General features: G+C 49.2%; 4 protein-coding genes across 7 annotated transcripts; 1 reads left to right on the top strand and 3 right to left on the bottom strand.

The window, feature by feature from the left end:
* Positions 1-17,462: 17,462 nt before the first annotated feature.
* On the bottom strand, positions 17,463-55,394 carry MCFD2 (multiple coagulation factor deficiency 2, ER cargo receptor complex subunit). Of its 2 annotated transcripts, XM_027620816.2 has the most exons (5): positions 55,379-55,394; positions 50,262-50,366; positions 20,106-20,266; positions 19,149-19,308; positions 17,463-17,682 (listed from the first exon to the last, which is right to left on the bottom strand). In XM_027620816.2, the coding sequence occupies exons 3-5, from the start codon at positions 20,252-20,254 to the stop codon at positions 17,551-17,553; spliced, it is 441 nt and encodes a 146-aa protein (XP_027476617.1). In that variant the 5' UTR covers positions 20,255-20,266; positions 50,262-50,366; positions 55,379-55,394; the 3' UTR covers positions 17,463-17,550. The 2 variants fall into 2 exon arrangements, with proteins under 2 accessions (XP_027476617.1, XP_027476616.1); XM_027620815.1 differs by lacking the exons at positions 50,262-50,366; positions 55,379-55,394 and adding an exon at positions 25,893-26,028.
* On the top strand, positions 55,212-171,827 carry TTC7A (tetratricopeptide repeat domain 7A). The gene is made up of 20 exons (XM_027620814.2): positions 55,212-55,532; positions 63,573-63,736; positions 68,741-68,909; positions 84,460-84,590; positions 87,027-87,142; positions 98,387-98,465; positions 99,254-99,411; positions 99,999-100,062; positions 109,632-109,769; positions 111,374-111,457; positions 115,682-115,786; positions 125,470-125,587; positions 126,637-126,694; positions 127,816-127,888; positions 129,699-129,859; positions 144,495-144,611; positions 148,291-148,388; positions 149,901-150,035; positions 157,545-157,747; positions 169,570-171,827. Exons 1-20 carry the CDS (start codon positions 55,349-55,351, stop codon positions 169,789-169,791), a joined length of 2,577 nt encoding a protein of 858 aa, XP_027476615.1. The 5' UTR covers positions 55,212-55,348; the 3' UTR covers positions 169,792-171,827.
* A 10,865-nt stretch (positions 171,828-182,692) lies between these two features.
* Positions 182,693-222,375, bottom strand: STPG4 (sperm-tail PG-rich repeat containing 4). Of its 3 annotated transcripts, XM_027623266.1 has the most exons (7): positions 222,234-222,375; positions 220,266-220,325; positions 218,726-218,983; positions 206,971-207,035; positions 206,699-206,753; positions 185,648-185,752; positions 182,699-183,144 (listed from the first exon to the last, which is right to left on the bottom strand). In XM_027623266.1, the coding sequence occupies exons 1-7, from the start codon at positions 222,312-222,314 to the stop codon at positions 183,028-183,030; spliced, it is 741 nt and encodes a 246-aa protein (XP_027479067.1). In that variant the 5' UTR covers positions 222,315-222,375; the 3' UTR covers positions 182,699-183,027. The 3 variants fall into 3 exon arrangements, with proteins under 3 accessions (XP_027479069.1, XP_027479068.1, XP_027479067.1); XM_027623267.1 differs by lacking the exon at positions 218,726-218,983 and having other exon boundaries at positions 182,697-183,144; XM_027623268.1 differs by lacking the exons at positions 206,699-206,753; positions 206,971-207,035; positions 218,726-218,983 and having other exon boundaries at positions 182,693-183,144.
* Positions 222,376-225,897: 3,522 nt separating this feature from the next.
* On the bottom strand, positions 225,898-241,893 carry CALM2 (calmodulin 2). Its single transcript, XM_027621942.1, has 6 exons — positions 241,768-241,893; positions 235,080-235,110; positions 228,160-228,303; positions 227,958-228,064; positions 227,354-227,489; positions 225,898-226,541 (listed from the first exon to the last, which is right to left on the bottom strand). Exons 1-6 carry the CDS (start codon positions 241,768-241,770, stop codon positions 226,513-226,515), a joined length of 450 nt encoding a protein of 149 aa, XP_027477743.1. The 5' UTR covers positions 241,771-241,893; the 3' UTR covers positions 225,898-226,512.
* Positions 241,894-248,352: the final 6,459 nt, after the last annotated feature.

The raw sequence follows: 248,352 nt of genomic DNA, 5'->3' as shown, positions 1-248,352 counted from the left end.
GCCCGGGCGCCCGCAGAGGTTCTGATGTAATTGGTCTGGGTGGAGCCTGGGCGCTGGGAGCTGTAAAAGCCCTCTAGGTGATTCTGATGTACAGCCAAGGTTGAGAGCCAAATTGACTTTGCCCTGCCCTGCCAATCAATGAATCCAATGGCAAGCTTTCAGCAAGAGCAAGCTGGTGGGGGAACCAGAAATAGAACACAGTTTCTTTCCAGGCTCATTTACGTGAAGCCATATTGTCGACCTTCCACCCCATGGGTAACAGATCCCTGGGAGGAGGTGTGCAGCATAGAATACCTTGGGGCTGGCCCCGTTTGGGGGCTCCCACCAATGCACACAACCAGTGCCCTTCTCTGCTGTTGTCACACACACACACATCCCCTTGGTCTTGCTTTCTTGCTCCTCTGCCCTTCCCTGCGTGTCGCTAGTGCCGCAGACCCAGCCGCCCAAAGATCCCCTGTCGTTCTCCTTACAAACATTTGCTGGCCACCTCAGGCACAGAACGAGCACCAGGGCAGTGGGCTACGAGGAAGTGGGGACATAGGAGTCAACAAGGCTCCCTCAAGGACACAGCAGTACTTATCACTTAACAAGTGGAATCCATTCGTTTGACGAGCTACGTCAGGAGGGTGTGAGCAGAGGCTCAGAAGAGCCTCTAGCAACTCCCGTTCTTCCAACAAAAGGCAGATCCACAGCTTTCTATCTACTTTTGAGAATTAATAAATAATCCCATATTCTGTAATAAGAAGGTCTAGTTCAATTGAATATCAAAACGGCAAACTCTCACCCAATTTAGATGTCTGTCCTCCCCTCTGCCTGGGTCAGCTCAGCCCTGAGGTGGCTCAGCGTTCTCGGGTGTGTCTGGTATTCCACACTGACTCTCAGGGAAGATTCCATGCTCGGAGAGACTCCCCATGGCTGGGAGTCCCTGGAACTGACAATGTCTCCTTCTAAAGATTTTATTTATTTGACAGAGAAAGAGAGAGCACAAGTAGGCAGAGCAGCAGGCCGAGGGAGAGGGAGAAGCAGGCTCCCCACTGAGCAGGGAGACACGGGGCTCGATCCCAGGACCCTGAGATCATGACCTGAGCTGAAAGCAGACACTTAACCTACTGAGCCACCCAGGCGTCCCACAATGTCTCCTAAAATGACACAACAGCATAAGCCCTGTTCAACATTTGGCTACTGACTCAACCAATATTCAAATTTCTATGGGTTGTTGGTGTTGTTTGTTTTAAGGATATGCATTTTCATCAGAGTACAACTTATTTTTTTTACATTAACATTTGTTGCTTTCCCTACCCTTCAGTAATGATAAAAGTCAGAGTAGTGACAATGAGCCCTGTTTAAGATTCTCTCTCTCCCTCTCCTTCTGCCCCTCCTCCCGCTCCTGCTCTCTCTCTAAATAAATAAAATCTTTTAAAAAAAAAGTAATATACGCTTATTGGACAACAACTCATACAGCCCAGAAACGCATTCAGTAATTCATTCAACGAATATTTATCCAAGGCTTTCTGCATACCTGACATGGTTCTTGGCACTATAGATACATCAAGAAACACATTAGACACAGACTGCACTCAGAGCTTATAGCTCACCAGGGTGTCAGATAGAAACTAATAATTATGATGTCACTTGCTGAAGAAAGAAAAAACACAAATCACCCACCATCTCAAAGCCCAGAGATTTCCATGGTTCCCATTTTAGTACCTGACTTTCTGGTATCAGCATATTATTAATATACTTAGCATTACATTGTGAATATTTTCACATATCAATGAATATTTTTCAGCCAAATGATTTTAGTATTTCAAAATGTGAATGAATCACAAATATCTTAGTCACAGAATCTTTAAAGCTGCAAGAGTCCTTAACAGGCTCCTATTCTGTGGGTGTGTGAAATGGGTATAAAAATCAGGAAATGGTAGGAATGATGAATCGTAGAGGCACAGCCCTCTTGATGGCTTGCACATTGTGGGAAGGGAAGAGAAGGGGAGGGGAGTGGAAGGGGAAGGAGAAGAGAGAGGCAGAGGAGTCAAAACCCTGTGCTGGCTAGACCCATTTGTGCAAGAGTCAGCCCCAGCTCTCCATGTGAAAAGCCGCCCCTCACACACCGCCCCCCGACCCCATGCACTGAGAGATGTCGGAGACCCAGAGGGCTTGTGTGCCCAGGTAGCCGGTGGATGATGTGATCAGGACAGCTGATCATGACCATGATGCTGCACCATCTCCAGAAACCAGTAGACAGGTCTCCCCTGCTCCCTCTAGCTTCCTGAATTATTTGAATAATTGCTTCTATCTTTTCAGCAAAACCCAAGATTGAGGGAATCAACTTTGGAAGCTAACTTTCCCCTTTTTTTAAGGGAAGATATTGTACTCCTTGGAGCTGCAAGGCTGGATCTTTTGACACCTTCTTAATTCGAAGGCTGAATTTGGCTCAAACCCCCTTCTCTCAACTGCAGCCAACCTGCTGCTGAATTTCAACTTTATTTAAACTTTGGAAAAGTCTGGTGCGTGTCTTTAGTTGGGAGAGGTTTTTTTCCTTCCTTTTAATCAGCTCATAAGTCAATAAGCAGCGTGGGCAATAAAGTTCATACTTGCAAGAGACCAAAGACTAAATCACCATCCGCATTCACACCCAGGGTGGACGGTCTCAGCTTTCAAGAATTTAGTGTTTGTCTTGGGAGAAAACCGCGAGCCTCACTGCAGCCAAGGGAAAGAGAAAGAAATGCCACCTCAGCCCTGAGCTCTGCTTCCCCTGCACACACAGGAAGGATGGTAGAAGAATCATAACGCAGTTAAGAAACACAGTCAGGGGGAACATCTGGGCGGTTTTGCTAGTTTGAGGGCTTGGAGCCAAGCATTGCCTTCCATGTGTTTGTGTAAGTGAATTCACGACACCATCTGCTGATGGCACCTTCTGTGACTTTTCTTGCTCATCACTCCCCAGTGATTCCCTTGAGGGTGTTTAAGTTTTCCAACTAAACTTTAAGATTTAAGCAGGAAACTTGTGGGGCTTGGGGGTTGGGGTTGTTTAAATCTCACCCACCCACCCAGAGCTCTTCACACAGGCTCCGCTGTGATGAGAAGGGGGGGGGGGAAGGATTGTGGTTCCTGCCTCACTTATAAGTCACATGACACTTAGCTTCTCTGAGTCTTGGTTTCCCCACCTGAAAAATGGGGACAGCCGTGTCTGCCTTGGGAGGTTATGCCACATTAAATACAGTTTGTTAAACTGTAGAGGGTTCTATGAAGTTATTTATTATTATCCTTACTGTTCAGTGCTAATTATCCACATGGAGACTTGAATTGTATCACGAAGAACATTCATTTCATTCTCTTCCTGGCAAGTTCCCCGGAAGAAAACATTATAGGACACTTCTGAAGCAAGAGAATAAACTGCAAATTGATAGAGCATTGCACTGGGCTAGACGCTTTCTCGCGGAGACTCATTATTCCACCGCAGTGCTGTGAGGTAAGAAATATTATTGTCCCCTTTCAGATGGGAAGACAGAGGCTCAGGATGATTTTCAGTGATATCCTTCCTCAAGGTCACCCTGAGGTCACCCAGCTAAGGAGAAGCCCCCCTGGTGTGCTGGTAAACTGACTGTGTGAAGGAAAAAAAAGCAGCCTTGACTGGTAGGGCTTGCCGATGACTGTGGTGTAGGTACTGCCACCATGACTAATTTCACACGAACCAGGATTAGCCCGCCTCAGCACACCACTTGACCGGTCGCATCCGGAAGCCAACTCCACCTTCCCAGTTTCAGGTAAGGATCATTTCCTGCACCCACGATGGACATGCTGCCCGTAAGCAGAGAATTCTCCGGCACTAGGGAGGAACCAGGGCTGGCTAAGTCAGCTGGGGCTCCACTCCCACACCCACCCAACCAGACCCTCTGGGGCAGGGCCTGGAAACCTGCATTCTAAACACGGACCTGTATGTGCCCTGGAGTTTGGAGACCGCCCAGCCCTCAGCTGCCAAGAAGGTAATCAGTCCAGTCACCCCAAAGGCCCCCTCCCACGCCTGTTCTCCCAAAGGCAGTGGGAGCCCACATATCTGAGGAGAGAGACAACAGCGTCCCCTGTGACCCAGACTAGGATTCTGGCCTGGGTGTCCGTGTAGGGGCTGGATCATGGTGGAGAGCTCATGGCTCTGTCTTTATGATTATCTGTTTTCACCAAATCTAAGGTTCCACTGATTGCAAGCCACACCAATATTTCATTTGCCACCAAGAAAGAAAAAGCAATGCCACATTATTTTAAAATATGAAAAAGTACATTTTCAAAAGATTTTATTTGAGAGAGAGAGCAAGAGTGCACAAGCAGTGGGAAGAGGCAGAGGGAGAGGGAGAAGCAGGCTCCCCGCTGAGCAGGGAGCCCGATGCGGGGCTCAATCCCGGGACCCCGGGATCATGACCTGAGCCGAAGGCAGACGCTTAACGACTGAGCCACCCAGGCGCCCCGAAAAAGTACATTTTAGAATCAATGAAATATGATCTACGCGGTGTACGTACATTCACACGCACGTTCCACTTCACAACAGTTCATTCAATAGTCTGTTCTTTGACGATGAGGTCAGGTCGCACTCCTTATTTTTGTCCTCTGCAATCCATCAGGCTTGGTTGAATGAATACATGCCTCGCAGCATATCATTATCCCCAATTTATTGATCAGTTATCAGTAAATGCCCCAAGCTCTGCACCAAGCATGTTACATTTAATCTTCACAACAGTCCTATGAAATAGGCACCAGGTTTTTCCCACTTTACAGAGGAGGTCACTGAGTATCTGAGAAGGTCACATAACTCCTAAGAATCCCGCCCGCAACAGAAACCCCAGGTCTGAGACTTAGACCTGACTGCATTCACAATACCGGCTCCTCGAGGATGCTAAAAAATGTTCACCAAGGGGCAACTGGGTGACTCGGTTAGTTAAGTGTCCGACTCTTGATTTCGGCTCAGGTCATGATCTCAGGGTCATGAGATCGAGCACTGTGTTGGGCACTCTCTCAAAAAAAAAAAAAAAAAAGTTCACTGAACCGAACTGTAGAGCACCCCTACCTTAGTCTTTTCTTCAAGGCTTGACAATAAATAAAACAATTTGATTTCTCTTTGGTGCTTATGCTGCAAAAGGATGGGTAACATTTTTAAAAGCAAAGTTTTCTCACTTCTGTTGGCGTTTCAGCTTTCTTAGACTTTTTGAAGAGAAACAGGCAGGTGGATTTTCGGAGTTTTGGTAACATCTGGAGGGTTTGCTGGAATCAAACCTTTAGGATTAATGTGAGGATGTAAACTCCAGGGTGCAAGGCACTGACAGAGCTCCCCCCTACCCCTCCCTTGGGGTTTGGTTCTTTCCATCCACCCTGTTTTCCAAACCCAGTTGTGCCTCCATCAGCCCCCATGCCTCTCCACCCCCACCCCCCTGCTGCTACCACCTTGGGCAGCCTTGCCTCCCTGGAGAGCCGTCCTAATGAGAGTGTGGGGAAATCCCTGTGCTCCTTGGCTCAGCTGCAACCAGGTGGGGATCCTTGGGAAGGCATTTGTATTAGGAGAAGAAAGCAGGACAGAGGTTGAAAAAGCCTCGGTTGCTTCACCAAGGTGTAGGCACACACTGCCTTGGCCGGTTCAGAGTTTACTGGGTCCGCCGCGCCACCACGGCCCCTCCTCCTCCTGGGCTTCTCTTCCACGGTTTGGGCCAGCTTAATCACGCCTTTCCCCAAAGTAGTTCAGTCTACGCCAGTTTTACTCTTTTCAAATTCTCACTTCTTTTGAACAGTTTTGCTGTTGTTTATAGTGTGTGCACACGTGTGTTTTTGTCATAGTTGTATGTGAGTGTTCTGTGGGGGTCTTCTGGTGGCCATTGGATACAGGGAGATTTGAAGAGGAGCCAGCCCATCTTTCTGCCCAGGTGAAGGATCTCGTGGAAGGGAGGGAAGGTGCCATCCGATTAAAGAGACCCTGTGATTCGGCTCTGCCGCTCCGCTGGCAGCCAGCCTGCCTCTTGAATTTGAAGATTAAAAGGCTGTTGTGTTCTACCTTGGAGCACAGCGGTCGACTCCACACAGAAGCCCTGTGTGTTCCCGCCAATTTCAGCGACCCAAACACCACCTACTCAAAGGTCTCACCAAACCTGATTCGTCTACTAAGAGCATGGGCAATACTTTCAGGGCTAGCTTAAGGTCTACTTCTTACTAGCATCATTAATTATATGTTTCTTAGTGTTTACATTTTGAAAATTATTTAAGAGCAATATGATAGAGCAGTTTGTGTAAAGAACGTTTCCTATAGACTGTCATTCTTTAATTGCACCCCAACTTCTGATTTCACGTTTGTGTGTTGCCTTTGGGTTTCATCCGTGTACAAATTTTAGCTTCACTGCGATCACAGTCTAACTTAAATGTTCCAGGTGGAGTGAACAGCTCAGTGAGAACATTACTGCTCACACCAGCAATGCTTCTCTGTTGCAGCCCTAAACCCTTCCACTCCCCCAAAGACCCAGCTGCTCTTTCCCTCCGTTCTCAGTATGTGGTCACGCACCTGTGACAGAGACAGTGTATCCATGTAAGTGAAGCGTAGCATTAGGTCTGACACATAGTAGGTGCTCTGTAGATGCTGGGAGGGATCAAATTTCCCATGCAGACCAGTCAGATCATTTTTTGTATGTGACCTTGAACAGTCTGCATAACTACCCATGCTCTTCCACAGCCTCCTTACTGGAGGAACAAAACAATACAGTGATAATCCTGTCTGGGAAATCCATGGGGGTGGGCGGAAGCAGGAAGGGGAGTGAGCTTGAATTTTTCCAGGACTGAAACCGCACTGAGTCTTTAAAAAATAAACAGCCCCTGGATGGGATACTAAGAGCAGGGAAAGGACGGTCTGTGGAACGCTGCTGCCATCTAGTGGTATATGTGCAAATGACAAGTTTTGTATTAAGAGACCTGAGGGCTTCAAAAGGGTAATAAAAATCTCAGAATCTTCAAAAATTGGCATTCAAAGAGTCATCACAGACAGAGTCAACAAATGCTTCTGGGCCCAGCCCCTGCCGTGCACTGGTGTGGGGCTGGTAGTCCAGGGGACAAGAGAAGATAGCGTCTGGTCCACCGCCAAAACAATATCCTACAGAAGAGGAGCAGACTCTGGTGGAGGGCAGGGGACTGGAATCTCACTTCATATACATCTGTTTGGCTTGTGTTTTTAAAGATACTTCTTACTGGGCGCCTGGGTGGCTCTGTGGGTTAAGCGACTGCCTTCGGCTCAGGTCAGGATCCTGGAGTCCAGGGATCGAGTCCCACGTCGGGCTCCCTGCTCGGCAGGGAGTCTGCTTCTCCCTCTGACCCTCTTCCCTCTCGTGGTCTCTATCTCTCATTCTCTCTCTCTCAAATAAATAAATAAAATCTTAATAAATAAATAAAATAAAAACACTTCTTACTTCAGTGGTTATAATGAATTTATTGCATATTACTGACCACGTTTCCCTAGGGCAAGGACTCTTAACCTCAGGTCCACTGACCCTTCCTAGATACACATCAGGGGACCCACGAACTTGGGCGGGAAAAAATTACAGCTTAAATTTCATGAAACTTGAACTGAAATTTAGCATTTTCTTTGATTATGAGTCAAGCAACAAACCGTGAGGGTTATTAGCAGAACCTGTGACTTCATTATTCATAGAAATTATAAAATATTTTCCTATCACAGTACAATTATTGCAGATATCTCTATTTATTCATCACTACTTTGAAATTATGGTGATTATTAGATCTGCTGCTGGATCTTAATTAAAAAGCATATATTACTAAATCACTCACCTTTTAAAATATTTTGGTATTTGTATTTCGACATAACTGGCTTCTTCAAAATGCTTTGCTTTTTCACTGATGAAAGAAATTGAAGATGACACAAAGAAATGGAAAGACATTCCATGTTCATGGATTGGAAGAACAAACACTGTTCAAATGTTTGTACTATGCAAAGCAACCTACATGTTATTACAATCCCCATCAAAATACCACCAGCATTTGTCACAGAACTAGAACAATCTTAAAAATTTGTATGGAATGACAAAAGACCCCAAATAGCCAAAGCAATCTTGAAAAAGAAAAGCAAAGCTGGAGGCATCACAATTCTGGGCTTCAAGTTATATTACAAAGCTGTAGTCACCAAGACAGTATGGTACTGGCACAAAAATAGACACATAGATCAATGGAACAGAATAGAAAACCCAAAAATAAACCCCCTATTACATGGTCAATTCATTTTTGAGAAAGCAGGAAAGAATATCCAATGAGAAAAAGACAGTCTCTTCAACATCTAGTGTTGGGAAAACTGGACAGCTGGCTACATGCAAAAGAATGAAACTGGACCACTTTCTTACACCATAAACAAACATAAATTCAAAATGGATGAAGACCTAAAAGTGAGACCTGAAACCATAAAAGTCCTAGAAAAGAACACAGGCAGTAATTTCTCTGACATTGACCATAGCAACTTTTTTCTAGATGTGTCAAACAAACAAACAAAAAACCCAAAACAAAAAACTATTGGGACTACATTAAAATAAAAAGCTTCTGCACAGCGAAAGAAACCATCAATAAAACTAAAAGGGAACCTAGAGAATGGGAGAAGATATTTGCAAATGATATATCTGATAAAGGGTTAGTATCCAAAATATATGAAGAACTTATAAAACTCAACACCCAAAAAAACAAATACAATTAAAAATGGGCAGAAGACATGAACAGACGTTTTTCCAAAGAAGACATCCAGATGGCCAGAGACACATGAAAAGACGTTTGTTCACCATTACTCATCACAGGGAAATGTCAAAACTACAATGTGGTATCACCTCACACCTGTCAGAATGGCTAAAATCAACAACACAAGAAACAACAAGTGTTGGCGAGGGTGTGGAGAAGAAGGGACCCTCTTGCACTGCTGATGGGAATGCAAACTGGTGCAGCCACTGTGGAAAACAGTATGGAGGTTCCTCAAAAAGCTAAAAAATACAACTACCCCGTGATCCAGCAATCCCACTACTGGGTATTTACCCAAAGAACACAAAAACACTAATTCCAAAGGGATACATGCACCCTGATGTTTATAGCAGCATTATCTACAATAGTCACATTATGGAAGCAGCCCAAGTGCCCATCGATAGAGGAAGGGATAAAAAAGAAGATGTGTTACATATTATGCAATGGAATATTACTCAGCCATAAAAAAGAATGAAATCTTTCCATTTGCAACAACATGGATGGAGCTAGAGTAAGAAATAAGTCAAAGAAAGACAAATACCATATGATTTCACTCATGTGGAATTTAAGAAACAAAACAAATGAGCAAAGGGAAAAGAGAAAGAGAGAGAGAAACCACGAAACAGACTCTTCACTATAGAGAATAAAGCAAGGGTTTCCAGAAGGGAGGTGGGGGAGGGAATGGGTGAAATAGGTGATGGAGATTAAGGCGGACACTTGTCGTGATGAGGGACAGATTATTAAAATATAAACTTTTTAGAAAATGTTTTGTTTTTTATCTTATGCATATGAAAACATCATTCTGTAAAGGAGCCCATGACACACAGAAGGTCAAGGACCACTGCAGTAGAGGCTTAGAGAAGGGACAGGTGACCCTGAGCTGGACTAGCCAGAAAGAGCTTCTCAGAGGAGAAGGGATGGATGTCTCCTTTGCATTTTACTAAAAGGGGCCCCACGGAGAAATTTCAATACTCACTCTATCTGGGGAAACAGAGACAGGCTTTGCCAAAGTGTAAACATGGGAGGGTTTCTATGACTTCTATGCTCAACCCAGCAAACGGTCCCTTTGAAAAGAATCTGAGAAAACCCTTGATACTAAAAGGAAAGTGACAGAAAGCATTTTCATTTCAGGAGGATTTTCATTTAACAAGACTCAAAGCATCTACAAACATAGAGGACTGACCCTATGTTGACAGGATTCAGTTGGTGAGGCAAACTGGCTGATGATTTGGGTGGGGATGGGCAAGGGGATGGGTGTCCCCCCGGGGTTGCCCCTATGCATTAGTAAGATTCTCTTGGTTATAAACGACACAGAAACCAAGTTGGCCAGGCTTAGAAAAAGGCAATTCAACGGGAGGCTACTGGAATCCCAAAAAAGTAAAGCTACCCTTCTCAGAGCAGCAGGAACTGGGCAGCTCAGGCCTCTTGGCAATAGGAGTCTGGAACCTTCTTTCCAGAGCAGTGCTCGTCCAATTTGAATGAGCATGCAGTTCACTGGGGTTCTATTAGAGAGCAGGTTCTGGGGCGCCTGGGTGGCTCAGTCGTTAAGCGTCTGCCTTAGGCTCAGGTCATGATCCCAGGGTCCTGGGATCGAGCCCCGCATCAGGCTCCCTCCTCGGCGGGAGGCCTGCTTCTCCCTCTCCCACGCCCCCCTGCTTGTGTTTCCTCTCTCGCTGTGTCTCTCTCTGTCAAATAAATAAAATCTTTTAAAAAATAAAAAGTAGTAATAAAGAGCAGGTTCTGACTCAGCTGATGTGGGGCGGGGCCTGCGGTCGGGCATTTATACCGCCTTCCCCAGGTGTTGCTTAGCACTCTTGTCCCTTCGGATATGGTCACCTTATTCCCATCTCCTGCCCCACAGAGCCCACGGAACTTGGCTACGGACACCAAAGCCTGTCTCATAGAGAAGCCCTCCCTATTTCCTGCATTCTGATTCTCTAACATCCATGAAGTTCAAGGCTACTCCCCTAGATCTCAATTTGGACACCTGCTGGATCACTTCTCTCAGGTTCGCAACTATGGCCACACCTCCCCACACTCTCCTGCCTTTGGCTGTAGCCACAGCCAGGGACAAGGGCGCTCAGCCTGCTTTAGTCCAGCCTCCACTACGGCCAGCTACCAGGACACGAGCACCTCTTCACACTTTCTCTCCCCTCTCTGGGCAGCAGGGCCTGTTAGCCTTGGCAGGCATGCCTGCTTGTCCTTCCCCAGCCACCCAGCGGGAAGGCAATTAGAAAGTCATGGACAGAGAATGCCCAGTGCACTGTTTCCTTTCAACTCTGGCAGAGCAGAGCAAATTCTCTGAAAGCTCCCGAAAGAAGACTATATAATCGTGAGCACTGCCAACATAGCCCCGGGGCTCAGACACTAAGCAAAACAGGCCTGTTCCGACACTGTCCCGGGGTCCCAAGTTCAAAATGGCCACTGTGGTGGTGGGAAGACCGCGTCTTTCAATACGATTTCTTGAAGCTTTATCTTGAGATAACTGTAGATAATTCACGCGCAGCTGTAAAAAATAAGAGAGATCCTGTGCACCCTTGACCCAGTTCCCACCCCCCAATGGTAGCATCTTCCCAAACCGTAACACAATATCCTAACCAGGATATCAGCACTGATTTAGTCAAGATACAGATCATTTCACCACAAGGACTCCTCATGTTGCCTTTTTATAGCCATGCCCACTTCTTGCCTGCTCCCACTCCCTCCTTAATCCGTTCCTGCGATTTTTGTCACTTCAGGAATCCTCACTCAGCATAATTCTCTGCAGAGTCTTCCAGGTGGTTGCCCATTATCAACAGTTTGTTCCTTTGGCTAGCTGGGCAGGACTATTCACCTGTCGAAGGATATCTGGGTTGTCTCTGATTTTCAGCTATTATAAATAAAGCTGCCCTGAACCTCGGTGTGCAGGGTTTTGTGCAAACATAAATGCCCAGGAATGCAACTGCTGAGTCACATGGTAGTTACATGCTTCTTTTTTTTTAAGAAGCTGCCAAACTGTTTTCCAGGGTGGCTGTTCCATTTTACAGTTTACTAGTTCAAGTGAAGAACAGAACAATGGATCGTGGACCACCACATCAAAAACTAATGATGTATTGTATGGTGACTAGCATAACATAATAAAATTAAATTAAAAAAGAAAATTTTGTTAGAGTAAAAAAAAACAGAAAACTTGCTTTTCTTTCTATTATTCTACTCTCCTCCTTTTGCAATATAATTGTCTTAAATATCTCCTCCACATACATTTCGAACCACATCAGACTGTGCTGTAATTTTTGCTTTGACTATTAAGCAGAATTTGCAAAATTTGAGAGAAGGAAAGTCTATTGTATGTATCCATATTTTTTGTTTTCCATGATCTTTCTTCCTCCCTGATGTTCTAAATTTCCTTCTTTTACTGTGTCCTTTCTTTTTAAAAAACTTCCTTAGCCATTCTATTAGGGCAGTTCTGCTGGTGACAAATGCTTTGTTTTCCTTTGAGAATTATCTTGATTTCCCCTTCATTCTCATAGGATATTTTCACAAGATCTAGAATACTGGATGGAGAGTTCTTTCCTTTGGTACCTGCAAATTACTGTGCCTCTTCTTTCTGGCTCCCATAGGTTCTGATGGGAAATATGCCATCATTCAAGCTGTTTTCCCTTTATAGGTAAGCTGTTGTTTCTCTCTCGTTGCTTTTGAGATTTTTTTTTTTTTTTTTTTTTTTTTTGTCTTTAGTTTTCAGAAGTTTGACTATGATGAGTCTCAGTAAGTTTCTTTGGGCTTGTTCTCTTTGGGGCTTGCTCAGCTCATACATCTCTAGATCCTTGTCTTTTGTCAAATCTACAAAGTTTTCAGCCATTATTTCTCTGAGTACATCTTCAGCTCCAACCTCTTTCCTCTTCTTCTGGGGCAGATGACAGAAAGAACATAAAAAGACAAAAGGTCTTTTGTTATGATCCCACAGGTCCCTGAAGTCCATGCAATTTTTTTTTTTTTTTGAGTCTGTTTTCTCTGGGTTGGTCAGATTGGGTAACATAGATCGTTTTTTTTTTAAAGATTTTATTTCTTTATTTGACAGAGAGACACAGTGAGAGAGGAAACACAAGAACGGGGAGTGGGAGAGGGAGAAGCAGGCTTCCCGTGGAGCAGGGAGCCCGATGCGGGGCTTGATCCCAGGACCCTGGGATCATGACCTGATCCAAAGGCAGACGCTTAACGACTGAGCCACCCAGGTGCCCCAGCATAGATTGTTCTATCTTCCGATCCAATGGTTCTTCTATGCCCTCCATTCTGCTGTTTGAGGTGTTTGTTGTGGTTACTATACTTTTTAGTTCCCAAATTTCCATTTGGCTACCCTTTGTATCTTCTATTTCTTTGCTGAGACTTGGCTTTTTCATTGGTTTCCTGTTCCTAATTGTTCATTTAAGTATTCTTCACATGGCTGCTTTAAAACCCTCGTCGGATAATTCTAACACCTGCTTCAGAGTGCTGGCATCTTTTCTCCTTCCATTTGAGATCTTCCTGGCTCTTGGTGTGATGAGTGATTTTCATTTGACACCTGGGCATTTTTGTATTATGTAATGAGACTGGATCTTATTTAAACCTGTTTTAACTGGTTTTCCATGACACCACTGTGGCAGGGGAAGGGCAGGGGCTGCCTCCTTCCTGACAGGTGAAGGGAGACGTCTACTCCCCACTCAGCCTCCATCAGTACACAAGGCCAACAGCTCCTCCTTCTGGGTGGGGTTGCGAGTTTGGATTCCCCACGAGGTCTCTACTGACAGGAGGTAGAGGTGGTGCTGTTATCACTGGGTGGTGAAAGTCCTGACCCTCCACCAGGCCTCCTCAGATACACCCGGCAGGAAGAGGGAGGGCAATCTCACTCCAGCTAGTTGGGGGTGGAGCTCCAGGGCCAGGATCGAGGCGTGTTCTCCACTGACCCCGTGGGCAGGAGGAGGACCTTGTTACTGCCCAGGGAGTGGGAGGAATGTAAGTCCCAGCTCCCTACCTGGCCTCCTCTGGCATCACCTCAGATACATAAAGGAAGGGGACACCTCATTACAGCCTGGCAAGGATGGAAGCCCAGGCTCCCTGCTCGGCCTTTGCTGGCAGGGTCACTGTCTTCCCTGTCGTGTTTGGCTGGAATAGAGCCGTTATTGTCTGAAAGTTTTCTGTCTTGTGAGATTGCCCTCTTCTTCATTCCCTGGCTAGAGAGAGCGGTTTTTGTTGGGGCTTTTTTATGCATGCTCCTTTTGGAATTTCTCAGTTGCCAGCTTCCTTAGCTCCAAGTCTGGGATATATTTGGCAAAAAAAACAAAAAACAAAAAACCAACAACAAAAAACAAACACAAGACGGAACTCACCACCGTGTATTTGCTTACATCCCAATGTCCCTAACCAGTCCGCCTTGTTCTCTCCACCTTTCAGAGTCTTATGTTTGCTTTATATATAATTTCCCAGGGTTTTGTTGTACTTCATTAGAGAAACAGAACTCTATCTAGTCCATCTTCCCAAAAGGAGAGATCCTGGGTTTTGTTTGTTTTTAACATCCAAAAGTTCAGACATAATGTTCATAGTTTCTGCTACTAATTTCCTACTTGAAATGTTAGATCTTTGGTTGGGTCCTTGATAAAATGGATTTTCTCTTGAGGTAGAAATGTGATTTAGTTCTTGTTTTTATCAGGGATGTTATGTAAGAATATTTGCGTCCTCTGATGATAACACCTTCTGGGCACTCTGGAATATGACAAAAAGGTTTTTTTCTTTTTCTCCTCTCTAGAAGGAACTGAAATCCAGAATCTAGATCAGAGAGGTTACAGGGCAAACATACGATAAACAATGAATGAATCAACAAATGAACAAATGCAGGACTAGCCAAAAATTAAAAGCACTAATGTCTCATCGCTCTGTGTTTAGGGAAACTTGTCAGGTTATGTTATGGGTCTAGCTAAAGGAAGTAGATTCTTCATATACAATAGAGATGAAGTATTAATTAGTCCAACTCTTCTGGACAGCAATCTAGCAGTACTTACTAAGGCTTAAGATTGTTCAAACTGCAGTAATTCAATTTCCTCAAGAAGTAAGAGTATATTAAAGACTTTATGGACAGACATCACATTAATTGTACCACACAGAAGATCCTAACTTGTTCTGTAGTTCGACAGATAAATGGATTGATATTCATGATCTATCCATCCAATGGAATAACCTACAGAGATCTTTCGAACCCTGCCCCTGAGGAGTCATCAATCCCTTTACAGCCCCACCAGCCCCCACTGCAATGAGGAAGGGGCCCAGGCTCTCCAGCCAGAGTGAGGAATGGGTGACTCAGTGTTTAGTACTATTGTCAGGCACTTACTAGATGCTTTCTACATTTTCTCTCATTTTGTTAATCCTCTTAACCTCTCAGTAAGTTTTATTGTAGTTTTTTGAATATATATGAGAAACTAAATGTTAAGTTCATGGCTGTGGAGTAGCAGGCCTGGGATTCTGACCCAGGTCTGCCTGAGATCAAAGCTTGTGCTCACATAAGGCTGCCTCTCTTGGGTAGATTTATCTCCATTTTAGAGATAAGGAAACTGAAGTACAGAGATGTTCCTTATACATCCTGAAAAATCCTTGAGGTGGGCTATGAGAAGGCCAAGGTATTGTGTAGGAGAGAAGAGGTCAAGAGGGGGTATGCAAGGAATGTCTCTGTGTCCCCAGTATCACAGGGTCCTCCCACCAGGGACATTTGCTAAACAGGACCACAAAGGCCAGCATGAAATAATTACAAAGAGAAACCAGCTATGGAGGAAGGAGGTGTCCGTCTTGTCTATTTAATGGGGTGACTCTGCCTTCTGATGATCTGCTTCTCTCCCTCTCCAGCTGCTCAGTCCCTTCCTAGCTGCCAACAGTATGAAGTTCTTCCAACCATGAGCCACTCGTTAGATCCATCCAGAGGGACAGCTCTGGATGAAGAAGGGTCAGTGCAAGATCCAAGGATCTTGGGGGGCAAGGGAGAGAGAAGGCAATGGTTAACTTCCTTCCTTCCTATCCTCCCTCCTTCCTCCCCTCCCTCTTTCTTTCCTTCTTTCCTTTTCAAATGGCAGAACAAAGCGTTATTCTCAAAACACCAGGGGAGACTGTGCTTTTTGCTTGGGCCTGGGAGGCTTTCAAAAGTGCTACCTAATTAAATTTTCTGGCAAAGAAAAAACAGTCGCCAGGCTCCAGGAGAAAACACAGTATTTTCCTAAGCTAGAAAATGCTATCATAATCTGAACGTGGCCAGGGAAGAAAAGTCCAAAAAGTGATTTCATTAGAGGAAGAAATGCATCAAAGATGACTGGGAATCTACCCCTGCCAAAAGGAACAGGGCACAGCCAGGGAGGGTCGTAGGGCCTGTGATGGGGTAGGCACGTGTAAACATCTGTATTAAATACACAAAACCTTCATGTGGGAGAAGACCCCTAGGTGGACAAAATCAACTGCTCTTTATTTTGTTTATCAGTTTTATTGGTCATATATCCAGGATTCATTATATAACTCTTTCAAAATAACTAGATATTACAAGAATAGTTTACAATTCAGCTCTGATTGCACAAATACTTGACACAGGAAACCATTTTTACAAATACATATGTTTTCTTATAAGAATACTCTAATAAAGAAAATAAGTCTATACGTCTTACAGCAAATCCTATGCAGTTTTTTGCCCCATTCAACCACCATTTTGGGTTTTCCATCCCGGCACGTCCATCACATCCAATAAACCAAATTAACAGTCTGCTGCTACTTCTCATTTTCAACCATTACTGAGATTCACACTGTTAAGAGTTTTTAGGCTTCTTTTTCTAATCTTTCCTGATCTGAAGGAATTCACATACTTAAGCTAGAAGGGGTAATTTAAACACCATTCCTTCTAAATATAGCTGGTAGCAATTGGTGCTTGGTGATCTCCTCACTTAGGCAAGACCAGCTAGTAGCTTTATCCTGCACTGCACCAAGCAGGAGGAATACAATCATTGTATTCCATATAGTTTCTAAACCTCAAAAACAAACCCTCAAAACAGTAAGAAAGCTAAAACATTTGCTAATGATAAGAAAGAACACTTTTAAATTCAAGGTCTCTCCTAAATTGAAGAAGATATAAAAGAAAGGATGTGGCAGTAGTTATGTAAAATATTGAAAAACTAAAAAATGTTAATCACATAGGTCAATGGCGTTATCATTTCCAAAGTGCCAGAAGATACAGAATCTTAGACGCTAAGGCTAGCTGAACTCAGTATCTGGCCTCCTTCTTACGCAATGGCTTTGAAATAGCCTAATACTCCCTCGCCCAGGGGCACGTCATGTCATCATTGGGGGGGTGGGTGGCGGGGCAGGGAACTTTGCAGAATACTGACCACGTTTACCTGAAGAGACAGGTTCTACCAGGGGAAACATTTGGCATTTATGCTATTCCTTCACTGTTAATGAAAAGTGTATCCACTTGGCAAAGCTTGTCTTACTTTTCAGGTACCATGAATGAAAACCGAGACTAGCAGTATTCTACAGTCAAGTTCCTGAGTACTACGCTCCAATTATCCAATACTCTTAAAAGGATTCTTTAATCAAGCCCTTGTCCAGTAAGAGATTAGGTACTTGGGGACTGCGGTATGTCCCATTTCTCTTATGTTTCTCTTGATCTCTCTTTCTCACCCCAGTGTAATAAACTGCTACAGGTTTTTACCAAAATACTGTAGCAGTAGTTGGAAATGAGTTGTTTTGCATTACCAAAAGTGTTCAATCACATTGTAACGGGTCACATTTGCATATAACTAGATGGCCAAACAATGTCTACTGCAGTGATTTTGCAAATTCAGCATAGTCAATGTATCCATCATTGTTCTTGTCATCGTCTCTCAGAACACCATCTATTAAGTTAATCAGTTCAGCTTCACTCAGTGGTGGGGCCTGTTCATTCCCTTCCTACAAAATACAAATTAGACAATGATGAGTTGCACATTTTACTGGAAGTGCTTAGCTAATGTCTAAAATGTCCGTGGCTCATGTGTCCAAAAGCTCCTCCAGTGTAGCATGTGGCTACTTCTAAGAATCCACAAACCATATATCAGATAGAGTCAATTCACAACAATGCAATTTAGATTTATGTATTTGCCAGTTAAAAAGAAAGATGCAATCAAAGCAGGCCCTTGCTTGTTTTAAAAATTACTTTTCTTTCTTTTCTAATTACAAAAGTAATACACGTTCGCTGTAGAAACCTAGGTCTGGCTTACACAGAATTATGAGGTTCCTAATTCCCCCAAACCCACAAACTCATCTTAGACAAAAGCTCACAACCCAGGCTCTCCTGAGGGTCATCTCTGGGCGCAACATGCCCTTGGAAAGTGCAAGCAGTCTGCATTGGACAGCATCTTGGGGTCAGAACAAGAAGAGGAAGGCACTGCCAACCAGGAGAACCTGTTACAATCTTTTGAGGTGAAGGTATTGGCCCTGCTCCAGCAGCAGATATAGCAGGGCTCACTGTGCTGAGTGCTAAGCTGACGCTGTTCACGTCCTTGATTCTTCCTTTGCTACCTCTCCTGTGTGCATCCTTTGCTCTCCTACCACCACCAACAAGCCTGGCCTGCCAGGACTGCTGAATCCCAGGTTCTCTCCCTGCTGCAAGTCTCTCCCCACGTCCATCAGTCTGCCTTCCACAGCCAAAGATCTTCCAGTGACACTGCCATTCTGCCGCACAAAGCCATTAGCGCTCCCCACTGCCTTCCAAGGAGACCCAAGTCCGCTCTCCCGGCAGCCAATGGGAGCACACTCACATCCCCAGCTCTGCCTCTCCTCCTCTCTACAGACTGCGGTGTGGCAGAGTGGGACAGTCACTAGACCTGGAGACATAACATCTTGATTTCAGTTCCCTCACCTCTAAACTGGGGGTAGTAACAGTGCCTGCCCTGCCTACTCACAGGCTGTTGCAAAGATCGAATGAGCTCTCTAACCCACTTGAAAGTGCTCTGTGAACGGCTTCATATGGAGAACTGTATAATATCACACAAACCCTCAATTACTGCTGAGTCCCTTGACCCCTTGGTCCCCTGGTTTGCCTCTCTTCTCAAAGAAAACAACTTCTCCCCTGCTCTGCATTTTAATGTGGTCTGTCCTTTAGGCGCTGGTTCTCAAACTCCAGGGTGCAGCAGAAATGCCTGTAGCATGCCTGTCAGAGATACAAGGCCCTGGGACTTCTGCCTCAGTAGGTTGCCCTTTGCGAGAAGGGTCTCTGAACAGGAAAAGGCAGAATGGAGTGGTGAGCAGGAAAAGGAGATGCAGCAATACTGTTGTACAAGGACAGCACAGGTCATCAAGAATGGGGACCAAACTGCCGGGGTGGGGATGGGGGGAGGCTTTCCAAGACGCTGTCCACTGCGCCTCGGCTGACCTACCTCCTTATGGACGTGAGTGATGGCTGTGGAGAGTTCTAGGCCATCGAGCAAATTATTGCCATCATAATCATGCATTTTGAAATAATGGAGCTGCAGTTCCTGTGGGGACATCTCTGCTTCTGGTTTGTTGATGACACCTTCTAGATGCTCCATGATATGCCTAAAAACCAATAGTTAGACTCAGACCACTCGGCAGCAACCCCAGGATCATGACAAAACTTTAAGGACTGGAAAAGTTCAAGATCTTAAAGTTCACCCATCCCAGAAAAACAAACAGAAAGAGTGGCAGAGCACACTCAAGGATGAGAGACACAGGCAAGGCCATGAAAGGGGCAGGGGAAAAGTCAAACAGTTCACCTGTTAAGCTGGCAAGACTATGGGTATTTTTCCCTCTTTATTGTTAGAATGCTGTTATAAAACCTTTGGGGGCTAGCAACTAAAAAAATGTTTCTGAACCAATTTAAGGATAACAAATAATGTGTGAGACTAACTGGCCCAGGACAAAAGTTGCAACAAATAATTCAATGTTTAAATGTGCCAATAAAAAAAGAAAACCGTCTGATCAGTCAAGAAACCTTAGTTCTATCCTGGGTTCTGCCACTACTACTTGTGTGTACGTGTGTGAGAATGTGCACGCATACATGAGTACGAATGTGTGTGTTGGGGGAGGTCTCTAGGTCTGTCTTTGGTGAAAGAGAGAGAGAGAATGAATTCAGGCAAGTCATTTATCCCATCTGGGCCTCCAGATCCTCCATTTATGAAACGATGATCGAAAAACGACTGCCTGATTTACAGGTAGCTATAAGGAGTTAAGTATCGTTCTTGAAAAATGTCAAGGAGTTGTACAAATAATAGAGGGAAGAGCGGATGGAGGGAGCCATCGCAGCCGGGCAGCCGGCCGTAGGCTGCAGCTGCAGAGGGGAGGCCCTGGGACCCCAGCCCTGGCTGAATACGTACTCTTGGTCGTGCACTGTGTTCTTATCCAGGCCCACGCTGCCAGGATGGGAGAAGCTGGCCCCAGGTTCCTCAGCCCCGGCACCTGGAGCACAAAAGGCCCAGAGCAGGCCACACAGGAAGGGGGTTCTGAGCAGCCGCAGAGATCTCATGGTCGCCAGTACCTGGGAGGTGGGGAACATAGAAGATTGCAGGTGAAAACACCAGAGCGAAGGTTCTTTCAAAACGTGACACAGTGTGCTCCCGGGGAAGGAACTCAGTGAAAGGAACAACACTGCAGAAGACTGGGCCTAAGGCCAGCTCTTCCGCTAGACTGCAGGGTGACCTTGGGCATGCCAAGTCCCCATCTTTCAGATTAGGGGTGGGAAGACTCCATGACATTTCCTAAAGTTCCTTCAGAATGCCAAGCAACTCATGAGAGCTTAAAGGGATTTAAAGATTTTTCCTGCCTACAAGAAGCTCACAGTCTGGTAAAATACTTCCTATGGAGAACAGTAAAAAAGGCACAAAGTGAGGTGTCCTAAAGAAAAACAAAACTGAAAGTTTAGAGGAAGAAATTTCCTCTGCGTGAGGGAAAATCAGGGAAGGCTGAAGGACCTGGGGCACTTCTGCGCCTGTATGGACAAGCACACACTGGACGTGCAGGGACTGAAGGACGAAGGCAATGGTGTAAGCGAGAAGCAGGTCAGACAAGTGGGAAAGAAACTCCAAGTGGTTCAGTTGGGGGGAGCCTAGAGGCTATGAAGCAGGCAGAACAGCGGACAAATGACACAGAGATTGACCAGGCCGTATGGGATATGGCTTTGCACACTAGGCCAAGGAGGCTGAAATTTCTGGAGGATGAATGGGGAGCCACTGAGGATTTATGAATGGGAGAGGAGATCAGAGCTAGGTTTCAGAATGGCTCATCCAGCAGCATGCGGGGGGAGGGGGGGCGCACTATTTAATGGAGCAAGACCAGAGACAGGAATGTGGTAGTTAAGGAAAGCGATCAGGCAGGTCACATGAAGGCCTGCGGTTGGGGACACTGAGAAAAGCACATTAACCCCTGCCTCGTCCATCTCCCAGGACAGTGGCAGAGGCAGGTAACCCAACCACTGTGAAAGATCACTGGAAAGAAGAATTACATAGACATTAGGAGGCCATCAAGTACTCCTGGAGTTTGGTTAGACTAGAACTGTGGTCAACAAGACAGCACCGCCGCAAGCTCCTGAGGGCAGGAGTGCTTTGTTCCCAGCATTCCCCACCAAGGCTCAGGCAGGCCTCTACTAACTGTGTGTTAAATTGAAATTCCCAGTCCTTCCGGGGGCTTACAGACTGACCTCAGAAAGGAAGGTGAAGGATGGCCAAGAGACCTCCACACCAACACAAAGACTACACTTTCACCTCCCAAAAGGCAGCGCAGATTCTGCTGGTAACAAGGCCAGTGATTTCTAATGGGCCAACTGTAACCACAACCCCAAACTGACACAGTAAAAAGAAAGCTTAAGGTACTAATCATTCCCGTGCACCCACCTCACACAGAGCTCACTCCAAAGCTGCTGCTACCTCTACTCCCTGCACCTGAGGCTGAGAAGTAGCCGTGTTGCAGCCCCCTCACCCATCCCAAAAGGTGGGACTCTGGGAGAATGTCATCCCTACAATGTTTGGGAATATTTCCCAAACCCATTTTGCCTATCAACAGTACCCCCTCCAACAATCCTCTCCCTAAGGGAACCACCACCACTGCGATAGAACTTCCAGAGGGCCAAAACGCAGCATCTAATCTTACTACCATACAGGGACATCATAATGCAATGTCATACTTAACAATAAGAAAAGATTTTTAGGGGCACCTGGGCAGCTCAATCGGTTAAGCATCTGCCTTCGCTCAGGTCATGATCCCAGGGTCCTGGGATTGAGCCCTGCATCGGGCTCCCTGCTCGGCGGGAGCCTGCTTCTCCCTCTATCTCTCCTCCCAACTTGTGCTCTCTTGTTCTATCTCTCTCTCAAGTAAATAAATAAAATCTTTAAAAAAAAAAAAAAAGATTTTAAATATCTTTTAATAAAAAAGAGCAGATTGCCAAAGTCTGTAAAGAGTAATTTTGTAAGAAAAAAAAAAGTGTATGCATATTTCATACACAGAACAATGACTAAAAACTTTTAAATATTATTTTCTGAATTATGAGGTGTGATTCTGATTTTTCTTCTTTTTACTTCTCTATGAATTCTAAAGTGTCTACTAAAAACATGTTCTTTCTTTATAAATATGTATTTAATGTAATTTACCCCATAATTTTGTTCCAATATATATGGATGGAATAAAAAAGGGGGCTTTCATTTAATTCTCATCTCTAGAAAATAATTCAGGAACAGAAACTACATTTCCAGTTTTATCAAATAAAACTGTCCTGACCCTGACAAGGCCACTGCCACCGTACCTGGTACCTGAAAACAAGGTCTCAAGTTACTCCCAGCTGTAACTTCCCAGGCCAGAGCAGAGCAGCTTGGTCTAACCAGGTATCTTAAAAGTTCTGGGACAGGAGAGACCAGAGAGGGAAGCCAGTTCCAACCAAACCTCGTAGACTCATGCACAGTAGACATCTCTTTCTCCAGCAAGCCCTCTTCAATTCCGAGTCTGGCTTAGGCATTCTTCCCATATGCTCCCCAGTGCATCCCTTCAGAAGGGTCCTGACAACTGCTGTGAATGCCACCCTGAGAACTGCCTGATTACTTGTAAGTGCTCCCTGCTGGACTGAGCTTTATGAGGGCAGGGACTGAATTCACATTCCCAGCATCAGGCACGGTGCCTCGCACAAAGGCTGGCAGTTCTCAGCCTGTGTGCCATGGTCCTTAAGGGTTGAGAGGATTCCTGCCTTCAGATATACTGCCAAGTTTTGATGTCAGTGTAACTGAGCATAAAACCTTTTTTTTTTTTGAGATATCTATCAGACAGTTGAGTGATCAATGAACCCATAGCACCATTTCCTATAACTATATGGTTGGAGGCTTAATATATCAGATCGTGTGTGTGTGTGTGTGTGTGTGTGTGTGTGTGTGTGTGTGTGTAGAAGGGACAGGTTCTATTTAAATAACACCATAACTATATGGTTGGAGGCTTAATATATCAGATCGTGTGTGTGTGTGTGTGTGTGTGTGTGTGTGTGTAGAAGGGACAGGTTCTATTTAAATAACACCAAAAAGCAACCAAGTGATAAGTAGTACAGTAACTATGGGTCCACATTATCCCTTTTTCAAGAGAAGCAAAATAAGGGCCAAGAACCACTGGTTTTGAACATGTCCTATCTTGGTTCGCTATAGCAGGTTTCTAACAGAACACAACAAAAGCCCAATCTACAAACACAGAGGAGAAACTCTCCCTCCAAGTGCTACAACAAAAACAGGGAATCTGACTGTCACCTAACCAAATAAACTGTCACATTCCAAAAGAAACATAAGCAACTCCCCTTTGCCTGAAGAACATGTTGCATCACCCATACTCCAATGACTTAGTTCAAGGCCATGAGCAAACAGGAGATAAGCTCCAACAGTTCCCAGGCTCACTGCCTTCTCTGAGAAATTATAAAGGCCAGACTGGAAAAAAATCCAGAGGAGAGACTTCTGAAGGCAACTTCAGAACCCAACCCATGCTTTGAGACATCCCTCACAAGGAGGAGCCTCAGTCCCGGGAGGAGAGTGCCAGACCATGCTCAGTGGTGGGTCTTTTGCAGTGCCTGGAGTGTAACAGGGCTCCCCTCACTGATCCAGCAGCCTCTTCCAGGCCCAGAACCTTTGCTCCCACTGTTCCATTAATCCAACCTCCCTCTCCCTTCCAGGCCCTTTCACACGTCATCAGGGGATTCTTACAGCCACACCAGTCAGTCTCTCCTCCCTCCTGAGTCTGCAGCCTCTCACAACATAGTCACATACTGTTCCCTTTCCCTCCCTCTGTGAGGGCCAGGAGCCTATCCCTTACTCCAACCAATCACAAAAGTGCTAAGCTGCCCGGAGAATAGCACACCTTCACATCTGATTCAGGGCAGTGGGCTCTGGCACCCAGATATGTTGTTCCCTACCACAGAAGATCTGGCCTAAGTTAGAAAAATAACTTCCCTTTGGAGCCCTCCCACTAGGGCTGGCCTGGCCAGCTTGGCCCACCCTCTCCTCCCATTGTCATTAGCCCCAACTGCATGTAAGAGTTTGGAGCCAGCCTTCCTCCCATAAAGATTGCAGTGGCTGTTAGCAGCTTTTGTCTCATGCCAGTGGCCCTCAGTTAATTCACACTCACCAATACCCAGACACCCTGTAACCAAAATCAGTGCCAAAGAAAAACTCTGAACAATACTTCCCATTTACCACTGCTATGGTCCTGGACTGAAGACAAGAATAGAACGAGGTTCCCAGGCCAAAGAAATTGCTACATGGGTGGGGTGGGGGGGTTGAGAATTGGTTCTGAAAAGCAGGGCATTTAATAACCTGATCTATATGTTTATTTGGGGAGTTCATGGAGTGGCCATGCTTCATTTATGTATTCAACCAACACACTCTTTACTAACAGCCTGGTGCCACACAAAGTACTGAGGACAGAACACTGACCCAGATGGGCTCCTGTCACACTAATTACAGCCTGGTGGAAAAGGGAGACCAGTAAACAGACACCCATGGAGTACCACAGAAACCCCAACCCACACCTGGAGTAACACATGAAGGATAAGGATTTTTTCAACTACAGTGTAGTACTTCAGGCAGAATGAAAATAATGTAACCAGCACCTAAGCCTATAAGAAACTTGGTCCAATCCAGGAACTAAAAAAAGGCTCAGCAAGGTTGAAGACACAGTAGAGGCAGATGGAAGGATATGATTAGCTTGTATGAATAATTCCGCAGGTTGGCAGGGAACTGAAATCTGGTACTCTAGGATAAGCAGAAACTGTACCTGGTCCATTTGATAAGGAGGGTTGTTTGGCCAGGGGACCTAATCCATTGGAGCAGAGTTGGGAAGAGAACTAGAGTAAGGCAAAAAAGAGTAAAAAGACAGTTCATGAAAGGCCTATATAAGCTCTGTTTTAGAGCCTGGAAGAACAATGAGAATCCACTGAAGGCGGGAAAGGGAATGGGGGAAGAAGGCGTCTGGTGACACGATCAGATCTGTTTTAAGATCTCACTCTGGCTTTCCAGTACATAACAAACTACAGAGGATCAAGAGGTGCAGTCAGAAGGCTACTGAAGTAGTCCAGGGGCAATGGTGGCCTGAACCAGCTGCAACAGAGGGACTGTGGATCAGGGACTAAGTGGAAATACCTAAGATGAGATGTTCGACGGATTCGATTGAGTGGGTAAAGGAGTGCCGTGCCGGAAGGGAGAATGACGTCCAGGTTTCTGGCTTGGGCGCCGGCCGCTTGGCGGTGCCATGCCCAGATAGAGAATACAAGAGGAGGTCGACTTCCCCTGCCTTCCACTCGCCCGGCCCAGGACCTGTTTGTTGTCTCGCCCGGACCGAGACCTGGGTACCGGCAGAACACGGAGATTAACGCCCCAGGCCTCCGTGCAGGTCGTCCAAGAAGGCAGGGACTTGGCCCCGGCCGGACCCATCTGGCTTCAACGGCCCCGGCGGCCTGTTCCAGGGGAGACGATCTGCTCCCAGCCGGCTAAGCTTCCGGAGGCAGCGACCCCCACCCAGGCCGTTCCCGCCCCCTCCCGCCCCCTCCCCGCCTCCCCGGGACCTGAGCCCGAGGCCCCGAGCCCAGAAGAGGGGCGCCGGGATCCCGCCGTGCTACGGACCCCTCCGTGCTGCCCCACCGGCCTCATTACCTAGGGTTGGGTCACGGGCCTCGTAGGCCGAAGCCCGGGCATCAGGTGTTCTCGGGTTCACTCACCCTCACTGCCCCGTTTCCAAGCAGTTCTCCCCAGACGCGAAGCCTTCCAGCATGACCCTCGCCAGCCCCCGTCCTCAGACTGCTTTTATTGGCCCCGCCCCCGACCCGACTCGCCGTGCGCACGCGCGCCCCCGTCTGCCCTCCCGTTGGCGCCAAAGAGCCCCGCCCCTGCCCGGAGACCCGCTGTGTGGACCGCTGGGGTGATTCCACGTGTAAAGGGCTTGAGCCCAGCAAGGGCCAGGGAGATGCAGTTCCTTTGCCGGCCTTCCCTAGAGCGACAGTCGGCTCGGGTCCGAGTTGGGGCTACTTGAGCCTTCAGGGTGTCGGTAGGTTGCTGGGAATGGAGGAATGTAGTCCGGCGTGGGGACGTAGGATGGTTAATGCGGATGAGTCGGACGCTAGAGCTGGCTTCCAGTCCGCCTCCACCTTTACAGGTTCCTCGGTTCCTCCGACTGCAGGTTGGGAAGAAAGATCATAGGAATCCTAATTCCTCTCCTCATGAAACGCCTAGAAGACTCTGGAGCCATCCACGGATCCTGCGATTCCAAGATTGGCCGACTGACAGCCTTTGCTTGTTGTATTCCACAAGCCTCATCATCTTCGATACCTTTCACTCGTATTATACGAGTCCCACCAAGATTTTATGGGCAGCTCAGTTCAAATACCACCTAACTTGGGCAGTTCGTGGAATCACCTGCTATCTTAGTAGAAGACAAAGCGCTTCAAGAAAAAAAGAGATGCACAAACAAAAGAAAAGCCCCGCATAATGCTGCTTTTACAACTTTCCCCTGTACAAGACTGTTGTTCCATGAGTATCCATTGACCAGATGGGTAAATGAATGTGGAACTGTCCTTTTTTAAATCCCCTGTCCCACTTGTGTTCATACAGATACATAATAATCTTTCATATTAATCTCGATCCAGAAAGGGAGAAACTGGGAGAGAAAAAAAGAGGTTAAGTAGATGATCCCAGAACCCTCCCTGCATTCTGCCTTAGCAGATCAGGGCCTTGAAATTTGGCCAAGGTAACTGCCATCGACAGTGCCTCATTCCTTCTCCCATCTTCATCTGAGATTGAAATCTGTCAATCCTCTTCCAGAGAAAAAGCCCAGGATCCCAAAGTCCCTGAAGAAACCCTGTTAATTCAAGGCCCCCTTCTTTCTTTACTCTGAAGTTGTCTGACCTAATTCATTCTTCAGCCCTGCATCTGCCGTCCATCCATTCTTCCATTTGCTCATTTATTCATTGATTCAGTAACATTTCTTGAGTACTACTTATGTACTAGACACTGTGCTAGAAGCTACTAGATACACAAATAAGACATGGTCTTGTGCTCTCATTCCGTTTGCCCAATGCTTCCACTTTCTCTGTGGATCTGAGCCTCTATCGTCTCTCTCTTGAATTACCAACTGCTCTCTCTCTAATAGAATTCCCATCATCATATAAGCTTGCTCTCTGGTTTCCTCCCCACCATGCTACTGAAACTACTACCTCCATACAAATCCAGTGGTCCCTTCTCTGTTCTAACTTGCCCTCTCAGTCCTATTCAACACAGTCAACCACTCCCACTTTGAAACACTTTCTTCTCTGGTTTTCTAAGATCATGCACTCTTAGTCCTCCTACCTCACTGGCTATTCTTTCTTGGGTTCTTTTTACTGGCTTATATTCTGCTCAACTGATAAATATCAAAGCACCCAGGGTTCTATCCTGAGTCCCTTTTTCGATCTACCTACTCTCCTTATATGATTTCATCTAGTCCTATGGATTTAGGTGCCATTTACAAGCAGGTGACTTCAAATTTTTCTCTAATGGTGACCTCTCCCTGTAATTCCTAATTCCTCAAAAAACTGCATACTTGACATCTTTACATGAATGTCTAACTGGCATCTCAAAACTTAACTTGGCCTCTCGCCAAATTAATTTTCACCCCCCAAATATGTACCTTTCTGTTTTGTCCATGTTAGTGAATATCACTGCCATCCATTTATTTGTTCAAGCCAAAATCCTAGGAGCTATTCTTGTTTTCCCCCAGCTCTACTGAAGTATGGCTGGTATCCATGAAACCATCATCTGCTATCTGGACTACTGGGAGAGCTTCCTAACTGATCTTCCCGCATGTCTTTCTTGTCCTCATTCTAGTCCATGAGTGAGGACACACATTAACTTAAGCCATTTATAGGTGAATATTCCATAACTTGTAGCTGAACCCATTCCTAACAGGCAAACAATTCGGTACCATAAGTAGGACCCTTAAAAACAGACACTAAAATGTGGAATTAGCTAATGAAGGTTATGATAGCCAGTGGTGAAGACTCTCTATCGCAAATTGGAAAGTTGGTGACCAACTTGTTAAGCCGTAGTGAAACTGTCAAACTGCTGTCACTTGCTGTGCCTTGGATACAGACTGCGTGCCAACCAACGTAGTATTGCAGGAGAAATCTCAGGAACAGTATAAAACTTTAGTGGTGGTGGCTTTTTTTTTTTTTTTCCTTTAGTAGCTTTCAGCAAAGTCCTTCAAGAGAGTGACAAATCTAGATTAGAGATATGTAATTTGAAGGCAGAGATTAAAAATAAGGCCTTGGTAAGAGAGGAACCCCTTACTGGCAGCTTACAACCTAAATTGGCCAAGTCCCACAACTTCGAGCCTCACTGGTCTGAAATAATTTTCTTTGTATGCCCAAGCTGAAGCCAGCACAAGTGGAAACAGGGAAGGGGCAGCTTTATCAGGAGATGAGATTGAGGCCCAAGGTAGCAAAAATGGACTCAAGGTGGCATCTCTCCCTGCAGCAGTTGTTTTGAATTGTCTCAACTATAAGTGAGCACACAAAAAAGAAGCCCCTCGAAGACTTAAATATTCTAATACTGGGTTTGCTGGTTTTGCAAAAATAAACACTTGAGGTATACACAAGAAACTAATAAAAGAGAACAGAGGTGAGAATAAGACCTTAATTTATTTCTTTTTGTATTACTTTTTCTTTTTTTAACCAAAAAAAAAATGTTACCTGTTTAGAAAATAAATTTTTTAATCTTTAATTAGAAAACCACTTAAAAACTACCTAAGTTATTTGGTTGTGATTACTCATGCATGGAATTGACCAGAAGCCTAACAAATGATTGAGGGAATCATTTGTGTCCCTAAAGTCTCAAGCCTGGTCAACATTCGTCTGTTACTGTTTAACTTTTAGGGCAATCCCTGGATTCCTGAGTTCCCTCCAACATAGAGTAGGATACGAACACTGTGCATTCCTCACAACCACGAGACAGAAGTGAGGAGCCACCAGATTCCCCAATGAAAAACTTAACGCACTGCCACGGAAGAGATCCCTTGCTCTTATCTGTCTAGCAGCAAGTGATGTGGGTTACTGAAGGGCGTATATTATGCTTTCCATTCTTTTTTTTTTCCCCAAAAGGAAGCTTTCATTGTTTCTTCACATTGTGCATTGAAAGTGTTTTTATAAATTTTATTGTTGTACAGTTGTAGAGGAGAGACACACTCCTGTTTCCCTTTACTCAGAAACACGATAACCTCTGACACCAGGTATGTGGATTTTTCTCCCCACAACAAGCAATTCTCTGCAACACCAGCTGAGTATATAATGCAATTCAATTCTGACACTAACTGGACTTAGTGCAGACCCCACAGTTTAAGGGCTCAATCCATAAGACTGTTACCCCACTTCAGATGACATTCACAATTAGTAGGTCCCCAGGTTACCTACAAGTTCTGTCTGACCTGGCTACAAATTGGAAGTTCCCACAACCCCCTCCTTGGACTTGATCATTTGCGAGAATAGTTGCCGGAACTCAGGGAAATGCTTATGTTTGCCAGTTTATTATATTATAAAAGATAGAGATGAATAGCCAGATTTGGTAATACAGAGAGTGAGGTCTGGAAGGATCCCAAGTGCAGGAGCGCCTGTCCCCGCTGAGTTGGGGTGTACCACCCTCCCCAACACATGGTCACAACCAAGAAGCTCTCCAAATCCTGTACTATTGGGATTTTTATGGAGGCTTCCTGACATAAGCATGATTGATTATTATTAATAGGTCAATCCCCAATCCCTCTCCCCTTCCCGGAGAATGGGGAGTGGGACTGAAAGTCCCAAGCGTCTAATCATGGTGTGGGCTTTCTGGTGTCCAGCCGCCATGCTGAAGCTATCCAGGAGCCCACCAAGAGTCACCTCATTAGAACAAAAGACACTCCTATCACCCAGGAAATTCCAAGGGCTTTAGAAACTGTGTCAGGAACCAGTCAGGAACCAGGGTCAAAGATCAAATATTAGAACAAAAGATGTTCCTAGTGTTCTTATCACTTGGGAAATCATAGAGGTTTTAGGAGCTCTGTGCCAGGAACCAAGGGCAGAGACCAGCATATATATTTTGTATTAATTCACAATAGTATACACAAAGAAAGTACACATATAGAAAAGCATACAACTCAACAAATTTTCAGACATGGAACACACCTATATAACCAGCACCCAGATTGAGAAACAGAACATTACCAACACTCTGGCATCCCCCCCTTGTGTTCCCTTCCAAGTACCACCCTCTCCCCAAAAGGAACTGCTATCCTGACTTGTAATGGCACAGAGCCGTTTTACCTGTTTTTGTATTTTCTATAAATGGAATCACACAGTACATACTCTTTTGTGTCTGGCTCCTTTGACTCAACATCATTTTGAGACTCATCTCTAGTGTGTGCAGATCATTCTCATTTCTGTACGCTATTCTCTTCTACTGTCTCTGCACATCTGGGTTTGAGGCGCTTACAAATAATGCTGCTTTGAATGTTATGGCACATTTCTTTTGTTGCACATCTGTTCACATCTCCATCAGGTATCTACCTCGGAATAGAAACTGCTCTCATAGGGAACACAGATGTTCGGCGTTATCAGATACTGCCCTAAGTTTTCCCAAGCGGCTGTGACAATTTATACACCAGCAAGAGCATGGGACAGTTCTGTTGTTCCCCATTCTCCCAACACCTGGTACTGTCTTTGTCATTTTAGCGGAGAACTTAACCTTTAGTTTGAGTCATCAGGCCATGAGAAACCACATTTGGACCTGAAAGAGGGGCCTGCACACAGAGGACCTGGACTCCATGCTATCTGTAGGAGCTGGGTGAAACTTCAGGATTATCTCCTTTATGGATGTTCCATGCAAAATGTGTATATGGGAAAGGGGTGTGAGTGGGTTGTAGGTAACCAAAGAGCTGCACCATGCCGACTCTGATGAGTTAGACTGGGTGGTACCCTGTTTCAGCTGTCCACCCTCTTCCTCCTGTCAGTCTCCACAATAAAGGCTAAAGAACATTAAATACTCACTTTTTCGTCTTTTTGGCAGCTAGATGGGCATGTGACAGAGTTCTGGCAGTGAGACACAGGGAAACCTGGGAAATCTTCTGCAGTTCTGATAAAAGAGCTAAGTGACTGGTGCAGACCTTTCCCCTTCTTCCAGCCCCGAGTGGATCCGGATGTGTACCCCCTCAGCAGTCATCGTCAACGGTGAAGGAAGTCAGGGAGAATTTCAGAAAGGCTACCCCAATGCTCTGGGGCTGCTGAGTCAGCACCGACAGCTGCCTGCCGCCAGATACCTTTTAAGTGAGGAGAACTCCTGTTTGCTTAAGCTACTCTAAGACCATCACTTGCATTCCAAAGCAGTCCTAAGTGATACAGAGGCCAAGGGAGATGTGGGCTCAACTGAACTGATCAACGTGAGGTCAGCGGGGGTGCTCAGGGACCAGCTAATGTGGAAGACTGGGGAGCAGCCAGATTGCAGTGCCCGAAAAACAGTGGGTAGGTAAGCCCCGGGTACAGCAAATACGGGCAAGTCTTCCAAGCACTGGCTGTGAAGGGAAAGGAAAGTAGCTAGAGGGGACACAGGATTCAGGAAGGGTCATCTTTGAGATGGAGTGCCACGTGTATGCCTACATCCTTTTGGAAAGGAGCCAGCAAAGATGAGCTTGAAGAGACAGCAGAGTGGACAAAATTGAAAGGATAAGGTTACTAAGGAGGCAGGAAAGAGAGGATCCACAGCCCAGATGGGCACTAGCCAGAGATTTGGGAGGCATGGCTATCTTCTGACAGCGCTGTGATTGGAGGAGGGGCAAGGAGACTGAGCAGGTTAAAGTTTGAAATTATCATGGTGTAACTGGGAAAGCAAACTGAAGGCTTTCTGGCCTGCATTGACGGTCTAGTTGTAATTGGAAATTAGGGTGCCAGGGTGGCTCAGTAGGTTGGGTGTCTGCCTTCAGTTTGGGTTGTAATCCCGGGATCCTGGGATGGAGCCCCATGTTGGGTCCCTGCTCAGTAGGGAGTCTGCTTCTCCCTTTTCCCTCTGTCCCTCCCCTGACTTGTGCACTCTAATAAATAAATAACATCTTAAAAAAAAAAAAAAGAGGGGCACCTGGGTGGCTCAGTCCGTTAAACGTCTGCCTTCAGCTCAGGTCATGATCCCAGAGTCCTGGGATCGAGCCCCATGTCAGGCTCCTTGCTCAGTGGGGAGCCTGCTTCTCCCTCTGCCTGCTCTGCCTGCCCTTCCCCTGTTTGTGTGCTCTCAGTCTCTCTCTCTCTGACAAATAAAGAAAATCTTAAAAAAAAAAAAAGAATATCTTATAGTTGAATGAATGAATGAATGAATGAATAAATAAATAAATAAATAAATCCTCTCTCTCTCTCTCTCTCTCTCTCTCTCTCTCTCTCTCTCTCTCTCTCTCAATCCCCAGCTCTTTCTCCTCTGGCTAGCTGCCATTAGTGACCACACCAGGGCCAAGTGGGGGAAGGACTGGAGAGTGGTGGGGGATAAGGAAGTGCCCACCTGACTGGTACAGTAAGTTGACTCCTCCCCTTTTCCATTTGATACTGTGGCTTCCCAGCTGGGACCCTCACTACAGTTCCCTCAACACTTCCCCTTCAGAAAGCTCCTGGTCCTCTCTCAGTGTCTGCTTTCCGTAGCACTCCAGCAGATACCCTTTTGGGCAGGATCCCTTTAGAGATGATCCCGAGCTGGTTCAAGGACTCATGCCTTGGGTGGGATTTGAGAAGAGCCCAGGGCAGTGTCCCTACCTTCCGCAGGTGTTTTCCAGGAGACAGCAAGCCCCGGGAGCCCAATATGGGATCTGAACAACGAGAAGCAATACTGAGGGTGATGTCTAGGGCCTAAGAGCATCCTTCAGGAGTCCCCAGTCCCCAGCATGGTTCAGCGAAAAGGAGGCAAGAATTCCCAAGTGCTCCCAGGGGCCAGGTGTAATAGCAAAGCAAACCAGGTGAGAGCTTGGGACAGGGATGAGGAGAATGCAAAGTACACCCTATGTGACAATAAGAGGCCATGGCAAGGCTTCTGACATTAGTGGTACATGCAGAAAGCACAGTGGGTTACTGTCCTGGGCACACTTGTCTTCAGAGCCATTCCTCCATCTTCTGTATTGTGTTTTGCATCACAAGGGGGCTAGCCCCAGCAAACAGCATTTCCTAGCCTCTCCGGTCAGCTGCCTTCTGCTGGCTCAGCTAACAGAGGACACCAGGAAGGGATCCGAGGATAGAAGGGAGAAAGAAGCTGCTTCCACTAGCAATAAGCCCCGGTGACCTCACCTTCATAATTTAGTTCACATTTGAGTCCAGTGACTTTTATGAATTCCAGGTACTCAGATTCATTGATTCCCCCATTCTAATTCCCAAGGTCCCATATGTTTTTAGTCAATGCCTTAACTTTCTCACGAAGGACATGACTGGTTTATAAATTCATCTTAGGTTGTGATATAGGTTCCCACGGTATCAGACACTGCATCTGGATTTTAGCTGCTTATGTTCAGCAGCTCTAAGAGAAAAGAGACTTTTTTTTTAAGACATTCCTAGAGGCTCTGTGGTTTGAGCTAAGAATTTAAAATTCTGGGTCTGTGATTTTTTTCAGTTTAACCTTTTTTTTTTTTTTTTTAAGTAGGCTCCATGCTTAACATGGGGCTTGAACTCACAACCCTGAGATCAAGAGTCACATGCTCTACCAACTAAGCCAGCCAGGCACCCCTAATTTTTTTAAAGCTCCCTTATGCTTAAAGCCATCAGAACCAGCCAGCCAGCCTATCTTACATTCTTTGTGTTCCTCATTCCGTCACAATGACCTGTCACTCTTCCCAAGAAGCGTGAGTACCTCCCAGAGTACATGCAGACGTTCCAAGGGGTGCCCAGGCATGGGTAGTTTTAAAGATTACTTTCCAGGCCCTCTGTTTTCATACATGCAGTCTTTGCTAAAATTGACCTGCCCGACAACGACCTGCCTTAGAACATGAAGCTACTTCTCTTTTCCAGCCTCCCTTTTAGCGATCACGCTCCCTTCCCTACTTTATACAATTAAATGCCCCCTGCATTTTACCAAGATGCACTGTCCCCGGATACACAAAGCTCAAGATAACCACAAAAGGGGCAATTCAAACGACTCATGCCACTAAAACCTACTTTACTCAAGGCAATGGGGTAGGGCTTCATATTTCTCCTCTTATTCTTATTTCTGATAAGAGTGAAACACAGTGGAGTTTGGGCTTCTATTGGATGTTCTGAATTCAGACATACTGTACATGGGGGTGGTGGAAATGATGGCCATCTGGGTTTAATGACTTTGCTTCTTCCATCCCTGACTATTATCAAAGAACTCATGGCTTCTGGTGAAAAATCCCATGACTGTTGACTTCTTAAACTTCGAAGCAGACATACCTTCCCCCTACTAAGTAAAACACGTTAGCATTTCTTAATATCCCTTTTATCTCCTCTCTTCCGCCATCATGTTGTTCTTATTTGGAATTTTTGACATTAGTTATTCTGGATAAACATTCTCTTTTCGGGGCACCTGGGGGCTCAGTCGTTAAGCGTCTGCCTTCAGCTCAGGTCATGATCCTGGGGTCCTGGGATTGAGCCACATTGGGCTCCCTGCTGAGCAGGGAGCCTGCTTCTCCCTCTCCCTCTGCCTGCCGCTCCCCCTGCTTGTACTCTCTCTCTCTCTCTGTCAAATGAAAAATTAAATACCTTTAAAAAAATTCTCTTTTCTTCAATCTTAGACTTTTGTTTTTAACAGCAGTATATTTATCAAAATATTAGATCACCCTGACATCCCATATCTCTTGAAGGTTGTCCTGGATTTGTTTCTCTTACTTGAACACTTCCATTAAAGGTATTTTCAACTGTGGCTTTTTATGTGGCAAACTTCTCATAACATGCCTGAGAACATTTTTATTACTCTCTCTCATTGAAATGAAAATTTGGCTGTGTATAAAATTTAAGGTTCACAGTTCTTTTCCTTTAGTACTTAAATAAATACATGATCATAAGAAAAACCATATGACCCTCTAAAAAGATGAGGGAAAAGGCAATCGATACCCATTCATGATAAAAAAAAAAAAAACCCACAAAATTTTCAGCAAACTAAGAATAGAAGGGTAGTCTTGAACTGATAAAGGGCATCTATTCAGGGTGCCTGGGTGGCTCAGTTGGTTAAGCGACTGCCTTCAGCTCAGGTCATGATCCTGGAGTCCTGGGATGGAGTCCCACATCGGGCTCCCTGCTCAGCAGGGAGTCTGCTTCTCCCTCTGACCCTCCCCCCCCCATGCTCTCTCTCTCTCTCAAATAAATAAATAAATAAATAAAATCTTTTTTAAAAAGGGCATCTATTCAAAACACTCAGTTAACCATACGATCCAGCAATTGCACTACTGGGTATTTACCACAAAGATACAAATGTAGGGATCCGAAGGGGTACGTGCACCCCAATGTTTATAGCAGCAATGTCCACAATAGCCAAACTGTGGAAAAAGCCAAGATGTCCATCGACAGATGAATGGATAAAGAAGATGTGGTATATATACACGATGGAATATTATGCAGCCATCAAAAAGAATGAGATCTTGCCATTTGCAACGACGTGGATGGAACTGGAGGGTGTTATGCTGAGTGAAATAAGTCAATCAGAGAAAGACATGTATCATATGACCTCACTGATATGAGGAATTCTTAATCTCAGGAAACAAACTGAGGGTTGCTGGAGTGGTGGGGGGTGGGAGGGATGGGGTGGCTGGGTGATAGACATTGGGGAGGGTATGTGCTATGGTGAGCGCTGTGAACTGTGCAAGACTGTTGAATCACAGATCTGTACCTCTGGAACAAATAATGCAATATATGTTAAGAAAAAAAAAAAGAAGAAGAAGATAGCAGGAGGGGAAGAATGAAGGGGGGTAAATCGGAGGGGGAGATGAACCATGAGAGATGATGGACTCTGAAAAACAAACTGAGGGTTCTAGAGGGGAGGGGGGTGGGGGGATGGGTTAGCCTGGTGATGGGTATTAAAGAGGGCACGTTCTGCGTGGAGCACTGGGTGTTAGGCACAAACAGTGAATCATGGAACACTACATCAAAAACTAATGATGTAATGTATGGTGATTAACATAACAATAAAAAATTAAAACAAAACAAAACAAAACCCTCAGTTAATGTTTTTATAGTAGAAGACTGAGTGCTCTTCCCCTAACATCAGGAACAAAGCAAGGATATCCACCTTCAACTCTCTATTCACCATTACCCTAGAGCTTCAAGAAACTGCAGGAAAAGATACACAAGGCATACAGATTGTTAAGGAAGAAGTAAAACAGGCCTTGTTCACAAACAACATGATCATGCACATTGGAAATCCTAAGGAATCTAGAAAAAAGCTCCTAGAATTAAATGAATTTAGCAAGGCCATGGGCTACAGGTCAATACACAATAATCAATGGTCTGTTCATATATTAGCAATGAATACATGGAAAACGAAATTTTAAAAATATCATTACAACAGCATCCCAAAATATAAAATACTTAGGGATAAGTCTTTCATTATTTTAAGTATACTCTTTTTTCATAGTCTGGGAACTTTATCATCTGAAGTTATTGTGGTCCAGTCCTGCTGCTATGTCTATTCATTTGACTCTGTCAAAGTATAACTCAGAGACATTTAGATACCTGCATGCAAATGGCATACTCACTTATTTTAAAGAGAAATTAGACTCTTAGACTCTAGACTCGGTTAGACTGTTAACAAGAAGGGATTTAAAAGAGAGAGAGAGGGAAAAAAACTCGACAGTCAAGGAACAGTAAGTGTTCAGATTTTTTGGTTTGCTCTTTGGGTTGGGGAGCGGCTAATGGCTCAGCTGATATCTGGCAGAGTCTAGTCTGTGATGTGTGCTCTTAAACAAGCTGTCTGGGGAAAACAAGAGAAAGTTTGAGCTACTGACAGATTCTTCTGATGAGTTGGAGATTTTAATTGTGGAATATTCATGCCAGGCTGATGCTGTGTAAGATCAGGTCTATACCATTTCCCTCCTGAGAATTTCTTAGCTCTCACTCATGGTGATTATATCCTCCTGCATTTTGTAATTTTAGATGATGAGCTCATCTTTAGTGGGGCTTTGTATATGGGAATCCTGCGTGGCCAGGCTGGAGGGTGTGTTTCTTCAGAGAGATTTTATGTTTGCTTCTGTCTGTTTGGTATCCATTTTTTAAGTTAATTTTTCAACCCGCAGGCCCCTAGTTTCTCTAGGCGGTGTAAGACTGTACTCTAGACCTGAATAAGAGCAGACTGATATTATAACTTCTCAGGGGAACATTTTTTCCCCAAACAAGAGGTGAGGCTAAGAGACACAGCTTCATAGTTTCTCTGTACGTCTCTGCACATTTCATTTTTGGTTCATACTTTCACCAAAGGTATAGCCCTTTGAGAGTCCTAGTTTTATGTGGAAGTCTCAAGTCTATCTCTTTACTTTTGTTAATCAAGGTCTCTTCTTTTGTTGCTACAGGTCCATTCAAAAATGCCTTGGTTCTTGAGACCGGTAAACCCCTGGGGTTGGGTGGGCTCCACATCAGCTCATCCAACATTCCCTCTGCCCCTCCCCTCAACTGAGCTCCCTCTTAATTTTTGACCACTGAGAATGTTCCCTACCTTCTGTGAGCTTAGCTCTCTCATCAACTGAAAGCTTAATTAAAAAAAAAAAAAGCTTATTTTACCAGGATTCCAAGATGTTTTCCAAGAAAGAGACCATGTATGGCATATATTCATATATAAATGTAGTATGAACGGTAGGAAAAGGCAATTCACAAACCTATTCCTGACTTCTCTCCCATATTACCCCCAAGCCCTCACCATTATGTTTTGCTCTTCTCTAAGCAACATTAATAGTTGTTTTCCCTTCTCTACCCAACATCTAACCTCAGTTTTAATAGTAAATGAAGGGATGGATGAGTGATGGATCAGTTAAACAATTCATTCACTTATCCATCAGTGACACCTACTGTGTCTCTATCTTGAATTCTGATTATTACAAATATACTGAAGATCACAACAAACAGAAAAGAAGGGAAGAAGCATGAGAGACATTTTAAAATGTATTGAGTACTGTATCTCTTTAAGAAAAAAAAAAGCCTTGCAGAAATTGAATATTGAAACTGAAAAGAGTAGAACTGTAAGACACAGACCAAGTTAAAACTGAGTTCATAGACGAATGAACATGAACCCGACTGGTAGGGGAAGGCTCCACCCCGTAGGTGGGAGCTGGGCTGAGCAACTGGTGTTGACTCATGAAACTGGGATCCATACAGGTCATTAACTAAACACATGCAATAAACTATAGACTGCAGTCTGGCTACTCACATTATAAAAATCTCTTCATATAGAGGACATTTTCTATGGTGATCAGTTCTGCCCTCCTAATAAGATTTAATTTATAAAACTTTAATTGGCATTTAACTTTTCAGATTCATAGTCACTGTACGATCAGAAGTAGTTAATCTTTCTGGAGTTTTTCCAGCCAGTGTTTACTCCAAGAATTAGCTCAAATCCTTTGTTTAGTCATCAAGTGGTTCATTATTCTTTGTAAGTGACTAGGAGAAGGGTTCTCAGGGCCCGTGGTACACTCAAGGACCACGCCTGACATGGAGAAAATTAAAATGAAAAGGGACTTCTTTTGGTAGAGCATTCTTTTTCAAAGAAGGGTTAAAATTTTAATGACAGAAATGGATCCTTCTGGAAGAATATTTTAGTAATTGCCATATATTCGCAGAACCTTCCAGAGTATTTAAATGAGCCTCTCCGTACTGATTGATGGCTCATCCTCTACTGTATGGAGGTAGAACAGAGGAAGTGGAGGATAAAGTAGGTCATTTTAGATATAATATATTATTATATACAATAATATTATTAATAATAATATATTACCAGGATTGCCAAGATCAGGCCTAAAGCAAACAACCCTCTTACATCCAAGTTCAATGAGAGAATTTAGTGTAAAACACTTTGTCTTCTTTTTCTCACAAGGTCCACATAAATTTGCTCCATATCTGCTCAAAACGTTTCTGAAAAAGCTCACATAGCCTTTATCCTTTATAAGCAAAACGTTGCCCCTGATGTTCTGAGTGGCTTGAAAAGCCCAGCGCAGAGTCTATCAGGAACATCTTCTATCTGCAGCTATGAACTGCGGTGGGCATACACAACATCTGTGTGATTGCTGGGGCCGTGTACAAGGTAATCGGGAGCGTGGGGCAGAGCTGAAGGTGCTGCAGGCTCCCAGGGGGCAGGCAGCAGAGGGCTGGAGGGCTGAGGCTCTCAGAGCCAGGCACGGGGGCTGCATCCCTAGCTGCAGGAGGCCAGCAGCGCCGCCAGCCAGGGAGAGGTCCCTGTGTCCAGGGGAACAGCTCCTTGACTCTGCACATCTTTCTCTCCCTGCTGACTCAGCCTGGCTTGGGCTTGCCCAGGGCTCAACTCACTCTCTTATCATCCCCACTGCTTACAAGCACATTCTTTCCAAGTTTCTTAGTTGAAATCCCCAGAAAGAAGGCTCTGGTTTAGCCCATCTTTTAGTGCCAAGCCATCTGAAACAGCTAATTAATTGGTCCATGGGTAGCCCGGCCTCCCTTGGGGCAAGAGCTTTGGTCTGTGGTCACTAGTGTCTACAGGGACAGGCATGCAATGAGGCTTTGGGGGTATGCGGGAGTCATCTAGATTCTGTGAACATGGGGAAGGTGACAGATCAGGCCTAAGGCAGCATGGATGGTGGCCTCCAGGAGTCCCTTGGGAAGTATCTCCTTCCGCCTTTACTCCCCTATGGCCAACTAGGGATAGGCCTCTTTCAGTCCACTCTGGAGCCCATTTGTTTTAGTCTGGATTCTTTAAAACCTGAGCCTGGGGAAAACTTACTAAGATTTTATTGGGATATCAAAATGGACACTTGGGCAAAGGGAGCCCTGGCAATAAGTAAGTGTCCTATCCTAATGCAAAATTTGCTCAACCTTATTAAAAAACAAGGAAAGGCTTAATTATTATATCTGGCCTATGAGACTTGGAAAACTGTAAATATCCAGTGTTCTGAAAATATATATAGGGAAAAATGTCCTCTGATGCACTGTGGAAATGCAGATCAAAAGCCTTGAAAAGGGCTACACCTTCCAACCTAACAATTTCATTTGTAATGTGGAATTTAATATGTACTCCTCATGTGAAATAAATATAGCCCTTTAATTTTCTATGATTCATCTTACTTTCTCCAAAGCACCCATCTTGATAGGAAGTGAGAGGAAACTAAATTTAGTCCACACGACTAAAACCCAGTTTAATTCAATATGTAAACTGACCATTTAGGTACTCAGTCTGTCAGGGTAACTGCCCAGGCTCTCATCAATTCTTCCACTTTAACATAGGTTTAGGTATATAGGGGATGGGAGGGCTTACATATCCTATGGCAGTAGGGAAAAGACTCTCTGGAGTTTATATATGGTACAATCCCATTTCCACTATTAAAATAAAAGTGCAAGGGGCACTTGAGTGGCTCAGTCGGTTAAGTGTCTGCCTTCAGCTCAGGTCATGATACCAGGGTCCTGGGATCAAGCCCTGCATCGGGCTCTCTGCCCGGTAGAGAGTCTGCTTCTCTCTGCCCCCTCTTCTTCTGCCCCTCTCCCCACTTGTGCTCTCTCGCTCAAATAAATAAACAAAATCTTTTTTAAAAAATAAATAAAAGTGTAAGTGTGTCAAAGTGTGTCAAAGAAAAAAGGTCTGGAAAGATATAAAGCAACGTCTTTGAGTTATCTCTGGGAGGTAAAATTGCACTGGGCTACTACTGTCTTTTACATTTATGTTTTGGTTTAATTTTATAAGAAGCATGCCTTAATTTCATATTCAGAAAAAAAACAATAATGATGTTTCCTTCTGATAAAAAACCAGCCCAACAGGATGTTAAGTGGGGTTTTGATTGAAACGCCAAGATATGATAGTTATTGAGCATCACAGCAAGGTGTGAGCAGACCACAAAGATTTCAAAGGCAATCTTCAAAATCTGGTTAGTTGTGTCTTGGTCCTTGACCCAGGGAATCCCTCACCCAGATAGAGGGAATAAGAGAGTCAGAAGAGGGGAGATTCAGGGAGGATTTTGTGAGGAGGACTTCCCTGGGGAAATGTGCAGGGTCACCTGCTCCCTCCCCTTCAGTCTAGTGAGAGAGGCTTCAAGAGGACAGACCACTCAGGCAGCTTGAGGTGTGATCACTGCGGTCACTGCCGCAGGGCATAGACAATGGCCCGGTGTGGGCTGGTTCCGGAAGACTAAGTAGACTTGGCTGAGAGAAAAGGGCCTGGGCGAAAACTGCTCAACCTTCTGGGTGCAGGTCAAATGAGACAGAAGTCCAGGGGACCAGGTGAGGAGGAGGCAGAGGTAAGTGTCCCTGGGTTGAGCCCAACCAAGAGTGGCCAGTGAGGACAAGGGGGTCCCAGCAGTGAAAGGCTGGGTGACAAGTGCTAGCTGAGGCTGTAGGGAGCAGGGGGCAGGGGGCCCTGCTGCTGGAGAAGAAACTGAGTCAGAGGAACCCAGCAGGAGAGTCTCCCAGGACCTCAGAGAAACCCCCCAAGATCAGCTTTAAATATCTGCCAGGGGACCTATGGCCTATGGGTCCCCAGGTATAGGGCCCACAAAGCCATTTTACCAGGACTAGCCCCCTTCGCTCTCCACCATTCCCCCCTTCAACCTTAAAGGCCAGAAACAGGGGTGCCTGGGTGGCTCAGCTGGTTAAGCATCTGCCTTTGGCTCAGGTCATGATCCCAGGGTCCTGGGATGGAGCCCCACATTGCATCTCACCGCATCAGGCTCCCTGCTCCGCGGGGAGCCTGCTTCTCCCTCTCCCTCCACCTCTCCCTCTGCTGGTGCTCTCTCTCTTGCTCGCTCACTCTATCTCAAATAAATGAAATCTTAAAAAAAAAAAAAAAGGCCAGAAACAGCAGCAAGAGGAGGAAGAAGTGAATAAGAAAGAGGAGGAGCTAAACACAATTCCCTCCCAGGCTGCCCACAGCCCACCTGCCACAGGCCCTAGCTTTGGGGGAGTAGGAGAGAAATCTTATCTTTGAGTGAAGATTTATATATTGATTAGTATATTGGGCTGGACCCTTTTAATTACTTACTTAAGCCTGCATTTATGACTTAAAGTGACCCCTGGACATTTACCTAAGGGTGCCGAGAAAAATTTATGAGCTTGGTAGGATTTTTATATACAGTCTTGGAAAAGACCAACCTAACCCCCACTGGAAGGGATTAAAAGCAGTGGAAGACAAAAATAAAGTGGCTCTGGTGGACACAACCCATAAATCCTGCATTTACAGCATACTGGTTGTACAACATTCCTTTTTTAAAAGCCACTCTGCCTTGAGTTTCTAGATACACTATAGCAGTACCACCCAGATGTTGACTAGGAGCCCCTCATTCCTTGGAGGTCTGGGTCTAACGGGATTAGACCGAGCCAATTCCACAGCCTGGAAAAGTTGAGTTTGCCCTATAACTTGTGCTCATTCTGAGACTTACTCACCTGAGGTCTCCCCAGCCTCTTATTTCTGAGCCTGTTTTGCTTTCCGCTTTTCCCCCTCATCAGCCTGGATGCAGAAATGAGCATCTCTTAGCATTCCCTCTTTAGGAGAATCTCCTCACACAAACAGTTGTGAGTTGTGGAGACTTTCCTGAAGGTTTTCCATCTTCTTAGAGGGGGGCAGGGTTAGGTGGTCAGGGAGGTTGTTGTAGTTAAAGTTCACCACACTGAGTGACTGCTATTATTCCAGTACAGTGTTAAATGCTGGAGATACAGAGTAAATGATATCCATCATCCTCAAGATACTCTCAGTCTAGTTGGGGAGAGAATGTAAGAGAATATAGTAAGTGCCTGTTAGAGCCCAGGTTGCCATGTGAGCACATGTGGTGGGGGCATGCGAACAGGCCTGTGGTGAGGATGTGGGAAGTCAAGGAAGATTTCTCTCTGTGATAAAATGGCAGATTATTTAAAGAATCAAATAGAATTTGAGAATGCAGAAATACAGTAAGAGATGTTAAAAACTCCAGAGATGGGTTCAACAATTTAGATGCATGAGAAGAGAGAGTCAATGAATTAGAAAATATGGCAGAGGATGGGGCGCCTGGGTGGCTCAGTCGGTTGAGCGTCCGACTCTTGATTTAGGCTCAGGTCATGATCTCAGGGTCCTGGGATAGAGCCAGCATTGGGCTCCGTGCTCAGTGGGGAGTCTGCTTGAGGGATCTCTTCCTCTCTTTCTGTCGCTCCCCTTGCTTGCATGCTCTCTCTCTAAAATAAATACATAAATCTTAAAAAGAAAAGAAAAGATAATACGGCAGAGGAAACGATCTAAAATAAAGAGAGACAACATAGAAAATCCAAAAGCCAGGGTAGGAGACACAGAGAATACAGTGAGAGGATCTTACTTTTATTTAGTTGGAGTCCCAGGAGAAGAGAGAATGAGCTGAGATAATATTTGAAGAGATAAAATAATTTTCCACAACTGATGAAAGACTTTAAGTTCAGAATCACAAAGAATAACAAATCCCAAGCAAAACTAATAATAAGAAATCTATTCTTGACACATTAAAATAAATCTGCAGAAAACAAAACAAAAAGAAAAAAATTAAAGACGGGCAGAGGGGGAAAAAGATTATTTTCAAAGGAGCAACAGCCAGACAGACAACTGACTTCTCAACAGCAACAGTGGAAACCAGAAAACAGTGTAGTATCTTGAAAGGCTAAAAGTAAACTGCTAGTCTAAAATTCTACATCCAGCTAAAAATCTCCTTCACATGTAAACACGAGAAGACACCCTGGGACAAAAAAAAAAAAAAAAAAAAAAAAGAGTGATTTATCCACTAGCAAGAAACACTGTATTAGTTTTCTATTCCTATGTAATAAATTACTACAAACTCAGCAGCTTAAAACAATACCCATTTATTTTCTCACAGTTGTGTAGACATGAAGTCCAGGTAAGGACAAACTAGGCTCACAGCTCAGAGACTCACAAAGCTGAAATCAAGGTTTTGGGTAGGGCTAGGGTCTCATATGAGGCTTGAGGTCCTCTTCACAAGATCATGTGGTTTAAAGTGAGGTCTAAAAGAAGTCTAAGACTTAAAATTATATAAAATATATTCTCTGATACAATGAAATTATAATGAGAAAAAAACAACTTAGAAAACTCCACATTTATTTGGAAATTAAGAAACATTTCATTTTTTTAAAGATGTTTTTTAAAAGATTTTATTTATTTATTTGACAGAGAGAGACAGTGAGAGAGGGAACACAAGCAGGGGGAGTGGGAGAGGGAGAAGCAGGCTTCCCACTGAGCGGGGAGCCCAATGTGGGACTCGATCCCAGGACCCTGGGATCATGACCTGAGAGGAAGGCAGACACTTAACGACTAAGCCACCCAGGCGCCAAAGAAACACTTCTAAATAACACATAGGTCAAATAATATTACATAGGAAGTTAGAAAATATTTTGAACCAAATGTTAACAAAGTTTTTAATGTATCAATTCCCATGAGATATAGGTGACAAAGGGAAGTGTATAGCCTTAAATGCATATATATTACAAAGTAAGAAAGATAAAAAATTCATGAGCTAAGATTCATTCTCAAAAAGTTAGAAAAAGAAGACATGGGATACTATATTATTATTCACAAAAATTCACTAACCCAACTCTGGGCATCCACATCAGGCTTAGCCCTATTTCTTGCTCTAGTCAATGGAATGCATACAGGAGTGTGATGTGTCACATCTAGACAAAAGGTTTAAGATTCAACATTGAGTTCACCACACTGTCTCAGTTTCCTTCGGCTATGATGACTGTCAGTGTTCTAGACAGTGGCTGTTCTGCTGCTCAAGCCCCAGGGTAAAGACGATGCGGAGAAGAAGCCAGCCAACCTGGACAGAACAGGTAGAATGATTGAGACATAAACTATGTTGTAGAAATCCTTGAGATGTTTTTTTCAGGATTGTTTGTTGTCTCAACTGAACCTATCCTATCCTAACCCTTATAGAAGTCCAAAAGAAGAGGCAACTACGTGGCGCAATCGGTTAAGCATCTGACTCTTGGTTTTGGCTCAGGTCGTGATCTCAGGGTCATGAGATCAAGCTCTACATCGGGCTCTGCACTCTGCGTGGAGTCTGCTTAGCATTCTCTCTCTCCCCTCTCCCTCTGCCCCTCCCCCGATAATTGCACCCTCTCTCTCTCTAATAAATAAATCTTAACAAAAAAAGAAGTACAAAAGAAACCCAAATGCAGTAAAATAAATGAAATAATAAGGGTAACTGCCTTAAAGAAACAGAAAAGAATGTGCCATAGAGAAGATCAACAAAACCAAAAGCTGGGTCTTTGAAAAGACCAATAAAACTGATAAATCCTTAGAAATTATCAAGACAATGAAAAAGAGAGAAAAAAATTAAAAAGAGAGAGAATGCATAAATAACTAATGCCAGCAATGAAAAAAGCAGGTATCACTATATATTCTATAAACACTAAAAAGATACTAAGAGAATTTTATGAATAATTTATGTTGAAAATGCAAGAAGTTAGATGAAATGAATATAGTCCTAGAAAAATACAACTTATTGAAAATTGATCTAGGAAGAAATAGAAATTTTAAGTCCTATAATTTTTAAATAAATTGAATCAAAGTTTAAAAACTTTGATTAGCTAAGGGAAAAATAATGCTTACTATATACAAACGCTTTGGAGAATAGAAAAAAAATGGTATACACTCCAATTCATTTATACGGCTAGCTTAACTATGATACCAAAAGCCAATGAGGATAGTTTCAGAAGAGAAAATTTAGCCAAATCTCACTCATGAACATAGATACAAAAATTCTAAATAAAATACTGTATCAAGAAACATATAAAAAGGAAAATACATTATAACCAATGTGGTAGACAGTATAATAGCTCCAAAAGATGTTTAGTTCCTAATCCTCAAAACCTGTGACAATGTCATCTTACAAGTCAAAAGGGACTTTGCAAAGCCCAATGTAATCACAAGAGTCCTCGTAAGAGGGAAGCAGGAGGGTCAGAGTCAGAGAGACGTACCCATGGAAGCAGAGATTGGAGTGATGGGCTTTGAAGATGGAGGAAGGGACCACCAGCCAAGGAACTCACTAGCCTCTAGAAACAGGAAAAGGCAAGGAAACATATTCTCCCCTAGAGCCTCCAGAAGAACTGCAGCTCTACCAACACCTTGATTTAGCCCACAAGACCCACTTTGGATTTCTGACCTCAAGAATTGTAAGATAATAAAGGTGTGGTATTTTAAGACACTGTGTATTTGGGAATTTGTTACAGAAGCAACAGGAAACAGATAGAACTAAGTTGATCTTATTCTAGAAACACAAGGATGCTTCAACATTGGAAAGTCAAAATACTTCACCGTATAAGTAAATTTGAAGGAGGAAAATAATATGACTGCTCAATAAACAGAAAAAAATTTCATAAAATTCAACTCCAATCATCATTACAAAAAAAAAACACAACTTTTGGCAAACTACGATTAAAAGGATTTTTCTAAATCGGATATCCGTTATCAGAGGTTGGAGAAAAATCAACGCGTTGTACACCAAAACTTGTATAACATTGTATGTCATTATACTTCAATAAGAAAGAAAGAGAGAGGGAAAGAAAGACAGAAAGAGAGGAAGGGAAGAGGGAAGCTGGGAGTAAGCAATGAAAAGTAATTAACTATAAAGGAACAAAATTACCAAAAAAAGCACTGAAGTAATTACCATAAAAAGCCAGTAGTTACATTTAGAAAGAACAGGGTTGTATTTGGGAAGGGATATAGTGGGGGCTTCTGGGATGCTGGTAAAACCCTACTTTTTTCTAGATGGTAGTTAATGAAAGCGCTTCATAATAATTATATTTTATGCATTTTCCTTTAATTGTGTTATTTTTCACAACAAAAATGTTTTTATAAAGGTAGAAAAGAAAGAAAGGGGACACCTGGCTGGCTCAGTCAGTGGAGCATGTGACTCCTGATCTCAGGGTTGTGAGTTTGAGCCCCAGGTTGGGCACAGAGATTACTAAAAAAAAAAAAAAAAAATCTGAAAAAGAAGGATTTGAAAAGTAGATAGAGCAAAGCTACATTTTAAGGCCTAAAACTGCTATAATCATTGAAGGGCAGACACTCAGGTTGGCCTTAGGTGTGGTGGAGCTTAAAATCAGACCAGCTAACATGAGCTGAAAGGCTCTGAGCGCTCCTGGGTTGGGCTGACTTCTCACCTCCAAGTTAGCAGAATCTGGGCAGAGAACCAGCACTGGCAAAGGCTAGGAGAAAGTGTGGGCCCAATGGGGTGGGTACCCATTGTGGCAGTCCTGCAAGATGACACAGAAGGCACCGAGGAGAAGCAGGAGGGAAGTGAGTGCATGGAGAAGGTGCTAGTATCTCAATCATGAAATGGAGGAGGGGTGGGGATGGAAGACATTCTGGAGCTCTCATCTCCCAGGCCCGAGAAAACTTTTTAATATTCTAGGATTCTAAAATGAACGTGATAAATAATTACTGAGTGCAAAAGCTTGAAGAAGTCGTGGTTTTGAAGCTTGCCTTTGTAAGGAAGGGCCTTATCCCTCACCTAATGGTTACCTGCAGTTTTTCTGGCGGTTGTCAAAGGGAAAGACCAACCATACAGCCAGCAGAGTTTTCATGGCAACATTCTAGGAGGGCTGGTTCGGCTGGTCAGTCTACAGTACTAATTGTTAAGACATGAGACAGCATGGGCCAGAAATGCTATGAGCCAACAACCACCGTCATAAGTGAAATCTGATGTCCAAATATAAGGACTGTGGGGCACGTGACTACAGAAGACGGGGCAGGCTCTGTATCACACTCACTGATGATCTGAGCGCATGAAAGGACTGTTAGCTATGAAGAAATATAGGGTTTTCAAGGTTCCTGTTGGGAACACAAGGCTCTGGGGGTGGGGGGTGAATGGCAAATACAAAAGTATGAGAGAAGAGGGGAGTAGAGGTAGGGAGGAGATGTCTCCACCTCTGGAGGGTCTAATTACTCCCAGCACTGTCACAATGAGTATAAACCAGAGTGATTTGATGGGGTAAGGGGATGTGGTAATAAACAAACATAGTACTTCTTTGCATCAGTACACAGGAAAATAAAAACCACCTGCACTCGGCTTACTGTTGACGTTGACATGAGTTTTCGAGGGTAGGAAACTCTTGCCTGGGGTGAGAAAAGTTGTAAACAACTATTGTTTTTTGCAGAAATTTCAAGAAGTAACCTTTTTTTTTTTTTCTTAATAATCTCTACACCCAATGTGGGGCTTGAACGCACATGACCCTGAGACCAAGAGTTGCACGTTTTACCAGCTGAGCCAGTCAGGCGCCTCCAAGAAGTAACCTTTTCTTTTCAAGATTTTATTTATTTATTTGAGAGAGAGAGAGCAGGAGATGGGGGAGGAGCGGAGGGAGAGGGAGAAACAGGCTCCATGCTGAGCAGGAGGATCCTGGGATCATGGCCTGAGTCAAAGGCAGATGCTCAACAGACGGAACCACCCAGGCGCCACAAGAAGTAACCTTTTCAACGAACTTTGCAACTTTTCAATAGACTGCATCTAACCACTTTTTATTCTCTAAGACTCTTTGAAACCCTTGCCTCAAAACCCTCACCTTGTGCCGTCCACCGATACCCACCTACTGTATTGTGATTTGTGCCCAGTCCCAATCAAGCCCCTCACTGGAAAAGCTGCCATAAAATAGACCCAACCCTTCATAAATATCCCGATGTGGCCCCCCAGTACAGACGTTACTATGACTAGGCAGAGTTGTGTTTTCCCTTCCTGCGATCAGAACAAACTCAGCTTTGCACTCTCACAAAATTGTTTTGACAGTGTTTTTGGGAAGCGGCATTCGATTATGAGGCCTGCCGAGACCTCCTCGCCACTGCGGTCAAGACCCTGACTCAGAAAGGATGCTCCTCTGAGGCCCTCGAGCCCCTCAGGAGTCTTTTAGACCACGGCAGTGAGAGATGTAAGTCTTGCCTTGGGCCTGAGCTCCCCAAATACAGGGTCTATTTGTCTCCAGGAATAAGGAACCCCTTTCAGGAATCCTTTGATTATCTGACCATACTGGAAAATCTTTTCTCCTCGGTCGGTATCTGCCTTATTACAAACGACACTACTCCTTGTCTATTTCCATCCTGCTCATTTTTGGTTGTGCATCTGTAAGAGTCAGGTTGACAGTGGCAAGGATAGATGTGGGTCCCAATAAGTATGTCCCTAACCTGGCCCAGGGACAAATTTTTTCTTGGGCCACTTATGAGAACTTTCCTCAGACTTGTTTTGAGGTTCAACAAAGATCTCTCCACATAAACCATCTGCTGGGAAGTATAAATTCATCAGAGTTGCAGATGGAGAAGGTCTAGCTGTGACGTTGGGAGCTCTGAGCCACAGGATGCACAAGTGACTCTTGACTGACCATTTCCAGGCTCTCGTGGCTCTGTCTCAGTATTAACCTCAGTCCATGCCTTCCTCGGGCCAGACTTTTGCTTCTTACATGTATTTAGGCTATACCCAAATTTGTGCACTTATCTTTCCAAATAGCATCATTTCACCAAGGATAATTTAGAATTACAGTGGCCACCATGAGGGAGTTTTGATATGAACAAAATTATTTACTCGAGAGGTGCCTTAGAATGTAAAGGCAACATAATTCCAAGCATCCAATGGTCTTCGTTATTTTTTATTAGCACGAGGAAGCATCCAAAAGAAACTGGATTGCAAAATTACTCCCTTAATGGATTGCTTGGCCAAAGCAAAAGAAAAATGTGAACAAGTTAAATCTTTCAGATTCCCCCCAAACCACAATTTAAGCCTACTATCCTCTTCCCGCATGCTATGCTCCTCCATGTCCTGCTACCCCTCTATCTCTTCCTCTGACCCACTTCCCCCTCCTTCCCGGCCAGCCAGGTACCCCAGAGCTCACTTACCTCTTTAAAGTAAACCTCCTGCGAAACAGAGAAAACCTCTTATGGTAGATGTTAAGCTCTTATTTCATTCTCAGCTGAAAGCCATCATCACAGACTCTGCAGGGCCTAGACAATGGAGAGAAAACATTAGAGGAATTTAGGCTCATTTGAGGAACTTAGAGCCCAGAGCAGCCACATATATTCCAATTCATTCCTATGTGAGTCGGAACGTCAGATGCAAGGAGTTCAATGAAAAAGTCAGAATGGGAAGACCCCCAGTGGTGACTAAAAAGGCCTTCAGTTGCACAGGGAACCGAACTGGTTTAGGAAAGCTATAGAGTTGGTCAGGGTCTTTTGGAGGCTATCCTCTGTCTTTCCTGTGAAAACAGATTGTGCTTTGGTTCCGTTTTTCAAGCCAGAAAAGAAGTGTGATGGAGACCTCAGGAGTAGGTTAATACCTATCAACAGCATGCAGGAATTGATCCTGAAGCAGATGTGACCCTGCTCGCTCTCTTACTTTTTGTGAATGGCCTTGAACCAGAAATAGAGGAGCAATAACGTGCCAGCAAAAGTAGAATGGGAAAGAGCCCCAAGGCCAGACCTCCCAACCCTGCTGAATATTTTGAAAAAAGTTCTAGAACTAAGAAATGAACAATGAAGATATCAGTGAAGGTGTTCAGTTTCTCATTCTACTCTTAAACCCACAAGGAAACATTTCTCTAAAAATTAAAGAACAACCTTACAAATGTTTTACTGGTATGGGCAGGATAGTAACAATCTTAAAGCTGACCACATTTGCACAATCTTTTCCTTGGAGCCTTCAAACTACCCCAGTCCCACATTTATCCTCATCATGCCTTCCCCAGGCCCCAGCCCATAACCATCAGCCTCCAAACTTTAACCAGGGAACACCACACTCATTAACTTAATAGCAAGGGATTTACTGTGTGAAGGGAACTGCCATGTGAAATGCTTTCCCTGACGGTCCCTTCCTTCCGGTTTGGTCCCAGGGGACTTCCTTATTCATAATAAGATCCTGGCTCATTCCGATAATGATTTATGAGTACTTCTGTGTGTAAACCAGGCAGATTGAAAGTCTTTTATCAGCAAAAATTCTACTGATCTCTACTGGAGCTAAACCCATCAAGGTTCAATCTCTACCCAAACCTGCCTAATAGCCTCTAAGACAGGGCAATAAAAGAAGGAATAAAACTAAGAATCAAACACCTTAAAGAGAAAGGAGCCTCATACCTTGTCCCAGTCTTTATGACACTCTTAATCCTCTTGTTGAAAACCCCAGTGGGCAGGAATACAGATTTGTTTAGGACCCCAGGGCTACAATTAGTCACTGCCTGCTCCGCATTAGGATTAAACTCAAGTACTATTCCATCTTCAAGGCCTACCGAGATCATGTGTTTTACAGTTGTGGATCCATGTTGTGTTCTCTTTGGTGTCTATTTTTTTAAGATTTTATTTTTAAGTAAACTCTACACTCAGTATGGGGCTTGAACTTACAACCCCAAAATCAAGAGTCGCACACTCCACCAACTGAGCCAGCCAGTGCCCCTCTTTGGTGTCTCTTTAAATCAAAAGTTAATACTTGTCGGGAGCCTGGGTGGCTCAGTTGGTTAAGCGACTGCCTTCGGCTCAGGTCATGATCCTGGAGTCCCAGGATCGAGTCCCACATCGGGCTCCCTGCTCAGCGGGGAGTCTGCTTCTCCCTCTGGCCCTCTTCCCTCTCGTGCTATCTCTCTCTCATTCTCTCTCTCAAATAAATAAATAAAATCTTTAAAAAAATAAAAAATAAAAAAATAAACGTTAATACTTGTCCTCTCCAGGGAAAATCAACAATAGTACCCGGATGACCACTATGCCCCAGTTTACTGAGCTAAGCTACCCTCCTACATTTCACAAGTCCTCAACCAGAACCTCAAGAGACTTACATTGCCTTGTAATTGTATTCTTATTCAATAGGTGGACAATCTTTTGTTGTGTTCAAAGATGAGGCGAGCTCCGATGCTGATTCACCTACTGCTTACTCTTTTAGCTCAGTGACAGCATTAAGGGTTCCATAGAAAAGCCAACAATTGGTCAAGGAAGTACCTTACCCAAGACAAGACATCCCAAGGAGGAAAATCCCTTACTCAGACAAAGAGCTGTGCAAAGGGTTTCTGGTCAATAACTAAGACATTATGAGGATCCTTGGGTCTCACTGGCCACTGCAGACAGAATATTCCCCACTTCTCTGCAATGTGCACGCCATAAATTTGATCTACCCAAGTCCTTGCTAACCAAACCTTTTCCCTGGGAACCCAAACATGAACAGACATTTTCTGAATTCAGATTAGCTCTTCAGTACCCTCCCATTCTGGGCCTAACCAAGTATCATAGACCTTCAACTTCTAAGTACATGAGAAACGTCTCCAAGCCCTTAACTGCGTGAGAATTGAGACCCATAGCTTACTACAGCTTCTCCTGTGATCCAGTGACAAGAGCCTCCCCACCTTGTCGAGGAGCAGCAGCCAAACTAGTGGAGTCTTCTGTCAGCTTGGCTAGTCCCTCATTCAGTACTATCCTTGTTGCTTCCTAAAATTACACCTTTCTTAGCAGGTCCTTTACCTCCTGTGAACTCCAATACTCTCTCTGAGGTGCTGAGACTGTCAGGCAGCGCCCTCCCTCACTCTGTTAAGCAATCAACCCAGCTTCTTCTGATCAGCAAGTTTTTCCAGCTGGCAAGGGATGACAATCTTTAACAGAATTTGTCCTAAACTCTCATCTGAGAGATTTCAGATCATTAAAAAATAAAAACAACCACCACACTTTCTACATGCCTTTTATTTTGGTAAATATTCCTAATACAATCATGGCTGCTCTTTGCTCTCATTCCTACATTCTCTTACTCCCCTGAAAAATGCTGGTCACTAGCAGGCTGGGGGCTTATCTCTGCTGGAATAGAACCACAAAAGGATCAGGAGTGTGGCTGCAGTGTTGGGGAGCAGCTCATTTTAAGCTCTAACCACGATATTGTGTTCCTCTCTCCCATGCCCTACACCCACACAAATCTTGGAGCAAGACTCAAAGGAACAAGCGGCAATTCAGTTAGTTTCCTGGAGTCCTGCAACCTGGGGGCAGGGTTGGCAAAGGATTAGGGAGAAAAAGGGGAGGAGGGGAGGTTTCCTTATTTCTATCAGGGGTGCCTTCCCCTCCTCAACTCTGCTGTCCCCTGCCCGCCCCAGGGCTGACTCTGGGGCACGTCAGACCTGGGGCAGGTCACAGTGTATTCTCAGGGCACCCTCATCCAAAGGACATGCACAACTCTCTCCAGCTGAAAGCTGGTTCTGGTGACCAGCAAGGGCAGCCCAAGGCTAACCAAATGCCAGTTAGAGGAGGTGACAGGAATAGGCCTGGTGTTTGTGTAAATGGAGTAAACTGGCCCTAAATTCCAACAGCCAGAGTTGTCCCTGTTTTCTTTTGTCTATTTCCTGGCCCCTGGGAGTTCAGAACAGACCCCGGGGTGCTCAGTGCAGCAGTCAAGGTCAGGAAATGCTGTCTCCCAGCAAGGAATGTAGCTGCATTTGGAACCTGGATTGGAGGGTATCCACTCACCGGGGCGTTGTGGGGGTGAAGAGCAGAAGATTGGCCTTCACCAGATAATCCCGGGCCTAGGCACCGGGAGCCTGAGCTCTGCTTGACAGAAACCTTACCACAGTTACCGTTGTCCAGAAGCACCAAGCAGTGGGGTCTCCTGACACTGAAAGTGGTGGAGCGTATTCCCACAGTCGAGATGGACACCTCTTAGGGGTCTATACTATAGTTAAAAGCTTGCCCTGACTTTCCTTTTGGAGTCTTCCGTCTGCACTATGCAACATGTCACTTACACACAGGGGAGTTTTTTTGGTCTCGCTGTGATTTCTAGCATGTTGGCCTCAACCCCCACACTGGACTGCAAGCCGCTCCGGAGGCGGGGCCCCCCTAACCAGTCCCTTCTCCTTCAGGCCACCCTGTAATCCCTTGAACTTCTTAGTCCCCCACAGCGCCAGGCTAAACCCTGCCCTGAGTTTTGATCACAGCCTTCAGACACCAGAATTAAGAAATACCACGCTGGAAAACAGCTTAACACCTTTAAGAATTCCAGGGTATGGGGAGTCCGCAGAGGGCAGGCCAGCCAGGTCGTGCGAGGGAGTCAGGCTGGAAAGAGGAACTCCGCTGTTAAAAAAGAAAATGAAAAGTGTCTCAGGGTGCCGGCGCCCAGAGAGTGCAGGGGCTCCGAACGGGCCTGTTGAGCACCGCCCCCGGCCCCCGCCCGCGGCCCGAGCACCCCGGAGGGTGGCGCGCTGGGCCGCGCGTCCCGGCAGGGCCGGCACCCCGTGGAGGTTCACTCTCGCAGACGGGGGTGACGGGCCGGCCGGCCTCTCCCCGGATTTGTGACGTGCCCGGGGCAGCGCTGGTGACCAGGCACCACACAAAGCCGGGGCGTCGGGGCGGGGGAGGTCCCCAGGCCAAGAGCCCCGATGGGATGGGGAGAGGGCAGGGAGCGAGGCGCCCTCGGGCGTCGGGGCCCCGCGAAGTATTAAAGTGAGCGCCGAGTCGGCGGCGGCGGGGGCCTGGCGCTGGCGGCGGGGCGGCCGCGAGCGCTCGTCGCGCGCCTGGCTGCTGTGGCCGCGCTGGCCGCCCGCGCGCCCGGCTCGCCGAGGCCGCGCCACGCCCCCGCGGAGGTGGAGCAGCGGCCAGGGGCGGGTCCGCAGCTGGCGGCGCCCGGGCCCGGGGCGGGGGCTGTGGCAGCAGCTGCAGCAGCTGCAGCAGCGGCGGCGGCAGCAGCGCCAGGAGCTGCTGCAGCAGAGGCGGAGGCTGCTCCTGGACGCGTCCGGGCCGCGCAGCCGGAGCCCCAGCCCGGAGGCGCCCGGCGGTGCGCTGGGTGCCGCTACTGCTGTTGCTGCAGCCGCCGCCGCCGCCCGCCCGCCGCCGCCAGGGCCCCCGCTGCCGCCCGGGCCTCGGCCGCCTCCCGCGCCCCCGCCGCCCCCGCCCGCGTGTGCGCCCCAGCCGGGACGCCGCCCCCGGCCGGGTCTCCACTTCTCGGCCGCACCTCCCATGACAGCGCCCGCGCGAAGATGGCTGCGAAGGGCGCGCACGGCTCCCACCTGAAGATGGAGAGCGAGCTGGAGCGCTGCCGCGCCGAGGGCCACTGGGACCGCATGCCCGAGCTGGTCCGGCAGCTGCAGACGCTGGTCATGCCCGGCGGCGGAGGCAACCGGCGAACCAGCCCGAACGCCGTGTTCACCTCTCTGGACACCGGTGAGTGAGGGAAGCGACTGGCTCCCGAGCACCCGGCGCGCTAAACGCGCCGCCTCCTCCAGGAAGCGGGCCCCGACTGCCCCCCGGGTCGGCGACGGCCGCCTTCGGTATTACCCTTCCTGTAGTGCTGGTGGTAGGAGCAGCCAGAGTAATTAGGAAGGTTCTTATGCCCCAGGAGAAAAACCACATGCAGGTTTGGGCGCTTTGGGGAAGAGAGAGAAACGGCTCTCGCTCCCTGCCCTTTGGGATCATGAGGGCAACTCCGTCTACTGTGAAATGGTGGTATCGGCACGGATCAGCTCAGGGCAAGGGCTGGACTCTTGCGCCATCCCTCCACCCCGCCCCCGGTCCCTCAACTCCACCAGGTGAAGGCTGTCTGTCTCTGCTTGCCCTTCCCTTCTCCCCCCCACAACACCCCGGAGTCCAGTTGACAACGGTGCTCTGTCCACAGCAGACAGGGTTGCGTTGGCGAGCGCGCGCGGGGCGGGGGGGGGGGGGGGTGGTGAGGTGGGAAAGAGGCCTGGTAAGCCTCAGTTTCCTCATCTGTGGTAGGACTCGGGACCCATCTAGCCCTGGCACTCGGTGGCTTTGGCAGTAGGGCTGGTTTGGCTGGGCTGGGCTCTTATGCTGGGGCGGGAAAGCACCCTGATGTGGCAGTCGGGGAACACCCCGCCCCAGTCTCCAGCCTCAAATCCTGTTCCTGGTGCCCACAGCTCAGCCTGGGGAGCCTTCCCTGAGCCCTCTTTGTGCACCACCCCTTTAGAGCCTTGCGGAAGGAGGCAAGGAGTCAGTGAATGCAGATATTTAGAGGTTTAAAGACTGCCCAGCCTGTGGGATCATAATGAGAATAATAGTAGTCATAGCTAACACTTACCCAGTGCCACGCACTGTCCTACTAAGCACTTCAGTCAGTTCATTAATTCCTCCTAGCAACCCCATGAGGCAGGCACTCTTGTTTGCCCCCCTTGCAGATAATGGAAACAGAGACCCTGAGCAGTTAAATAACTTGATCATCCAGTCAATAGGTGGTAGGCGCAGGATCTGAACCCAGGCTTCTGAGTGTATCCTTTTAACCACTGGTACTGTTATCTCTTAATGATGTGTAGCACAAAATCCCAGCCTGAGGAGTTGCCTAAAGGGATGGGGAGGGGGGGCCAGAGAGGTGACCAGAGGGCAATCGTGTGGTAGATGGAGGAGCTCAGAGGAAAAGGAGTTTTGGGGAAGCGGCAGACGGTGTGCTGGCCTCAGGCTGGTGTTGGGAAGGGCAGAGTGTGTTTGCCCAATGGGGAGGGAGGATAGAAGGACACTGAGGGGGCTAGGGTGACAGAGACTGGCGGACAGTTGGGTTGGGGCTTTGAGATCAGCCTGAGCATGGCAGTGAGGGGGAGAGGCCAGAGCTAAAGGGAGAAGCAGGTGAACCCTCCTCTCCCAGGGCAGAATAGAGAGATTACAGGTGCTCCTTCTGTCCCCTGTGAGGGGTGATGTAGTGGGGTGGGGCTTCTGAGGGTGGGAATGGGAAACGGACCCACACAAAGAGCCCTGGGGCCTGGGTGAGTTATGGGAATCTGAGTAAGGTTGGCCCCACAGAGGAACATGCTGGGCCAAGACAGGAACCTGACCTCCTCAAATTCATATGGGTCTGTATTTCCTAAACTGCTTTTTAGAGGTCTCAAGGAGATTACAAAGTTAACTGGTATCCCAAGAAGAAAGAACTTAGGGAGCCCAAAAAGTAAAGAAACTGGACCTAATAGATTCCGTGGTGTTAAACAGACTTTTTTTTTTTTTAACTGTAGGACTTTTCAGAGTCTTTGTGTTTCTTTCTTTATTTTTTTTAAGATTTTTAGTTATTTATTTGAGAGAGAGAGAATGAGAGAGCACGAGTGGAAGAAGGGGTGAGGGAGAAGCAGACTCCCCGCCAAGCAGGGAGCCCAATTTGGGGCTTGATCCCAGGTCCCTGGGATCACAACACAAACTGAAGGCAGACGCTTAACCGCCTGAGCCACCCAGGCGCCCCTTCAGAGCCTTTAATATGTTCACCTGCCTGTGATATACAAGTTGAGGTTGGAGTATAAATAGCACATTTCTCAAACTTGCCTTGACCATATTCTATAAAGCATTGTTGGGAAACACTGATATCGTACAGTTTATAAATGGTATGGTATGGATATAAAATGCTTTCCCTATTTTTTTAAATTCTTGTAAACAACCTTATGGGGAGAGCAGGAGTTATTGTCTCCATTTTAGACATCAGGACAGCAAGGCCCAAAGAGGTCACATAATGTGTATGTAGCAGAGCCTGTATGCAAGCCTCAGTTGCCGCAACCAAGTCTACTACTAGGGAAGGTGGGGGCGGGGCATGAGGCCCCTGGCTTGGCCTCACTGTGGGGACTGCCTGGCACAAGGAGGGAGACTGAGGGGTACAGTGGGGTCTCTTCTGCCAACTTTTGGGTTTGGTTCTGCAGATGATTTTTCTCCCACTGTTAAATCTGGATACACTATCCCAACACACACGCAGGCACACACAGATGCACACGAGGAAGGAAAATAAATTGACTTCCAAACCTATGTGCAGAGCAGTTTTTGGATTGTCTGCTATTTTGATTCTCTCCTCAGGGTTCCTTGATCACTTGAGGGATTGAGGGCCTGTTTTTTTGGAGCAGTATAGCACTGACCCCCTTCAACCCAGGAGGGAGATTCTTATTGTACTACTTGGCCTATTAGACTCTTACAATCAGTGTCCAGAAGCTTCAGCAGTTACCTATTTGGGGAGAGGAGAGGGAATGTATTGAGATGGGGAGACAAACCCCATTTGAACCCCATTTTACAAACTGAGGCCCTGAGCCCTGCTTGTATCTGCAGGGTTTCCTACAGAAACTAAAAAACACTCCCAGACCATCTATTTCAGTCCAGGGAGCAGGAGGGGAGGACCCACTGGGAGGTCCTCTTTGGGGTCTGGTGAGAGTGAAAGGTCAGGAGATGCTCAGGCAGAGGGGCCCTTCCCCCCTCTTCTCTGGGGAGGCTGCTTCTGCCCTGGGGGAAGATGGTTGCCACTGTTGGTACATTTTCTCTCAAACACATCCGGTTTAGATTTGGTCAGGATGGAGCAGGGGAACCCCAGAGTGTGGCTGGCTGTGATGGAGTTGGTTCATGTAAAAACAAAGAACCCATCCAAGTGGTTAAAGAAAAAGACATGAATACTATGAAAAATTTCCAAAACCTCAGAAAAGCAGAACAGTGAATAACATGTATCCATTAACCAGCGTCAGTGATTATGGACCCAAGACTGATCTTGTTTGAGCTACACCCCAAGCTATCCCCACCCCCCGCAGTGAATACCGAAGTAGGTACTTATTAATAAGAACTCTTTTTTTTCTTTCAGTTGTGAAGAGATTTATTTACAGTAGTGTGTAAGCACATACGTAAAGAAGTGGTGACCATTGGGAGCCAGTGCAGGATCCTAAAAAAAAAAGTCATTTTTCTTTTTTTTTTTTTTAAAGATTTTATTTTTATTATTTATTTGAGAGAGAGAGAATGAGAGAGAGAGAGCACGAGAGGGAAGAGGGTCAGAGGGAGAAGCAGACTCCCTGCTGAGCAGGGAGCCCGATGTGGGACTCGATTCCGGGACTCCAGGATCATGACCTGAGCCGAAGGCAGTCGCTTAACCAACTGAGCCACCCAGGCGCCCCAAAAAGTCATTTTTCTTAATTAAGATCAGAGATCTGTTACATTAAAGGAATTCTAAAGAGAAATTAGGATTTCAGTAAGTCAGAATGTCATGGACAAGATGATTTTATGTGAGATAGGATGATGGTTTAGATAGTGGGTTGAAATTTCTTTCTTTCTTTCTCTCTCTCTTTTTTTTTTTTTTTTTGCAGTTTTCTATTTTTATGTAATCCATTGTATAATCCTTTCTTTTTTGGCCAAATAAGAGCTCTTTTGAAAAAACAAAACCATAATGCCATTATCACACACACCGCCCCTCAATTCTAATGATTTAATTTTACAGTTCATTTGCTACAATTGGGATCCTACACATTGCATTTGCCTAGTAGTTTGGGTGTCTCTTTTCTCCCCCAGTATTTTTTTTATGAAAATTTCAAACATTCAGCAGAATTAAGCTATACTTACTTTATCACATGTCGGCTCCTCTATTTATCCATCCATCTAGAGTCTCTTAATCTGTAGTCACCCTCATCTTTTTTTTTTTTTAACGAAATGATTTTTTTTTTTTTCCTGAACTGGAGATCGTTCTGAGCATTTCTTCAGTTGGAGTTAGAGGGGGTGTATTCGAGGCAGGTGGCCTCTCAGTAGTTTTGGCCTCTTCCTCCTCTCTCTGTGGTTAGAAGCTCCCAGCCCTCTGCGGTCCTGTGTGATAAGCAGCTGCAGAAACCACTGTGCCCCCATCGGACTTCATGGGGAAGGGCATACCTGGCCGGCCCCAGGGTTCTTGACTGCGGATCAGCAGGCTGTGGAGAGGGGGCTCCGCCCTGCAAATGTGGTTTCTGGGGAAGGGGCAGGTATCTTTGAAGTGGGTCCCTGTGACCTGGCACCCTGAGAGCAGATGGGAAGCTAGCTGCCAGAGGCCTACAAAACCAGGTGGGTCAGGAGTCTGAGGGGCCATTCAGTGGTGGCCTCCTCTGGACCTCTGCCCAGGGCCAGGGGGCTGGGCTGGGCTGCACGAATCCGTGTTCAGGCTTCCAGAATCTGTTTCACTGTCAGGAAAGTCTTCCTAATGCCTCTCGGGAGGGAAGAAGCTGGAACACTTTACCCAAATCAGGATAGGGAGTAGGTTTCAGACAAGATGATAAAAAGCCACGTTTTACCTTCAGAGAAGGAAGAATGAGAAAGCCTCGAATCCACTTGGATTCTTCTTGAACAACTGGAAGTCTAGAACTTTTAATTCTAAAATAGTCTTCAGTCCCATAGATTGGCCAGTTGGGAATGGTGGGATGGCCAGAAGAAGGGGAAGGAAGGCAGAGTAGAGAGGGAAGCGATGTGGGCAAGGAAGAAAAGAAAAGCAGTTCAGTTCCCAACACCTACCGAACGTCTGCTAAACCAAACACAGACCCCGGGTCGGGGGGTGAAGGGGCAGGGCGCAAAAAGGCTTGAGAAGGACCGGAAGTGTTAATTTATAGAACAGTCTGAAACTCACGGGTATGTGACAGTAGGAACAATTCTTATCTCCGCCCTTGGAATTGCTATTGGAATTCCTATTTGAGAGTCCTGTTACTTGGAATTACTGTTACCCCTGAACGTGCGGTTTACAGCCCTTAGACTTCTTTATTTCTAAACTACCAGAAGCTCTGCTCCACACGGGATGCAGGGGAGACAGCCTGTCCGGTGGCTGTGTCGTGGAATGTGGTATGATGTTGTTGGGGGCTGGGACCATAGCAATATTGCATATCTTTATTATTGTCTATAAAATGGGAGTAATATCTACCTTTTAGGGCCGTGCGGATTAAAGGATACTGTATAATAAAATACTCGGCGCTCAGTAGGCCCTCAGCAAATATTGACCCCTCTTTTGCAGTAAAAGGGGTCAGGGCAGTGCTTCTCAAGCAATCTGTGGTGAAGGATGACTTCCATGTTTTGTTGTGTTTTTTTTTAATTCCCAATTTGTTGGGCTCTGATGCTTTCGTAAGATATACAAACCACGGCCTCTCTTTTTTTTATTATTATTATTCAAGTCAGCAGATTCAAAATTATTTTGTCACATTATCAATTGGGTGACAGACACAGACCCACCCCAGTCCACCGACCACACTTTGAGCAACTCTGTTCTGAGGACACGCCCATTCTTTTGAGGAGAGATGTGTGCCCTGGGGAATATTTCCAGATTCAGGGTTGCTTGGAAGGAAGCTGGTTTCTCTGGGCTTGAAAGGAACAACAGAGCCAGCGCGTCTGGGGGGAGCTCCGCAGTTGGCAGTTGGGTGGGCCCAGTGGGGAGCTGCAGGTGGGCGAGGAACCAGCCCAGGAGGGACTGTGGAGGGAGGGCCTCAGTTCCCTCAGAAGGAGCAGGTTCCTAACTCTACCTCTGGTTGAACAGGTGCAAACCCGGTCAGAGAGGGAGAGCCACTTGCCCTGTGGCCCACAGCTCGGGAATGCTGCTCAGTCCCCCAGCACTCAGCACCCCAGCCCTCCTCCTAGCTGACATTTGGAAATGGAGAAGATTGCTTTTCATTCTTGAGTTGACTTGGATTTTATTTTTGACTAGATGATATATTCCCATGGGTCAGCCTTCCAAAGGGACCCAAAAGTAAAGAGTGAAAAGCCTCCCTCTGTCTCTGCTACCTTCCCTGTAAGTCAGAAAGGACATCGGATATGTATGTATCCTGAGTCACATGTTTATACATAAACACACGTTTGTGTCCACTGTGTGCACTCTGCTTTCTTACTGATTTGTCTTGGAGTTCATTCTTTAACAGCACAGACAGGGCTTCTTATTCCTTTCTATGGCAGTGCTATCCCTTTTTATGGAAGTGCTATGCTTTATTTAATCAGCCTCCTGTTGATGGACATAAAAGTTGTCTCTAATTTTCTGCTATTATAAAAAACGCTGCAGGAGTGACCGTATATATCAGTCATTTTACACACATGCCAAGACCTCTGTAGCAGTGGGATTGCAGAGTTGATGGGGTGCACAAACATTATTTTTATATACGTCATCAAATTGCCCTTTCTAGAGGTCCCACCAACTTCTGCTCCACCAGTGATGGATGATAGCTTGGACAAAGTACTTTTTTGGCCATTTCCTCCAAATGTTAATTGTCAAAATCATGAGGGAGACCGCAAAGGATCACTGACAGGCTGTGGCGTCCTCAGAGGGAAAACCTCCAGGGACTGTTCTCTGGGATCTGAGCTTTCAGGCTGTTCACTGCGGGGAATCTCCTCTCTGGGGAGAGACTCTTCAGAGGCCCGCGATTTGGGGTCCATGGCTTTGAGTTGTGAGCAAACTGCAGTGGTCCTGAGAGTAAGGAGTGAGTGGCATTCCTGGGTGGGTCTCAGAATGCCATCCTGGCAAGTAGAAAGAGCTCTGTGAAGGCTGGGGACCAAGCAGACCTTCCCGGAGGCATTTTGGGTTGGCATGTGACTCCCTGAGCCTCTTGGCTTCCTCACCCAGGCGTGAAGAGGATCCAGTTCACTTGGCAGCTATTTGTTGGGCACTTCTGTTGAGTGCTGGGCCTGGTCCTCACCCTGGTTGCAGGGGAGGGGCAGTGAACCAGTCACACTGAGCACAGCCACCCAAGTGTGGTCGTGAAACCACACTCGACCTCAGAGCCCAGGGCCTCCCACCCATTCCCCTGTCACCTCTGCTGTAGGTAGCAGGATTGTGGTGGTCCCAAGCCTGGAGTTTTCGGTGCTGTGTGGGGAGGTGTGGGGAGGTGGCAAATAGAACCAAACAGTACAAACTCCCCTGCCAAGCGGTGAGGTCTGGCGATGGGCTGACATATGTGTGAGAACTCCAGAAAGTGCCAGGACTAGGCATGTCCAAGGCTTTGCCCTGCTACAGCAGTACATCTGCTTCCTGCCTTAACTCTTTGCTTACGTTGCTAGGTTAGCCTTGGTTATGCTAAAATACCGTAAAAATGGAGAAAACCAACTACGGTTACACGGAAATTAGGAGTTCACGAAAATGCATTAAACCATCTCCTATGTTTTTCCTCTTGGGTTGTTTTGGGGGCAGAATTCCTTCTTGGTCTAAAAACTTATTGCCCACAATGGGGCCTGGGTGTGACTTTGTCCTTCATTTTAATACCTGAAATTCTGGGAATTTGTCCCAAGTCTTGGGAACTTTGCCTCTCCAGCCACTAAACTGTAGAAAATAAACCCAAAGGGGCAATTTGTACTGTGAGCATGATAGAATGCCTGTGGTTTTTTTTTCTCTCAAGGCTGTTTAACTTTATGAAAACTGGGTCTTTATTTCTTTTCTCAGACTCAGGCTGCTCCTGTGCTGGGGCAGGGGTGGCTGGGTGGCTACAGGGACGTGGGCTAGTTTCAGGGGATCTACCATGTTCAGGGGATCCCTGCCCTGTTTTTCAGATGACTTTGGGAAGTTGCTCCTGGCCGAGGCCCTCCTGGAGCAGTGTTTGAAGGAGAACCACACCAAGATAAAAGACTCCATCCCTTTGCCTGAGAAGAATGAGCCGAAGATGAATGAAGCCAGAAACCATCTGAGTAGTATCCTTAACCATGGGAGGCTGTCTGTAAGTGGTCAGCCCCCTCTGCTCCTCTCTCCTGCCTCCCATCTGCTGTCAAGCAGGGTCCCTGAGTCATTTGGTCATCTGAGCAGCAAGTCTCCCTTAGAGGTTGGCTTTGCACTGTTTAGGACAGTGGCCACCAGCCGCATGTGGTTCTCGAGCCCTTGAAATGGGGCCAGTCCAACCTGAGATGTGCTGTGAGTGTAAAACATACATTGGAATCCGAAGACGTAGCGCGAAACGAAGAATGTTAAAGATGATTAATTCTTTATATTGATTATGTGTTCAGATGATAATATTTTGGATAGACTAGGTTAAATCATATATCTTATTAACATTAATTTCATCTATTTTTGCCTTTTTATTTTATTTTTTAAAAATATTTCTTTTATTTATTTTTTTAAAGATTTTATTTATTTGAGAGAGAGTGAGAGAGAGAGCACAAGCAGGGGGGAGGGGCAGAGGGAGAGGGAGAAGCAGACTCCCTGCTGAGCAGGGAGCCCAACGTGGGGCTTGATCCCAGGACTCCAGTATCATGACCTGAGCCAAAGGCAGTTGCTTAACTGACTGAGCCACCCAGGCGCTCTATTTTTGCCTTTTTTAATGTGAGTAGAAAACTTTAAATTATACACGTGGTTTAAGTTATAGTTCCATTAGACAGCATTTGGTTGACCTAGTACACGCCTGGGTCTTTGGGCTCTTTGGGGGTCCCAGGGAAATAAGACCTCAGTGAGCCCGTGATCCAGTTGGAAACAGGGAAACGTGAAGTTGGCTAGCAACAGAAGAGCTCAGAACAGGGCAAGCCAGTTTAAGTCTATGTGCATTTATTGAGCACCTACTCTATAAAAGGCACCAAGGGGAGGTATGGAGGGAAATATAGTCAGCTCTCTCCAGACCGTTGCTGCTTCAAGCATGGTCCCCCCACCTGCAGTATGGGTGTCATCAAGGGAATGCAAAATTTGGATCAGAATCTTCATGTTAACAAGCTCTCCCGGTGATTTCCTGTGTATATTCAAGTTTGGGTTGGGTCTGGATTACAGTGTATCCTGAGCTATAATAGAAGTATGGGTATGTCATTAGAGACCCAGAGAGGACGTGATTTTTCAAAAGATGTTCCAAAGTAATGCATTTACTGACTTAAACATTTATGGTGGGACGCCTGGGTGGCTCAGTCAGTTAAGCATCTTCCTTTGGCTCAGGTCCTGATCCCAGGGTGCTGGGATCGAGTCCTACCTCGGGCTCCTTGCTCAGCGGGAAGCCTGCTTCTCCCTCTGTCTGCCACTGCCCCTGCTTGTGCTCTCTCTCTCTCTCTCTCTGTCTCTCTGACAAGTAAATAAATAAAATCTTTAAAAAAAAAAAATTTATGGTGACCGAGTGCACAAGGCATTATACTCCAAGGATGCTAAAAATGAATCCAGCATGGACCCTGCCCTCAGGGAGGTTGCAGGTTTACTGGGAAAATAAGTCCTCCTGGCAAATTGTCCTAGGTGGACTATGACAAATACCAGAGGAGTATTGTACATGAAGAGGCAAGTTCAAGGGGGGTACTGCCCTGGGGTGAGGTGGGGAGTCAACCCAGGGTGATGATAGTACTAGAATTGGACTCTTTGCGGGGGGGGTGGGGTGGCTACACCTTGAAGGTAGGGGGAGGGTATTAACATGTAGAGATAGGATAGGGCATTCCAAGAAGGAAGCAATATATCATTTAATGATTCCTCTTACAAGATTTTCATTAAAGTATGTCAATCAGCAGGAACGAAAGGAATGGGGAGAAATTAGGTTATAGAGGTACTTTGGGGCCAGTGAGCGGGGACTGCAATACCAGGCCAAGAAGTGTGGGACTTTTTCTGTGGGGGAAGTGTACTGGGAGGTTAAGGATATTGCCTTCAGACTCCTCAGCAGGGATTATTGTAGCTCTGGGAGGTTTTGTATTGCATTAAATAAACTAGCTGTTTGACCTGGAGCATGTCCCCTGACCTCTTGGGCCCTCCAGTTACTCATCTGCCAATCAAAAGGGCTGGACTTGATTAATGGGTCCCAAGCTTCCCCTCCCCCCACAAAACCCCTTTTAATTTTGTCTCTTTTCCAGACTCCATTAACTATTTAACAATTGCTTTTACAGTAAGATGACTCAGGCTTATTGTTAACAAGTCATTAAATAAACGAGCAGTTTGACTAATAAAAGTTCTTGTTTGCCACCCCCATGCCCACCCCCTTCCCCATACCACCCCATCAACCAGAGTTGAGCGCTGGTCACCATTTGGTGTGTGTCCTTGGCGCCTTTCTCTGTGCATTAACGAACACACATACACACATATCGGGCTTTCTTTTCTTACTAGAGTCATAGGATCCATATTTGACAAGAACTTTCACTTGGAGCTTTCCCCATGCCAGTACTTCATTCTTTGGATGGGCTGAATAGCGTCCACATATGTTCTCAGGAAAATCATTTGTATGCCAAATCACATTTCTGGAGAACAAATTTTACTGTGCTTTATTAATCAAAGACATACACGGGCACCGGTATAGCACTCAGATTGTCACGGTTATCCAGGGCAGAGCCAAAAACCTGATGTTGATTAGGCACAATAAAATATTAAAAGTAGTTTGTGGGATTCTCTGTCCTAGCCTGAAGGCCAGGGTGTGGCTGGGGGATGGGCTTTCCTGGCAGCAGATGAAGCCCCGGCTGGAGTGCTGAGTGTCCTGAGTAGCCCTGATGAGATGGGGGAGAGGTGGGCAAGGTGGATTAAATAAACTGGCTGTTTGACCTGGAGCGTGTACCCTGATCTCTTGGGCCCTCCAGTTCCTCATCTGCCAGTCAAAAGGGCTGGACTTGATTAATGGGTCCCAAGCTTCCTAGAAGCCTCCCTCAGTACCAGGGGACTGCTGCTGCTGCTGAACTCCTATAATGCATCTGCCAAGTAGACCCATTCAGGGAAGCTCTTTAAGTAGTGTAAATTTAGCATATGAAGCACTCACATTGTCCTTAATTTTCCCCCAGCTTGGTGGAAGCTCTGTTGTGAGCTGCCATTGGTCCACCAGGAACCACCGTGAGCTACACCCTGTCATCACACCCTGAAGTGTGTCCTTCTGAGCTCAGCTGCCCTTCTCCACATTTACAGTGGGGCAGGATAATAATGACAATGACTCGTGCCCTGTATTTATCTAACTCCTTTCTAAAGAAAAGTTCAAAGCTCTTTTCTGGACTTGCATTACTCTGATGCTCTTGGCATTGCTGTGATGGGAGGTGAGGGGTGGGTGTCACTGTCTCACCCTCACCAATGGTGAAAATGAGCCTGAGCAGTGAGAAAATGGGCCTGTGGCTTGAAACCAATATGGGGAACAGCAGAATCTTTGCCCAGCTAGGGAAGACCATGGGCCACAAGGTTCTGGGAATGCATAATTTGTGGCCCTGGTGGAGGGAGTAGGTGGCCTATTTGGGGACACTAGCAAATGCACTTGAAAAATTCAGCCTTGGAGGGCGCCTGGGTGGCTCAGGTCATGATCCTGGAGTCCCGGGATCAAGTCCCGCATTGGACTCCCTGCTCAGCAGGGAGTCTGCTTCTCCCTCTGACCCTCTCCCCTCTCATGCTCTCTATCTCATTCTCTCTCTCAAATAAAATCTTAAAAAAAAAAAATTCAGCCTTGGAGAATTAACCAACAGTCGGGGCAGGTCAGGCCTACAGGGGCTGAGTGGGTCCACTTGGCAGATGCATTATAGGAGTTCAGCAGCAGAAGGAGTCCCCTGGTGCTCAGGGAGGCTTCTAGGAAATGGTGGGCCTGAGCAAGGTCCCAAAGGATGGAAGAGATCTGGATAGACCCAAGGGAGGGGGAGACTGTTCCAGACAGGGAGCTATGTGAGCAAAGGCAAGGGAAAAATGTGTATTTACAATGACTAAAACATCAGTGCAGAAGGAGAATTTGGCTTTGGTGTGTTCCATATCTCTTGGTTGGCTTCTGAGAGGGCAGTAGGTAGTTGGGAGTAGTGGAGGCTTTCCCCAGACTCCAGTCTCCCCAAAGGGAAAAAGGGGTGGCACTTTCCTGCTGGCAACAGAGGCTTGGGGTTGGGGGCCAGCCTGCATTTCCAAGAAGCATTGTGGACAGAACTGCTGGTGGGTGATGGGGGCCGTGCCCAGAGCCCGGCCCAAAGGGGCGATGGGCCGGCTGAGCACAGAGATGAAGGCAGAGGGCTAGAGAAGTGGTCACAGAGAGTGGGAGATCTTGGAGCAAGGCTGGACGCACGTCCAGGGGCAGGACTTTGGGGCAGGGCCGACCAGACTTCCTGGGGTGAAGATTGGGGCATAAGCAGCACTGGAGAAAGAGAGGGAAGAAAGCAGGTTTGAATTCGGGCACTTGATTCTGCACTTGAGATGAGGACAGTGGCCCAGCAGGCCTTGGCTCTCCTGCCATCCTGTCCCTCTGCTGATGGGGCCGTTCTCCCCACACAGGTCCTGCTGTTGCGCCTGGGGCTTCAGCTGCTGGCCCCTTACTGCATGGGCTCTTTCCACAGCCTTTCACCTCACTGTATATTTGTACAGATATGCACGTAAAGAAAAACCCCCAGTTATGTGAGCTTCAGGCCCCACAACATTTGGCTGGGTCCCTGACCCCCGACTCGTGTTGAGAACCAATGCCTGAGTTCCTGAGCACCAGACTGGGGCCGACGCCTCTGGGGCTTCAGGAGAGAGAACACCGAGCCCAGTCTGCAAGCTGCCTGGAGTCTGGTTGGGGGCATGAGACACACACAAACACACACACGCACACGCACAACAATTAGGCACTCACATAAGAAGTTCAATGAGAGCCGTAGTGTAGGCCACAGACTGCAGGTGTGGAGAGCAGGGAGATGTCACACGTGTTTGAGGGCCAGGGAGGGCTTCCCGGAGGAGGGGCTTCGGCAAGTCGGCATGGCTCCATGGGAGGAGGCAGGCGTTTTTCCCAGGTTATGGGGTGTGGGTGGGGCAGGGGCTTCCAGGCAGGAGCCTGCTAATGGGTTTGTTGTCCTTGCAGCCACAGTACCTGTGTGAGGCCATGCTGATCCAGGGCAAGCTGCACTACGTGGAGGGCTCGTACCGAGATGCCATCAGCATGTATGCACGGGCCGGGATTGATGACATGTCCATGGAGAACAAGCCACTGTATCAGATGCGGCTGCTGGCAGAAGCCTTTGTCATCAAAGGTAGGTGTGGGCCTGGCTGGGGCCCCGGAGAATGCCAGCCCTGGCTCCCCACCACCACGTTGAGCTCCTTGCACTCTGACCCCATGTACCAGGAGCAGGTAGCGGCCGTAGGGGAGTAGATGCCATGTTGGCAGTGGCCTGCAGGGCCAGTGTCCAGGATACATAACCCCTAGCAGCGCTCTGGCGCTGACCCAGCAGGTGGACACCAGCGGCGACCAGGCATGCCAGTGCGTGCTGGCTGATGGCAGCCACCAGGCCAGATGACAGAGGACTCAGGTTCTCACCTTGGCTCTGTCAAGAACCAGTCACCCCACTGCACATCCTTGGGCAAGTTACTGCTTTACCTTTCCTGGCCTCAGTTGACTTATGTGTGAAACAGAGTTGTGATACCTGCCCTCACAGGGTTACCACAACCAAGAGACTGGGTCACGAGGTTCAGAACGACTAAACAGTGGGCCATCCCATTGTCCAGGCCAGTGCCGGTGACTGACATTGGCTACCAATCGGGTGCTTGATGGTATAGAGCAGCCTGTCCCTCCTCAAGTATTTGTGGGCACCTGTGGGTGGCATCCAGGGATGGGCAGGTCAGAACCAGTTCCCAGAGTGAGGGGTGTTCTGGTGAGGCCTGAGGCACACAGGGTCAGTGATGCAGAAATTTCATGATACGGGGCTGTGGGTGGTGGCTCGCTTGGGACACTATGTAGTGTCATGGAACTGACCCTGAAGGGGTAACATGTTAGTAAAACCCTGACCCCAGACCTTGTGCTTCAGGCTCCTCCTTCCCCAGATCTGTGCCCTAAGGGCTGGCCCTTGGTGGCAGTGAGGTGTCCCAGGAGCCCCTCTGCCCAGATTGTTGTCAGGAGTCTTAGATGTTTGGTCATTTCCTTAGTTCAGCACCATCCAGTCCCCAGAGAAAAGTCTAGCCATGCTTATGGCCATAGGGGGATTGGGTGTCTGAGATGGTAGAGTGTTTGTCACCTTCTCTGTTATAGGTAGGGACATTCTCTCCATCTTACACATGGGGAAACTGAGGCCTAGAGAGGATACATACCTTGTCCAGAGTTGCCCAGAGATCTGTGGTGGAACCAGGATTGGAACCTCCCCTGTCTTCCTTAGGATCCCAGGGGGTTGACTGATGTCTGGGCAGGGCACGGCCTCCTTTGACCCTGGCTCTTGCTTGAGGGCTGTGTGTCCACCCCTGGGTCCCTTTCTCTTTGGAGAGACTGTTCATGTCATCCCAGATTGCCGAGATTGTCACCCTGGACAGACGCAGCAGCAGCGTGTGGGAGGGCAGGGGGCCATGTGGGATGACCCAGTATGTGGGTTCTTCTCCCTTTGCTCTCTCATCCCTTTTTCTGCGCCCTAGCATAGGCCAGTCATGGGGGTGCGCTTCATTTAGCATTTGGGTCTTTTGGGCCTCTTGAAAACCACTGTGCCACGGACTCCCCAAACCTAACACCCTTCTGTGGGGCCCTTTCCAGCACTTTTTCCTGTAGACTTGGCTCTACCTACTGCTCCCTGTTTCCTGCTCTCTCCTCTTTCCAGCACGCCTCCAGCTTCTTGGGGGAACACAGTCCTGGTGGTCAGAGGTCCTGCAGGGGAGGTAAGGAGCCAAGAGCCACCGGTGTGGGCTGCTCGGTCATGGCCTGTGCTAGCTCCCCGCCTCTCACTGACTGCTCGTGGCCCCCCACTTGCCTGCCTCCTCTCTGCTTGTCCTTCCTGTCCTGTTGCAGTGACTGCACCCTGCCGCTTGGCATGCTGAGTTTTACCTGACCCTGTGTGTGCTTGCGATCATGCACGTGGCCTCCAGGGTGTGCATGATGTTGATTTTTCCTGGGTTTGGGGGCACCTAGTGGGTTTTCCCATGCAGAGAGTAGGGGATGGGGATGGCAGGTCATGGGGTTGTCTTAATCTGCTGGGCTGCCATAACAAAATACCACAGACGGGGTGGCTGCAAGAGCGGAGATTTACTTCTCAGAGTTCTGGAGGCTGGGAAGTCCAAGATCAAGGTCCCATCAGGTTCAGGGAGGGCTCTCTGCGTGGACTGCACACGGCCACCTTCTCGCTATGCCCTCACGTGGCCCTTCCTCCATCTCTCTCTGTCCTCTTCTTATAAAGCCACTAATCCCTTCACGCTCATGACCTCATCTAACTCTGATTACCTCTGGAAGGCGCTATCTCCAGACACCGTCACATTGGGGGTTTGGGCTTCGTACGACATGTGAGCTGGTGGGGAGACGCAAACATTCAGTCCATTGAGAGGATGGTGGTGGCAGGAGGCCGCAGAATTCACAGAATAATAATAGTTACGAATAATCCCTCACTCCATGCCAGGTACGTCCTGTCCTCACTGAATCCAGCCAGTAACGCTGAGTAGGTGTTCTTTTCATTCCCTTGTTACAGACGAGGAGTTACGGTTGACAAGGTGAAGGGACTCATGGATTTCACTGGAAATGGCAGAGCTGGGATTTGAACCCGGGCAGCCAGAACTCGTAGATACCCCCTGGGAGGGCTGCTCAGAATCCTGGACTGAGGGCGCTCATAGAAGCAGTCTAGGCCAATCTCTCCTGGTACAGACGTGGAAGCCGAGGCTGATGGAAGTGGAGCGACTTACCGAGGACAGCAGTCGGCTTGTGTTTGAACTAGAATGCTCCACCTGAGGCAGCCTCGCAGCTTCAGGCTCTGTCCATCTCCAGGCGGCCGCCCCCAGGAGCCTGCTGGGCCAAGCCATTACACCACAGCTCCTTTACCACTTTGTCCTGGGTTCTGCTTTGTGGCTCCACCTTGGTACCGTCCAGTGGGGCAGAGGGTTTTCTGGGCACACCTGGCTGGAGGAGGGAGGATGGGGCCGTGTGTCATGGGGGAGCCTGAGCTGGCCAGGCCCAGAGGCTCAGTGGGGCATGTGTATGGGTGTCTCCAGCGTGGAGCTCCTGTTTGTTAGGGGAGTCAGGAGCAGGCTCAGGGCCCAAAAGACATAAAAATACATGCAACTCACCCACTTTCCCCTTCATGGCAGAAGGACCTGTGTCCTTCTGAGGCATCACTCACAAGGACTAGGCCTTCCTCTGAAGTCAGGAGGACATGGATTAGACCAGAAGATGCTTTCTGATTCCCAGGCAGGGCCCTAAACACCAACAGAGGCATCTGAGAGAAGGGGCACTTGCAGCAGTCTTGAGTTTCTCTCGTCTGGAATGCAGAAACGGTACCTGCATCTGTGTGTGTATTGCATGGGGCTTCCACGACCCTCCAGCTTCCGTAAGGCATTTCATCCTCATCTCTACTCTGTGAGGTGGGACGCAATTGTTATGCCCACTGTATGGATGAAGAAACTGAGGCTTATCCAAGATCGTGCAGCCTGTAAGTAGCAGAGCTTAGATTGATGGCCAGGTGGTTGTCTCTTTCAAGCTTGTGTCCTACCTGTGACCCGGGAGCCCACCTGGGGAGCAGATTACAGTTACCACTGAGACGGGTCCACGCAGACAAGGAGAGTACGGGTGGTGCAGGAGCCCTGACGGGAGAGGTTCCCGGCAGTTCCTGCAGAACCCAGGGGCCAGCCAGGAGGGACGATGCATCTGGGCACTGTCCTTCTCTGTCCCTGAGGGTGGCCCACAAGGGAGCCTACCTGGGCCTTGGTTAGATGGGGGGCTTCAGCATCTCCTGGTGTCCATTAGCCCTGGGTTGACTAGGAGCCACAGCCCCCGGTGAAGCCTTGTACCACTGTTCCCTGGGTCTGCTTAGCGTGGAAGCAGCCTGGGGCAGTGGTGTTGCTGCGTGAGCTGGTCAGAAAACTTCCTTTTCAGGGTCGACACCAGTCACCGGGGACTGGAGTGGCAAGTCTGCTCTCCCACCCTGTTCCCCAGGCCCTGCAGCGGCCCCCTCGTGACTTCTGCCAGCTTCTATTTTATTTTTAAGATTTATTTATTTGAGAGAGAGAGAGAGAGCAGAGTGAGCACGGGGTGAGGGGAGAGGCAGAGGGAGGGGGCAAGAGAAACTCAAGTAGACTCCGTGCTGAGCGCGCAGCCTGACTCGAGGCTCAGTCTCACGACCCCGACATCACGACCTGAGGCGAAACTGTGAGTGAGATGCTTAACCCACTGTGCCACCCAGGCGCCCCAGTAGATACCTACTTTTCATGGTGTTGCCCCACCACCATCTTGATTTGTTTGGGGGGAACACCTTCCATTTACTTTGTATTAAAAAACAATCAAGAATAATTTGGTTTCGAGGCCCTTCTCGGAGGGTCTGTCTGCCACCCTTGTGAAGCCCTTGACAGAGCCTGCTTGTTTGATTCTGCATGCTCATGGCTGCCGGTCCTATCTCCCTGCTGAACTGGAAGCCCCTGGGGGACAGGTGGTCCTTTTTTCTGTACCCCCAATCTTCTCTCCCTCTTCTCCCTTCCTGGAGCCATCCATGCTCCAGCTGAATGAGGTCTGCTCCTGGTGTCCAACGTGATCTACAGAGTTCTGCCCCTTTTCCTTTTCTTGAGCCGCTGCTCATGCCCACCAGGCCCCTTCTTTATTTACTGTGCACAGAGATAACCCTAACACTCCCTGTAGGCACAGTCCAGGTGCCTCCACCACCTGCAAGCTTCCCTCCACCAGCAGCCTATAGCATTCTCTTCCTCCGTCAAGCTCATTTGGACCTTGACCCAGTCTCCCCAGTTCGGTCAGTATGTTCCTCCTGCCAGGTGTCTGTACCCCGCATGGTCCCTGGCCCATGTCTTCCTGGAGAAATAAAAATTGCCCCAGTTGCTTCAGCCTGCACCTGCCAGGGATGCACAGATGAACAGTTAGGGTCCCTTCCCTTGAGGGAGTGGCAGTGAGGTGAGCAAAGTCTGCTGCTGGTGTGATGTGGCTCTGGGAGAAGCAGCTGCTCTGGAGGAGGAGCTAAGTACGAGGTAGCTATGGCCAGACTGATGAGTCACAAGCTCTAACTGTCCAGTCCCTGAACAGACCGGTCATAGTGTCAGTGGAGTCTACCATTTGGGAAAATCAGGAAATGGAAACACCCCAGAGGTGGCTAGTCTGTAGCCTATCTCTATGGCCTGCTGGGGGCAGGGCAGTGAACTTCCTGCTGGCCATGGTGCCCCAGCCATGGGGCTGCCCCCACTTCTATTCTGTGGCATTTGCAAAGTCCCCTCTGGGGCTGCAGCTTCTTAGCAGCCCACTTCCAAATGGGGGTAACATGTCTGGGATCACCTTAAGAGTTGAGCGGTCTGAGGCCTTGTTTTCCAGGTTTGGGGTCGGTCTGGCTCTAATGCTCTCCTTTGGACATTTGGCATCAGATCATCTCCATGGTTAAGAAACTAGTGCCAGAGGTTTTACTGACACCAAAACCGTTGGCTGTAGATCCGGGCCTAGAGGTTTCTGTCTCTGCAGCAGGCCTCAGAGCCCCTCTCAGCCCCCAGCCCTCAGTTTAGTGGGTAAGCAGTGGGCTGGGCTGGGGGGGTGCTCACACCTCTTGCCCGCAAGCTGCATTTGGCTCTGTAGTAGCACATGAGAGCCATAGCATGGGGTCCTTGTGAGATCATGGGGGATCAGGCCTTTCCCAAGCCCCAGCCTTAGCTCTCAATAGGGTCTAGTCTTCCCGTTTCCTATGGCACAACCTTCAGCAGGAGCAGAGAATTTCCAACCCTGGGGTGCCAGGGTAGCTCAGTCAGTTAAGTGTCCAACTCTTATAACAGTCAGGTCTTGATCTCAGCGTTGTGAGTTCAAGCCCTGTGTTGGATTCCATGCTGGGCATGGAGCCTACTTAAAAAAAAAAAAAAAAGGAATTTTCAACCCTGGTTATCTGACTTGACCCTCAGCCACCTCTGATTGTTGTCCACAAGCAAAACAGGCCCCTTAACAAAGCTGCATTGTCCTGAGGGATTGCCAGGAGTGAAGCTTGCCCTTTTTTTTTTTTTTGTAGGCTTTACTGTGTGGACCCTAAGAAGTATCCAGCATAGGCTAATATCCTGAAATGCTCTACCAGATGCCCTAAAGCTCCAGTCTTCACCTCAAGACAAAATAGGCTGCATTTCAATGGGCACTACTGCTGCTGTGTATCTAGAATTCCAGTTTCTTAGTTGGGAGATGGTAAATCCTCACTCATATCTGACCTTAACTCAGCCAGTCTTGCACTTCAGAAATTATCCCCTCTGACATCATACTTCTGGGGATCAGTTTCCATATAATCAGACTTAGGGTTATAATGACAAAAATACAACTCCAACTGGCTGGAAAAGCAACAATAAAAAGGAGGGAGGCACTGGAAATGTATGCACCCATGTAACCAGAAAGTCAAGGCAGGTAGTTGGGCATCAGGCATAGCTGGATCCAGGCGCTCCTTGTGTTGATTTCTTTCTCAACAGCTCCAGATTTACATGGTTCGGCACATAGCACTTAGAACCGCAGGAGGAGAGAGTGTCTCACTGACCTGGCTTGGTCTCATCTAGGTTTCTGGGTTGGTGCCAGAGGTGGGATTTCTCCACCTGAATCTTATGGACTGAGTTGGAAGAATGGTTCCTCAAAGGAAAATCAGGGTGCTTTTACCAAAGTAGGTGAAAGGTATGGAGGGCAGAATCCCAGAGCTCAGGCAGCACTGACTCACTTCAAGTTACACCAGTAGTGACCAGGTCAGGATTTGAACTCAGGCTCCCTGTGACTCCAGCATTTGGGGCCATCCCTGCTGCCCAAAAAGTACTTGTTGGATTGAACCACTCTGTCGCAGAGGGAAGTAAATGAGCCCTAGCTAGTTGTGGAGCTTTTCTAGGTTAGCTTAGAGGTGAACCTGAATTTATGGAGGAATCATCTGCAGATGAGTAGAAGAGGTGCCTTCCAGGTAAAGGAAGAGTCCAAAGAGAAGGCCCAGGAGAAATGGAGGTGACTTATTGAGAGGTGGGGCATGATCACACCTTCTTAGAGCAAAGGGGGTGGCGGGTGTGGGACTGACTGGGAAATGAGGGGGCATTGAGAGCCTTGCAGTAAAGCTCAGGGTGAGGGCGCCTGGGTGGCTCAGTTGGTTAAGCGTCTGTCTTCAGCCCGGGTCATGATCCCAGGGTCCTGGGATGGAGTCCCACATCAGGCTGCTTGCTCAGCAGGGAGCCTGCTTCTCCCTCTCCCTCTGCCGCTCCCCCTGCTTGTGTTCCCTCTCTCTCTGTCAAATAAATAAATAAAATCTTTAAAAATAAATAAAGCTCAGGATGTCTCTTTGCTGGTATTCTAGAACTTTGGCCCTAGGTAGCCATGCTTTGATGGGCAGGCAGAGCTTCAGGGCCTGCGCTGTCGACATCTCAAGCTCACCTGCTCAACCCCCCAAGGCGCGCTATCACTGTCCACCTCCCGGAGGGCTGTTCCATGGCAAAGGGCTGCCTCTCCCCTTGGGCCTGTGTCACTTCCGTTTCTCTGGCGCTAGCTCTGTGTGGTGACATGTAAGGAGGAATGACCCTCCATTTCCCCAGCCATGAGTCCTGCCCTTCTCCCCCTCTCGCTCACGGCCCAGCACCAGGGAGGCCACAGACCACCCTCTGGACAGGCTTGCCCGCCGGCTGACGGGTAGAACACGGGCCTGGCTGTGGAGAAAGATGGCCTCGGTTCTCCCCAAATACTTAACAGCTAGCTAGCTGTTAAGTGGTGAAGGTGCTGTGGAAAGTAAAAATGTAAAACACACACACACACACACACACACACACACACACACACAAAACCACAAACCACTTAGCAACCGTGAGAATGACGATCCACAAATTCTCTTCTCCTCCGTCCTCGAGCTTTTGTTTTTGTTTTTCTATTCTCTTTCGGTTAGTGCAACCCCAAGCTATTCTGCTCTCACCTGGGAACTTGTGGCTTATTGAAACTTTGAAAATGAAGACACCAGGCTGCTCCTAGGGCAGGACACAGTCGCATATTTTGTTTGGGGGGCGCGGTTTAGTCCTGGTATGGCAGGAATTAGCTGTTGATTTTGGCTTCCTTTGCAAAGGGGGCGTGGGTCGCTGGCCTTGTGGGGAAGTGGGTCAGCACTCTTGTTACGGCTGCCCTGCCCCCACACTGCAGTCCTGGGAGCGAGGGCCCGGCCTCCAGAGGGAGAGAAGTGGAGGGGAATGCTGTTGGGGCATCTTAGAAGGGGCTAGGTGTGTTCTTTGTGTGTGCACCTGGCCTTTGCTGAGTGCCTTCCTGGGCTGGAGGCGTGGAGTGCAGTTAGGCTTTGAGGGGTGCATTTGAGTCCCCAGCACCGACATGAGGGCCTGTCCCCTTGCAGGGTGGACGGCTGTAACTCAGCCATCAGATACGCGTGTGAAAGGTGGGCTACCAGGGGCTGGCCAGAAGTCCAACGTTTGGGAACCCCTGGGGGTGACAGCGGGTAGGGGGAGACCCAGACATTGTAGAAGCCAGAAGACCTGGATCCAGTGTGGACTCTGGCACTTTTAACTGAGGGGTGTTGGAAGGAATCTCTCCTCCTCGAATTAGAGGTTTCGTTTGTCATTCCAGGGAAGGACCAAATCCCTTCCAGAGAGGTCATTATGAGCCTCACTTAACATTCTCTGAGAGCATGTGTTCTAATCTATACAGTACCACCAAATTTCAATTGCACGGTCCCCCATGAGTTGGGCATTGATAGTAATCCCATTTTGTGTTTCATGAAACTGAGACTTAGGGCTTCTATAAACATTTTGAGTATATCCTTCCAGTCTTTTTTCCTGTAGATTTATATGTGGTTGTTTTATAAACAAAAATAAGTTCATACAGTCATATTTTATAATCTGTTTTCTAAAGTGATTATTTTATGAGCCATTTTCCAATACATGTCTACATCACTGTTTAAAGCTTCATAGTATCACATGTAAGAATCTTTTGTTGTAATTTAGCAAACTTGTCCCGTTATTGGACCTGTAGGTTAAATCTCATCTTTTTGCCATTATAAACAGTGCTGCCATAGATATCTTTGAAACTAAATTTTTGCATATGTCATTAATTTTTTTAGTGATAAATTCCTAGAAGTAGAGTTACTGGATCAAAGCATATGTACTTTTTGGTGACTGGCACATGGAATCAAATTGTCCACTTTCCCTTTTTTTTTTCCATTTTTTTAAATTGGTAAAATATACAGATACATAAAAAGATGCTCAACATCACTGACCACCAGGGAAATGCAAATCAAAACCACATTGAAACAGCACCTCACACCCATCAGAATGGCTAAAATCAACAACACAAGAACCAACAGGTGTTGGCGAGGATGTGGAGAAGAAGGAACCTTCTTACACTGTGGGTGGGAATGCAAACTGGTGGAAAAACAGTATGGAAAACAGTATGGAGCTTAAAAGTTAAAAACAGAGGGCACCTGGTGGCTCAGTCGGTTAAGCGTCTGCCTTGGGCTCAGGTCATGATCCCAGGATCCTGGGATCGAGTCCCGCATCAGGCTCCTTGCTCTGTGGGGAGCCTGCTTCTCCCTCTCCTCCTGACTTGTGCTCTCTCTCACTGTCTCTGTCTCTCTCTCGCAAATAAATAAAATCTAAAAAAAAAAAAAAAGTTAAAAACAGAATTACCCTATGATCCAGTAATCGCACTACTGGGTGTTTACCTGGAAGATACAAAAACACTAATTCAAAGAGATACATACCTCTATATTTATAGCAACATTATTCATGATAGCCAAGATACGGAGCAACCCAAGTGCCCATTGATTGATGAATAGATAAAGAAGATGTGGTATATAGGTACAATGGAATGTTAGCCATAAAAAAGTGAAATCTTGCTCTTTGCAACAACGTGGGTGGAGCTAGAGAGTATAATGCTTCGCAAAATAAGTCAGTCTGGGAAAGACAAATACCATATGCTTGCACTCATAATGTGGAATTTAAGAAACAAACAAAAAAGAATGAGCAAAGGGGGAAAAAAAAAAAGAGACAAACCAAGAAACAGACTCATAACTGTAGAGAACAAACTGGGGCTGGGGGAAATGGGTGATGGGGAATAAGGAGTAGTTGTGACGAGCCCCGGGTGATGTATGGAAGTGTTGAATCACTGTGTTGTACACCTGAAACTAATATAACCCTGTAGGTTAAGACTGTAGGTTAAAACATTGGTAAAATAGAGTATCTTAACTAATTTTTAAAGATTTTATTTTTAATTGTGGTGAAATACGTGTAACATAAAATTCACTATCTTGATCACTTCTAAGTGTACATACAATTCAGTAGTGTTACAAACATTCACATCGTGCAACCAGTCTCCAGAACTCTTTATGTTGCAAAACCCCAACTCTGTACGCACTGAACATCTCCCCATTTGCCCTTCTCTGCAGCCCCTGGCATCTGCTGTTCTCCGTTCTGTCTCCATGAATTGGCTACTTCAGGTTCTACATAGAAGTGGAATCATATACTATTTGTCTTTTGGTGACTGGCCTATTTCACTTAGCGTAATGGCCTTAAGGTTTATCTATGTGGCTTATGGTAGGACTTCCTTCTTTTTGAAGGCTCAGTAATATCCCATTGTAGGCATGTATTACGTTTTCATTATCCATGCATCCCATCAGTGTACCCTAGGGATGTTTCTCCCTTTAGCCTATTGTGACTAATGCTGCGTGCACATGGGTGTACAAATACCTCCTTGAGACACTCCTTTCAGTTCTTTTGGGTCTACACCCAGAAGCAGAGTTGCTGGACTCATAAGGTAATTCTGTTTGTAATTTTTTTTTTTAAAGATTGTATTTATTTATTTGACAGAAAGAGACACAGCGAGAGAGGGAACACAAGCAGGGGGAGTGGGAGAGGGAGAAGCAGGCTTCCCACGGAGCGGGGAGCCCGATGCGGGGCTCGATCCCAGGACCCTGAGATCATGACCTGAGCCGAAGGCAGACACTCAACGACTGAGCCACCCAGGTGCCCCTGTTTGTAATTTTTTGAGGAACTGTCACTGTTTGCCACAGCAGCTGTACCATTTTGTGTTCCCACAGTGCCCTGCTTCTGAGTGTGATTTATAAGGGTTCTTCCCTACCTGGCATGAGGCTTCCTCCCTGAGGGCTGAAGCAATGACTTGCATTTCTTCCTCTCCCTTTCCTCAACCCAGGTACCTAAGTCTGGGCTTAGCCTTCTGTGGGTGCCTTGTGCCCTTGGACCTACTGGATAGGAGGGAGTAAAGGGGTCCACCCAGCTGGAAAGTTCCATTGCAGAGGAAATGTTGTGCTCTCCACCTCTGCATCTAGGGCCCAGGGCTCCAAGGGTGGGGCTTCTTGGAAAGACGCCCATCTGTGATGTGATGAGTCATCTTAGCCTGAAGAGGCAGGGACCCGCCAGGATATTGAGCCCAGGGCTAAACCAGATCAGCTTGCCTCCAAACCAAAAAGTTCTGACTTAATGAAAAAGCAAGCACTCTTCTTGAAAGGGGCCCTCCCTTGGCTTGTAGAGCTGGGTGTTTTCACAGAAAGGCCCCTTTGCCAGTGGGACTTGCGAGGCAGTGCCCTGGGCTTCCTGGCAGCCCCTGGCTTTCTGCCCACTCACAGGGCTGTGTGGTCCTTTGGGGGCCGGGCTCAGGAGCAGCCCGTCTCATCTTGGATCAAGTGTTGTGGTTTGGCCACTGGTGCAGAAATGCTCATGGGGCAGAGGGTGAAGGGACCCAAGTGCTGGAGTGGGTTTCCCATCAGATATTTGTGGACAGGAAAATGGACCTTCGTGGGAGTCAAAAAACAAATGTAAGGTCAAGAAGCCCCTTTTTATGGGCAGAACTGGATGCCTAGACTGTGACCCTCATTAGGAAAAGCCATTGCCAGCTCCAGGAAGCTTTTTGGTTGTATGTGTATTGGAGATTATTTCACAGAGGACCGACCCCCTTAGTGACCATAGCTCTTGTACTTTGATCTTTCAGTTCTCTGCTCTCACAATTGCTTCCTTCAGAGAAGGCATCCTAACCAATTATTTTTGATCAATGTTCATACAGTGAGGTACATCGATCTTAGGTGTATAATTTGGTGAGTTGGACAGGTGTAAATACCCATGTGACCAATACCCCAGTAAAGACAAAGAATATTGCCATCACCCCAGAAGTTTCCTGCAGGCCCTTTAACAGTTGGTTCTCGTTCTACCCCCATCCTCAGCCCCCCGGCAATGAGTGGTGATTGGTTCATTTCTATTACTACAGATCATATTGCCCTTTTTTGAACGTCATGTAACTGAAATCCTATAGCATGGACTTTTTTGATATCTGGCTGCTTCTGTACAACCCGATTTCTTGGAGATTCATCCATGTTGTATGTATTTCAAGAGTTTGTCCTTTAGTTTATGTCTGAGTGGTGTTCCATTGTATAAATATGCCACAGTTTGTTTATGAATTCAGCAAAAAACCATTTTGTAAGTGGAGCAGGAGAAAGCCCGCGGGCTCTCTCCTCAGCATAAGTGAATGGGTGCATTCAGCTCCATCCATCCACTCACCAGTCACCAGGCCCTGCTCTCACTGGGTGCCAAGAGCAATCAGGAATGGGCAGAGAGGATGGTTCCAGGGGAGGAAAAAGGCATATGCAAAGGAGATGCAGGGAAAATGTGCTGCTGGTTCTCAGGTCGGGAGGCTTACGAAGCCTTCAGAGAGGAGGGGGTTTCGCTGCGAGTTTTCCAGGAGGACGGGACTGAGAATTTCCAGAGGAGCATGGCAGAGAGGCCCCTGCTGGGCGCACCAGGAACAAATGAAACGGTGGACAGTGGAGGCTCCGCTGACAGATGTTACTCAATTCACCACTTTGCAGTGGCCAGCCCACTGGAGGCAGCCTGAGCCGGCCAGGCGGCTGGCATCATCCATCCCAGGTCTGGGCCCGGCCTAGACAGGCAGCCTGTCTCTCACATAGCCACAGAGTGACCGTGTTGAAACAGATCCACTGTAGGGCTTCTGGAATGTCTGTGTCCTCCCGCCGTCTGCCCTTGGTCTCCCAGGCCAGGCCTCTGAACAGTTGGTTTGTCCCATCTTCCTGCAGGGTGGACAGGCCCCGCAGCTAGGGAGGAGGGGCAGGGCCAGCACCAGCAGTGAGCAGTGGTGCCTGCCTTGTGCCTTCTTTCTGCATCTCCTCCAGGACTCCCACTAGTCTTCCGCCCTGTTTAGCGCTCGCGAGTGAGGAGCTTTTCCCTCCTGGTTATGAGTCATTTGGCAGGAGGCACGGTGACACTCAGTGACCCTGGTCACTGAGTCTTTGTGTTGAGCAAAGGCCTTCACGTTCTGTGACTGCCTTCGCCCAGGCCGAGTCACCCCAACCTTTGGACCCGTTCATGCCCCAGCCTGGCAGAGGGCAAGGTCACTAAATCCATATGAGTTGGGATCTAGCCATGCAAAACGATAATTCCTTACCTTGTGTTTGCAGGGCACTTTGCACTCTGTCAGGCAGGATCGGGCTTGCCATGTCTTCCGCCAGCCGGCCAGTGCTTGCTGAGTGCCCACCCAATCGGTAGAAAGATGAACGTGAGATGGTTGTGCCTTTAAAAGCATACGGTCTGACTGGGCAAGCGTGCGAAGAAATAAGTATAAGAAATGGTGGAGCAGGAGTATGTCAAGCATAGACTGGGGCCCCAGGAGGGAAGGGTTGGTCATACCAGGGCATATTAGGAGGGGCTCCATAGAAGAGGCAGTATTTGGAGGGGCAGAAGGTAAGTGGTGATTTGGGGTGGACCTAGGGGATTAGGTGGGGCGGGGGTGCATTCCCGGCAGGAGGAAAAACTTGAACAAGGTCAGCAGTTGGAAACAGGAGGTTGGGTGTGGGCGTGGCAGCTGTGGTGTCTTAGCTCGGGCTGCTCTAACAAAGTACAGACTAGGTGGCTTATACACAACACGTTTATTTCTCACAGCTCTGGATGCTGGAAGTCTGAGATCAGGGCACCAGAATGGTTGGGTTATGGTGAGGACCCTCTTTCGGGTTGCAGGCTGCTGACTTCCTCTGTGATCACGTGGCAGAAGGGGTGAGGCAGCTCTCTGGGGTCTCTTTTATAAGGCTACGAATCCTGTTCATCACCTCCCACAGACCCCTGCCTCTAATACCATCACCTTGGACACTAGGTCTTCAACATGGGACCTGGAGGCTGGGGGCACAAACATTCAGCCTGTAGCGCATGGCAAGCGCCAAGGATGGCCCGGTGACAGGGATGGAATCCTAGAGGGGCTGATATGGAGCACCGGGAGTTTGGACCTCACCCTGTAGCACTGGGGACCACTGAAGGGTTGAAGCAGTAGAGTTCTGGAAGGATCACCCTGGGAGCAGTGTGCAGGACACATTAGAACACGACTGGAGGCAGGGAGGCCAGGGAGGCTGATGTGGTCATCCACTCGAGAAGTAAAGCCTAAAATAAGGGAGGCAGAGAAGAGGAAGGGAAGTATTGAGGGCACGGTCATCGGTTGGCCGTGGGGCGCAGGGCAGCAGAGAGTTGGGGGTTCTACTCCTACAGCTTCTCCAGTAAGTTCATCCTAAGCACCCGTTGCATGTAAAGTACCGTGTGGCACACGAAGGTGAGAGAGACCTGGCTGCTGCCCGTGAGGAAGCACCGGTCCAGGACAGCACTCTCTAGTCAGGTCTGTGTGTTAGTCACATGTGACGGAAACACAGTTGAGACTGACTTGACCCAAAACAGAGTGGGGTGTTAACAGGTGCATATACTGGGACGTTTCAGGGGGTAGAGCCTTGGGCAGGGTGCTCAGACAGTGTCTGTCCTCTTCAGGCTGGTCTCATCTTGACTCTAGACTTTTCTTCTCCATGACCATGAATTTATTCAGTCTTTTTCTTGTCTTAAAAAAAAAAAATGATGCAAATATAGTTGTTTCCCTTTATGGCATCCACCGCTAACAGGCATAACAGTGCTTTCCCTTCTTGGCTTCTGACCCTTTCTTTGGTTCGTTTATGCTTTTTTGGGGGGGTGTTTTGTTTTGTTTTGTTTTGTTTTTGCTTTAGAGCAATGGTTTTACTTTATTTTATTTAAAAAAAAATTAATTGTGGTAAAAAAAAATAACGGAGTGCGTGCCTTGGGGGTAGAGGTGGCAGCTGTCTGCTTGCCGGCTGACCCACGTGTGAGTAACTTAGGCGAGGACCAAACTGGTTCTGTGGAAGGGTGCCTAGCTCCAGCCTCTGTCATGGGCAGACGGTAGGGCCTGCAGAGGTGGTGCAGAAAGGCTCACAGTTTGCCCACGCGGGGCTTTCAGCCACGGGGGGAGAGAAGAGCTGGGTGTCAGCACCCGCAGTACAGCGTAGAAACAGCGAGGGCCCGGGCAGTGGGTATCTCCGGCCAGCGACTTGGAAGGAGGGTCAGGAAGTGGTTCCTGTAAGAGCTGGCCTGGAAGGGTGGGCAGGAGTTGGACATGGGAGTGCCACGATGTGGTTCCGTGTGGGGTTTGGGGGTGCCCGCTGTCGGCCCGCAGCTTGACCCCAGCCACCACCAATACCACCGCTTTAGCTTCCTCCTTCCCTGCCGCCGACCTCGCCCCCCACTGGCTGCCCCTGAGCCCGGGTTTCCCCCGGGGTGAGCCCACCCCTGGGCCCGTGAGCAGGGCCTGGGGTCGGGGAGGGGGCCAGGGCAGGGCAGGTCTGAGGTGCTGTCCTCCTCCCGCAGGCCTCTCCCTGGAACGCCTGCCCAACTCCATCGCTTCCCGCCACCGCCTGACTGAGAGGGAGGAGGAAGTGATCACCTGCTTCGAGAGGGCCTCCTGGATCGCTCAGGTATTCCTGCAGGAGTTGGAGAAGGTGAGCTGAGAATATGGCACTCTGCTTCTAGCTGCCTCCATGGAACACCTATCACAGCAGGCCCCCACTAAGCCCGTGGATCGCCCTTGTGCATATTGGGAAAAGGCACCCTCCACCCCTCCAGCGCCCCTCCACCTCAGTGGTTGGAAAGCTCCTCGCAGTAGACCTATTCTGTCAGTACGAGACCCTTTGCCTCCAGCAGACAGATTTAATAGAGTCTGCACCAGGGAGCCCAGAGCCTCCTGGGTGAGCTCAACTTGGACGACCAAATGTGACAGCCTATCCGCACCCGTTAAACTTACGTAATCCTCACCACAACTCTGTGAAGCAGGTATTTATCCCCATCTAGTAGATGAGGTTTTTGGTTTTGTTTTGTTTATAAGATTTTATTTTTGTTTATTTGACAGAGAGAGAGAGAGCACAAGCAGGGGGAGCGGCAGGCAGAGGGGAGGCCTTGGAGCCCATTGTCCGGGCCTTTCAGAGGCCCGCAGAGGCCAGCCAGCCGGGGTCTGGAAGTCCTCAGGCCTCCCCTTCTCCCCACTTCCCCTTGCGGGAGGCCTGTATGAACTGTTTGCAGGCCAGAGTTGTGGTGTTAGCAGTATACTGTGATGTTACCCCGGCTCTTCCCTTCTGGGGAGCTCTTGGTTTAATGGGAGGAGCATAGACAGCTCTGTTTCACAAGGATACTACAAATGGTCACTGAGTTCCTGCTTTTGTGTTGGGCAGTACTCTGAGTACCTTACAGCCATTCTCGAATTTAACCCTCACACCCACTGGCTGGGAGAGGCCCTGTTGTTCCTATTTCCCAAGTGAGAAGCTCGGGTTTGGGGAGGAGTTCAGACAGTTGCTAAGTGGCATGGGCAGGATTGGAACCTTGGGAGTGTGGCTCTGATCACTCATGGGGGAGAATTCGGGGGTGATGCCTAGACATTCCGTTCAGTAGACAGTTAATAGGTGCTAGAAGGCAGGTGCTACGGCAGAGGCGCCTGGGGTCGGTGTCATGAGCTGAGAGTCAGAGCCCAGAGCCTCACCTACTTTGGCAAGTGCCAAAATGTCAATCCAGCACCTGTCTTGTGACAGGCCTTTTTGGAGGAGTCATCCTCAGGCCAGGCTGATTCCCCCAGAGCGGGGTTTCTCAGCCTCAGCACTACGGACATCGGGGCCAGATCAGTCTTTGCTGTGTGGGGCTGCCCTGTGTATTATAAAATGTTCAGGAGCATCCCTGGTCTCTACAGATGCCAACAGCTCCCCGCCTCCCAGCCAAAACGTGGTGACAACCAAAACTGTCTCCAGATATGCCAAATGTCCCTGGAGGGTAAAATCGTGCCCCTGTTGAGTGTCACTACCCTAGAGCCCCTCTGCCTGATTGGATTTTAGGAGGAAGGAAGAAGTGATTGGGGGACTCAGGGAAAACAGCACTCGAGCACATTCCCTGGCAGAAGTCCACTCGGAGACTTGGCGTGGTTGAGTTGACCTCTGCTGAGGTCACGTGGATCCCTGCTAGACAGCAGAGTTTCAGGAGCCCTTCCCATTAGAATTGTATATGGTGTAGAGAAAACTTTCATGAAATAGTCTCCCATTCAGTCAGAAGCCTAGGCTTTCAACTTTCAAACGGGGTTGCGATGATGGGCTGTGGTGTGCAGGGCCGGAATCAGGGCCCTGTGGCAGTGGGCTGACAAACAGGCCCTGGGAGCTGGTTATCTCGGGTCAAGGGAGGGCAGGCCGTGGAATCCTGTGCATTCTCAGGAATGCTGTGTGTCCCTCCTAAGACCCAGCCCCAAGCTCCAAGGAACTGAGAAGCTCTCTTAAAGATAAGGTGGATGGCTCATTGATTTGTTTCTTGGATCAGGGAAGGGAGGTGGCATAGGAAAGGCAGGCCTGTCTTGGTGGGGCTAGATGATCCTCTTAGAGCTGGGGCTTGAGGACAGGTCAGTTAATAACACAATTGCTGCTCAGGTTTTCCGGGAACCTGGCGTCTTAGCCGATGGGCTATTCTGACATCCCATGGTTCTAAGGCAGGAACGGTGCCTGGTATATGGTAGTCACTCAAGGGTTTGTTGATTGGGTGAACCAAGAAGTCGTAGAAATAGCCTGAGCCTGTAACTGGCCATACCTAAGTTTGAGGTTTAGGTGCATAGCTGGCTTTGTGACCTCAGGCACATTCTGAGCCTCAGTTTCCATGTCTATGAAATGCAGACAAAACCAGCTTTGCAGGGCTGTGTGGGCATCCAGCATTTGAAGGAGGAGAATGTGTTTCAGACGTATGTTAAACAAAAGCAAGTTAGATTGGGTTTGGTCTGAGAGGGGCGTGCCTCTGAGGCAGCTAGGGATGGGCACCGGTGATGGGGCCGCCGGATCTGCCGGGGCTGACTCTCACCCCAGCCCCTCTGACTCAGAACTCTGAGACAGTGGCTCTCTCTGTGTTCCCCTTCCCAGATCACAAATAACACCACGGCACGGCACCTGAAAGGCTCTCACCCAGTTGACTATGAGCTCACCTACTTCCTGGAAGCTGCCCTCCAGAGCGCTTATGTGACAAACCTGAAGAAGGGGTAGGTCGCTGGCAGCTGAGTGGGAGTGGACGTTTCTCTCTGGGCCGGGGGTGCTCCTGACGCTCGTCACATTAAGTCTGGCCTCTCTGATCTGGGTGTGTGCTGGTGTGTGCTCTCTCAAGAGGATCAGTGGGAGCTGATGTGTTCCCAACTTGTCAGGCTGAGGTAGGCAGAGGCACACACCTGAGGAGGGGGGCAGTCCTGCCCCAGCTGGACCCCTGGCCTGGAGGAGGCCTGTGTGCCCCTTCTCTGTCTCCACTCTACCCTCACCATCAGACAAGGGGATACTGCTCGAGTCCCTGTCTTCTGAATGGTAAGAACAGGGTAGAAGGGTCCCTACCAGGAGGCAGGCTGTCACCCTCCTCTCGGGGGAGAATACCTCCCAGAGCTCCTGATCCATTCCAGCTGCTTGGAAAGTCAGAAGCATTATTATCATTGATTTGTATTATTTTTCATGACAGTCCCCAGCTGGGTAAGCTGCTGGCCCAAGCTTGAACTTCACACCTTTTGTTTTTGTTGTTTAAAATGTTTCTTGCGACAGGCCAGGGAAGCAGGGGTTGTCCCTGTTGGGGACGTGTGGAGCAGGAAGCCCGGAGAGCCCTGGGCTCAGCCCACCGTGTGGCTGGGGGGGTTGGGGACCGGAGCTCATCACAGGGACCCTGGGAAGCATGCCGCCTCTGCTCTACCTCCACCGCTTGTGCTCTTCTTTCCTTTTGTGGTTGCTGAGCTTCAGTTTCAGAGACACAGCAGCCCAGAGGGCCGGTTCCTGTTTTTGCTGCCCAGGCAACTGCCACCTGGCTACTTCTCCCTAGCTGCAGCCCCGGCCCCTGCCCCTGCCCCCACCCCGGGGCACCCTTCGGTCTGCAGGTGCGGCTCTCGGGGCTGAGGGGGGATGTGAAGAGATGCCCCCTCGGCGGAACCTTTGTAGCACGAGGCTGCTGCCGCCTGTTTTTACAAATAAAGTTTTATTGGAACATAGCCACACGAAGTGTGGACCTACTGTCTCTCACCCAGACTGGAATAGATAGCAGATCCTAAAATATTTACTCCCTGGCCCTTTACGGAAATGTGTGCTGACTGATGCCTGCTGCGTGTTTAAGAGGCCCCCCCTCCCAGGGCCGCCTGTAGGCACGAAGGGTGGAGGTGCTCTTCGGTACGGCACACCCTAGGAGTAGCCCTTTGGGATTCCAGTGTCCCCTTCGTTCTTGCATTTAACAGATACTCATTGTCTGAATACAGGCTGAGTCTCCGAGAGGCCCTTGCTGAGCACTTCGCCTCGTGTGTATTTGGTCCTCCCAACAGCCCTCTGTGGTATGGGCTGTTGCATCCCCGTTCTACGGGGGGACGTGGGGACACAGAGAACATAAGTGACCTGCCCTGGGCAGAGCCAGGACTCCACATGCAGGACCCAGCTGACGCTCCTACCCATTAGGCTGCCCTGCCCACAGCAGAAACGGCAGGGGTAATGAGCCCCTGCTGCTGCCGCCAGGTGCACCCACCTCCTGTGTGATTGCTCCAAGTGCACGCTGGCTTGGTAGGTGTGGCCTCAGCTTCCAGTTGGAAGAGTTTGGAGGGGGCGCCCTGGCCATCTGGAGGTCTCCAAGGCAGGGCCCAGGAGTGGGAGGCCACCCAGCAACCCTGGGCAAGTTCCTCTTCTCCCCCCCAACCCCCATCTCCGCTTCCTTCCTCGAACAGGGGGCTTCTGTTTGTCCTGCATGGGGGGGGGGGGGGTCGGGGTACGGTGAGGATCCAAGGAGAGGCAGGAATGAAAAGCACCTTGAGTACTGAGCTCAGAGCACAGGGGGTGTTGCTGTGAACCCCCGCTCCACTGCGGTCCCCTCAGGGCTGCCCGCTCCCCTTCCCCACACCACACGTGTTCCAGGTGTGACAAGGTTAAGGTGACAGTCAAAGACAGCCAGGAGGGAAGGACGGAGAGAGCCGGCAGTTATCAAACACCTGCTGTGTGCATGTGTTCAGTGGACAGCGTCCCGTGAAGGAAGTCAGGTGACCCCAGGTCACTCGAGAGGGGACAGAGCCTCAACAAGGTTGAGTAACTTGCCCCACCTCACACACTGGGATTCCAGCTTCGGATCCAAGTAGCCTCGAAACCCATGTAGTTTCCAGTTTTGTGGTTGGGGGTGTGGGGGAAGGACGGCCCTGGTGATGGTTGGGCTGATCCTGGCTATGCTGACTCAGGGCTCTCTCTGCTCCTCTGGGACCCTGAGTCACCATTCTCAGCAGGTGGCTCCTCTTCCCAAAGCTGGTCCCACCCCTCCCCGAGTGGGCCTCTTCCTCCCTGTGTTCTGCACACACTGGCTGTGCATGTGCGTGTGTGTGTGTGTGGTGCCACCGGCAGTGGACAGGGCATTAACCAACCCTCACCCCTCCAGGAGAGCCCAAGTAATTCCAGTTACTGTTCTGTTTCTGTCACTCTGCTCCCCACCCTGCGCCCTCTTTTCCTTCTGAAGCCCAGATTTTAGTCCTGAAAGACAGGATGCTGACTCTCCTCCTCCCCCTCCCCCAGCGCCCCTGTGCCTCCCAAATAAAGATCAATGGAAACTGAATCATTTCTTTCCAAGCAAACAGCCCAAACATTTGAAAGCTTGAGTGTTGAGCAGCAGTCCCCGGGACATGTGGCAACAACTCAGCTCCTTCATCCATTTCCTGTGCCCGCATCCAGCCCAGAGGTGGCCCGGGAATGTGACAGCTATTTTTAGAGCAGGGATTGTGGCCCCATGTGCTTGGCTGGACTTTAAAGAATTTCTATCCCCCTTTTCTCTTAACAGTAGCTAATACTTGTTGAATACTTACTGCATGCCAGGCAGAATCCTATGAAGAAGAATTAATAATGTCCCCACTTACTGAGGAAAGGAGAGAAGTACTTGCCCAGAGCCAGCAAGCCTGGTGCTGAGCACGGTCTGCCCCCCCACAGTCCCGGGCCTTGCCTACCCCCCACCCACAGTGGTACGAGCTTTCATAATTACTCATTATGGTCTTCAGGTCAGAGTTCCATCTTCCTAGGTGAATCACCAGTTCCAGTGGTTTTTTGTATATATATTTGTTGTTGTTAGGAAGTTAAAAAAAAAAAAGTCGCCTCAATCCAGGGTTTCTCGGGTACTGACCTGTTAACATTGTGAGCCAGATACCAGTATGTTGTAGGCTTTAGCGACATCCCTGGCCTCGGCCCACTAGATGCCAGTAGCTCTTCCTGCCCCAAGTGTGACAACCAAAAGTATGTCTAGACGTTGACAAATGTCTTGGGTGGCGGAGGGCAAAATCACCCCCAGTTGAGAACCACTGCCTTAGCCTAAGGTGTGAGAGGCAGAGGTTCGGAGGTACATTGGGACCCCGATGTCTGACATTGGGTCTTCTCCTCCAGGGCAGCTCTGAAAAGTTTTTAGAGGGGCTCCAGGGCCATTTCCTGTTGGTAAATTCCCCCCACTTCACCTGGGGCTCTTGGGGTGTTTGGGAAGGTGATAAAACCCTTCCCCACGTAAAGAGAGGTCATGGCCCAGTAAGGGGGGGGGCCTAAGGAAAAACACCCCAGAGAATAGCCCAAGCATTCCTTTCACAGGTAGCCTCTGAGAGCCCTCCATGCACCAGGCACCCCACCTGACTCATGGGGTTAAACCTGGGAACAGGATGAGCTCCCCTCCTTCGGGAGCTTCCATTCCAGCACAGAGCAGTCAAGGAGCTGAATGTAGCCCTCAGACATTGCTAGGTGCTAGGGAGGTGGGGGTGCTGCTGGGATACAGTGGGCTCTCAGGGACCAGGGAGCTTCTCGGCCTTAGAAGACTTCCCTTGGGGCCTGAGGAGCAGGGGGAGATGGTGGGACCTGCTTCTGGGCAGAATCTAAGAGCTGGCACTCATCCCCATGTGGGCCCTGGGTGGACTGGGGGTGCCCCACTCCCAAGGCCACAAGCAGTACCTGCTCCCAGAGTCTAACCTTGTCCCTCAGTGTGAGGATTTGACATAATTTAAAGGGTGTGGTGTTCTCCACTGTGCAAAATGGGGGTGCGGGGATTGCTTGACCTCCGACAGCTCTTCTTTTATTCTGGGCTTTGGTTAAGCCTGGGCCTAAATATTTTAGACTTAGTAGGTTTGAGGGCCATTCATTTTTCCCCTAGGGGCCTTGCCCTAAAAGGAAAATTATGAATTGAGAGAGGCCCGGTCCAGAGGGCAGGGGTCTGAGACCCTCAGTTCGATTCCCCTCGCTGCCACCAGAGGGCAGCCGTGGACTCTGATCGGAGCTTTGTCCCGGGTAGTTCCGAAGGCACCAGCTGCCAGGAGAGGGCACCTTTCGAATGTGTTCTGGTGGCTTCGGACAATGGCAGCGGGGCCCAGAGTCCTAGCTATGGGAGAGATTTGGTTCTCCTTTGCATGAAGCAGCTCCAGGGGTGAGGTGCAAGGGAAGCCAGGGGCGACACAATAGCAGGAAAGTTGACTGTCCCCGTCCAGGCCCTGACCTCACTGGGACCCGAGTCTCTGGGCAGCTCCCAAGAAACAAGAACATGAGCTGCAGGCTTCTTCCCCCAGAGTGGGCAAGGGGCCATTCTCTTTGGAGTGTTTTGTTTTTTTTTTTCCCCTTCCTTCTACCTAGACCTGCAGAACCTCTTCTTGGCTCTGGGCTGAGAGTGAGCTTGAGCCATGTGTACTGAACCAGGTGGGCTATATGTTTTGTGCGTGTTAAAAAAAAAAAAATTTTTTTTTTTTTTAATTACTTAAGCAATACGTACTCACTGTACCAAAACCAAACAATAGAGAAGGGAGTGTGTGTGCTTTCTAAGGGAGTTTCCTGGGGCTTGGCAGGTTGTTCAGCCTTATAAAAAGCACTCTCCCTCGCTGAGGGCTGTGGGTGTGTGTGAGTGTGTGTGTGGGTGCGCAGCTGCCAGCTAGGTGCTGACTTGAGAGGGCAGCAGCAGGCTGTGAGGAAGGGGCTCTGCCTTAGAGGGCCTGGCCTCCTGTGTGGTATGACCCCGTGAGGGGTGTCTTCAGTCAGCAGCAATTTTGTCTTACCCTTGACAGCCACCCACTCTCTGCAGGGCTGGGGAGGGCAGGAGACAGAGTGCTCTAAGGAGGATTCAGGGGCCAGAATCCACCAACATGGAAGCCTCAGAGAGCCTCCTAGTGACCTGTGTCACTCTGGGGCACAGGAAAGCCCCGGAGGCCCATTGGAGAGCATATACTCTCCCAGGCTTTCTTAACGCACAGCCCGTATTTATTGTTAGCACCCACTCACTACCCATCCCGCACCTCGCTAGACAGGAAAGATCTCTTTGCCCGGATGTCCTCAGTGCCCTGCAAGGGAAGCGTCACTACCTTTTTCTGCGACTTGGGGTGAAGAGGAGAGCTCTAGTTTTTGAAACGGATGCTATGGGTCTATGGCAGGAGGGAACAGCTTGATAGGTGTTTGAACTTCACCTGACCTTGCCTCCTGATTCAACCCTCCAGCTGGTGGGATCTGCCAACTGGCTGTGTTCTTCTCAGTCCTTGACCAGAAACCTCTCCTACGTAATCAGTGTCAGCCCTGACATGGGGACTTCTGGCCAGGGTCCCATGCCACAGTTGTCTGTTTAGATTCCGTTCAACCATAAATTCCACGCAGTTTCTTTTTCTCTGTTTCAGATCAAACCAAAAAACGAAACAAAACAATATTTGTTGCAGACCTACTGTATGCAAAACACTTTGCTAAGCTCTGAATAAATTCAAGAGTGTGGCTGATTTAACAGACTGTGTGCTCCTTACCTGCAGGGCCACGAATGAGATATTCATTCCCTCATTCTGTCTCTCCGTTCACTCCACGAGTGTTTGTTGAATGTCTCTTGTCAACAGGGCTGATGACCAACCAGACACTGGGTGACAGTAGGTACTCTGGAAAGACTAGTCACTTAGCTGAGTTTCAGGCGTCCTAGAGTTCACACAGCCAGGAAGGGAAAGTGTAACCCTGCTGGGTCAAAAGACAAGCATTGTCTTTCTCGGGAATCTTTTTAGTTTAAAGGGAGAAAAGTCTGAAGCCTTGGTGCCTGGGGCAAGCCCGCCCCTCCCCTCGGGAAGCGATAGTCTGGAAAGGCGGGTGTGTACCAGGCTTTCATTTTCTTGTTGGAAAAATGAGAGTTTATTCATTCCACAGTGATTTCTTGAGTGCCTTCTCTGTGCCAAGCTTTGTGCTGGTAGCTGGGAGAACAATGCCTGCCTTACCAGCCTCATCAGGAGCTGTGAGGATGGAGTGAGACAGAGCACCTGGGAAAATCTGCCCGCTGCCTGCTGCTGACAAGGGGCCTGCCAGGGGCTCACCACCTCCTCGCGCCTCCCACCTGGAGGCCTCCCTCGATGACCCATCCCTGCCTGCACACCTGTCTTTCTGTTCCCGGCCAGCCAGGCTTGACTTGAGTTGGGATCAATGGCTTCCTGGCTTCTCCACACGCAGCCTGATATGGGCCAGGGTTGGTCTGAGGCCCTGTTTGGATATTTGTTGAAAGTGGCAGCTCTGCTCTGAAAGGTCAGTGCGAGAGACCAAGAACAAAGAGATCTTTCAAGTTGCCCTTTCATGGGCCTGGGCAGAGCCCCAGCTCTACCTGGCACGGGGAGCTTTCGCTCAGGCTGGTGGGAGAAACCCCATCTGATTTCCCATTTCCCGGAGGCATAAGCTGAGGCAGAGGGCTGTTCCCGACATCTCAGAACAGGTCAGGGCCAGCTGGGAGCCCAAGTCTCTCCCCGTACAGCCCTGGCCACCGGAGCCTCTGTGCTGGTTTTTCTCTTTATGGGCATTCCGTAAAAATTGGGATTTACCCAAAAGATGCCTGAGAGTGATGACTTGCCTTGCGAAAGGATTCCTGGGAGCTGATTTAGATGCCAGAATCCCTTACAGATTTGAAAATAGTAAAATTACACAACTTTTGGGACATGGGATCTTGAGAAAATGCAGTTCTGAATCCTTCATTGTGTGCATATCGGGGGCAGGGGGGCAGGATCCCTGAGAGTCTGCATTTCTCTGCACCCGCCCCCCCCGCCAGGCGATGCCAGTGCCTCGATCTGGGGGCCCTCTCCTAGTGTCGATGATGTGGGGGCTAAGGCAGAGAGAGGACAGTCCTTGGGCTGGAGTGGGAAAAAGAGATAGTAGTCCCTCTTGGCTCTGGGCTCCTGGTAGCAGCCTGAGCCGGGCTGCCAGGGAGGAAGGTGGCAGGGAGCCCACAGAATGGAAAGTCACCCACAGGTCCCAGCAACCAAGGACTGACTCTGGGCCCCACGGCTCTGGGGCAGTCCCAGGGTCCAGCCTCTGGGCCCAGCCTTGCCCCAGCCTGTGGCCATTGGCCCAGCTGCCAGGGCATTGCTCTCCTGCAGACTTCCCAGAGCCAGCCATTTCTTCTCTTTTCTGGAAGCCCATGCAGCCTGTCTTGTTGCTCCCTCCTGGTGGCGGCTGGTGCTGCGCTCTCGCCTCAGCTGGCCTGACCTCCGGCCGGCTAACGTTGGGTTCTTTTCTAAGGCAGAGGCCCTTCAGTGGGACTGAAGGGCCTCTGCTGCAGGTTCCTCTTGCTTGGGTTCCTGGGGACTCCCAGTCTGTCCCTGGGTGTGGTGTGTCTCCCAGGGAAATCCTGTGTGTCTGTCCCCTGTGGGGGAGGGGTCACGGGAGGAGACAGCTGGGGGAGGGGTCACGGGAGGAGACAGCTGGGGGAGGGGTCACGGGAGGAGACAGGTGGACACAAAGCTGGGAGATCCCCTCAGGTACGTCTGTCCTCCGCCCCCCTGCTCATTCACTCCTGGACTGCCAAGCAAAATAACGTGGCAGATTAAAACATAATTTAATAAGATCTTTAGGACCCAAAGTAAAAGGGGGAAGGAAAATAACTATTTGGTGCGCCTCCCGCACATGCCTGGGTGTGTTTGGGCTTCGTACACGTTCGTCTTCCTGACAGCACTAGGAGCACAGGAGGAACCCTCCTCCTGTGGGCAGGGAGGCGAGGACTCGGAGTGGCTGCTACACTTTCCCAAGATTACAGATTTAGGATCTGGCTGCAAAGCTAGGGTTTCCGTGTCAGGTTGTCCCTTCTGGAACCTGGCTTCTTAGCATGGGAGAACCGGAAGACACTGAGGCTCATCCAAACCGGTGGTTTTCAAAACTGAAGATTCTTGGGAACCCCCTGAAAACTTGATAAAACCCAGATTGCTGGACATTGCAAACTGCACAACTAAAGGGAGAGAAGAGACCACATCAAGGGAGGACTTAGAGAAGCTATCCCAAGATGAATGGAGCAAAACCCTGGACACCATGGAAGCCACCATGGTCCTGGAGAAGAACCTGAACCAGGCCCTTTTTGATTTGCATACGCTGGGTTCTGCCCATGAAGACTCACATCTGACTTCCTGGATGGTGACTTCCTAGCTTTGACCTGAAGATGACCTCAGTTATGGAACTAGTCAGTGGGCACAGACAGCAGAAATCTCAAGGAGAATTCCTATCTTTCTGGAAAGAGAACAAGGAAAAGTGAATCCTAGAAGCGCGCGCGGGCGCGTGTGTGTGTGTGTGTGTGTGTGTGTTGGGGGAGGCCTGTAAAGTCAAGAGATAGAGGTGAGCATTCTCTATTCTGTGATCCAGCACAAGTTCTAGGGCTCACCCCTGCATGCATGTGTTACATGCACAATACAAACCCAATTCACTGCAAAGGTTATAGGAGCTGAATAATAATACGAAACATGATCCACTTGCTAAAATAAGCCCTGAGTGGCACACACAGAATTTCGTCAAAGCAACATAGTAAAGGCTTTGAAAACCGAACTGGTATTAGAAATCCCACCCACAGAAAGGGAGATAAAATGCATGGTCTAAACGTACCCAGGTTGTAGGTTGATTACCTCAAAATTTAAGATGGTTGGGGTGAGGAGGTAGAAATCAACATTATCTGGAGGACAAAGGAGCACATGATGTGACATTCAAAATATTATAAGAAGAAGTTACTCAACATTAAAAAAAAAAAAACCAGATTGCTGGGCTCAGCCAAGAGTCTCTGATTTAGCGGGTCTGGAGTGGGGGCAGGGGGGTGGTTTCAGACTTTGCATTGTTAATAGGCTCCCAGGATGCTGATGCTGCTGGTCCAGGGACCACACTTTGAGAACCTGTGTTCTAATCTATTGTTTCTCAAAATGTACCTCTGGTGATACACAAGGTGGTTTGGAGTGATACACAGACTGACTTTTTGTAAGTACTTCTATATTTAATATCTGTTGGCAAAAGAAAAAAAACTAGCACACCAAATCCATGATTCCAGGTGTTTTTGATTAAGATACATCTCCTACAGTAAAAAAGAAGATGTAAAGAAAAGTGTTGCATAAATAAAAACATTGATGACGTGCAGCTAGGAGCAAAACTTGTAACCGTGGGATGCAGATGACAGAAGTCTGGGAGACGCTGTCCACACTGAAGGCCCGGTTTGGGAGAGGAGGAGACCGTGCACAGCCCAGGGAGGCAAGCCCGTCCTTAGTTCGTGGCATCGGTGGCCGCGCCCAAACTTGAACTGTCTCTCAGGACACCTGTGGTTCCCTGGCCCGTTAGCCCCTCCTGGTTCTTCTGAAGCTCTGGACAGACTGGGAAAGGTCATTGTGCCTCTGACTCTATCCCTGTGGTCTTTGTCTCCATTCTCAGCCCTGCAAACGAGGGTCTGTGTGTATAACGTTGGTAGTTTGCACATCTTTGCTTTCTTCTCTGAAACCAGAGGTTCCCAGAAGGCAGGGACTTGGTCTGCCTATTTGTCCTTTTATGGCTCCAGGCCCCAAAGCCCCCAGGAATCTGTTCTGTGCCTGAAAGATGCAGGAGGGGCACCTGGAACTTTCCTGGCTGCCACCTTTGGCTTTTCTCCTGTCTGTGTGGTCTTCATTTCTAAATTTGCCAACCTGGCGGCCTCTGCTTTCCCCTGTGAGCTGTGATCCAGGGAACCCCCAGAGCAAAGGAGGAAGGCAGGGCTCAAACATTTGCTGAGCACCTGCTGTGTGCCAGGAGCTGTGCTAGTACTGAGCTTCAGGAGAAAGACAGGAGCCCTGCCCTCCGAGTGCACGGTGCACGAAGGGTCAGCCCGTAAACGGAAAACGACCGTGCAAGGTCATGCTTCAAAAGAGGAATTGACAGGGTGCAAGAGGGACGCAGGCTGGAGGCGCGAGTGTGGGGAAGGGTCTGGGAAGGCTGCAAGGAGGAAGTGTTATTGGAAAGGCTTTCTGAGGATGAATGCGGAAGGGCTGTTTAAGGCAGTGGGAGGAGTCTGTGACAAGACTTGACATAGGTCATATGGTCGGTTATTCAAAAAGGACCTGAGTGGCAGGAGACGAGATGGGTGAGGGGCGAGGAGCAGACCCGCCAGCCCCACGACACCACTGTGAAGACCTAGACTAGATTCTGTGAGCCCTGGGGGTGCTGACAGAGGGGCTAGCCTTGAGGGGGTGTGGGTGTGGTAAAAGATAACGTTTGTGTGTCAGGCATACAGGCCCCTCCAGGGGCAATGGAGCAGTGTTTCAAACTGCAGGCCACAACCCATCAGTGGGTTGCAAGACCTGTTTAGTGGGCTTCAGCCAGAATTTAAAAACAGAGCAAGACGTCAAATTGGAAACACCAGAGTGGCCTGCACACACTAGAGCTAAGTAGTGTGTCAAGAAACTTGCTTCCGTTTTATGTAAGGAAAGTGTGTGCATACTGCGTTACAATCTAAAATGTATTTTTTTTTTTTTTATTCTGGGTCACACTTTAAAAAAGCTTGCAAATTATTTCGGGGCCGAGAGGGCTGGCAGGGGTTGGTGGGGAGGTGAGACTGGCCCTTGTGGTTATCCAGGCCCCAGGTGATGCAGGCTGGTCCAGGGCCCTGGTGACAGGGACTGAGAGGTGAGGGTGGACCCCAGCGTTGACCAGATGTGCTGGGGGAAGATGGAAAATTTGAGGGGGATTCAAGTCAGTCTGACACCAGCCAAGGCTTTTGGGCCAAATGACATCTTGTTTGAAATACTCAATCTTGGTCCCCTTCTGGTGGTGAGCTGGAAGCCGGGGTTCCTGGGGGGCTGTGGAGGAGAGGGATCCTTCCTGTTCTTTGATCGACAGTGTCCTGGGCTCCTAGGATCCTGGTGTCACAGCTCTGACCTTTTCATTCCAGTTGAGTGTTTTCAAGTAAAGCTCAAATGGGCAGGCTCCTGCTTGAGTCTGCAGGTTTGATGATGATGTGTGTGGGAACTAGGCTGGGAATGACCCTGCTTCTGCTGTCCTCCCCCTAGGAACATCGTGAAAGGGATGAGAGAGCTCCGGGAGGTCCTACGCACCGTGGAGACCAAAGCAACTCAGAACTTCAAAGTGGTAACACAGCGATGCCTCGGGGCTGGGTGCTGGCTGTGGTTGGCTTATACAGGGGCCACTTTTCAGTGGGAAACAACAGAAGCGCTAGCAGGCAGCCTCTGAATGAGCGATGACAGTATGTTACATGCACGCTTCTCCTCTCCCTGTCTGTGCTCATGGCAGACATTGTTTAATCGAGCTCAGCATTCTCTCCCACCAAGCCCAGGAAGCACCCTCAGCATCCCTGTCTCAGCACTGCACAGAGCCCCTAGCATTAGATCAGAGTTAAAACCCAATGCCATCCCTTCCTAGCAAGGTGGTAGGCTAACTCTTAGGGATTGTTTATGATTTTAATAAATAACCTGGACTCCTTTTCCTGCCCCAATTCAGGCCTACCTTCTTAGGCTTTAATTCACCCCAAATCAGAGCCACAGCTGCTTCTCACTCTAGAATTTTTGATCAAGTATCAGGAAGGTATGTGGTTGAGAGCGCTGCCCAGGCCAGTGGCTTCACACTCTGCAAGGGCCTGCTAAATACTCAGAGCTGTGCTGGGCTCCTTGGGGCCGGAGGAGGAGGAAACGTACCTCCCGTCTAGGAGAGGACAGAGGACAGAAGATTAAGTAGAAGCCATCAAAAACCAACAGAAGGGGTGGGGTGGCCTCAGTGCTGGAAACAGAGAGAACAGGGGGCTCCTTGGGAGTGGAGTGGAGTGGTCGGCCTCCGAAGGGGCAGCGCACTGCAGGGCTGGCGGATTTGGCCGGGTGGTGGGTGGGGGGCATTCTGGGTCTGAGTTCCTCCCTTTCTGCCAGATGGCGGCCAAGCATCTGGCGGGGGTCCTGCTACACTCCTTGAGTGAAGAGTGCTACTGGAGCCCCCTGTCCCACCCGCTGCCTGAGTTCATGAGCAAGGAGGAGAACTCCTTCATCACGCAGGCCCTGCGGAAACCTCACCTCTACGAAGGAGACAAGTAAGCTCTGCTGGACCATGCCGGTCTCATGCCACACTTGGGGCTCCGACGTCCCTTCCCTCTGCCCTGCACTTTCCTCCGGCTGCCACCGAGCTCACTGTCAGGCAGGCTCTTCAGTTATCCGCAGGAGGCAAATAGACCAGGGAAAACGGTCTCAGGATAGGGGTTGGGAGGAGCGTTCTAGAAGGCATCCAAAGGTCGAATTATTTGGAGGTTACCTGCCTTCCTGTTAGTCTGCATATACCTCCTCTCTTATTTGTTAAATAATTGACAACGGGATCTGAGCGGCTCTCCCCTGCTCCTTGCCCCGGCTGTGTCATGCAGCCCCGGGCTCTGGAAGGGACATCTCTTCCCGCAGAGCATCTGCAGTATTTCTGGCCCCGCCGCTCACCCCAGCCTTTCAGATGCAGAACTCTGGGACTTGAGAAAGAGCTGCAGGTAGTATCCGATGTCTGTGAATTACGCAGGAGGGCATCACCTTACCGGGGCCGCTGCTGACTCCGGGGCCGAAGGGCCGGGGTGGCGGGCCAGCCGCTGTGCTTGGGGAGGCTTGTGCTGGAGGTGGTGCTGCCGTCTGTGTCTTTCAGCCTCTACTGCCCGAAGGATAATATAGAGGAAGCCCTCCTGCTGCTGCTCATCAGTGAGTCCATGGTAAGCTCCAGGCCTTTCCCTCTCTGCCCTGGTGGGGGAGGGCTGCGGGGACTCAGGCACAGGCCGCCAAGTCCTGGCCCAGCTCAGCCTCCCACAGACGCCCCTGAAGCGAGGTTCTTGCATCTGCCCCCCCCCCGCCCCAGGGGTGAGGCTCACTTCCTAGGTTTGAGTCTGATGCACAAGGCTGTCTTCGGGAGGCCGAGTAGGGACTGAGTTGGGAGTCCCCAACATCTCTTCCAGGATTATAAAAGACGCTTATCAGTGAGTCAGCAGTGTGTATTGGGCAGCCCTGTGCTGGTTCTGGGACTGATGTGAGGGGGTGGAAGGGGCAGGTGCTTCCAGTTCTACCACTGTTAGCTGAGGGCCACCGGCAAATCTAAAACCTCTGAGCCTCAGTGAATTCACTCATTCACGCCACAGTTCATTATTACCGTCTTTGTGCCAGGCCCTGTGCTGGAAGCCAGAAACACGGCAGCAGACAAATGGAGAAAAGTCTCTGCCCTCATGGAGCTTACATTCTAGTGAGGGAGGTGGACAATAAATTAATTAGCGACTACATTATCCAGGGTCCTAGTGTCTGAGTGCTATGGAAAAGTAAAGCAGGGCGCCTGGGTGGCTCAGTTGGTTAAGCGACTGCCTTCGGCTCAGGTCATGATCCTGGAGTCGCGGGATCGAGTCCCACATTGGGCTCCCTGCTCAGCGGGAAGTCTGCTTCTCCCTCTGACCCTCTTCCCTCTCGTGCTCTCTGTCTCTCATTCTCTCTTTCTCAAATAAATAAATAAAATCTTAAAAAAAAAAAGTAAAGCAGAGGAGGGGTAAAGCATGCTGGACGCAGCCTGCATGAAGTGCTCTTTGGCTGTTTTCACGAGACCCGTTTCCCCCCGTGGCAGGCGGGGAGATGAGCCAAGCACGCACCAATGTATGTACATACACACACACATGCACGCATGGGCCCTGAGCCTCAGTGAAGGAGAGGGGTGTGGTCCAGGGAGTGGTAAGAAGGATGGCCGGGACTGGTCTGGGCGAGGCGGAGAGGGGTGTGCAGGAGCCGCAGAAGCCAGGGGTGGGGGCGTGCTGCAGAGGAGTCCAAGGCTGGCTCTGAGCCCTCTAACTGAGGGGCCTCTCAGAGCTTGCGAGCTGGGGACCCCCCCAGGTTGAGAACTAACTTTGCTAAACTGGCACATCTGAGAGCAGTGTGTGGAAGTAGGAGTTTAAGAAACAAGCCCCCATGAGCTGGGTCCCTGAAGAGATGGAAACGAATATACCCTTGAATAGCTGGGGCCATGAGTGCTTTGGTCAGTGGGTTTCCTCCACATCCGTGGGCCCGTCAGCACGTAGGCAGGATGTGGGGCACTGGACTGGGGCGGCGAGAAATCATAGCCTTCCTCAGCTAGGCTGTGGTACTAAAAGGTTTACAGGGTCATGCAGGTGAGGGGGAAAGTGGTTGCTCCAAGGAGGGGCACCTAACTGGTTAGCCTAAGGTGAGGATGGAAATACCGAGTGCCAGATTTGATTTTCACGGGAGAACAGTGCACTTTTCACAGAAAATGGGCCCCCACTCTGACCACAGACTGGGCCCCGGTTTCTAACGATGGAACATCAGACATAGACCAGTACCCCTCCCTGCCCCCCTCCCCCGACACCTGAGCCATCTCCCCACCCACACCCTCAGTTGCAACTCTACTGAAGTCACCTGTCTGGGGAAATTCCTCTCCCTGTGCTGAGGATTACAGGTGGGAGGTAAAAAGGTGAAAGCTGAAAACATTCCTTAGGTCCTTTCTCTGCCAGATTCCAAGCTGATGATCTCATAGAGGGAGGCATTTTATGTTGAGCCATATGACAGATAACAATTTCATACCCTTCAGTCTAATACGTTCCCATCTTACAGATGAGAAAAGTAAGGTTCAGGACAGGTATCTGTCTTGGTCAACATCACATACTAATAATCCTCACAGCCGTGATTCAAGTCACGTCTGCCTCCCTACATAGCTTCCAAAGCACGGGCCACAGAGCCTAAGCCCTGGACCGCAGTCCCGATTCTGCCACTTCCAAGCTGCTCTGGTTCTCAGTTTCCTCATCTAAAAAAGGGCCAAGGGGGTGATTTTGAGACTCAAATGAAACGAGGCTCAGGGAGGGCTTTATCAACAGGGACATGCCTGTTGGCGTGAGATGGCAGGGGGGCTGAGGCTGGACTCTGTCTCTCCCAGCCATTTTCCGTGGCCTCTGCCCTATCTGGGTGCCCAGGACCAGAGTTCAGATGCCTTTCTGTTAGGTTATCCCCCCTGCCCCGACCCCAAACCCTCAAGCTGCCCCCTATCTCAGAGTGGAGAATGGCCTTTTACTAAAAGGTGGCCCACATTTGGAGCCAAGGTGAATTTTCCTAAATATGTGATTTCCCTCCTAGCAGCTCCTGCCCTTTTGCAGGAGGCTGTGTGACTTGATGGCCTGTCCCAGAGACTCAGGGTGCGGGCCGGCTTGCCAGGCGGCGTCTTGGGGATTCCCTGAGCATGCAAAGCAGAGGAAGTTGTGCACTGGGCCGGGAGGAGGCACTGCTCCAGGGCCTGCTGGTTTGTTTCCTCTTGCTCACACCCCTGTCACCCGTTTAGAAACTTCAGGAATTGGGGGGAAAGCTTTGGAGTCTCCTCTACAGAGCTTTCCTCCTGGGATCTGGATCTGGCCTCAGTGGCTTGGAGCTGTTTCTCAGAGCGACCAGTTAGCCTCTGGCTTCTCTCTTGCTCTCGTTTCATACCCTCCTTCCCTGCGGGTCCCATTCTCCGTCAGGTGTAGTCACCACTGTGCCCGCCTCGCAGGCTCTGATCCCTTCGCTGAACCCTGGGGCTCAGCCTGGCCCCCAGGTACTTGCAGGGTTTTCCTCATCTCCCTTTGGTGCTGCCTGGGTTTGGCCGCAGTTGATAGGGAGAAGCCTCTAGAACAGCAGCTGGCTGCCTTGGCTGCTACTTAGCTTTGCCTAATACCTGCAGAATCCATTATGCTGCGGTAAAAGCTCCTCCAGCACAGTAGGCCCAGGAGACATAATCATCAAAGCTTTCCACCTCCAGGATCGCCGGAGCACCTGTGCAGGTTTCTTGAGCATGTCAGCCCCTATTTTGCGGTTTAGAACTCAGAGGAGTAGCCTGCGAGCAGTCCTGAGTGTGGGACTGTTACCTTGGATATGGTTTTTGTTACAGGCTAACTGAGCATGATCAGAATGAATAGAGAACCCCCCACATCCTTGTGTTTCAAGAGGTAAATAGAAACCTTACAAATGCTGTCACAGAAATGCAACGTGCGCGAGTGATAACTGGTTGAAGAAGATTTGTGTTTTGGACCTAGTTTTGAGTCTTTGGGGCCAAAAGGACATTTTAAAAGCCATTCATCCACCCACCCATTTGCTCATCCATCCTTCCATCCATCTGTCCATCCATCCCATCTCGTTCAGTCATTGCCCCCGTCCCCGATGTACTCCCACCTACTGGAGATGTATCCAGGGACCTGGAGGAAATCCTCGTCCTCACATCAGAAGGAATCGCCCCAGTCTCCTGAACCCCAAGTGTATATTCTAGTTTGTAAAGAATGCTGTATCAAAACTAGTCTGATTTTCTCAAACAGTTGGAGAACCAGGAAGTACAGAAGTCTTGATCCTTTCTAAAATACTCATCTAGGCATAAAAATATATGCAGAGGCAGACTGAGTCCTTGGGTCCCTGTTTCATTCAGCTGGTGGAGAAGTTGCTACTGGTATCAGGTGCTCAGGAACTAAAAGGCCCCACAGGTCCAGTGTTGAGTGAGAGTGGGGTGGATGGGTAGCCTCTGGGGACTGGAGCCTACAGGTGAACTGTGCCATGTCCAGTGTCACACCAGCAGTTTGAGCCTTGAATTTGCCATTCCCAGTCTGCGGGGCCTGGGCAAGGTTCTTCCCTCCCTGATCCTTAGTTTTCTCATCTGTAAAATGAGGCTAATAAGGCTTTTCTGCACAGCAAAAGCCAGAAAACAAACCACACAGGTGCCTGGTACGTTAGAGATGTTCAGCACGGGTTTGTTTGTCCTGATAAATGCTTGCTTCTGATTCATTCATTTTAGAGAATTATCAGGCTCGGATCAGGTTGGGAGAAAAATTGGTTTGAGGATACCATAAAAAAAAAAGTGCTTCTTGGGCTCGGTTCCATTTGGGACTCGGCAGAGGAGCACAGATTGTTCTGGCTTTTGGCATCTCGTTTGCTCTGCTGCAGGCTGCCACGGTAAAGGGTCTGCTACTGCTGAAAGCTCGGAACAGGAGGTTCAGTAGAGGTGGGAGATCCTCTCGCCCTTGCTGGCAGGAAGAGCCAGAGAGTGTGATTCCTGCCGCCGAAGGCTGATATGGCAGGAGAGTGGGCGACGGCGTGGGCCTGGCCCAGGGCTCTGGGTGGATGGGCCACATCACTCAGCATGGTATTTCTTGGCTCTGTCGACTGGCAGCCTGCAAGCCATGGTAATTCCGTCTGCTGGTGGGGCAGGACAGCAGGAGCGGAACATGACGGCGCCCTCCGGAGAGGGGCAGGTGCCAGTCACAGATGCTGCTGGGGAACTCCTTTCTGGGGTGATTTGGGGGGTTGCCAGCAGCAGGCCCTGAGACTGGGTGCTTGGCCAAGGTAGAGCAGCTGTGTCTAAGAACAGGGCGGAGCAGGGCCCTGGACACATTGCCCAAGGGGCTTTTTCCCTGATTGGGAAGGCCCAGCCTGGTGTTTTGCTTTGGTTACCATATAAGCAGAGCCATCCTGGGGCCTCTGATGGCATGGACAAGGCTACTGGACACTTCTTCAGAGGCCTCTGGGGGTGAAGTCAGAATGTCCAGGTTCTAAGCTGGGTCCCACCTATCTGTATGCCTGGGGGAGCTTCCCTGGGCCTCAGTCTTCTCATCTGTGAGATAGAACCATAGCACATGAGGTCATTATGAGCTGCCACTTGCAAAGTAGTCCACAAGTTCTCCCTTTTCTTCTCTCACCCTGCTTGTGTGGCGGATTAGAAAGGAGAAACGGGGCTGGATGGAAACGAAAGTCAATGCGGTCTGAGGCCTCGTAGTCAGCAGAGGGTCGGGACCAGGAGAGGCCCATGAGGCAGTAGAAGCCATCCTGGACTGGCCTTTGAAGGTGCAGCCTTACCTCCCGGGGACCTCGCACAATTAGTTCACTTTCTGGGACTCCGTTTCCCATCTGCAAAGAGGGCATCGTGGTTTCCTCCTGCACCCCCGCAGGGTTATTGTGAGTCCAGATGAGATGTGACGGATGTGACCTTCAGAAGCCAATGTGCGGCACACATAAGGGATGGCTGTTGGAGGGAGCGTTGCCTGCCTTGGCTTTCACATGGGCTGGCCAGCCTGGGGACATGGCAGTTCCCCACCAGCCCTCCTGTAAGGCCCTAGACTTGCTTCATGGATCCTTCTCCCAAGACCTGATACGGGTCACACTGGCAGTGATGAGCTGTTAGAGGAGGGGGGTAGGGAGGTGCATGCCTTTTTTTTTTTTTTTTTTTTTTTTTTTGGATTTTCCTCTTTTGGCTTGCAGAGGGCCTGGGGTGAGTGTCCTCAGTTTGGAGGAGGCTGCACTGGGGGGGACAGCCAGAGGGCCTGGGTTAGGAGCCATACAGCTCAGGGGCCCTGCCTAGGACAAAATGTGTGGTCCAAACAAGGGCGAGGCATCCCCAGAGGTGGGGGCCTGGAGATGGTGCAGGGAGGAACGAGGGGAGAAGAGTCTTCATTACTCCCAGAGGAGTAAGGATGATTGTGGTAAGAAGAATATTCAGTGTCTGCATCTGTGCTTTATAGGTCATAGGCACATTCATCTCTCTCTCTCTGCATTTGATCTGAGGGATTTCCTAGCGAGGCCATTTGAATGGCGGAGGGAAAGCGTGGCTGGGACTAGTTCAAGGCAGGCTGCTGGTGAATTTGGGAGCATCGCTGGCCTGAGGGTGGTGAGCCCAGGGGAGGAGGGAACAGGACACCCGGGGCACGTGGGCAGCAACTCGAAGCCCCCGGAGTGTCTGAGGCCCCCACCCTCAATGCTGCACATGAATTCCTGCCGCGTCACTAGCCCCCACAGCTTCCTTCCTTCTGCCCCTTCTTCTCCCACCCAGCGAACACCACCACAGCCTTTTACCGCAGCCCTCCCCAAGAGCCATAGCAACCAGGGCAAACTTCTGCTTTTGGTTTTCCTTTGGGGAACCTTGCTTCCCTCTTGACACAGGCCAGTTCCTGAGGAACCCCCCCCCCCACCCCCGCCACCACCACCACCCAGGAGAACTCTTCCCTGCTGTCTGCCTCCTGGGGAGGCCCAGCCCCCAGGCTGAGTACAGGCTCAGTTCTGTTCCGGTTTTCTGACTTAATCCCAGCCCAGTGCTGGAAATCCACCCCTAGGCACACAGTCAGAGATACTACTGTTGTCTTAAAGGTCAAGGTTGAGGGCAAGAGGAGAACATTTCCGCACCAAGCCCAGAAATCTTGCTCAACATCACTCCTTCTACAAACATGGACCAAGGAAGGTGTGGAGACAGTGAGACATGTCCCTGCCCCAAGAACCAGGGAACTCTTGGGGGTATACAGGGGCTGGGGTATGTGCCCCATGCTAGGAGAGGACAAGAGGGGGGCAGCCTTGCCTGGCAGGGTCGGTCAGGTTGACGGGTACCTGAGTTGAGCTGTGAGGAGCCAGGAGGCATCCAGGTTGACCGAGGGCATAGACAGTCCCTGTTGCTGAGGGGGAGCTGCGGGGAGTTCTGTGGAGCAGGGGGAGGACCGTGAGCTGGTTGGGAGAGAAGCTGGCCAGGTGGTGGGCCAGGCCTCGTGGCAGCCGCAGAGAAGGAGGTTTGACTTTGTGCTGGAGCAGTCTGGAGGGGGCTGGGAGTTGGGGTCTGCATAGGTTACTCTTCAAGGACAGGCCAACCAGAGCTGAGGCCCGCGGTCCCAGCTCGCTGCTCACCATCCCCAGAATAAGACCAGTCTGCACGGATAGCTTCCCAGATCCTGCATATGCCCAGCCAGGCTTCTCCCTGTACCCCACAGAAAAGCGCCCCCACCACCCCGCTGCAGGCTGCCTGCGCTGTCCCCTTTCCATCAGGACCCCTCTCTTCCACCAGGTTTCTAGGTCCCTTGCACTGAGCACAAGTACTGCGGCTGCTTCTGGGCTCCAGTGCCCCCGCCCTGAGGACAAGGACCGTACCTTGTGTCCTCTCATTGCCTCCACCCTTGTCCTGGCTGCCTGGCCGGGCCGCCTCTCGGGGCCCCACCCTCGCGGGCCGGAGCTGGGGAGTTCTGGAGGGGAGGGCTGGAAGTGGAGGGCTGGGGAGGTACATGGCCAGTTTTGTGTTCCTACTCCGCTTTGTCAGGAAGCTCCTGCCAAGCCTCTCAGAATTTCTTCTCTCTTCCTGATGGTGCCTGTGTGGGTGGATTTCACTGGGAAGGAGTGGGATTTCTCTGGCACTTTCCCTCTCTACTTCTCTCCCCTTAACCCTTCAGAGTTCCCGACCAGCTCTTGTTTATCAGGCTGGCACCGGCGCTCATCCTTTCTGGGGATCCCCTGACATCCCGTGCCTTCTCCTGGGGCAGGTCCATGGACATGGGGGTGGTGGCAGCCCTCGCCTGCCGTGGCAGGAGGGGCACCCATCAGGGCCCCTGGCTGCTGGCCTGCCTTCCGGAAGTGCCCCCATGGGTGAGTCACTTCCTTGGGTCTCAGAGGTATCTTGGCTTCCAGAAGCCTCTGGAACGCACTTCAGGCCTGCACAACAGGACACATTCAGATCCTGCAGTCTGAAGGCCATTGGGCTTCTTCTGCCTCTATGGCCCGTCACCCATGGGGGCCTCAGCCCCTGACCGGGAGGAGGGGTTCGTAATCCTGCCTGGAAGGAGGTTTTGAAGACCATCTGTGGACAGGAAGGATGATCTGGGTCTGACAGTGAGAAATTGGTTTTAAGGGCCAGCAGCTCCTTTTTATCCCAGCATCCTTGGTTCTGAGGTCCTGTGTGGGGGAGTAGAAGAGGGTGAGTCCCAACACACAAAAGGGGGTTCAGCCCCTACTACAGAGGGAGAGGGCTACTGGGAGTAGCCAGCAGAGAAGCATCTGGCTGGAACCGAGCTTCGCTTCAGCTCAGATACAGCCCTCAGGGGGTGTGTGTGTGTGTGTGTGTGTGTGTGTGTGTGTGTGTGTGTGTGTGTGTGTGTGTGTGTGTGTGTGTGTTCGTTCATAGAGCTCAGATACAGCCCTCAGGGGGTGTGTGTGTGTGTGTGTGTGTGTGTGTGTGTTCGTTCATAGAGCTCAGATACAGCCCTCAGGGTGTGTGTGTGTGTGTGTGTGTGTGTGTGTGTGTGTGTGTGTGTGTGTTCGTTCATAGAGCATTCCTAGCCTGGTCACTGCCCTGTGGCTGCTCAGCTCAGGGACCCTACGATTCGTGTTGAATTACTCCCAGGCCTGAGTGTTATCTCCAGAGTATGGGTTTACAAGAGGGAGTGGGACCATAGGCCACAGAATAAGAGGATCCCGAATCCCCAGTGGGGAGATTTCAGGCTTGGTGATACAGAGCTCCCCGCTTCGGATTGTACAGAATCTCCTACTCCTAGAGCACATTTTCCCATTACCTGCTCCCCCAGGCCCCCCACTCCCCCTGCCCAGCAGCTACCTGGCAGCTCTGAACACTGAACTCCTGAGCGCTGGACACCGAGCACAGAGGCCATGTGTTATGGGAGAGGTTTCTTAGGGAACTCTGAGAGGAGAGTTCTGTGGTGAGAAGGAGTCAGGGATCAGGTCTGGTTTGAACACGGGGGTGACGGGAAGGACGTATGGGGCCAGGAGGTCCTTATCAGAGGGATAGCAAGGGGCCACAGCCCAAGCTCCCCTCCTGCGAGTCCCAGCAGCAGAGCCACCCACGTCACCTAGACACTTCCGGATATTACCTGAAGCTCTGTGAGTGGACAGTTACAAGCTCACAAGGAGCTGTTTCACAGAACCTGTCGCCTCTATCTTCAAAAAATGCCAGTGTCTGAAAGACGAGGGCTGCAGGGCCCTTCTGGATGAGAGGAGACTGAAGAGACGCGGCCCCGGAATGTGGGCCAGGTCCTGGGTTGGGTTCTGGGACGAAAAGATTTCTAGTAAGGCCATCGGTGGGCAGGGGGGAGATCTGACTGTGAGCTCATAGTAGAGGTGTCCGTTTTACGTTTCCTGAAATACTGGTATTCCTCTTGTGGTTGTACATAGCGGTCAAGGGTCATCTTACCTTCATGACTCTATCCTTATAATCATATATTAGAGAGCAACAAAGCACGTGTGGTCAGTACCCTCACCCTGGCAACTTTTCTATAGGTTTGAGATTTTGCAGACTAAAACATTGACTATCAGGAGCCCTTGGAACTGGTCCCTCACCCCAACCTAGACTGTGGGTAGAGGTTTTCTCCCTTTCGTGGGTGCCTTCGTGGGGACAGCGGAAAGGCCCTGGCAGGTTCTGGGAGCGCGGGCTGGGTTAGCAGTGTAAGGACGATGGTTACCGGGCCTTGGGGGCAGGCAGCTGCCTATTTTCCATCCTCGCTCCTTCCCCAACCACGTCGCCCCGCAGGCTACTCGGGATGTGGTGCTGAGCCGGGCACCCGAGCAGGAGGAGGACCGGGCGGTGAGCCTGCGGAATGCTGCAGCCATCTATGACCTCCTGAGCATCACGCTGGGCAGGAGGGGCCAGTACGTCATGCTCTCCGAGGTACAGCGACCCCCCCCCAGAAGTCAGGTGGAACCACCATTTGACCTCCTCCACTGTCCCTTCCCTGCCTCCGCCAAGGGGTACAGCTCAGTCCTTGGGAGATGAGGCCTAGGACCGTTCCTTCTCCAGGGCTGGGAGAGCTGCCCTTCCCTGGCAGGATGGGTGGGTTTGGTTTTGGTTTTGGTTGTTTTACTAGTGTTTTCATGTGTTTTTCTTTTGAAAGAACACAAGACATTGTATAGAGAAGCACAAGGGGGAAATTATCCATCCCCCAGTTTCCCACGTGGATGATACTGGATGTGACTGTCTCTGCTGGTAGAGCTCTGAACTTGGTGTGTGTCAGGGCCCTGGACCCCCTCCCGCCCAAGCTGGATAGAGCAAGCCCATTCTATTGAGCAAACCCTGGTGGGGCAGCACTCCCGGGGTGGTGCTTCTCTGGGGTGAAGGCAGGGGCACCAGGGCACCAAACTGCGCCTCTCTCCATTCCCCACAAGGCGAATGGCATGCACGCATTTTTGAGTTTTCACATCTGGGCTGGGATCAAAGGTGGCTCTGGGGCCCCATCTCCTTGTACAGGAGTGGGCCTTTTGGCAGTAGCTTCTCTTTCCCGTGGGAAACGTGGCCTCCCGTTAGGAGGGCCCCTGAGAAGAGAGCTGGTGACATCTGCTGAGCCCCTGCTTGCACCCGGCACCATGCAAGGTGCTTTTAGGTGATACCTTCTTGAAGTGGTGCTCTCTCGAGTTTACCAGTGAGGAAGGCAAGGCCCAGAGAGGTTGTTTCTTGCCCTAGATGGTGGAGGGGGTGCACCTGAGCCAGCACGTGAACCCAGCCATTGAGCTCTTAAAGCCCATGCTGTCTGGTCCCAGAACCTCACGTCTGTCCCCTGCCCCGCCTGACCATGGCAAGTCGTGGCCTCACATGCTGGCTTCTGCCTCCACCATGTGGAAGCACTTGGTAGCGTCTGCCGGATCTCACCAGGCCACCCCTGATTTGGGGCTGCCCAGGATCGGACAGGCCGGTGGGGCGGTCAGTTTTCTCAGTCGTCATGGAGAACAGCAGAACCGAGAAAAGCCTTTCCACTTGGGCAGCTTTGTAGTCAGCCCGCTCTGCCACTTACTGGCCCTGTGACTCTGGGAAGTCATTCAAACCTCAGCCTCCTCATCTGTGAAATGGGGATAATGGGAGAACCCACCTCCCAGGGTTGTTGGGGCAAGTGAATAAGTTAATACGTGTAAAAACCTGAGAGTGGTACCATGCACGACAATAATAAATACCAGTTACCATTTTTATGGGATGTTTATATGTTAAAAACCCAGACCCAATTTCATTCCCTTTTCCCCATCGCCCTGTGAGGCAGTCACATGTTAGGGAGGTAGGAACCAAGGGCCAGAGAGGGTAGGAGACTTGCAGAAGGTCACACGGCATAACCTGCCCCTGCTAACAGGGCAGGTTATGCCTGGAGTTTTCTGATAGGAACCAAGTATGGGCCTCCTGCAGCCTCCTGTAAGAAGTGATTTGGGCAGTGATTGCCCTGGGGGGTATCGGATTGGCTGGGGGTGGGAGGATCCCTGAGGGCGACGTGCTCACTGACCCCCTCCCCTCAGTGCCTGGAACGAGCCATGAAGTTTGCGTTTGAAGAATTTCACCTTTGGTACCAAGTGGCCCTCTCCATGGTGGCTTGTGGGAAGGTAAGACCAGGGCGTGTGTTGGGTGGGGGAGGTTGCACACCTGCCTTTGGGGCCTCTGCTCTCCTCCAGTCCCTTCCAGGGCCTGGCAGAGGGCACGGGGGTGAGTCAGAAATGTTCTCCAGCATCGGATTTTCATCTCTGGGAGAGTGAGGGCCCGCAGGGGGTCACACACAGACCCCTGTGTGAATCTGGTGTTCACCTGGGAGTTACAGGTGTGCAACTGTGGGTCTGTGGGTGCTTTTCTCCTAGGACACGTGCACACATGGGGCAACAGAGCACTTCCACGTGTGACTTGAAGAGTACAACTGCATGCCACAGGCATGGGACACGGGTTCTGAGCGAGGGGCGCATTCATTTGGGCTGTAGCTCTCTTCCTGCCCATCAGGTGTGGTGTCAGGAAAGGGCCTTCCCATGGAAGGACCTGCCTAGGGGGAAGGGTTGAAGGGTGGAGCAGAGCAGCAGCACCCACAAGGGAGTCTGGGGGGAGAACTGTGCCAGCGGTCGTGGCTGGGACAGAGGCTCTGTCTACCCAGCATAAGGGGACTGGCCTTATCCCCGGTCACCGGGGCCGCCTTTGCTCTCTACCCACCAAGCCCTGTTCCAGCACCCCCTGGTTTCTTCCCTGATGAGAATTACACTTACATAAGCCTCTATTTTCGGCAGTAACATGAAAGGAAAACCTTTCCGGAGCTGGGTGCTGAGGGTGTTAGAGCCAAGGATGCTATGAATGCAGGAAAGAAGGTGGCAGGAGCTTGCAAATCGTTCCAAGAGCTGTAAACACCCAGGGCCCTTTTGTGGGGCTGAGGGAATTCCTGCCCCCCCCCCCCCCACCCATCTGTGCCACCAGCCATTTCTAGCCCTGCAGCTCCGCTCAGAGGAGGGCCCTCCTCGGCTTGCCTGCACCACCCCCGCAAAGGTTAGGCAGGGAAGAGGAAGACTAGCCGGTGCTGCAGCCTGATTGGTGGGAAGGAGCCAGGGGAGTATAGTGAGAATCAAGTGGGGAGCCTCCCACCCCCCAACCCCCACTGGGCCTTCCCAAAGCTCTTCCCCACCCCCATCACGCTGACCACCCACCAGAGCATCCTAAATGCACAGACATGGTCTACTCTGGCTCTGTGCTCAGCAGGGTCTTGCCAAGGCCAGGGGAGAGTTCAGGCTGCAGATAGAGTGAGGCCTGAGGAAGGGGAGGAGGTGGGGCTGGAGCTCACATGGAGCCTGGACAGACAGCTCACAGTGGCATATGACAGCTTCTTGCTGCCTCTGGGAAACAAAGAACCTCTGATCTTGCAATAGTGAGCATGGGCCAGGAGGAGAGGCCCAGGGCCAGGGCAGTGGTCCTAATCTTTCTGTGAGTCATAGACCCCTTTGAGATCCCAAGAAAAGCTGGGGAGCCCTCCTCAGAAGAATGTAGGATACTCAGAAGCTAGCTTTAATCTCTGGTGGTGCGCCAGTAAACTCCCCAGTTGAGGGAGAAGGTGTTAGCCTGGGAGGTATGGGATCTTCAGCCTCCCTGCTGAGAAGAGCCAGGCTCAGAGAGGTCTACATGCAGTCCAGCACATCCCAGGGTCCAGGGAGTTGGTGTCCCAGCCTGGCTCCTTCACAGACCAGCAAGGTGGGCTCGAGGCTGGGCTTACAGGTAGGGCGTTGGGGCGATCAGTGAGTTCCTCACACATGAGGCTGCACAGGCTGGAGACATTGGGTTATACCCATGCCTGCATTTGGTGCAGCAGGAGATTGTTCTGGAAGCACACTGTCCACCCCCTCAGAAACCCTGCACACCAGCTCAGTCTGCCTGGTTGGCCCAGGAAGCGCCCCCCAGCAGAGTGGCCAGAGCTGGCCTTTGCCAAAGCCCAAGGTAGGAATCAAGGTTCTGTCCCCACACTTGTGCCGAAGGTGTGGCCGGGCGGATGTATGTACATCTGACACCTCAGCCTGCAGGAAGAAAAGATGAGGTCCATGACATGATTTAGGTCGCTCCTTCTCTTGGTCTCCTCAGCAGTCACATTGCTGCGTTGCTAGGTAACCAGCATGACAAAAAAAAAAAAAAAAACCCCAAAAAAACAAAAAACCAACCAAGCTGCCTGCCCTTACTGTGGAGTCCTCTGATGGCTCCTGAAATAGCAATGCTTTATGGTCTGTGTGGGGTGAACATGGACGATCAGGGTTGTAGAACCTTCATGTCACAGTTGGAGAACCTTCAACCCTGCAGAGGTCAGCAACCAGGGAAGGAGGCCAAGGGGAGCCTGGGGCTTGCTGTGGTGTATGGAGAGGTGCCATGGCTGGCGGGCTGGGAGTGGTATTCACAGGATCGCCTGGCAACTCCTTTGGGCCCCTCACGAGGCCCCCTTTCCCACAGTCCAGCCCAGTCCCCCAGCCTGCTGGAAGAGGTCATCTGCTGACACCCGCCTGTGCTGGGTCTCACACCCTCGCTTTCTGAGAGAGCAGTGGGGAACGACAGTTTTTGTCTTCTCCATAGGCCTTTCTGCAGGCACCTGATAGGCAAGAGCCATGTGACCCCACAACCCCAGCCCAGCACTGGGCACAGAGCTAGCCCTTGGCTGAAACCCCTGGAACTGGCCTAATATGCCTCAGCCCAGAGCCTCAGTCTGTCATGTCTGGGCTGAGAAGAGTTTTTCCTTAGCTGGTGGGGAAGGGAGGGGTAGCTAGAGAAAGGCTGGGGGTCCAGAGTAGACGCAGATCACTGGGGTTCCGGCTCTCTCTCTTCCAGTCTCTCACACTGAGATTGAACAGGTTAAGCCTTCCAGAGCCCCCATTGCCTCAGTGGTACATCTGGAGTTGCTGGGGAGGGTGAAAGCTAATTAATGATGAGGAAGCCTGGCTCACAGTAGGGCTTAGTACATGGGAACTGTGGTCACACACATGCCCCTGCCTACCATTGACCCTAGCTTGGGGTCACACAAGTATGGAGTGTGCACACTTGGGGGGCAGGGCGTGTCACTGTTGAGTTCTTGGGAAAGTGTTATATACAGTCAGAAGCCCTAAGTGTGTGTCGTGTGTGTGTGTGTGTGTGTGTAGCAGGGAGACCGAGGCTGCTGTATCTGCCTAGGTAGTCACTACTGGTGCAGCAGGAGATTGTTCCGGAAGCCCCAAGTCACTGAGGCCAGGTAGAGCTGTGGTTATGAGCATAGGGCCAGACTGTTCAAACCCCAGCTCAGCCATGTATGGGCACTGTGGCTTTGAACAAGCTACTTAACTTCTCTGCCTTTCAGTTTCCTCATCTGTAAATAGGGACATGGCTCACCTACCTCATAGGAGAGTTGTGAAAACTAAATCTATGAAGCACTTAGAACAGGGGACAGCAGACTTTCTGTACAGGGTCAGATAGTAGGCATTTTTGACTTTGCAGGCCAAACAGTCTCTGTGGGAACTCCCCACTCTGTCAGAAAAACAGCTGTAGGCAATACATACGTGAATGGGCATGGCTGGGTTCCAGTCAAACTTTATTCACAGGAGCAGGCAGAGGGCCACATTTGGCCCGTGGGCTGTGTTTTGCTGAGCTCTGGTTTATAACAATGCATGGCGCATAGTAAGATCTAAATAAGTGTTAGCTGGTGTTCTTTTTCTCATTATTGTGACTGGTAGTATTGCTGCCTGCCTGTGGATGGTCTCCTGTACTGGCCTTCCCTCCACACGTGGCCATCCTCAGGAGGTCCATTCCGGCCCCGTCTCTGTGGCTGAGTCGCTGGAGCCTTGAGGGGCCCCAGATTCCTGTCTGGAGGTTCTCTCTGCCTCTGCCAGCTTAGCTTCTCTCCTTCTCCTCTGCCAGCCATTATGCCCAACCCCCCTCAACTCCCTACCACGGCCCTGCCTCCAAGTCCTGTGGAGCTTCGGCCTCATCTTGTCACCTAGAAACCAAGGCTGTTGAACTCAGAAGTTTGAAAGAGCCCATTTTTGCCTCTATCATGTCTGTGGTTCACATTTGAATTCCTTTAGAAGTGCTTCCACCTGTTGTTACATGAGCTATTGGCACATCACCTGGGCAAGACTCATAGCCTCCATTCTCCAGATGCGGAATCTGAGGCCTGGGAGGGATTTGTCTGCCAACATGACCTGGGCTTCTCCCGCTGGGCCCTCTTCCTGCCTCTTGGGAGGAAAGAGCAAGGACTGGCTATTTGGGAATGCCCCCCACTGTAGGCACAAGGCACCTTGTCTGTCGAGACCCAGGGCTGCCAGTGATGGTGTCACCTGCCCTTTCTTCTGCAGTCAGCCTACGCCGTGTCACTGCTGCGGGAGTGCATGAAGCTTCGGCCCTCGGACCCCACCGTGCCCCTGATGGCCGCCAAGGTCTGCATCGGGTCCCTGCACTGGGTGAGTGAACTGTGGGGGCAGAGCCCAGGTCCCAGCGACTCCTGCAGAAGGGTGGCAGTGGGCATGAGATCGGGGCGTGCACATCTTGCTGTGTGTTTGGGGGTGGGGGGATGCATGAGGAGCTGTGAGGTAGACAGGCCTGGAAGGAGGAGTCTTCTGAGGAAACCCAGCAGACGGATCTGCAACAGTAAGTCCCCCAACTCAGGCTGGTATCGGGTTTATGGTTCAGTCTTGAGATGTAGAGTCAAAAGTAGAGGGGGCCCCCCAGCTGCCCAGCAGTGCGGTCGTGGGCCGGACTTAGAGCACCTGGGCCAGCCATCATTTGGATGGAGGCTCCACACTACTACAGGGGGCAGTGCTGTGTGGGCAGGACCTGTGGGCCCCCTTGTTCCTTTCGGCTCCAGCCCCCCGGGTCCCTGCCCTGTGCTCAGCCTCCTGCCGAGGGCTCTGCTGAGGTGGCTGAACGGTCAGGTACACCCTCTCCCCACAGGCCGGGCTTTCCTGCAGCTGGGCTCCGAGGTCCTCGAGGAGGCCAGCAGGATGGAGCCGTGAAAGGCGCTGGGCCTGGGGCCCTCCCCTCCCCAGGCTCCCTTGGTGGCTGCTCTGAGCCTGTGGCGTCCTGGGGCGGAGCCTCTGCAAAGGTGTCTCCTCCTACTGGGAGCTTTCTTTCCAAGGGTCCCCGCTTCCTTGAGCCCACATCAGCCTCCCGAGGTCCAATGCATCCTCTCCTGCCCCACCCACCTTTCCTCTCTTCAGGCAAAATAGCTCCAGTGTCTTCAGCTGCCCTCCAGGCCCAGCGTCTCCCCACAGGGCGCTGCTCCCACACACAGGCCTCCCCTGCCTGTTCTCCCACCCCCCCAAGCCCACCCTCACCATGGTTGGGTGCCCAGCTTGTTCCAGGCCCCAGGGGCGTACAGCAGGCGCTTCCGAATCAGCAGCCTGTCCACCTCCTGCCGCCACTCCCCCCTCCTTGGGCATCCAGCCTTGGGAAGGGAGTCTCCATGTTCTAAGCCTTCCTGCCAGGTCTCCCAGGGACTGGACACGAGGCCCCGACCCTCTCTGGGTCCCCACTTCGCTGCCCCAGTGGGCCTTGTCCTCTCTTTGCTGCAGAGTGAGGAGCAGGGTGGAAAGAGCACCCTCCCCTCTGTCTCCTGGTTCTCAGGTTCCTGTAGCTGAGGCGCCCCCTGGCCACCGTGGCGCCACTGTGAATGGTGGGGAAGGGGAAGCATGGCGTTGAACCCCAGACTCTCGAGTGTGGCTTTATTTGGGGGGCGGGGTGGGGAATCTGGCAGAACCACCTCTTAAGGCTCCAGGCATTAGGAAGCGGCTGCAACGTGAGGTGGGTTAGAGTTTCCCTGCCCATCCCGGGGTGGTCTTGGTACACAAGCTTGCTGTGCTTCGGTTTCTCTCATTCGTAAAACGGAGACAGTAACAGTCTGTTCCTCAGATGTGGCGTAAATGATATAAAGTATGTAGAAGGCTGGACGGATCGGGAGATGCACGGAGGAGGCAGCCTTGGACCGTGGAGGGTTCAGGCCAGTGGTAGGTTCTTCCATCACGGCTTGCTTTCCCCACCCCGTGATTGGTGGGGAAACCCCTTGCTCCCCGCGTCTCTGCAGGGGGCCTGTTGGCATCCTGCATCTTACAGGTGGGGAGCTGTGGTGACGTGGGTGGAATGCGGGTGCCAGCAGAGACACCCAGACTGTGCACTGCAGCAGAGGACTGGGGTGGGATCCAGGGCACGCAGAGAGGGTGGGCTCGCCGACCCCTCGCTCACACTCCTTCGTGTTCCCAGGGCTCCTCAGAGGGGCCTCACAAAGCCCCAGATAGCCGCCTCACCGAGCTGCGGCAGGGGAGGGCCCCTGTCCTCCCCAAGGCCACCAGCTCTGAGGTGGCTATGGGTGTCCATCCCGCCAGCAGCCGCCCTTGCCAGGAAGCCTAAATTTAGGCCTTCCCGCCGTGGAGGAGCTGTTTCCCTCAGCGGCATAATTACAGTCATTACATGCATTCAGATTACATGGTAATAAAATTAGGATCCAATCAGTCCAAATTGAAATCAGATGAGTTAGGAGCAAAGTCATCAATGACAACATAAATAGAAAAGCCCAAAAGGAGGCTTAAACATGCAGACTTGTCACAGAATCGGGGAGGAGGGTGAGCTGTTTAACCTCAGCTGAGAAGCATGCATGGCTTTGGGAGCTGGTTTGAGCCAGGGTTTAAATTGGGTCCAGGCTCAAGCCAGGTCCCGCTGGAGGGACAAGGGGTGGCTCCTGGCAGCCGTCCCTAACCTGGAACCCCTGGACCTCCCTAAAGCCCCGTTTATACCTGCCTTGGACACCTAGATTCCATTATAATCCCCAGTGTCTCTTGAGGGCAGAAACTGTCTTCCTTGTTGAAACCCCAGCCCAGAGTTCCCGTCCGGTGCTTATTGGATAGATCCTGCTCGCCAATGAGCATAACCACTCGGCAACAATTCTGCCTTAAATGGTTCTTCTCTTCCCAACTAGTTGGAGAGCTTCGTTACTTACCATGTCTGCAACCCTGAGCCTCTCTCCCCAGCAAAGAACCCTGCATGTGGTTAGATGTCCACTCATATCTTCAAGAATGACTCTCGCCCCAGCTGGCTGGGAGGGACGGGTGCGGGAAGTCTGCCTCTGGTTCAGTGGTTCTCAGGTTCCCGAGTTGGCGCTGGGCAGAGAGCAGACCGTGTGTAGCTAAGGGCAGCCTGTTCTCCAAGGAGGCCAGGAGAAGGGTGGCCCAGTACTCTATTCTGGGGCCACAAGCAGGAAGAATGGGTCTGACCTCAACAATCAGAGGGGTGCTGGTGCTTGGGACAGAGCACGGTTCCTGAAAGGCGTCTGAGGCCACCTCTGTCTTTTGCCATCACAGTTCTCCTGGCTCCCAGCGGCCCCAGCAGGCCTAGCCATTAGCCAGCCAAGCTCCATGAACAGGGGACAGAAATCTGGGGGTGGACAACTTGGCCCAGGTTGCAGGAAGGGAGGCTGAAACTAGGACATCTGAAAAACGAGCTGTGCTGGGTGAAACCAGCCAGGGTGGTCATGTGCCCAGAGGTGGAGCACCTGCTGTCCCCACATCCTGTCCCCATGCCCAGAGCCAGCGTGGGCCACCCTAGGCTGAGCCTGGGTCTGAAAGCAAGGTGGCCCTCAGGTCGTGGTGCACCAGGCAGAGGGACCTACACAGTCACAGGCTGGCTGACGTGGGGTTTGCTGCAAGGTGATTGCACCTGGGGCAGGCAGTGGGGGCAGGTGGGGGGGCACTGGCCCCGAGGCTTTGCCTAAGGCTCCCCTGGGTGGGGGGGGGCATCCCAGGCTCTGACCCAGGGACAGCAGTGCGTGGCAGCCTCCTGCCTTGGCACAGCCGTTGTCTTGCCAAGGTCCCCAACCAGTTATTTGGGGCAGGAAGAAAAGAGTTGTAAATATTTTTTTTAGTATCTCTCCAAACACAATTACTTAAAATGTATGTAATTTAAAAAGTTGAGGCTTCCCTAGGAGGATAGGAGTGTGCATGTGCGCTGCGTGTCCCACACGAGAGAGGAGTTAGGAAGTGGGAAAGCAGGCCATGCTCCTCTTCGGAAAGGTCTGTGGTGCTGTCTCTCGGCCTCTTCCCTGAGGGGGCAGGATGAAGTGGTGGAAACAGTGCAGGCTTTGGAGGCAGAGAGCATAGCGTTCAAATCCCTGCCCACCCAGCTAGTAGCTGTGTGACTTTAGGGGAGTAATTTGCCCTCTCTGTGCCTCCTCTGTCCCCCGGAAGCAGTCACACCCACCCTGTACAGGTGGATCTGAACACCAGAGCCGAGGAGCATCGCTGCCTAGCACACTGTAGGTACCTGATGAACGGCAGCCGCCCCTGTGACAGCCCCTTTGAAATAGCGGGTTCTCCGAAGGGAGGTGCTTTTGTGTTTTTACCTTCCTTTTTCAGATCCAGGGGTGGCCAGAGCCAGGAAGAGGAGTTGAGTGTTTATGAGGCAGGGAGGAAAGAATGCCAGCCATCCCGCCACTGTATGTGAAAATAAGGAAATTTCGTCCTGTTCCTCTCAGGAAGGGAAAAGTACATTTTCAGTGCAGTGGTTAGCAACAGGTCCCGGGCCCCCCAGGGAAGGGCCTGAGGAGAACAAGAGGTGCCGTTTCAACAAGCTCGGCAAGCTCAGAAAGGAACTTTCTCCAGTTCCCAGGAAGGGAGGAAGGGGCTGAAATGCCCAGGGTACAACCTCTTCGGCCCAGTGCAAGATGGATGAGGCAACCTGGGAAGTGGAAGGCAGCCGAGCAAGAGCAACGTGTGTGAGCCAGAGGCCTGTCTGTGTGGGCACCAAATTAGGAAGCCTGGAGAGCCGTCGGAACTTGTGAAGTCATGGCAACAAGGCTCTTACTTCTGGAAAGCCCAAGCAAAGGGTCCAAACGTTAGAGCCTTCCGTGCATCCTTTTCCCAAACGGTCAGAGAGGAAGAAAGTGAAGAACCGCAGAGGGCGGCCGTGACTCAGGCAACTCAGAAAGATCCAGATGTAGGCTCAGGAGACCTGGGTTGGACACTCAGTCCTGTCACTCACTCGCCAGGTGGCCTTGGATAGGATAGGTCCCCTAAGCTCCCTGTGCCCCAGAACCTTCAGCTGTGTAACACCTGTACCATGAGGCGCTAAACTGCTCTAGAAGGGCAGGGGCATGGTCGGGGGGGGCCTCTACCTAGGGTTCATGGCAAAGTGACAGGGCTGCCGTAGGTGAGATATTAAAAAGCAGTATACCGCTGGAAGGAACACGGTTGAAAAGAACTTAAAAAACCCGTCAGTGGGGCGCCTGGGTGGCTCAGTCGTTAAGCATCTGCCTTCGGCTGGGGTCATGATCCCAGGGTCCTGGGATCGAGCCCTGCATCGGGCTCTCTGTTTGGCGGGAAGCCTGCTTCTCCCTCTCGCACTCCCCCTGCTTGTGTTCCCTCTCTCGCTCTCTCTCTCTGTGTCAAATAAATAAAATCTTTAAAAGATAAATAAATAACCCATCACCTTGGAGGTGTTCTGACAAGCAAGGAGGGCTCAGCTTTGTAACCTGAGCTAATCTTGCAGAAACAGCAGCCCCAACCTCAGAGCCACCAGCTGTTGACTTTCGAGGCCACCGGCGGAAGTGACTGGAGATTGGAAAGGCCAAGTGAGGTAGTCCGGGAGAGAAAGATGACGGGGGTGGCTGGAGACAGGCGGGTGCCGGGCAACTCAGTCAGCCACTGGATTAGAGTTGTCCTTTCACATTGGAAGTTGAGACCTGTTAGTGGGTTGTGAAATAGAACTCTTTCTTTTTTTTCTTTAAAGATTTTATTTTTATTTATTTAGACAGAGCATGCATGAGAAGGGGGGAGGGGCAAAGGGAGAGAGAGGATCTCAAGCAGGCTCCACGCTGGGCACAGAGCCTGGCTGAGCCCAGAGCCCGACTGCAGGCTCGATCTCAGGATCCTGAGATCATGACCGGAGCCGAAATCAAGAGTCAGACATTTAACCGACTGAGCCACCCAGGCGCCCCTAGAATTCTTTCTTAAGAAAAAATTGAAATAGGCTATCAGAGAATAGGACAGAAATATCCAAGTGTGTTACCCACAGCAGGGGTGAGTATTGTGACAAAGAGTAGCTTAGTGGGTGTATGTGTGTCCTGGACCCATGGGCAGAGAGTCTGAGGGTCTGCCCAGCTGACGCAGGGGACTGCACAGGGCTGATCCTTGTGTAGAGTCTCCTTTTCTGGAAGATTCAACCAATGACAGGTAGAGATTAAATAACTAATCAGAATGGCTTACATTTATTCAAGCACTGCTCTGAGCATTCACTGTGTCTTACCTCATTCAGTCCTCCCAGCAACTGATGTCTGTCTGTGAGGCAGACACTTGTTGCGCCATTTTACAGAAGAGGGAACTGAAGCACAGCAAAGCGAGGGGACTTGCCGAAGGTCACACAGTTAGTAAGGAGCCAAACCAGGATTTGCGCTCGGGGAGTCTGGCCCCAGTGTCTGTGTTCTTAGCCTCCAGGCTGCCCTGCTGTCTACGTGGAGAGCTTATTCATAAGTGTAGAACTGATTCTGGACTTGGGTGGGCTTTTAGTACTTCAGAACAAAAATGACAAAGCCGCATTCTCAAGGGCTTTAGGATTGCCACCTGTGTCTTAGATGAAGGGGAACAGTGCATTGTGTGTGTATGTATTTGTGTGTGTGTGTGTGTGTGTGTGTTGTGTGTGTATGTATATAGTATATACAATATATACACGCACAAAATATATGTTATTTTTAAGGTATATTTAAAATAAATGTAAATTTTGAGTTTGTTTTTGTTTTGGGTTTTTTTTGTTTTTGTTGTTTTTTTGGTTTTTTTGCTCTGATAGCATTTTTTTCCTTTCACTGGCCAGTTAGAGCACCCACGTATATTAATACCATATGTTATCATAGTGTATATTGTCATACTTAACAAGAATTGATCATTTTTTCCTTCATTATCCCTGCAGTGACTTCACATACAAAAAGCCTGCTTTGTAGTAGGTAATAGAGACCAAAATAGTGTTGGCTATGTAGGAAAATGGTACATTCACGCTTTGTGTATGTGCTGCCAAAGCGAGCACAGTACATTCAAGCTTTGTGAGTTTGATTTGAGACAAATGCTGACACTGTGCTTAAACTACATGGACAAGGCTGGCAAGTACTGGCCGAGGAAGGCTCTTGACCCGGGGATCAGAGTGGACCACAAGTTGGACAAGCTAAGGATGTATGATTGCACCTCTTTTTTTGAAGACGTATTTATTTGAGAGAGACCATGCACAAGTGGGGGGGAGGGGCAGAGGGAGAAGATCTTCACGCAGACTCCCTGCTGAGCATGGAGCCCAGTGTGGGGCTTGATCCTACAACCCTGAGATCATGACCTGAACCAAAACCGAGAGTCGGATGCTCAACTGACTGAGCCACTCAGGGTGCCCATTTTCACTTTTTAGAGAGGGAGAGAGAGGGGGTTGGGTAGGGGCAGAGGGAGAGGGAGACAGAGAATCCCAAGCAGGCCCCACACCCAGAACAGAACCCAACCGATCCCATGACGAACCCAGAACTTGATCCCATGACCCGGAGATCATGACCTGAGCTGAAACCGAGAGTCGGATACTTAGCCGACTGAGCCACCCAGGCGCCCCTATTTGCACTTTTAAAGCTAAAGTATGGTGAGCTCTACTAACCCAGAATATGATGTGTATGAACTGGAGAGTGACTTTTCCCTGTTTGCCGGTAACTGTTGAGCTTTGTTCCCAGCACCTTCCCTACATGAGTTACAAGAGATAAAAGCTGGCATTTGCTCAGTAGAAGGACATGGTCATGGGAAGACTGTATATACATGGATGCAATAGGTTTCTAGGTTCTATAACTTGTACTTGGTCGTTTATAAACCAGCCCGCTCCTGTTTGAATGGGGCGTAATGATGCCTAAAGACAGTGTATGAGATGAGCTGCATCAGCAATGGGATATTGGGTGGGGGAGGTGCAGTTTGCTCACTTAACCCTTTTCTTGGTGACTCCTGTCCCCCGTCTGCCATGAGTCTTAGTCTTCCTGGGACAACCACAGCCACATGATTGCCCTTCTCTTGGAGCTCCACAAGCCCCATGCCAGCATCACACAGTGCAGCCTTAATTAAGAGCCACCCCGTCGTATGGGGTCAGCCTGCGGGGATTACATGCGAACTCACCCGGGCATCCCCCTCCCTTGTCATCGGGGCTCCCCAGTTAGGCCCATCACAGACCCTGCTACTGCAGAAGCCTCGGTGGAGGTCTGTGCTGAGGAGCAGTTGTAGGGGGAGGGGTCCAAGTCTCCATTTTGCAGAAGAGGACCTTTAGGGCACAGAAACTAAGTGATCTGCTCCAGGCTCCGCAGCTGTCAGGTGCTGGGTGAGGACCAGAGCCTGTGTCTGGGAGCTCATCTTTCAGTGCTTTTTTCTCCACCCGGCTCTGACTATAGGCCCCCAGGCCCCCCCAAACCACCCCCACTGCCCCGGGGCCCGCTGGGCCAGGTGCTGCAGGACACGGAACTTAGCCGCTACAGCCGTGGGCCCGCCTGGCTGGCCGAGGCTGGGCAGCAGGCAGCGGAGGGGTTTCCTGAGCTACGGCCTCCCCCAAACCTTGAGTCCTGACAGTGTCAGAGCTTAGGTCCTTAGACTCCCTACTCTCAGTGACCAGCCCCCCAACCTGGAGGTGGCCCGCTGCCTAAGCCAGCAGCCGGAGCACTGCCATGAGGGGACTGGAGCACTGCCCTGGTCAGCATGCGTCAGGCCGGCTTAGGCAGGGATGGTGGACAGGCCTCAGAGGGATTCAGCGCCCCCCTCCCGCCATCTCTGTCTGGGCTGTCAGTTCACATGCTCTGCTTCCTTGTGTTTGGGTTCTATTGCTTCCCTTCCGGGCACAGTGGGATCTCTGCTCCTTCAGCCCTTTTCCTGCACGGAGCTTCCCTTGGGTGTGCACAGAGGGCAGGCTTACCCAACTCCCCTCTGCTGATGGCCTCTGTCTCAGGGCCTCAGCTCCATATTCCAGGGATGGAGGGGCCACCGGCGCCCCGGCTGTGGCCAGTGGTCAGGCCACAAGATGCACAGAGCTGCCCCTCTCCTGCCAGGATGAGGTGGCAAGGACAAGAGCAGGGCAGGAGCAGCCCTGGCGTGAATGCCAGAAGCCAACTTGGGTCTGAATCTCACTCCCTGGTCGAATGTAGCTCCTTGATGGGCCTCTGCCATGGGCAAGATGCCCCACACAGGGGCCCGTGATGTCTGGGTGGCAGTGGGGCTTTGGGTATGGTCCTTTCAGCCCCCTAGCTGTGGGGTGGTGCCAGTCTTTGTTCTCGGTGACACTGACGCCAGTGGGTGTCACAGGCGTCAGGGGCGGATGGCATTCCTGGGCTCTTAGAGGCCTGTGGGCCATGCGTGGGCGCGGCTGAGACCACCCCCAGCTGTCTCCTGCCTCCCTGACTGGCCTGACCGCTGTGGGTGCCCCAGATGGCTTGTGAGGGCTGCCTTGTGCGTGCCCCTCTTCGTGTCACATGACTTGTGTGATGGTGTGTGCCCACGTGACGTGCATCGGTTGGTCCCTTTCCAACTGGAACAGTTCTTCCTGCTCCCAGGACAAAAACAACCTTGGGCCTTTTTCCCCTAAAAAGTTTGAGCTCCCCGTGTCCAGGCGCGAGCTCACAGACAGAGCCAGAGTGGCAGCCTGTCCATTCTGCAGGGTTGGCGGTGTCCCCAGGACCCAGGCCCAGGGCCCTGCCTGCCCCCCAGCCCCAGCTTCCCTCTCTCTGCTGCACAGGGCAGGCACAGACAGAAGCCAGATGGTGAAAGGAGTTGTCACAGACTGGCCTGGCCCTGGGTCCCTGCTCTTGGCAGAGTAAACTCTAGCGAGCTAGGCTGTCTGGGGAGAGGGAAGCTTTTCCCTGTGAGAGGCCGTACCCTGTGACACTGAGCCCAGGCCCTTGGGTTGCAGGGAAGAGGTCCAGGGAGTTGCTGACAGAGGAAACAGCCTTATTCCTTCCACTTAGTGGCGGTGTGTCTCAGACAAGCCACCTGGCCTCTGGTCGCGCTGCCCACACATGAGGAATTGCAGTTCTGAGTGTCCCGGGCTGGTGACTGAGCAGCCTGCACACCGAGACCAGGAGAGCCCTCCCAGTGACCTGTGCCTCTCCTCTTTGCAGCTGGAGGAGGCAGAGCGCTTTGCCATGGTGGTGATCGACCTCGGGGAGGAAGCCGGGGAGTTCCTTGCCAAGGGCTACCTGGCACTGGGCCTCACATACAGCCTGCAGGCCACTGACGGTGAGTGCCTGGGTCCAGAGCCTCTGCTTGGGGGGCTCAGGCTTCCCGGTGGCCTCTCGGGTGTCTCGTCCCACCAGTGCCCAACGCCCCCTCCCCTGGCACATCTCCGGCGGGTACACACACTCACACACCCCTCAGTCCCATTTCCACTCTCTTACCCAGCCTTCATCACTCTCACACATGCCCTCTTCATGGATGCACCCTTCAAGGCCCAGCCCCAGCCCCTCAGCAGAGCTGATCCCCTCCTCTGGAACTCCTGTGTGCTCGCAGTCTATAATATGCTGCCTGCCCGGATCCCACAGCGTCTTTATTCTGTTTTGCTCTTACCCTCAGCACTGCTGTGCCCTTCTGGGGTCTTTTAAACTTCCCTTGACACACGGCACAGTGCTGGGTGCACAGTCGGTTTAATAAATACTTGTGCTTGGAGGCTGGATTCCACTCCTCCTGCCCCGAGCCTGTCATTCTTTCCCGAAGCCTGCCAGCTCAGCCGCGTGGCCCCCCAGCACTGAGGCAGCCCACCTACTTCTGTGTGCTTGCAGGCAGGGGCGCGATGGGGTCCCGTGCAGACTAAACCTGGAAGAGTAATCTGACCGGGGCTGGGCTGGGACCTGGGTGACAGTCATTTTAAAGCTCACCAGGTGGTTCCGTGTGCAGCTAAGGGTTCAAACGCCTGCCCTTAAAATCTAACACTGAAAAATTGTAAAAATGGTTAAAAAAGAGGCCTGTGGGTAAGTAAGCCCAAGGAGGCAGGCATCAGCCCATGGAGCCTGTCTCTCAAGGCTCAGGTACAAAGAAGGCAAAGGAATGGAAGGAGCTGGTGTTCCAAGACACATGCTGGGAAGCTGGGGCCAAGCAGACACCCACGCCCTCCCCCAGTGACGAGGGTGGTGGGTGGCAGTAGTCCGGAGCTGCTTGAGTGCAAGCATTTGCCAGATAGGGCCCTCATCAGGCGTCTCCCCGCAGAGCTTGTGTCCCCGGGATGGGGCAGGGCTGGGTCCTCAGCCCTTCAGCAAGCCCTCATGGAGCCGTCTCCGTCTTGTCTCCTGCAGCGACTCTGAAATCCAAGCAAGATGAGTTGCACCGGAAAGCATTGCAGACCCTGGAGAGGTGAGGCGGGCCCCCGGCCCCGGCAGAGGCACCAGGTGGCACATTCACGCGCTTTATCTTCCTGGACCTTCTGCTGGAGGCCGAATGAAGGTTTCTGGCCCCGTTTTGTTGACAGGAAACCAGGACTCTGAGAGCTCCTGCGGGAAGCAGGGATAGGCCTTTGGGGTTGGGTGGGCAGGCTGAGCCCTTCAGTGATGGTAGGGTGCCCCCAGGCTCAGCCCCTCCCCTCTGGAGCTCAGGGCTCCAAGGTGGGAATCAGAGCCCATGACTGGTGTGAGAATTCTGAGACAAAGCTAGAAAAGCACCTTGCATATGTGCCTTAAGTGTAGCAGGGGCTCAAAATTTGGTGTTTGCCTCCTGCCAGCCCCTCTGACTTGACCTGTGAGGAACCCCCACGCCAGTCCTCACAGAGATTTCCTGGCAGCCAGGGTCCTGGAAGAAAGGACGGAAGGGGATGCCAGAGAAGCCCCACCCCTGTGGTGGCCCTCCCTCCCTCCCTCCCTCCCTCCCTCGGACCCATCCTTGCTAAGCCCCTGCCTCCTCCACAGCCTTGGGCCCCGCCTGAGCGTCCTTACCCCCGCTCCTCTGGCCCAGCGCAGGGCTCTGCCCTCTGAGCCCTGTGGGTCTTACTCCCCCCGAATACTGCTGTGGAAGCTGCTGGCTTGGGGCCTGCCCTAGACTCCTTGAGCCATCTTTATGGGAACATATTAGCACATCCAACCCCTCTCTGGGGCAGGTTATTCCTGAACCCAGGGAGGTAACAGAGTCCCATCTGGGCCAATCCCCACTGAGCTACCAAGGGCCAGCAATTCATTCCCAAGGCTTCTCTCCCAGAGAGGCCATTCCCAGCCCCTCCACCCACAGGAGTGTTCCCTTCTGTCCTAGGGTGGGGAGGTCAGGCTCCAGGCTCTGTACAAGGCCACCATAGGGCCTCAGCCAGCTCTCCTGGAGCCTGCTGCCCACGGGCTGCCACCGCCATCCTCCCCCACCGGGCACCCTCTGAGAACCCCCGACATTTCGCCCTGCAGCACCCAGCACAGGGCTGGCAAGCTGGAGGCCCACGTCACACAGCGGGTGCTCAGTCCTTGCTCACTGATCTGTCACCCCCTCTCCCCATACAGAGCCCAGCAGCTGGCGCCCGGTGACCCCCAAGTCATCCTCTATGTCTCCCTGCAGCTGGCCCTTGTCCGCCAGGTGGGTTGTCGCATTTCCTAACTCCCAGGTCCCTGAGGGCTACAGAGCTGCTCCTGCTTTGCCCAGCCACGCGACCCTTTGCAAGGGACTTGACCTCTCTGAGTCCATTTTCTTGTCTGTTACGTGAGCACCTTCGTACTGCACCTCCGAGGGACTCGGTAAGGATTAAGTCAGAAAATATGGTAAAGCCCTTGGTGGGCACACAGGAAGGGACTATTATCTGCCCTCAGGCCCCCTTGAAGAGTTCGGTCTCCTGAGAAGTTGCTGAGGGACCGCAGGAAGCATTATGTCCTCACCTTCCACCAAGCTTTCCCCATGGGGCTCCTGACTTCCAGGTCCGGGGTGAGGCCCTTGGAACCTCTCTGCCACTCTCCCCAAAGAACATCACTCTGCTCTGGTGTTCCAAAGAACACAGGCGCAAATACCTGAGAGCACTTTATTTTTAGCCCTCTATAAAAGCACCGGTGCTTCTCTTGCCAATCAACTTCATGATAAACCTTTGGTGATACATTTTTTAAAAAATCTTGAATTATTCAGCCACCTCTGGTGAATGGTGTCTGTCCTCCCAGAGAGATGGCGGGGCCAGGCCAGTGGAGCCTGGCACCCAGTTTCCTGGAGGACCCCAGATCTTGGGAGCCTCAGGGAGCTGAGGACCCTTGCATGGACTCTCAGCTAGACCTGGCCCACCTGGGTCTTTGATAGCCTCCAGCCCATCCTGCTCAAAGCACGTGACAGCTGAGCAGTGACAGCTGTGGGTTTGGATGCTCGGCCCAGGATAATGGGCTTCACCCTGCAGAACCACAGTCAAGCTGAACCAGTGGCCACGGTAACCTGGCTTCCTTCCCTTTCCTTGAACTTTCCATAAAAGGAGGTTCCGTGGGCGGAGTCCAGGCCTGGCACTAGGCCTCACAGCGGGCACAGAGGCTGGGGGACCGTGCGCCAGGGACCAAAGGCCCCAGCTCGCCTGCACCACAGGCCCCTTGGGGAGCACAGGCGGCCCATGTCTGAGGTGTGGTAAGGAGCAAGACTTTCTAGAAAAGACTCCCGAGGTTCCTGGCAGGATACGGCCCCCGATGTGGAGAGAGTTGCAGGAGCCGATGCAGTCTCCAGCCCCGAGGGCGTGAGAGAACACAGCCCTCAGGATGAGAAGGGAGCGTCTTACTGCTCCGTGGCTGCCTGGGCTCTGGAGGCTTGAGGAGGGACAGGCACATCTCGCGCACGTGCAGGACTGTGCAGAACGTTCTCCTACGTAGTTTTGCCCTCGCGGCCACTGGCACAGGCGGGACCGTCCTCCTCACGTTGTAGCTAAGAACCACAGCTCAGACAGGTCGCCCGAAGGCTCCAGCAAGGGGGTGGCAGGGCTGGCATCCATGCCCCCACCTGACCCCAGAGCTGGAGCTCTGGCCACGGTGGGCCTCTGGGTAGGAAGAGGCGTTTGTGTGTCGGCCTCCATCCCTGCGTGCACAGGTGCAGAGGAGAGGCCACCTCTAGGTCTGCACGCAGGGACCTGGGTGGCCTCCTTAGAGCCCCGCATCCACCCAGATCCTCAGTGCTGCACCATAAACCTGCTCCTCTTTACCCCCGAGCAGCAGCTGGCTGCCCGAGCCTGACTTGGGACAGCAGATCCCTCTTGCCATGGTACTTAGGGCTGTGTTTTCTCATCAGAGCACCAGCCCTGCCCCCCAAGGCCCAGGATCTCACTCGAGTCCGCTATGCCCTCGTTGGCCAGCGCTGGCCCCAGGCTCCAGGGGAGGGTGGGGGTAGGTTGGGCTTTGGAGAAGGTCACTAAGCTGGCAGTCTTCTTGGGCAGATCTCTAGCGCCATGGAGCAGCTGCAGGAGGTCCTGAAAGTGTGCCGGGATGATGCCAATGCCCTCCACCTGCTGGCGCTCCTCTTCTCGGCCCAGAAGCACTACCAGCATGCCCTGGACGTCGTCAACATGGCCATCACGGAGTATCCCGAGAACTTCAAGTGAGTTCCCTGTGGGCACGGCTGGGGGCTGGCCTGCCGCAGACACGGGTGCCCTCACACACCCCCACCCTGCCACACACTGATTAAGTGCCTCCTGCATGCACTTAATGACCCTGGCTGGAGGGTCAAGGTGGGGCGAGGCCCCATGGGGTCAGAGAAGGGCTCTGGCGTTGAGTGCCAGGAGGCGCCGGCGGGGAGTGGCTCTGTGCAGCAGCTGCGGGCCCCACGGGGGCTACGTGGACCACAGAGGAGACTGTGTTCAAATGCACGTGCTCAAGCTGCTTCCACCCCACCCTGGGCTCTGCATTTGAGCCTCATGGGGACACTAACTTGTGTAACTTAATCATAACCCTGGCACAGCCAGCCAAGGATGAGCTTCTAACGCTGGCTGGGCTGGCGGGGGCCAAGTGAGCCATCTCCCTGCCTCCAAGCAGGCCATGGGCATTGGAGGAAAGGGGTTCTCTCCTTCTAGAGCAGTCCTGGCCTCTCCCTCCATCCTCAGCAACTCCACATCGCCCCCACCAGGCTACACTGCCCAGATGCCCCTCTCTTTAGAGCAGGGTTCACGCTGCATTTGGCCCAGGCCATGGTGGGTGTGGCAGGATGAGTCTTTCCTGCCCCCACCTATACATGGAGGACCCACTGCCACCCAGCCAGGGCACTGGGGAACAAGAGCCGTGCTGGGCCAGATGAGGCAGAAGGGTGCGTTGCTCTGCAGGAGGGAATGAGGAGGTCGGTCATCTTTGGATTTCTGCCCTCTTCCCCCAAGGCGTGTGACACTGGGTATAATAGACCTTGTTTCTCTAATCCCTGTGAGCCCAGGATGAGGGGCCCCTGAGCACCCCCATTCCCGCCATATTCCCCCTTCGGGTCTGAAGAAGGGCTATTTAGAGCCAGCCAGGGGCTGTCTTGCTTCAGAGAGCAGAAGGAAGCATGGTGCTGGCTCCCTGGAGGGGGGCTCACACTGGCAATGGAGACGGGCTCACAAAGCATCAGGGGAAATTGGCGGGCCCCACAGCCATGTTAGGTGATAAAGGGAAGCTGCAATTATCCTAGCCCAAGGAGGTTCCCTTCATGTGGGGAGCCTGGGCATCTGCCTCTGTCTTTCCCTAGCTCACTGGGGACAGAGCTGGCTTTCCTGTGCCGTTGGCCTCCTTCAGAGGATGCCATGGGTAGCTTTGCCTGCAGACCTTACAGGATGGCTTTGTTCTCACCAAGGCTAAGAAGGGTGTTTTGGGAGAAGCAGAGAGCCCTTATGGTAAGCTCCCCAGTGTGCCCCACTGAAGAGCAGGCCCCAGTGAATAAAGCCAAGGGCAGCGTTCCCCCTGCAGGTCAGCCCTGCTTCTCCCAGTCCACCCTGACCCTCTGTCCACAGCACCCTGACTCCTGACCCTCCCTGTCCCCCTGCCGTCCTGTCTCGGGGGGGACTCAGGTGCCCACAGCCAGGTGTAAGCAGAGCTGATGCATGGCCAACTCGACAGAGCCCATTTGTGCTCAGGAGATGGCCCCGACTCTTGGCCTCAGCCCCGCATTTGGGAGATTACTAAAGTTGAAATCAGTTCCCTTGTAAAGGCAGGTAGCTTAGGGAATACTAAAACAGATAAAATAGTGTGTGTGGACAAGAGATGAATTCCCTTGTCTCATTAATCCCAAGCACAATACAGAAACACCTACTGTGTAGTTTATTTTTTTTCACTTCTAGTGAAAATATACACAGGACAAAGGTCCTCACCTCCCACTACCAGTTACCGCTCTTTTTTCCAAGCTCCATTCTCACGACTGTCAGGCAGAGTCTGACCCACTGTCTGCTGCCAGCCGTGCGTGCGTGTGTGTGTGTGTTTACTCTATTGTCAGTTAGGCTTTGATGGGAACAAAAACTGTGCGGAGGAAAATCTTAGACTCCTAGAGTGGGGAGGGGTTCTGGGCCTACCCCAGGTCAGAGTGTGTGTCCCAAGAAAGAGAGGCTGGGCCTGCCATCAGATGTTGTTTGACCAGCAAGTCCTTTTCCCAAGTGCAACGTTACCTGCCAGTGGAGACTATCTGGGGGCAGAGGGGAACAGAGCTGTCCTGATGGAAACGGGGCAGGGCATTCTCATGCTGCCCACCTGGCCCTTCCTCGGGCCCCCAGCCCCAGCAAGGAGCCTCCCATTCCAGCGTCTGGCATCTTGCTGCAGTGTCTCTTCCTAACTTTTGGGCCAAATGCTTTCTGCTGGCAGAATCACGTCCCCTGGCCTGATGTGGGGAGGCTAACAGCACTTTTTGAAAATTTTGACAAGCCCACAGCTTGTCGGGGAGGGGGAATGTTGGGTCTGGAGGGCGGCGCTCTGGCTCTCCCTCAACCCCCAGCCCACCTCAGGGGAGTGGCTCCTGGGCTGGGTGAGGAAGCCCCCTTCTCCCCAGTCTTCCTCCCCCTCGTCGGTAGTGTGTGTGCCCTTCCCCTCAAGGGTGCTGCCTCCCTCCCACCCCCACCTCACTCAGGGGCGACTCCTTCACGAGATGCTTCACTCGCTGAAAGTGTCTTCGTGGGGGGTGGGGAGAGGTCGTCCTTGCCGAGGTTGGTGACTCCCCCTCGTGAGTCCCATGGGTGGGCTTCTGGGCCTCCCCGAATGCCTAGACCTGAACCCTAACAGCTGTGCCTATGCGCCTGTGTCCATGGAGATGGCTTTCACCAGATCCTCTATGGGACCCTAAACCCAAAACAGGTGACAAGCCCCTCCCCAGTGCCGACTGTGTTCATGGTCAGTTTGTAGGATAACTGTGTCACCTGTGTCCCTATTTCTACCAGCAGGAGCCTTCTGAAGGGGCAGGTTCTGCATGAGAACAGAGCTGCCCCATCCAGACACCACAAGGTCACTGCTAGGGCATCAGGAGCTCGGGCCATGGGGCTGGCAGCAGGGAGACCTCTCTGAGGTCCGAGCCTAAGGAGGGAAAGAGTTTGAGTCCCAGCCCTGGGGTTCTTCTGTTTTGTGTCACTGCAAAAAGGGGACCAGAGCATCCCATTCTCTGTGGTACCTCGCTCTGCAAAGCCTGCCCGTGTGGAGACAGTAGGGATAGAGAAGCAGTGGCAGATTCTTTATCTCAAAGCCACCATGAGCCCCTCCCCTCCAGGGCCATGAGGACCCCTGTCTTGATTGAAGCCAGGCCTAAAAGGCTGCAGAACTAACAAATAAATAAATAAATAAATAAATAAATAAATAAATAAAGGGTGCATCTGGCCTCCTAAACTGAGACAATACATTTTGGCTATCTTAAAAAAAAAAAAAAAGAAAGAAAAATCCACCCTTAAAAAAAATACATATATACAGGAGGTTGGGAGGGGGTGTGGAAAATCCCGCGACCGCACAGCTCTGTCGGAGTGACCATAGAGCGTGACCACAGCTCTTTGCGAATAAGGCACGACTGGTTCCCCACAGATGGGACGGCAGAGTACAGAAACGCGTGGATTAGCAGGAAATGTCACTGAGCCCGTTACCGGCCAGGGATCACTGAAAAATGTCATTGCTCTTCCACGGCAACTGCACCTTGCTTCTCTAGCTGCTTCCTGCGCCGGAACAAGCGGGTGTGCGGCTCCAGCTGTTGCCACAGCAGATAGTTCACCAGCTGGTCCAGTAAACACCATGGCCGCAAAACAAAACAAAATCCATCCCCCTTCAGCCTGGCCTCCGTGTCCCCAGCGAGGTCTCCACGTGAGAGCCGGAGGTCTGTATGCCACCGGGAGCCCCCCCACCCGCCCTGGCCCCGAAGGCTGCTCTAAGGGGCTGAGGCTTTTCAGAGGCTCTTGTCCTGTGCAGAACCTGCTCGTGCGTTGGCTCCCAGCGGCTGTCTTAGTGAAGGAAGAGGCTGAAAGGCCAGTGTCGAGGGAGGGGGGGGTCTGGCACGGGGCGGGGGGGAGGGGGCCAGTGGGCGGAATGGAGCCCTTCCCATGTGAGCTTCTCCCCACGTGAGGGTCACAGTGGGGCTCCTGCCCTCCCGGTCGTGCTGTCTCTCACCTGTGCCACCTCCAGGGGCTTGCTCAAATGCCACACCCTGACATCTGTCCTACCTGCCTCTGCCTCCAAGGCCTGTGGCGAGACTCAGACAAAAGGAGGTCTGGCGGTGGGTTCAGAAGCGTGTTCGAGGGCAGCAGCGTGGAGGGGGTCTGGAAGGCAGCGCACCAGCAGCGGGGGACCCGAGGGCGGGCCACGTGGTGGGCACAGAGCTGGGGGAGGGCGCCGTTCGCACCAGGCCCGGGAGGCGCAGGCAGAGGCGGCAAGCCCCGTGAGAGGTGTGGGAGCTCCTTAGCTGCACGGGAGGCCACCGTTCAGCCAGGCCGGCTGAACACTGCTGGAGAAAAACCCAGCCCTTGTGGAGCTGAACTTCTGAAAATTCCCCTAAATTCAGGCATTAGAAAGCAAAGCAAAGAGGATCTTGATTTCCGTGCTGCGGGATGCCCTTTAGTTAACGGAGCTTGGGTTTAAAAGGCAGAAACGTGATGAGGCAGAGACCGACAGCCCCGCGGGGACAGCGTGAACCTGGCATGGGGGCAACCAGACACCCTGCGCAGCATCCTGAGATCCTGAGGGCTTCCCACTAAGCCCTGGACACGTGTGCTGGCCGGGCCGTCCCTGGCCGGCCTGCAGGGGTCCTCAGGGGGGCAGCAAACTCCCTATTTAGAGCCGGGTTTCCAAGCCAGGCCCGGGCGGGCCGGAATGTGCGTGGTCGCCTCCTGTGTGAGCTCCCCGGCTGCCTGTGCTAGTCCTGGCCTCGGCAGGCAGCTGGGAGGCTCGGCTGGGGAGGGGTGGGGGCAGGGGTATGGGGTCAAGGCGAACAGGCCACTGATAAGCATGGCTCCTGAAGCTGGGGCTCCAGGGGCCCTGGTTTTAGGTAACAGATTCCTTGTGCTTTAGTCAGTGCCCTTGTAGTGAAGGTCACCATGGTAACCAAACAAAATTCCTAGGCTTCATGATGGGAGCTTTCCAATAACCAGCCTGTCAGTCACCGCCCCCACCCAGACCTGGCAGCCGGCCAGACTGGGTTTTGAAAAACCCAGACCATGGGTAGAGTGGCGGGTGGCAGTGGACGCAACTGGCAAGACCACCTCCTCCCGCCCCACCCTGGGGGTCCCGTTAGGCCCTTTCGGGAGTTTCTGCCTGGCCCAGCCCAGGTCCCGTGGGACTTGGGAGATCCTGGGGGAAGGTGTGTCAGAGCTCCCAGCGCAGGAATAATATGGCCCTCTCCACAAGCTGGAACTCGCCGTGTGTAAACAAACTATCACACAGCCATCTCCCCCAGGAAACCTAGGCTGTTTTGGAAAATGTTTGAGCTGATAACTAGGCTGAGCTGGGGCCAGACCTTGGCTGGTTCTGGCTGAGGCTAACTGTGGCCTCAAGGGCACCTCTCTGATCTACCTGGCCTGCCTCACCTTTTTCTCAGGTTATTTCTGTTGGTGCATTCCACCAGGCAGAAGGATCAGAGTCCCGGGACTGTGTTAACATTTCTGACTTAAACCTGGTGTGTTTATTGGATGGCTCTTATTAAGGACTTGTAGGAGATCAAAAAGACACTTAAAATACCAACACCCACACTCCAGTGAGGGGGCTGGAATCAAAGGTATTAACACAAACATAGTTTATCACTTTGCTGGATTCATTAAACATTTCTGGCTAGCACAGCTCCCCCACCTTGAGGACAAGAGCCAGGGGTTAAACTTGCAGGCCCTGGGGCTGAGGGAAGTGCTAAGCCAGGCATAATCACTGGCACCAGCACTTTCTTCCCCAAAGGTCAGTTCCTCATCAGCTAAGCTGGTTTGACATTCAGCATTTCCCTTTGCTGGTTGTTCTGTGGAGCCTCCTGTGATCTTGCTCTGTGGGACACTACAGTCAGGGGCCTTGGTCTCCCCCTGCCAGTCTGCTTATGCTCAGACAGGAGGGTCGATGACCCAGCTTGTTTGGTTTCAGGAAGAGGAGGAAAGGAAGGTATTATTTGCAGTGTTTTGTTGTTGTTGTTTTTGTTTTTCCCCAAAGGAATTCTTAATTTGTTTTGAAGTGATTTTAGCTCTTTGTTTCCTGATCCTCACTCCCTGATCTCCCAGCCTACAACATTTGCTGGAGACAGGCACTGCGGCCCGGCCCCAAGACAAAGCCTTTCCGCCCCATGAGGCAGGGCTGGCCTCCCCTCTGCAGTGGGTGGTTTTTGGGTCCCCCAGGGTTCTGCTCCCTGGGCAGAGGTTACAGATCAAGACCAAGGTGTTTGCTTCTCGGTGATTTATACCAGGCTGGGACCCTACCTTTCTTCTACCTAGACCTTCTCTCTGGAAGTTCCTGAATGGTCATGGAAGGGCTCTGCAGGGTTTGTGTTCTTATCTGTCAAGATCCTGCGTTTGTGTTTGGAGAGTCAGCTGGAGATAACTGGAGGTAGGCGGCAGCTGAAGGAAGCAGGGCCTGGAGGCCTGCTGGGTCAGCCGTGGGTCAGCACAGATAAGAATGCTTAGCCATCCAGCCAGCCACAGGCGTGCTTAGGTGCAGGCTTACTCTCAGAAATGCCCTGAGGCTGTTCTCCAGGCGGGGGCAGGGCCTTTGAAGCAAGGAGGGGCTCATTTCTGGAAGCAGAAGCTTGCTGGCTGTTGATGTTTCATACTTCAAAGTTAGTTCATTTTGAATGAATTCATTAAAAGGTGGTGGATCAGTGTGAGCCTCAAAAGATGAGGGGACATAGGTCAGTTAATGCCCCCAGACCCAAGGGGAAATCATTGGTTTTTAGGGCTAAGAGCCGCCGTCAGGGTCCCTTCCATGTTGGGGGTTAGTCTCTAGGAAGGCGAGAAAGGTGGGCTTCACTCTGGCCCTCTGCCTTTCAGGGAGGTCACCTGTTGGAGTCACTTTAAAGTAAGACCCTCAAAGAGCATGTGTGTGAGTTTAACCAGTTATTTTCCCTGGTGGAGTCTCCCAGAGGCGTGGAATTTGGAGGAGTGTGTGCGACATGTGTCGCCCTGCACCCGCCTGGCTTCCTGGGCCACTGGGTAGAGCCAGGTGTTGGAGCCAGGTGACTCCAGCCCGAATGGGGGTGAGGGGGTGGGCTGACTCCTTCCAGAGGGCCCGCTCCTTCCCTGCCCCCATCCTGTCCTGGGGGTGGGGCCTCTGCACCCGCTCCAAGCCATCACCCCCGCTGGGCCAGCCCACCCGTTCGACTTTGCCTAGAAGCTTCCCACCCCTCATCCCGGTTGGCCAAAACTGAAAACTGCACTACTCGATTGAGCACTGGATTCTCTTCTGGTTTGTTTCCTGATTGCCTTACATACACTGATTGAACTTCCCCTTGCGGGTGAGAGCGCCTTTGGAGCAGAGACTGTGGCCTACACCCTGCCCCCGCCTGCTCCCTGCGGGGGCCCCACGGCTGGACACCCAGCGCACCCCAGTAGACCCTCCGATGGGTAGACCGTGGGAGTGGTTTAGTTCGTTGCTCTGCGGGGAAGGAAGGACCCCACACAGATGTTGGCATCTTGCAGCCTTCACTCCACTTACCCTGTTTTCTTGCTTGGGTGTGTTTATTTTCTGCTCTTTACAGCCCTCCTACTTGAAAAAACTGGGAAAGCTAAAAGCTAGATGGCATCTCAAGGTCAGACAGCTGGTACAGAGCGGGGGCTAGAACCCAAGCCAGGTGGCGGGCAGGCTGAACAGCCCTGAGCTGCCTGAACCCCACGAGCTTCGGTAATAATAGAGCAGGACGCCCGGTGCTTGCTCTCGGTTGGCAGTTCTGCTCTGGACACTCCACAAGCGTTAAGTCCCCATCTTCTCAGGGACCCAGGGAGGAAGAACAACCCGCCCCCCCCCCCCCCCGTTACTCCCACTTTACACAGGAGGGCATAAGTAAGCAGCTGTACGCGATTGGGCCTGGGTAAATGATGGCATGTGGGGCAAACCTGGATTGGGCACTTTATGAAGTGCGAGCCCCCCCGCTAGGCCTTTCTGCACATTTTTTCCCCACAGAACAGCCCCACCCCCACCCCCAGGTGTACAGATACTGTCATTCCCATTTTACGGATACAAAACTGAAGTTCTGAGAAGGTAAAAGGACTTGCCCCGGAGGCCCCATGGCTAGAAGAAGGGGAAACCAGGGTTTGAACTTGGGTCATCCGACGTGGAGCCTGCTTCTCAGCAGCCAGCTGGACGCGGGGCGTGAAGAATGGCCCACTCCCTGCGTTTCTCCGTGCGGTGTGCAGGCTCTGGCCTCCCGGCCCCAGGAAGTTAGACCTTCCTAGAGGCGTGGCCGCCTGACTCAAAGAATAGCCTGCTTTTCACTCAATTATGTGTTTTCTGTAAAAATAGAACTCTTCATTAAAACAGCACGGCACAGCCATCGGGCGGAATTACTAATTACTGTCCTTTAAAGAGATAATTGCCCCTTGGGTGCATTTGCCACACCTGTCGCCATGCCCTCCCCCACTCTGGGGGGCTCCCACGATGGCCAGGAGCCAGACGCATGGGCCTGGTGGGACCAGGAAGAATGGACAGTTCCACAGGACGCTGCAGCCTCTCTTCCTTGGACTTCTCTGATCCCGGGAACGCCCGCAGCTCCCCAGGCCTCTGGGAGCCCTTGTGGCTCAAACTCCTCCTGCTATTCAACAAAAGATTTGTTGAGTGACGTTAGGTCCGTCACTGGGGGTGCAAAGATAAGAAAGACGTGGTCCCTGCCGGGCACAGGGTCTGCTAGGGAAGACTCGAAGTGACGGCGTGGGCCGGGGAGACCTGGCTTGTGGGGTGGCTGTGCGTCAGGACTGCCTCTCTAGGGCTCTGTTGCCCCTCGTCCTCCCAGCAGGCCTTCCTGGGTGGGGCCATGACCGGCAGGTGCCGGGGCCTGGGCGTGTACCTGCTTTTGTCCCGTGCCCACGGTTGTTTCAGCACCAGCTCCCGTTTGCTGGGGAGCGAGCCACGGGCCGGAGGTGGCTGTGCTCGGGCGTGTACTGCATGTGCTGCGTGATTTTATAGGGAGCCGTTTCCGGGAAGAGGAAAGGCAAAATGTGAACCCATTGTGCTTGCGCCCCACACAGCCCAGGCCTTTCCGTGCAGCCGCCTCTGCTCCTCACATACTCCCCTAGCACCAGGAGCCGGGTGCTGTGGGAGGCAGCCAGGGAGGGGACACAGGAGAGAATGATCCGAGGCTCCTGGAAAGGGGGAAATGGACAAGATGACCTGTGACCCCTGGACAGTGCTTGCTTAGCTCGAGCCATCTTCCCAAATATATCCCCTATTTACTAAATAATTCTTTTCCACAAATATTTTTTTTTTTGAAAGGGCTCGTGTTCACCCAGTTTTGAGGAGGCTCACCCTAAGATATCTCTTCTTTACGGCAGTGGGGGAAAAAATGATCTGTCTTTGCCTCAGGTGGGAATGGCTCCAAATCGTAATCCTTTTGACAAATCATTAGCAGGCTGATCCTGCCCCAGGGTCAGGGGTCAGGCAGGGAGGGAGGAGGAGAAGGCAGCAGATACCAGGCTGACCGTGCATCCCCCAAGAACTTCCTCCATCAGCCCCTGGCCCGAGCGGCTGGGCAGATGGGCAGAGATGCTGTGTGGGAACACCCAGAGACGCCGGCCTCGCTGGTCTCCATCTCCCCCCTCTCCAGGAGGAGGGCTCATCCAAAGGCAGACAGACCCCTCAAGGCTGAGGTGCTTCATGGTCTAGCAGGGGCTGGTCCTATTCAGGTGGGCTAAGTGCCTGCCTGTGCCCCCAGCGTGCTGGACCGTGCAGGTGACACGGGAGGTGGTAGGTCCCCGCCTTGACCAGAGCACGGCGGTGGATGAGTGTGTGGTGGGGGTGGTGGCAGAGGGAGCCCCGAGCCTGGGCATGAGGTGGCCAAGGTGGACTATGCAAGCTCTGGTAGCATTCTTAGGGAGGGCGTGAGCTCCTGGAGAGTGGCCTTGTGGTCTCACTGGGCCTCCCTACGAGGACCAGGTCACGCATGCCACTTCGATTGGGCGGGACTGTGGAATCCAGGACCCAGGACTCCTTCGGTAGCCCTAGCAGCCTCCCCCCTGGGGGAGGGGGGGGACAGAGCACATGGTGTGTTTACAGGGACTCTTGCTCCTTCCTCTTCTGCAGAGAGAACACTCACTTTCACATCTGCCTTCGGATGCAAGGCGTGGGAAGGGCCCTCAGTCCTGTAAGACCTCGGTGTTTATTCCACACGGGCCTCCACAGCTTAACAAACAGGGAAGTGCTCGCAAGAGGGGGTTACGGCCACGGCCACTTCACCTGGACCTAGTAGGCTAGGCCTGCATCCACCGCCTCCACCGCACCCTTCTTCAGTCCCAGGAGCCACGAGGAGTACCGCCTGCCTTGCCAAACAGGCCCCAGAGGTCGGGGGCTTTCTGAGAGCCTTCCAAGGCACGAGGCCTAGAAATCGCTTTGCCGGGTCTGCTAGGCCTGCAGTTTGGGAGCAGGAGTCCCTTCCCACAGCCTCAGGGCCGGCCTGTGCTTGAGGACTGAGTGCAGCTGTGCGTTTCTCAGCGGCTGCGTTTAGGTCATTGCAGTTCATCTGGTGGGAGACGTCACTCCGATTTCACTGGAACCTGTGACATGCCCTGCTGGGTGACAGTGGAGCTGGGACTCTGGCTCGGGTTTCTCACTCCTGGGCCAGTGTGCATCCAACTCTGAACGACATCACCGTGCAGGGTCAGCAGTGTGGCCGTCCCTCTCCCAGAATGGCTCTCGTCTGGGCGTGAGAGGGCCCATAGAGGCCCATATCCCGGGCCTTCCGGTCTCAGGGACCCTCCTTGGTTGTGCTTTTGGCTCTGCCCAGGTGACTGTCCTCCTCAATGAAGACCCCGAGTCCTAAGGGGCCAGACGCCTTCACGTCCTGCCCAGAACTCTCCCTGCTCCTCCCCAGGCCCTGTAAAACTTGGCTTCCAGACAGCTAAAAATGGACTTGGCCAGCACTTTGCTCATTGTGAGGCACCATAACCCGCTCTGCAGTGATGAGGCATCGAGCAAACAGATTCCTCCCCTCCTTCCTAAGCAGGACCCAGCAGTGGGAAGTGGCGGTGTCAGAAATCAGATTTAAAACGGATTGCGAGACCCCGAATGTGGCCAGATGGTTGTACCAACACATATCTTCACAAAATTAAGCAGACACTGTGTGCTCAGCTGTGTGCCGGGCCCTGGAGAGGCGGGGAGGACCCTGACATGGCGGGAAGCAGGGCCCTGGCCGACAAGTCCCTGCCATCCAGGTGGGGATGCATGGCAGGACACAGGACAGAATAGATGGTGGTTTTCCCATCTGTAGGCAGGGCTGGTCGCAGACTGTTTCTAGATTATCTGAATTTAAAAATGCTCGATAGGAATGTATCTTCGCGATTAAACTCATAAGCCTATGTGGCAAAAAGATGAGTATATCGATAATGATAATGTACATAAATAGATAATATCTAGAGATATAGATTACGTAATTAAGTGCCAAGCAAAGACTCCTGACTATTCAGAGAAGGGCAGGGGTGATCATGCTGGGGCTTCTCTGAGGGGGACTAGAACCACTGAATTCAGACAGTGGGTTTTTTTAAAGTCTCGGAATCTTTTCTTCAAATGATGTTTTAGATTCATTTGGTATATGAAACAGGCCTGCCAGGGGCTGGGCTGGTTGAAGGGGTGGGGAGCCCAGGCTCGCCCCCTGCATCCCCCAGCCCCCATGGCCAGCAGCTTCCCCAAAGCCCTGCCTGGAAGCACCATGTTCGGTGAGGCTCCGGCGTGTTGCGTGGGCTGGGAAGTGTGGCCCACCAGCCACAGTGGCCCACCAGCGCTCAGCCAGCCTTCGCGTACTGTTGTAGGAAGAACCAGGCCCCCCGTGCGTCCCGGCACACAGGATAGAGAGGGAGGGAGCCCTGTACTGCAACAGAGAAGGGGAGGGGAGGGAGCCCAGTGGTGAATTAGAGGCATGCCAGCAGGTGTGCAGATGACCAAGTCCAATAGAGTGAAGAGTATCCTGGAGGGGTGTGTGTACAGCCCCCATGGGGACATACAGAAAGTCCGAGGGTGACCCCTGCTTAGGAGCTGGCTGGAAGCTGGAGGGGAAGGGTGTGTCCCCAGCAAGGGCGATGATGTGCAGCAGGGCACAGATGAGTCCAGGAGCCTGTCCCCCAGTTCAGGTTGCTGCTAATACCCATATGAGCAGCACCCGGGCACCCAAGGGCATGGGGGGGAGTGGCAGGAATGGAAGGTCGCTGCACAAAAGCATTTGGATTGATGTCATGGACAGTCCGGGCAGGTTTCTTTATTGAGGAAGATTCCTCTTGGGCGTGCTCAGCTGTGAGACTAAGGAAATCTCAGGAGCTAATCTGGAGCCTCCCAGATCCAGGATGCGACCAGAGGGTGACTGCCTGTTGGAGCGCTTGCCCCAGCCCAGAAAGGATGTGGTTTGGTTGAGAAATTCCATGCTGGGTCACTCACGCTAATGGAATGTCAGCAGCCGCGAGGATAACAGCCTGTGTTGGTAGAAGTCACTGTCTGCCAGCTCAGCTTGCAGCCACTTCTGTTCTAGGCGCATGGTGTGGTCGGTCTGCCGCTCATGCTGGCTCTCTGGGATGCAGGGAGCCGGAGGGGGAAGGGGCCTAGCAGAGAGGAGCTGAAGAGGAGGCATGTCGGGGGAGATGGGGTGCTAGGGGAGTGCTTCCGGGCTGGGCTGCCCGGGGAACTGTCCCGGGAAGCAGCCTAGCCCAGCCCTGAGTGGCCCTGCCTAGATGTTCTTGACTTGACTTGAGCCTGGATGTTCCCCATGTCTGCAGGAAGGGGTTTTCACTCATCAGCAGCTGCTCCAGCGTCTGGTTCCCCCCACTTCCCAACTCTTCACCTCTCTCCCCCAACTCCCAACCCTGCCCCACCCCACCCTCCTTTTCATCACACACCAGCCCCAGCAAGATCCCTTATCTCTACCTTCCCTGCACTGAATCTGATCCACCTGATTACCACCTGATGATCTGCACCTGATTATCTGGGCACTTTTGTCATTTTTAGCACCAGTGGTTACCTTGAAGGCTGAAATTGTGTCTTCTACTCCAAATTCCTAAAGCAGAGGCTCCTAATACTTACAGGGTGTTGGGACCCTTCGAGAATCCAGGAGGGGAGAGTAGGGATGGCAGGGCCCGTGTTCCCCAGCAGCTGCCCACCAAGATGCAGAGACCACATTCCTGCCCAGGCCCATGCACTCCACGCTATGAGGACCATGCTTTCTACCCTTGGGACTTTGTAGGCCAGCTGGGCGATTCATTAGGAGATGTTTTAAGAAGGGCACAAGGCATCCTGAGCGTCTGGGAAGGTGGACTTTAAGGTCAGACTTGAGGGGGCATGAACATGGAGAGGTGAGGCTGGCGGGCGGGGCTCCGAGTGAGGGAGAAGGTCAGAGGGGAAAGCTCGCAGTCGGAGGCTGGCCTCCCCGTACGGTGCCTGCAGCCTCGGATCACAGGATGCGCGCTGTGTGGATGCAGGACTCAGCCTCTGCGAGGGCCTGTGTGCCAACCTCACATGGGCCAGCAGAACCACCAGGCAGCGATCAAGTACAGGGCCTGCAGTCACGTGCGTTTGTCCAACAGCGATGCCAGGATGAAAAGGCCTCACTGCTCACCACCCGGTGAGAACCGGAGTCACAGCCTTGTTTGGGCCTCAGTGGCTCAGCCAAGTTCACTGCTGCCCAGGCAGCTGGTGTGCATCAGTGCGCCTGGCAGGACCCACGGTATAAAGAATGCAGGACTTTCATAGCCGTTAGTAAACTGCCACTGCCTTGAATTTCCTGAGTGTCTCCAGCTGCATTGACCCTCCCTCCCCTGGGACCCCAGTACTCCCCAACAACTGAAGGGCCAAAACCTGGCACGGCAGAATGCCCAGGCCCCCCACCCTGGTTCTGATGAGCAGTGTTCTGATGGTCTCTGCTGTGTCCAAGGCAGAGGGAGGAAGTAGTCGGCCCCCCTCCTGTGGTCCTGCCTTCTGGTGGGGCCGGCCCCTTCCCTCTCCTCCCAGCCCCCATCAGGGCCACATCCCCACATCCCACACCATCCTGACCTCAGAGGACTCCCAGTTTTCTAGTTAAAAGAGACTGTGAGGTTGCTCTCTCCCTTTGCGGAGTGACTGTGTTCTAAATGGTGACCAGATAGGATCTGGTGGCGCTTTAATCCTATTGCACATATAAGGGGAGCTGGCCATTTTTGGAAATCCAGTGAAGAATTCTTTGATAAAGAATTGACTGTCCTCATGCATCCAGGGTCAGGAAACAGTCTGCAGTTCAACTGAGGAGATGTTAATTGAGCACTTACTGTGTGCTGCCCTTTAGGGGACATTTCTTTGCCAGTTCCTTGCTTAGCTTCTTGCCTCGATTAAGAGTTGCCTTCTGGGTCTGTCTCTGGTATACAGGGCCCATCGGGGCCCTGTGGGGTGTGGAAATACAAGGATGGCTACATATTCATTGAGGACAGTGCATGCTGTGGGTGTGGGAAGGAAGAACCAACAAAGCAAGACTCGTAGCCACACTTGACAGTGCTTCAGAGGCTGGGGCAGGAGGGTCTACGACGGGAGGCCAAGTGGTTGAGGGGGACTGGCAGAATGGTGGGGCAGAATCCCTTGGCGTCCTAACCTGGGAGGAAAGCCAGGCTCATGCTAACTGCCACTGTCCCGCCCCGCAGCCTGATGTTCACCAAGGTGAAGCTGGAGCAGGTACTGAAAGGCCCAGAGGAAGCCCTCGTGACCTGCAGACAAATGCTGCGGCTGTGGCAGACCCTGTACAGCTTCTCCCAGATGGGGTGAGTGGCTGTCGTCATCCCCGGGGATTGCCCAGGGGGTGGATGACGGCACTGGCGGGTGGTGGCTGCCCAGGCAACAGCCCACAGCCGAATGGCCATGATGCCTGGGGCTGGTGACGGTATTTGAATCAGAGTGTGCTACTTGCTGCTTCTGGGGCCTTTTACATCCGTAGGCTAATTTTAACCTTTTGACAATCCTCTGTGAGGACAGAAGGACCCTGCTCAGGAAGCGGAAGTTCAGAGGAGTAAGAAGGAAGTCATTATTGAGCATCTGGGCCAGGCACTGGGATGGCCGCTCGTATCTTAAAACGCTGTCAGACTTTACTTTCAGCCCAGGAGGGAAACTAAGAGTCTGAGACCTTCTAGAATTTGCCAGAGTCACTCACCTGGTAAATGGTCGTGCTGGGGCTTGAACCTGGGTCCCTGAGTGCCAGCCCTCCTGAGCCCGGTGCTGCTTCCTGGCTTCATTTGGAAGCTAGAAGAGGAGGAGGAAGCTGAGTTCCTGAAGGGCCTGCCCCACCTCCTCACCCCACCCCCGACTCACCCACCGTCTCCATGCATCCTGTCTCCCACCACAGTCCCCAACCTGGGCTCCAGGTTTTTCCTGGGCCAGACCAGGCATTCTTGCCCAGTTGAAGCTGCTGAAAGTCTTTGCTCAAATCCCCTTGGACACTGTAGCCCAAAGCAGAAAAGAGCCTTGTGCCAGGCAGGTGCACCGCATCGTCCTGCTCGCCTGGTGCTCACCCCCTCCCCTTCCCTGAAATTGCTAACTGTGTCATCTCCCAGAAAACCCCCTCTGGTAGATGTGTTTGCATTTTCACAGGACCCTGGGAGCCCAGAAGGCTTTCACAGTCCCCAGAGGCATGCCTCTCTAATGGTGAAATTTACAGAGGAGGCCCCAGGGTAATCCAACGGGGTTAAAACCCTTGGGCAAAGTAGGGTCTGCCTCTCTTTGAAGGCCTTTGAAAGGCCTGGGAGATTCCAGGGCAGAGCAGGACCCAGTGAGTGGAAGCTGCTGGAAGGAGGCTCTGGGACTTTTCAGAAAGGGAATGGGGAGCTGTCTGGCCGCTGGGTGATGTCGGGGTGAGGCCCAGACTCTGGTGTGAGGGGGACCTGCCCTGAGATGCTCCTTGCTCAGCCGCTCACTGGCTGCAGCCACTCGGGCAGGTCCACAGTCTGGCTCCCCTTACGGAGAGGAGCTGGTCCTTGGAGGTGGCAGGGACTTCCCCTTGGCTGGATGGCGGGTTGCCTGCTCATCCAGGTGGTCTTGGCAGGGCCCCTCTGAGCTGTGGCCCTGTCTCCCGGCATGTGGGCCCCCGCCCTGTGCCTCCCGTTCAGGCAGCAGATCTGTTCTCGCAGGGGCTGGGGCTGTAGGTTCACGCTGGGGTCATTTTAAGTCACCACCCACACACTCATCTCTGATATGAAGGCCCAGTGGAGCTCCTCCTGGGTTCCATAGGCACCTCTTTTGGGGAACCTCCCATAGCTCCCCACCCAGGGCGGGGTAGGGCTCCGCTGGGCCAGCTATCTGGAGTCAAATTGCTAGGATCAGAGGGCGGGATGCTATATCCTCTTGGCTTTCCCCAGAATGGGGGGCTTGCTTTCTGAACCTGGAGCCACAGAGCAGAAACTAGGACTTGTGAAATCTGGTTTGGGGCAGCTGAGGACAGAGGCCAGAATCCACAGCCTGAAGGTCTGGCCTGCCATTCCGCCCACCCCCACCCGCGGGCCTTCCTCTGCTCCACCCAGGCCAGCCCACACCCCCTTGGCCCTGCTCAGATGCCTGCCTTCGTGGAGCCTGCAGTCACCCCGCCTCTGACGCTTCAGCTCAACCCTCTTGAACTAGGTCTTTCTAAGGGCTCATCATGGATTCTCCTCCGCACCTGGCCACCGGGTTCTTCAGGGCAGGAGCGATGCTGTACGTTGGCCCAGACTCAAGTGGCAAAAGATCCCTGAGATGGGCTGTTTCCGGAGCCCTAGGGGTGTCCCTGTCGGGGGCCGGGAGGGCCGGTGGGACAAGCAGCTGTCCCACCTCCCTCCGGTACTCCTCGCGGAAACTCGTTAGACCGACCTCCCCTGTGGATTACTGCACACAGTAACAAGATGAGAAAACTAAGGCTTTACAATGGCTGGCTCAGTAGCTTTGCTGATGGTCACACAGCCGAGGAGGGGTGGCCCGCGTCTCTGGCTCCTCGGCACTGCACTCTGGTGCCTCCCGGGAGTGGAGGAGGGTGGGGAGGAAAGGCACCAGCCTGGGCCCACTGTGTTTTGTAGAAGGTTTCCTCTCATGTCTGCATGATGGCCGTGCACCCGCAGGCCCCAGCCCAAGCCAGTGGGAGCCCGAGTTTAAATGGGCAAGGACGGGGCCCTGGCATTCTTGGTGGGACCATCGTCTGGGCACCCCGGTGAAGGGAAGAAGCCTCTGGCCCCAGGCTGGGCTTGCCTTCTCTCCTGCCATTTCCACTTTGGCCTTCTCTAAGCTTCCCCAGTTAGGTTCAAGGGCGACCCCAGAAGTGGGCAGGGGTGGCTTGGGGCTGTGCTGCCTTTCTGAGCTGGAGGCTGCCCCACCTCCCAGTCTGAGAAAAGAGGAACCTCTCTAGCAGTGTGGGAGCCTCGAGGACCTGGGGAGATTACCATGCTTGTTTATCTGCCACCCCAGCTGCCCCCCCCCCCCCCGCCGCCGGCTCTTCTGGGGCCACCCTGGTGGCCTGAGGCAGAGTGGCATCTGGGGCTTCCTTCCCTGGGGGGTGGGCTGGGGGCATTTCTGGTGGCCCGTGAAGGCCAAGTTTTCCTTGGGAGCCAGACCTTGGTGCCAGCACTGTGCCTGGCACTCTGCTAGACATTGTGAGGGCAGCAAAAGGTAGCAGAAACCTCCTGTTGGCCTGGGGGAGCTTCTAGCATCACACACTTCAGAGGAGGGAGAGTTTCTAACCCACGTGCTGCTGGCTGCATGCTGATGGAGGGCAAGGGAGGAGGCACCCATGAGGGGTCCTGGAGCCACCGGAGGCTGTCTGGATGGGTGAAGGGCACTGGGCTGAGTTGTAAAGGATGGAGGGTTTTGGGTGGACCAGAAGAATAGCAAGAACATTCTTGGCGGCAGCAGCATGAGCAAATGTAAGCTGTGGGGATGAAATGTGGTGGCATTAAGGAATAGCAGGGAGACTGATGACCCCCCGGGCACACAGTGGCAGGGTGTGTGTGTGTGTGTGTGTGTGTGTACACATGCTGGGGATTCACAGCATGTCATTGTAGCTGCCAGAGTGAGCCAGATTCTAGAACCCCAAGCGTGTGTGTGTGTGTGTGTGTGTGTGTGTGTGTGTGTGTGTGTGTGTGTACACATGCTGGGGATTCACAGCATGTCATTGTAGCTGCCAGAGTGAGCCAGATTCTAGAACCCCAAGCGTGTGTGTGTGTGTGTGTGTGTGTGTGTGTGTGTACACATGCTGGGGATTCACAGCATGTCATTGTAGCTGCCAGAGTGAGCCAGATTCTAGAACCCCAAGCCTGAGTTCTGATCTGTTCTGCCACTCTGATGGTCTCCATCCTTCCTACTGGTCCCAGCTTTGACTCAGTTCCCAGGCCTAAACTCTCAGCTCCGGAGGCTGCCTGGCATAAGGCTCCCTTATTCTCCCTGCCAGCCCTCCACCTCATCGGGGCCTGGCCTTCCCTTGCCTTTCAGAGGCCTGGAAAAGGATGGGAGCCTCGGCGAGGGCGTCACCCTGAAGAAGCAGAGCGGCATGCACCTGACTCTGCCTGATGCCCATGACGCAGACTCTGGTAAGAACGTGCCCATGGGCAGCTGTCCATGTGGGTCCACTGTCCCAGCCTGAGCACGAACGGGGAGAGTGGCATCTGCCTGGCCTGGCCAAACCCACCCCGCTCCCAGCCAGGGGCAGCCCCAGAGCCTAGTGCTGAGGAGCTAAGGAGCTGCCATTGGGCACCTGTCTGGCACCTTCCCACCCGTCCTGGCTCTGGGGTGGGAAGTGAGCAGCTGAAGCAGGCAAGCGGGGGCGGGGGGGAGGGCGGTGCAGAGAGGAGAGCCAGGGTGGAGGAACAGCTGTAGAGCCCAGAAACGGTCTCCCTTTAGGCTAAGGGTCTACCACTGAAGTGTCCTTAGTAGACAGAGTCAATTAGAAAGGAATGAGCTGAGCGTCAGTTTACAACTCTAAGCCCAGAGTGGACTCTTTCAAATGAGGACTGATGAAAGCAGAACAGCAAAGGCACAGAAAGAAGAACTAGTCACAGGAACGGAGGGTGAGGGAGTTGTATTTGGTGGCATTGCTTATTCTGTCCACTTCTGTGGACATGAGCCAGGTTGCACCTTTGTCGTCCCTGATGGAGCTGATTGCCCATGACTAGCCCCGCACCTGACTTCCAGGCACATCCGAAGGGCACTGGGCTAACTGTGGAGCTGCTGACTCCAAAGAGGGAATGGTGAAGGAGGGCATGGCACCCTCGCAGAGAAGGGGGGACAAACCATGAACAAATGAGTAGGGCTCCACATGCACCCGGCTCAGAAACCGAAACCATCCGTGGTGTGCCCCAAGGTCTCCTGAGTTGATTGGAGCCTTTATTGCCCCTGAGAGAGAGAGAGGAAAAAAAGTGCTCACGTTTCACCTGCACGTGAAGCATAAATGTCCATGGCTTATATATCCTGAGCAGGACCCGAGTCACCCAGAACTGCCACGGGGGAGGTTCTCCACAGCACACAGGGTCCGGCCCAAGCCGCTGCTACCCAAGGATTTAGCACAGCGCAGCCTCAAAAGGGAACTTCCTATGGAAGAAATAATAATATGCACCTGTGAAAACAAAGCAAAGAGAAGGGAGAAGAGAAAAATCCTCCAGTCTCACCACCCAGACCTTAATAATGGCCTTTCAGACCTTTTTCCCAGGCCCCTATTTCTTTCTTAGAAAAATGTGATCATACCATTTTCCAGCTTGCTTTTTTTTTTCACCTGTGTGCCGTGAGCATCCTTCTGCGTCCATCTCCGTATTTCTGCGCCATTAGTGTGATGGCTGCGGGGTCTTGGATGATGATACCCGCACGTATTTTGAATCACTCCCCTTGTTGGATATTCGGGTCATTTCTGTTTTCAGTACTCCAGGCACCTTTGCCAACATTTAGGACTGTCTTCTTCAGTGATAGACTCCTAGGAGTGGGCTTGCTGCCTGGCTGCCCCTCCTAAGCTCCTCATCCCAGCCGTGGCTGAGGGTACAAAGGAGGGCCCTGGGAAGTGCGCCCACGAGCTGGTTTGCGACTGCTCAGCCGCCTCCCCTCTTGCTCTGCAGGCTCTCGGCGGGCATCATCCATCGCAGCCTCCCGGCTAGAGGAGGCCATGTCAGAGCTGACTGTGCCCAGCTCCATCCTGAAGCAGGGTCCCATGCAGCTGTGGACCACGCTGGAACAGATCTGGCTCCAGGCTGGTGAGTTTGCCCGGCCCCAGTGACAGCCACCTGCCTGCAGGGCTCTCAGAGCTGTGACCTGCCCTGGAGGAGGGTGGTGTGGGGCTATGAAGACCCCTGACAAGGCCTGCATAGACTGCAGTACTCACGGAAAGGCCTGGGGATCAGGAACCTGGAGCTCTCGTTCCACCTCTTTCTTCTTTGCTTGGCCCAAGAAGAGTCGCTTCATCTGTCTGGCTGTGGGTTTCCTTCTCCACCGCATGGGGACAGGGTGACAGGGCGACAGGGCCTGCCTGCCTACCTACCTGTAGGGAGGCTCTCTGGCAGCAAATACAAATGTAAGCAGATTTGAGGAAAGACCACACAGTTGGATAGCCTTCTTAGTCTCAAAGACAGGCCCTGTCCGTCCTTCTTGCCCAGCCTCTCCCGAGTAAAACTAGTTAGTAAAACTAGCCCAAGCCCCAGAGAGCTCACAGAATGGCTAGAGAAGAGGGGAGGTCTGGTGGTGTAGTTCAGCGATGGCGGAGGGCTGGTAACACTGAGGGGGCTGTTCAGGCGACAGTCCCTCTTGATAGGTAACTGGCACCTTTAGCACCGTGGAATGTGAGGGTCAGTTACTGCTGGGGATGCAGGCAGCTTCAGGATCACACAGGGCTGGGTTCTAATGCCAGCCCCCTACGGCCCGCCCTGATCGTGAGTAAAGCGGTCAGTGCCGTGTGGGGCACATAGTAGGTGCTCAGTGAAACCCCTCCCCTGTTTTCTTGTTACCCTGATGGGTGCCCATCTCTCCCCAGGGGCTGGCGCCTACAGCCCCCCAGGGGAGACGCAGAAGAGACTGCAGGTAGAAAGTTACTGAGCCAAGCGGACACTGCAAGTCAGAGGCTGAAAGTGGTTCACTGAGGATCTGAGGCTTCCTGCTGCCTGGATTTCACATATGGCCCCATTAGCATGCAGTACTCCCCCCCCCGCCACCCGACCACCACCAGAGGTTCTGAATCTGGGGGCAGAAATTGGATCAGGATGCACAGGCTAAACAGGGAAGCATTTTAATAATGCAAACATTGTCCCAGTTAGCATATCAGGGTCCCTCAGGAGGCTAGGGATGTGTGAGGGCCCTGCTCCCCAGCCAGCTTGTTGCATCCTAAGTAGCGAGAGGAATATTGAAACGCCAGAGGGATACAAAACAAGGCCTCCCCTTAGGCAAAGAGCCCCCTTCTTCTAACACATGGAACCAGCACGGCTCCCAAGGTGCACACTGGAGCCCCAGCCCCCTCCATGTGCCTGGGATAGAAGGCTGTACCCACACTGGGCCTTCACCATGTGTATCAGTAACGCGGTGATCAGATCCTGGAGTTGTGCGTTGCCTACTCTGGAGCTAGCAAGGCCTTAATTTTACTGATGCATGTTGTCTACTACCATCAGCAAATGAACACGTGTTTGCATTTCACAAGCCTGCTTTCCATTGCTCAGGTATGCAGCTTTATGCTTAGGGTGCTAGTATGTTCTGGTAACTCCAGGGATGGTTAACTCACGGCCTTCATGAAGCTTGTAATCAGGCTTGGGAATTATCAGTATAAACATGCCCTTCAGTAATTTGCACATTAGCCTTTGTTCTCCGGACATTATCCTAGATATTCAGCCCCCAGAGAACTCTGAGAACAAAATCTGAATGCTTTGAATGTGGTGCCAGGTGAGGGTTGGGCGGTGTGGCATTAGGAGACAGGTTTGGGTGTGTGTGACTGATCCAAAATGGCAGTGACTTCTGCAAGGTAGACACTTTGTTGTCCTTTTGAAACAGTTCAGAGATGGCGCCCTTGACTGGGATGACAGCTCTGCTCCCCTGGTCCAGGAACCCAGGTTCTTTCCATTTTGTTGCTTCTGTTCTCCATGGAGTGTCACTCTCACCCCTGTGACCCATCATGGCTCCTCATCACGTTCACCTTCCAAGGCATAACCAGGGAGAGTGGGAGAAGGGGACACCCCCTCTCTGTAAGGACATATTTTGAAATTTGCATACATCAGTCCCCGTCATGATCCATTGGCCAGAACTTAGTCACATGACCACACCTGGCGGCAAAGGACTCTGGGAAATGTCACTGTCCTGGTTGTCCGTATGCCTCATGAAAAATCAGGGGCTCTGTCATTATCGGAGAAAGGGAGAAGAGACTGAGGGCCAGCCACCACAGCCAGAAAGGGAAGTAAGAAAGTGTCCCAGGTTGTCCCTTCCGAGCATGGGAGGGTTCCGGAGCAGTCTGCACACCATAAGCGGTCAGCATCAGCAGCAAGCATGTGCCGAGCACTTACCGAATGAAGGGCTGCCAGGACCAAATCACCGAGGCAAAAATTTCTCCCTAACCTCACCCCTAGTCTGACCCAGGCTGCGAGTACTGTCACCAGCATCCCCACCCCCATCCACCCCGCCTAATGATTACAGCAGCTGCAGCAAATGTGCAGGAAGGAAGAACATCCTCCTTTTTCATTTTGGAAGGGGCTGGTCTCCCAGCTTGTGTTCAGGATAAATTACACCCCGGGCTGTTGGGGCTCCATCAGTGACCCCCCCTTGGTTTGGGAAATGGTACCCTTCCTCTCCCAACTCTTCTCCTCCCTGTCCTCTCCAGGCCTCTGCGCATTCCAGTCAGATGTGACAGGCATCACAGGGGGGCTTCCCCTTGAGAGATGCGTTCGGGGAATGTTGCCTCTTTGACAGCGGGTCTGTGTGACAGCGGGAGAGGCACGAGGCCTCACAGATGCCCCCACATCCTGCGTGTTGAGAGGTGCCTTTCGGAAGAGCAAGATGGCCCACCTCCCTCTCTCACTGCAGCTCGTGTCTCTGGGAGCTAACAGTGTGCTGGGGGGAGGGAGATGGATGTAGGGAAGGGTTCCCCTCCCTGGAGGACCAGGGGACTCCTAGGCGGCCATGGGCTTTCACTCAGTCAGGGGAAGCTGGCCTGAGTCTCAGCTCCCAAATGGCAGATTCACAGTATCTAGGCACGGGGCACAGAGCTCCAACTGCTAAACAGATGCATCAAGCAAGAGCCAGGACACCCTCTGGCCCAGGCTGAATCTGTGCCCAGAGAGCCTGTAAGATAGGCACCTTTGCCCAAGGCATCTCAGAATGGGGACCACCTGTGGGGACAATCCTCAGGAGGCCCTGGGCACAGGTAGGTAAAAGCTGCCCCAGCTGTGAGCTGGGCAGACGGGGGAACTGAGATGGAGTGGCCAGGGCTGTGTCTAAAGATCATCTTCATTATAAAATTACAGTCAAGGGAGGGGCGCCTGTGTGGCTCAGTCAGACATTAAAGTGTCCGACTCTTGATTTCGGCTCAGGTCCTGATCCTCAGGGTTGTGAGACTGAGCCCCGTGTCAGCTCAGCCTGGGCAGGGAGCCTGCTTGAGATTCTCTCTCTCCCTCTCCCTCTGCCCTTCCCCCACCCCTTCTCCCTCTCTCTCTCTCTCTCTCTCTCTCTCTCTCTCTCCCTCCCTCTCTCTCTCCCTCTCCCCCTCCCCCCTCCAAAAGAAAAAAAAATAAAAGACTACAGTCAAGGGAGAAGCTTTGCCTTCCCCGCGGTCCTGCGCGCTCCTTTTGTGCTTCGTTCGCTCGCCTCTCATCCCTTTCTTTATCGTTCCTCACGCTGCCCTCTGTCCCAACTCCCCACCCTTCTCCCTCCTGCCTTCTGTGCCTTCTTCCCACGTCCCCTCTTCCCTTGCTCTGGCTTTTTCTTCTTCCCTCCTCTGCCGGCACCCCCTCCGCCCAGCTGCCAAGTCACTGAGGGGAGCACTCAGGGACAGGAAGTCGCGAGCCCGGGCCCTGCAGCCTGGACTCCCTTGTGACCTGGGGAAAATCGGGCCCCTCTCTGGGTCCCTAGGGTGGGGGGGGGGTCTCAGACCCCCTGCAGAATGCCTTTAGACCTTCTGATCCTCTGTTACTCTCTCGGTTCCCTGGCCGCCTCTCGCACTCCTTCCTTGTCTGCCTCTCTTCCTTCTCCTTTCTTCTGGGTGTCCGTATGTCCTGAAGGTCTGCTCCATGGGGAGGACGCTTGTGTCCTTTAGGGGGCAGTTTTGGTGATACCCTCTGGGGTTCAGGGCTAGCTAAGGGCCTAACCTTAACTTCTTTCCTGAGCTTCTCCCTGAGGTGGCTCTGCCTTTAGCCTGGGTGCCCCTCCCTTCTGAGGTCTCATGGAGGGTCTCTAGGAAGCAGCTCTCACGTGGGGAGGCCCCTGAAAGACGGTAGACCTGCCCCTGGGCCCTCCCTCATCCTGCCCCTCAGCTCAGGAGGAGGCCCCCCCCCCCCCCCCGGGGCCAGGCCCTCCCTGCCCAGAGGGTGTGCAAATAGCCCGTGAAGAGTGAGTTCATCCCCCAACCTGGGGGTGGGGTGGGGCTTGGCTCTGGCAGAAAGACTGGAACCGGCTCTAGGTGCAGGGTTAGATCAGGATGCCTCAGAAAAAAAATAATAAAAGGGACTGTTGCAAAGCTCCAGGGAACAGATGTTTTCCATTTGGAGCTTGCCGAGAGAAGCGCAGAGGGGGGCGGGTGGAGAGGGATGGACGGAAGAGGGAGAAAAGCTGAGACACAGAGGCAGGAGGGGAGGTCACGGGTAGGCAGACGGGAAGTTGAGAGAAGTGGGAAAATCGGGATGGAGGGAGAGAGAAGGCGCTGAGGGGATGGGAGCGGGGCCCTCGACACTGGGGACGGCAAGGTCTGTTTGCCGGGGTGGTGGCCCGGGCTGTGAGAATTCAAGCAAAGTCCAGTAACAGGGAGCAGGCCTCCAGCCCTGGCCGCAGAGGAGGCCGGGATGGGTGGGTACCTGGGGGCCCCAGCAGTGAAGACTGGGAGGTCTAGAAATTGGGGCAGTGGACAGGCACGGTGCCACACGCAGGGCTCCTGCTGTAGCCGTGGCTGGCTGTCTGGGGAGCACCATGTTTGGTAAAACAATTGCCCAGGGATGGTGAGGCTAGGAAGAAGGGGTGCAACTGCAGCCCCCAGACCTGTGGGCCCAGCTGCAGGTCAGAGGCCCCGCCCTGGAGGCTGAGCATGCCCGGGACTGTGCAAGGCGGCCAGGAGCCCTCAAGAGACCTCACTTCTCTGGCTCTGTTCTGTGTCATCTGGTTTCCTGCCTAACTGGTAATGAAGTCCATCAGACCAAAGCAGCCCTACCTATTTTTCCGGGCATGTTCTCTGGTGTGTGGCCAGACCAACAAGGCCCAGGGCCCCGAGGAAAGAGGGAGGTGGGGATCCCTGTAATTGAAATCTGTTGATATGAAGGAACTGTGAGGGGTCCCCAAGGGAGAGACCAGAAACAGCCTCCAGAGACAGAGACTCAGAAGACAGGCCGGCAAGTTGTAAACAGCTTAATGAGCCATGGCAGGACCAGGCCGGCAGGTGGGCCAGAGCTGGGGCAGACCTGCTGGGCAAGGGCCAGGGGAGTGGAGGGCCTAGCCCCTGAGCTGACCTCCTGGTGGTAGACGAAGCGGGCTCCCTACCCCAACACTCACACCACACACTTCCTTCTGCTTCTCCCCTCGCCTCCAGTGACCCTGGGGAGTTCGGTCACGGTGGAGCCCAGCCCTCTGGGTTGGCACAGCCTCCCTTCTCTCTGTCAGTCCAGCTGCCCCTGCACCTTCAGGCCCCAGCTCAAATGTTGCCTCCTCCAGGAAGACTTCCCTGACCACACCAGCACAGCTGACCTGACCCCTTGGGAATGCCCGGAGCTTTCAGAATTGGCACCTGTCACTCCATTGCCTTGGCTCACTGCAGTTTGGTTGCTCAGCTGTCCCACCTCTCCCCACCTCCACTCTTTCTCCTGGGAGGGCCAGGCACATGGTCAGGACTTAATAGTTGCACACTGGACCCTCCGTTATGAAGGCAGCCTGCTCTGAGCCCCAAGCAGCATCTCCAGAAGGAAACACAACAGCAGAGCAGAGGAGAGCCTAGGCCGAGCTAGACAAACCCCTGAGCGCGGGCCAGCCCTCCCTGCAAGGCCCTGGCTCGAAGCCCACCCTTCCTGGCCTCACCTTCCCGTGCTTTCTGCCTTGGGACTGTGCCACTCAGGCTGTCTACGGGGACAAGAGCCTGCATTTCTCTCTGGCCTGATCATGGGGGCCTGGCTCCTCTGTGTTTACTTAATTCTTCCAAATTCTCATCTCCACTAGAGAAAAAGAGTTCCCTTGCGCAAAAAGGCCTCTGTAGTATTGTAGGATGTGGCAAGCTACTTGATTACACAATGAACCTTAGGCAACATTCATGCTGACTGCCCCAAGTGCCGTGTGCTGTAGTTAAGGCCTTAGGCTTCCTTCCTGCTGCTTGTCCGAACAGGAAGACGTGGTGCCTGGGTCCGGCTTCTCCACCTCTTTCTGGGAGCTTCTTTTGGGATGTCTGTTACCCACCCCGCCCTAGACCTAACCTGAATTAGTGTGACCTCAGCCCTTGGCCATTGCTGGGAACAGCTCTTGGCAGAATCACAAGCCAGGCTCTGCGTGCCCTTCTGTGCTCCCATCTGTGCACGGGCACCAGCCCTGGGAGGGGCAGCCGAGCCCCAAGGCTGCCACCAGAGGAAGGCTGAGTGGGCCATGAGGCCGAGCTGCCAGCCCAGCCAGCCTGTTTCTAAAAAGTGCCTGCTGTGGGCGTGTACCTGTGCAGTGTGGATCTGAGATGTGCCCTTATGTGGGCTGGCCTGGGATCAGAGATGGCCCCATTTTCCACTGATCTGGGGGAAGAAGGCAAACTGGTTGTGGGACAGGTCTTCCCAGCTTGTTGGTGAGAGGCATGGGCATCCCTTATTCTCTCGGCGTGGCAGAAAGCCCTGGGCTTCAGAGGGAGGCTGGAGCTGCACTGGGAGTCCAGCGCTGCCTTGCCTCTTTCTATGGAGGGACTGGAGTGAGGTTCCCCCTCTCCCCCCAGCTTGGTTTGTTAGTGCAGAGCCCTGAGAGCACCTGCTGGGAGGAGTAAATGAGAGAAGACACTTGGCAGAAGCAGGCCTTGGCGCACTGTCCATCTCCAGGAGCGTAGGCTGTTTGGAAGCACACGCCTGCCTCATCCTGATCAGCCTCCATCCCCCACTCCCAGCCTCGCGGTCGTCAGGTGGAGAGACACTGCAGAAAGCCACCTGACCTTTACAGATACCACCTGTGCCCCCACTGCCGGGCTTGGAAGTCACCCCGATGCCAACCCCGGGCCTACAACTGAATCTCCCTGTGGCCTTAGGCAACTTCCCTAATGTCTCTGTGCCCACTGACACCCTCCCTGAAGCGGGGTAATAAAAGTGCCTGGTGTGCTGGCTCTCGGGAATGTCAGCGGACACGGTCTGTGCGGAGCAGGTAGCACGGTGCCTGACACATAGCGGGCACTCGGAAACCGTTACCCGCTATTGCCCCCACAGCCCGGAGCCAGCGGGGCCCATGCCATGACTCCAGGGATGGTTCCCATCACCTGAGACCCTCCAACTCTGGGGGCTGATGGTCGGATGCGGGGAGGGGGCCTCTGCCTCTGACTTTTCCTACCACTATCACCTCCCACTGTCCTTCTGGTTTCGCAGCTGAGCTGTTCATGGAGCAGCGACACCTCAAGGAAGCAGGTTTCTGCATCCAGGAGGCGGCGGGTCTCTTCCCCACCTCGCACTCGGTACTCCACATGCGGGGCCGGCTAGCCGAGATGAAGGGCAGTTCGGAGGAGGCCAAGCAGCTGTACAAGGAGGCGCTCACGGTGAACCCCGACGGGGTGCGCATCATGCACAGCCTGGTGAGTCAGCCCCTGGCCCCCGAAAAAGGCCTCGGGGCCCTCCTCCCCTCCCACCCCCTCCACTGCGTGTGCCCTGGTGTCTGGTCAGGGTGGGGGGGAGGTGGCCTCCTCCCTGCTCTGCTGGGAGAGACAACTGGCTTGTCGAGGCAGGCCATTCCCCTTCAATCAGAGCCTGCCTGAGCTGATGAAAAAATCTAGGACGGGTTGATATTCTTTGTGACTTCCCTTTTGCTCTAAGCTTCTGTAAAGTAGTGGAACCCCAAAGGGGTTCCTCATCGGATCCTTGCCCTGGACACTCTACGCAAAATGCTCTGCTTTCTGGGATTCCCCGGGCCCTCCATGATCACTGGGCTACCTCTCCCACTTTGGAGGAGCTCCGTGCCTCTTTGGTGGCATTCAGGAGATGTCATGGGCTGGGCGGTCATGTCAGGCCTGACTTGAGCACACATGGAAAATGGCCCCTGGTGGGGGTGGGTAAGAGGACCCAGCAGCCCCAGTCCTGGGATGTGGCACTCAGGACTTGGGTGCCCAGAGCTTGGTGACTTTCTGTGGGAAGGTCTGGAGGCTGGGAGCGGGATGCTGGTGTTCTTGGCTCGGCCTTGCCATTCTCTTTCTTGGTGATCATGAGCAAGTCGGCCCCCTTCTCTGAACCTCGGTTTGACTTATCTGTGCAATGGGGATTCTTTGGTGCAGGAACCATTATTGAATACCTGCTCTGACAGCTGGTATAGTAGACTGGCGAGATAACCATTTTTCCCTTCCTTCCTTAGCTACTTTTATCTATTTATTTCTCCCTTCGCTACTTTCAGAGAGCAGCTTATCAGGATAAACATAATGCTCTGAAAGTGTACAGGCCCACGTCGACACAGTGATTTTTGAAGTATTAATTTAGGAGCACCCCATTAGCGCCACGGTCTTCCCCTGTCAGGGTGCAGGTCCCACCTCAGACGCCCCCGCCCCCCGCCATGAGCGCTCCCTGAGGGGAGCACCCATGAGGACGTCACCAACATCGGCCACATGCAGAGCACTGAGGGGGCAGAATGATTCCAAATGGCTGCAGGGTTATCATTGCCAAAAGGGGTCTGATTCCTTCCCAAGGAGGGGCCGCGGGGAGTTCCATTTCCGCTCAGTGTCAGGAACATTACAGCCCTCAGAATAGGACGAGTACAAACTCGGGAGTTGTCTGGTGAGGACAGCGGCAAGAGAATGGAAACCCCGCTTGGGGGAGGAGCTGGGCCAGGTCATCTTCATAAGCTCCTTCCCAACCCCAAGAGCCCCTGAAAACAGATTAGAGCCTCCCCGCTCAGCTACTATTCCTGCTGCCTGATTTCTTAAAGGATTTCTACCTTGGGCCCATGTGAATATTCCGCAGCAGCTGAAGACAGCCCACGCGGTGATGTCACACCCTGGCCCACGTTCCCCTCCACATGGCTGTGTGTTGCCTTGCAGTCTGCTCAGCAAATGTTTGTTTTTTTTGCAAGCACATCCTCCTTCCTCCCGCAATTCAGACATTAGCTCCTGTGATAAATGCTGCCTCCCTGGAGGTCACATCCAGAAACCTGATGAGGGTGGTGGGAGGGAGGATGTGGGCTGTGTCGTTAGGCCTACGGCCAGGCAGCGGTGTCTGCCTTCCCCTGCGCTCGCGGATCGTAGCCCGCCGTCTCAGTCCCTAAAACCCAATGAAGTCCAGTAACAGTGTACCATTTTTCACTTATGCTCATTATTGTTGGTAGCTATTTTCCTGAAGCCAGTTCCAAAGGCAGGTTTTTCCATGGTAACCGAATAGCAGCCCAGAGTGGCTCTCTCCAGATGTTTCTGAAATGGCCTCTTTTCACTTCCCGGGGTGCCCGGCTGAGGTGATGAAACGAGAGCGAGTCAGAGCCAGGCCTGCCCACTGTTAAAGTTACAGGCAAGCAGAGGGGCAGTTGGCTGTGGCGTGGGCAGCCCGTTCGCTTTCCACAGGCTCTGTTCTGCCAGCAGCCTACACATATGCATGAAGAACGGCAGATTTCAAGCCTGGAGAAAATTCATGAAGCACTCTTTCCCCAAAGACACGGGAACACTTTGGCATGTTGATCTCCAGCATTCCCTGATGTAAGTAGTCATCCCTAGGCCGGCTTCAGGCTCAGGACACCTGGGATCTCATCCTGGCTCTGGCTCTCATTCACTAGGGTGATTTAGGAGAAGACACACGTAACTTCCACGTTCCTGATGTCTCCTTCGGCAGATGAATAATAATCTTTGTCGTTCCTAGACCAGTGCTAATCACAGGAGGTGATGCATGTGAAAGTGCTTCCAGAGGTCTGCCGTGCAATGTCAGAGAAGGCAAAACTGCATGTACACCCCTACTCTCCAGTCCCTCACCCAGGACAGACATTGCTAATCAATCACAGCACTTTTTTCTCACTGAGCACAGGTGTGACCTTGGGATCTTTTTCACCATGGTACAACATGAGGGGAGCCACTGCCTGGCAGTGGAAGTCAACTTGGCCTTTATGTAAGGGTTTCATTGTAAAAATAGTAGAGAATGGGAGAGACACATCCATCGTCTCAGCCTTTGTGAACTCTGGAGGTTGGTGCATCCTCAGAGAATTATCCAGAGAAAGGAACATGGAGGGGAACTGGTATCCGTCTCCCCCACCCAGTGCAGTCGTTGCCAAGGCAGGTTCCCAAGGAGGACATCCTGGCCTTGCCACACCACCATGGTTCTATGAGGACATCAGCCTCCAATCGGTGCAAGGAGAGGAGAGGCGCCCCTCCCCGGAGGGCACAGCCACCCACAGCCTGGGCTGGAAGAGCTCTGGATCCCTCAGTGAGCTGTGTGGGTGCCGGCTTCAGCCTTACAGTCCTGAGGGCAGGATCATCAAACACGGGGAGGCTGGCCTCACGCCCTCTCCCTGAGGCCATGCGCATGGGACAGGAGATATGGGGACAGGCCAGAGAAAGCCTCCGGGAGTGTTAGGCTACTGCTTTTAGGAGGCAGGGTTCAGGCGTTTCTAAGAAAATGAACTTTGGCCCAGAAGCGGGTTCTCCACTCTCCCCATCCTGCTGCCACCCCGTGCCCTGCCGGGGACAGGAGGTGTTTCCATGGTTCAGGCTCCATCCTGGGCTCAGCTCAGGCTTTCCCACCCAGCAGGCGGGACGGAGACAGCGGCTTAGCCGTGCTCCACCAGCGCCCCAGAGGAGTCTGCGCCATCGGGCCCTGGCCCTGTGGGCTGCCTCCTCCGCGGGGCTCATGGATGGCCAGCCTCCTCCGCGGGGCTCATGGATGGCCAGCTCGCTTCAGGAGGCTGCCAGAGGCAGAAAGAAAAAGCCATGCGCTCTGCAGATGGAAATTCCCAGCAAAATCTCAGGAGCAGGTCCAGCAGGAGCAGGTCCCAACAGTCTTTACCAGCTCTTTCTTGGCCTCCCTTCCAGGTAGCCAGAGAGCCTACTCACTCAGCCTGGGTGTTCAGCCCTGAATTTATGGGCAAAAGCATCTCGTTAAGAAGGGGAAACCTGAACTTTCCTTGCCTGACCTGAGGAAGCAGGAGAAAGGAGGCAGATCTTCCCAAGATCAGCAGAGGAGTTGGCCCCCAGGTGACACTGTGCCTCAGAGAAGGCTCCATGGGCTTGGTGGAGAGGAATCCGAGGCAGTCTGCACCCTTTCTCTCTCTCAGCCTGTCTCTGCCCTGCCGCCTCCCGGGAGGCTCTCTGCATCTCCGAGGGAACAGGGATGCCTGGGCAAGGCAAGGAAGCCCGGAGCGACTAATGGAATGGTCAAGTCACCGAGAGCCCTCCCAAGAAGACTGTGAGGTCACATCACTTTAATGGTGGGAGGGTCACTAGCCCTGGCCACAGACCGACCATTCTTCCTGCCACCCCTTGGCAGAGCCAGGAGTGCGGATGCGTTGATGCAGCCTGTCTCCCTGCAGGACACCGCCCGAGGGCCTCGGCTGCGAGTGGACAGGCATGCTGCCTCCCTGCCCCCTGCATTTGTGGGCGGCACCCCACCCCGCTCGCCCAGCCACAGGCTCTGGGGTTGCCTGGCACCTCTCTGGCCAGGCCTTCCGGCTCCTCACTGGCCCCTGCCCGTGGTCATGCTTTCTTCTTAGGACAGAGTTCCAGGCTTTTGTTGCCCCGTCTCCCCAGAACCCTTTGCTCCCCGGGCCCCCCAGCCACAGAGGGAAACTGCCCTAAATGAACTTTGGCTCCTGTGATGTAATTCCCGAAGCAGTCCTGGCTTCATGGCCCAGCCTCTTCTCTGTGCAGATGCTCCTGGAAAGATAGGAAGACAGCGCTTCTGTCATCTGCTGCCCTGATGAGAGTGTGGCAGTGAATTAGTCCCCTGCACTCACTCCCTCTCGCTCCTAGTGTGGAGCTTGCTGTCTCGTTCTTCAAGTGGGTTTGGGGGATCAGGGGCATGGCCATAGCGTGTGGCCAGCCCCATTTGGCCCCAGAACCTCTGGTCCCTCTTTCCCCAGGCTGGGGCTTGCCACAGCATCCCCCATGTCCCAGAAGCGGCCCACCACCATCCCTGCCTCTCCCTAAGGTAGGGCCTGAGTCAGCCAGGACCAGGGCTCTGCTTTCTAAGGCCAAACAGGTGAAGTCTGGTTGCACAGAGCTCCCGCCACCCCCGTCCCCAATCCTGGAGGGCAGGACTGGACTGGAGAGATGACACACCTGAGCCAGCCCTACCAACCCCCGCGTTCCGGGGGCTCTGGGAGATTACTTCCCCTCACTGGCTCCGTTTTCGCTTCTGTCTAATGGGGATAATAATTTAGGCCCTTGTGACCTCCAGGGGAGGATTTTAGTGCTCAGATGACCTAAGCACTGTGAAAAGATAAATCAGCACATCTGGCGTTTTTGTCACCATTCATGTGGAAGACTTGTCGGCAGATGGCCGAAGCCTGAGCTCCACCTTTGGCCAGGATGTCCCACCTCGCTGCCGTGGGACAGGGGTCATTGGTCCAGGTTTCCTTGGGCTGCCAGCAGGGTATTGAGGAAGGGGGTGCTGGGCAGGGACCGGGGGCCTCAGAGCTGCCTGTAGGTTGTGCCTGGGGCTGGTTGGCCGGGATGGTTTTTAAGCCCCAGTATCAGAGCCAGCTTGTGTCTGGAGGTGGGAGCACAGCCTCTGAGTCTCACTGACCTGGACTTGAGCCCCACTTTGCCTGTACTCACTGCTCCACCATGACCGAGTTCCTCAACCTCTTGGCACCTCAGTGTCCTCGTCTGGCAAACGGTAATCACATGCCGAACACCTAGGTCTCCTGTTAGAATTAGGTTAACTAATTCTGTAAGTTAATGGCCCAGTAGTTGCGGTTACTTTTGCCTTTTCCATGCTGAAACACGGCTCCCAGGTCAGATTCGGACGCTGTTGGTTTGCAGAGGGAAGTAGAGGCCCGGAGCCAAGCCCCCGAGAGTCACTGTAGTGGAGCCTCTCGGTCCTCACTGAGCCCATCGGGCGACTCTGGCCAAGGCAGAGATGTGCAGGACACCAGCCCCAAGTGCCCTGTGGCTGGGACAAGAGTATCCACAGTGCAAGGCCACGCTGACTTAGGTGAGAGCCGGAGAAGCCTGCTCAGTAGGGGCCGGAGTCTGAGGTAAGGGCGAGAGCCATTTCGCGGCTGGTCTCTTCAGTGGACAGGGCCTGCTGGGGCCCCGAGGCTGCTGGGGAGCAGGAGCAGGAAGGGCCAGGTTCTGGGGAGGCCCTGCTCAGCCTTCCACTCTGGCCTCTATCGGGCCAGGCTGCTTCAGCCTCCGCTTCCTGACTTGAAGGAGGAAAGGTGTCCTGAGCAGCTGAAGAGTGAAACCCAGGGCCCGGCCCTCTGAAGGTTCCCTGATGCAGGATGAGGCCAGCAAGCACACACAACTGCAGGGTTTGTGGTTCCTGGGGCCTGATGCTTCGGGGTCTGGCACACCCCACCTGCTCTAGGCTTCTCCCTCCTTGTTGACTTCCTGAGCTATGGCAGGTGGCTTAGAGGGTGCAGGCAGCCTGAAGGAACGGGGAAGGCCCAGAAGCCTCGCGCTGTGTTGTGCTGTCCATGCGGGGACCCTGAGTCCTTTACACACACACAAACACCCACACACACACAGCCCCTGTCCACAGAATCTGCGCCTGCCCCACCAGCTCCGGTAGACAAGGAACATTGCTCTGTTTGGCAGGAAAGTTCAGTAGGAACAGTCTTGTTGGCCATTTGGCATCTTCGTGCTGTGGTTTTATTGTGAGTTCTCTCCCTCGTCCCAACCCCAGTCCTGCCTGAGGACCGCATTCCCCGGTGGGAAAGTGGAGTGAAGCCGGAGGGAGAAGGGAGTTCTGGAGGCTCACTGTGTGGGGCACGTCCCCCAGCAGGGGCCTCACCTGGGTTCGCGCCCCTGCCTACCCACCTCATTCTTGGGCCGGCATAGCCCCCAGCCCACACTGCACGCCCTCAGCCCAGGCTCAGAGACCTTTGAGAAGGTGAAGGTGGGTTCCCTTGGCTCTGGCTCAGCACTTTGCGGAAGCCTTGGGCTTAAGTGTGGGCTCCTGAAGTCCTCAGCAACCCTGATGAGGAAGTGGAAGGGAAGCCCCCTGTCATAGACTCTGATCGGAACGATAGTTAAGCACTGTTGATGTAGGAAAAACATTAGGGTTTGAAGCCGATGGCCAAGAAAGAACTCTTGAGATGTCTTTGGTGCAAAAAGGTGCTTTTATTAAAGCACAGGGGACAGGACCCGTGGGCAGAAGGAGCTGCACTGGGGTCATGAGGAGTGGTGCATTACTTACTTTCAAGTTGGGAGGGGGTTTGGGATAGTGTAAGTCTCTAAGGAATTTTGGAAGCAAGGTTTCCAGGACCTTGAGGGGCTAGCAGTTGTTGGGAAAAGGTCATTTATTACCATCTAATAAAACCTGAGTCATGAGACCCTTCAGATATATATCGGTGGGCCTTATGCTTGGGGGGGTGATTGCCAACATGTGTCTTGGGGGTTTAGAGGGAAAGGAAGTTTCCAAAGGAATTTTTATACGTTAAAGTAGGCTTACAGCATCCTGGAGGGAAGGGGTCTTACTAGGATTGCCTTTTGCCCTTAGCAAAGTGTCAGCATCGAGGCAGTTGAGTCCCTAGAGGACTGTCCCTGTTTCAAGGACTTGTCAATGGGCTGTAGGTGGTAAGGAAATTTCATAATTTTTCTTCTGCCTTTGTTTCCCCCATCACTGTTGGCTTAATTTAGCCAAAATCAATGGTCTGAAAGACTCCCCATGTCTGGAGGGTGCAGCAGGGTCCAGCCTTCCCCTCGTCCAGTAGGCCAGCAGCCCCCTCCCCTCAGCTCTGCCGCCTGCCCAGAGAGGGGAGCTTCTGCGATGGCGCCCACTCTCACTGCCCATCACAGGTGTTCACTTGGAGCACCCAAAGTCCAGGCTCCTGACCTGGCCCTGACGGCCTAGCTGTGCTCGAGCGTGGGCAGAGCCTCCAGAGGCCCAGAACCTGAAACCAGCCCAGAATGTGGGAGGAGAAAAGGCAGAGCCCCCCAGGAGGTGACGTGCTTTCTCCTCAAGCCAGTGTTTACCTTTGAGTCTGTCCATGGCCCTCTGAAGACACACAACTCCCACCACAGCCGAGAGACCCGCTGGCGTTCAACCTCTCACCTGAGGGGTGCAGGGGTAGGCAGGAGCACGAAGGGAGGAATGGGTTCTGCCACATGAGCACGGCCACCTCTGCTGCCCCAGAAGCCCCCACCTTGTTGGGCTCCAAGTGAGTCTGTCAGCCCCCTCAGCAGGGGCCTCTTCCTACGAAAGCCTAGGAGAGCTTGTCGACCGGGTGTTGGGTGGGGTCTAGAAGGATTTGTGCCCCTTCTCCCAAAAGAGAGGTAGGACCGGTCTGGGGCCTTGGAGCTGCCCCAGCTCCAGGAGGGATGTGGTGATCTGTGGGCTCTGTTCTCAACCTGGAGAGACACCTCATTCCCAGTCTGGTTGGACAGGTTGAGGCTAACACCTGGGAGAACCTGGCATCCCGAGAAGGCCTGAGCTCCTGAGCTTGGGCTGGAATGTGGGCCTCCCCCGCAGGGTGTGTCAGCCTCCGGGTGGGTGAAGGGAGCAACCTCAGAGGTGGCCCCACCCCAGGCTCCTCCCTGCAGCCCCAGGGTCCCCAGGCAGAGGGCTCTTGGGACCAGGAGGCTCCAGCAGCCTCCAGCTGATTCCCTGCTTCCCAGCTGGAAAGGCTGTTACAGAATCCCAGGAATGTGCCTTGAGCTCAGAAAGAAAATTCCCAAAATAACTTCTATAAATACTTGAGGGTAGGGACTGGGAGGGAGCTCTCAGCCTGGCCTGCCACTGGCCTAGTGCTAGGGGCTGCTTCCCAGGGCAGGCCTCCCCCCTCCCCAGAAGAAGAAAAAGACATATACAGCCCGGACCTTTCTGCTGCCCCTCCCCCTGGGGGACAGCGTCAGGCCATGAATTAATGAGGTAAGATGGTGTGCAGTAGCAATTCTGAAAAAGGAAGGGGTGGAGGGACCTTTCTTCTCCTTCATCCCCATCCCAGGCTGCAGCCTTTGTACCCCCACAGAGAACCTTGTCTTCCAACAGGGAGGGTCCCCCTCAGAGGGCCCCTCAGGCTGCCTGTCCTGTGGCCCTAAGCAGGTCGGTAAGCATGCACACCTTAAGTGCCTCTGGTGCACCTGGGTCAGAACCCAGGACCCTCCCACCTGAGCTCTGTTGTGCTGCTGTCCTGTGGGGAGTAACCTAGCAGACAGGAGCCACGGACCCTGTCCCTCTCAGCCTAGGATGGGCCGCACGCCAGAGCCCACCAGTAATGAAGCACAACCTCAAGGTGATGGCATGGCCAGGAGGTGCTATCCTCGGAGGCTTCCTGGAGGAGCAGGGTCCTGGGTAGTTGAGATGAGGCCAGATCCAGGAAGGGAGGGAAGGAGGAATGGATGAAGTTGGGAATTTCTGGGGCCTTCCCCCCATAGCCCTGCCCTCCCTGAGTGGTCGTAACCTTGGCCCCCTCTCAGAAGTGCATTGCTCAACGGCCATAAGCAACTCACACATTGCTTTCCAACAGCTGCGGGTGGCCACCTGGCTATGGCATCTCCCAGGTGAGGGTCTGAGGCTGAGTCACCCACCAGCAGGTCTGGTTTCTCTTGGCTCAGGGTGCCCCCTGGCCAGAGTGGGGAAGAGTCATCGGGGACATTTGGATAGAACAGTGTTCCCACCATCTCCCTGGAGACCTATTCTCTGGGCGGCTGAGGTGGGGGTGCCGGGGGGGTGGTGATGGCAGGCCCTTGGCACAGCGCCAGGCAGGGGGCAGAGCAGGTGAGACCTCACGTCTTCCTGAGGCAGGCCCTGCCCAGTTGTCAGGCAGCAAACAGCTCCGAGTTGCTACCAAACACGAACAGACTGGTGTCTCAGGCAGGTGGCAGCAGATCCTATTACAGGCCCTGGGCCTCGGGGCCCCAGCCTGACCCCAGCCTGGTGTCTCCTTTCAGGCTCTGAGGTCAGCACCCCAGGGTATGGGGGACGTGATCCAACCCCACCCCAGTCCCCAGTCTTTGCCCACAGAGAGCCTTGCCCTGTAGAGAAATCACCCCCTACTCCTCACTCCGACAGGACCCTCTGCTCATCCTAACCCTTTGCTGTCTACCCACCGTGCGCCCTGCCTACATGATTTCAAATTCATCCTTGCAGACTCTTCACAATTGCCTACCAGGAAGTACCATTCTGTTCCCTGGTTTACAGATGAGGAAACCACAGCTCAGAGAAAATGGGCCACTGGCCCATGGTCGCTGCACTTGTCAGTGGTAAAGCTGGGAATCCAGCCCAGCCTAGGTCTTCTGGCTGTGGAGTGCCCTGGCTTTTTTCTCTACATGAAACATGCGGAGGAGCCTGCTGCAAACCTTCCTGAGAGTAAAACCAGCGGAGCTCGAGACACACACACACACACACACGCACACACGCACGCACCCTATTCCGCCTGCGGATATATCTGGCCCCTTCCCAAACACCCACACACTGCTGGAGAGCAGGGGTTTTCGAACTCCTTTTTAGCGGGAGAGCCCTCTTTTCAAGCAAGATCTCCTGTGGAAGCTTGATCTCGAAAACTGAGTGTGGAAACCCCACTGCGGCCCCGCCCCCTGGCTGGGAGGCCCCGCTGGCCTTCCCCATCTGTCCTCTCTTGCTCCTTCGTGGGCAGCACTCACAGGGTGCAAACCTTCCATTTTTGGTGCTTAATTTTGATGTCTGGCGGCCTGTCGTCTCGCCTGCCTTCCCTCCTCCCTGTGGGCCCTGTTCCATCGGGAGCTGCTCAGGGTCCAGCTCCCAGGCCATGCAGGCAGCACAGCTTGGCCCGGGGCCCTGGTGGCCAGCCCGGGCACTGCCCTCTGGTCCCGGGCGGCCCCACCACAGCTCCCCTGTCCTCCACCCCATCTGTGTGGTGCCCTGGGTTGAAGAGGCACTATGAATCCAGCCCCCCCTTCCTTTCCTGCCCCCCTCCCCAGCCACAGGACCACTGGTCAGCACCTCCGGAGAGGGAGAGGCTTTGCCTCGGGCTTCCTGAGCACCACCTCTCACTCTTGCCTAGCTCCCTGAGGACTTTATGAAATCGGGCATGTGCATCTTCCCCGGTGGGTCTCCATGGCAACAGAGGCCCTAACTCTGAGGAGCGTGGTGAGGAGGAAAATGTTCCAGCTAAAAATGTACATGGCCATCAGTGGGCGGGCACCCGAGAGGGGGCTCCAGGCACATAGAAGGCAGCTCCTCTCCCCCACCCCAGCCCCCGCCTGTCCAGGAAGCTGGTGTTAGGCTTTACCTCAGATCTGTGAATGAGAGGAGGGCCCCCCCCACCCCATGCTGCCATCCCGTGCATCATTTGAGGGCTGGAAAGCAGATCAGTGGGATGGAGCAAAGCAGCCTTTCTGGGACTGGAGGCCAAAGGGGGGTCCTGGTACCCCCCCTACTCACCACCCTGTCCTCCCACCTCCCTGCACCCTTCCCAGTATGAGTGGAAGAGGACATAGAAGGGACATTGTCCCAGTTTTACTTCCCAAACTTTCGAGACGATTCCTGTCACTTCCTGTCTCTGCCAGCAGGGCTGCTGGAGGCAAACAGCAACACCAAGCTTCCTAGCCACCCCTGACCCATTTCACCAGAGCGCGTCCTTCTACCCAGCACCCGCCCTCCTGTGACCCTCACGGGCCAGGCCAGCCTGGGATGGGCAGGAGGTCCCAGGACCCAGATGTCCCCAGGAAGACCACTGCTTGATGCAGGCCAAGGAGCTGCCCCCGCCCACCCATAAGCTTAAGGTTCTGCCTTCAGGTTGTAGAGCCTGAAGCCAGGGCGCTCATTCCTCCACATGCCTGGGGGAGGGCGGGGGGGGGGGGGGAACGGGTAACTCCACGGTGCAGCAGCAAGGCCTCAGGGTAACAGACCCACTGACTAGGAGCTCACACGGGCCAGACACTGTTCAAGTGCTTTCCATGTACTGACTCCCGCCAACTTGACAGCCCCAGCGGCGGGTCCTGCAGTCTTTCCCACTCAGAGCTGAGGAAACGGAAGGCCAGGGAGACTTGCCAGGATCCCCAGCTGTAATGGGGAGGCACAAAGCCAGGTCTGCTGACTTGAAAGCCCATCCTCGGGGCCTCGGGGCCGGGAGGGACAGAGCTCCCGTGGTGGGTGATCTGGGCCCGGGAGGCTGCCCGGCAGGCTGGGCTAGAAGCGGGGCTAGGGCAGGGCTGGGCAGGATTTGCATGAGTAACAGGAATGGTCACTTGGCGGTTCCCAAGGCCGCCAGTCTGAGCCCTTTCACCCAGATGGCCAGGATGCTCCTGCCCCAGGACGCCCTCACTAACCTCACCCTGTGCTTGTTCCCCAGGGTCTGATGCTGAGTCGCCTGGGCCACAAGAGTCTGGCCCAGAAGGTGCTGCGGGACGCCGTGGAGAGGCAGAGCACCTGCCACGAGGCCTGGCAGGGCCTGGGCGAGGTGCTGCAGGCCCAGGGCCAGAGCGAGGCTGCCGTCGACTGCTTCCTCACTGCCCTCGAGCTGGAGGCCAGCAGCCCGGTGCTGCCCTTCTCCATCATCCCCAGAGAGCTGTGACCTCGCACTGCAGGGGTGGGGTGGGAGGGAGCCGCCCTAGGGGGGCGGGGGGGGGGCGGGGGGGCGGGGCGGGCCACGGACACAGGCAGGCAGCAGGGAGGTGTGGGGCCTCAGGGAAATACATCTCTAGGGAACACTTCTGCAGGCTGCAGCCCTAGTTCTCCTCGCCTCCCCCACTCCAGCCCTGCTTTCCCTCCAGGGCCCGCTGGGTCTGGGAACTGCTCATCTGGAGCTGGGTGGACCAGATTTGCATCGAAAGCAAATCCCTTGCTCCTTGGGATTCAGACAGCCCTGGTGGCGCTTCTGAGTAAGGAAGTAGCTAGGAAGCCACACCAGCGTGGGAGCATCTCCCCCAGAGTGTCCATGCATCATCTCAATGTGCAATGAGGGTCTGTGTCTCCTAGGTACCACCCCCCCACTGTCTAGACGTTCCCATGTTGTGCCTGCCACCCTCCACATCCCCGATCCTGGATTTCCCAGTGACTTTGCACTGGTGTTAGCCTCGAACTTCAGCTCCCTGTTCTCCAACACCAAAGATGAACCCCACAAACTGCTCTCTGACTAGGTCAAGAGGGTTTTTCCCAGTTCCTAACTCAGTGCCTCGGGAGCTGGTCTGCTTGAACCCCAAGTGACTTAGAGTCTTGGTGACCAGACTTGTTCCCTGAGAGCACGGATGGGGGAAGCCTCACAGCTGAACTTCACCTCTACCTGTGGCTCTGTGCCCGGGAAGCTCCAGGGCCCTGGTCTCAGCTCCATTGTCAGGACAGGGTTTTGGATAACTCTCAGGGCTTGCCTTGGGCAGTCAGGGCTTGAAGATTCTGCTGGCAGGTGGGAAAGGATAGGATCTCTGGGTCCCTCTCCCAGGTTTGAGCTATTGGAGGATGCCCCTCTTTGCCCATGAGACCAGTTGGGCCCCACTGCTCTTCCTCTCCGCTGCCAAGTGCCTTTGGGGCCTCTGGTGCCTGGCCAGGGGCAGTGAGCACCAGCCCAACTCCCCTCTCATTTCTGCCATACTCATCTTTATGGAACTATGCACCAGCCCAAGCGGCCTCCTTAGGCCCGAGGCTGTAGACCCTACGATACAAACATGGCAGCAGGACCGTGCATCAACCTCACACCTTGCATCAACATACTCCTTCAGGCCTTATGTTTCTGGGCAATGGGTACAATGCAGGACCCTCTGGGGCTAATAATATGCAGATGGGCAGTCTCTGGGACTGACCCCAGTACTTCTCACCACCCACAGCCCATTTCCACTACAGGCCATTTGGTCCCCCCCCCCCCCCCCCGCCTTGCCTGAGGCCCAGTGGGGACTGTGGTTGGAGACCAGTGGAGGGGACAGAGCAGATCCCTGTCAGCAGGGGACCTGGGGCTGGTGGGTGGGTATCTTCCCTGATGGTTCCCCTAGCCCTGCTGCATGATGCTCTTGGAATTCTCCCCAAGAAGTTATTCCACCCCCACCCCCTGGTGGGGGGCCTTATCAGGGAATTCCTTTTTTATCTGCACTTTGGGTTTTAGTTTTAAAGCTCCATCTGGTACGTCTCTCTCCTCTTAAGGTGTGCGGAGAGACCGGGTGAGGGCTGCCCTGGCTCGTCATTGCCCAGTCTGCTCCTCAGGGAGAAGGGGCTGTTGGAGACCCACCCTCCTCGGCCACACTGGCTCAGCACTGTGCGCCCCCCGGGTGCCTCCCAGAGAGGGCCTGCCCCCCTCCTGGCCTTCCCACATCGCAAGGGACACTGCAGAAGACACCAGATCCTTCACCGCTTGGCGGAAGGATCTCTGCCTCGATGTGTGTGTGTATAAATATAGATAGCTGATAAAGATCTATTTTTATTCTGAAATTCTGTTAGAGAAAAACTAAACGAGAAAAGCAAATGCCGTTGATTTGCCTCGGGGTGCCCAAAGATTGGTAGTCAGTTACTGGGAAGAGCACAGGCACCGAGTGCATTTCGGCTGGCAGCATTCCTCCGGAGGAAGCCTCAGAGGGTTGGGCCAAGTTGTGGGCAGTTTGAAATAAAGGTCTTGAATAAAGAGACCCTTGGAAGGAATACGGCGTGTTCATTTCCTCCAGCAGGTACCCCAGAACAGGCCTTGAGCGCCTAGTGAGGAGGGAGCGGTGCAGGAAGAGAGGCCTGAGAAGTCACTGGGGCAGGGTCCACAAGTGGGGAGGGGTGGGAAGGAGGAAGGGGCCCAGGAACAGACTGGTGGGAGTGGGGGAGGGGGTGGAGCAGAGAGGGTTAGGCAGGTGCTGAAGCCCAGAGGTGGGCGGAAGGAGGCAGCGGGGGGAGCTGCGTGGTGAGGATGCCCGCCACCTGCATCCTGATCAGCCGCCTCGTATCCATATCATATGAACAGGCATCACAAGTTTGAAGGATGACTGAAAGTGTGCATAGAAGCTGTTTCCTTCGTGTGCCCAAAGGGATCATCGGGTGCACCCCCAGAGCTGCAGCCCTACCCACTTGGAAGAGAGCTGCTCTAGAGGCTTCCCCGAGGGCTTGGCCTGGCCCCCCGCAAGAACTTCCCACTCCCACGGTCTCTCGGGGGTCTGTCTGCCTCTACCCCCACCCTCAGCCCTATTCTTGGGGGGATGGCCTTGCTGTTCCAGGGAGGAAGGGCCCTTTTTGGAGCTGGTGGGGGCCCAGCTTCCCTTTCACTGTGATGCTTTGGGAAAACACACTCCGTCTTCTTTCTCACCCTGACCCCCAGCTCAAGGACCCTTGCAGTGACAATTAAAGACTGCCTGAGGCCATAGGTGGTGTCACATGGTGTGCTCATCCTACAAAGAAGTGAATGGAGGAAGGGAGGGGGAGGCCTTCCTACTCCAGACACGAGCTGACCTTGGTCAGATGTTGGAGAGTCAGGCAGTAGGGGAGACCCAGGCGTTTCCTGACCTCCCAGTTCCCGTCTGCAGACACCCCTTGTTCACAACACCCCGTGTCCGATCCATGGTGCCGGAACAAGGGCTGGGGTCTGGGGACAAGACTCAGGGTTGCACTGTCGCCCCCATGGACCTCCAGCACCCTCCCCTCCGCCCCGGCACGCTCTAGGACACAGCCCTTCAGTATTAATAGTGTTTATCTACAGGCATAAATATGAATGGAATTTCAGCCACCAACACCCAGACTCCTGATACCAAAGTGCTCATTGTTGCATTCGCTCCCCCACTGGGCACTCAGATGTCATCACCATGCAAATATTTCTGGGCCTTGAGAAGCTTCCAGCTAAACGAACCCCCCCCCCCCCCCGCCAACGCCCACGCTGCCAGCCCTTGACGGCAGCCCATAATCAGGGGGCCTCACACACAAGCGACCTGTGGGACCAGCCCCCAGGAGACTGATCTGAAGGATGTGGAGGCCAGGAAGGCAGTGATGGAGACAGTATACTGTCTGTCCCCCGCCAGAAACTCCTTGTAGTTTTTATCAGACTCTTAACAGTTACAAAGGACAGAGACCACTGGAGGTACCTCCAGGAGAGAGACAAGGGGGAGCTTCCAGGGCCCGAGAGCAGTAACTGCAGGGCATGGACCTGGGGCAAAAGCAGCCACAATCTGGCTTCTCTGACGGAAATCTGCAGCCAGCCCGGGCTCCGAGGCACAGCTCTCCCGCAAACTGGCTCATCTTGTAGCATGGAGGGGGCAGCCTTTAGCAGTGTTCTGCCTGCGCTCCACAATGTACATGCTTGTCACGTTGCCCCTTTGGTAGTCAACAGCCCTGGCAGGTGGGCTTGGTCCCCATGAAAGTGGAGAGGTCACGGTGCCTGAGAACCTAGGTCCTGGCTGACAGCCCGCGCCGGCCACAGCCCCCCCCCTCCGAGGACCCGGCACAGCGCCCACTCGCCGGCCCTGGCGAGAGCCAACGTAAGTGCCCGCCCCGTGGCAGCGCCCTGACCCCTCTGCGGTGCACGGGAACACACATCACCGGGGGGCGACACACAGGTCCGGGGGTGCCGCAGTGACACCCCACTGCCTGGAGGCCTGGGCCCCGGCTTCGGTGAGGAGGAATGGGTGATGCTCAGGGCTGCGGCCGTAGAGGACACGCCTTAAGCGAAGGTCACTCAAGAGGCTGGAAGGTCCCCAACTACCAGGGGGGTTCAGAAGATGCCAGGCAGCCCGGAAACATGACAGGCTCACCACAGGAGCTGTGTGTTGGGCCCTGTGACGCCACTGCCCTGCCTGCCGGCTGACGGGACCATGTGTGGGCTCCACCACCCAGGCTCCTCATCTGTGGACGGGCCCACAGTCTGGTGCTGTCACCGTTCTCCTGTTCTCTCTCACTCTCTCCCCCTCTTATTCTCTTCCTCCCTTAACTGTCATTGTGGACTTTTTTAAAAAGATTTTATTTATTTGAGAGAGGGAGAGAGAGAACATGAGAGCAGGGGGGAAGGGTAGATAGAGGGAGAGGGAGAGGGAGAAGCAGGCTGCCCACCGACCAGGGAGCCCGATGCGAGACTCGATCCCAGGACCCCGGGATCATGACCTGAGCCAAAGGCAGACACCCAACGACTGAGCCACCCAGGCGCCCCCATTTGGGGACTTCTTTTAAAAACACGTATTGTGGGCGCCTGGGGTGGCTCAGTTGGTTAAGCGACTGCCTTCGGCTCAGGTCATGATCCCGGGGTCCTGGGATCGAGTCTCGCATCGGGCTCCCTGGTCGGCGGGGAGTCTGCTTCTCCCTCTGACCCTCTTCCCTCTCGTGGTCTCTATCTCTCATTGTCTCTCTCTCGAATAAATAAATAAAATCTTTAAAAAAAAAACATAAAAACATGTATTGTTACTTATTTTTTTTTTCTGAACCGTCTGAGCATAGGTTGCTTAAATCATGCCCCTCTACCCCTTAATACTTCAGTGTGTTTGCAAAGAACAAAGGTCATTGTCTTAGGTAAGCACAGCACAGTTAACAAATGAGGAGATTTAACACTGACCCGCTATTTTATCCCCCATCCCATCCATACGCCAGTTGGTCGCTCGTGCTCTTTGGAGCGCTGCTTTCCTCCAGCCCCAGAGCACGCACTCCACTTGGTTGTCCTATCTCTCTCGTTTCCTTTTGCCTCTCTTTGCCTTTCGTGACAGTGACATCGCTAAAGTCCGCCGAGGGTCTGGCCTCTGAGGCAGGAATGTGGCACCGAGGATGGGGGAAGCAGCCGGTGATGGAGCAGAAGCTGGAAAGAGCAGAAGCCGTGGGGCAGACGGAAGGAGGGCAGCAGGTTGCTAGGGGCAGGAAGTTAGGAGCAGGTGAATTTCCGCAAAGACAGAGCTCTCAGATTAAAAGAAGAGAGACGCCCCCTCTCCCAGGGGCCAAAAGATGGTAGAGGCCCTAGAGCTCCGTTCTCTCCAGAGCAAACTTTCTAGCCCTTGCAGCCTGACTCTGAGGTCAAGACTGCCCATCTGTAACTGTGATCTCAAATGCTTCGGCCTGGGGCCCAGAGGAACAGGCCAAAAACCTGTTCCAGGTTCCCTCGCACTCTGGTCTTCCGCCCAGGGGCCCACAGCTCACTACCCCATTCCCCAGCAAGGCCCAGGGCTCAGTGGCTATGGGTGGTGGCCGCCCATATGGCTCACACTCCCCCCTCAACCCTGAGAGCACCCGCCAAGAGTGCAGGGGCTTCAGGGGCCTGGCCCAATGCAAGCCGGGGGTGTGCCCACGGAGGCTGGGCTAGGCTGGGGCCAGGGCACCATCCTGCAGCCAGACAGCTTCTTTTCTCAGCTGGGAGCAGCACTCTCCTGGGGCCTTGCTCTCTTTCTTTCTCCTCCTCCCTTTTTCTTCCTCCTATGCCTCTGCCAGATTTCCTGTGGCCTCAAAGACCCACCCCTGAAGGGCCTCTTCCCCGAATTCCTGTTGGGGCTCACTCCATGCCCCTCATTCTTCAGGACCCAATTCCCACACCTTCCCGAAGTATCTCTCCTTCCTTCCCCACTACCCACCTCCCACCATCCTCTTAGGGGACCCTTACACTTTGTCAGAACACCCAGGCAGGCACAGGCCCAGTTGGGTTATTCCTCCTGAGTGCAGCCCCCGCATCCCCCACACTTGGCCTCAGCTACGCCTACTCTTTGCTAGGGTTGCCCCTAGCAGCCTCATGCATGGGACCAGCTGGGCTCTAGGGAGGCTCTCCTGCCCCTGGGAGGCTTGGGGTACAAATGCAGAGCAAGGCCACCTTGTCCCCACCCACAGGCTGACCTTAGCCTTCCCTCTCACCTGACCCCCATGCCATCCCAGCGCTTTATCCTGGGGGTGGCTAAGGCAGGGTTTCCGCAAAGGGCCACAGGCCTCCTGAGTCTCCTATGGCTGCTCACGGGCCTGCAGTTGGGCCCAATCCATTTTATCTTCTTAATAAAGTTACACGTGTATTTAATCCTACTCTATAAATTAGTATAGAAATATGCATCTTCACCATTATGATCTTCACCTACACTGTAGATATGTGGGTCATTGGACACAATTTTCCAGACGCTTCATTTTCATTTCCATGTAAGTTATTTAAGACAGGGTACTTTTACTATACCTGAAACTAACATAAACACTGTACGTTAACTATACTAAAATTAAAACAATAAAAAAAGATAGGGCGCTTTTAAAATCCTGGAATAATGTGGCCACTGGAAATTTTATCTGGAGCTAGAAGTACCTTCTGTAAAACACTAAGGGGAGACCACCCCCTCTGCCCACCCCACTTCCCATAATGCAACTTTTAACACAATTACCTCTTAAGTGATCTAGCGAGAGCTTGTTTATAATGTCTAACACCTGCAACCTTACGATCATACCTCCAGGAAGGACTTCTAACTCAGTACTCAATTTCTTTACCTCCTCTTTTTTAAAAACTTATTTCCTCAGATGACTTCTGTCAGCACCCAACACCAGCAACATCTAAGGCTATTCAGGCTAACAGCCATTCACTAAATAATTCTTTGTGGTCCAAAATACTCAAAGGAACTTCCATAACATATTTTATACAAAACTTGTCCGTTTCCTAAAGGATAATTGTGTATCTTGGAGCACATGTAGTATTCAGTGAGCATCTACTATGTGCTAGCGCTGTTCCAGGCACTGGGAAATTCACTGATGCCCCAGTAGGAGCCCACAGTCCAACGTTGGCCTCGGGCCAGTATTTGGGAACTGCCGGGGCATTTATGAGAGGCACCCAACCAGCCTCGGGAAGACGGGAGAGGGTGCTTGGGGTTAGCACACCAAGGGTGGGGTGCGGGGAGTACTTCCGGCAGAAGGATGCCTCCCTCCCTATCCCAGCTACAGGTTAGACAGACGGTGTGAAGGCAGGAATAACGTCCCCCACAAAGGTGTCTGTGTCCTAATCCCCAGGACCTGGGAATATGTTCTCCTACAGGTTTGTTTGTTTGTTTTTAAGATTTTCTTTAAGTTTATTTATTTAAGCAATCCCTACACCCAACGTGGGGCTTGAATTCGCAACCCCAAGATCAAGAGCCCTATGCTCTACGGACTGAGCCAGGTACCCTATTCTCCTCCGTGGTAAAGGGAATTTGCAAACATGATTAAGTTAAGGATCCTGAGAAGGGGAGAGTGTCTGGATTATCCAGGTGAAGCTGATACAATCACAGGGATCCTTACAAGAGGAAAGCAGGAGGGTCAGAGTCAGGAGTGGGCGTGCTGGGAACAGGAGTTTGGAGTAAAATTTGAGGAAGAAGCCATGAGCAAAGGAAGGTGGGTGGTCTCTAGAAGCTGAAAAAGACAAGGACACAGATTTTTCCCCCAGAGCCTCCTCTGAAGGGAACCAACCTTGCCAACCCCCTGACTTGAGCCCGGTGAGACTGATGTGGAGACGTCTCACCTCCAGAACCATAAGACAGTAAGTCTGTGTTGTTTGAAGCAACAAAGTCTACGGGAAAAGGCACAGGAAACTAATGTAAACAGCTTGGTGAAGGCTCCCCCAGGTCCAGGGTTGGGCACATGGGCTCAGGGGTACTGTGCGGTCCAGCTCCCATGCCCAGCCCGGGAGGGGGTGGGGATTCGAAGCCTCAACGGGCGTGACCCTGCCTGGCATCTTTCCACGTGTCTCCTCCGGCCCTGTTGAACACGGGAATCTCCAGCATCTTCCTTTCTCCTTGATGGCCCTCAGTTGCCAGGCAGGACCTCTGAGCTCTGGGACTTCGGAAAAAGGACGAGGGAGCAGTGGCCAGCCTGAGCTCCATCTGCGACCCAAACATCTCTCAGCACACTGCCTTGCTGTCCCACCCTGCCCCCGTCCCGGGCCTCTCCGTCCCACCGGGGTGAACTGAATGGAATGCCTGGTCAATCCCTGCCTCCTGTCCCTGCCTAGCCTGCTCTGCTGACCAGAAATGCAGCGTCGGGGGGCCTGAGCCCACCATCCTGCCTGCAGTTCTCAGGTACTAAGCCACATTCCCACCCAAAGCAGCCACGTCGCTACCTCCCGGGCTGCTGGTTGGGCCTCTCTGAGCCCCTACAACTCTCTAGAAGGGTAACACCTTTTCCTGGGCACTGATCTGGCTAAGGGTATGGTTCACAAGGCCACGAGAAGCACCCACTGGGAGATGATTCTCCACGTGTCCACCCCCTGCGCCTTCCCTATCTCTGGCTACCCCTCCTTCCCAACTTCTGTGTCTCAGCTCTCTCGCCTCCCTTGCTAACTCACCACACCCAACCTCCCAGCCTCCACGGGTGCAGACTTGGCTCCTCCTGCCATCCGGGTTGTCTCTTCTCTGGGGAGGCTGCAGGTAAGCCGGGCCAGGCTCCGCGTCTCTGGCACTGGTCCCCACAAGCCCACCCAGCCCCTGTGGTCCTGAATCTAGAGCCCGAATCCCGCCCTTTGGGCCCCACAGGCTCTGCATGCCTGCAGCCTTGCCCTTGGCCAAAACCAAAGGTCTGTGAGGAGCCCCGCCAAGAGTCGGGCTGGTGAGACGTGCCTGGCTTCAAGGCTCCTGTGGTCCTTTCTACCCAGGACAAGCTCTACCTAATGACACTCCAGGTACTAGTTTCACCCAGAATGACCAGCCCCGTGCCATTCTCTTCCCTCAGGCCTCCGCCAGATGCTAATATGGGTCAATCTCTTCTTCATAGCTGGCGCTCTCTTCCCCTTAAACCTCTAGGGTTGGGAAAACTACCCTTGCCCCGCACAGAGTTATTGGTGATGGTGCCTTCATCCCCTCTTAGCAGTAGTCCTCAACTTGGGCCGCTCATCAGAGTCACCTGGGGTCGGCGGCGGGGGGGAGGGGGGAAGTATTTAAAAAAAAAGTACTGGGCCTAGGGGCGCCTGGGTGGCTCGGTTAAGCGGCTGCCTTAGGCTCAGGTCATGATCCCGGGGTCCTGGGATGGAGCCCCACGTCGGGCTCCCTGCTCAGCAGAGAGCCTGCTTCTCCCTCTCCCTCTCCCTCTGCCTGCCTCTCTGCCTACTTGTGCTCTCTCTCTGTCAAACAAATAAAATAAAAAAATCCTAAAAAAAAAAAAAAATACTGGGCCTAAGTCCTACCCCCAGAGAATTTCATGTGATCTGTCTGGGAGCTGCCCAGCACCAAGATTTTTTTTAAAGGTTCCCTAGGGGATTCTAAAATGCAGCTTAGAACCACTGATTCTGAACTTACAGATTTTGAACTATGTTTTCAAGAGAACAGGGCTTTCAAAATAATCCAGGCCTGGGGCCCTGAGTCCAGGTGGCTCTGTGCTGCAGAGGTCAGTGGCATGAAGCAGGTGAGAGATGATGCTGGAGGCGGGGCCTGTGGCCCTTGGCCTCCAGGTCTGTAAGGTGTCCCCTGTAGGTTCAGAGAGCAGTAGGGGTGAGGAATAAGGGAAAGAGAGCAGACAGGGGAGGACAAGCTGTCCCCACCAGTGCTGTGACTTCTGACATGCTCTGACTTAATGGAGAGAGAATTTCACATGGAAATGGTAGAAGATATTTGCAGCCACGAAGAGCCATGCCCTCTGGTTGAAGCCAGATTCAGAGGGCAGTTGCGGGTGGGTGGGAGGGGAGAGGAACAGAGGATGGTCAGGCATGCCACCACAGGGGCCTCGAGAAGCTGTGTCACAACAGTCGATGGGGGAGGGACAAGGGGCTTAGGGCAGGCACCACGGTCCCTTCCCTCCGCGGCGCTCTAGGGCTTTTCTAAGCCCTTCTGGACATGTCATTTGATGCACACAGCAGCCCTCGTTGCTAGGTGTGAATATCCCAATCTCAGAGCTGAAGCTCAAAGTCAACCCAGGTCTGTCCTGTCTCTCCATCTTGGAAAGAACAGAAAGAGGCCCTGCTCTTCAGATACTGTCTCAGTTTGGGGGCTTGTGGCAGGAAAAAGCCATCCAGAGTTCCTCTGGTCTCTTTGGGAAAGCCTCTGCCTCCTTGTAGGAAATACTGTAAAAAATACTGGAATACGGGCGCCTGGGTGGCTCAGGTGGTTGAGCGACTGCCTTCGGCTCGGGTCATGATCCCGGAGTCCCGGGATCGAGTCCCGCATCGGGCTCCCTGCTCAGCGGGGGGTCTGCTTCTCCCTCTGACCTTCCTCCCTCTCTCATGCTCTCTCTCTACCATTCTCTCTCAATAAATAAATAAATAAACAAACAAACTGGAATACGCCAAAGAAGTAAAACATTGCCTTTCTCATCACCTTGTTCCCACCAGCCCCCCTGCTAATATCCCAGGTCGGAGTCACTGTCTTACCATCTAGAATCACCAAGGAGGGTGAGTGTTGCTTTACAGGCAGATGGCAAGACTGGTAAGGCAGGCCGGGCTGAGGTAGCCCCAGCTCCAGAAAGACAGACAGTCACGGGAGCCAAAGGCAAAGCCTGGCGAATGAAAATGAAACTCAAGGGGGTCCAGATGGCCCTGCAGAATGTACTCCAGTGGTTTTACCTCCAGGGGAAGTCTCTGTAAGCCTCTCCAACAACCTCCCTGCAGGCGGGTAAAGACCCCCTCCCTTCCTTATTCTCAAAGCGTCTTCATTCCCTTCTAGAATCCAAAGAACTGCCCTCCACCCCAATTACACACACTCCATACAGCTGGGCCCCTCAGCTGTGTCCACACCAAGGGTCCCCGACCCTCTTGGCCACAGCTGAAGGGCCCAGGGGCGGACCCTGATCCAAGCTGGCCAGCTGGAGTCTCTCCCCTGGGAACCAGATCCTGGAACCAAGAGGGGCTGCTGACATTCTTTTCAGCGTGTTGGCTTGGGAAGTGAAGTGAGGAGGGGGTAGAGTGGCCACATAGGTCTTATACACGTGAAGAGACAGCAAAGGTTGGCCCTGCAAGGGAACAGAAGCAGGCTTGAGAGAGAAGCAGCGGGGAGGCCGAGGCAGCCCCTGCTCCCACTCTGTCAGGGAGGTACCCCTACGTACTTACACCTCTTGCTGGTATGAGAGGTTCCTCTCACTTTCCATCCACGAGCCCCCAGACAGACGTGACCACCTCTTGCCTCTCTCGCTTTCTAGAACCAACCGCTTTCCCTGAGCACCAGGGGCAACCTGAGCCACCGCTTCCTAGAGAAAACCCCCTCTCAGAACTGCCCGCTGTTACTTTCTGACCCTGCAGGGGACTCTGACCCACTTGGAGAATAAAATTTGGAACTAGCCGCCCTGCAGCCATCTTCTGATCAAAGTGGGACAAGATCAGCCACCCCCCCGGAGACACGTCTGATCTTCCAAGTAGCTCTTCTCTATTCTGAAAGAACACAACACGGGGAGTTTCACCAACAAATGAGAAACTTGAATAAATTCACTGAGATGACAACCTTCCTTTTCTTGCCTCCAACACCCCTTTTATAAGGCTTATAATTATGTAAGGCTAGGGAAGAGAGATGGGGGCATGGTTCCCTTTTTAAAATACAACAAAATAGGGGCACCTGGGTGGCTCAGTCCATTGGGCATCTGCCTTCGGCTCCGGTCATGATCCCAGGGTCCTGGGATCGGGCCCCGTGTGGGGCTCCCTGCTCGGCGGGGAGCCTGCTTCTCCCTCTCCCACTCCCCCTGCTTGTGTTCCCTCTCTCGCTGTCTCTATCAAATAAATAAAATCTTTTTAAAAAAACCACAAAATGTAAGCATTTATATTAGTTTTTTTTAATTAAAAAAAAAGATCCCCTTCATTTATTAATGATCCTGAAATCTCTCCAACCAGATACCCGCTGTCATGCGTGGGGGTGTGTCTAGCTGGGGCTCCCTGAGCAGGTCTTCCCCGCATGCAGGGCTGCCTGGGGCCCCGGCTTCTGACCAAGCCCCGCCCAACTCCCTCCCACCCTCATGGCACCCCCACCTTCATGGCACCCCCACCTCGTTGGACCAGGCCCACTCAGTCCCCCTCCAGCAAATGTTTATTCCTGCTATTCACCCACACAGGGGCCTTGCCCTTGACCTTCCTCCCTCTCCTTTCTGTGCATCTCAGCCTCCAGGCCCCTTGCATGCGGCTGTCCTTCCCCGCTCATGGCCGTGCGGCCTCATCCCTGCTCTGCCTGCCTGTGGTCTCCTTTGTGAACCAGGAGCAGTGACTTCACAGCTTCCTGACACGAGGGCCTGTCTTCCCAGCAGAACTGCCATCATGTGAGGGCAGCCCCTGAGCTTCAGACACAGGAGACTGGAAGGAGCCACATGGCACAGCTTTCAAAGACTTCCTGGAGCCAGGGACTACTCCAAATACCCTTTCTGGCCTGTCTCCCCTACAACCCTCGCCAAACTCAGTCACATGCCTTATTCATCCCCCGCCCCCCAACACACACACACACTCCTCAACCCCAGCACGCACCTGGCACAGACACTCAAATATTTTTGTTGACTTAAAACCACAAACACCCATTGGGTTGAATCAATATTATTCTTTCCAGGGAATTGAGAGAGAGAAAGAACCACCTGCCGGGATCCTGGCACACTCAGCTTGGCCTTGAAGGCTGACCCCCAAGGACTCCTCCATGAGGCTGGGAGGCATTATGGCCCTCATGCAGTTGGGGCCCAGCTGGAGAGCCCATGGCCACGTAGAGCACAGCCCGGACATTACCAGGGCCTGTGCAAGTTGCCCCAAGAGCAGCCCGGGGGCAGTGTCTTGGAACACATCCTTTGACAATAAACAGAGAGAGCCCAGTTTATTATTCAAACCAGGACACTTTCGAGAGTGAACTGGAAATTATGCTGGGACTGTTCCAGAGAGGCAGGCAGGAGGGTCACCTGAGCAGTTGATGATGTTCCGTAGTTTAAACAATCCTAAAGGACAGAAAATAGAATTTTCGAAACAGAAGAACGTGCTAAACTCAAAACAGCTTAGGGCCAAGATGGCTTTATTTTAAAAGCCAATTGTGTTGTTGAAGAAAAGGCTATTCTCTCGGCCCATTTTGGCTACGGTGGGGGCCTGCTTGGGGAATTGCACTGAAGACTTGTATGCTCCTGGGCCGGGGGTTTTCTGAAAACAGAACAGAAAACAGGGACTGATGAGACCGGGACACCAACGCTCTGGAGCCCCCTGAGCCCGGCCGTGGGCTCAGCCGTGACTGGCAAGGACAAGGGCCACGCCTGAGCGCGCTGTGGCCTAGGGCACCCTCGACTTGGAGCACGTCCTTGGAGCCGAGGCCTGCTCCTGTCCGCGGCTTTCTGCAGGGTTCCAGAGGTGCCACGAGAAGGGCCGACGAGCAAACTCTGGCCTAGGCCTGCGGGGCAGTGGGCTCACATCCCAGCCGCCCCTTGAGGCACACTTTCTCAGTGGGCACTCTGCCCAGACAGCTCCTGTCCCTGGGAACGCCACTCTCCTCCCCTCTAGCCACCTCAGTGGCTAGTCTAGTGGTAAGGGGTTGCAGAAAATGGATTCTGAACCTGGGTGATTGACTTCAAAAGCCTCAACTCAGGTTTCTGTACCTCAAGGGACCTCAGGGTCCAAAGTAGTCTCAAGGGATCTATGAGTTCCCATTTTTAAAAGTCATGTTTTCCTTTGGATGAAATTCTTGAAAAAATTTGCCAGTGATGTCAATGAAGCTTCTACAGTGATCAAATTCAACTGAATGTCATTTTAATAGACTCAAAGACTTCGATTTCTTAGGTCAGCATTTCCCACGCTGGGGGGCACGTACATGTTCTTGAAGCCCAAAGGGATTTTATCTTGGGTCTGTTGAAGCATCGGTGTCTGAGTGTGTGGCTCAGGGAAGGGTTCTGACCGCCCCACTGCCAATGGCTTGGTGTGACCCCGGGCCCTGGGCCTCCTCAGCCTCACCCAACAGATGAGGCAATGAGGCTTGCTGGAGGCCCTCCCGGACAGAGAGCCCCAGGCTGGCAGACACAGCTCGGCACATTAGCTACCGGCGCTGGTATTATTCCCTATTATCATGGGCTTCTCATTTCCATCCTTCTTTGCAGTGTGTTATCTCTCCGGCAGACGGAGAGGGTAGAAATAGGATTACCCTGAGAGTGGGACCGAGTGGTCAGCCCAGAGTGGATGAAGTCAGCTGCCTGCCAAAGCTGCTGTAAATGACAGGATGTTTCCCTTGCCAAAAGCGGAGGAGCACCCTGGAAATCTAATCAAGTCCTGGCCAGACGTCAAAGGAAGCTGAAGCCTTTATTAGTGCTATTAATGAGGAAGCAACATGCATGTGGAGTCCTGGAAAGCCAGCCCACAGAACAGGAGGTCTGTGGGCCTCGGTCCCACAAGGCTACCCCTCAGGAGGCTACCAGTGGTGGTTCTCAGACCTTGAGAACATCCGGCTCCATCCCCCGGCCCTGATTTCACTGTCACTGAGCAAACTTTGGATTGTCCTTGGGCTCCGATGAAGAGTTTCTTATAAGGGGAGACACCCCATAGAGCAAGTGGCTCCACACACCAGTCCCCTTGCTGGACACTTGTAAATTACTTTAAGCTACAACTTCTGGCTTCTCTATCAGCTTCCTGGGAGTTTGGTTAGCATAACTCCAACTTCCCAAGGATGCCCAGCCCTGTAAGCTTGGACAGAAATCTGTGTCTGGATCGTGCTAATGCCACTAGGGTGCGAGGATCTGTGGGAGGGACTCACCAACTCCTGCTGTTGGGTCTGTTTTTAATTTCACCAACAGGGACTCCCCAGTATTCCTCCAGATGAAGACCACACTACCCACCACCAGAGTTGGTAGCTCTGGAGTGAGATCCTCAAGACGCCGGCCTGGGACAGCCACCCTTCCTTGAACCCCCAGGATGGGCCCATTTTCTCACAGGCAGAACTTGTATTTCTGTCTCCCCAGCCACCTCAAATAAGGTTACATACCAGTGAGTTCTGGGGACTCTCAAACTGGGGTGCAGACTGGGAACAACAAGGCCATGGGAATGAAAACTGTCAGCATTTTTTTTTTTTTAACAAAAATAGCCACTGTTCATAAGCTCCATGTTGTGCTTTTGCAATTTTTCTTCGTCCTCTCTAGGCCTCTGAGGCTCAAGTGCTCCCCTGATGTACCTGTGTCTCTCCAGGGACTTGACCCCCTTTGCTGTCTATCCTGAGTTCTTGGGGGCAGGATGGTGGCTCATGCCTTAATGGTCCCCTTTGGTCCAATAATAATGTTTCTGCTCTGAAGCCACACACACACCCCTGAAAGCCACATACACAAAGAACAGCAGATGGATGGGGCCAGCCACTGCCCACTGCTTGCCTCAGTTCATTAAGCATGTTTTCCCACACAGCACCCAGGTCATAACACTGATGGCTAATTACTATGCTGGATGTTGTCAACTGGACCCAAAAGTCTGCCACCACCTTTGGGTCTGGAGTCACTCTGAGCCTGAAACGGGCTGGGGGCTTGCCAGATTTTTGAGCTCTGTGCTCTTTCCCACCTCGACAAGCAATTAGATACATATATACACACTAGAATTGTCTAGAACTCTAACCCAACCCCCACTGCCCTCCCCACCCCAGTCACAAAACCTACAACCATCATCTTTTTAGAGTACTCACAGAACAAGTGGGCAGGAACCGAGGTACTTTGGATTGAAAACAGGAAGTAACAGAATTTACTGGAGGTATTTTCAAGTCGTAATGACCCGGTCCTGGGCCTTCATGCTATAGGGGAAAAAAAGAGTTTTTTATAATCACTAATGTTTGTTATATTTTAATGCTTTATTTGCCTTCCACAAATAAATGCACAGATCATTTGTGATATGGTAGAAAAATCCCTAGACTGGGGTTTGGAAGATATGAAGGTGTGCCCTTGCACAAGCCATTGTGAAGTGGGAATGATACCTGCTTTACCTGCTTTACCTGCCTTGTGGGTGTCTCAGACTGAAGATTAAATGACCTGTAAAACTCCCCCTCGGTCCTGCCTAGACCCGCCGCCCCACACTGGCGCGCCTCACTCCATACCTGTCCTTCGGATTGTTAATGACTGCTACATTGAGCTGTTAGCTTTATAAAACACACGTATTCTTTCCCATGAGTATAGTATGTGTTACCTTAGTCCAAACAAGTCTTCACAGCAATTCATTGACAAAAGCACAACGCTACGACATTAACATAAAATGAACACAATTTTTAAAAGACAATCATCCTAATAGAAAAATTAGTAAAAGGCAATTCACAAAGAGGAAATACAACTGTTCATATAGAAATGGTGGGGGTGGGGGAGCTTTAAGCTCACTAATAACCAAATAAGTTCTAATTAAAACAAGGATATGATTCTTGTTTCGGGGTCTAAAAATTCATGAAGAAAGAAGAAAGGAAGAAGGGGGAAGGAAAGAGGGGGAAAAAGAAAAGAAAGGAAAGGAAAGGAAAAGAAAAGATCCAAAATGTTAACCACCAGCATGGACACTCCTCTATGATTCTGGTGCAAGTATAAATTTGATTAGCCTTTCTAGAGGGCAATTTGGCAAGACACAAAATGGCTTGTAAATGTCTACACCTATCCAGAGGGAGAGAAAGGAGGCTGGTTACCAGATTGCTTCAGCAATCCGAAGACAAATGGAGAGTCCTGAGCCCACATACGGCAGGGAAAATGGAAAGGGCCCAAACATCGCAGTGGGTAATGTGGACAAGATGTTAACTTCTTATTTTTTTTTCTAACGGTTCACTTTTCCTCTCCCATTTTCAAATACCTGTGCTATTTGATAGAAATGAGTCTTTCTGGCATAATGTCTCGGATCTGTTCCTGAATCACGCAGGGACGAGGGGCAGTGGGTGGGAGTACACACTGACCAGAAGCTACAATTGTTGAATGGGTGCACAGGGGCTCGCTGGAGTATTTTGTCTGTGTGGTACGTACATCTAAAGTTTTTACAATACCAAGTTAGAGAGGATGTATGTTTATTATTCTGACTCAGCAAGTCCACATTTGGGAATTTGTCCTAAGAAAACAATTGAGAATGGGTGCAAGTATTTGACCACAACTGTTGATTCTAAAAATTGAAAACTGGAAATCAACTAAATGACCAGTAATGTGTGGCTGTCTAAATACATCGCGATTCTTCCATCCAGCTGTCTAGTGATGAATTTTTACAGACATAAAGCTACTTCCAAATAGTGTTAAGTGCAAATGCAAGCTTAAAAAAAAAAAAAAAACGTGCCTAAAAACACGGGGAATGGAATGTTCACGGACTGTTTTCCCTAGGTGGCAGCATGTTGTGTAAAAAGAATTTTATTTTTCTTAACTGCATTTTCTAATTTTTCTACAATGGACTTGAGCACTCTTGAAATATGAAAAAAAATTATACCTACTGTATAGATAAACGAACATGAAAAATGAGCAAAGGAGAAAAAAGATAAAATTAACAAAAAGGTTAGAACAGAGAACTCTGTCCTGTGAGATCTTTCTCATAGGTAAGGCTGCGCCGCAAATGAGCCCATCAGATGCGGCAGAACAGGTGCCCAACTGCAGACCCTCCAAGGGATTTCAGAGCAAGGCTTTCCCTTGTTTCCTCCTGTGGGTGGCAAAGCCGTGTCATTCGGGCTGCTCTTCTCAATTACTCCTCCATGAATGGAATCTGTTATTAACAGTCAAGCGGAAGTCTGAAAATCAAGGGATGGATGCGCCTAATTCTACAACTCACGGCAGAGAGATGAAAACAGTAATGCTTTGAACTGATACATATGTGGGACAGAGATTGCTACAAGGGTGAGGATCTCTGTATGGAGTGACCTCTATGCTCCCACTGGAGAAATCTGAGCAGCCATAAAAACCAAAGCATAGAAATCCAGGGGAATCCGACGGGAACAGTCTATGCAACACCTCACCCCCCCTTAGTTTGGCCATAATAAATACCGTACTTTCACACCAGAATGGTAGCCGGGGCAAAAGATGCTGCTAAGTGTGCTTCCGTTGACTCCTTGCCTACATCAGCCACTTGCAGGATGGCTGAGAAATGCTCCCACATGCCCCCTTTCCCCCAAGCCTGATGTGGCTTCCCTTTCTGAGTTTCCAAATCATGAGCTCCTTGGGAGTCTAGGTGCCAGGCTTGGCGAAGCACTGATGTAGGCCTGTGCCATGCAGCAGCCTCCCTATTTGGGCGTGGGCGCTTGGTCATCTAAATCAAAGGGCCTAAGACTTGGGGCAGAAAGAAATGACTACATGCTATTTGCCCCACACGTGTCTGATGGAATCTTTTAAAAAAGGCAACATTAGGGAAGTGGATACACGCCCAAATTCATATTCCAGAAGCCACAGGAATGTTCTAAGTGAGAAATAATGATTGGGCCAACATCCTGCAACGGGCGGACAGCGGCCCCAGCAGAGTCCCTACTTCGGAGGACAATGTGAGTGGGCAGAGCAGGAATGGAGGGAAGGCGGCACGGTCCAGCATGGCTCAGAATGTGGGTTGAGGAAATGGATCCAGTTCGATGGGAGGGTGTTTCAAACAAGAACGTGTGAATGCTTAGGAGGGCTGCTCCCTCAATTACTGGGGATCAATGAGCATGACCAGGAGCTTTGGTTCACATTATGTGGGATGCATGGGTGACGGGCGGCACCCAGGTTCATCAGGCAGTACTAAGCACCTCTCACACAAATCAGATGAGCCATTTCTTAACCCTTGTTTTTGCCAGGGTCATGATTTGGCAACTCTGGGTTTTTCCCGAAGCTACGCTTTCAAAGACTACTGACATTCGGTGCCAAGAGCCAACAGAACTGTCACATTCCTAGGGTCCCAGGACCTGCTGCCAAAATAAACTACAGGAAAACTTTCATAGTTACCAATTCTTCTGCTTTGGGGCATGATTACATCGCAACCCTCCTGACAAGATGATTATAACAGTCTCTTCTCTTTGAAAAAGTCATCGAGTTTCTACTCAAGAGCCACTTTAACCAACGGGAGCTATAGGGATGGCACAAATGAATAAAATACTATATTCAACCTCAGAGGAGTTTATCCCTTTTGGGATGCTTTTTATCCCCAAAGGTGTGAGGAGTGAGGACAGCGCTGAGGGAGGGCTGAGCTGACTGCCTGGCTTCAAGACTCTACACCAGGCCCTGCTGTTTCTGGCCCGTGCCAAGTGCTAAGGATGATCTCAGCGGGCCGCAGGAGGGTGCCAAGAGCGGCCACTTCCCACTTACTACAAAGGGCTAAATTGAATGCATGGGCCCTACTGACTTTTCCAGAGTGCTCCCGGGACCCGGTCATACCATGAAGGAGCTTCCCAATGGGCAGTAACACTCAGTACCTTTGTAGGCCTTTGGTAAGCCCTGCCGTGCCTCCACAGAACACACTTCTCCTCCGGGGCTGGGAGAGTGGGACTGGCTAGGCTACAGCACACTGCTCTGGAACTAAAGGGTGTATCACTCGGGGGCATCCCAGAGCAGCAAAATGCCAGGTACCTTGGAAAGACTGTGTGATGGTAGATGAAATTATCCCAAGTTATTATGTGTTGAATTGTGATCCCCTCAAAATTCACAGACCCTACACATTTTTATTGTGTTGAATGGTGTCCCCCCAAAATTCATAGCTCCTGTGAATTCTGAATTGCTAGTACCTCGGAATGTGACCCTCTATGGATATAGGGTCCTTGCAGATGTAATTGTTAAGATGAGATCATTAGGATGGACCCTCATCCTATACGAATGCTATCCTTTATCAAAAGGGGAATTTAGGGCACAGAGACACGCACACAGGGAAAACACCATGCAAAGACAAAGGCAGGGGTCTACAAACCAAGGGAGGCCAAAGATTGTCAGTGTACCACCAAAGCTAGGAGAGAGGAACGGAACAGACTTTCCCTCACAGCAATAAGAAGGAACCAACACTGCTGGCACCTCCATCTTGGACTTCCTCTAGAACCGTGAGACAATAAATTTCTGTTGTTTAAGCCACTCAGTTTGTAGTACTTTGTAATGGCAGCCCTAGCAAATGGATACATAAGTGCTCAGCTCATTTCTTCATTCGGCCAATATACGGTGCACCACGCAGCATGCTGGGAGTTGGGAATAGAGTGGTATACGACTGTCTCCCAATACCCATTCTATCCCTTAGTATTAGAAAAATTTTTAACTGGGCACATGTCTACCCAGCATAAAGGCTACATTTCCCAGCTTCCCCTGAAGCTAGGTGTGACCGTGTGACTAATTTTTTGGCTAATAGGACAGAGGTGAAGAGGTATGTACAAATTCCGGAGCATCCTTATGGAGAGGGCAGCTTATTCATCCCTCCCCCCCGGTTGGTTGGTCCCATGTTCTCAGCTCTCTGGGGTCATGGGAATGGAAGCACGCTTAGCAGAGCTGCACGCAGAAATGTGATGCTGCTGGATTGCCCCATCAGCCCTAAACCGCCTACTGAAGGAAATGTACGCAAGACGGAAATATGTTCTTCTCTCACTTATAAGATTGTTATTTGGGGTCTCTGTTCCTAGCAGCAGAACTCAGTCTTAGTTGACAAGATAGACATGTTCCTTACTCCCACTGGGCTTACATTCTAGCAGGGAATATATATATATATGCCTTGCAAAAAACATGACAAATGTGTGGCATATGACACAAAAGGACACACAGGATGCTATGGGAGAGCATGTTAGAGGGTACACTGATCTGGTCTGAGGGGCCTGAGAAGCCCTTAAGGAAGTACAGATGAGCTAAGACCTAAGGAGTAAGGAGGGGGTGGAGTTTTCAGGCAAAGAGGCTGGAGGAAGGGTCTGTACAGAAGCAGTAATGGGAAAGGTTAGGGAAAGCCACTTAGGGAGGAAGATGACATACATTTTAACCATTCAGACAAATTCACTGCATTGCAGAAATAAAATAAAATGTGCACAGGCTCCCATCCAAAAAAAAAAAGAGTTAGGGACCTGAAATTCAACTTTCTCCAGACAGTTACCACTTCATTATTTTTTACACGTGTATTAACACTAAGAATGGTTTTACAGTTTAACTGCAGGTGTAAAATGCTAAATGTCACCCTTGTATTTCCAATCTCTGCAAGCCATCCGCCTCTGGTTTGCAGGTTTCGGGGCAGCTCTCCAGCCTGGTCTGCAGCAGGTGCAGCAGGCTCCACCGCTGCCCACTGAGAACTCTGCTGGTCCCTCGACACTGCCAGGGCAGCTGCCCAGCCCTGCGCCGCCTCTAGCCCAGTACCCACTCTGGTCACCCGATGCTCACAACATACCACCCTCCACGTAAGAGCCGAGAAGGTGAGGCTGGGTGAGGGCTACAAACAAATGCTTGAGCGCCTGGGCTGTGGGATCCAGAGCCAGTTACTGACCTTGCCTCTCACTGCTGGGAGGTATCACTGCTCAGTTCTAAGCTTTCTTTAAAACCACAAAGCTAAAGGGAACCTAGGAAAAGCACATAGTCTGTCCCCATTGATCCTAGGCACAACTTTCAGTGAATCATACTTGGAAGAGAGAAAAGGTCAGAAATAAAATGTGTGGCCCCAAATGTCTATCTATACACATGTACAACACAAGTAATAAGCAGCATAAACAGAAATTATTAGATGGGGTGGTAAAAAGGATCTCCCCCCAATTTGGCGACATGTGTGTAATAGCTGGAATACATTGCCCAAAAAAGACAACAGGTGCCCCAGCAGGGACAGTAGAATCCTGTGTGGAGGTGGGCACAGAGACAAGCTGGAGCTGCCTCTCTGGGAATTCAGGAGGAGGCCTGCGGCAGAGCGTCCTCAACTCCCGAAATTCTAGAATTCGGTAACTGTTGGTCTACAAGTTCACAGGAGAAAGAAAGAAGGGAGACATGGCGTGCTGTGGAGTAGGGTAGACGCAAAATTTTCAGGCCAAAAGTTAGTCACATTTGCTAAGTCAGGAATTGACCGTACCTCTCCAGTGTAGCTCAGTACTGTTTATTCCTGCTGAGAGAGAAACCACGGCAGTCTAGGGTTCCCGGTAGGGGCCCGGTGAGCGGGCAACACTGAGTGATCACCAACCTGCCCACCATAAAAAGGCAGCTTTTGCAGGAATGCACCTGCCGGGGACCCCCAGGCAATTCAGCATTGCTGCGGGTGTTCACTGGCCCATCCTCCCTTTTCTGGGTGACCCCGGAGCCCCACCAGCCTTGCAAATCTCAGGCGGTCCCTGAGCGGAGGAACTTCGGCTGAGCGGGCCATTCCTGGTCACGGCGATTGGCCCAGGGCAGACACGTGACAGTCGCCTGGCCAATCCAAAGAGCCTGCATTTTCACACTCAGGTGCCCCGGCCGGCAGGTGTGCGCCTGGGACTGCTCGTGGCCCCTCCTGCCCAGCTCATAAACAGAGCGTGCGCAAAGGCCGGAGGAAGGTAAGTCAGTGGTAAAAGTCCCAGAGGCTGTGTGCGCCAGGGAATTCCATGCCACTTTTATGTTTTAATTGTTTGCTTACGCCAGTCCAGGATGGGCTTCTGTCACTTGCAACTGAAAAAAAAAATCCTACCTATTACATCTTGTTCCTGTTCCCAGTCAAGAAATTGTTATAAGAAAGGAGAGCAGGAAATTCTTTACGCTCGCAGCCAAACAGGGATATATGACTCTGCTGGTGTTAATACTATTGGAAAATTTGCACAAATTTTTTTAAAAAGAAAGACTGCCAGTATATCTTTTCATAAAAAAAAAAAATCCTAGTACATCTGTAGCTATATTTAAAAGGTTATATTTTTCCAAAAATGTTACTTACAAGTGAACTCATCTTTGAGGAGATTGAGACGGGGACCAGCATTAATCATATTTCAGATTCCATTCAAGCAGAAATCAATTTCTGTTTGACTTGATTCAATCTGACCATGTTTACTAATTATTCTGTTCCTTGTGGAATTTCAAACTATCAGCTTAGTTTTTAATTGAACTAATTTCGTAAATGCAAAAGCAGCTGGGATGATTCAGCATACTTTCAGAGTGCTAGTTTTAATGCAGAGAGTGTGGCACAGATCTGCTATCCCCTTTTCAAACTGCTATTAAATGTGACTAAAACAGACAAATCATATAACGCTCATTCCCATCGGTACAGACTTTCCTGTTTATCTAATCCTTTCCTTATTCTTTATAGGCTTGTCAGGTTTTAAAAAATACAGAAACATCTTGAAATATTTCTGACATCAAATAAAAGAAACTCGTTTTCGTTTGACATTGTAAGATTTTATTTCTACTGTCAGGAAAGGTGTGCATGTCTTGTTTTTCACTTTATATACAACTGTGAGAATTAATAACTGTAAAGAATCTGCTCAGCGAATCACTGGAAGCCCCAAATCATGGGAATGACTGAGTCCTAATTAAGTAGTAGTGAGTGGCGCTATTTTTATTTAAGTAACAACGTTTTTTTTTTTTAAAGATTTTTATTTATTTGACAGAGAGAGCACAAGCAGAAGGAGAGAGAGGGAGCCTGATGTGGGACTCGATCCCAGGACCCTGGGATCATGACCTGAGCCGAAGGCAGACGCTTAACGACTGAGCCACCCAGGCGCCCAACACTACCTCTTTTCTGACTTTTTTTTTTTTTTTTTAGAGAGAGGGTGTGAGCATGAGTGTGGGAGGGGGCAGCAGAAGGAGAGGGAGGGAGAGAGAGAGAGAGAGAGAGAGAGAGAGAGAGAATCCCAAGGAGGCTCCACGCTGAGCGCCAGCCCGACGCCAGGCTCGATCTCACCACCCTGAGATTATGACCTGAGCCAAAATCAAAAATCCATCGTTCAACCAACTGAGCCATCCAAGTACCCTGCCTCTTTTGACTTCTAGAACTTATATTTTGAAAAACTATAAAAGCAATGGAAAAGAAAGGAAGTAAACAACCACCCTTAATCACAACACCTCAGCATAGCCACTACCACTAAATGGATTTTGGTGCATTTCCTGGTTTTTATACACATAATTTTTCCTACATTACTGCTGTTGTCATCTTGTTATAAGTAATCCCTTCATGATATCTTTGTATAGATGAATATTTCTGTACACAAGATTATTACTTTAGGAGGGTTTTCTCAAAATGGAATCAGCAGGCCATGAGATAATGCACTGCCCAACTGCCTTTCAAGGGCTTGTATTGGTATGTGCTGCCACCAGCAACAGACAAGAGAAGCGCTGGGTCTGTATGGACCACATGCCAAGTAGAGACTGGGGGAAAAAGACCTGGAAAAATAGACTCTTCCTTAGGCCTCTCTACCCTAATGGGAGTATTTTTTTTTTTAAAGGTTTTACTCATTTGACAGAGAGAGGGACACAGCGAGAGAGGGAACACAAGTAGGGGGAGTGGGAGAGGGAGAAGCAGGCTTCCCGCGGAGCAGGGAGCCCGATGCGGGGCTTGATCCCAGGACCTTGAGATTATGAGCTGAGCCGAAGGCAGACGCCTAACGACTGAGCCACCCAGGTGCCCCTACCCTAATGGGAGTATTAAATGAAGTCATCCGTGTCCCCAGTATGTTCAAGAAAGTTGTGCAGAATCTCTGATATCCTTAATGCCCACACTTAGAAACACATTCAAGAGGGAACAAAATCCATGCAGTTTTTTGGTAGGTCAAGAGATTTATTTGGGTCATTTATGGGAGCAATTAAATCAATTAAAGGGGAGGAGAAACCACAAATGACAAGTTTTACTTTGTCCAATTCCCTTGACTAAGAATGACCAGGATTTGTTGCAGTTTTCTCCTCTTTAAAACAATCCCACTATGAAGCAACTATACCTTTAGGGCTTAGGATTTGTGGGGCTTGGTCATTATTACCAAGATGCTAAAAGGTGGCAGAAGTTGCCAATACAATTCTTTTTTTGGGTGCAGAAAGGTCCTTTTTTTTTTTTAAAGATTTTTTATTTATTTATTTGACAGAGAGATAGAAGCACTAGTAGGCAGAGAGGCAGGCAGAGGGAGAAGCAGGCTCCCCGCTGAGCAGGGAGCCCGATGCGGGGCTCGATCCCAGGACCCCAGGATCATGACCTGAGCCAAAGACAGACGCTTAACTAACTGAGCCACCCAGGCGCCCCCAGAAAGGTCCTTTTTATTAATGGTAGACCACATCTCCTGGCATCAATCCCAAAATGCTCACATAAATATCCTCCTCACAGTCTTTACTATGCACAAAACAATTGTGCCAATCCATAACCAATTATTATTACTTCAACAATAACTGAAATAGCCAATGAGTATACAATCTTACATTGGTAATGTGAAGATTAAAAACCATTTTCCAACCCAACAAATCCCTTACCAACAGCTTCTCTTGAGAGCTACCTACACTTTGGGGACAAAATGTAATTCACCAACTGAGTCCCTGACACAAACAAGAAGACTGTGGGTTTTTACCATTGTTGTTGGTCTGGTTTGGTTTGGGTTTTTGTTTATTTTTTTTAAGATTTATTTCTTTATTTGAGAGAGAGAGCATGCACATGGTAGGGGGAGGGGCAGAAGGAGAGAGGGAGAGAGAGAGAGAGAGAATCCCAAGCAGACTCCCTGCTGAGCGTGGAGCCTGATACAGGGCTTGATCTCACAACCCGGAGATCATGACCCTGAGATCATGACCTGAGCGGAAATCAAGAGTCAGATGCTTAGCCCACTGAGCCACCTACCGAGCACCCAAGAGGCTGTGTTTTTTTAACAAGGGAGAACAGCTTCTCCACACTGAGAGGCCTTCGGACACAATCCTAGAGGATCTTCAAATCCAAAGTTAATGTACTTTTTAGAACTAAAAAATCATGTAGTGATCTGCTATGCATTCACATGGTCATTTACTTGTCTTTTAATTGGCTGCTCCTGGAGATTTTATGTGTGAATGATTAACACATTTCCACGGGCTACTTTTCACAGATGACGGAAAGAAAGGAGGAGGAGATGCACACCTATATGGAACCATCTTTTATTACTTGCCTCCTTCTCAAAAGGTTTAGAGTGACTCAGTGGATGTCCATAGGTCGTACTATATTGCACCAGATCTACAGGTCAGATTTCAGGTGATTGTAGGTTTCAGGTATACCAACAATGAGGCAACGTGTCCTAAGCCAGTAGGGCTCAAATGACACCACAACCTTACCATGCAACTGTACACAAACCACACTTCAGAAGAACCAAAGAATTATAAGTTTTTTTAAAAATCAAAATGCCAAATACATGAAAGAAAATTAAAGTGAACATATCTCTGGAGGGAATTTTTTAAGTGGTAGAAAAGATAGATTTCATTCATTCATTCAACACAGTTTCTGAGCACTGTACTAGGCTCTGGGCATTGATGAATAAGACAGCCCCCTTTCATGGAACTTACATTCCAGAAGGCGATGACAAACTCTCTAATTTGATGACATAAACACTTTACACTTTAAACTTCTCTCTATATAAACACACAAAAGTAAAAGGCAAAATCCCCGAAAAACTTCAGCAAATACAAGTGCTAATATCTTTTCACTATAGCGTTTGTACAAATCAACAAAAAAGAATGTTAAAACTCTGCCCAATAGATAACTCGGTAAAGACTATGACCAGAAAGTATGCAGGGAGAACCACAAATCCCTGATTAACAAATAATTAGAATGTACAGTCTCAGATCCTACAGATTAAATTAGAATAATGAGATACCATTCTTTTACTATCAAGTTAACAAATTTTTTTAAAAATTAAAGATAAATAAAATTTATACAAATTTTATGAAATGGTCACTCACTGGAAGATAAATGAATGTAATACTTTTTTAAAAGGTTTGGCAATCTAGATGAAGAAGCTGTATATCATCTCTAGTAAATACCATTTGTGCTAACCCATAAAAAATGATGTCAAAACTTAGAAAAGATTTTATGCATTGAGTTTTATGCTAGCATTAATCTCTTGATCTGAGTATTTGGTACCATTATCCTTGCATAACAAAGTTGTGAATGTAAACAAAGTTGTCATAATATAGAAGAGTTCTCCAGTAAACTGACCTCTTAACAAAATTAAATCCTATTCAAGCATCTCTCCCTGCTTAACACTGGCATCCACCATTGCAGACAGATCAGTGTCTTTGTAAGTCAGTTTTTCTCTGTCATCATTAAATGATATTTAATAATACATTGCAAATGAAATGCAAATCCAACTGAAAATGAAAATGAAAATTTTACCCAAAAATGCAGGATTTCATGAAGTTGATGAAAATGATGGAAAAGTGCCTAAATCACAGGAAAAGGCTTTCATTGCCCAGTGAGGATCCAGTGAAGTTAAATTAGCTAACAATATGACGTGAAGGATGTCACTATACTATCATAAGATATTGTCAGAAAAACTAAACACAGCCTCCTTTTTAATTTAGGAATTAATACGTAGTTGCAATTATAGGATACTTTCCTAATTTTTAGTTCAGTTTTTTTTTTTTTTTTAAGGAAAGACCAAATCAAACCTGGTTGACTACTTTGAGATTTTGATTCTACTTGAAGTGGGTTCACTTTAATAGGTCTTTTTTGTGGATCAAGTTATACTTGGATACTGAAGACCCCTGTATATGGAATAATTGAAAACAAGATTAACCATCAAGAGGGGAATGGTTGAGGGGCACCTGGGTCGGTTAAACGTCTGACTTTTGATCTCTGGGTATCGATCTCAGGGTCTTGATCTCAGGGTTGTGAGTTCAAACTCCACATTGGGCTCCATGCTGGGTCCAGTGGAGCCTACTTAAAAAAACAAAAAAAGAGGGGGATGGTTGAATAAATTATGATTTGATAACTTGATTATTTACCTAGTGGAAATAAATTTTAAAGGGATTTGTAATAATATGAAAGTAAAACGTGCTAAGTAAAAAAAAGGGATATAAATTATTGCGCATCATGATCACAACTATTTTTAAGATTGCAGAGAAAAACGAAAATTAACATTAATGGCTGCATATGAGCAATAACAAAATTTTTAAACATAATTTTCTATATTTTCCAAGTTATCTATAATTTATTCATTTATTTTTACTCTAATTTTAAATTTTTATATATTTTTCACTTAAATTTCAAGACATTTTATTGAATTTATAGAGAAATGTAGTTTTAAAAATCAATTGGAACTGGGGCACCTGGGTGACTCAGTCGGTTAAGCGTCTGCCTTCGGCTCGGGTCATGATCCCAGGGTCCTGGGATCGAGCCCCGCATCGGGCTCCCTGCTCCGTGGGAGGCCTGCTCCTCCCTCTCCCACTCCCCCTGCTTGTGTTCCCTCTCTCGCTCTCTCTCTGTCAAATGAATAAATAAAATCTTTGGGTGGCTCAGTTGGTTAAGGTACCAACTTTTTTTTTTTTTTTTAAGATTATTTATTTATTTATTTGACAGAGAAAGACAGACACAGAGAGCGCACACAAGCAGGGGGAGGGGCAGAGAGAGGGAGAAGCAGGCTCTCGGCTGAGCAGGGAGCCTGATGCGGGGCTCCAGCCCAGGACCCTGGGATCATGACCTGAGCCGAAGGCAGACGCTTAACCGACTGAGCCACCCAGGCACCCCTAAGCGACCAACTCTCGATTTCAGCTCAGGTCATGATCTCAGGGCTGTGAGATCCAGCCCCGTGTGGGGCTCCACGCTGGGCATGGACCCTGCTTAAGATTCTCTCTGCCCCCTCTCTGTCATACCTTCTTTAAAGAAAAAGAGCCGAAGACAACTATTTTTAACTCTTAACTGCTCTTACAGAAGTTACCTTGAGGCGCCTGGGTGGCTCAGGCGTTTAAGCGTGTGCCTTCGGCTCAGGTCATGATCCCAGGGTCCTGGGGTTAAGCCCAATGTCAGGGTCCCTGCTCAGCGGGGAGTCTGCTCCTCCCTCTGCCTCTCCCTCTACCCTCCACTCATGCTCTCTCTCTCTCAAATAAATAAATAAAATCTTTAAAAAAACAGTTACCTTATCACTAAATGGTATGTTCATATTGTTATTTCTTAATTTGTATTTTAGAAATTATCTATTGATGGCCTTCTGGAATGAATGAAGATATGGCATTTGCCCTGTCCACTATTCCTCTCTCCTCATCCAAAGTAGCATTTTCTTTTCTTTTTTTTTCAAAGTAGCATTTTAATTGTTTTTAAAAATTTACTTATTTATTTTAGAGAGCGGGAAAGAGAGAGTGCAAGCAGGGGAAGAGGCAGAGGAAGAGAGAGGATCCTCAAGCAGACTCCCCGTTGAGCACAGAGCCTGACTCAGGGCTCCATCCCGGGACCCTGAGATCATGACCTGAGCCGAAATCGAGAGCCGGATGCTTAAGCAACTGAGCCACCCAGGCGCCCCCAAAGTAGCATTTTAAATCCCTAAGCAATGTTTGTTAAAAAAATATATTCCTTGCAGAGCCAGGTTACATAATAGAATTCCTTTCCTTAGCCTTTTGTTTTATCGGCAGTTAATTATGTGCCTTATTTTTTCACTTGCACATTTTGCTACACATATTTTTTAAATTTTCCCCATCATATCAGCTGTTCTTAAATCCTTTTTCCCTTAGAAACATTCCTTCCGGAGTTCGTTCTTTTCTTTCTCAATATGGATTGGCTTCTCTCTCAGCCTGCTGCACAGTGGTCCGCCTGGGACATCTTTTAACTGCTCCCCCAGTGTGGACCCACTTTGTCCTAAATCCCATGCCTCCCTCCTTCTGGATTTATTCCTTTGTTTTGCTGTAATTTATCACCAGTGGCATCTTTAAAAAGGATATTCAGAAGGCAATTTTTATGAGTTCTTGCATGTTGGAAAATGTCTTTATTTTGTCTTCACAATTGATTGTTTGGCTGAACACAGACTTCTAGGTTGAAAATACTTTTCCCTTTTTCCTCTCTCTATGCATGCTAACTGGATTTTTAAAAAATCTTCCCTCTATTCCCTGCATTCTGTTTTTCAACCAGGTTTCCAACCTTCTGTCTGTTTACTTCCATCCCTCATTCATGTTACGGGCTTTTCACACTTGCCTGGTGGGAGCTTGGGTATACGGCTAGGATATGTGGAGATCAGGCAACTGAATGGTGAGCCAGTCTTTTTCCTGGGGTTCCCTAAATATCCGGATGTGGTTCTCTTTCCTCTAAGCTCATTGAGTTTTTCTAGAGGAGGAATTCTACTATTTTTTTGCTTGAGGGGCAAATGTCCAAAGGCCAGCATTTTACATTAGGAGAAGAAAGGGAGCCCCAGACTTAAATTACTGTGTATGTACAGTTTCAATTAATTCCCTGGTGTTCAGCTAATTCCCTATGCCTCACCTCACCTTCCCCCCAAGGCCAGAGACTCCCTCCAGTTCTAAGAGACAAACAGGATCCCTTCTCTTCTGCATGACCCCCTGCCTGCTTTTTAGCCCGTGGCTTCCTCTACTTTGTCCAAAAATTGTTGAAAGCTTTTGTCTGCCAATGTTTCCAAACTTCTTTTCTCTTTAACCATGTAGATTTATTTATTCTTTTACTACCATTTTATTGGCATTTGAGAGTGAGAAGAGATTGATGTATGGCCAGTTTGCCATACTGAGCAGGAAATCATGCTTTACTTTTAGAATTGAAAATATAAACTTTAAATTCAAATAGCTATTATGACCATAATTACATAAAACAAGGATATTCAAATTGACATTCAAATATTCCACATAAACAGGAATTCAATCTATTTAACATTCTTTTTTTTTTTTTTAAGAATTTATTTATTTATTTGACAGAGAGCACAAGCAGGGGGAGCGGCAGGCCGAGGGAGAGGGAGAAGCAGACTCCCCGCTGAGCAGGGGGAGCCCAATGATGTGGGACTCGATCCCAGGACCCCGGGATCACGACCTGAGCCGAAGGCAGACGCTTAACCGACTGAGCCACCCAGGCGCCCCTATTTAATATTAATTCTTGTAGATTTGTTCTGAGGCTTGCTACTTCAGTTATGTCAAAGTTGGATCCTCTCGTAAGAATCAACAGACTTATCTAAGGAAAATGTCTATAAAAATTCCCAACATAGCAACTCTTTGTGAATTTTATTTTTCTTTACTTTGTAGATTTTTTTATGGACTGATCTTGAAGTTAAGGTCAAAAAGTGTAACACATGTTTTGTGCACAAAACAGTTAATGATATAAATAACTAAAAACTGGAACTCCTTCTTATAATTCTCCCTCTTTACAGTTCCTTTCCTTTTTTTTTTTAAAGATTTTATCCATTTGACAGAGAGAGACACAGCGAGAGAGGGAACACAAGCAGGGGGAGTGGGAGAGGGAGAAGCAGGTTCTCCACTGAGCAGGGAGCCCGACGCGGGGCTCGACCCCAGGACCCTGGGATCATGACCTGAGCCGAAGGCAGACGCTTAAGGACTAAGCCACCCAGGGGCCCCTTCAGTTCCTTTCCTTTATCCCAGGTGCCCTAATTCTTGTCATCTCATCTATATTCCTGGAGGATGGGGGTGGAGGGGAGGGAGAATCTAATAAGTCACTAATTCCTTGGTATGAATTGGATCAATATATTTCTCCTTCTAAGAGCTTTTGCATTTAAAAGAAGACATGTAAAAAAGAGAAATCCCTCCAAAAGATTTTTCTGCAACTAAGTCAAGAGTGGCACATGTCTCATGTCTCAGATCTTAGGCTCTCATATCAAAATCCTTACTATGGGGGCCCCTGGCTGGCTCAGTTGGTAGAGCATGCAACTCTTGATTTCAGGGGTTGTGAGTTCCAGCCCCACACTGGGTCTAGAGATTCCTTGAAAATAAAATCTTTTTTAAAAAAAGATCCCTACTATGGAGTTTCAGGCATTGCTGCAGTGGGTGGGGAGGTATAAATCCAAATTTCCCTTCTGGCCCCACCAACTAATAAATGCCTTGTGGAAAAGCCTTTGGATCCAAAGCCTGACAGGACAACTAGCCCTTTGATTTCTTTGAGTTTGGCTTCGGATACAGGCTCTGAAGGGACAAGGATGGGTGTCCCTTTCCTCATTCAAGCCTTTTCTTCACTCCTGCCCTTACCTCCTTCCTCAGCCTGGAGTCAGCAATTGCTAAGAAGCTTACAAGTGAATGTATCAGAAGGTTCTGGAGATGGCTCTCGGAAGGAAGAAGGTACACGTGCTTCTCTCAACAGATAATATTAAACTTGAGTCATCAGTGTCTAATTTTGGGTGCCACGTTTCAAGTTGTGTGTGCCAAGCCATTTGGTCTCACACTAGTCAGACACATGCATTGTGAATCCCGGACTCTCATTTCATTTGAGTAAGTTTCTGTGTGCTCGTATGGGTACACCTTGGTTGGGTTATTGACCCCAGTGTGTCCTTGCCCTTCGAGAGGGAAGGGAGAGCACTGAGGAAATGTCTCATTTGCCACTGAATACTCAACAATAGCTACCTGGCTTGAGGCTTCACACACGCAGCCGTCCAAAAAAGATGTGTAGAGCAGATGAAAGAACTTCTATTGAAGTCAGCTAGACTGAGTTGAGCCCAGCTTTTTACAAAGAGACTTTGCTGAGAAACAGCTGGAAGTTCTAACATCCTAAAGGTGTCCCAGGGAAAAAATATGGCCAATTAAGAAGAGCCAGTGTAGCAAGCCTCCTAGCTGGAGCCTAAGCTGCCTCCATCCACTGTAAGGACCTTAGACGATCAGGGCCTAACGGGCAGGCTGGTAGATGGCCGTCCCAGGAGCGAGAAGCCTCCTGCACGTGAACTCATCCTACTGCAAAAAGGGTCAAGCAGGCCAACCTGGGCCCGTGAACAAGCCTTAGTCATCAGTGAGGAGTGGTGACGCCAGTGACAACACAATGTTTGCCACTTGGACTTGACCCCAGACCAGCTCTAAATGTCCAAAGGCACTAAGCAAGTCACTTGATCATGCTCACGCACTAGGCAGCACAGCTTAGAGCCCAGGTTTTGAGGTCACCAGAGACGGGGTCTAAGTCACGGCTCCACTTCCTAAATAACTGTGTGACCTCTGTAAACTAACTTTCATTTCCTGACCTGTTGAGTAGAGGTGAAATACTAACCCGCCGAGTTGCTGTGAGGATTAAATGCACCTGCACCAGAAAATACTCAATGAATGATGGTGGCCCTCATCATCAGAGCCAACCCTGATAGAGTATAGTTGACCCTTGCACAGCATGGGGGTTAGGGGCGCCGGCCCCCAAGCAGTGGAAAATCCATGTGTAACTTCACACTCCCCCCAAAATTAACTACTAATAGTTAGCCTTACCCATAACATATATAGTGGATTAGCATGTATTTTGTATGTTGCATGGATTATATACTGTATTCTTACACTAAGGTAAGCTATAGAAAAAAACATTAAGAGGATCATAAGAAAAGAGAAAATACATTTACAGTACTATACTGTGTTTACTGAAAAAAACCTACATATATGTGGGCCTCCACAGTTCAAATCCGCGTTGTTCAAGGGTCCACCGTAGCTCATTGATAGGTTCTTCCAGTTCTAAGAGTCCTTAACAGTTCTCTGATTATAATGTTAATTTCTAGAACAAGGAGACTGAAGGATAAAAGCAATCCAATGAGATTTTTCAGATAAAGGTTAAGTGGCCATATTATAATGGCCCGAAGATTACTGCATTTATCTCAAAAGGGTTTGAGAATGGTAAACAGTATTTCTGTATCCTACTCACACAACGTACCCCCAATCTCCCACTGTTGGGATCAATGGAGTTTGTTTTCTACAGTTTACAAGTTTGTGGATCTAAACCAAGCCCACATTCTGCTCTGGGAATGCATGTTTAGGACAGACATGAATCACAGCCCTGGGCTATTTCTTTGTCTTAGAACATTTTCCATGAAAGTATTCTTTTCACTTTGTTGAAGGACAGGATGTTCCAAATCAGTGAATCACTTTTATTTATAAAATAGAAGGGATGAGGTGACTTCAATGAAAATGGCAGAATAAGATCTCGAAAAATCTCTCCGTCAAAGCAAGGAGACCAAAAGCAAAAAGTGTCCGAATCAACTGGCTTGTGCTATTTCACATCCCAGGCTGCTTGTCCAGGACGCCTAACCTGAACTAAAATCCAGTTATTTTTGATTGAGTCCCTCCTCACTGATAGTAAACAAATCATTATTAGCTCACAGCATTCATTTAAAACATATAGTTCAAGGGAGACAGAGTTACTACCCAGCGGAAAAAAACCCAGTTGTTTTGACTGCTTGCTGCCAAAGCCAACCTACATAGGCATCTATTTCCCTTCTTCCCATCAAATAACGATTCATCTCCCATTCTAGTCACACACACACACACACACACACACACACACACACACACACACACACACACAGCCAAGGGAAGAGACAAGAGCCAATAGAGAGAACATACTGTGGGAGGACGTGAAGCACCCTGGAGGAATGGGACCTCATGTAGCACGGCGGAGACAGCTGAAACTGCCAGGGGAGCAGGCTGATTTGCTCCACAGAACCCAAGAGAAGGTCAGGAATTTTAGGCGTGAGACCCCTGTGAGGTGGGAATGGAAAGGTGGGGGCTGAAAGTAGGAGGACTGGTAGACCTCTCTCTTCTCCCCAGGTCCCTCCACCTCCCCCCGCTCGTGCATCCCAGGCGGGGCAGGGGGTGCATTTCTGGGGAGACTGCACCAGACAACTGGGCGCAGGAGCCCCCAGGAACTCTAAGGACGGGAGCCTCTACCAAAAACAGGAATTTTAAGTGAACTTTTCCACACACCAAACAGTGAGACGCCCCCCCCACAGCCTCTTCCCTGACTCAGCTCCCAGAGCACTGGCCGCTGGCCTGTACCCCACGCTACTGTCACGTGCAAGAGAAAAGCCCTAGGGATAGCCAAGGGAAAAACCAAAACCACGTCCTCCTCCCATGGATCAACTGTGAAATCCCCTGGACATAATCCCCACCTGTATTAATGTCCTGTGCCTGCTGTGACAAATCACCATAAATTTGATGGTTTAAAACAACAGAATTTTATTCTCTCACCATTCTGGAGGCCAGAAGTCTGAAATCAGTGTCACTGGGCGAAACTCCAGGTGTCGGCTGGGTGCTGCTCCCTCTGGAGGCTCTAGGGGAGTCTGTCCTTGCCTCTTCCATATTCTGGTGACAGCCAACCTTCCTTGGCATATGGTCACGTCACTCCGACCTCTGCCTCTGTGACCACACTGCCTTCTCCCCCTTCTCAAATCTCCCCCTGCCTCCCTCGTATAAGGACACTTGTGAGTGCATTTGGGGCCCAACGGAGAATCCAGAACAATCACCCCATCTCAAGATCCTTCAAGTAATCAAGTGGGCAGGACGGTTCCTGCCACGCAAGGTAACATTCACAGGTTCTACCAATTAGGACATGGCCACATCTCTGGGGCCATTACTCAGCCGAGCACACCACCCACATGCAGAAAGCTTTCAGTCAGCCTTTTAGTTTCTCACGTTTGTTAGTGGGATCAACATTTTTTCACCTTTGTTGGCTGTCTGAACTTCTTGTCACATGAATGGTCCACTCCCAGCCTTCATCTGTTTTACTTTTCTATTGATGTTTTTCCTCTAGATTGTTAAGAGTTTAAATAAGGCCATTAGCCCTTTATCTGCCACATATGTTGAAAATACTTCTCCGCATTTGCACTTGCCTGTTAGCTTTGTTTACAGTTTGTCTTCTGATATACAAGAAATGTTAAATGTGTGGTCAAATCAAATACTTCTCCTTTGCAGTTCACCCACTGCGCTGATCTCAGAAAATCTGCCTTATCCTAAAAGTAGATACAGGCTACTGTATTTTCTTCTGGTTTTATGCTTCATTTAATTCTTTGATCAATATGGAATTTATTTTAAGATGTGGTAGGAAGAATCTAACTTAATTTCTAAGTTATTTAATCAATTGCCCAGCATAAAGTATTCTCTTCCGTTCCCTACTGATTTGTCATACCATCCTTATCGAATATAAAGTCTAGGGTCTGTTTCCGAACTCTGTTATCTAAATTCCTCTTTCAAATGTTCACTGAACATGTCTTTCTCCATCTGGGTTTCTAGTGACAAATAGATAACTCAAGTCCATCAAACCACCCTAAAATAATTTCATATTGTCTTAATCCTTCAAAATGTTTATATATTTATTTGTTTTTTGGCATCCTACCAGTTAAATTATCTAAAGGAGTTCATTTTTATCAAAACACGGCATATATTTGGAAATCTGTAGAAACAGGAAGGCATTTTCACATTTTTGAAAGAAACCAGAGATAATTTCCTTTTTGTTGTTAATACAATGATCTATCGAATATCTCTGAGGATTTTATTAATTAAATCAATAAATACCATGTGGCAGCCATTTTTCTAGGTGTTAGGTATATAGGACAAAACCGGATAAAAGTCTCCACCTTCATGAAGCGTACATTCCAGTGGGGGAGACAGATAAAACAGGATAGATTAATGTCTGAGTGTAGTGTATTAGACAGTGATGAGCATTATGGAGAAAAATAAACCAAGGAAGAGGGCACAGGAAATTCTGAACGAGTGACTAAGGGATGACTTCACTGAGAAGGTGATATGAGTCAAGACCGACAGAAAGGAAAGGACGTTTTACTTTTCTTCTATAACTTGACACAAATGGGTTACTTGCCTTGAAATCCCTGGTATATCTTCAGATATACTTTAAGTATATCTTAAATCAATTACATTAATCATTCATTGCTTATCTACTACAGTGATCAAAATGTTAATCTTGACATATCAAAATGAACCACTGCATATTTTAAACATCAAATTCATCATGAGTTAATTGTCTACAATATACTTACAGGAGTGAAGCAGCTTGTTGGAAATCTCTGAACTGTAGAACGAAATACGAAGCTCCTATATATATATATAAAAAAAAAGACGATGTACTAAATCTATTTTTTAATGTGGGAACTTTGTTAACTTATTCCCTCTCTCTCACTAAATATTTAAAAATGCTATTCTAGATATGATGGGCATAAATAAGGTTTAAAAGCCATTAGTATTGGTTAAGTATGTAAATAAAAAGGCATGAGTGAAATTATTAAAAGCAACTTAATAAGTATATAATTACCTGGAAGCGTGCTTGGGAACCGGTGTAGGAAGTAGATCATATTGCCCTGGTGAAAGCTTAACTGACTACATAGAATGGACAAGGACACCAAAAATAGATTAATACAGGTCTTAAGCTCACTTTATCTTATTACCTGTCATTCATAATCCTTTATTTTATGACCATACAGCATTATGTAATTTTTCTTGATCTTAATAGTGGAAAAGTTGCATTTTCAAAGATGGAGCTTCAAAACATTCAACAAGCATTCTCTTTTCACGGTAAATTTTATGATAGTGTGCCTGAGATGATGCATAGAAAAATGCTGTACAAATGATCATATTCTAAATGTACTAAATTCAACAAATCCATTCAACTACCATTTGGTGGGCCTACTCTGTGAGTAAAGTACTGCTGGGTATGGTGGGGAATACAAGGGTAAGAGAGATATGGCCCCTGGCCCACAGGAGTGAGAAGGCACATACATAAACTATTCTAATGTAAAATACTATAAATAAAATTATAAAAGACAGATTGGAGACTTGGGGGTCGGGAGAGATTAAATCCAACTGAGTGACCCACAGCTAATCTCACATACTCAATGGTAAAACGCTAAAAGCTTTTTCCCTATGGTCAGGAATAGGACAAGGGTGCCCACTTTCTCCATTCCTATTCAACATAGTATTAGAAGCTCTAGCCAGAATAATTAGGCAAGAAGAAGAAATAAAAGGCATCCAAATTGTATAGAAAGAAGCAAAACTGAGGGATGCCTGGGTGCCTCAGTCAGTTAAGCGTCTGCCTTCAGCTCTGGTCATGATCCCGGGGTCCTGGGATTGAGTCCCACAACAGGCTCTTTGCTTAGTGGGGAGCCTGCTTCCCCCTCTGTCTGCCGCTCCCCCTGCTTGTGCTCTGTCTCTCTGACAAATAAATAAATAAGATTAAAAAAAAAAAAGCAAAACTTTCCTACTTGGCAGATGACATGATCTTGTTTGGGTTTTTTTTTTTAAGATTTTATTTACTTATTTGATAGAAAGAACGAGAGAGGGAACACAAGCAGGAGGAGTGGGAGAGGGAGAAGCAGGCTTCCTGCTGAGCAGGGAGCCTGATGCGGGGCTTGATCCCGGGACTCTGGGATCACGACCCGGGCCGAAGGCAGATGCTTAACTGACTGAGCCACCCAGGCGCCCCAGATGACATGATCTTATACACAAAAATACCCTAAAGACTCCACCAAAAAACTGTTAAAATAAACAAAATTAGTAAATTTACAGGATACCAAAACAAATACAACAATCAGTTGAGTTTGCACAGAATAACAATGAACTATCTGAAAAAAAAATTAAGAAAACAATCTCATTTATAATAGCATAAGAAACAGTATATTCTTAGGAATAAATTTAACTAGGGAGGTGAAAGATCTATAAACTGAAAACTATAAGACATTGATAAAAGAAATTAAAGAAGGCACAAATAAGTGCAAAGTTATCCTGTGTTCATGGATCAGAATTAATATTGTTAAAATATCCATACTACTCAAGGCAATCCACAGATCCAAAGCAATCCCTATCAAAATTCCAATTGCATTTTTCAAACATGGAGAAAAAAATCCTAATATTGATATGGGATCACAAAAGACTCCAAATGGTCAAAGCAATCTTGAGAAATAACAAAGCTGGAGGCATCACACTTCCTGATTTCAAACCATATTACAAAGCTATAGTAATCAAAACAGTGTGGTACTAGAATAAAAACAGACACATAGACCAATGGAATAAAGTTGAGAGCCCAGAAATAAACCCACACATACGTTGTCAACTAATATTTGACAAGAGCACCAAGAATACACAATGGGTAAAGGATAGCCTCTTCAATAAATGGTATTGGAGAAACTGGATATCCACATGCAAAAGAATGAAACTAGACCCTTATCTTACACCAGTCACAAAAATTAATTCAAAATGGACTGAATACTTAAATGTAAGACCTGAAGCCATAAGACTCCTAGAAGACAACATAGGGGAAAACTCCTTGACATTGGTTTGGCCATTGATTTTTTGGGATTTTTTTGATAAGTTGGTAATATCCAAAATATAGAAGGAACTAATACAACCCAGCAGCTAATAACAATAATAATAATAATAATAAAGTCTGATTAAAAATGGGCAAAAGACCTAGATAGACATTTTTCTAAAGAAGACATACCAAAGGCCAACATGTACATGAAAATGTGCTCAACACCACTAATCATCAGGGAAATACAAATCAAAACCATAATGAACTATCACCTCACACCTGTTAGGAAGGCTATTATCGAAAAGATAAGAGGTAAGTGTTGGTCAGGATATGGAAAAAAGGAAACCCTCGCCCACTGTTGGTAGGAATGTGAAGTGGTGCAGCCACTATGGAAAACAGTATGGAGGTTCCTCAAAAATTAAAAAATAGAACTACCATAGGATCTAGTAATCCTATTTCTGGGTATATATCCAAAGGAAACAAAATCAATATCTAGAAGAGATAGCTATACTGCCATGTTCACTGAAGCAGTATTCACAAATAGCCAAGCTATGGAAACAACCTAAGTGTCCACTGATGGATGAGTGAATAATGAATATATATATGATATAAATGCTATATATATGTGTATGATCATATGTGTGTATGTATATGTGTGTGTGTGTGTGTGTGTGTATATATATATATATATATATATATCTCACAGGAATATTATCCAACTGTGAAAAAGGGAATCCTGCCACTTGCAACAACATGGATGAACCTGGAGCACATTATGCTAAGTGCAATAAGCCATGAAAGGCAAATACAGTTTTGCATCACTCATACATGGGACCTAAAAGGGTACTCATAGGGGCACCTGGCTGTCTCAGTTGGTGGAGCATGTGACTCTTGATCTTCGGGTTGTGAGTTTGAGCCCCATACTGGATGTAGAGATTGCTTAAAAATAAAATCTTTAGAAAAAGAAAAAAGAGGGTATTCATAGAAACAGAATAGAATGGTGGTTGCCAGGGGCTGGGGGTGGGGAAATGGGGAGATGATTGTCAAAGGGTACAAACTTTCCATTATTATATGAATAAGTTCTGGGGATATAATGAACAGCATGGTGACTATAGTTAATACTGTACTGGATGCTTGAAAACTGTTGAGAGTAGATCTTATGTGTTCTCACCACACACACAAAATAGTAGCTATGAGAAGTGATGGATGTGTTAATTAACCTGATGTAACCATTTCACAGTACATACACATATAGTTTCTTTTGGGGGGGGAGAGTGAGGGAGGGACAGAGGGAGAGGGAGAGCCCACTGCGGGACTCCATCCCATGACCCTGAGATCATGACCTGAGCTGGAATCAAGAGTCTGACACTTAACTGACTGAGCCACCCAAGCGCCCCACACAATGCATGCAAATATAAAATCATCATGTACACTTTAAATATATACAATTTTACTTGTCAATTATACCTCAATAAAGCCAGGGGGGAATAATTGAATAACTAAATCCACCTGAGTGGTTTAAAGATGGCAAAGAGGGGTGCCTGGGTGGCTCAGGTCATGATCCCAGGGTCCTGGGATCGAGCCCCGCATCGGGCTCCCTGCTCCGCGGGAAGCCTGCTTCTCCCTCTCCCACTCCCCCTGCTTGTGTTCCTTCTCTCGCTGTGTCTCTCTTTCTATCAAAATAAATAAAATCTTTAAAAAAAATAAAGATGGCAAAGACTGAAATTTGAGTGGGGTTTTAGGGAAGGCAGGACTTCCTCGAGGGGGCCACGGAGGATATTTTAAGGAGGAATGTTGCAGAAGAGCCAGTCTCTCTCTCTCTCTCTCTCTCTCTCTCTCTGTCCACTGCCAAACTTGTTGCAAAGAACCTGGGAAGCTCCACTGTCTCTGGATCTACAGGTATTAGCCCAGGAGTATGTGACGTAAGGGGGTGCCAGGAACCGGCACGCACAGAGAGGGGGATGTGTGACAGAGGGGAGGAAGAGAGGGAAGGAGAACTAGAAGCCAGGGGAAAGAAGACAGACCCGACCTCCAGAAGCTCCTATGTTGAAGGAGCTGGCAGAGTGGAGTTGGGTTAAAAAATCCTGGGAAGAAGCCTTCCGTAAGTCAACAATCTCCCCCAACCCCTATTATTTTAAAATCAGATTTAAAAATACAATACTGCCTTTGCTGAAAATGAGGTATCCGTATCCTGGCATTATCTACCGCATGGAAGTTCAGCTATTATATTTTACCTCACAGCTGTCTTCACATATTAATATAATTTTGATTGCAGAGGCAGCTTTTCGTGGATACAGTGATAATAACAGTAAATACAGACTTTATGATGAAATACATACATTGTCCTGATGCACCTGTGCTTGTTGACTGCTCACTCAACATAATAAACACCAAGGAAACATGAGTTTGTTTCATCATACCATGGCAGCACAGGAATGTATTTTAAGCAAGCGGCTTTCTTAGGGGCCATAGCATTTTATTTCTTGATTTTGATGATGGTTACATGGATATTTGCTTTCTATTTAAACTGTGCATATGCTTTATGCTCATTGTTCCTGTGCTCTCCCTCTCTCATGCACATAAACATACGTACACAGGAGAAGAAATAAGAAAGAGAAGTGAAAAGTGAGAAAAAAAACAAAAACCTTAAGCTGCTGTTTGTTCTATGCTCAGCAATCACAAAAGATTTATGTAATAAAGTACTCATGGAAAAACTCTTAGCATTAATCTAGAAAGGAATACTGATTACCCAAAGCTTTTCTATTTGTCCTACTTTACTTGCATTGGCCATTCTTTGCTATTTAATATAGCTCAGAGAGGGCTGATTTTTTTTCCATAATCTTAAATAGAGACTCACATAAGAGACCATTTCTTTGCACATTGCTGAACTTGTTGCAAACTGTGTGGTTGGGTTTAATGGAATATATATATATATATGAGAATGAATGAAAAAGAATGTATATATGCGTGTGTATATGTGTATATGCGTATGTGCGCGCGCACACGCACACACACACACACACACACACACACACACACACACACACACACTTCCTAAGTCCTATATATGATTCTCAACTCTTTATTTGTAATGTAAGGCTCAGAGAATCTAGACAATGTGCCCATAATAATACCCGACTCTAGCTAATTGTTTCAGTCCGAGTTGATTAGGCATTCAGAAATCTTGCAATACCTTGGAATCATAAAATATGGCAGGATGATATCAGTGCAGATACTTAATTCAGTTGTGTTGTACCAGCACCCTCAATGTCAGAAAACTGGAATAAGTGAAAACATCCAACTCTCCTTATTAGGTCCTGGGTATGACAATATTTTCAAAACCTGGATCCATAAATAGGTGGGATGGAAGGAAACAGATTTTCATCCCTTTAGAAGCCCTAGCAGAATAATCACAAGGTGAATGCAGCAAATGGGCTGGTAGGTGCAATATTTTTAGGCACTATCGGTAGAAATTTCATCAAATGTACCTTCTCTCTGAGAAGCAAAGTCTCTTATGTCATATGAAAGTATCACTGATTCACTACTCACACTTGGGTCTGAGAAACAGATGACACAGGACTTTCTCAAAAAGAAGTCTGCCTCATATTAGCAATGATATGGTCCTTAATTTTGCCAATACCCTGTACTTTTCATCAGCTCCAAATGAACTAAGAATTATCAGTGGGTCCCAGTCCCTGAGACAAGTTCTGTGAATCCATTTTTCAAAATTCATTTTCACTGGCCATTCTCTTGACCTATTTGCACGTGACAAGTATTACTTTCCCTTGCAGGTACTCTTTGAGAGCTCAACCTCAAAAACTATTTGCAAAATGAGCCAACTCTGAGGGCTGCCATGTTTTTTATTTAAACGCATGATATGGGGCGGCCTGGGTGGCACAGCTGGTTAAGCGACCGACTCTTGATTTCAGTTCAGGTCGCGATCACAGGGTCGTAAGATACAGGCTCCGTGCTCAGTGAGGAGTCAGCTAGAGATTCTCTCTCCCTCTGCCCCTCTCCCCCTGCTCATGTGCTTGCCCTCTCTAAAATAAATAAATAAATCTTTTAAAAAATGCACAATTAATTGTTCTACCTACATTTTGTGTTTCATTATCCCTACATTTAAGTCTTGAGTTCCCTACAATATTACTTGCCAGTCCCTCTTTGGGCACAAGGTTTCTCTCCGTTGATACTTTGCTCAATGCAAAACCATTCCGTTGAAAATTCCACCAGCCATTATTTTTACCATGGAAGGCTTTTCAAATTAACATGTGTTCAGAGACATCATCATCACAGCTATAAACACAGCTAACAATGATCAGGGAATCGGCCAGATTTTCTCAACCTCAGTCTCCCAATCGGCTGTTCCAGGATGTCTTTTGAACACATTAAAATGGATCCTTTGGGGGTGCTGGGTGGCTTAGTCGGTTGAGCATCTGACTCTTGATTTCAGTTCAGGTCATGATCTCAGGGTTGTGAGATCGAGCCCTACATCGGGCTCTGCACTCAGCAGAGTCTGCTTGGGATTCTCTCTTTCCCTCTCCCTCCCCACCCCCACTATCTCTCTCTTTCTCTCTCTCTCTCTCTCTAAAATAAAAATAAATCTTTTTAAAAATTAAAATAAAGTAAAATGGATCCTTTAGCTCATTTCCCCCCTCTCCCTTTGGCTCATCAAGTTAATAGGGGTGCCTTTCCAGCCTGACCACCTCCTTTTGATCGGGGTGTGGGGAGAGGCAGAATCACCAAATTTGTTTCCTTTTATGTGAGCTTCATCTTCCAAGGCTAAAGCTAACCTGGACAGAAGTTCGAAGCAATTTTAAATTTTGTTTCTGATTTTCACTGAAATGTTCCCGACCTAGGAAGTAAATAAGAGAAGTTTTAAAATGGAAAATGTAATGAGATAAAATAGAAAAAATGTTGGAAAAAAATTTGGTTTCTTTACAAATGAGCATGATTGAAAAGAGTATTACTTACATATATTCAAAGTCTATAGAAAGGAAAAAAATAACAGGTAAGTCTCCTTGCTCCCTACCTACCTCTTACTTCTCAAATGGAAGCCACTGTTAATGATTGCTTAAGTAACTCTCAAGAAAAGAAAGGATGCATTTAACATCATATATAGGTATATTTGTTTTCATTCATACAAATGGGATTATGCTATAAATACTGGTCTGTTCCTTGAGCATTTTCATTTAGTAATATATATCTTGGAGATGCTTCCACATCAACACATATAGATTTCCCTCATTATTTTTCATGGTTGTACAGTATACCACTGTATGGATGTACCATTATATAATTAGTCCTCTGGTTAAGTAAGATTATAAACAAAGCTGCAGTATTTTATATAATAGCTCACTGTACTTTTTTTGTAAGACCATTTGTAGGGTCAATTCCTGACAGTGGAATCACTTACTATGTGCATTTTTTTTAAAGATTTTATTTATTTCTTCGTCAGAGAGAGAGGGAGAGTGAGCACAAGCAGGGGGAGCTGCAGGCAGAGGGACAGCCCGACTCCCCGCTGAGCAGGGAGCCCAATGCGGGACTCGATCCCAGGACCCTGCGATCATGACCTGAGCCGAAGGCAGACGCTTAACTGACTGAGCCACCCAGGCGTCCCTTACTATGTGCATTTAAAGCTTCTAGGAATTAACAAATGGCCCTCCAAAACACTTGCAACAATTTGTATTATACAGTGTGTGAGAATATCTGTTTCTGTACCCCCTTTGTCAGTAATGGGTATCATCAAACTTAAATTGTCGATCATCTGACAGGCAAAAAAAATTTGTCTAGATGCTTTTGTTCCTTTGTAATTATTTAATTATTAGTCAGAGCCAAGCCTCACTTTGTGCTTTTTTTTTTTTTTTTTTTAGTAACTGGTATGTCTCTTTGTGAATTGCTAATTCTCATCCTTTCTTCCTTCTTAAACTAGACTATCTCTTTCAGTTGGATTATAAGAGAATATGACTCTATTCCAGGAACCAATATTGTACTGTATGTTAACTATCTGAAATTTAAATTAAAAAAAGAGAGAGAAAACATGACTCATTTTTACCCTTTGATGCAAAAGTGTTGAAGCCACCCAGTTACTGACTCAGTGGCTACAGACAGGGGCAGAGTCACTATCTTCTCCCTTTCCTGTTCATCGTCCAGAGACTCTGTCACAGACGTAGCTGACTTCGGGTTGTTCAGAAGTTCCCCTAGCATATTAATTTCAATTTCAACTTTAAAATTTCCCATTTAAGTCACTTGATCCATGTTTTTAGTTGAAAACATAAACAGTGGATGTAAAACGGTACCGGCTTTATTATACTCTGCAAGAGAAAATTTCAGGATGGTACAATTTTTCTGTAAGAGCATTTTGGCAATGCATCTCCAAAGACTTAGACACCTACCTTCCTTTCCCCAAAAATTCCACTCTGTGACTAACAGCAAAAAATGGTGAATACACTAGGATATGTCCATCTAGTAGAATACTATGCAGCTATTTAAGATGATGTAGAAAATACATAATGGTGTGGAAAAGATTCACAGTATATTTCTAAGGGGAAAAAACATCTGGTTTGTATTAATGGCGAGCTAGGTTATTTGGATGATGAACTTTCCCACTGCAGACAACTACGAGAAATGAGGAATATTAAAAGCAAACAAACAAGAGTTTTTTATATGATATGAAATTGCTAACCAGATAATAAGGAATTATATGAACCCCAAAGCAAGACATAGCAAGAAGCCAGAGAGGTATGTGGCCAAGTTTTGCCCAGAGGATGTTTGCCGGTCCAGACTAAACTCAGCAGAAGAACAGAGCTGCACTTGAGGGAACTTCAGAGTCTTACAAGGATCCAGAGGTCAAAGCCAGGGCCCATCAATGATGGTGATCTAATGAGAGTCCTACCCAAAGGAATTAGAGACCCTAAAAGAGCACTTCCTGAAAGTAAGCCCTCCCATATCACCCGAGGCTAAGGGTCTGTAGATAGAGTTGCCTTGGTGATAAGCAGAATTGGAAAGTGGGGGAGAAATCCACTATTGAGAGTGTAACCACAGGCTGTTCCCTTTCATGGATTCCAATCCAAATTCCCATCAATGGAGTGATCCAAGCAAAACCAAAAAAACCCAACCAACCAAACAAAACAACTCTAAAGGAGTGGCTGAGGCAGAGGAGAATTCAAGAAACTGAAAAAGCCAGATTGTTGGAAGATCACGTACGGGGGCGCTGAAATCATGATAGGCGAGGCAGAGACAGTGGGGGCACAAAGGAGCTCAAGTAATCCAGAAACGATGGGGAGGAGCCCAGGGGCTAGTGCAGGATGGTGACCAAGCCAAGAGCAGGTCATAACACTATAGACGGGGAGAGAAACGGCCCCACATCTGTACACATGTTCTACAATAAAAAGCTATTATTCCTCAAAAATAAATACAAAAAGAATTATTGTAAAAACTGTAGGGCCATTTCAAATAGTCTTTGGAAAGAACCAAACATAGATGAATATACGCGCGCGCACACACACACACACACACACACACACACACACATCTGATAGGAGTCTTTGATATAGATTCTCCCGTGAGTTACATGCTTCAGAATAAAGGTGTTGAAAATAGCAAAAACTTTCTTACAAATAAAAAGCAGCACTAATGGGGTATAAAGTGAATATTCTATTAAAAATTGTGAAGCTGAAGAATGTCATTCTGTGTTAATAAATAACAACAATGTATACTCTATCTACCTCAGATTCAAATTATTATTTTACCGAGCTCTGCTTTTTAAAAACCAGAATTGTGAGTTTTATTGGTGAGTAAACAATGTTACATCTGAATATCTCTCCTCCTGAGAACATTATCGTATACCCTTTGAAACAGAAAATTAGGAAAACATTTAATTCTTTCTACTTTCTACTTGGCCTACCCTCAACAACCCCTAAAAGCAGGAAGAGAGGACGTAGAAGGGCAGTAAACGGTGGTGCAGAATGAGGAAGAATGATTTTGCACTGGAGGTGGCCAGAATGATTTCACATGTAGCACCCGATACTAAGCCATAAAAGTCTCAGCATAATTTAGTGTTTGTATTCATCCACTGAAGCAAACAGGGTAAGATTTACCCAATGAACATTTATCACTCTGTCCTGTTTCAAAGCTATAATTTGCAGAGCAGTGGGAAGGGTTTATGTGTTGACCATGACGTGCTCATCCTGCTGAAAATTTCTTGTCCATCTTCATAACCACGCCCTTGTATTTCATTCGACCTCCAGTTACAATGCATTTTTTCTCAGGTTATCACAACAATATTCTGATAAAGTTGTAGAGGTTGATACTGTTACTGGCATCTTTATAAATGGGAGGCCCAGGGGTACCTGAGTGGCTGTCAGTTATGCATCTGCCTTAGGCTCAGGTCATGATCCTGGGGTCCTGGGATGGAGCCCCCAGTCAAGCACCCCTCTCTCTCTGATCCTCCCCCCTGCTTGTGTGCTCTCTCTCTCTCTCTCTCATGAATTTAAAAAAAAAAAAATCTTTGGGTGCCTGGTCACTCAGTTGGTTAAGTGTCTGCCTTCGGTTCAGGTCATGATCCCAGAGACCCAGGATCAAGGCCCGCATCAGGCTCCCTGCTCAGTGGGAAGCCTGCTTCTCTCTCTGACCCTCCCCCACCCATGCTCTCTCCCTCTCTCTCTCTCAAATAAATAAATAAATAAAATCTTTAATAAATGGGAGGCCTAAAGTCCCAAGTCCCAAAGGCCAAGTCCCAAGTCTACCTCTGCCAGCCTGGAGCAGGCCTTCCGGAAGGTCATGCCCCTCCCTTGGAACACCTACTCTGGATCCACACATCCAAACCCTGCCCCTCGTCCGTAGCCGGAGACACACTGGAAAAAGCACCAAATTTGGGCTCAGAAACCCTCAGTTAAAAGTGCTGCTTCACCTACCTATCAGCTCCATGCCTCTGTACAAGCGACAGTATCTACTCACCTTGGTTTTCACATGTAAAATGAGGATAACATCTGTTGGGCCTATTTCAGAATGCTGCGGAAGAACAACTAAGAGAATACACGTGGAAACTCGCAGTAAGCCACAAGGTCCGGCTTGGGTCCTACTTAATCCAGGGAGCCTTCCAGCTTTTCAACCCAGCCCACACTGAACTCCCCCTGGCATTTCCTGCCATGCTATTTATCTTAGCCCTTGATATATTTGCTCTTGTATTGCTACTCAAATACTCCCCAGTCAGGAACATCTTCCTTGCATAGAACCTAGCCTGGGACTGTAAGCACAGCACTGCTCTCTCTATTACCAATGTTGTGAATGAACCGGCAGAGCAGAGAGTAGAATCTGGCCTTCCTGCTACCACCGTGTTCACTTCTACAAGACGTTTTTTAAAAGCTTTCCTTATGGTATCCAGTTATATTCACACTCTAATTAAAGGGCACTATTGACTGGAAAAATGTTCGCTTTAAAAGAAGAGGGTACACTGTATAAACTGCTTGAGGGGACCGAAGTATGGCCCAATCACAGATAAGATTCCAGAAGCTCCCCAAGTCTGGGGAATCCTGCCAAGAGTGCCTGGAGAGGTACTCTCCTTAGGTTAAGGAGGTCTCACAAGGGAAAATCCTGCTGGACATACTTGCAAATCAGGCAGACTTTGTTTGATTGCTACAGGCAATAAGGCGTCGAAAGGTTTTCAATTTCTCCTGGGGAAGATGCACTCAAAGTACACAGGGTATTTTCCTCAGGGGCTCTTGGAAGCATTCCCACAAAAACCCAGCTGCTAGTAGCACTTTACCTGATCTTTGAAAACCAGCGTGCTGGGGCTTGACCGCGGTTTGTCTCTAAATGAGTAAGTGGCCATTTGCTTCTTAAGTAAGTCTAAGAAGTCAGGAGGCGCATATAGGGGAAGGTCATTTAGTACCGGATCGTTTCTTTGCACAAGAGGTGGTTTTTTCCTTCCTTCGTTTTTAAAATTGTAGGTTGGTATCACTGGATTTAATAAGGATTCTTCAATGAAAGTTTTCAAGTGGTAAGTGCCAGGGATAGGAGTGTTCTGTGGAAAATTGACATCATTTTTCAGATCAGTGTGCAAACTGGTAACATCTCCTAAAGCATCATTCTTAGAAGGTCACTCTTAAGGAAGATTTCCTTCTGTTTTAAGGTTTAATAAAATTTTATCGGGGTGCCTGGGTGGCTCAGTTGTTGAGCGTCTGCCTTCGGCTCAGGTCATGATTCCAGGTCCTGGGATCGAGCCCCCGCATCGGGCTCCCTGCTCGGCGGGGAGCCTGCTTCTCCCTCTCCCACTCCCCCTGCTTGTGTTCCCTCTCTCGCTGTGTCTCTCTCTGTCAAATAAATAAATAAAATCTTTAAAAAAATAAAAATAAAATAAAATTTTATCAAATATAGTAAACACTCCTGACAGAACAATATTTCAAGAGAATCATGATTATTTCCTTTCTGAGACAACTATAGCAAATGGGTTGCGGCCATGGTTGGAAGTTTTGACTTTTTAAAAGGTAACTTCAGAGATACTAAAACTTGAGATGCAGTTGGACCTATAAATGTCAGGTCTCTCTTGAGACCACTCAGGACAGTTTCTTGACTCAAAAAAAAGTTAGCCTACTTCTGCTGGGTAGATACTACACTACATTTCTCTCTAGCCCTCAAATGAGCAGCTAAAAAATAAGAACATGAGGCTGAGGATGAACTGGCAGAGCATGTGGTCTCCAGCCCAATAGGAGGTTTGGTTCTTTCAAATCACAACCACAGTGTGGCTGAATGGCCAGACCTGAAAGTTTAGTCACTGCTGCTTTTGTGGCCGAATTTCCAGTGAGCACCCGGCTTGGTTCCACCATTAAAATTCCATTTCAAGAAGGCTTTGGCCCATGGGCCCCTCTATTATTGAAGGGTGTGGACAGAAAATATTTCTACAGTATAGAAATGATGTCTCTTGAATGGGGATCTTCTGGTCATTTTTTCTTCATTACCACCTTGCTTTCCTACATTGACCATGTTAACAGAACTTATCACAAGCTCTATGCCGTCTAAGATACAAACTGAAACCCAAACTCCTTTTATAGAATGGAGGCATTTTCTTCTGTAATCTCACCGAGATCATAAGCTATATTGACCTTATCTAGATATCCTGTAAAGCATCTAGACTCGTAGAGTTGTTTTAGTTTGTACTGCATCTAAAATTTAATGATACTAAAATTATAAACAGGAAATGAGGTCCACTGTTTTCTTACAATTGTTAGTGACTTAAAAGGTAAGGCTGATTAAAATATCAATGGAAACATGAATCTCTTGAATAGGAAGAGTAAAAACACACATACTGTTAATGCTATTCTCCACCATCCTTCTCTTTCAACAGATGATGTCTTTCGGGTTGGTTTCTATTAACAAACATAAAATGTGCTTATTCATTTGAGAGGTGATCCCTGGAAGTTAAATATATTTTATAAAACATTTACTTGAAGAAATCAATACCTGTATCAAATCGGTCAGCCTGAATTAAAATAAAAGCTACATAATGATAAATTTTGCCTGACTTATTTCCTTAAATTGCTATTTTATGACTTGAAGTGCTTCTAAATTCCCATCTAAATTCCCTTTGGAAAAATGAGAGTAATAAACATCCTCGTTTCACAAGAGATGTCATAAGGAAAATTAGATGTCACAAAATTTGGTGTTCCTAGGAAGGACAGAGTGTATTATAATAATTGTATTATAATACAATCCAAAATTGTATTATAATAGATTTATGGTTTAGGTGCTGTGCTGGGAATTCAAGGTAGAAGTCATCAAATTAATGTGATATTGGGATACAAATCCCAGTGATATGGCAAATGTTGAAAACTGCCCTTTCCTGTTTTTGTACATACTATTATGTATCATACAAATATGATACAGCTAGTTCTCTCAGCTTGTCCAGCCAGCTGTTACACTAAAGAGGCAGAACAACAGAGGAGCCAGGCGGACTGGGGCTTGAACCCCAGCTCTGACACTTACTAACTAGGAGCACTACATAAGTTACTTAATCCTTATGAGCCTGAATCCCCTTCTAGGAGTATAAAAATAAGGCATAACAAGGCTGGCATGAGAATAAGCCATTATACATTTAAAGACTTGTACCCACAACCAGGGCCCAATAAACGGTAGCTTATTTTTAACACCTCATCTGCCAAGTTAAAAAGCAGATGATTTTGGTATTCCTTAGTTTCCAAGGACGCTCTTGGTTTCCACAGTGAGTACCCTATACCCATTTATTATTATCCCACATTTGTTTCGGCCTCACCACCAACAGAACACGGTTGTTTAGTTTTTTCCTTTTGTGCTACTTTGACTAGGTGAAGTCATTAAAACATTGAATTGTACTTCCATTTTTAATGCTTTTGTTACTACTACAAAATATAGGTTATTTCAAGCAACAGTGCATTAGAAATAAACTAATCAGTAAAACTGATACAATTCATTCTTCCTCTTAGCAACTTATATCCACTCTACTTATGAGTAGAGCTTTAGTTTTACTATGAAATGTGCATTTCTCCAAAAAAAAACCACACAGTTTCATACACATTGCTAAGTCTGAATTTCTTCCCGTACGTTCCCTTTATTAGATTTATGTTGAATCTTCTCTGTTGCACATTTATAGTCACAGAAATCAAACTTTGTCAGGCAGGTCAAGGCAAGCCTCCCCCCTCTACCTAGGACCAGGAAAATCAAGTGGGAAGAAGGGAGAAGTAAACACTGTACTTCTAAAGGAAGGCGATTGGCAGCCGCTGTTTTGTTTTGCCCAAGGTGGCGATCTAAACTCCACCCACCTATCACTTCAAATTCATTTTAGGGGTGAATCACTTTACGAAAGATAGACTAAACATCCTTCGCCCAAATATATTTAAAAACTAAACGAAGGTAGTTTAAGATATTTTATAAATACTAAAATAAGAGGCAGGGGCAAAAACATGTGCCTTCGACTAAGGAAAAACCTATCCTCTCGGCAAAGGGGGAAATCAAAGCAGTTGCCCTGCGCAGATGGTAGTACGGAAGAAGGAAAGAAAATACAGAAAATAAAGGACGAATGGAAGGATGAGGGAGAGCAAAGGAAGAGGAAATAAAACCAAGTAGACTCAGATAAAGATCAGGACGACTGGACTGCAGGGTAGGTAGGAGGGCAGGGAGAGGTGCGAAGAGCAAACCTAGGGGTGCAAAGTCCCAGCGTTAGAGAGAAGTGGGAGTTCGGCAGGGAAGCCCGGGGCGCGGGATAGCAGTGGGTAGTGGGAGCCAGGGGAGGGTGTTTGTACCGAGGAGGTGACTACCAAACTGCCAGGTCCCAGGTCTTCCCTTAGGGAATTGGAGGTGATGGCGATGACTGGCTGGTCCATTGCGGCCTCCTCGCTCCCTCAGCCTGGGATGGCGTCTGGTTGCCAGGAGGCGCCTGGGGCCCGCGGGCTGCCGAGCGTGCGCAGGGAACACGCCCACTCGGTGTCCGGTGGTGCGGGCAGGGAGGCGGGCGCGCGGAGGCCCCGCGCCACGCCTCGCGCACAGGAAATCCTCAGGCGCCATCACGCACACTTGCGGTGAGAAATCTAGGGCTCTGGAGGCGCGGCGGAGCCCTGGGTGGGTAGCTGCCCCAAGGGAGGCTCCCAAAAGACGGTTTGTGGGAGGCTGAGCGCACCATAATCCCCACCGGCCTTTTCGAAGTTACCCCCAGCCCACTCCCCCAAGCAGGTAGACAGTATGCTTCGTAGGCATACTTGGCTTTAGCGCCAAAAATCAGCCTTAGCACCCACTTTCTAAGATGGTTTCTAAGCTCCTCCGGAGGGAAATTTTGGGGGTGTCTCTTCTGCCTCTGATTTTAGGAGTGAGCACTAGACACAGTGGGCTTCCCTAGCTAAAATGCTATTCCCTTCTTCGACAGCCTAGCAAACCTCAAGAGTCAATCAACTCCTCTGAGAAGTCCTCCTTGGCCTAATCTCTTGTAGCCCTAAGGACCCTGTGCCTATCTTTATGGGAGGATTCACTTTGACAAATCATTTCTGCCCTAATTCTTAAACACGTCCCAAACACAGGTTTTTGTCTTAATTCTGAGTCTTCTGAACACGGGAGAGATTAAAATATTCGAATAAATGACCAGTTTAGACGATGGACTAGCACAGTGCTTTTCAAAAATTAATGTACAGGGCGCCTGGGTTGGCTCAGTTGGTTAAGCGACTGCCTTCGGCTCAGGCACAGGTCATGATCATGATCCTGGAGTCCCGGGATCCAGTCCCGCATCGGGCTCCCTGCTCAGCGGGGGCTCTGCTTCTCCCTCTGACCCTCTTCCCTCTCGTGCTCTTTCTCTCTCTCAAATAAATAAAATCTTAAAAAAAAATTAATGTACATACAAAACATTTGGGGATCTTAATTCGGATTCTGAGGCAGGGCCTAAGATTCTGTAGGTGATTTTCTGAGTAGTGAGAGACTAGAAGACTCCATTTCTCTTAATGGGATTCTAAATTTAACATAGGCTTTAAAAAAAAAAAAATAGGAGGGGGAAAAAAAAAACCAGACACCAAGTTTGAAATCACAACTGAAATTATAAGGCCAAGAGGCTAATAACCAGAGTTTTCACAAATGTAAGAGATTCAATCAAGTCCATCACTGTTCCTCATTTCACTTTCTTATTTTGGCTGAGCCTGTAAAAGTGGCTCAGCCGACTAGGGACTGGTACTCTAGAGACTAAAGGAATATGAAAGGTACAGAGAAGTCTAGAAACCCATACAAGGTGTGAAATAGAAAGAACATCTAGATGAGAAAATAGTTTTTTGAGTATCTCGAAAATAGAAACAGCACAGGTCAATGACTTCAAGGACTTTACCAGTAAGACAAAGCATGTAGGATAAACAAAATGTCCTCTTAAGAAAACACAGTCTTGTACAGTCTCACTGAGAAAAATTTAAGATTTATTTTCAGGTTATCATTAACAGCAGTTTTAAAAGGCGGGGTTCTCTCTCGGACTACACTAAGTAGAGGCCAACAGTGCCTTTCTAGGCATCAGATCTTTAATAAAAATCTGTGAAATACATCCTAAAATATGGATTATTTTTAACTGCAGTGATAATTTTTGTTAGAATTATGAGAGCAAACATGCTACAGACAGTACTGAGGTAAGAATTATCAATTACCACAATCCTGCTAAAACAAAACAGGCAATATGGTTAAGATGTGAAGATAGGACTAGTCCTGAGTTCCAGTTAAGACTGTTTTAAGTAGAATTGAGGTAAGAATCCAGCTCAGTATATGCCCAATATGACCAGTTAAATTATATAAAACTGCTCTATACACTTCAGGGGTGCCTGTGTGTGGTGCAGTCGGTTAAGCATCTGACTCTTGGTTTCAGCTCAGGTTGTGATCTCAGGGCCATGAGATGGAGCCAAATCTGGCTCCATGCTCAGCAAGGACTCTGCTTGAGTTTCTCTTTCCATCTTCTTCTGCCCCTCCTCCCCCAACTGCCCCACTCTCTAAAAAATAAATATTAAAAAAAAAAACCTGCTGTATCCTTCAATTTCCTATAAAATCAAAATAATGCCAACTTTGTGACTTTTGTGAATATAAAAATCAGCAATTAATGTGAGATACAAAAGCACCCCCAAAATAGTGTGCCCCCTTTCACCTTAACTTAAACTTGAAAATGTAGGAATCGGAAGAACTACCAAAGTGGTGAAGACAGACTAATTCCCTTATATTACAGAGTCATAACTGGCTTAACAGCATAGTAACATCAACTGAACACTTATTGCAAATGCCAAGGACTATGCTAAGTGCTTTACCTTCACTATTTTAAAAGCCAAGCTGGTAAATCATACCCATTTTGCAGGTAACATAACTGAAGCTTAAGGTAGTATTGACCTCTTTAGGTTTATCCACAGCAGTGATCTGAGCACTGCTGAAATAAAACTCCAAAGTCCATGTTTAATACACTGCAGACTATTGTGCCTCAATAGCCAGACACATTTATCTTCTCCCACCAAATATCTTGCTGGCCGCCTTCCTTTTGACTAAACAGTTACATGTAATGAAGGTCTTCCTATTTAATTGACTGCCTGCCTAATACGTAATAATATAATACCCCACTAGGATTATCAATGCCTGTAACTTCCCTTTAAAACCTATTTCTCTTGTTCTTCAATAACCATTCAGTTTTTTATTTTCTGGTAGAATAACAACGGTATTAAAATAGTCCAAGATGGGCAGTAACCTGCCAAATGGATTGCTCCCTGGAAAGATAAACCCTGTGGCTACAATAATCAGGTAACAATTACACTTAATGTTTTAATCTTGGCTCTCGTTTGCTATGGAATCTTTCATTAAGTATTTAAAAGGTAGCTACAAAACAAAAAAAATCAGATAACCACTTTTTGAGTAGCTTAAAATTATAGAGAAAGCAATGGTTTAGAAGCAAGCAAAAACTAAAACAAGGTTTAGTTACTGCCAATCCACTCCTAAAGATACCTTTTTTTTATAAAGCATGCCCTGGATACGCAGAACTGAAAATTCTCCCTCGCTTTATGAAAAAGGAAAAAAGCACTATGAATAAAACATTAGCAAATAGAAGAAAAAACATAATGACACCCCCTGCCTTTGGATTGTTTGTAACAGAAATATTTCTAAAAATCATTGCCTGGCTAAAGTTAATATGGACAAATGGACATGCCAAAGTTGAAAAATATGTAAAAAAGACTGGAAACAATGAACACCTACATTATGTCAGCTCCCATGCTAGCTAGGTACATTATAAAAGGTTTTTTAATCTTTCACTTAAACCTTTTGAAGGAAGTATAATTTAAAAACTAAACACAATCTAGGTAGTAAAACAGTAACAACAAAAACTTATCTAAATTACACCAAGTAAAAACCACCCCCGTATTTGATTCTCAGAATTGTTCGACCTCAGGTTAATTAAAGGACTCAGATTCAGAGCAACAGTTGGGTAAATTGTAATTTTTTTATTGGAAAACAAATATACAACTTGGAATGGATTTGAGGCAAATTGTGCCATAAGCAGATTTTCTTTAAGTGGCTAAACAAAGTTTAAAAAGCAAGTAACAATAAAAGAAAATGTTTCTGGTATAGGACCAGCAGTACAAAAAAATAGTGTACGAGTACCTGGATAATACACCCGTTTTGCAATAGTGCAACTTTTAAGTACATATTGTTGACTGTCCATAGTCCACGCAGAGTTACAACTCCACACTTCAACAACAACATGCTGACAGTTCCTAAAGAAAACTACTTAAAAAAAAGGCATAACCCAGATGTTCCCTCATTTGACCAACTCCATCTAAGTTTGGATGTGCAGAAGGGCTTAGATATATCCAGAGTAAGCCACATGCAACATGTTACTTGATCAATTTTCTAAAATAAGGTTTCAGGACAATGACAGTAAGATAAGGGAAGAAAACATGGAGGAATGAAGTCCTAATTACTATACATGCATATTTTTTGACAGCAGGGGGGAACCTTTTACAGATAAGTTACAAACAAAGAAAAGGCAAATAAACAATTTTGTACAAGAAATTTAACACATTCTGTACAATGTCTTCACTTTGCTGTCATCATTTGTACAAACTCTGAAAAAGAAGAAGTACACAAAAAGTTGTGTCAATGGCAAAAGACTGACAAAACCAATCACATTACTCAATCTCTGAGCAGTCTCCAATTCCCTTTTCTTTCCTCAAAAATTCACAGTACAAAGGAATGCTAGTTTAGGCTAGAGTTGTCAAGTTTTGTCAAGGCTGGAACTTCATAAACCAAAATTATTGAGGATTATTAATCAATAAACCAAATTAATGCTTTAGACAAGCTATTATAAATAGAAGCATTTTTGCTCTTTAGTATAACATGGTAATTTTGCAGTCAAATGCTCTACCACTGAGCTATACCCCCTACATGATAATTTTGAATTGAAGCATAAGCAAACAGTTTCAGACTAAAGCTAATTAGAGGAATAATACATCCAATGAAGGAAGGAAAATCACCTTACTTTCACTCTGAGGATCCTGAAATAAGTTTAAAGCTTTTCAAATTGTTCCACAATCATTATAAAAAGATTGTTTTAGCAGTCTCGAGTACAGTGCTTCTCAAACTTTAATGTGCATATGAAATTGTCCAGCAATCTTGTTAAAATGAAGAGATTCTACATATATGGAAGAATCTGACAGTAAACAGTTCTAAAAAGTTCTCAGGTGATTGTGATTTTGCCTAGTCTGTAGAAAATACTCTGAATAGGAAAAGGTTTGTAAATATCAAAACTGTTTTAGCATCTTCATTTGGCGCGGGGAGGGAGGTGGGGGGGAGGAGTCACTAATTTTGACCTATGAGATATACAACAAATACCTATAACTTAAAATCAAAGCACAGAATGAGGTACTGAAAGATTTACCTTCATAGTTTACTTGACCATCACCATCAATATCTGCTTCCCTGATCATTTCATCAACCTCTTCATCTGTTAACTTCTCTCCCAGGTTTGTCATCACATGGCGAAGCTCTGCTGCACTAATATAGCCATTACCATCCTAGAAAAAAATTTAGTAAGATATCTAAGTAAAATTAGAGACTCAGAGTTGGAATGAAAGTTTAGTAAGTTTACACTAAACTTCACATTAGGGAGAAAAATATACTTTAGAAATACATACCAACCAAAAACAATCTATAGTTGACCAATAAATTGTCATGGAGAGCAAAGCAGGATATCATACATTAAAATCACTATTTCTGGGGCGCCTGGGTGGCTCAGTTAAGCGTCTGCCTTCGGCTCAGGTCATGATCCCAGGGTCCTGGGATGGAGCCCCAGGTCTGGCTCCCTGCTCAGTGGGAAGTCTGCTTCTCTCACTGCCCCTCCCCCCTGCTCATACGCTCACGCTCTCTCAAATAAAATCTTAAAGAAATAAAATAAAATCTGTTTCCTAGTTCTAAAGTCAGTGATGCCTCCTTTGCCAAGATTCATCCTCAAAATTTAACAAATCCAATCCGTGAATATCTACCTTATCAAACACACGGAATGCTTCTCTAATTTCTTCTTCACTGTCTGTGTCTTTCATTTTTCTTGCCATCATTGTCAGAAATTCCGGGAAGTCAATTGTGCCATTACCTGAAATAGTTTGTTTAATTGAAATAGTACTAAAGAATTTAAATGCCCCCCCTTTCAATTCCCCCTCCCCAGACCCCCAATTTAAAAAAACTTACCATCAGCATCTACTTCATTAATCATGTCCTGTAACTCTGCTTCTGTGGGATTTTGCCCAAGAGACCTCATTACAGTTCCCAATTCCTTTGTTGTTATAGTTCCATCACCATCCTTGTCAAATAGTGAAAAAGCTTCTTTGAATTCTGTTTTAAAAAAGAGAGACCACAATCCAAACATATAGGTTAACAACAAAAAGTAACCTCCTAAATGACATGTATTAATCAACTCTTAAAGCAAAGGTATATATGGAGGTAACACCTGAAATCAGCTTTTGATTCCTCAAGAATTAGGTGGGAAAATCTTGTGATATTTCAAACATCTTTAGCTAATCATATCAATATATACTTATATTGACCTATTAGCAAGTTTTTTCACCTAAGATCTTACAAAAAACTCCAATATCTACAGCAGATAAAAGTCAAAATTATTCTAGGTTGAAGGAGGCAAAGAAAGCCCCAAATGAGTGGCTTCTCTATTTTCTATTAAAGCTCAGAATATAAAAATAAGACTGCTGGTACCCAACATATGTTTCTATAACAACTATATGCATTATATTCAGAGTAATCCTCGAAAGTTAAAATTAAGTCTCTTTAAAACCTACTAATTTAAGGGGCACCCGGGTGGCTCAGTCGGTTACAGGTCTGCCTTCAGCTCAGGTCATAACAACAGATGTTGGGCTCCCTACTCAACAGGGAGTCTGCTTCTCCCTCTCCCTCTGCTCGAGCTCTCTCTCTTGTTCACTCTCTCGCAAATAAAATCTTTAAAAAAAAACCTACTAATTTAAGAACAACAAACCCTCTAAACTTCAGAACAATATGCAATAGGCCAGTTTCCTTTTCTGAGATATAAGGAACTATCACCAAAAATCTATGATATTAACAATGCGAAGATCAAGATATGAATGGCCAGTTTTAGCTAAGTATTTTATCACTGAAGATAATTTAGACCTTTCTTTAGAAAATTATTACCTAACATCTTAAAAATCATCTTGTGAAATTATGTTCCTTTTAACTCACCACTAGATTACATGGAAAGCTGTTGAAGCAACCATCTAGAATACCTGGCTTCCCCATTTATTTCATAAACTAAAACAGAGATTAAATTTCGTAGTGCAAGGTCATATAAATGAACTAATAACAAAAAGGCAGTATTTTCTGGTAGGGTACTTTTTAAAAGCTATCAGACTCTCTTAGCAAGCAAATCCAAAAGCAGTTCCAAAGTTCATAGGGCTAAGTTCCCTCAACATATCTATACATTTGAAAATACATACCTGACATGTTTAAGAAAGCTTGCTTCCTCTTACATAATCCAAGGCTATTTATTCCCCCCTGCCTTTCTATCCTTGCTCCAATTTATACATCCCAGTTTCAATCCATCATCATCTCTTCTCTGGACTCAACTACTCTTCCACTGATTCGCCATTAACATATATCATGTCTCTTAGCTCAAAACGAAATTCAAACCTTCTGTTTTCTCTTACATGCCTGCCCTTATCTCTCCCCAAATCTTGGGAAGCACCATTACTCATATCCCTTTCTTCTACCAATCCACTATTAAAATTACTTCCAGCTCCAACTCATCAGTTGAAAATGCCAAATTTACCAATAACGACCTAGTTGCCCAATAAAACAAGTGTAATTAAGTACGTGAGGCCATATAGCATAGAAACTAAAAGACTTTGGAACTCAACTGCTCGGGTTAAATAATCCCAGCTCTGCTACTTACTAGTAATGTAACCTAGGCAAGTTAAATTACTAAACCTTTTCCACCTCAGCTTCCTCATTTTTGTTAAATAGAAATAACTATCTACCTAAGTTTATGAACTTCATTAATTAGTAAGCATAAAGCACTTAGAACTATATCTGGAAAGTAGTTAAGTGTCAAGAAAAAGATGATCTCATTTTCCTGCAGCATCCAAAACTACACTGAGAAACTCTAAACTTCCTTTGGGTTTCACAACAGTACCTCAGTTTCCCTACCTTACACTGCGCCAAAGGCTCCTGCTCCTATTTATCTCTCACATGTAATGTGACCAATTTTCTTATCCCCTTTCCTCTTTTTGACCATTTCATCTATGCCTACTCATAATGAAGGCTTCTTTAGTCTACTCATCTCTCTCAACATAATGCAGTAGTTCCCCACCCTTATCCACAGTTTCGCTTTCTGCCCTTTCAGTTACCCATAGTCAACTGCAGTCCGGAAAGCAGAGGATCCTTCCGGAAAGCAGAGGATCCTTCCGGCATACCATCAGGTCAATGGCAGCCTAACACTACATCATTCACCTCACTTCATCTCATCACATAGGCATTTTACCATCTCACATCATCACAAAAAGGGCGAGTACAGTGTATGATGAAAGATCACACTCATACAACTTACATTACGGTATATTGTTACAATTATTATGTTATTGTTGTTCATCTCTTACTGCACCTAATTCATAAATTAAACTGTATCACACGTATGTGTGTATAGGAAAAACCAGAGTTTGGTACTGTCAGTGATTTCCGGCATCCACTGGGGTCTTAGAATGTATCCTTCCCACCACAGGTAAGGAAGGGGCTACTGTACCTTTATTTCTGACTTCCTACAGGACATGTCCCCTGGGCTGACCCCAAGCAAGACTTAGAAAAATCAATTCTATATTCCCCAGCAACCCTAGGATTCCTAATGCAAGCAAAAGACACTTCAACTCTTTCCTTATCAAATCTGTCAACAAGTCCTTTTGAATTCTCCCATTTCAATACTGCCTAATTCTTTTTTCATCTCTACAAGCAGTATCTTGTTTCATGGCCCCGTCATCTTTTGCCTAGACTATTACGATAGCCTTCTAACTGGGTTCTTTATTTAAAATTACCCACACAACTACCCGGGTCATATTACCTTTTTAGATTACCACATTACTTTCTTCTCTTTAAAATCTATTAGCTACTTACCTTTTAGACCAGGTTATCACTGACTAGTTGGTAGTTTACTACATTCAGGATTAACATAGTTCCATTTCATTTAAAATTGTTTTCAGAGAACTCCCCTGGTATCACAAGCTTAGTAGCAAACTACTGATTGATTTTATGAAATTAGCCTATAGTAGACTAACTAGATTGACTCAATGACAAAAACAGATCAATAAACCCCACACAAATAGAATGTGATGAAGACATTTCCATTTTACTCAGGGTTTTTTTTTTTTTTTAAACAAAAAAAAAAATGTAGGATGTAGAGATACTGTAGAGATGTAGAGATACTGTCTAGAAATGCATTAAACTATTAGGGTTTGAACACATGGCATTTATCACCTAATAACTTAGGCTACAAGAAAATTAAAGCTCTTAGAAACATGATTTTGTTTACATTACATTTGCTGCTATAATACTTAGCTACAGGTATTAACAATAGCATTCTGTGCAAAGGTTTCCAATGTGTAACTATAATCATTTTACTGTGTGACTTAATTATTAAGATGTATAGTAAGTTTATATGTGTGTTCTTAATTTCAAGTTTTAAAATATATTAACTTTTTTAAAAAATAGGCTCCACATCCAGCATGGGGCCCAACACAGGGCTTGAACTCAACCCTGAGAGATCAAGACCTGAGCTGAAATCAAGAGTCGGATGCTTAACCAACTGAGCTACCCAGGTGCCCCTAAAGTACATTAACTTTAAAATGCTTGCTGGAGGGGCACCTGGGTGGCTCAGTCATTAAGCGTCTGCCCAGGGTCCTGGAATCGAGCCCCGCTTTGGGCTCCCTGCTTGGCGGGAAGCCTGCTACTCTCCCTCCCCCTCTCCCACTCCCTCTGCTTGTGTTCCTTCTCTCGCTGTGTCTGTCAAAATACGTAAAATCTTAAAAATAAAATAAAATACTTGCTGGAGTAAGTGAAAAACAGAAAATAAGACCATATCTATGCTATAACTATCAGTTTATGGATACAAGAAAGGAACAAATGGCAAGATTTATTCCAAATTTTTATTTATATTTTTACACTAGAGCCAGAAATACCTATAAAACTCCTTGAAATAAAAATAAACTCAAAAGTACCATTTAAATTCACCTGCCCTTACAGCTCACTACCTTACTTTATAACTAGTATAATCTTTATGTATAGAAGCAGGCCATTCTAAACTGTAATTCCCAGGAATGACTTGAATCAAATGCCTGTTTACCAACTTCCATTTATTTAGAAAATTCTAACTGAATAATCTCTTAAAGGGCATGTATCAGACTTTTGTTGGCACTATGTAAACTGAGTAAGCTTACTTTCTTTCATCAAATTAAGTTTTACCCCTACACTGACCTTTAAAAAAGAAAAATTCTTGTAGGATTTTCCTATTAGTACCTGAAGTGTCAAATGCCAACTAATGACATCATGGCAGAATCATCAACAAAATTAACTAGTTAGTGATGTCACAATGAACACTTCTGGATTCCTCTTTAAGCCTAGGTAATGTAAACAATTCTAGTAACTTCATCTAAACATGCTTCTTCTGGACCAACTTATTTGCTGTTAGTAGACTTTCTAAACAAATTCTGAAGTAGTAATGATTATCATATAAAGTTAAAATAGCTTAAAAAGAACCTTAGTATATTCAATGTTGATTACGGACAGAGTTTGTAAACATTTTTTTTGGTAAAGACTCTAAGATGTTACTGATTTCCAATTACAATTTATCAGGATAAAGAAAATAATTTGTTTCCACCTCAAAGGTTGACATTGAAACATAATCAAATTTAGAAGGAAGGGATTTTGGAAGGAGGGAGAATAATTCTTAGGATAGGGTAGGTAGCATTCTGGAACATTTTTTGTTGTCACACACTCCGAAAAGAAGTGTATCCATTCTTGAGTCCTTACTATGTGGGAGTCACAGGGGATACAAGAGGCAACTAAAAGGTCCCCAATCTCACAGGGTTTTACTTTAGCAGTATAAAAGCTTTGACTCCTTTAAAGGTTCACTAAAACCTGGGGTACAAGGAATGGTTTTAAAAGCCTAAGAAAATGCAGGGTAGGGAGAGAATCTAGAATAGATTTTCTCCCATCCCCACTGGAAATTTAATTATATGATGAAAGCCAACAAAAAGACTGAATTTATCTTAAAGTAAATGTTCCAGTGAACTACTAGGTAGTATTCTTTATGAAAATCCTATCAGTCTTTGAAGGCTGATCCTCTTGTATTTAAAAGACACACACTGTCTTCTTTAATAGTTGTATGTGTGTTTGGGGGATCAATATGAGCATCAACTATGTGATAGATACCTTAAATACATTTCCTACCTTAAAGTGAAAATGCCGTGCTGTGTACAGCAGGGACAACTACCTGACTGGGAATACCAAGAAATTAAAGGTAGAGAGGAAGGCCAAATGTATTAGAGAAGTTAAGAGTTTAAGGCTGGATATATGAATTAGCCTGTCACTTCCTAAGAATACATTATTTAAAAACAAAACAAAACTTTCCTAGAATAATTTACATTTCATGGATACATTTAAAATAGTATAAATGAACAAAGAAACTAGTTCCAAAGCGCTGCTTGATTACTTCAACACTCAGTACATGCAATTTATCAACCCTAGAAAGCAAATCCCAGATTTAAGTCAAATTCACACAGTAAGTAAAAATAAAACCTGCTTACATTTGGTCCTTCATGTTAATAGCTTCCTCCTTTATATAGTCCTATCAAGTACTATTTGTGATGAGTATCTGAGATTAATGATTTCTGGGTCCCCCAAATTTACGTGGAGAGGGGGGCTTACTTTAAATGGGCTATATATAGCTGAGTTCCAACTGGGCTTCTCAGTTTTCTCTAGCATTAAAAAAAAAAAAAAAAAGCTTTAGTGCTTTTGAACACTTCAAACTTCTTGCCTGCCAGGAAAACTATGGTAGTTAAAACTGCTTGATGCTTGTGTTAATAAAAGCCTAAAGAGGGACGCCTGGGTGGCTCAGTTGGTTAAGCAGCTGCCTTCTGCTCAGGTCATAATCCCAGGGTCCTGGGATCAAGTCCCGTTGTCAGGCTCCCTGCTCAGCGGGGAGCCTGCTTCTCCCTCTGCACTCCTCCTGCTTGTGCTCTTTCTGACAAATAAATGAAATCTTTAAAAAAAAAAAAAAAAGCCTAAAGAGAGTAAAGAGTTTGAAAAGCATCTCAACACTACAATGAACTAAAAAAGAAAAAAAATCCTTTAGCAGGTTTCCCCAACATTTTGAAGTTAACCAGCCATCTCAAAGTGTTAGAATAAAATCAAAAGTACCGATGTTTAATGTTATAGCATAAAGACAACATGACATCAAGTTTTACATAACAATTTCACGTATTTCCATGACATACCAAAGAAAACAAAATTTAAAAAGCTCATTTCAACAGCTGTCACTACCGTTCCTTAAGACAAAATTCAACTTACTACACATTTAGAAAATAGAATTTTAACTTTTGGATCTAAGTTTTTCTCTAGAGATAATAGTTATTCCTGACTGATTCTACATGAAATTCTAAGGTTAAAATATTAGCTACTTTAAACTGGGGCAAATTCAGTGTTCCTTTCTGATTTAACATTTCCAGTTACCTATTAATTACCACCTGGCTCTTTTTTCTTGTGAAGAGTAATCTGAAGTTGCAGTGTTAAAAACTGCCCAGAATTCATGTTTTAAAGATAATCTTCAAGAAAAACAAAGACCACCACCACCAAGTTCCAAAGTACACCCCCACATAGCCTAAAAACTTGCCTTTCATTACAGTTAGCCCCATACATCTCTCACAGGCAAGCGTACCTTCTCATTTGCCAAGCAGGTTCAATTACTGTATTACATTACACCATCTGTTACTATCTACTACATAGATCATAGTCAATTCTTTCATACAGGTATCTTAGTATGAAGTTGGCTACTCAATTTATAATAAAATCCAATGGGTATCGTTTAGCAAAGTATTTCTTACCTGCAATCTGCTCTTCAGTCAGTTGGTCAGCCTATAAACAGATCAGAGATAGGTAAGTGACTTCAGAGTATGTAGAGCAGCAGTTAAACTAAAGAACCAAGTTTAAAAACTTTCAGGGTTCACCTTGTACCATAAACTACATGTAGTGTAACACTCCTTAGTATGAGCAACAAACATAGGTAGAAAATGAATACGTTTTAAGGTACAAAATGCATATTAAGTAGGTAGGTTTATCTTCAAAGCTAAGCAGTCTTGACCAAGATTAATACTTAAACCCCAAGTATTATTTCAGAATACATATGAAAGTCTCAATTTCACACAAATTGAAAAAAAAAAGCAATTTGGCATACTAAAAAATTTAAAGGAAGTTGTTATTCTTCTAAAGCAGAGGGAATCCAACAAAAACATTGTTTCCTTTCTCAAAGTTAAGACACCTAAACTTAAGCTCACCTCTTCTGATAAATAAAAACCAATACTATTATCAGAAATCTCCACTGAACCAAAATAATGTCCAAAGACTAGATTCAAAATTACTTCTATAAATGGTTAAACACATCATTTGGACATGAAAATGATTTTCCAAACCTAAAACAAACAAAAAAACCCCACAACACTAAGCAAAAATCCCATCTATTATAAAGATAAAAATCCAAGCTGTCCCGGTTGGGGCAACATGAAAGCTACCAGTTTTTACTACTCCTCAGGCAAATGCAAAGAATCCAGATTCTCAACATTTGAACTACATTATTTATTGTTAAGTCAAGCCATTCATTTTCTCTTCACTTTTGAAATCCCAATGTGCACCTAAGGTTTTTGATGTTTTTAGCATACAAAGAGAGTCACTATTTTTGCTAAAAAAAAAAGGCCAGGCATTTGCTAAAGGCCTTTATAGATATTGTTTTATTCAGTCTTCACACTGACCCTCTAATGATATTATTATCCCTTATCTTACACATAGGGAAAGAGGTTCAGGTTGAATTTCAGGGAGGAGTACAAAATTCGTAACTAGTGGAGTCAGAATTAAACACAAAGGTGTTAGATGTATTCACTGCCTGTAAGTTTTAAATGCAGAGTACCATAATATACAATAAACACATCTGCAAAATACCAAGACTTTTTCTTCATGTGGCCTTCATCTTTGGACATTTCACCACTTACCAGTACATAAACCCATGAAGCAACTGCTTATGTGGTACTAGCACTAATCAGACCCAGCCCTCTAATATTCTTACCTATATGGAATCAAGCATTCTGTGATTAATCCATTCATTTATCAGTATGAAAGAATAAACACTGCCTGGTTTCATTCTTTTTAAAGAATACCTTAATGAAAAATAATAGCATAATATTTCTCTAGGGGACAGCATGAGAAAATTTGGGAAGGAACCCAGAAAGCATAAGTTTCTTTCTCTGCTCAACAATTTTGATTTGACCTTGATGCAAACTCAACTTGCTTCTATTTTAGGAAAAAAAAAAAAGCAAAAGGCCTGGTAACTTAAAATTGAAGAGGCAATAATTAAGTTCCAATGCAGGAGTTAAAAAAAAAAGATCAACTTTTATCCTTCCACACCCCAATCCTCCATCTGATATAAAATCAGTCATCCTGTTTTCCCTAAGGAGTAAGATTCAAAATACGGTAAATCCATTGACTTGATAATACTTTGTTAGAGGCTATAAAGGATTTACTTCCACTCTGATTCCATTTTGCAGGACTTCCATCATTTCTGAAAAAAGGGCAACACGGCAGAGTGGGGAAAAAAGCAGTGTTTTGAGTCATTGCTGGACATACTAGTATCCTAGCTCTGTCACTTAAAGAGCCATGTGACCTTGGACATGTTACTCAACCGTTCATAGTCCATTTCATCCATACAATATTAATACCTACCTTACAAGGTTATTGCACAGAGCGAGAAGCTATGTAAAGGGCCAACCCAAAGAGTTCAGTGATAATTATTTTATATATATTAACTCATCAAAGAACCTGTAATGTTAAATATGAACCTGACTAGTTCAACTTCCACACAGCAAATATGCATGGCATCACCACCTCTTGCTTCAGAGAGTAGGAGGGCCACATTAAAGCCCTCAAAGAGACTGTTATTATAGGCAGGCATTTTGAAGTTTTTTGTTTTGTTTTGTTTTGTTTTAAAGATTTTATTTATTTATTTGAGAGAGAGAGAATGAGAGATAGAGAGTACGAGAGGGAAGAGGGTCAGAGGGAGAAGCAGACTCCCTGCTGAGCAGGGAGCCCGATGCGGGACTCGATCCCGGGACTCCAGGATCATGACCTGAGCCGAAGGCAGTCGCTTAACCAACTGAGCCACCCAGGTACCCCAGGCATTTTGAAGTTTATTTTCTTCCTGCTATACTTTGTCTTTTATCCTAGTCATCTGTATACCAGATCACTTCTTATGAAATACTTAAGGGGACCAAAATATACATATGCACACGTGTGCTTTTCTTGTCATATAATATGGAGATGCCTATTTTATTTTTTTAAAGATTTTATTTATTTGACAGAGAGACAGTGAGAGAGGGAACACAAGCAGAGGGAGTGGAAGAGGGAGAAGCAGGCTTCCCGCTGAACAGAGAGCCCGATGCGGGGCTCGATCCCAGGACCCAGGGATCATGACCTGAGCCGAAGACAGACGCTTAGTGACTGAGCCACCCAGGCGCCCCATGGAGATGCCTATTTTAAACTTATCCTTTTTGGAAGTTATTAAGTTTAAAATGTATTACTGCTACATGGAAATTTCTTAATTTACCCTTCCCATTCATTTACAACTAAGCATTGCATAACATCGTCTAGTCTTTCCTAGATACAGAAAAGAAAATTAAACATCACGAATAAGTATTAACCATCTTAAAAAAAAACAAACAGCAAACCTACGATTGTTCCATGTTATCTTTGATTTAAGCTGAGAAAATACATTTCCATAAACTACAAGCACGAGGTGCAGCCCAGGGACAGATGTGGCAGGTGAAAATCAGTTTAGGACTAAAGACTTAGTTAAGCTGAATGTATGGAAGGCACAGTATTGTGAAAGCTGAAGGAATGATTGCTTTGACCAGGAAGGGAAACAGTGTTGTTCTCTCAACAGGGAGGGGCAGGGGTGGATTTTGGGAAGGTGCATTTATACTAAAGCTAAGAAGGAAGGAAGGAAGAAAAGGATGTTAGCTATAAAGCAAAACTTTAAAATTATCCAATTTTGCTTGGAAAGTCAAAATTTAATGGCCCCACACCATCTCGTCCAGCTCTCCCAACTCTAGGCAGACAGTCTTAGAAAAATTCACAAAGGAGGGGTGCCTGGGTAGCCCAGTCGGTTAAGTGATGACTCTTGATTTCAGCTCAGGTCATGATCTCAGGGTTGTGATCAAGCCCCACCTACCCGCTGGGCCTGGAGACTGCTTAAGAATCTCTCTCCCTCGCCCTCTGCCCCTCCCCCACCTCCCCAAAAATAAAATTCACAAAAGAGCTTCAAGGAACGAACTATCAAACAGAATGCTAAGTTACTCACATAGCCTTAAAAATGCTCCTCGATTTTGTTACGTTTCAAGAAACTTAAAGAAGTTTTTGTATTTACTACTAATCCAAAGTTCAAGGTTTTAAAATAAACTTTACCAGCAGCATTCAGATTAAGGCCTACAAAAACAAAAACACACCACTCCCTAGCACTCTAATTTGTAAGCCTTTTCCAACTACATGCAAATAAATTTGGTTCTTCTTTCTATGGAGAGTGCCATTTTCTTAGAACTAGAAGAATTATACTTTTGGGAAAACTCAAGCTCATTAACATGTGTGTTTATCTCAGGAAAGAATAATCCACTAGAGAGATGACTGTTCTTACCCCTTTATTTCTACAACAATTGATAGAATTCCTCCTCCTGTTCATCACTCCAGAGAAAGCTTCCGGGCATTAGTATACTCCCAAATTCCACACCAGACCTACTGAACTAGAATCTGCATTTTAAAGATTTGTAAACACTGAGAAACATTAATCTAGACTAATGTGTGACCTGAAAAGTGAATGCATTACGTACCTATCAAACACTTCCTAAACAGCATTCAAAAGTAGATATGGATACTCCTGGACTTTATCTAGTGAATGGCAGTTTAAAAATAATCCAAAATTCTTATCTGAATAAATGTATGAATCCACAGGTTTAAAATGGAACACAAACTTCTAGCTTTCATTCATTCCTCTTCATTCCAAGCTCTATTTAGATACTACAAAGCATTAAGTAAAATTTTTTCACAATTTCAGAAGTCAGGATATTTGTTTCACCTATATTAAAAGCAGCCTTTAGATTATTTCAGAATTAACAGTTACCTTAATTCTACAGAACAGCACTTATTATATAGCATCTCTGACCAAAAGAGAAACCATTATAATGGACAAATTACTTCACAGAAATTAGGACTATCACTAAAGGCCTACTTTGATCACTGTACCTAAATCTAGAACTTTCTATGTATTTTTAATAGGGCCATAGCGAAGTTCCTCAGTGTAACACACACTGATCTACTTGCAATTTGATACAATAATGATTATTCAGACAAGCACAAAACTTCCTACCTCTTCATATCTCTTATCACCTGGGCCCCAAGTCTTCTTAAAGCAATCCCTGGCTCTTTCAATGCGCGCATAAACACTACATGTAAACCCAAGAGCTATGTGAGCAATCTTAATCCCCTTCCACACAAACTCTTACTCTTTAAACCTGATAAGAGTCCTAATTTTAAATCTCCAGGTCTTGTAACTATGAAGTTTACCTTAAGACAACGTCCATGTCCAAGTTAATTTTACGTAACAATGACTGTCAAATTGAACAAACTAACTGAAAACCCCCAACCCCCAAAGCACCAATGATACAAACAGTAACTACAAAAGCTTATCACTGGCACAGGACCGTGAAAGTGTAGATACAAACTGTATGCATCACTAAGAAAATCTATCCAAGTTCCTGACTCAAGTATCAGACTGATTAGGTAAAAACTGTACCATTCATTTTTTAAAAATTTACTGCGCAATTTAGAACCTTGATTACATGCATATAATGTACACCTTGTTTCATCTAAAAGTAAATTCAACTAGTATGGCAAATTCAGAATAAAATAATTTAAAATATCAAAATAGAACGAGTGCATCAAACTTAAGTGAACACTAGTTTTATCCAAGGTGAACTCCTCTCCCCACACCCATAGAGGCTGCAGGTTTCAGTTGGCAAGGATTCCCAACTCCTGTTTAAGATGTCACCTTGCCTTCTGGACACACCCATCGCTGTAACCACTTGGCAGACGAAAACACAAAGTAGGTATTGCAAATTACCGCCCTCATTAGTTTTTTTTTAAACAGGAAAAAAACAGGGGTTCCGGTCTCAAGTGACAGGGAAATGCTTTTTAAAATTCCCTGTTCCCTCTGTCCCCGGTATACTTTTCTATCACTACAGTACTTGACAGCCATTACTATATAAAAGAATTGAACTGTACGTTACCATGGTCTGGCATTTTCTGTACGGAAATACGACTCATTTTCAAGGGAGTTGGAGCAGGGGCAATGCTGTGATGATGGTTAACATTAGGAGTGCACGTGAGTACTTAAGAATAGGATATAGACACTGGCTCTTTTCAAATGTTACGGCAGGATAAAAGCGACTTTCACAACAGAACGTCAGTCACCCCAAAGCTTGCTTTCAATAGGTGACTAGAAAAAGCCTTTCAGACCCAAGCTGGAGCTGACGACTTTCTCAAACAAGATGCGCACTCTGAGGGTGCGCCAAAGTTCCAAAGACAAAGCCACTCAATTTTTTTTTTTTTTTTAATGTCCAGCTTGGGTGGACCCAGGGCCCCAAATGGAGTGGAAAGATCAGGATCCACCGAGCTTCCTTCTCGCCACCGGAAGGGGATGGGAAACTGCCGAAGTCGTCCTCCCCCACCCATTCCCAACCGGCCAGCCCCGCAGCTTGGCGGGCCGCCGAGACCTCCGCAGCCCTGCAGGTGCCAGCGCAGCAGCTGGAGCGCGAGCCTAGCCGAGCGGGCGGCGGCCGCGGCCCCGCCCCCCGCCCCCCCGGCCGCTCCCCGCGCCGCGCGGGCTCGGCCCCCACAGCGCACCGCGCCTGCTCGCGCGCCCCCCGCCACCCCCCCGCACCCGGCACGCGGGGGATGCGGGCTAACGGCGGCACTGGCGCTCGCCCCGGGCCTCGCGCTCCCTCCCGCCCCCTCGGCGCATGGCGGCCGCAAGCGGACAAAGGCGCTTCCTGGCGCCAGCACTAATCGTCCGTTGGGCTTTTGAATCCGGCCCCGGGACTGACCTTTCGAGATGCCCGACCCGTGGCTTTTGCCCTCCCGCTCTCCCCCGCCCTTCCACTCTCTCGTCTCCACCATGTGCTGGGCTGCCCCCCACCCCGGACCCATCAACCTCACCCAGCCAAGCCCCTGAGGAGCTTCAGCGCCTCGTAGGCAATGCTCCGGCTCCCGAAACATTGGGGAACTCCTCCCTGAGGAGAATGAGGATGTGGGAGCACCTGCGACGCAACCGCCGCGGTGCCCCCAGTCTCTTTCGCACCATCCCTCTGGCGAAGACCACTCCTAAAGGATGTGGGGGAGCAGCGTTCCCTTTCTTTAACAAATTTGCTTCAGCCTCGTCCCCCCTCAGGCCAAGCGCCGGCAGCTTAGCGACGCACTCACCATGCTGCAAGTGCTACCGGTTTCCAAGAAGCGACCACACAACCACTCAGCTCGCTCGCCCCACTCGGACTAATTCTCCTCCTCCGCCCCCAGCGCCTCATAAACACCTCCCTCCGCCAGATCCCTCCGCCGCACGCCAGATAACGGAACATCGCAAACGAGTCCCGGCCAACCCCCTCCTCTCTAACTCTTCTCGGGACTCCTTTATCCACTGTTATTTACTCGACGGGGCAAGAGATAAAGGAAAGTAGGCGAACGAATGACGTAAGTGGGTTTCACTCCCCAGCGAGCCCGTTTAAAGGCCCGGGAGTCGCGCCTGAGGGGGCGCTACTTTGCGGCGCGGAGGAGAATCACTGTGGCGACTCGCACCCGATGATCGTTGAACCGGCCTCTGATTGGCTGGTTCGTACCTGCAATGCGTCACTCGGGCTCGCAGCCGCCGCCGGGACGCGGTGCGGCTTCTGCCGTTGCTGCTGTGGCCGCGCTGTCCTGGCAACTGCGCCAGGCGGCGGAGTCTCTTCCTTTGCGCTTGGCTGGAGAATCTTCCTCCTCCACCCATCCTTCCCTCCCACACTCATACACTTTCCCGCCCCTTGTGCGGGGGTAGGCGAAAACACCTTAGGCAGATAGATTGACGCCAGAAGACCCCGCGCTCAGCCTGTCGGCCTTCTGGAGGCCACACATTTTCCATTTTACTCCGTCACAAAACCAATAAAAATCTAGGTAAGGATAAATGCAGTTGCTTAGCTGAGAGACGAATCCGAAAGGGCCTTCCGTTTATACTTGCCATTCTCGTTTCTTACCAGGGGTAGTTTCCCAGAAAAGTCACCCAGAAACCACGGTAATCCGAAATTCAGTGGAATTAGTCACCCCCAACAGCGTTTTGATATTGTGGAATAACAGGGTCCTGGTTTGGAGTCAGACCTGTGTTGGTTGGTGCACTTTCTTAGATGTGTGACCTTGGATGAGTCATTTCATCTTTAGCCTCGTTTATAAAATGGAGTAATGGGGCGCCTGGGTGGCTCAGTCGTTAAGCGTCTGCCTTCGGCTCAGGTCATGATTCCAGAGTCCTGGGATCGAGCCCCGCATCGGACTCCCTGCTCCACGGGAGGCCTGAACCTCTCCCATTCTCCCTGCTTGTGTTCCCTCCCTTGCTGTGCCTCTCTCTGTCAAAAAAATAAAATCTTTAAAAAATAAATAAATAAAATAAAATGGAGTAATAATACTTCTCTGAAAAGGTTATTGTAAGGGTTAGAATAATATAAAGATTAGAGTTAATGTAAAATGTTAAAGTATCTGGTACAAGGTAAGCACCCAAGTGGTCGCTGTAATATACCTTCCCCTCAGAACAAATTTGCCCTTTTGGATCTCTAACCTCTCAGATTTAAGTGGACATTTAAAAAAACATGTTTAAGAGTTGGCTCCTTGGAACTGGAACCCTTGTGCATTGTTGGCGGGAATGTAAAATGGTACCGCCACTGTGGAAAACAGTATAGCAGTTCCTTTAAAAATTAAAAGAGAATTACCATATGATCCAATAATTCCACTTCTAGGTATGTACCCAGAAGAACTGAAAGCAAGATCTTAATAATGGTATGCCCATATTCAAGGCAGCATTATTCGCTATAGCTAAAACTTGGAAGCAACCCAAGTGTTCATCAGTAAATAAATGGATGAGCAAAATGTGGCATGTAAGTACGTCAGAATATTATTCAGCCTCAAAAAGGAAATACTACAACATGCTGCAACATGGATGAACCTTGAGGACATCATGTTGTAAGTGAAATAAGCTAGTCACAAAAAGATACTGTATGATTCCATTTATATGAAGTACTTAGAGTAGTCAAAATCAGAGACAGATAGTAGTTTACCAGGGGCTTACCAGTAGATTGTTAGATAGTGGTTACCAGGGCCTGGGACAGGGGGAATGGGAAGTTACTGTTTAGTGGGTATGGAGTTTCAGAGCTACAAATGAAAAGAGTTATGAGATGATGATGTTTGCACAACATTATGAATGTATTTAATACCACTGAACTGTACACTTAAAAATGATTAAGATGGTCAATTTTATGTGTATTTTATCACACACACACATTTTTTTAATTAGCTCATTGGTCCCACCCCAAAAAGCAAGGGTACGCAGATTGTGAACACCTCCTGTGTGAATTTGATTTGACTACAATGTAATTGTTACCCAGAGCCGGGGGGTTACAAGGCACGGAGGTTCCCAAAAGGATTTCTAAAAAAGATAACTCCTAAACTGAGTCTGATATGATAAATGGCCTAGGCAGCAAGCAACAGGCAAGGAGGAAGACAGAAGCAAGTTCTAGATGAAAGAAAGAACAGAGCAGAGGCCCAGAGACATGCGATTGCATGTCATGATGGAGGAGCTGCCAGGAGAGAGTTGCTGGGAAGTTAGAAAGGAACTAGGGTTATATGCTCAAACTGCAGTTCCTCAAGAAGGTTGTTGGTAGAGCTGTTGTCCAGAAAGAATCATCTTAGGCCACAGTAAGCCTAAATTTCCCAGTAAAAAGCATAGGAGTGTGGACCCTTGAAACCTAAGTGAGCAGCATTTTTAGCAGGCCAAGGTGAAATCTTGCCTACTTGGTTGCCCAGCAAGACCAAGATGTTCTGTAACTGCTATCTGCACATACTTGGAAAGCTTCAGTGGAATTTAACCTCTTTTAGCCTATTTAGACATTTCTTCATACCATCGAAAGTATTTCCTAGGCCAGGGACGGATCCTCTTTCTTTCAGTCATGCAAATCAGACATAAAGTAAGTGCTCTTTTGGGCGCCTGGGTGGCTCAGTTGGTTAAGCGACTGCCTTCGGCTCAGGTCATGATCCTGAAGTCCCTGGATCGAGTCCCGCATCGGGCTCCCTGCTCAGCAGGGAGTCTGGTTCTCCCTCTGACCCTCCCCCCTCTCATGTGCTCTCTCTCTCAAATAAATAAATAAAATCTTTCAAAAAAAATAATAAAGTGGTCTTTCAATTAGTGTTGGCAGCACTGTGACCTTCCTTTCAAGTGAATGACTCTTCAATGAAAACTCAGGACCCCTGTGCTTCTATTGTCCTTGCTAATGTAGTGATGTAATGAGGTGGGATCGGAGGAGGTAATTAGCTTTATCCCACAAATGAAATACCATAGACAATGTTACTTAAAAGTGGGTACCTCTGCTTCGGAATCTGAGCTGGAGACAAGAGCCCTAAGGCCACAGTTCCACTAGTTTGTGTTCTGGTAGCTCCCAACTCTTTCCAGGGTATTCCTCAGAAATTTGTCTCTGACTCCTCCTCATATGGAAGAGCCATCAACAATCTTTTCTCTCAGTCACTAAAAATATTCTCTCTTCACACAGTACCCCATAAGTATGCATGATTTTACATATGAAAGTTTTAATGATAGGAAATTGAATGACAAAATGAATGAATAATCACCTCTTCTAGAAAATGAATTTTTAAGAGGATTGATGTGTAATGTATAACAAGCACAAGCTTAAGTCTAACATACAGGTGCATGCTTAGCATTGTATGTATTGAATCGATAAGCTTTTAAACAAATACTTGATAATGAAATATACCTGTTATAGAGACTACAGGAAAGTTCTTGGTTTCTTAGGCTCAATTTCAGTAAGGCCTCTCTTGCTGAAACTTCCTTGCTGACCTCTCCAAGAACGAAAATGAGAAAAAAGTCAAGACTTACATTTAAAGCCATTGTGGTTTATGTGTATTTGAGACTGTTCCAAGTCAATTTATTTATAGAGCATTTGTCTTCCACAAGATGACATACAGTGCAGCCTGACTTTGGCAATTGCCAACTGAGAAGCAGTATTGATGACAGCCACCACACCTTGGCCTAGGAGGTGGTTGGTTGTCTTTCTGTGCCCCCTTCCTGACTGGTGAGACCTCACAGCTTTCTACCTTTGTCCATCTTGGGAAAATGAGAATGCACTTCCTCTCCAGGCCCCAGTTCCTCAATTTGCAGAACACAGATAACACAAGCCCTGGCCTTTGATACTTCCTTCCATAGCTTCTCTCCTCCAGCCAACTGTGCTAACCAGCAAGGGCAGAGGATGATCAGACCAGCATTCTTGATTGTAGGGCCTGTGTGATTCTTGACAGGTGAAAGAATTAAGCCCTAAATACCTTAAGGCATCGGTAGTATGCATTAGCTTCTCTCCCTTGCATCTAGAATGGCACTTGTTGTGTCAATTTTGAGAGAATTGAGAAAATAGTACTCAAATCATTTTCTTGTTCTGTGGATCGGATAAGGAGCCCTGGTTGAGAAAGTGAAGCTATCCTTTTCCAGGATTATGGGGCAAAACAGAGCTGGGACAGGAATTCATGAGAATGTCTTGCCCATAGCATTCTCAGTTCAATAAGGGATGAAGAGAGTATGGAAAGAACATCTGTCATGGGTTTATGCTCATATATACACAGGAAAAATTGAGGGTTATTAGCTTTGATATTGACACTCTGCCTTTTATTCATGTACTCATTCAAAAATTCGAGATGTCATTTTAGGATGACCATCCAGGTTTGCCTAAAACGGAAGGGTTTGCTGGGACCCAGGACTTTCAGTGCTAAAAACAGACAGTCCCAAGCAAACCAGGATGATTGGGCACCCTAGAAACTGTGACCACTCAATCAATAAATACCAGTAGCCTATTATTTGCTGAATGTGCAATGATAAGAATGAGCATAGGAGACCATGGAAACATGTAGGAGGACAACCTAATGCACAAAGGGAGGACTTCCTAGAGAATGTGATCCATAGAAATTTGAGTAGAAATGGAGAAAAAGGAAAAGATGTTTGAGGCAGAGAGAAGAAGCACAGAGGAATGGAGACATCATCATTGCCACCTCCATCATTGATATCATTATTAGCACATTCACAGCCACTGGTGATTGGGTGCTCATGGTGGACCAGGCACTGTGCTGATCAACTTTACATGCATTGTCCATTTGTTGACCATTCCATTCCTCTTGAAACACTCTTCTCACTTGGCTTTGGAAACAACCCCTTGCTAGTACTTCTCCTACCACTCTGGCAGTTTCTTTCAAGCTCCTTGACTACTTCACCTGTTGCTTAAAAGATGGTGTGCCTCCAGGTTTAAGCCATGGCTCTCTTCCTTGTGACTTTTGACACTTGCCCTGGGCAAACTCCCCACTCCCATAGCATTGGCTCTGTGCCAATGACCTCTAACTATGGCCAGAGTCTTTCCTAAACTCCTGATCAGTATTTCCAGTCACTCAGGCCAGCCCTTACATGACATGGGCTCAGTCAAGAGTACAAACTGAGGCTTATATTGCCTATGTTATAAATGTTAAAGTTGTGCATCAAGCTAACAAACAAATATATTCTATTCTCCTACCTTGACAGATAAACTTTCATAACAACCTGGTTGGCCATGGCCAATTTTAGTACCTTGGATTTATATACCAAACTGTGGAAGTATAAGGAAGCCATCCTTTAACCCACAGCCCACCATTTCTCTTCTCATCCCCAGCTCCGTCCACACTGTGAGAGGTCTTGCATTCACTTGTATGGACACTCTAGTCCTGAGCAGGCTCCCATCAATGGCCCCACAAATGGCTGATTCTTGTCCATCCCTCAGGGCCTCGAGACATGCACCTTAGAGACAGAGTTTGCTCTCTGGAAACACAGTTGCTCTCTGGACCTGAGGAAAAAGCCTACACAGGCCCTGGAAGCAGCCTCAGTGCTATGTGACCAAGGAATCCCGTGATCCTAGGAACGAAGAGGAGTCTTAGGGGTGGGGGAATGTGGGCTCTAGGTAGGATGTCCCCTTGGCCCTTTGTGTAGAGGTGCATCTGGAGGAGGGTCATAACCAGGCTCTCTAAAGTGAGCCTAAGCCAGGGCCCTCTCTGGCGGTCCTGAAAATGCCTGCTGCCCACTCCTCGTGGATGTCCTCAGGCCTTAAAACCACATCCAAACTGAAGCTATCATATTTTCACCCTAACTTGCTCTCCTCTATTCTGGCTTCATTAAAAAGCACCTCCCTCCACCCTATCACCTAAGCCACGCTGAACAACTTGCAGATATCCGCATGCACGATACTGTTTTCCCAGTCCTCATCTTTCCTCGTGCTGCTCCCTCTGCCTAGAACATTCTTTCTCCCTTTCCCACTGCCTCCTGCACATCCCCTCATTCTTGGCCCAAGTATCATATCCCCTGTGATGTCTTCCTAATCCACTAACCCTCTCCCCTTGACTCATAGAGAAGTAATCACTCTCTCTCCAAATAACCTTATAACACCTTATGGTACTATGTCCTTATAGGTTGGTGGTGCCAACTAGACTAGTCCCGTGAGGGACTGTAATTATATTTGCACCCTCACCACCTTGCTTGGTGCTAGGACACAGCTGATGCCCAGCAAATTTTTTTTCACTTTGTCAAATGAATAGACAGATGAATGGACAAAGATATTCCCATTTTGCAAATGCCCTCTTCACATGGCTTTTAAAAAACAGATTATTACAAAGTGTAAGTTGTCTTATAAATGATAAAAACAAAGAAAGTAGTCAGCAGGACAATTCTCAACTTCTAATGTAAATTATTATTTAAAG

This window comes from Zalophus californianus, chromosome 8 (assembly GCF_009762305.2).
Source record: "Zalophus californianus isolate mZalCal1 chromosome 8, mZalCal1.pri.v2, whole genome shotgun sequence".
In the NCBI taxonomy this organism is placed as follows: Eukaryota; Metazoa; Chordata; class Mammalia; order Carnivora; family Otariidae; genus Zalophus; species Zalophus californianus.
This window is presented reverse-complemented; position numbering and strand designations above follow the sequence as displayed.

Coding starts and splice junctions, on each gene's coding strand:
- MCFD2 (XM_027620816.2), bottom strand. CDS start 20,254: ATGAGATCTCTGCGGCTGCTCAGAACCCCCTTCCTGTGTGGCCTGCTC. Junction 19,309..20,105: donor AACACAGTGCACGACCAAGA/GTACGTATTCAG, acceptor ATTGGTTTTTAG/GCATATCATGGAGCATCTAG. Junction 17,683..19,148: donor TCACTCACGTCCATAAGGAG/GTAGGTCAGCCG, acceptor TGTATTTTGTAG/GAAGGGAATGAACAGGCCCC.
- TTC7A (XM_027620814.2), top strand. CDS start 55,349: ATGGCTGCGAAGGGCGCGCACGGCTCCCACCTGAAGATGGAGAGCGAG. Junction 84,591..87,026: donor TCCTGCAGGAGTTGGAGAAG/GTGAGCTGAGAA, acceptor TCCCCTTCCCAG/ATCACAAATAACACCACGGC. Junction 157,748..169,569: donor TGCGCATCATGCACAGCCTG/GTGAGTCAGCCC, acceptor CTTGTTCCCCAG/GGTCTGATGCTGAGTCGCCT.
- STPG4 (XM_027623266.1), bottom strand. CDS start 222,314: ATGGACCAGCCAGTCATCGCCATCACCTCCAATTCCCTAAGGGAAGAC. Junction 207,036..218,725: donor CGCTGGTTTTCAAAGATCAG/GTAAAGTGCTAC, acceptor CATTCTATGTAG/TCAGTTAAGCTTTCACCAGG. Junction 185,753..206,698: donor CAACAAGCTGCTTCACTCCT/GTAAGTATATTG, acceptor TTTCCCCTATAG/CATGAAGGCCCAGGACCGGG.
- CALM2 (XM_027621942.1), bottom strand. Junction 228,065..228,159: donor TAATGAAGTAGATGCTGATG/GTAAGTTTTTTT, acceptor AAACTATTTCAG/GTAATGGCACAATTGACTTC. Junction 227,490..227,957: donor CATTCCGTGTGTTTGATAAG/GTAGATATTCAC, acceptor ATTTTTTTCTAG/GATGGTAATGGCTATATTAG.